This window comes from Haemaphysalis longicornis, unplaced genomic scaffold (genome assembly GCF_048455015.1).
Source record: "Haemaphysalis longicornis isolate Haplotype H1 unplaced genomic scaffold, Haemaphysalis longicornis Haplotype H1 scaffold_7, whole genome shotgun sequence".
Classification (NCBI taxonomy): domain Eukaryota; kingdom Metazoa; phylum Arthropoda; class Arachnida; order Ixodida; family Ixodidae; genus Haemaphysalis; species Haemaphysalis longicornis.
In genome coordinates, this window is record NW_027526422.1 from 50,375,153 (window position 1) to 50,663,510 (window position 288,358).

Below are 288,358 nucleotides of genomic sequence, written 5' to 3' on the forward strand. Positions count from 1 at the left end.
TTTACTCACGTGGACAAGTTGCGTGCAGCAAGGCCGAATTAATGAAGGGAAGTAGCAGTAGTAGTAGATTTTAATTGACTTAAAGTGGCTATTTGGGCTTGTTGGTTGAACATAATTAGGATACAACAGCGCAGCTGGAACACGGACACAAAGGAAGAGATATAGACACACACGAGCGCTTGGTGTGTGTCATACCTCTTCCTTTGTGTCCGTGTTCCAGCTGCACTATCGTATCCTAGTTTACTGTGCGAGTGCTGGGGGTAGAAGAGAATAAACGAGGGGAAGGTCGTGCCTTATAGGACATCTTTGTCCCCTCTTCCACTGCCGTCGGCCTGCAAGATGGTCCCTTCCGAAATGGGGGATGGCCTTCTGGAGGTTTGATTGATTTGATTGATTATGGTGTTTCACCCGCCGACGCTACGCAGACGATGAGGCGCGCTGTAGTGGAGGGCTCCGGATTAATTTTCACCACCTGGGGATCTTTAACGTCCACCGAAATCTCGTACACACGGGTGTCCTCGCTTTTCGCCTGAATCAGAAAAGCGGCCGCCACGGCCGGGAATCAACCCGCATCCTTAAGCTAATTTGGGGAGGTTATATCATTACGCGCGCCATTCTTGTCTGTATATTATCGCAGTGTTTTCCTTTCATTACTATTGAACTCAACGCAAATAGTGGCAGAGAAAAGGGTTTGCGAAGCCTATAAAAGCCAAATCGTGGAAGGATTATTCATCCTAACCGGTCGGTTACTTCTAAATATCTAAACAAAAACTAGTTCGCGTCGTATGAATAACTTTAATATCCATCGTGTACTTTGCACCGCTGATGTATATGAGCATGACCAGATGACAACACCCGGGTTCGATTCCCGGCCGCGGCGGCCGCTTTTCTGATGGAGGCGAAAAGCAAAAAACGCCCGTGTGAACGAGATTTCGGCGCACGTTAAAGATCCCCAGGTGGTCTAAATTAATCCGGAGCGCGCCTCATCGCCTGCGTTGCGTCGGCGCGTTAAACCCCACAATCAATCAAATCAAGATGACAACACCGCACTTCGCTGCTCCGCAGCGGGACAACGTGAAATTACATCGTTTTCAGACTTCAGATTTATTGTCACCTAAAAAAAAACATTTCGAACGTCGTCAGGGGCAGTCAAGAGGGAGGCTTTCGAGATGCTCCGCCTTACGAGTGTCGTCTTTATCGAACGTACATGAACAAAAGACATTCATAGCCATGTACTCGTGTCTGTCCTTGCAGATTCCCCCTTTTCGCCTTCAGCCTGAAAAGGCTGCTCAATCGCATTCCTGAAATCGGGCAATAAAAAAGAGAGGAGTTTTAATTCCCGTCGTTTGGCGCGGTTTCCCCTCCTTGCATTCACTGGTACTTCCGCAACGGAATTCCAAAAGCTGTGTAATCCGCATTACTTCCGGTCCTGAAGAAGTTTAGTGGTTGGAGCTTTTCAGCTTTATTCCGAAAGGGGACGACGATGCGAAGCGTAGAACAGCTTTGTCAGTGTTTCTACACGTCCCAGCAGCGATCCAAACGTACAAATAGCAGTTTTTACAGCGACAACGTTAAAGCTCATGACAAATTCCTCCGTACTTTTTGTACGCTGTCAAGGTGCTAAAACTAATTTCCCTCGCATGGAGGCCCGTTTGAAGTTCGGGGTCCAATGTCTCCTTTCTACTTGTAGTCCAGAAAAACGAATAAAATAAACGCGACCGACCCATTTTTAACGATAGTCAGACGAACCGTGTTCTCCAAATTTGGTCCATTCCGTAACATTTATCGGTCGGGATAAAACACCGACCATAACTAATGTCGTATAGATAACCTGCGATAATGCAATGCAATCAATTACTGGGAGAGCAATCGAGTTTCGCTTTTCGCGGTTGTTCTGGCATCCATCTATGCCTGCACTTCGGGGCCGCTATTCTCGTCGATGTTCGCTGGTGTCCGCTCTCCCACAATATAATTTACGATGCGGGGACAGTCGACCTTTCGCCACGCATCGAATTGCGCAGTCGAGATTGGGGTGTTCATCTCTTTTGGGAGACGGCATTGATTGCCGCTTTTCATTACTCGGCATCGCGGCGCCAGACAGTTTTATGGCCTCTATGCAACGTAACGTACAGCATATATATATATATATATATATATATATATATATATATATATATATATATATATATATATATATATATATATATATATATATATATATATATATATATAGCGAATCAGAATGGGAAATGAGGGGCTCATGGAATTAAGAACAGAAATAAGGGTTGGCGATCAAGAATGCCTGGGAAACCAAAGGGGAGAACGCGGTAGGTCATTGAAACATATGCAGAGTTTTGAAAGCCAGAAAGAAAGTGGAGAAAATACCCGACGCGTATTTTGAGATCATGGGTTCGAATCCCACCCAGCGGGCATTTTTTCTCCACTTTCTTTCTGTCTGCGCACGTTAAAGATCGCCAGGGGGTCAAAATTAATCCGAAGCCCTCCACTACGCCGCGCATCATCGCCTGGCTTGCGTCGGCGCGTTAAACCCTGCAATCAATCAATCAAGTCCGAATTTTCGGAGTCCGATGAAACGGTCGGCTACTGTATTTTCTTTCTTCTTCTACGCACACAGGCGCAAAATCGGTAGAATCTCATGTGCGCGGACGTTGGATGCCCGATCTGCGACGCCCGGACCAAAGTCGCCAGCGATAGTGACGTTAAAACATGACATTTTTCTTGCTCATACAGCTGTTGCCGATTGCATCGTACAAAAGGCATGGCATTCGAGATTATCTTCCGGTAACGCGAAGAAGCTGCCGGTAGGTGTGCGAATTCAGTGTCGCGGTCGAATCGAATTCACTGCATGCAGTTAAAGGAGTAAAGGCGCAGAAGTGCATTTTCTTTCTTCATTCCGTTATATGTTTGCGTCGTGGCTCTGCTGCGTCGTGTCATGGTGCATCATAGACAAACTGGCTCGCGGCCTTACCGACTTCGCAGATGCCGTCATCGCGGCAACGTCACCATAGCGGCAAGGGAAAATAACGGCCCGCTACTGGTTAATTTTGAAAGGAAAATTTCCAGTCTTTGTTACTGTAGTAAAGCCACGCTACAATTTCCCTTGCACGGAAAGATATCTTGCTTTTTGTGTATTGCCGTTCATATCTTTGTGTTCGCATTTCATTTGTCTATGAGTGTACACCCGCCCAATTTTTTTTACCAATATCACGGGAGCGTCGACCGTTCTGTCGATGAGCGCCGCGTGATGGAGTGATAGGGCAAACTCGGCGAGAGTAGCCGCATGCGCACTGTAAGCAAAGGCCGCTGCTGCCGTCGTCTGCTAGGCTGTTCCAAAAGCAGAGGGCCGCCCCAGATTTTTGTTATTCGCTCATCGACCTGTCTTCCATACTCGAAATTTTCTTCAAGACCAGGCACGTGGCGCCAACTGAAAACAGTAATCAGCGTTGCCGATCGCAAGGTCCGTTCAGCGCAAGGATTGTTCGGCGACGCTGATTACTCTGTTTTCAGTTAGGGCCATGTGCCTGGTCTTGAAGAAATTTCGAGTATGGAAGACAGGTCGATGAGTGAATAACAAAAATCTGGGGCGGCCCTCTGCTCTTGGAACAGCCTAGCAGACGACGGCAGCAGCGGCCTTTGCTTACAGTGCGCATGCGGCTACTCTCGCCGAGTTTGCCCTATCACTCCATCACACGGCGCTGATCTGATTGAACGAACGGTCGACGCTCCCCTGATATTTGTAAAAAATTGGGCGGGTGTACGTGGGCCACCGCAGGACGCTGTCTAAACGCCCGTTTGCGAGAGCATGTGCCCACAATAACAAATTACACGAGCGCCAACCTCCCTGCGCATTGCAAAAAGTGTGGTTGTCACCCCTTGTTCGATGAAAGTGTTGTGTTGTACCGGCACATTGACCAAACTGTTAGGGAATTGGTTGAGGCCTTCATTACCAGTGTATAGGATAACAGTTGTGGCGGCTAAAATTTCAATCACGCTACACGGGAAAGAGCACTCGCTGATGGGCAGTACGTTGCTTTGTTCTATGCTTTCTTTTCGCGTATAAATTTCCGCGCGTTTCAACAAATCGGCAGTTGCGAGTTAACCCTTCGACGACCAGTGTTGCTCAGGAGCAGCAACTCAGACAATTTTTTTTTTCTCTCGCACTTTGTGTTTTTTTTTTCGACATTTAACACCATCTATCAACAGGCATAGGACACCGGACCTTCAAAAATTAAAGAAGAGAGGGTAGCACGTGCTGCCGTGGGCTAAAAAAAATATTGTTTACGCGTGTCAACTCACATCGAGCCCGGGTGGTTCAATGGACTACTGGCAGGTTACCGAAATTGCGCAATTTCGATCTTGTTACAAACGATAGCAATACAAACTTCATGCTATTGTCTTCACTTGAACCATAAATCATGGTGATCAAGGTAGCACTCTTGTTCAAGTGATATATGGGCAGTCAGTGCCCAGTGTGTCCTAGTGTCCGTCCTAATGGACCAAATTATTTTCTGACTTCATATTTGTAATGTTAGAAGTCCTTCTAAATCATAAAAACCTTCTCACACGCTTAAGCAAAATAATAAAGTTTTGGGCATCAAAGGGCTAAGCGCTTAGGGGTGTCCTTCCTTTCCGCCCCCCTTCCTTGTGCGCTTTCAGTTCTTTTTTTTCCGTGGAGCACCAACCAGCTCAACTTGCGTTTTAGCTTAAAGGGGCAGACAACCCGATTTTTGTGGAGTATATTTCCTTTATTCCGCTTTTCTGACGGAGGCGAAAAGCAAATAAAAAAATTAAATCCGTTCCACTCAATGGGAAAGCTGTCGGAAGTTCAGAGCAGTGATATGTCATAATGGGCTGTACCGCCGTTATCCGCTCACTGATACCCCCCCATGCAATTCAAATTTCCCGCCTTCGCAGTGCTCGCGCGCCCCATGCCTGAAACAGCGCCAGTGGGAGTTCTGTTCTTTTTATGCTTGCTTTAATTTCGTTTGCTGGAGCCGTTTTGCGTCATTTCGAACACGTAATTTATTTCTTGCGCGGCTGGAGCCTTTCTGCGGCATTTCGAACGCGCCATTTTAGGTTCGAAGCACCTTAAGACCTCGCAATGTCCGTCCGCCGTCCGACGGTGTCTCCCCAAGACTACAGCGGGCTTCACAAGAGGGCTCTACGCGCAGACACGAGATCACATTCAAAACACGCAGGCCATCGTTTCACTTCGTTTCATTTGGGGCCAATAAATCACACCATCTCCACGCCGTGAACGATGCCGAGAGTGTGAAGCACTGGGACGCGACTTGCCTTGCGTGTGCGTTTGTCATTTACAGTCCCCGTACTGCACCCCAAATTTTGTAATAAACTTTAAGTGCATCATCGTGGACGGACGATAACACTCATCCACACAATACACACAACTTGCGTCCTAGTTCTTCGCACCGTCGTCATCCTTAACGGCGTGGAGAGGGTGTGATTTTTTTCTTGCGCAGCTGCAGCCTTTCTGTAGCATTTCGAACGCGTGATTTTTTTCTGGCACGGCGGCCCTTTTCGTTTATAAAAACCAACTCAACGAGCGTTCCTCACTAAATGAACGCGGGCGCGGCTTGTTGATTACGTATATTTTTCCTCAATTGTACCTATAGTTTTCTTTGCGCTAAACAACGGGGAGTTGTAGAACCAGCGCCAGTTGTTCACGAGTTTCGAACGCTTATAACTACATAAACCGCTTGGCTTTCTAAGTCTGTGGGGTGCGCCACGATGACAGCGCTACAACGGAGCGCCCTGTTGCTCTTCTTGGGTCCAGCGAGCAAGCTTCGACGACAAGGCGAGTGCCTAAAGTGCTCAGCACTTAAAGCGCCCGAGTGTAAGGGATTTCGGCGCACGTTAAAAATCCCCAGGGGGTCAAAATCAATATCGAGCCCTCCACTACGGCGCGCCTCATCGCCTGCGTTGCGTCCGCGCGTTGAAAAAACACCTCAACCCCAAACGATTTTGCTGATAGTGCCCTATAACTTTTGAAATCGCAGTTTTTAGATCTACCAGCCGCACGTGTCCAACCAAAAGGAATGTTGGCAACCATGACAGCGAGAGGTGCGGCAACATACTTTTAACTGTACGTGAGATGAAGGGAGGTATTTAAAACCTTATCGCCTGCCAAAACAACAATGTGCTGTCTTTCCTATTCCTTTATGCAAATTTTAAATCACGCGTTCAAATCGACGGAATTCTTTGGAGACGTGTGATTGTGTCGCGTTTAGACACTACACGTAGCCAGCTTTCAGAACAGAAAATATGGTGCAAAATTAAGATTATTTCCCCCTGTTTATTTAGAAATCCCTTACGGTTACACTAGTATACAAAACGCTGGCTGTCGTATGAGCTGAAGGACATGTCCTCCACAAAAATCGGTTGTTTGTCCTTTTAACGCACGAGGTTTCGATTTCGCGGATTTCAAGCTTTCTTCGCTCTCCTGCACACCAGGCGCCTTGTGTCTGGATTGTAATAAAGCTATTTCATTGTTTATCCTCTCGTTTTTCTTTTTTTACAGCGAAGATGTCAGTGGTTAAGGTTCCGTGCATTTTTTCAGGTGTGTACGCAGAAACTCCTGGGGCACCACGCGGCTTTGAAGCACGAAGTGTTCGAGCGTGCGTGCGTGCATGCGTAGGTGCGTGCGTGCGCGCGTATATGTGTGCGTGCATTCGTACGTGCGTGCGTGCGTGCGTGCGTGTGTGTGTGTGTGTGTGTGTGTGTGTGCGTGTGCGTGTGCGTGTGCGTGCGTGCGTGCGTGTGTGTGTGTGTGTGTGTGTGTGTGTGTTCAAGATGGTGTCCGCATTTCTCTTTTTTTGTAGTTGTGTGTGTTTGAAGTTTGTTTTTGTTTGGTTTTGGTTTGATTTAGTGCTCACTTGTTTGCTTTTATTTGGGTCCGCACTCACTTTATTTCGAAAGGTTTGTCAAATATTTGCCGCTGTGCGACTGGTGTCCCCCACATCTACCCTCGCACCCAGCTGTCTATGTCATCGCTCCAAGAGCTTACGTGCCTAGTTTACTTTCTTTCTGCTCTCCTGTGGTGGCAGGTACGTCGCGCCTGTCTGCTTTCCACCGGGTGGCATACACGTCGAAACGTCATGGGTTTCTAGCTTCGTCCGGCTCCTCAGAGCGACGTAGTCATCCCCTCGCCTTTATATAATATCAGAAAATATAAATGCGTCCACGTACCTTTCGTCACGACGACTACAAAACAACACAGTTAATGTGTTCGTAGCTTTGTCTAAAATTTTGCGCCACCTCAGCTCCGCTGGCCATTCCAATTCAAGGAGTGGAATGACGCGTCATTTTTAATTTTAGTCTTCTTTCTATTTCCAGAGCCTCCCCACTTTACCCTAGTACCATACTCACGCTTCTTCTTCCGGAACATCTCGTGACCTCGTATTCGGGTACAGTAGTAGTACCTGCTTCCTCCGTTTAAAAGTGCTGTATGTGTAAGAATCTCCTCTCTCTCTCTCTCTCTCTCTCTCTCTCTCTCTCTCTCTCTCTCTCTCTCTCTCTCTCTCTCTCTCTCTCTCTCTCTCTCTTCTCTCCCCCCCCCCCCCTGCTGAAAACACATCGTGATGACAAAGAGTTTAGCTTATTAGAATAAGCGTATGTACACTTCGCTTCAAAGATTCAGTACAAGTACACCCTCATTCAATCACGTCCATACCTATAAAGCGGTGGCATACAAAGTACCTTGCCGATTTGCCATATACACATTCGCACCGAAAAAAATATAGCTTTTGTTCCCCGTCGGAACGCTGAACTCACTGTGAAAGGCGTCTCCCAGTTACCTTCCTGCTCTGCATTTCCCAAATGACCACGAATCATTCCTATGCAGGTATGGACCTCGAGCTCTCTTAATTTTTTTCTGAGTTCCTTTGTAGTCTGGCCCATTCCTTGGCTACTTCACCCGCGCTTGCAGCAGCTGGGTGCCTGTGTCTACTATCTAGCCCTTACGACAAGCCATCCATCACATCTGTCGTTAGCTTACGGGATTACTCCCCCACACCCCCTCCTTCAAAAACTGCGCTGTTTTTTTTTTTTTCACCTAATGTGTAGACAACTAGCCTAAACTCAAGCCTTGGTCACTTTCAAGCACGCACACATACCATCTTTTCTCTCTCTCTCTCCCTGTTCCTCCCCCCTGTCTCATCCTCGGCAGGACTTTTTTTTCTGTGCTGATTTAGGGACTTTTATTTGCTGATGCCTACAATGCAATAGCGAATAATTACCCGATGCAAAGGCTTCGCATTTGGGGGAAATCATATAAGATAGATACTGCCTATAGATTCAAAGTTAATAAACACAAAAAAGTAAAGCTCTAGTCGTACCCGTTCTGAACATAAGCCCCAAAATCGCTGGGTTAGCTTTGTCCTTATTTTGTTTCCCTCCGTTGTGCGGTCAGCTGGGGCAACTAAGAAAATCGAAATGGTCTGAAGGGTGTTTGGATTAAGAAAACAGAGGCTGCCGAGATGACGGCATGGTTTGGAAATTCAAACTTTGCGCGTTTATATACCCCGAAGCTTTACTTGGGCTATGAGGCACGCTGAAAGGGGGTGATCGGAAATAACTTTAACCCCCGGAGGATCTTTAACATGCGTCAAAAGATGCCCACACGGGTCTTTTCGCTTTTCGCCTCTTTCCTGATAGCAGCCACCGTGGCCGGGATTTAACCAGCGTCCTCTGGCTCCGTAGCCTAACGCCTTAGTCACTGAACCACCGGACGGCGTGGTTTACCATTTTTACATTGGCCTTGTGTGATAAAAGGCATTAAAGATAAACGCGAATAAAGCCCAAGGAAAGAACAGGAAGCGCAGGCACACGCGCAGAAATGTGCCGCGTCCATATGGAGTAGCCGGTAAAACCGAACACCTAAATGAGATTTCTTCCTGTGTTTTATTATTATTTTTTTTTTGCCATGGGAGCCGATTTTGGCCTATCCCGGCTGCCGAATATTTTTTCCAGACGGTCTTCTCATCGATCAGGTCGTGCGACAGGAGCGAGATGTCCGACAGCACCGTCGCTGGTAAGGCCCACAGGCGCTGCCTGTAATGCTCGCAGGATGCTACGAGATAACCGCGGGCCGTCATCCGGGAACTGTCACCGTCGGGGCTCCCGAACGAGGGACCAGAAAAAAAAACGCGTTTTTGACAGGCCCGTCAATTGAAGAAACATGAGAATCTGTGTGACAAGGTGTTTTCTGCGATAAAAATACCTGGTTGGCGTGATACAAAATATGAAACCATGCGATCTGACGTGCGGCTTCTCTGTCGCTGCAAACGACGTACACACTCCATGTTGATCCCAGAAGGAGGGCGAATGTGCGCCCTTCGTGGTGTTTTGTTAATTATTTTTTAAGGTGGAAGCCTGAAGTGCCCTTTTCTGCGCGCACACGTTGCTAGCGTACAACAAAAGTTGCTTCCGTTGTTACTCTTTTCTTCGTGGTACATGCAAACTTGGGGCATTAGCCACGAATCGGGAGCTTTGAGGGGCAATGTGCGCGCTTTACAGAATTGACGAAACTATCAACTGAAACATAACATTTATAGAAATCAAAGCCCCCTTTTTTTGAAGAGAAAGTTAGTTAAAACGCGAATCCGTTTCGACCGTGTCGGTTTGGCGCAATCGGATAGAAGCCATAACGCGAGGAACCGTGGTTTTATTCCTACCACGGGAAGCATTTTTTGTTCTCTCGAGATGCTTCATGTGCCTTCGCTTATTCTCATCATCCTTTTGCGAAACCCACTGCGCAAAGTTGGCTTTCCTGCACTGCGGTTTGATGACGCGATGGTCACCGCCTTCGGTGAGGCATAGAAGGCTTCACTTTAAATGTTGTAAAATAGTGCGTGCCACACCCCCCCTCCCCCCCCCCCTCCCCCTGGATGTGGTGGCACATGAGTCGAACACGTGCACACCAGCCACACAGAACACTGTTTTTTGGGGGGGAAGTGGCGTGTGCCGGTATGCTTGCTGGCGCGATTCGCGCCGTAAGAAGAACACACGAAGGCGAAGGCATGCAAACACGATGTATAGCAATAACGAAGTTGTCAATAAGTATCGCCTGCCTTTCGCCTTCAACGCATGCGCGTAAGCTGGCTCCGAGAATTTTGTTTTTAGATTCGAAGCATCTCATGGTCGGGGCTATGTCCCCCCCTTGTTGTTGTTGCGGCGTCCACACACCCACTGGGCATGCTCGGCTTGCTGAACGCCCGGTGGTGTCTTACCCTAATGGCTCCTAATGGCTCCTTACCTAATGGCTCCTGGAGCGACAGTGTTGCCCGTGTCTTCCTGGGCCGCCACGAAAACGAGAACGCTTCCCTCTCTTCCCCACAGCCGTATAAACCAGGTGTGCACACGCGCTACTCCACTGCGCATGCGCGTCTCTACTCCATTCTCCTGGTGTGCACACGCGCTGCGCGCTACTCCACTGCGCATGCGCATCTCTACTCCATTCTCCTCCTCACAGCCGTATAAACAGCCGTATAAACCAGGGGTGCACACGCGCTGCGCGGTACTCCACTGCGCATGCGCGTCTCTCCTCCATTCTCCTGGTGTGCAAACGCGCTGCGCGCTACTCCACTGCTCATGCGCGTCTCTACTCCATTTTCCTCCTACCAGCCGTATAAACCAGGTGTGCACACGCGCTACTCCACTGCGCATGCGCGTCTCTACTCCATTCTCCTTGTGTCCTTGTGTAAACACGCGCTGCGCGCTACTCCTATGCGCATGCGCGTCTCTACTCCATTCTCCTCCTCACAGCCGTATAAACCAGGTGCGCACACGCGCCACGCGCTGCGCGCCGTTCAGTCTGCTTCCAACCCCCGTCTTCGCCGGTTCTGCTACGCTGCCGCTAGGATGAGTGCCGATGACATTCATACCACCCTACCCACGCGTCTCCTTACTCTAACACCACACACCAACTCTACTCACACTACTTACTTCAACTCTACTTACACACCAACCAACCCCCACTGCTGTTTCGCATTCTCCTCAGGGTTCCCCCCTCGGGAGCATAGCGTAATTTTTTTCACAACCAAGCTGTTAGCGCACTTTCCCTGGTACCTTTACTTGCCTGCTGCCCGTCATAAAAGCACGTAATTAAAGGTATGAATAGAGGCGAGTGGTATGAGCTGACGCGAGACTAGCAAGGGCAATTAACGCTATTTCCGAAATCCACGGGGATAAAAATATTATTTCTATGATTGATTATGGGGTTGAGCGCCTCCACGCTACACAGGCGATGGCGCGCGCCATAGTGGAGGGCTCTGGATTAATTTGGACCACCTGCGTATCTTTAAATTGCGCCGCAATGTCGAACACATGGGCGTTTTCGCTTTTCGCCTCCATCAGAAAAGCGGCCGCCGCGTCCGGGAATCCATCCCGCATCCTTGTCCTCACCAGCGCAACGTCTTAGCCACTGAGCCACCGCGGCGGGTCAAAAAAAATTATTTCTATGGGCTCCTCAGGGAAGCGACGCCCGGTTGACACAACATTTACATAACATTTCTCGTAATACAGAGGCAAATAATGAAGCAATAAACATGACGCTAACAAGCATACGTATCAAATAAAGGAATTGAAAATAAATGTAAGCTTATGCAATTCGTGGATTTGGCATCTGCAATACAGGAGGAAACAACCCCAGCAAGAATGCGGGGTGTTTCAGCGCATTCAGGACATGTGAATTTACACAATTCCAGCACTAGAAGGCAACAATATGTTTAGTATGAGGGCAACATTTTGTTACTCACAAGCTCCCCTAATTGACTGTTCCTGGAAGGAATGAATACTCAAATCAATTGTCATTAGTGGAGAAGGTTCTTGCAGCAAACCCATGCCGTGTGCATTTATCTGTACACTTTCTATGAAATTTCTTTTTAACTTCCGTGACTTCCACCTGCTGCTCTTCTAAACTTCTGGGAATATTTTTAAACGAAAGATACTTAACTGTATTTATTGCCACAACTTTTTGTTTATATTCCCTTTTTCTGGTTGTCAACTTTGCCCGGAGGGGTTGCGCCACAAGTTTTCAGTAGCATTAAAGTGAAACGATGATGCTCTCAAACTAAATACAAACACGTCGTCCAAGTCAGCTCGCTTCGGGTGACGGTCCTCGGTGGAACTTCTCGAAACGTGTGAGGGCTTTAGACGGAGTATTATGGAACACGCCGATGCCCATCTTGGGCTTTATACATGCCAGGTTTACTGGGCTTAGTTTTGACGCAGTGTTGGACTCTTACAGAGCGCCATCCATCACGCCTTCGTCTTTCCTCGAGGAACCTAACTTCGCAGCTCCTAAAAGTTTGTAGATTTTCAGAAAGCGGATATACGTGTGTCCCAAGTCTCAGCTGGTGTATCCTTTTTCTTCTTCCATGTCAAGCCATGGTGAGGAACTCAAAAACACCCAAACGATATCTTAAAGAGTGAGAATGGAAACCGGAGATGGATGGCGTGGTGTGGGCCACCAAACTACTTTCAAGAAAGCAAGCGCCACTACCGGCGGCTGCAGTGGTTTTCACGACGCCATTTAAAGGAGTCATTGAGACACCTCGTCGCGACTTTATAAAACCGGGAGAGGAAGTACGGACTGGTGGCGTCGCTTCCAAACGCAAGCAGCATGAAGGACTTACCCACGCGAACGAACTTTGTCGTAACATAGGAAATAATTTCGCTTTTTCCTTGCTAAATGGCGAAGGCGTTGGGGGTAGGCATTGCCGATCATCAAATAAAACGCAACCCTTTTGTTTGGCGCTTAAGAGTGTTTGCACGCACTTGAGTTACCTGGACGGTAAAAATGAGGGAGCGCCTGAGACAGTGTTTTGATTCAGGCAATCCGCATCACTTTGCGTAACATAAAAAAAATGGCATTTGTGTTTTGGAGGCTCATTGCGCCGACGTAATATCTGCCAATAAGACACGCCCTATTGAAAGTGAAAGGCCACAAAATAAAATATAGTTTAGGGCCCTTTAAGCGTGAACCAAAGGATTGCACGTTTTTGTCTATGTGTGCGCCTGCGTGCGCCTGTCAGCTCTACCGAAATTACAGTTTCGGCGGCAGTGAGTCAAACCAGAGGCGTTGTAGCTTCTATAGGTTGCAACTGAACACTGCCGCAAGAAATAAGGGATGTTACACTTCCCCGCGTATAAATATTACGCGGCGTTTCTAATCGCGAGGGACAATTCAGGTATGCACGACATGCCAGCTAACTTTTACGGTAACCCTCAGTACCTTACAGCCAGGCGGTATTCATGGCGGATTAGAAAGAAAAAAAAAAACATTGGAATCATCCTGGAGGAGAGCACATGAAGCAACGAGAAATGAAACACGCTCCGCGAGATCTAAATGCAGAAGGAAAGCCAAAAAACAAAACTTTATCCTGAAGTTCTACAGCTTTGCTTAGGAATTCGCTTAGAGCATGCTGTAAACTCGCGGTAGGAAGACACGAGTGGCTGACAAGATAAAACCGTTGGCTGTGTGGAGGAACTTTACTAGACCATGCACTTTTTATTTTGGCACCATCGTTCACCGCGCAGTCTTCTTGACTCCTGCAGAACTAAAAGCGAGTGGCTGTCCCAAACTTAGCTTTCAGAAGTATGGCCTCCACAAAAGCCCTACTACGGGAGTGTTGCTTAACCTTCGCTGCAATCTCCTTTCCAAGTTAGATAACGGCATCCTTGTACCAAAAAATAAAAGAAAGTAACGAAAATCAGAACTGACAGCTTCAGCACGGCTATCATCGGTCAAGCCCAATCTTGCGATGTAATTTAGCTCTCGACTAATGCGCGTTGACGTGGGAGCAAGTGTAGCCTGGCCAGTTCTCGTATAGAGAAAAGGTGTGGGCTCTGGAAAAAGGTCGTGCGAATGTGGACTTACGTCGGCCGGCAATACGGGCTGCAACTTGTAAGGAAGGCACAATAGCATTTTCTTTTCGTCGCTCCGCCGATATATTTCACGTTTTTGCGTGTGTGTCGAAAGATGTAGGTGTGTTCGTCCTCGCGGCGGGGCCGAACTCTCCCCTCACGAGGAGGACGTGCAGGAGCACGATCCCGCCTCTCACCTTAACTCTCCTCCTTTCCGTGAAGTTAAACATTGAAAGCATCTTAAACAGTCACTTTTAGCCTTCCCTCTTCCTCTATCCTCGTCCGCAGAACTATCATGATCGTCGTCGTAGTCATCCTCATAATATTATGATCACTGCTTCGTGACTGAACACTAATGGTGTCAATATGCTTTTTTATTAGATGCCGGTGAGCGTAATTCTAAACGTGAGATATAATTGGCCCGCAAGCCTTACGTGCCCCATTGTGCAAAAAACCATCATCGTTGTCGTAGTTGTTGTCCGGACCCGCCGCGGTGGCTCAGTGGCTAAGGCGTTGCGCTGCCGAGCACGAGGTCGCGGGTTCGATTCCCGGCCGCGGCGGCCGCTTTTCTGATGGAGGCGAAAAGCCAAAACGCCCGTGTGTACGAGATTTCGGCGCACGATAAAGATCCCCAGGTGGTCAAAATTAATCCGGAGCCCTCCACTACGGCGCGCCTCATCGCCTGCGTTGCGTCGGCGCGTTAAACCCCACAATCAATCAATCAATCAATCAGTTGTTGTCCGGAACAGAAAATAGCCGTTGCTGTTAAGAGTACATAGACAAAAGGTAAATTCGTTCCACTCAACGGGAACGCTGTCGGAAGTGCAGAGCAGTGATTCGACATAATGGACTGCAGTTCCATTATGCGCTCACTGCTACCACCCAATGCAATTCAAATTTCCCGCCTTCGCAGTGCTCGCGCGCCCCATGCCTGAAACTACGCCAGCGGGAGTTCTGTTCGCTTTGTGGTTTTCTCCCCGCCCGTGCCGGCGTTGCACTGCCACATTTTACGTTTACTATCGTAAAAACCAACCCAACGGGCGTCCTTAACTAAAGGAACGCGGGCGCTGCCGGCTTTTTACGTATATTTTTTCCTAAAATGCACCTATAGTTTTCTTTGCGCTAAACAACGGGAATATGTATGACAGGCGCCAGCGTTTCGCGAGTTTCGAATGCTTATGACTATATAAACCGCTTGGCTTTCGAAGCCTATGGGGTACGCCGCGAACAACAGCGTTACCCCTGGACGCCGCCTTGCTGCTCTATATACTTGGGTCAAGCGAGCGAGCTAGGACGACAAGGCGAGCGCATTAAGTGCTCTGCACTTAAAACATCCAATGGTACTGCAGATCGTACAACAGCAAGAAAAACCAATTTGGCCTCTACATCCTCCAAAACCCCCGTGACATTGTCGCCCTACAAGAGGTAAACACCCCGAACCCCCGCCTCCGGAACTACGTCTCATTCTCGCAAGACCCCCAAAACAGAACGGCCGTCATGGTAAGCAAAAATAGTCCAGCTCAGACCCATGATCTTCCTCAAGATGTGGCCATCACCTTTGTGGAAATTATCCCCAGTCACTCTTCTCAGCCAAGCATATACATTCTTAACATATACAGCCCACGATCCGCATCCCTCAAGGAAATCGACACCCTCCTTCATGAAGCGCGCAAGATCGCCAAGCAAGACCCCCTCCTCCTTGCTGGAGATTTTAACGCCCCACACCATGGCTGGGGCTACGCACAAGGTACAAAAAAAGGGCACGGCTTTGCTTCAAGCCACCCAGCACCATGTCTTTGTACTATACAACGATTTGACCCAAACAACCAGACTGGGCACAAGTCTGGCACGGGACACGACCCCCGGCCTCACTTTAGCGACCAACACACCAAACGTACAGTGGACTCGCCTGCCGGACACATTAGGCAGCGACCACTACTTAATCTCTGTTACAATTACGGTCGCCCACTCTCCCACCAGGAGGGGGAAGGCTAGAGTCGCCAACTGGCCCGAATTCAGAGCTGACCCCACTCCACTCCCATCCATCGGGAAAGACATCACGGCATGGACGGAAGCAGTCAACAAACTTTTACGCAAACACACACAGGAAATAGCCCTCACGGAAACCAACCCTGACGTAGACTCGCCTCTCCTCCACATCCGGGATGCCCGCCGAGGCCTAATGAAGAGATGGCAACGTCAGCGCCACAACAAGAAATTAAGAAAGCGCATAGCCCAGCTCACCCAACAAGCTCAAGACTATGCCAAAACACTCCAACAGCAAAACGGGCGCTCTTTTTGTGATCAGTTGAAGGGCACTGTCAGTACCAAACGCACGTGGCATATACTGCTCCACCTCATCGACAACACCAAATCCCGAACCATCACCAACACCAAGATCCATCGACTAACCAGAAACAGGGATCTCACACCCGCAGAACTCCTCCAAGATATCAAAACCCACCTCTTCGGCCACCCTACAGCGCATCCGTCCCCTATCTCAACTGAATACACAGGGCAGCCTAATAGCGAACTGGATGCTCCTTTCACAGAATCAGAATTCCAGCAATCACTAGCACGTATCACCCGAAACACAACGCTGGGTAGAGACGGGATCACCAACCGACTGCTCAGAAACTTGGACCATGACGCTCAAGATTCGGTTCTATATCTGTTCAATCATCATTGGGACCAGGGAACCTTGCCGGCCGAGTGGAAACATTCTGACATTACCCTAATCCCAATACCCAACAAGCCCATTTCCACAACATCGTTTCGCCCCATCTCACTGACATCGTGCATTGGTAAACTTTTCGAGCACCTAGTGCACCAGCGATTGACAGCCTACCTAGAAGAACTAGAACTTTTCCCCCTCACCATGTTTCGCTTTCGTCAAAGTCTCTCAACGCAGGATGTTCTTATAAAACTAAAAGAGCAAGTGATTGATAATCTCAGTCGCTCGACACACAAAACCGTACTGGCTCTAGACATAAAGGGGGCCTTTGACAACGTCACCCATGCAGCCATCCTGGAAAACCTTATCAACACCAACTGTGGAGCTAAACCTACAACTTCGTCAGAACCTTCCTCACAAATCGGACGGCAACACTCCGACTCAGCCCGCATACATCACCCGCCTTCAACACACCGGCCAAAGGGACACCCCAGGGGTCGGTAATTTCCCCTCTACCCTTCAGTATAGTCCTCTTTCCTCTCCCTTCACTGCTAGAGACCATACCACACCTTCAGCATGCATTTTATGCTGATGATATAACCCTATGAACCACAGAAGGCTCGAGCCGTCACCAACAAGATGCCCTACAGAAAGCAGTCGACACCACCATCTCCTACCTCAAGTCCAGACGGCTGACTTCTGAACCCTACAAATCAGCCCTTGTGTTAAAGTCCCGACGCCGCGGTGGTCCACCTCCCCCAACGCCTGAACCGCAAGTATCTCCGGTCAACCAATACCCCAAGTCAAGACTAAGAATATTGGAGGTCCCATTCCACCACGATGGGTCCGGCGCGGCCCTCTCACCTCAACTGCAAACAACTATAGCCCAACTCACTCACCTCATTCGTCGCCTCAGCAACAAAAATTTTGGAATGGAAGTAGAGGACACATACCGCGTCGTACAAGCTCTACTCCTCAGCAGACTCACGCACGCCACGCAGTTCCTGGGCCTCAAACCTCAAGAACAAGCCAAATTGGATACCCTCATACGCAGGACGTATAAAGCGGCACTGGGACTCCCTGCGTACACCAGCAAAGAGAAACTGCTACAACTCGGATAACATAACACCCTTTCAAAACTTCTAGAAGCTCAGCACACGGCGAAACTCAACCTACTGTCCCTAACACCACCAGGCAGGAGAGTACTCCAACTTATAGGGAGAGCACCCCCCGATTCCAAGAACTCCCGCACTCGACCCCGCCGAACATACGGTGCAAGATCCGGGTAGCCCCATACCCCGCCACATGCACCCGACTTTCAACAAGGGCCGCAGAGAAGCTCGCGTTCGTCATCTCGCCAGAAAATACTCCGAAGACCATCAAGTTCGGTACACGGACATCACGAAGAACTACAAATGTTGCCCTTACTCCGCAACGTGAGTTGGCTACAGCAGCATCTTATTGTAATCTATCACCCACTGCGGCTGATGCCATCGCGATTGCGCATGCTGCAACTACCAACCAGAACCAACCACAACTCACAATTCTCACCGATTCCCAACAGGCCTGCCGGCTGTATCAGTACGGCAGGGTACAGGCAAGCGTCCTTCGTCTCCTGCGGACCTTGCCCGAATATCTTGAAATGGCCATCTTATAGACCCCAGGCCATCCGGGCCTTGCCGGGAACAAGGCAGCTGATGCTGCCGCCCGCGATCTGCACTTCCGGGCATTCCCATCCTTAAAGGAGCCATGAAAAGAAAACAAAAGTTTGTTTTATTCGAAAGATTAGGTGTTGCATAGTACCCTAAGCGCTTTCCCGGAAGCAAATGATGCTTTATTCACTGAGAAATAAGGCAATTTAAGCCAAAATTTTAAATCTCCCGCTAAATTGCACATTTCGTGACATGAACAATGGCGCCATACGAGCCGGTTCATGAAACAGATACTTAGTATGTCGACTCCATATAGCACCCACACGCGGGAATCAAACAGGAACCGGAACTCGTGCCGAAACCGAGACGGCGGCCATTTTAAAAATACTCGTAAAACCTAGTGCACCCGCAGCCCTAGTCATGGAATCGCCTGATCGGGAGAACAAAACTCTCGCCGAGAAGCTCGGGCTTGCATTTAACAACCTCACACCACTTGAACGCTCAATGCTTCTAAGTGCACGAGCGGCAGGAGTTGTGGGATACGCGGATGGACCGGAAAGCGACCATTCCGCGATAGCCACAACAGACGAACGCCCAGCCGTCGGCACCGCTGCCTCGTCAGCCCCGTCGCGACGGACTAATACAGACTGGTACGTATGTGCCGTATTTTTATTACGGTTAATTCAATTTCAGCAGCAGTATCGCTTATGCCAGTTGGCCGGTGTCGTGTACGGAAAGCCGTTCGCGCGAGCTCTCTGCTCCAACCAGAAAGATACGAGCGTCGATGCGCGGTGTGTACGGCATTTTTTTCCCCCAAGGTCAGAGCGCTTTGACGGCGATTTGAAAAAGTCGGCAACGAGCGCCAGCATGTCCCAGGAGTGAGCTAACGTAAGGGTCCCTGCCGTAATCACTTCCTCGGAAATGAAGCGAGCACACTCGTACTTCCTTTAGCTCTCTTTCTCCTCTGTTCGCAAAGTTCACAAAACGTAGCAACTTGCTTCGCCGAGGTTCGTCGTTGGGCAGCACATGAAAGGAGATCTCACCGGCGGGGATGTCGCACTCCCTCGACGATTTCCCCATACTACATGGGCATTTCAAAACGCAGCAACGAAATTTCATTGTAAAGTACTCGAACAAACTGAAGTTTACAGTGGTTGTAAACTGGAAACGAGCTCCCAACAACAGCAGCAAGCCAACACCATTCCGAAACTTCTGCGACGACTGTCACTATCTCCTCGCTGCTTGCTGTTCCTTACTCCCCTCGTTTCTATTTTCACCTTTGCTGGCTGGCAATATGACGGCGAACCTCCTGTGAAGAGATTACGATACCAAGCAAAGTCGCGGCTGTGCGTGCTGGGGCGGTTCGTTGGCCCCGAAGAGCCTCGAACCCGAAAATTCGTCTGCGCGACGGTGGCGACGGCGAGATGTCGAGTTCGGCTGGCGATAGTTTTGTACGCATTGGCATACACGCTTGCGTGTTTATTCGGAAGTTCAACCGTTTACTCCACCGTTCTTAGTGTCCTAAAAGGAATGTGCAGTATGTTTAACGGGCTCACTATGCAAACTATGCACTATGCACTATAGCTCACTATGCAAACTGGTAAGCCCTGCCTAACTTGCGTTTGCTTTTGCCGGCCTCCGCCAATCGCAGAGCATCCTCGAGTGACATCATAGGTTCTGTTGCGGGAAATGAGCTGGTGGGTCGCAGGGTCATTCCCTTTTTTCCTAATTATGTAGCTTATTTGAGCGAAGTTTGTGTTAAGAGTGGTGTCAGTATGGTTCTAACGAGGCAATCTTTCGAATGAACCAAACTTGTGTTTTCTCTTCATGGCTCCTTCAAGCCAAGGTGCCACGAGCGGCCCGGGCTCCACAATCCCCTTTCTAACACCCCTCGATCCTACATGCAGTGCCATCCTACCCACTACCTGCACCCCAGAAGGATCTAGTCCCCGCGCCACCCTACTCTCAGCAACCAACAGTCTCATATCTGGCGCCGGCTACAGACCGGTACTTACTTTAACCACAGGGTTCTCTCCCACGTTTCTCCATCACTCTTCCAACACGATTGCCGCACTTGCAAAACCCCTCTCACTACCTACCACTTGGTGCACTCGTGCCCAGACAGCCATAAACCTCAACCCATCACCTGAGCAGTGGGAGTCTGCGCTTACCAGCTCGGCTTCGGAGCAGCAACAAGCTCTGGTCAACCGGGCCCTGGAATCAGCGCGGGCTCGCGGGCTCCTGGACTTGGGAGGCTGACCGCTTTCGCTCTTACGCATTTCCCTTTAAGATAAATAAACGGACCATCTCCACTAACGTGAAACCTGGGGAGGGGTGATGCATGAAGTGTATAAGTGTATTTTTGGCGCCTTAGCGTTTTTTGCCAACGGAGATAAAACCGTTAGGGGTAGAAGTATACAATTTTTTGGTAAATGTTTCGTGTATTTGAAACACGGAGCGTTCTAACGCGAAGCTTGAATGAGTATCCCCATGTTATTTTAGCACGCGTTATATTCTAGCGCGAGGCGTAAACGAGTATTCCGGTGTTTTAGTACCGTGACTACATGAGACGACGGTTACGACAACGAAATGGGACGCCAACAGCCCAAGCCCCTAAGGGGCTTCACCCTAAAAAATGGTTGACCAGTGCGTGACCCTGACAAACGAGCGTGTGTGCACGTGAGTAGGATAGGTAAGCCCCAGCTACGCAGAACACTGTCTCTAGGGTAGCTGCATGTTGCGGCTGGTAAACTGAATTTACTGTTCCCCCAAAAATACGATTTTCTATAAAAATTCTGTTGACAATCAGGTACGCCCCCTCACGTCATCTGGGAGTGTCAGGGAAAGCCAAATTTACCACCTCCACCTTCCCCATCCGCAATCCTGGAGAAGCAGGAAAGCGTGTTTTCTAGCTCGCACTTTTTCTGGCGAAACCCTACAGTTCGAGAGAATCGCGTTGACGAAGACGGCACCTAGGCTTCTGAACGGAGGATGCACTCGCACCGAACAAGATGCTCAATAAAAGGTGTCCTCCTCCTCGTCACCAGTCTGTAGATCGAAGTACTGTGCGCCGAAAGATGAACAAAAGAAAGCGAGTAGAGAGACGCAAACACGGTGTCGCAGTAAAGAACCTTGAGGAAGTAATTCGCGCCAAAAGGCGAAGAAGCGAAAGTGAAGGAATAGACGCAAATACGATGTAGCAGTAACGAAGTCGTTGACAAGTGTTGCCATGCTTTCGGCCTCAAAGCACGTAAGCAGACTTAAGTGTCCAGTGAAGTATTTTGTATATCCCAGGGTTACACAATCCGGAAACACCTAAAGTAACGACTATATTCGACTGATTTCGTCCGTAAGGCGATAAGTGGTGCGGGTAAGGGTAATTTATTCGGATGCGAGGCGCAGACAACGTGGCGGGGGAAGGAACTTGCACGCGCGATCAGATACTTTTTTTTCTGTTCTCGTTTTACTCAGCCGATTCCGCGTAAACTATCGCACCCGAGTATCACCCTTCAGCGTTTATCCTCGTCGGCAGGGTCGCGTAGCGTTATATAAGGAGATGCCACCGCAGGCGCACGCCGAGGAGAGCAGGACAAGCGGGGTCTCTTGGGCCTGTCCTTGAGTCTTCTCACAACCTGGTTTCGCATTAAACCGCACAGGTAGGATAAACGCGTTAGCACATACGCTGCTAAGGGTTTAGTATCTCGCTATAATTACGGTTATTCGGTTTCGCCTTAAATTATCAGCGCGCGCCATTTTGTGTTTTTTTCCCTTACAGCCTGCGCAGAAAAACCTCGAGGGCATACGCGTACTTCTTATGAGTTCCTGAATGCGAAAAGGTTATAGTCGACTTAGCACTGCTGAGTGCTTCTTGAAATTCTGCGTTGCGAGTAACCTTTTCGAGTTTTAAAGCAAAGCTCTGCTACTTTCATCCAGCCGTTTCGCGGGGGATGCGCAAATTAACCGTTTGTCTGAAGACACCCCGCCGGCGACACACCCCTCTAAGCGCATCACGTGATTCGCCAGGCCCGCTGTCGGCGCTGCGCGCAAGGCCCCATTTTAAGTTCTTCTGCACACATCGCGGCCGCTCCCGTCGCGGCGGCGGCGGAGCGGCCGCCCAGCTGTATGACAGCCGACCAAACCCGCAGCCTCCCACGCATGCGCCGCTGGGTAGCCTTGGGCAATGTGACTCATCTTGCGCCGCGTTCGCCGTGAAAGAGGAACACCGCGTTCGCCGGGAATGAAAGTGAGGCCGGGCTTCCTTCTGTGAGCATTGGACAGTACCCAACGGCTTTGAGCCGTGGTCGGCACTGCAGCTACATCAAAGGTTAACCAAGCCAAACCAAGGCTCGATGAGACCAATCCAAGCTTTTGTTTTGCATATCCAAGGTTAGCTGACCTAAGCCGCTTCCATTTTTTCTGTGTGGTATGTTTTGCAGCTCTGTGATGGGGTAGGTGCGGGTTGCTTTTCTGAGTTTTTGCGATAGCATGTTGGGTGAAGAGTAAAATCATTTGGCCGGTATCGGTTAGAATTATAGTGCATTTAGTAAGAAAATCTGCGTCCTAAACAAACTCCTAAACTACGTAAAAGAGGTGCACACATTGAAAGAGAGAACAAATTTGATTTGCCTCCGATTTGTTACTTGAGGCAGTTTTAGCTGAATAGACAACCGGCTTCACGGAATGCTCGAAGGCAGATATACAGGTGGGAGGAAAAGAAACAATATAACAGGGCAAACGAAGCAATACGCATGAACATTATAGTTGAGAACAGCTGGAAGTACACATTACTATGAAATAGAAAGAATACCTTCATGCCCACCACAGCGGTACTGAAAGCCACCAAACTAGACCTCAACAAAGCGTGCTCAGTGCACAGGCGGCAGCAACAACCAGCAAAACAAATCCAAGGTAAATTCGGTCCTTCGTCCTGGTCATGCTAACGTGACGGCAGCACTCACTTCGTCGTTGTAGACTCGATAGAACCCTCGATCACGAATCGGATGAGAAAATGGTTCGATATAAGCCGTAGATTGACGTAAGAAATGCACGTGCGTAGCAAACGTTTTCGAAACGACATCGGATCTGTTACATAAGAGCAAAAATTAGATGATTGATTCTATGGTTTAACGCGCCGACGCAACGCGGGAGATGAGGCGCGCCGTAGTGGAGGGCTACGGCTTAATTTAGACCGCCTGGGGATCCTTAACGTGCGCCGAAATCTCGCACAGACGGGCGTTTTTGCTTTTCGCCTCCATCAGAAAAGCGGCCGCCGCGGCTGGGAATCGAGCCCCCGTTCTCTTGCTCAGCAGCACAACGCCTTAGCCCCTGAGCCACCGCGGCGGGTAGCAAACATTAGATATGTCCCTCTTCGATAGCCCCACCGATCGTTGTGCTAGCTGTTTAAATGGTCGCCAGAAAACATTGACCTCGTATCTGCTTGCTTCGCGGCAAACGTCGTCGAACGACGACACTCTTCAGCAGCCCCTACTATTCCCCCCTCTGTCTCTTCTCACTCTCCCCCACCGCTGTCTTGCTCAATTCAATTTATTTTCCTGCGTTCATATGCGGCGCCTTTGTTGAGACCTTGTTTTTCTGTTGCACTTAAAACAGCTCATTTGGAAATGGGTTGGTTTATGGTCCTTTGGTTTTTTCTCGTCTCTCTTAGACGCCCTTTTAACACTTTTTTCCATTTTCTACCGTAAAAACCAATCCAAAGTACTTATAATAATTAAGAGGACGCTGAAACTCTCGTTTATGCGCTTACATTTTGCCTGCATTATGCCTGAGGTTTCCTTTCCGCAGAATAATTAATGTGGGCATGGATAAGCCATGGCAGCAGTTTTAATTAATAAGGATGGTTTCGCCTGTATATACTACGTGTTCAAGCATTGCCTCACCTATTTTTGGACCGGGTCCGGGCGGTTAAATTGGGGGGCAGACAGAAAAAATGGCCAAAAATTACGTCTTCAGGAGGCCCAAGAAACACTATCGTCTTCAAAACTCGAAACATCCCGGTTGGGTTACACCACCGCCAAATTGGCGAGCAGTTGAAATGGTCGCCAAGAAAAGCGGTCACAGTGTACTCGGGGCATTCTTGTCTTAAGGGTGTGGTGTTGCTTCATCCACTCAGACAAAGCCAGGCAGCGGCACTCGTTGCAAGAAAGTACAGGGTTTGCTTTGCATGGGAATCCGCGATACCGCTACTCTTCCCCCTCGATCAGGAACCGGGCGCCGGCTGTGTTTGCTCTCGACGTTCAACAACATTTCGCTGCAGCGCGTTGTGCGCACACTCGCAGCCGCAAGAGCTCGGACAGCACCGCGAAGAGCGTGGTAAATGTACGCAGTGGTGCTTACGCAAGCCTGTTCTTGCGAGCTTTCAACCCCTTTTTTTATGTGGGCCTAGACAGCCAAGTTATGCCACGCGTCTGCAAAATGACTGTGCGCAAAGTTTGCCGCTTGCGCTGTGTTCACTTCGTCGTCCAGGAAAAGAACGCGGGCAGAAGAGAGAAATATAAACACACACACGCACGAGAAAAAAAGGCGCTGGCACTCAAGCGACGTCTGTAGGGCGGCACTGTTACGGAGACGTGAGCTCATCCGCCGTGCACAGGTACGCTCGGCGCTGAAGAGCAGAAATGGGAAAATAAGAATCGGGAAAAATGAAATGAAGCAGGGTTTGCCATTTATTTTCGCTCAGACAAAGAAATAAAGAGTTTAATAGAGCAGATGTCGTTAAACGTTCCCTGAATTATGTGGGTAAAATAATTATTACTTGCATCTTAACAGCGAGAAGTACACATTTCGGAAAGTAGAGGGAGAGTAAGAGAGGAAGAGATAGTGTGTGAGCGTGCTTGCATGCGTGCGCGTGTGTGTATGTGTGTGTGTGTATGTGTGCGTGTATGTGGGCGTGTGTGTGTGCGTGTGAGCGCATGCACGTGAGTGTATGTGTGTGTATACGTGTGCGTGAATGTGCGCGTGTGTGTGCGTGCGTGCGTGCGTGCGCGTGCGTGCGTGTGTGCGCGTGCGTGTGCGTAAAGAAGATAGTCGAAAGAAACAACGGCCACAAAATATGTTGTCAATGCTAACCTTGACATAAATCGATGGGTTTTTGTTCGTTTCCTTTTTTTCTCAATTAAGGACCACCTTCGAAGAAAGAAAACAACAATTAAGAGAAAAAAACACCTGCAAAGTATACTTAAGTAAATTTTACTGAGATGGGGACGCGAAAGCGGCTAAGTCCATCGGCGAGTCTATACTGCCGGGGTCGACGCTAAGCCTACAGGCTCTACACCGAACTCACGGCAACTATTTGTTTAAAAATATACTACCAATGCTGCTGCCTCCACAGAAGCTCAAGGCATTTCAAATTCTCGCGCTACGGAACGCGTCGTAGCTAATGGGCGCGATGCTTTTCTTCGTGTTTTGTTTTTATTTTGAATTTCTGGTTCACGCGCTATGAACATTGCAGTCAATGGTAAATACGGGCGCAGCTTTTTCGGACACCAGTGGGGAGCGTATTTTTGCCAACCTAACCAAGAAATGTCTTCGCGTCCAGAGGCTACCACAAGAAAGAGAAAGAAGGTGCAAGCAGACGCGGCGCCTGTCGCGGCCTCGGTGGCGCTGGAGAGCCTTTACCGTAAAGCGTGACTCGGGCTGGCGGCGATGAACCTACGTGCAACCAAAGGGCTGTGACGCGCAGAAAGCTACGAAAATGTCTACATAAAGGGAGAGAGATAGAGAGAGAGAGAAAGAGAGAGAGAGAGAAAAGAACTGGTGGTGGAAGGCTATTGACAAATAACATCGCAAAACAGCCGCAGTGCAAAAACAAATAACAACAAAAGCCCCATCATGTGCCGCGGTGTCAGACAAGAGTCAAAGCCAAGAAGAAAGAAAAAAACAGAGATTGGGCCATTTGGCCAAATGAGAGTCTGCGGGCCGAGACCCCCCAGGGAAGGCTCGAGTATGGCGGCGACGAGCCTCGGAGTGTTTCCACCCAGCCGCTGGGAGAATGTATTAAGAAACGAAAGCCGTGTTTGCTGCGCTGCTTTATTTTCTTTTTTTTTTTAGAGCAGCAAAGAAAATGCGGTTACCACTCCAATCTGCAGGTTAGGCCGGTTAGGCGCTACATGGTCAGGTATACGGATACCTTTAAAGTCTCTGATCGAACTAAATGAATTCTCAATTCCGTAGTACGAGTGCCATGCGAACTGACATGGGGTGCCTTTCAAGAGTCATTCTAGCTGTTGAATTACATTACAGAATTTGTTTAAGTACCGTGACGATGGCACATTCTTACTATACGGCAGCCCTGCAGGCTTCTTGATGTCCGATGTGGAGTTGCAAGCCCCGCAATATTTTCCTCTGTGCCCCAAAGGAAAAGCCACACCGGAAGCCTCTATGAAGGAAGTTCTTTTTCCAAAAGGATACTGAATCACCAGGCGAGGCATCTTGTATTTGTTCCTCCAATTTTCGATGAACCCGAACCCCTGTGGCTCTTAATGATTGGCCGCAGATAGTTTTAAAGAGGTGCGGCTAGGGCGAGGTGATTGTCGCCACACCGTGCAAGGCTAGGTCCACCTGTTCACTAACAACAACAAAAACAACAACAACAACAGCATCAGCAGCAACAACAGCAACAACAACAATAACAACAGCAACAACGACGACGACGACGACAGCAACAGCAACAGCAACAGCAACGACTACGACGTCGACAACAACAACAACAACAACAACAACAACAACAACGACAACCATTGACAACGACAATGACAACACTCAGTCTCGATAAATAAAGACTGGCTGTATGTATACCTTGGGCATTAAACGTTATTCACGGAAAACACTCATTTCACATAACCGCCACAACATCAGTTAGCTTTCGCGCTTTAGGGGCACTTGGAGCTGTAAGGTTTCACAGACGTAAATTGTAGGGAGAGAGAGAGAGAGCATAAATGTTTCGTGTTTGTACATCAAAAGTCACCCTTGGGTACTGAGCTCTGTATTTTGAACTAACGGCACCAGAATAGAAAAAGCGCTGACACCCCCACTCCTAGAAAAATGTTTTTGTGTTCCATCTAGTAAACATAAGGTTTATGCAATTTTTTTGTCGTGCTGGCGGCCCCCAGTAGTATACGAGCAAGTTGAGAAAACAACGGCCTGGAAGGGAGCTTCACATGCGTGCCCAATGAAAAACAACACTAAGGAACAGTGAAGCACCTTAGCTCAAGCTTCGTGAGGCGTTCCTTTGTGTTTTACCAAGAATGAATATATACAGTTCGCTTCGCCGTTAGCGATCCGGTCGGGAAGCTTCACGGCATCAAAGAACAACGCAGGCAGCTCCCTTAAAGCGCCATATACGATTTTGGACAATGTCCAAAAGAGTTCGAAAGTCAACAAAATCCAAACAACCGTTCAACAAAAATGGTGTGTTCAAATAAAGCTGATGTTGGTTTTCAGGTCGCTCTTTTCGTATTTGTCGGCAAGCAAGTCGAGACAGCAAGGTAGGGGGGAAGTTGCGGCATTTGATTTACGGCCTACGGAAGGCAAGTTATACAAAAGATCTCCAGGATTGGGGAAAATGACGGGTCGTAAGAAAAAATAGAAAAGAACTGAGTTGCTGCGCAAGGCCCTATTGTTAGGACGAGTTGAGAAAGAGCGATTCGAAAAGACGTGAACAAAGCAGCATGCCCATCACGTCTTTGTCGTGCGTACCTTCTAACTCGTCTGGTCAGACTATTCCATTTTGTTTCTTGAAAATTTGGCTCCTTGGTATTTAAAGCTTGGGAAATGAAACGAAACTCGTGAAATTCTTCACGACAAGGTTGTACCTCCATGAAAGGCGAGGGGGAAACTTCTGGTTGAGCAAACCATGGATCAAATAAGAAAGTCTGAATCTGAAAGCAAACAAATTATATTCCGTATTTTTTTGGACGTGGCTGGCAATTTCTATCGATTCGTGCTCAATCATCAGTGTGATCATGTGCCGTGCATTTCTATATCTCTTTTTTTCTTGGCACCATTTGAGTTTACAGGTATATTGAGAAAGTGATTGACCACGTTTTTTTTAACAGCGAAGCTGTTGAGAAAATCGTTTGTGCATGGTGTCCGCAGTTAAAAATACCAATAAAATGCCGAGCGCTCGTGCGCACGTGCCTCGAGCGCCCGTTCGTCAAGCTAATTTGATTGATTGATTGTAGGGTTTAACGCAGCGACACAGCGCAGGCGATGAGGCACGCCGTAGTGGAGTGCTCCGAATTAATTTTGACCACCTGTGGATCGAAATCTCGTACGCACGGGCCTTTTCGCTTTTCGCCTCCATCAGAAAAGCGGCCGCCGGGGCCGGGAATCGAACCCGCGACCTCGTGCTCAGCAGCGCAACGCCTTAGTCACTGAGCCACCGCGGAGGGTGTTCGTCAAGCTGAGCATATCCACTTAGGAAGATTGGCCAATATTGGAAAAAAAAAAAATCTCCAACGTTCACCGGCTGCCTCGAGCGCACGTTCCTCAAGCCAAGCATAACCACTTAGGAAGATTGGCCAACATTGGCCACACACACAGAAAAAAAAAATAATAAAATACTACAGCGTTTGCCGTATTGTGGACATACATACTTGTTTACGCCCATCGTTCGTTCGTCCTCGTGTCGTCGTGCGCATACGCTCTGTACCGTAGAAGAGCCGTGACTTGAGTGTCGAAGGTGCTCTAGGCGATCACTGACTCCACATGGTCCGGCCGAGGAGAGTTCGCACGCACGAGGAAGAGGCCGTGTTTCGAGAGTCCCTGCGTGCAAAGCAGCCGCTAGAGCCGATAAGTCGAGCTTGCAGAGTGGCGTACGAAAACGTCGACCAAAACGACGAGCTCAGTCTGGCCTCGCTCAACTTAACGTCATTGAAATGCAATGCCGCCGACGTCAACTACGACACCACGACGATACTAAAACTCAACTTTGTGTCCGTCAATGATCACCTGCAACAGCTTCGTCCTTTAAGTCTGTAAGTCCAAATATTTCGAGCACTAAATAAGTATGTGTCACGAGTGGACGAGTGGGCATGAGTATAGGTCATGAGAGGCGCAACGTTCTTCAAAGACGATAACGTTTCTCGAGCTGGTTTTGGTAACTCAAGGAACGTGAAAATTTTGGTCTGTAAGTCTGTCTTTCTGTACCTTGATTCAGCCTCACATCTATAAATTAAAAGATTTCTTAAACGAGACGTTTATATAGGCAAACATTTCCGAACTGTCAAATCTGGTGTAAATGCGCATACTTGTCAACATTGTTGAGCAAAAGAAAACGTTACGCATATTTGAGGCAAAACATGGACACAAAATGGATATGTCCAGTGTTCTTTATTTGAGAAATTCATGGCTGCTTGATTTTTGTGATAGCAAATAAAAAATGCCCCTTTAAAAAACGTAAATATAAACCCAAAATATAAAAAAATAGCAGTGGCTTAGCTCGGCTATGCCAGGATATATCATGAGCTAAGGTTCAGCTGGTTATTCTTAGGTTTTAGTTGCCTAGGATCAGCTGATTAGCATGCTTACTGCTGCTAAAATGATTTTCAATCCAATCCAATCCAGTCCAATCCAATCCGGTCCAGTCCAGTCCAGTCCAGTCCAGTCCAGTCCAGTCCAGTCACTGCTCCTCGCGCATGCGCAGCACGGCTCTCGAGGAGCCACCAGAAACGGCTATCAAGCGGCTCCGGCGCAGCGTCAGACTTGGCTACTGCGCAACGGAGGCGCACATCTGGGCACGCGCCGGCGCCAGTGCGTCTGCCACGGCTATGACGTCACTCCTCTGGAAAGCGCACACGGGCGAATGTGCAGACCCAATTGTCTACACACCCGTATTCCAATTGGATTGGATTTCAAATCCAACCGAATACAATACAAGTTAATCCAATCCAATCCAATCCAAATACAATGAAATCCAATCCAACTACAATACAATCCAATTTAATCCAATCCAATTCAATCGAATGCTCCTCGCGCTTGCGCAGCACTGCCCTTCAAGGTCCACGCGAAACTGCTCACTGCTCAATCTCGGCCAGTGTAGCTTACGCTACAAGAGCGCTCGCGGCACCCCTTCAGTGTAACAGTAAAAAAAGGTTCAAGTATATGGCGTGCTAGCAGTGGGACGCAATTATCTATCTCTCTTCTATCAAGCTGTAAAAATGATTTGACATAATAAGCAAACCTTTACTGCATTTATCGTTGGAGGAGCGAGATGGGGGCGGTAGAGCGTGAGAGGTAGGTGGGAAAGAGAACAGAAAAGGGAAAGAGAAAAAATTACCCCGCATTTCCCCGAGGGGGAGAATGTGAAAGTGCAAATACACGGTTGTCGACCCGCTTGCGGCGCTTGCGCTCGGCCCCCGCAGCCCACCGCTTCGCCGCCTTCTCTTCCATCTCTTCCATCGGGTTTGTAGTATCACGTGTACACCACGCAGTTATCAAGCCGCTATAACGCCGCTGAGTCGCCAACGCACGCCGCTGACGACGTAGTTTGAATGCGTTAAAGATATAAGGCGCGTCAACACTGATATCACCGTCGCGTCCGTGGCTTGATCGGTAGAGCGTCGCGCTGCGGCCGCAAAGTCCGCGGATCGAAACCTGGCGCCGGATGCTGTTTTTCTTTATAGAGGAGCACTGCGGACGCCGCCGCCGCCGCCGACGCCGGCGGTGGATGGTTTGGGGTCGCTTATAAAGTGTATTCACACTTAAAACGTCCAGAAAAGAGAGAGAGGCCGGGGCGGCAGAAGGCTATCGTCTATCGGCGACATCTGCAGCGAAGTGAGCAGATACGCGGCCTTTCTCGCGTTGCTGTTTCTTGTCGCGCCAAAATGTACTAACTTGAGCGAATCCGACTTGGAAGTGTTCTAGAACTTTCACACCTTCTTGGACCCAGCCGAAATCATGACCTGGCCGTTCCGGGAACAAAAACTGCTTACTTTTCTTGCGGAAACTAGGCTAGAAGAGGTCCTGTGAACCCTCTGAACATATACATTTTATATACGTGTACATTTCTCCTCCACCCCTTTTCTTTTACCGTTTTCTCTCTCTCTATTCCCCCTTTCATCTCACTGTATTCACCCCCATCTGCAGCAGCAAGCCCTACTGTTAGTGCGGCTGACCTCTTCATCTTTCATTAAAGGTTCTCTCTCTTTGTGATGATTTTTCTACTGCCTCTTTGGCGTTATAGCAGGTCATAAAGAAGTATAGAAACCCTGTACTCATACCATCTGGTATGTGAAGGGCATCGCAAAACAGGTACGGCTGGATAAACATGGGAGAGGCCTTCGTCCTGCAGTGGACACAACGGACGTATGATGATGATGATGATGATTGTGGTAGCGGCGGTGGCGTGCGATGACCACGACGGCGGCGATTATGATTATGATCCTGATTATTGTGATGATGATGAACTAGACAGACTTGTGGCCGTGTGCTTACGATTCTTTCTTCTATGTAAGCACTTGAGCAAGGGCTAAATGCCAAGAAAATAGAAACTGGTCAATGCCCTCTATCTTTCAGGTGGGTGCTAGAAATGTGCACACCTGCAGAAAGGTTTGAGGGTGTTTAAACACATTACAGGTATTTCACGCCTAAAAGGTGCACAGCAAGCCGCCTCCAGCTTAAAGTTCCCGAGAGATCCGAGAGGAATAAAGTATTAAGTAAACCGGTGAGATTTTTCCCGAAAGATTTACCAGCTGAAAGTATTTGCAGCGCACAAAAAAAGCACTCCCCAAACAATAAGCTGTGTTCCATGGGTTTTATTTTTACATCATAGAAAAATTAGTTCAAATTTAGAGAATTGGAAAAACAAGGGTTTTTGTTATCCTGCTCATTTCAGCAAATGCCTAAAACCATCGCCTTTTTTCAAAAAAAAAAAGTTACGAACGCTTGTTTTACCGTCTGTAACCTCATCAACGGCAAAAGCAGTCAATTCCCTGGTTTCAACAGAGGCCGATACCTCTAGTTGCACCTTACGTAACGGCAGTGTTTCGAAACCTGACCCCCTACGAAATGTATTTGGACTCAGTAAGGTCCAATCTCACAAAATAACCCAAGGTTTAAGTTTTCCCTATCACGAGCGCTTAATATACTCCGCTAACAGCTATTGCGTGTCTTCCGGCATTCTTCTTTTTTGACTTCACTCTGGCATTTACTAAAATCCAGGACTATAAAATAAAGTTCGGATGCCACCACTTTCTAGGTTTCGGCTTTTTGCCCTTGTTAAGCGCAATGAATTTTAGATGCGACGCATCTCTTGCTCGGGGGTATGTCCTTCCTGCGTCGGCGTTGTCCGCACGCTCACTGCACATGCGCAACTCTCGTCCGTTCTTCTCTCCGACAGCTGTGCGCAACACTCTCACTCCGTCTCATTATCATAACAACAGCTGCGCGTGTGCGCTCCGCTGCTCTGGGTGCGCGCATGTGTGCGCATGCGCGCGACTCCCCCCCCCCCCCCCCCGGCTCCTCTCCTTTCAAAAGCGGGAATATAAGCGGGGGAGCGCACGGCGCCGGATCAGTCCAGCGCTCGCTCTCGCACTTGACTTGAGTTTGCTTGACGATACCTCCGTGCAAGATCTTCCGATGAAGACGGGATGGAAGCGACAGTCCCTTCAGCGAGTGGACTGACGCAATCCAATACCAGCGTCAGTCCGAACGCTCCCCCCTGATGCGTCGCATGACATCAGGGTTCCCTCGCGGGAAGATGGGCGTAATTTTTATTCCACTCTTTATGAAATTTCAGAAAACTTACTTTCTCACGGCGCGATGTTTTTACATACTATTTGAATCTCTAGTTTGTCTGCTGTTAAACTTCCCTAGAATAGAAAGTGAAACGGTAATAATTGGCGTCCTCGATTATCAGTCCCGGACCGTCAGTGGGCTGCCCAAGACGCGATCCGGTGCTCGATTTTCCCATGTATTCCTATGGTACTTCCGGTCCGAACGCAGTCCTCGGACTTGGGACCTCCTGTCCAGGGACCTCCTTTCCATCGAGCGGCCGTAGTCCAGGACCGGTAAATCGAGCAGGCCCATTGATAGCAGCTGAGAAGCGCACCTGGTATTTCTGATTACAAGTCTTTTATAGCGCCGTTAGAATTGCACGCGTATTGTGTTCTCTCGATAAGCAGAGAGCACCACATGTACGAGAAGATATCAAATTCTTTGTGACATGTGTTGCGTACCAACCGGAAGGCCTCAACCACTTTTAATTACGTGCATCAGTAGCAATCTGTTGGCTGCAACTAACTATGTGCGTCCGTGCCAGCCGCTGTGGCGGCTTTGGGCGAGTGCAAGGTGTCGATTGAAGTGCAAGGTATTAAAAAATTGAAACAGTGTCCTAGAGCGTTTAAATAGTTTCAGTTGCCAACACAACCGTTAATATTATTATTACGCGGTCAGATGCGCATGAAGGACTGCTTAAATGCGTGCCTTCGGACACAAAAATAAATTAAAGATGGTTCTTCGGAATGTAGACATCTAAAAAATCACGAATAAAATGTGCTCCCCTAAAGGTAAAGCAATGAGCAAGAAATATCATCCATGGCGGGAAATTTGAACTGAAATGCAGCTAAGTACAGACAAAACGTAAACGACATCCATACAAGAAAGCAGCAGCCCGCGCTCACCGCCCACCATTATTGCTATTAACTGCACACACAGTTCTTGCACCGCTTTTAGTTCCACTGCAAAGACAGAAGTTGAGGGAGCATCCACAACAAAAAGATGAGGTCAAATATTTTAGCGATCGATTCCTAACTATGCACCCAATACTTTCTTCGTATTTGGACACGGAACAATGCAAGCCCCACTCTGGCAATCTGCATTCCCTCCCAAAGGACAGCTTTCTTCTCAAACGATACGCAAGACAGCAATTGCACTTGCAAGCAGAAAACACCGGTTGTAGGCCACGAGTTCAGAACAACATGGTTGGACATACTTGTAGGCACAGGCGAATGTTCCGGAACTCGTCATCGATTATGATGCCCGGGAGGAGCTCCGCATGGAGACCCCGCAATTTCCTCCGTGAATGGGAAGTGAAGCATCGTACATCATTCGATCGCCCCTTCAACTGCGTACGAACGAAATGCCGTTTCAAAGACGGACTTCCGTTGTGAACAGCTGCAAGGAAACGGGGCCAGCGATTTGTGGAAACGATTTTGGTGCAATTCTTGGGAGGACAAAAATAAAGAAATGCGTCTAGGAAATTACAAATGTGTACAGGAAATGTGCCGTGCCCATGGACGTCTTATTTCTCGTTTTAAGGGTCATTAAATATTTCTGAGAAGGGACTCTTCTTTGGGGACAAAACTTTTGCTGTGTTTTTTTCCTGTACTCTGGACTAGGGAAAATTTTGTAAATCTTGAACTGTGTTCGTGACTACATCTGTACGCGTTTTCGTCGTCCTGTCCGTTTTTTTTAGAGTGAAGTTGTTTAACTAATCGTTATTTTGTGTGTCCACAGTATAAAAACACAAAGAAAATGCCGAGCGCGCAGGAGGGCGCGCACGTGAGTGCGTGCCTCGCGGCGACTACCCAGCATTCCTAGCGTACGTTTGTCAAGCCAAGCATACCCACTAGAGAAATTGGCCAAGAATAAAAAAGGAAAAAATATCCAGCGTTCGCCGTAATCGTGGCAAGCCTTGCTCGAAACGAGAAAGAAAGACACGTCGTAGCGATTTTGATGAATTCATGGCGCAAAGAACGAGGACATGAAAGAGGACACACTACGCAGTGCTGTGTTGTGTCTTCTTTCTTTTCCTCGTTTGTTTGCGCTATGAAATCGTCAAAATCGCCACACCAACTTGCCCAAGAATCCGTAGTAGTGGACACGTCGTACCGTACGACCTTCCAAGGTGATGCCCAACGATTATCACTTCCAAAAAAATGAAGGAAGCTCACACTTACAGCACAGTGATGGAGTAAAGGTAGTTGCGGCAGCGAAGAAGAAGCAAGTCGGCGTCAATCGTGGACTTAAACCGTCGTGATGGTCGGGAAGGTTGCGAACAGCATAGCTACCTTCAAGTCTTACGCGTTAGTGGGAGCTTCCGTCATTTTTTTTTCTTTTTGTTTTTTTAGCGTTCTATGCTTCCTCTGCACCATTTGCTCAACTTTTTTACTCATCTTTATTTAGAGTTTTGTTTTTTTGCATTTCAGCGAGTGTCCTTTTTTATTTAATTTTTGTGTTCTCTCTCATTGTTGTCTTCCAAATACCTCACATGCACCTCACTGCATTGTAATCATCCCCCTCTGGCGTAGCAAGCACTGCCGCTACCAGAGCTGGCCCCTCTCTCTTTATTGATTGATTAATTGCTAGTGGTATCCCCTTTGAAACTGGGTGGTGACGTGTCATCTTACCAAGAAACAACTAATATATCTATGCTTTATACTCTTCGTTTAATACTAGCGCTGCTCGAGGGCAACAACAAAATACTTTTTTTTTCGTTGCAGATGGTAGCTGTCATAGGCATTATTCCACTCTCTGTTTTTCGTCCGCCAGCTATGTAATCTTTTTTAGTCGTCTCGACAGCCGTGATGTTGACTCCCTCTGTTCTACCCTTAAATCCTACGACTTCCGGAATCCGAATATTTTACTGTGGAAGATTTGGGTGACACACTCGCATTATAAAACTATGTGCCGCATAGTTTCCGTTTCTTTTCCGTAGACCGCGCATACCCCATCATTCGCTGTAAAGTTCCCCGCAGAGTTCTTAGTTCTCAAGCAACCTGCTCTGGCCTGAAAAACCAAAGCACTGCCCTTAGAATTATCCTTCAAATTTTCTTTTCGGGCGTCCAATTTCTCTGCCCTGTACTTGTCTAACGACGTTTTAGTTTCCATTTTTGTTCTCTACATTTATTCGTTTCTGTCTGCCTTGCTTCCTTTCTGGTTACCCTGGCTGTTTTTGATTCTCCGCAGCTCTTTCCGTATTTCATTGAAAGCCTTCTAGTCTTCCTTAACCACTGCGCGTCCACGCTTTTCATGTATAGGTACCTAAAAACCTACGCTGTCCACCTACGTTGATCCATTGCTCTCAACCTCCTCTCAAAACATATTTCACTCTGAAGGAAGGAAGGAATAAAGGTACAGGAAAGCTCGGAATGTCAACCAGGCTGTGGCCTTGTTTGGTATCCTACACGTGTGGAAGGGGAACTCGGAGCTACTCGAACTTCAAACGACGCCCAGCCCATATCTCCCTGTATTGCTTCTGTAGTTGTTTTACCATGTGGTCCTAAGGGCAAACGGGCTGCTGTTCTCTTTTTCTCTTCAAGGCATGAAAGAGCGTCTGATTTTAAGCAGAGTACTGCATTATAATATGTGGGGCCCCGAACCGTTACTTTTTCCCACAGAACCATTACTCCTCCCTTTTCTCTCTCTCTCTCTCTCTCTCTCTCTCTCTCTCTCTCTCTCTCTCTCTCTCTCTCTCTCTCTCTCTTGCACATTTCTGAACTTCGGTTTTCTTGAACTTGAGACAGCTTTAAATCATGGCACTGCAATGAGCTAACGGTTTTTCTTTTATCTTTTTTGTCGCATTTAAGACATGATTTTGGAGTTTCCAAATGTCCAGAAAGAGATGCCGTTATAAGACGGTCATGACTGCTGTTTATTTGCCTTGGTTGACAAGCACAGATGGTTGACACGCACAGGAATTTAAAATCGAAAAGCCGGCTTTGCCAGAGTCCGAGAGTGTTGAAGTAACGTTCACAAATAGCCAGTTTATTTCTGTCTTATTTACAACGCATTTAGCTGAAAGGTGGCCAAGTAAAGTCTTATTTAATTGTACCTCGTATTCGTGCATCGCTATTACGTTATTGCGGCTGTGTGCTCATAGCGAAGAAAATACAAAACCGCAATAACGGTTTCTACCAACTAAACTGTCGCGCAAAATGAACAACGAGCATAGCTTAAATCGATAGGCACGGGCCGGTGATGACCTCTAAAACGGCGACCCAGTTCCGCCGGGCAGTGATTACCTCCCGTTATTGAGTTTTAAACAGGTCGATGCAGTAACGGGACGAGAGAATTTTGTTTAAATATTTATTTGCTAGCTTGCAATGCTTCGCGCGTGCGAATGTTTGTTTGGTCAATGGTATCATGGGGGCTGATCAAAACAATTAGTAATTAATGAACTACGGTGGAGGCACTCAGAAAGACGAATCAGTACGATTATGAAGCAACGTGAGCTGCAGGTGAGAAATTCCAGACTGCTTTCCGACGTTTCCGTCGGTGTCTGAACAAGATCACTCGGGCTATTGCGCAGCAGCTGGTTATGTCAGGGATGAACGGTTGGTCGGACAAGTGTTTTGTGCGTCGTCACATTGGAGCTGCCGGTAGTGTAGAGATGCGGCATCGTGAGCGTTCTTTTCTTGTGAGAATTACTGCGTATGGATTCCATATTCTTTGAGCGTGATATGTTGCATGAGATACTAAGACTTCGGAGTCCACATTGAAATGCCCGCCATGTTATCAAAAAATATATGACGATAACGAGGCCGGCTTGCTAAAGGCCAGAGATCGTGTTGTTCGGTCTATGTTGATTTCCGATGGTCGCACTATGGGCAGAATCTTGTGAACGAAGCTTTCAATGAATTATACTGTTAACATTTTTGCCAGTACTACTAAAAGCTTATCTAAACTAAAATACTAAACTACATATAAAGTGCTCAAACTAACATCGCCTGCAATTTTTTTCTCGCAAGCATGTTAGAACTCTCCTTTAAAGCCTATAGCTCTTCAGTTGCTATGCATTGGTCACGTAAAAAGGGCATACTCCGCATCCTCTTTAGAATCAATAGTTCATCCATTCGTTCATTCACTTATACATACATACATACATACATACACACATACATACATACATACATGCATACATACATACATACATACATACATACATACATACATACATACATACATACATACATACATACATACATACATACATACATACATACATACACATGCATACATGCATGCATACATACATACATACATACATACATACATACATACATACATACATACATACATACATACATACATACATACACATGCATACATGCATGCATACATACATACATACGTACATACATACATACATACATACATACATACATACATACATACATACATACATACATACATACATACATACAGTCAGTCAGTCAGTCAGTCAGTCAGTCAGTCAGTCAGTCAGTCAGTCCGACGTTTTTACAGATTTCACACACAGCAAAGAAATTCACAATATCATCGTCTTGATAATTTTCAAACCTCTCCATATACGCTACATCGGGAAGAATTTCATTTGACAAAAACAAGCAAAAGAAAACCCTTCCGCTTACGAGGTCTTTCCTTTGAAGGTTAACTTCCCTCTCCGCAAAGCAAGCACTTCTTTATGGGAGCACAACGTCAGGAGTGGCCAGTTTTTGCTCCCAACCCTTTACTTTTTCTCTTTAACGTACGAGTGCTTATAAGTGGTGTTTCGCGCGTGATGGCAGGAGCAAGAAGAGTGGCGGGGGCGGCGCCATCTAGCGGCAGCGTGGTAGCGCTGCGGCAGCAGAGAAAGCCGGCGCCCGGCAGCGCCGCCAGCTCGGGGGGTGGCCACGACCGAAAGGAGCGTCGAGCAGCGGTGGGTGTGGGGATTGAGCTTCGGCGGCCGGCGGTTCAGCGCGCATAACGGCACCGCGCGCGGTAGTGGCGGGAGAGTGACCGACCGGCCCGGCGCGCTCGGCCAGAGGACGCACGGGGCGACGACGCGGCGTCGACGGCGAAGCCACCACCATCGAGCACGCGTCATTTCGGGGACCGGCAGCGGCAGTGGATTAACGCGGACGACATGGAGCGACTCATCGAAAACCGCCAGGAAGTCACCGAGCCCGTCTCCACGTGTGTCTCGGGTGAGCGACGCTGCGGGCGCACTACCTATTTCCGCGTGATATCAGCGCGTGTGCAGCAGCGTTGAGTTTGATCGACTTTCTACCTCGGTTGTTATTCCTCTTAATAACACAGTTTCCAAGATATGGGGATGCGCGGACACGAGTTAGGTTTGAAACCTTCGCGTCGTCGTCGCTCGGACAGCGCTTGTTTCGTTCGTACACGTGATTTTCGCGCGGCGCCAAAAACTTTTTTTTCTTCCGATTCCGTTCGCGCGCTTCGTAAACACCGTACCATTGGAAATGTGAAAAAAAGGGACGAAACAAAAGAAAGGTCACAATATACGCGGGCGTTGAGCAGTCTCATTTGCAACTTGCTTTAAAGGAAAAGTGGTATCATGCCGTAATGCGGAATTTTTATGCACGCTGTATCTGTACTATGTCATGGCTGACGAGTAAAATAGCTGGGCTTCGTTGTTGTGCCTTTGAAGACATCTGGCACGCAGTAGCAGGAGCACGTTGTTTGATGTAACCGTCGGCCGATACAATAAGTGCTTGGAATAACGAAGTAATCGGGACAGGAGAATGGCTTCGGTGTAAGCGGTGATTCGTTAAAAACGGTGATGACTTACTCCCTTTGCAGTGAAGTTGCGATCGCTAAAAATATGGAATAAATCGAGAACCGGAATTAGGTGATTTCGTTATAACGAGTGTTTACCGTAAACATGTTTCGTACTGCCGTGAAATTTTGCGTGGTTCACATAAATATCAGTGTAGAATCACAATAACGCTCGGCCACCTCGTTGTGAGGCTGTTTCTTTTGAATACCCAGCAACAACATTAAAAATTGCTAACTGTTGACGCATTTTACGAATAAACAAGACTGGGGCTCACGAGCACTGCACTTCACGACAGTTTTCGAATGCGCAGAAGCAACTGACCCTTTGATTCTGAAGAAGACTGAGAAATAGCTGCGTGCATACAGCTTTGGAATCAAAGTTTTTATACTGGTTGACAAAGCGTCATAATGTTCCGCGTGACTTTTTTCAGAAATTGAGCAAAAATAATAATTGGGAGTGCCCATTTTCTTTAGACTCCAAAACCTAAACCTTCATTTAAAACGGTTTTCGCGTTCAGGTTTTAATTATGCAAGATGCACGGGGAGATATGGATTAAGGATCTGTGTATAGAGTACAGGATTTTACCACCACATCCTATAGGTTTTGAGCCCAAATTTTGCTGTTTGGGAAAGTCTTTTTGTAACGCATCATTCTGATGAGTTCCTTGATAACGAATATACGGAATTGCTACCCCGCTTCATAGTTTTGTCACCCCTGGTAAGGAACATTCCTTTAGCCTAGGCATATTTCTTTGCATTGCGGCTAAAGCATAGAGAAAGAAATATTCTGCGTCCGTGGGTATCACAGCCCATTTCATAGCGATTGTTTGTTAATCAAGCGAAAGAGAAATCTGGCTTAAAAGGACAGCAATCGATGGCGCTGTTTGTTAATGGACGTATTCATGCGTTGCGTCAATGTGTGTTAGCTGTTTTCTCTTTATTAAGTCCTGATACTATAAATTATTGCAGTTCGTTGAAAAGGAGCCCAAGATATCGAATTGTGGCTCAGGCCTGTACTGCTCTCAGAAATATTGTAGAGTAAGTTGGGGCGCTTACGTCAAGCAGTCGTCTCTTTGAGTTAGTTCTTTGGTCTCATAAGACGGAACAGACAAAAAGACGGGACATATAAAACAGGTTTACAAACAATGAATCCTTTTGTAGACCATTTATTCTATACTCTCTCTCTACGTTATTCCCTCGCTAGATATGTCTCAGCACATCCAAACTGTCAGCCTTAGTGCTCTTTGATTTGCTGAAGTCCAGCTTAACAGAATGTCCGCAATATTGTTCTCGCACATTTTAAACCATCGTTATTTGTTATCGCGAAAAGTCGAAAGTTGTAAGAAGGGAAGAAATAGCGCATAGAAAGACGTTCTTCTGGAAGAAGAAAACAATTTCTCGTGTCTCCGCCCTCCTATAAACCTTGCACTACGTATGCAAGAAAACAATTTCCGCGGCCATACTTGTGTAGAATGCTTTAGTAAAAAAAGAACACGTCTCCATTGCTCCTCACGAGTACTTCAAGTCGTCACACATTACCAGTGAGCGTACGTAGTCAGGAACATCCTTTTCACAGCTTGTCTACGCGTCTTCCATCGCAATTAATTTCTGTGAAGAAATCAAATATAAAATTAATGCTTTCTAAAAGTTACATAATAATAGTTACCTATGTTATGCGGAAATCTCGATGCAGCTGTATACATTGTTGGCTGGAATAAACGTAGGCAGTTTGGGGCAACATACAGTTAATGGCTATAAAGTTCTGCTTTGGGAGTATGAAACCGATGCTTGCGTGAATTAAAGTAAGCAAGTGGAATTGTTTATGCAGCAATTTTTCTCACATTGCGTCTGCGCTTGCACAAATGCAACCAAACGATGCCTCTTCAGTTGATTCGAGAATAATTCTAGGTACGATATTTTGCCCTAACTCGCCCTACCTATTTGTGATTCAGTACACGCTAGTGCGTTCTCACGCGTATTTGATGAGATTCATCAAAGCTTCCAACAAGAGTTCGTAAAATGCCCATCTGCCAAGAAAAAATCATACATCAGGTGTACGTTGGGTGTAGGGTGTGTTCAACTTGCAACCTGGTAAGTTAAAAAAAGGACAGCTACATGATAATTATTGCGTTATTTCTTTAAAGACTACCATTACCCATCACACGTATTCAATGTCGTGAGTCAGTTTTAGGACCGTTTAAGTTTCATCCAAGGGGGCCCGTGTGTCTTGTTACTCGAGAAGTCATGGTCGACTTGAGCAAAAAGGTGGTATGCTGTAAATCACTTCCAGCAAAAGCTCCCGCGGATTTTTTGTCTGCTTGGCAAAGTAGAGAAACGTCGTGCTCAGGTTTTTCTTTCTCTTGCTTACGTGCTCCAGAATCCGCAGTAAACAACCAAGCAGAAAATTTAGAACACCCAACATTCAGTCACCAGCAACGAATGTGCACGGAACGACCGCTATTGCATGCACTACGATCTGCTGGCGTGGTATCGAAGTAACTTCATTGATGAGTGAAGAATACAGAAAAAAAAACGGCTTTATATGCGTGCTACAGCTAATGTTGCCGAGTAAATGATGTCTCCAGAGAGCGACAAGAAATGATGACTAGAAGTTCCAAAGAATCCTGCTGATCGTAAAACCTTACTTTACCGACGCGGAAAGAGAGAGAATATAAATGGTCCAAGCCGGCACCGCTATCCCCGTAAGCCCAAGAAAAGACTCCGCACTGTGGCGCAATCGTTCGCGGGTCGTTGAGCCTGTGGTACCATTCCGCCTTGGAGGCGAGTTTTTCGACACCGCTCGTTCTTTCCTTATCATTGTGTTGTTCTCTTCGCGAGCGCAACACAGACTAACTGCAGAGTCGTGGGATTCATGGTAGTGCCTCGACGCAACGGCTTTATTTAGGGCCGGAAGCATCAGAATGCACGTGCACGCCGAAAGCCGTGGGTGGGCTGGTAGCCGTATACATAAAGCGCTCAGAATAGTAAGCCACCGGGCACGGCGGATAGAAAGTGTATCCGTACATCGCGTGCGGTTTCCTGTTTATAAGGACCCGTACGGATAAAGCGCAGGCGAGGATCACACGATTTTCGAGTGCACTTACGCGTAGAACGTAACATCGCCCACTGACGGTGCACAAGCGTAAACCCTAGTCTCTTGCGAGGTGCGTGAAGAGGCGTATTTCTTCGATGTATGCCGAGTTGGAAAGTTCCAAGTTCCAATCGGATTCTTTTATTCGACGGCTGATCTTACGCGACATTTGCTTGCCCGTACGCATGTTACGGTGAAGACCCCTTCCTAATCGCGTGGTAAGCGGCATCAACGGGGACGGATATTGAAGGAAGTGCATGATCCGCGCGCCTCTTTTGAATGAACGTCCAAGGAAGAGGAAGAGGAATCTAAGATAGGCGGCAGTCTTTTCTCGCCTGTTAATGTCCCGCTATTTTTGCGTCTACCGGCCGTGAGAAACGGGAGACGTTAGGCGCGTCGACGGTACAAGGAAAGGGCGATAAGCTAAACTAATCGCCCCATCGTCGACCCGCTCCTGTATACGCCTCCGAAACGAAGTGTTTCGGCTGTCTACGGTAATCAGTGTACCAAAAAACAAACGCACAAAAAAAATCGGTGAGACGGTATCGCCGCTGAAATTCGCAGGCGCCAGTGCTCATTTGTCTCCCTTTTTTTTTTTTTTTTTCTTTGTTGCGCCTTGGCATTCCTCGACGCTTTCTCTGCGATCACTATCTATACTGTGTATGCAGCCTCCACAGCGCCGTCGCGTCGTCGTCCTGCTTCTCGCAGTGCTTTCTGCCAGAACCGGACAAAAACGGCGACGGTCGAAGAAAAACGAAACGTAGACGAAAATGGAAACCAAGCGGAGACGCTCGGCGGAGAGCTCATGTGCGGGTCTTCAAGCCTCAGAAGGAAACAAACTTCACCGTCCTCAGTAGACACATGAAAGCTCACAGAGTCTGCGACCCTGTCTAGAGGGAAGCCGGAGTGGAATGTCGTCGTTTCAGGGCTTTATTTTTGTTGTGTCCTTTTCCTGATGATTTTCTTTTTCCGTGGATGCGGTTGTTCCGGCTCAGGGCACGAAAATGTAGGGCGGCCTCTGACAGCCTAGTCGCCTTACGTAATCGTCGCGCAATTTTTACGCCAACGCGGATTCTCGCCGAACAGACATGTGTCTCGGAAGTCGCCGGAGTCCCGCTATTTCCTGGCGAAGCCGCGTGTGGCTCTTTCGTAGCAGGTATTGGTAAACGCGGTTTGATAATCTCGGAGAGAGGCGGAAGGCGGTGGCTTTCCCTGCGTTGACGTTTACGTAAGGCATGCAAGCCTGAATTAACGTAGCCCAATAGGTAAGACGCAGATAATCACAAGAAGAGTACACCAATAAAATCAAAAGAATATTGAAAAGAAGGGAGGTGCGTTTCCAACAATTGAAAAATGCGTATCATGCCATGCTTAAATTCACCAAGTAAAAGCACTGCAGTTACCTAACGCATTGCATTGTAAAACAATTCATGTTTGCAGGTCAAATCTGTTATTTTACTGCCTTCACTCAAAGAGAAAATGATGGCATGCATAAAAGGTGGTAATGTAACTGTTTTGATCAAGAACCGGGTATGCTCTATCAAATCTTTCTGTTGCACTCTCTAAATTTTCCTTTTTTTTCAGTCAGTAAACAACAGCACCAAGACGGAATGTGAATGCCTAGAATGTCTAAACAATAGTTTTCGTTGAAATTTCGAGGTTCGTCAGTTTTCTGTTCAAAAGTAAAATTCATTGATTGTAGTGTAGGGTTTACCGCGCCGACGCAACGCAGGCGACGAGACGCGCCGTAGTGGAGGGCTCCGGGTTAATTTTATCCGCCTGGGGATCTTTAACCTGCGCCGAAAAATCGTTCACACGGGAGTTTTCACTTTTCGCCTCCATCAGAAAAGCGGCCGCCGCGGCCGGGAATCGAACCCGCATCCTCGCGCTCAGCAGCACAACGCCTTAGCCACTGAGCCACCGCGACGGGTCAAAAGCAAACTCCAAGATGTCGTTTTTAAAGCCTACATCACCGAACATTTTCGCTCACATTTTCCAAGACGAAGATACACAAAGCGACACATGGAAAGGCAAGACAGCACTCACCACAGGGTGAGTAACTTCTTTTGAGGTGGGAAAGTGATTAAAAAAATTTACCATTACGGACGGAGAAGAAGAGGCAGAGGAATGGAAGGTGACGCGTCTGCTTTGTTACAACTACGAGGAAAAAGAAGAGAGGGCCCAGAAGAAAGCCTTGCGCCACACCACCTTGTGCTCGGTAGCAGGTGTGCGTTAGCCACGTTCCAGCGACCGCAGGTAAAGGACCTCGTTGCAGGATTGCGTGTCAGCTGTATTGAAACGGACCTCGATGAGGGGGGAGCGGTCGCACCGCCGCCAGAATCCGCGGTTGCATCATTCGTTGTCATCTTGTTCAACGCTCCTTCAGACACGGGGCTTACCTCACGTCTCTTTTTCGTTCCTACACCGCAAGTGCCGTCCGCAATTTCGTTCCTCTCTCTCTTTATTTTCTTCCGTCGCTTAGTAAAAAGAATGAACGTGCTTAAAAGCGAAGAAGCACAAACGGAAGGAAGGTGCGAGCCGTTGAAAGCGTATGGAGTTCCCGAGGAGGAGAAGCATAGAACCCATCACTCGCCGGTATTTTCGCCGACATCCGCGAGGTATTACCTCCCGTATTACAGCCGAATGAAAGAGAAGCCGACACCGGGCTCGGATATTGGTTGCTCAAGAATGACGGCGATAAGAAGGCCACCCGCTATTTCTCCTCCTTAACACTCCTTCCGCTCTCGCCTTCTATCGCCATCTGTCCCCGCACATCCATTGTTAAGCGCGGATGGAGGAGGCGGTTTCCGGAGGGCTTGTGGCGCTCTCTCACCTGTTCCATTTCTCGGAGCCAGCGAAAATCGCCCGGCCGTACTTTGTTGGCTTATTCCTGGCTTCGCTCCTTCGGATTACCTTTATTCCTGCCTTTTTGCGCTGAGAGGCGCAGCCCGTGGTTTACCGTCCTACCTCACTTATCCGGCAGATGAGTATCACCACTGCCGTCTCAAACATAATACCGGCGTCTTCGCTCTTACTGACGTGCCAAATATTTCATTTGTTCCGCTATATAACTTTTTTCTGTTCTTTTCTCTTTTCTGCTAGATTATCTGCAGGTTATCTTCCTACGATACTCTTGATATATGTTTTCTCTGTCGGCACCGGCTGGATTTTCATGACTGCGTTCAACAGCGTAGCCCATAGAACGACCAAAGAATGCAGGTCGTGTTTCGATCTTCCGCCTGGTCCGCTGTTTATACGAATAAAAGACAACTGAACACTACGAATATTGCTTCAGCGCGATTTCATGCACCCTTGGAGTTAGACCAGCATCACTAGCCCTCCGCTTTACCGCGGCCTGTAGCTCATGGCGCGATCTTCAATTCCAAATTGGATTATGTCTCTGTTTAGTCTGTTTAATCCCACATCAGGACATGTCTCTCTCCCGCTTCAAGCCTTTTTTTTTTGTTTGTTTTGCTACGACGGATTTTTCTTACAACGCATTCTTCGATCCTGCACTTTGTTGCCACCCCATCAGTCTATGGAGTCAGTTTTAATTTTGCCTTTAGCGAGGCAAGTTCAGCGACGGTTGACGCCAGGTTTCTTCTCAGAGAAATGAACAGTGTGGTTGACAGTGACGCGCAAGCGCGTTCCAGACCATCAGACTCGCATTCAGCGTGGTGCGCTTTGTAAAAACGTCCCCCCACAAAAAAGAAAAATTAAGAATACGAGCGCGCACGTCTCGGGGCGCGCGATCAACTGGGTTATTTTTAAAGCCGCGCAACGCTTATATACGCGCACAACGCAACATCCAACTATAGAATACCCACGAACGCTTCACAAAAGCCCGCGCCGCCACTATTACACGCGAAAAGCGGCTGGCGTAAGCGCGGCCCTTGTTCATGCTGCAGGCTTCCTATAGGGAAGTCGGCGACGAGGAAAGATTGGTCACCGCTTCGCCCCCGCTTCCTCCGGCGGCTCTCGCGTGCTTCCTTACTTCCTTCCGGCGCCGCCTGTTTCCTTCCTTTCGGCCAAGTCGCAATACACGTCATTCTTTAATGCGAATTTGCTTTGTTTCCGAGTTTGGAACTTTCCGCGCATACTCGATGAGTTAGTCGAGCTTCCTACACGCTCGACTCGGATGTTACGAAACGTGGTACTTCCGCCGCCTCGTATCAGATACGCAGATGCGACCACGCGGACAGCGTCAGGACATCATATCTCAAAGCGCGGAGCCGCGTATATTTGTAAGTACAGAGCGAAGTTGCTTTTCGCGCAGTAGAGGCTGCTTCCCTGTTTGACAGTTATTCGGTTCTCTTTAGATTTTTTTTCCTACTCTTTTTTCTTTCCACGTGAATCCCTTTTCTTTTGCATAACGTTCCTGCACAGTCGCGGAAATGTGGCGTCACCCAACGTTATGGAGGACAAGCAGATGACGTAATCGTCGCGCGTCGCGAAAGAATAAAACAATTCTTGTGGCGTGGTATTCCGCGCCGGAGCCTCACCTGTGCTTGAGGCTCGCCGTAGCGGAGGGCTTCGGAATCATTTCGGCCACCTGAGAACCTTTATTGTGCACCTCCATCACATAAACAGCCGCCGAGGCTGATATCGAACCCGCGTCCTGTGAAACTATTTAGCAAGAGATAATCCAGAAGGACCCGCCGCCGTGGCTCAGGGGCTAAGGCGTTGCGCTGCTGAGCCCAAGGACGCGGGTTCGAATCCCGGTCGTGGCGGCCGTTTATCTAATTGAGGCTAAAAACGAAAACTCCGACGTCTCGAGAGTTTGGTCGACGTTAAAGGTCCTGAGGGGTGTCAAAACTATTCCGAAACCTATCACTCCCGCGCTTCTCATTGCCCGCGTCTATATAGCTTAGCCGTGTAAGACACCTACAACGAGAAAAAAATTCAATGTCAGGCGGTTTCGCGTCACAGCTTTTGCTTCGCACTACGCCTGCGCTCAGGGATGCTATGGGCAATTCAATTAACCGCTGGAGGTTATAGAGCTACCCGCCGCTGTGGCTCAGTGGCTAAGGCGTTGTGCTGCTGAGCACGAGGACGCGGTTTCGATTCCTGGTCGCAGTGGCCGCTTTTCTGATGGAGGCGAAAAGCAAAAACGCCCGTGTGTACGAGATTTCGGCGCCCGTTAAAGATCCCCAGGTGGTCAAAATTAATTCGGAGCCCTACACTACGCCGCGCCTCATCGCCTGCGTTGCATCGGCGCGTTAAACCCTACAATCAGTCAAGGTTATAGAGCAGTTAGGTGTAGTTAATCTGCGGGGCTCCTTAAATCGGCTGCTGTTTATCACCGTTAGGCGTGGCTCAGTCATTGCCGTTTCCCGATTCGCCCCGCTGGAACCCGCCTGTCCAATCTCAACGAAGGGCAATCAGTTAGGAAGAGGAAGTTGCCATGGGGCCGCATCTGCAGAGGGTCGAGGGAACGGCAGCGAGTTTGCCTTGCTAAAGAACGCCGGTGGGGCCATTCGTTTCACCTGAGCGCTCGTGTGCGCCAAGGATCTTTACTCATTCGAACTTATCGGCGAGAGCTACGAACCAACTATAACGTTCTGGGAAACAAATTGCGGTTGAATATTTCTGCCTGATTTCAGTGTCACAAGGGGAACGGGGTACGTCTTATAATACTTCTGATAAACACACACATCGTTTGTCACTCGCGGGTCGACTGACGCTACCCTGTTGTTGTTTTTCCCTCATGTAACCAAAAGCTTAAATATAACCCTCAGTCATCCAGCACATGACGGTGTTTGTGCTCGTACCCTCTTACTGTTGGAGTAGAAAAGCAAGAGAAAGAACGCGGAAGATGTCGCCACTTACCGAAAAAGAAACTTCTTACAATTTGCTACAGGCCACGTAAGCACATAAGAACATGTCAGGTATGATCATGATTCGTTATTAAAACAGCCAAAGGCAAGGGGCGGAGTCAGGATTGAAACAACAACAAAAGGAGACGGGACGAGCGCTAATCTCCTCCTGTTCTGCTGGTCTAAACGTACAGGCAGTTCATGAGAAGTGTTGGTTGAAATAAGGTGTAAGTAAAGTAAGTTTTGGAACAGTGTGCCTTCAAAGCCGCCTAAATGCGATATACCGTATTTTCACGTGTATAAACCGCACCAGAAATGCGACAATTTCAGGGGTGAAGTAGAGGTACGAATTATATGTCACGTATTTCCTTTGGTGCAGCTTCACCGCAAAGCGTGTTGGGCCGTGACGCCCCTACAGCAGTAACAGCGACAAAGCCAGTGTTATTCCATTGACAGTGCTTGTTTTACGCTCGCCGATCAACAATATACCAACTGACAAAATGTATGCGACCAATCATGTAGTTACGTAGTCTGCTAGGTAAGTTATTTTGCATAAACAAATGTTTAATGTTCCTCGAATTCGTAGCTTTGGTTCATCCTTTTATGTATAAAATATGCGGACAATACGCGGGGATGTATTTTTTTTTATTCGTCGACGGAATGTGAGGGTGCGGGTTATATGCAGGCGAGGGCTATACGCGCGAAAATACGGTATATCTGCGGATGACGTTCGCATTTACGTGAGCATTCAGCGAAAGATCGCTTTACCCGCTAACCGGGCACAGTATCGCGCAGTCCCATGCAGACATCATCCAAGCTCACACCAACTTTGCAAATGTAACAAAACGAGGCATGCATCTTGGGCTGTCAGCCTTTCAATGTCTTTGTGGAGCACACTATATTCTCGTTAACGCACGTCGTGACGGATGTTGAGATATGAGTCAGCGTTGATTATCATGCTTCAGTAAGAGTAGTGGTTGTTAGGTGTAAATATATCAAAACATTTGCAATCTCGTCCACCCACGGGCGTGCAAAAACCTGTACACATTCGGATTATGCGGTTTGACGCGGCGAAGCTACGCGGGGGCTATGAGGCGCACCGTAGTGGAGGGCTCCGTATAAATTTTGACATGACCGGGAATCTTTAAAGTGCGCCTCAGTATCGACACACGGGTGTTCTCGCTTTTCACCTCCATCAGGAAAGCATCAACCGCGGCGGGGATTGAACTCGTCTCTTTGGGCGAAGCAGCACAACGCCTTAGCCACTGAGCCTCCGCGGCGGGTGTGAAAAATGTTGACGGGGACAAGATACAGATGCACCAATTGCAAAGAAGTATTTTAATTGAAGTCTTTCGGCCGTTGATTTGGATTCTACAGGCTTTGTGCCGTATAACATTAATCTGGTGAAGCGTTGCAAAGCTATTAACTGCCACCATTACCATTAATTGAATGTTGTTGTTGAGCGCCTACTACTATACTACAAGACGACGCATAAAACAAAATTGGGTTTATTTTACGTTATATAACTAGAGAGGCAGCGTCCGTACGGTTGAAAGTAGGATACCGGGAAATTTGTCAGGAAGGAACTCTTATTTACGCATCTGGAACATATTAAATAGTACTGGCGAACAAAATGTCTTTTGTGGTTTCCACAAATTGTTTGCCTCACGGTTGTTGTCTTTTCTAAGTAGACTTTAAATACTAAGGGGTGTTGACCTAAAAATAAAAGGATGATGATAAACTCTTTTATTATCATGGGAGAAAATAAAATGTCTGCTTTGGTTTTATGTCGGTATAAATTTGCGGCCGATGTTTTTCCGCTGCACTGCCTGCAATGCGCCTTTTACACATCGTAGCCATTAAAGCAGAGGTGTAAGACCGTCTAAAGGGTTCTGAATGCATGTGACAAAACTAAGCTCCGGTTTTCTCCGTGAAAAGCTCGCCATCCCCCCCCCCCCTCCCTTCCACTTCCTCTCCAGCATTTTCATCAAGAGGTGGCACAAAAAGTATTGGTCAATAATCATTTTGGGCCAAGATAAAGCAGCCTTGGGCACGTGGTTGTGCCTGACATGAATTTGTTGAATTTTCATGGGGCGGCTGTGCTTCATATCCTGCACGTGGCTCATTTATGCGTAAGATCATGCCACAGGTAACTCCACGTTACCTGTACGCGAACTGGAGGGGAGCTGTGGGTGGGGGCGAATACCGTGCGGGAATAAAAAAAAATCATGAACGATTCGGTTCTGTGAAGGTGCACGGCCAGCGAAAATTTTTAGTATAATACACGGGAGGGCCACAGAATAGTAGATAAAGGTAGGAGCTCATTGATTGGGAGCTAATTATGATAACCTAATGAAACTCGGAGTAATTGTGGAGTCGTCTTAGCGGCCAGTTGTCATGAAATTTGTGTTGGGATGGTTTGGATAAAACGAGTTACAACCGCTTTCTGTAACGTACCCATGCTCCTCCCGTAGACGCCGATGTACTGACAGCAGTCAGAAATTCTATAACTTCTACAATTTCACTTGGAACTCACGCCTTATGGCAAGTAAATACAACTCAAAGTAAGGATGGAGCGGCCTACTGTCATATAATTATTGTTTTTTGGCGAGAGCTTTGTCAAACGAGTGCTACAGCCATTTTCTTCTGAGAGTTCGTGATAAAATTGATTTCACCGCAAGAAATTTTTACCGCCCCAGATTTGTTGGCGGACGCAAGATGTTTCCGGAACTCCAGGATATAAAAAGTTTCACTTCAATTGAGCACAGCACAAAATACGCAATTACTGGAACACGCTGACTCCTGCCTTGACCTTCCTAGGGCAGCTACATTTAGCGAGAAATGTGTCAATACGTGGGGACAACCACAGATTGAGCTTAGTCACAAGTTAGCCCCCGGTTTATGCAATACCATGACAGCTGGGCGATCTACTCGGAAGGCGCTAGCATTACAAACACCGCTGTAACGTCTCTCTGGGGCGCCTCCATAACCTGATATTCGGCGTCGTTGCTGTCAATCAAACGAGCCTTTCGTAACTCCGTCGCAACGCCCTGTTCGCCACCTAGTAACAGGCGGCCTGTGTTATTACCGCGCTGTGTTTTTTTTTTTTTTTTTGAATAGACGAGGTAGTCTGACGAAATGGCGAAGCGTGGCCAGAGAGGTAACGGTACCGCGATTGACGTGAGGCACGCGTTTCCTCAGCGAACACCTCTTAACTAGAGCGAAGGCAACCCCAGTACGTCTTTGCCGACGGGTGAACGAAACGCTTCGGGCTGTTCTCAATTGTCCAGTGAGTCTGAAGAAAGATGTCACTGCAGTACGATGCTATATCACGCTGTACGCGAAAGCAGGATAGAGTAGGCGTGGTGGTGGCTTTTCTCTCATGTAGAAGGCGTTTCGTCATTACCTTGACCTGGCTTTCGTCATATCCTCGAGAAAAGCGATTGGGAACAGCCTCTTCCTTCGGCGTCCACCTGTCTCTCGCAACGTGAGTGCCCGCATACGCGGGCTGGCAAATTGTTTCCCGCACTCTTGTCATTGCTTCGTAGCACGCGCGTCTGTGTCATTAGGTCAGTTTCGCGCATTGGGACGCAGCGAGCGCACTCGGTCCTCCATCTTTCGTTCAGCCGATAGAAGTGGGTCACGAACAAAAGCGATGCTACTAAGGTGTGCATTATGGCTGCGAAAAAAGAATCTATCCGATTAGTTCACCTTTAACTGCAATGCCGGTTGCAAACATAAGCCTAGCCCATCTATATCATGACATTGTTGTCCGTTAATACCCCAAATGTGCTACCGGACTGCTAATTCTGCTGAAGAGTCGCCGTAAAATGCTGCTGTGACGGGTGCAGGAGACTTGAGGCTTGGCGCAGGCATAAAGAAAAAAAAAACACCATCAATCTGATCTTACCGACCTATAACGCTGGGGTCTGGTGAAATTATTGGGTGCTACTCCCCTCGCAAATGCAATACATAAAAGTGTAATTATGGTTATATAGTCCTTTTGTGTGGGGCCATTGACGACGACTCCCAAGTGGGCGAGGTGCTACTAAGCTGTAGTCAAACTGCAAATGTTTTTTTGCCAACCTTGGCCGGCGCCAGCCTCGTACATGGGAAAGTTCGGGAATTTTGATGTTGACTCGTCTTAAAGCAGGGGAGCTGTAGGTTATCCCTGCTGCACCAACCCTAGGATATTTTTTAGAATTTCGACGGCGGCTTTTATTTGTTTGTGTTGACTCTTGTCGATAGATATGTTTGCATATTCGTATGTGCGAAATATTATCATATTAATAATGAGTCGCATGAACTCAAGAAACCCTTAGCGTGATTTGTAACAAGTCAATGTGATGTATTGAATGGGTAATTATTCACTTTTATGCTCCGGCAATTCTCATAGCGCGACATTCTTAAATCCTGTTGCTCACATCCGCACACACAAGAAAGCCAAGTGTCACACGTTGCACGTGAAGAGCATTCCCTATTTCTACATACGTATGTGTGCATGTATATATATACAGGGAACTCTCGTTAAGATGAACTCGGTTAAGACGAATTGTCGCTTATGCCGAACAGCGTGGGAACGTTTGTTTGGTTTTCCATTGACCCAATGTAAAAGAAGTCCGCTTAAGACGAACAGCCTTGCACGCACCTTCAGTTAAGAAGAACAACTTTCCGGGTGACCCCCACTGCTGCCGATTCTGGGTAGCGAACGTGGCAATCCTGGCGGGGTGCGCGGCGGGGCGTTCACTTGACCAGAGGGAAAGAAATATAAAATAAAACCACAGCGCGAAGCGGATTCCCGCCATGGAAGAAGGGAGGGAGCGCGAAAAAGAAAGACACCCGATAAAGCTACCACTCAGTCTCCAGCCCTCCAACCCAACCTTCAACCCGCCTTCAACGCCCACTCGACAAACAACCAAGAGACGTTTCGGCTTCGCTACGAAAGCCTTGTTCTCAATGGGGGGATGGAAAGTTCATGGGCGCTTATGTTGTCTTCAGCACGTGACGTAAGCAACGCAGGTACGACGGGAGAGGGATCCTTCATTCCGAGTAAAAGTGTCACGTGTCCTTTGTATCTCTAAAGACTCGAGATAAAGCCGTGACTTCAAGTTCCTTTCTTGGCCGATTGATTCTTGAATTATCTCAATCAATGCCACGTTGCATCCACGTGCTCGGCGAGAGCATTCCAAGTTATTAGTTTTTTTCCCACATCGTACCGATGCCGCCTCAATCTCTGTTTAAAGTTGCCAGATTCCCCGATGTATGCGTAGTCGCAATCTGCGCAGGAAATCTTGTAGACCACGACAGGAACCGATTATCTGGAAAGCCTGTCCTTACCGTCCACGAGTGCGTGTCTCAGCTTACACACAGGCACACGTGTGCCACCTCAACGTCGTAACCGCGCTGAACGCGAGACAAGGTTTCGCTTGCAACATGGACGTAGGGTATGGCAGCACGCTTTTTTGGTCGGGTATCAGCCGGTCGGACGGTACTGGCGGCGTTCCACTCCATTTAAGAACGCCGTGGGATAGCCATTTGCCGAAAAATCGTTTCGCACCCTGTCGAGGTCGGTGAAATGGTCTTCTGCTTTGGAACAAACGCGGTACGCACGGTTGAACAGCGAGGCAGCAACAGACCTTTTGTGGGCATCAGGGTAAACGGATCGAAAGTTTAAGGTAGCAGCCAGTGTGCGTGTCTTTTAGGTACACGTTAAGCGAAAGCACTCCACTGTCTCTGCCGACAAGGACGTCCAAAAATGGAAGTCTGTTGTCGACCTCCGTCTCTACTGCGAATTCGATGGCGTTTGCCTGACTGTTGAGGTGTGCAGTGAACGAAGACAAAGCGCTGAGCCGAATTACGCAGAAACAGTCGCCTACATAGCGCACGAAGACTCTTGGCTTTGGACTGAAGTAAGCGAGTGCACTATTTTGCACAAAACGTTTCTTGTTTGTTGTTTTCAGTTTTTAACTTTCTTTTGGTCCGGGTCACCATTTTACTACACTATATATGTGCACGCATGTATTATGCATGTATGTATGTATGTATGTATGTATGTATGTATGTATGTATGTATGTATGTATGTATGTATGTATGTATGTATGTATGTATGTATGTATGCATGCATGAATGAATGAATGAAAGAATGAATGATGTATGTATGTATGTATGTATGTATGTATGTATGTATGTATGTATGTATGCATGTATGTATGTATGTATGCAAACATGCAAGCATGTATACAAACATGGAAGCATGTATGTAAACATGCAAGCATGTATGTGTGTATGTATGTATGTATGTATTCGTGTATGTACGTCTCCTTCAGTAAAGCCCTCTGTAGGTCAGTGCTTACGTAATCCGTCAACATCAACCCCACCAGAAGCCCAATTAACACAATCCTGTAACCACAATTGCATTGGCAGATCGCGCGACACTATTGAACGCCTCCAAAAGTTTCAGTTCACTGATCCCTTTGAGATTTCATCACGCCGTGATGTGTGACACAATTCGTATTACTTTTTTTACGGACTCCAGTTCTACCTGTTATCTTTCTTCGGTACAACGAAAGAGCCCGCACAGCGCAATTATATTCCGGCTTCAGTGTCCTCTCCACTCAAAAACTCTTCCGGGATCGGACGACGGACGTGCTCAAAGTCGTTTCCAGCTAGCCGTGACGCCCGTAGTCAGATCGAGTGGCTGGCCGTCAGCGAAACCGGACGACTAATCACATTTCCGCCGCGGGCATCGCTCGAGCAAAGCCGTCTCCCGCCTCTCACAAGCACACGTCTGCTTGGAGTACAAAAGGCCCGGCTAGGGAAGCGCCGTGCTGAAGAGGCCAGCCCCACTAATTTCAGGACGTCCTACTCCAAACGAGTGATGAATGATATTGATGAGGATGAGCGGGAAAATAAAATTGGTATTGAAAACTCGTATATGCATGTGCAGGCACGCACAGATAGGCACCCAACCACAGACATATTTCTCAATCGATCCCTCCATAGGTTCAGAAGGCTCTCCTTTATGCTATATTTGTCTAGTCAGAATATTTCCCCCGAAAATTAATTATTTTTACAACCTCTGGGTCATCGATAGGAACATTTCATTCCGCGACGAGTTTCTGTTTTCTTTCTACTGAGTCAGTTCGCGGACAGTAAGAACCCCCGTGATCTTGAGTTTTGCTAATGCTATAGTCGCCTCTGTTTGAATATTTGAATAGTCACTCACTGGTACCTACAAGACAAGTAACTTACTAATGACGTCAAAGGCATGATTGCTTGATGCAACTTGAATATTTTTTTTCTGTCCCACTTCCTTCTGCGTGTGTCCCGTATAAGCGGCTATGGATATGACACGCCCCCCTCCTCTCCCCCACCCCTCGTTTCTTTTTAAGAAAATCTCTACTTTCGCCGTCGGTAGCAAGAGGTCCCCATTATGTGCCCCACTATTGAGACCAGTACATTAGTTAATATTTATTAAAAGATGACCAAGTTGACAGTGATGACAGCAGAAGAAGGAAGGTTTGCGAAAATGACGAAATTGCTATATTTTACAGAGTGTTTAGAGTTCTAGCTTATTTTTGTTAGGATAAGATTTCAGGATATGTAAATGTAACATAACCGCCACCCGCCTTTTCTCCTAGCTCCATTTTTTTCTTCAGTCCTGCACGTAACATCGTTGAGTACACTTGGTGACCGCTAGGCCTTAGCATATTAGCAGAGTCCTTCAATGCTTTTCTGGTCACGAAACTCCGGCCGAAGTTTCATTCAGGGACAAAAGCTGCCGCTAGGATCGCCCCTGTTAACGTGAAGGCTTCGCCGGCGGGCGACGACGCTTGCGGGCCGGCTGTTTCTCCGTCGGCAACGCGCCTACTTTCATTTGCTCTTCATTTCCACCTGTAAAAACGCGAGCGAAGTGTGCATGTTTTTGAGTCAGTTATTGTCGCGTAGCTCAGCTGTGAAATTGAGGCAAGACCACGGGTGTTACTGAGCCGTATAGTATGTTGCAGTGTTCGTTCGTTGCGGCAGGCACCGCTACTTTCTCGCTTTGAGAAGGCGGACATCTGACGTTTTCAATTTTTGACTAGCCTTTGCAGCCGCCTGCATAATTTGAGTTAACTAGCGCCAGAATTAAATGTGTATGCAGCCCTGGGTGACATGCTGCGCTGAGCAAATAGGTGTGCAAACATACAGCATGTTTGGTTAGCGCTGTGTTTGCGCTATTTTATAGCGCGCTAATAATGTAAAAAAATATTCGAGATTCCGAAAGTGAGCGTGGACAGCAGGAAAAAAACGCTCACAAAATAGAAGCAGCGTAATGGGCGCGCGGAGGGGCCAGGGTAGGAGTAAATGCTACAGCCTTGAGCGACTTTCTCGGCTGTCCTCATAGGCAGAGGGTGTCAACAGGTAAAAACTCGCCCGCTCAGTGCCTATCACACCCCTCCCACCCAAACGGGAAGTTAAAAAACATTGATTGATTGATTATGAGGTTTAACGGGCCGACGCTACACCGGCAATGGGGAGCGCGCCGTAGTGTAGCGCTCCGGATGTATTTTAACCACTCTGGTATCTTAAACTTGCGCCGAAATCTCCAACACACAAGCGTTTTCTCTTTTCGCCTCCATCAGAAAAGCGGCTGGGAACCCGCGTCCTTGGGCTTATCAGCACAACGCCTTAGCGCACGGGCAAGCGCGGCGGTAAAATTAAATATTTATATATATGCAGGCAAAGATGGCCATGCTCCGCTTTCCAAATTCAAAATATCTGATTGGACAACCGAAATCACAGTAGCTGCAGTCCCATTGTTGTTCAGCGCCTAAACGCGACAACATTTTGCAGACAGATTTTCTCGCTGTGAGCGTGACCGTGGCTTGGGCTTCGTAAAATACGCCGGCAGGTTTTCAAATATCCGGGGTACAGCATCGACGCGGAGCTCGGGCTTCTCGCGCTCCAGAAGCACAGATTGCCCACTTATTTAGAACTCATCGGCTCGAATAATGTCCGTAGGGTCGAAATGTTTCTCGCACACACGAACGGCCTTCGACTCGAAGCTGAAAGCTTCCGTCTCCTGTCATGGAATGGCTCGCTTCCACCTGTCGCGTTGTTCGCGGTCGCTTGGGAGGCAGAAAAGCGAAGCCTTTTCCGTTGTACTCCGATAGCCAGAGCGGCAACCAGGTACACAGCACGTCAGAGGCATGATAGTTCACATAGTTTGCCCTTCGTGATGAGTGTAGAAAGCTACATCATACAACAAACACCACCAAGCTCGCGCTCCAACGCACTGCAAATGCGGCCGCCGCCGTCCAAGCCGCCTTCATCGGACTCGTAGCGCCACCGCGCGGGAGCTTTGGTCCCCATATGAAACTCTCCCATAGCGTTACGGAGAAGTTTCGTGACCAGAAAAGCATTGAAGGACTCTGATATTAGTCTCTTTACGCATTGTAGGTCACCACCGTACACGTTATCCGAGGCTTGATGGTGTGTGACCAAAGCAGAAGAAGCAAGTCGACAGGGGGCTCGTAAAAATGGTCGTCATGTATATTACAGATGACGTGCGGACGAAATACAAATTGGGGTATTACAAATGCTGCTTTATCCCGATAGCAATGACACCAATTTTATCGCAAACGTCGAACAACTAAAGGCGATATTAAAGAAAATTCCCGCGCCTTCCCGCGAGGGGAGCACGAGTAAATGCAGAGCATTGGGGCCTCAGTACTGATTGAAGGCAGTGTTGCTTCCATCGCTTCTTCCGTGATGCTGGAGTAGCAGACACGAGTAAACGTGGGCACGAGCGTCAACCAAGGAAGGAAGGAGCAACGCAGTGACTGAAACACGAGCGACCGCTAGCCTCTAGTATATTTGCAGCGCGCGCAGTAGAGGGAGAGCAGTACGGGGGGGAGAGCGCGCATGCGCAAGCAGCGCGCGCCCTTCCACGCCCCACCGCGCTGCTATCACGCACCTGTTACGCCGAGACCGCGACGGAGCGAACGGGCTGACTACGACGCATGCACGCGCCAGCTGCTGTTGAGAGAGAGGAGGGAAGGAGAGGCGCACCTGCTGCGGACGCCGAACTGTTGACACCGTCCGACGCAGGAACAGGCGAGGCTAAGAAATGCTCTGCATTTAAAAAACTTGCGAAGCAGTGGCGAATCTCTAGCCGCCTGCCGCCAACTTTTCTACGTCACTGAGTCTTGTTTGTTCGATTGGGGGCAGTCGTCCGGAACCATCGCCAAGAAACATTCCGGGGCGATTGTACGGGACCATTTTATCCGTTTGATGGTATCACATTAATTCCAACGTGTAATTAGCACACTGGTTATTATGTCTTTAGTTCTAACCCTTAAGATGTCTCTCCTGCCCGTATCACGTCACTGTAGCGCGAAATTTGAAAATTTTGCAGTACAGGCGAACCTCGTTACAACGAATTAGTATCGGGGTAGTAATTTAGTTCGTTATATCCGGTCTTCGTTGTAGCACTATAGCTAAAAATTCGTTCAAACCAATCGGTAATCTGGCTCCCGCAAAAATCGTTGATACAAAAACGCATTATTTGGATTTTCGAACCTACTCTAAACAACATAACCCTTATCCTCCTCCTTGTGGCATTTCAGGCTCCATGAATTAGAACATGAAACGGACAATCACAACCGAACAAGGTTCATATGGCAAAACAGGCCTACGTTTTTTTATTTTTTCAACGAAGGATGTGATCTTAGTCTGGTGGCTATCAGAGCACTGAGCAGGACGAAGTTTTTCGCAGTGTCCACGAACAGAGGGGCCTGTCTACTTCTGAAGTTTCGGTTGCCGGGAGTTTTTCCAAGTAACTTCTCACCCTACTGGTCAGATATTTTTTCGTTATATCCGATATTGCGCGCGGCTCTGACAGTTCCACTTTCGTTATAAAAGAAAAAGTGTAATTGAAATGAAGCGTGAACAACCAAAGCTCGTATTCAGTTCGCTATAGCCGATAATTCGCTATGTCAGTTTTTGTTATAACGAGGTTAAACTGTACTTCTTCGTTTTTTGGGTTAAAAAAAAGCGTCTCTCGTAGCTGGAATGGAACTGAGTAAAGTACCGAAGGACAGTTCTTTAAAGTTGAGCAATGTTTTATTTTGTATTTAAGGCACTTTTAAGTGAAATCCTGGTTACAAAGTAAGCTAGTGAAAAACACGGTTTATTTTCTTTAAAAAACTGAGATCTAAGGTGACATCCTGCGAGGCCGATGATATCGTGCTTCCCACCAGGAGCTGAACGAAGAAGAAGAAAGATAGAAATACTTTTGGTGGTGCTTTGCGCGAGTTGTCGATTGACCGCCCTTGCATCCCAAGGCCAAGATCGTAAATACGAGGATCCCCTTAGAAAACTACATCTATAACGGAGGCGGATAAATCTTCGATCGTCTGACTGCGCCAACTCCGAGTTCGATCAATGCCCCCTAAATGATAATGCCTGGGGTTTGCCTACTCATCCTCCTTTTATTTTCTTCGAAGCACAATTGACTGCGAGAAAAACTTTATGTTTACGTTGATTAAATAACAAAGTAAACCATTGACACAGTGCTTCAGAGCTCCTGGTGCGGTGCATTATCTAAGAGGTGTCCCCCCCGATCCGTCTTGTAGGCAGAAAAATATGAAAAAAGGCGCCCAAAATATTTTTCGACAGCACCCGAAGTGCCTGCTTCGTCTTCCCGTCGCCGCGGCTTATTGATTCGTCGACTTTTCGCAGGAGGCGTCGAGCGCAGAAACGAAAAAAAAAAATTACACCATCTTCCCGCAGGGGAACCCTGAGTAGTATGCGAAGCAGCCATGGGGTCGACTGAAGTTCCAATTAGTTTTCAGTTCATCGTTTCCGTTGACGTTCAGTTTAGCGTGCCTTCATTGTATCAGTAGCTTCTTGACGTAGTTTGAATGAGTGAAGGACATAGGGTGCGTTCGTAGCACATGCTGCCGTCTCGGTTTGTAGCGCAGTGGGAAGAGCGCCACGTACCTACCGTTGCGGCCAACTATCGAAACCGAGCGCCGCCTAACTATTTCTTTTTATAGTGGACTGCACTGACGTCAGCCCAAACGCTGACGGCGCTGAAGAGACGCGCATGCGCAGTACAGTGCGGATGGCGGACAACGAGGAAGGGAGGGCACAGCCCTAAGCATGAGATGCTTCGCATCTAAAATACGTTTCCGCCACCACCTCATAGATGAGAGCTCTTTAGTCACCTCCCTGTCAGTCGCATCGGAAAACTTTCTCGCCACTCACGTCACTGGCAAGCTTCGTCGCTCTACACCAGTGTTTTTCTTATCCTCGTAATACAGTAAACACCAAAAGTCTGTCGTGCACCTTACTATAGTGACGCATTGTGGCTAGCTCCGTCTTTAGGGCGTTTTTTCAGTGGGACGAATAGTAAATTTCATACAATCTACTGCCCACTTGTTTCTTTCATCCGGTGTGAAGGGGCCTGAACGCGAGCTACTCGACGAGATTACGTGCTCAAGGAAACAGGACCGGACGCTAACGTCGTAATTACGGGAAGGTATGTGCGTTCGTCTTGTCGGGCGTCACCGTAATGTTTGCCGTTTGTAGCGTCATGTCATTCTGGCTCGTCGATTATTTAGTCTGAGATAATACTTTGACGCCACCATAATACCTTTTATTATTTTGACGTCATCATACCCCGGTGTGACGTCATCATATTACTGCCAAGAACCAAACGCTTTCGGTCGTAAGAGGCGCGCGCGTGCTAATATTTTTGCCTCCGTGTTTAATCACGGCCTGACCTTGCCCTGCCTGTCACAGGTAGTCATCGACTAGCGTTTACCGCTCGATCGTGTGGCGCGCGACCTGCTTATATTTGAAGAAAAGAAAAGAAATCAAAGGTCCCCTCACTGCGAAAGTTTATCACGGGAATTCAGAACAGGTAACGCCAAACTTTACCTGAATGACGCCGACATAGCAAAGTCAGTTTTATAACGCCCGTCCTGCAGACTCCCCTGTACAACAACCTGTTATGTTTGATCGCTTGCTTGAAAACCCGATGGTAAAGTGATTTCGCTACTCGCTGCTTGCGCTATTACAAAAACCAGCCAGTATTTTAATACTATAACTGCTATCCATGCCTGCTTTATATGACTGTTCTCTACTACTATCGAAATGATTTGGGGAAGGGAACACATTTATAAAGGTCGAGAGAAACTGTTACGACAGGTGAGACGCCCTGTGCAACAGTGTAGTTGCCATATCCTTTGAATGTGACCATGCTTTAAACCGCACTCCGCTGGGCCCATTTGCTTAGGAGGTGCGGGAAGGGGTGTGGACAAGAGGGCGCGGGGGTTGTAGTAATGTGCGCACTTCATGTGCACTAGAAGCACGCTGAGGTGTTTCCCCAGGAATTGAGCAATTTTGTGACGAAACATCTCGACTACGCAATAAACGCCTCTACATGTTAGTTAAAAAATTCTTTTTAGCACCATTGCATGTGATTTACTAATGACACCACTTTTGTTACAATGTTCGCTAAAAATGTGTGCATAAAAAGTGCGTTATTCCGGGAAAAGAAAAATTTCCATAAAATCTCATTTTGCTTTGCTAAACCGCCCTTGTTTAGAAGAGCGGTTTCTTAAAATCTGTTTTTCTAAAAATACTAGATGAGCGGGCTTTGACATCCAGGAGGAAAAAAAAGCTGCGCGCTGTAACGAGATTAAAAAAACACGGCTCCACACGCCACGCTTCGTTTCACTAAAGCGTCGGTGACAAATCGCGCGGAAAGGCGACGCCAGCATTTTTCAAAGTGTTGTGTACGGCAGATAACAGATATTGATAGTTCGCCACGCACAGAACATTCTCGGACAACAATGACATCAACGTCAAGCAAGGGAAAGGGCACGTTTTATACGCGGCAGATGTGTTGTTAGCATTGATTTTACGGGGCGATAGTGTGCTTAAAAGCTCCTTCGCCACCTCGGGAAAAATCGCCCTAGTCAAGTTTCATCAGTGCGGAGAAAGCACTCCGTGCTGGAGTGACCGCCTCTGTCGGTGCGTCTGATGCAAGAGCTGGAATGTCAGGAATAACAGAGTGTGCAGCTACGCAGTGGAACCCAGGTCGAATCGTTTCAACGTGAAGGCAAAAAAAGTACAGATTAAAGAGAGCGGATAAAAAATTTGCGCGATAATCCCCACGGAAAGAGAAAAATGCGGAACCGCCAGAAATCAAATTCCGGGGCGCCGCTTCGCTTCGCCTTTGTGTTGAATCAGCCGAAATTCGGTTTGTAGATGTAATCAATAGAAAAAAAGAACGAATAGCGAGAAAATAAAGGGAGTAGGGCTAAAAAAGTATGCGTAACAAACAGAAAGAATGGGTGAGAGGCTGCGGAGTAGACGCACGATATCTCTTGGAGAGAACACTGAAAACATGGGATGGAACACGTTTCACAATGCCGCAAGAGCGGGTGGGAGCTCGCCCGCGTCGCAAATGGGTCGATATGTGTCTCCCGCTTTTTCAGTGTTGGTTTTTTTTCGACACTACACCTTTCGAAGAGGCGGTAGCGACAGCAAAATTAAACTCCTCGGGGACGCACCCTGGGAACACGCACTCGAGTGGAAGAAACTGCTGATAGATTTCCCATCCCCTTTTTGATCGTGTGCGTACCTTTTGCGCGGGAACACGCAAAAGAGGAAAGAGGATGGGGTGAGCAGAAGAGGCTGCCGCACCGCGTAAGGGTCTTCTCTTGTACGCGATGTCTGTCTTTGCTTTGTAAAGCGGTGTAATCAAGGCCATCCAATTGCAGTGATGATGCGTAATTATTCTTCGACGGGTGCACCAGCAGGAATATATTTGTGTCTGCTTGTATCTCCGTAAAACCGCGATATTTAAAGCATTAAATCGTTATGATAGTGTGAATGTATAATACTGCACTATGAGCGATGAACAAGAAAAAAGGAGGAAAAGTTGCTGAATGTGGCTGTAACAGTCAAATTCGGCTGGTATTGATGGTATAAAACTTTTAAAAATAAAAAATAAATAAAGAAGAAATTGGAGGAAGTAACGAAACGGAATGTCTACCCAATACGACCGCACACACTGTTAACTAGGAAAGAAAAAAAATCACTAACGAAATCTCAAACATTTATCTAATGCAGCATGCCCAGTGGATCATTCAACAACAAGAACGAGAAATATAAAGATTGAAAATAAAAACACTAAAAATGAGCTCACAAAGGTAACAGCAGAGCTAAAGGGTCCAGGAGGGCCGAGTGGCGAGGGGTCGAGGGAAAAGGGTGAGGGACTTGAGGGAGGAGGAGGAGGAAAAAAAACTTTATTCGAACGCAACATTAAGCGTCGAGAATGTCCCGAGCCAGGTTCACCAACGCCAACTGGTCCGTGGGCTGGTCCGAGGCTAGCCAAGTCCGCCACGTTGAAGGAGGATGGTGGGGAAAATGTGGGGATTGAATTGCAGTGGGGCAGTAGAAAATGCAGTGTTCTAAATTAGCGTATAGTTCGGGACAATTTGGACATGCTGGTGAGTGCCGGGTATGGTAGAGGAAGGAACGAGCAGGTGTAAGGATGGTATTTAACTGTATGCGTCGAAGAATGCGTAGTTGCGTGGTTGTTAGAGATTTGTCTGGAACAGGAAGTGTACGAAGAGTTTCTCTGATGTTCTTGTAGTGAAGCTTTATTTCTTGTTTGTAGTGGAGAGTAGTGTCCCACATCGGTGGATAAGGACAGGGAATCCCAGGCGCCCTTGTGCAGGACGCCTGGGAGTGGAGGAGTATTAGGATGGACTGCGGGAGGAGACGTATAGTGGGTGAAGAGGAGGGTGTGAGGAGAAGGTGGGTGAAGTGGATTCGGTTCAACACGAATCTGTGACAACCGGAACTGCATGGCTAGAGCATACCCGCCGCATCAGTGGCGTGACCACCGTGCATCGGGATGCCACCATACGCAAAGCGTGCACGAGTACGAACTTTCGTCTTATAGCTAACTTTTCGGTTATAGCTCAGCTCAGAGCTGCGTGATGGTGAATAAACGGCACTTCGCAGCGTTGCGATGGTCTCGTACTGCGTCGGTGGTGAACTGATCAACACATCGGAAAAGCGCCCTCGCCCCTCCCCGCTTTTCTTCTTGTTTCTGCGCATGCGCACGCATGTCCTAGCAGCGCGCGTTCTTTTTCTTTGTGTTTTGTTTCTGTGGCACCCGCTATGGAACGCGTGGCAGCCAATGGGAGGAATTTGCGCACCGTATTTCTTGTGCTAACGAGACTTCCGCACAGAAAGCCACGTAACGTTCTCGCATTGAAATACGCTTTCAGTTAGACACTCCTCTCATCTCCTTCATGAAGCGATGAGGACACGGTCGTTTCCGTGAAGTGTGGGATGGCTCCACGCTACGAACATGCCTATTAATGCAAAAAAAGAAAAGAATAGCAGTTCCATTTCTACTGTGTGATAGGATCGTATTAACAAGGTGATTTTACTCTGCAAAAGCAAGATAGGTGGCCGAAGCTATTTTATGCTTGTTTCGGCCTAATTCTCGTTGCCTCTCCGGCCGCTAAGATGTCCGCGAAATGAGACCAGCAAAACAAAAATCGCTACTGGTTCGACGGCGCGTGAAGGACTGCGAAAACATTTCAGCCATTTCAGTGACGAATAACAGCATGAAGCAAAGGCCGATACAATTATCCAGTTTATAAGTTGGAGAAAAAATTGTCGAATGGAAACCAATGCCCCTGATTAAAGGCTGGACTCTAGATTCATGTGAAGATTCACCCTGTAAGATCCGTATGTTACTCCGCCGGAAAGGCATTTTTTTCAGTGAATTCACTCAGAATTACGAAGGCGGAGTAACAGAGCAGCCGCTACAAACACGCTAAACTTGTGCTCAGCCGTGATCCGGTTGTGTTGATTTGCAGAGTAATTGCAGCAAGCACGATCACAAAATGCGCTGTCATTGCTAAATAAAAACAAGAGAGTGGACAGGATATCTTGAATTAGATCTCTTATTTTTTTTAATTCTGATAGTTTTAAATGGGTTTGCGCTTTTATTAAGGTCATTTTCACGGACGGTTCTCACTGCACGGTACTGCACAGTACGGTCAATGCTGGTTGTGGTTTCGCTTTCGTTTATTTGTGCGGACTGGTAGAGAACAGACACGTTTTGCGCGTGCTGCAAGGCATCACTTGGCAATTTCGCGACTTCGTGGATATTATTTTGCTTTGAGTTAACTAGTTCATCGGTCGTGCTAAACCCTGGCACCGTAACGTGGCAAGATAGATCGGATTTTCCCCAAAATGTTCGCAAGGCTGTGCTCCACCTAGTATAATAGCGGCTGTAATTTGACCTACAGAGGTAAGTTCCGGTTCTGTACCAGAAGTTTCGCGCAAGTATACCCCTGAACGAACGGTGGAAAGAGAAGTTTTGGGCCGAGGAATGACATAACGATGTCGTGACAGGTCTTTAGGGTACTCCATACACGGTCTTACTTCCCTTCCTTCTTGAAGGAAGTGAAGTAAGCCCTTACCATTTGAAGCTCACCTGTTAAGCGTCTCCCTTGCTTCACCCGATGTAGAAGACGAAGAAAATGATTGTTGGGGTTGGAGATGGGGAGCTAGAGGGCTGTAATTGTCGGTCGCAAACCCGACACCTTAAAGGGCCGAAGATAGAAGAGATAAGAGAGCTAAAGGAAATCGGGATTATAAGTGAGTTTTAAAGGGTTTTGTCTGACACCTGACCTCTAATGGGAGCATTTATGTCAGCCAAGGGCTTTAAATATTTGTCAGCCAACGGCTCTAAGCGAAACTACTAGTAAACCGATATTCGCGGGAAAAAGGGACGAGATGACGAGGTGGTATTAAAGCACAAGGGTACGTTAGGATTAAGTAAAAAAAAACTGCATGAACAATCTCAATGTCATCATTATTGAATACTTGATTGATTACCATTACTAACATTATTTGGCAACGTGCATTCAACGTTAAAGCCTCCACAGCCCGCTTTAGTAGTAACACCGCGTGCGTGGAGTCCGCCAGCAGCCGAAAACCTTCGCGATAAACTACAGGCACTGGCAATGCAATTGTCGGCCAAGAGAATCCTTCCAGTGTACTTTCAGGATTACAAAGACGCGCGGTATGGGGAACACCGCGAAAGGTATCTTGATTTACCTTAACCAGAGCACGACGGAAGAAGCTTTGCAGAGGCCTCTGTCTTTGGGGTAGCAAAATGTTGCGAAACGCGCGCACACCAATAGATTTCTTCGTCGTGCATCGGACGAAAAATGTTCCACGAGTCCCACGCGTCATGGTGGCTCTTTTCAGAGGCGTAAGCAAACCCGGTCGAGCGGCTTTCAACGAAGGAGGAGGCATCGTGGTCTTCGGAGCAGCAGCTGCACTAGCGTAGGCTTTCCGCCCGAGCGCTCCTGCAGCCTGCGCTGTCGAAGCTGTGATGTGGCGTTGCTTTCTGTATCCGCGGGAGACGTTGCATGAGCACTGCGAATGTGTTTGTCCGATGTCGCGGCCGCTTGTCCTCCTTGTCGGAGCTCCGCATCGTTCACTTGTGCGCCTCTCTTGCGCCACTCGCTCGTCCGTTTTTTTTCCTGTCGTTGGACATGTTGGCGTTCGGCTATAGATGTTAACAAAAATATCAAACTTTTATTCCGGTTTCAAAGGAATCGGTGGGAACGCGTAACATGTGATTGACGTATCGGTAAACGCGCAGATACGTGCACTGACACCGCAATAAGTATGTATGTATGTATGTATGTATGTATGTATGTATGTATGTATGTATGTATGTATGTATGTATGTATGTATGTATGTATGTATGTATGTATGTATGTATGTATGTATGTATGTATGCATGCATGTATGTATGTATGTATACATACATACATACATACATACATACATACATGCATACATACATACATACATGCATACATACATACATACATACATACATACATACATACATACATACATACATACATACATACATACATACATACATACATACATACATACTTATTGCGGTGTCAGCGCACGTATCTGCGTGTTTACCGATACGTCAATCACATGTTACGCGTTCCCACCGACGTTACCCACCGACGTTAACGCGCCGACGTTACACAGGCGATGAGGCGCGGCGTTGTAGAGGGCTCCGGATTGATTTTGACCACCTGGGGTTCTTTGACGTGCGCCGAAATCTCGAACACTTGGGCGTTTTCGCCTCCATCAGAAAAGCGTGCGCCATTTATTTTGTTACACGTTTTTCACTTCTGCTGTGTCTTTACTTACCCTATACCGGGTGTTCAAAATTGAGCTTTATGGTTTTCTTAATATAGACACTCGGAGGCACGCGAACACAACCTGTGGAAATAAGTTATGTGGCCAGGGGGACACAAAGTGAGGTGAAAAATGTCGCTTTAAGCAGCCCCATTAACTAAAATGAATAATACTCTTTTTGTATACTGCAGTAAGTGGGTCTGTTTGTATAGAAAGTTAGAGGCAGTCGGGTTTCTACACAGTACCACTTGAAAGAATCCTTCTAGCGTGTCTGTGCTCCGAGATACTGGACTCTAAATCTGAATTGTAGTTCGCATGATTACGCATGCAAGAGAGTTGGATCGGTGCAAAGCTCCGCTCTGGCGTGAGGCGGCTGTTGCGTGCGGCGTTTAGTCTGACAACGGAGCGGAGCCATTGGCGAAGATGATAACTGTTTCCCTTCTCCTCCCTGTTGGCGAAATCAAGATATGACAGCGCAACAGTCGATTAATGTATTGATAAACAAAATTTTAACTTCGTCAAAAAAAGGCCAAGCAATATTGGGTCGCGGGGGTGGCGACGAGACAATGCCTTCCCGCAACCTCCAAGGCCCAATTTGCATCGACGTGTCGGTGCTGAGCACCACGCCCTCCAACTGCTCCGAATTAGGTAATTGCAGACCGCTAGGAGGGGGTCAACTGAATCTCCTCTTTCGGCTTTAGCCCCTGGGTAAATAAACGGCAATTTCAGGTGGCGTAGATTTTATTAGTTTAGAGCTACCTCCGGGAGACTTGCTGCATATTGTTGAGGGATTTATGAGGGGGAGGATATCTATTTATGTCTAAGCGGCAGTGCTTAACTATGCGATGGTACGTTTCCATGCGTTCCCTGGCTGATCTGAAGGGGAAGTCACCCACACCTTGGGTGACTGAAAAGCTTGCGAATTTAAAAAAAAAACAAAATGTGCATGGGCAGGCGGGGCAATAGACTATTGCACCGCGGAACAGCGGCCCACACCCTTACGGAGCCTATTTTTTTAAAGAACCTTTAAAGAGCCTTTCACCGAACCCGCACCGTAACCGAACCGGTATTTCTTTTTCGGTTGGAAGCATTGATATATATATATATATATATATATATATATATATATATATATATATATATATATATATATATATATATATATATATATATATATATATATATATATATTGTGAGCTTTGTTTGAGGCTACAGCCTGTATGCCACCATAGGTAGCAATTGCTCACTATTATCACCACCGGCTTTAGGTGATCACTTCTTCATTTCCTGTACAAACTCATCATCATCGACGAGCCCGCTTCTTCGGAGATCATCATCAGTGCTGGGGCTTGATCGCCATCTTGCGTTCTAGTCGACTCGCCTCCGAATAAAGGAGCTACGAAGCCACGGTCTGGTCGCCTGCTATCTACGGCCTCACAAGGGCATCACAAGGGCAAGTAATTAGGGCATCGATGCGAACACCTTCCACTAAAACAGACAGCAAGTTCGACGGACGCTCTGGAGGACTTGTAAGATTCGCAGGAGATGCAGTTTTCCCTCCCAAAACTGCATTAACTAGTTTTCCGGGCGGTGGTCGGAGACGTAAGACGCAGGGCGAAGAGGCGATACCGAGCGGCGACCCGGTGAAGGCGAGCGGGGTCGTTGTCCACGGGAGCTGCGGGGAACGTCGCTAGACTGAGGCGGAGACGGGGAGCGGCGGGAAGGCGATAGGTACGCACGCGGCCGGTAGCCGTAGTAATTCGGGGCCAGGTGTTCGCGTTCATAGGCGGCGTAGCCACGTCGTCCATCCCGTTGGCGACGTCGACAAAACCTGGAGACGTGACCTCGAATGCCGCAATAGTAGCACACGGGGCGGTTGATGGCGGCATCCTGGCGGGCCGGAAAGTAGGGCGGCGTGCTCGGCACACGAGGCATGGCCGCCACATAGCCAGACGACGGGTGAGCCGTGAGTGGGGACAGCGGCAGGGGTGTCCGTCCAGCGACCTCAGAGTAAGACGGCGTTGAAGGAGCCACAGGATGAACAGGAGGCAATAGCACCGGCATGGCGGCAAGCTCCTCTTTAACCATCTCGCGAAGGCCAGGAGCAGGAGATGTTGAGGGGACACCATGTGTGCAGTGAGAGACGTCGCCATACATTTCCTCGCGAACTATAGCGCGAATCATCGCACGAAGTTGTTGTTCGTCTCCAAGATGATGAGTAGACGCCATGTCCCGTGGAAGGCGGATCGACTGACGTTCGTCGAGACGCTGACACGTAGAGATTACGTCTGATACAGTGTCCAGGTTCTGAAGGACAAGTGCGTTGAACGCGAACTCGTCGATCCCCTTCAGAATGTGACGGACACGGTCGGACTCCTGCATATCTTTGTCGACGCGGCGGCACAGTGCTATAACATCTTCGATGTACGAGGTATAGGTCTCGTTAGCTTGCTGCATGCGGACATCCAGTATCCTCTTTGCGTTGTCACTCCGAGCTTTAGTGGAACCAAAAATCTTTCGCAGCTCCGTAGTGAAGCCAGCCCAGTCAGCAAAGTCGTGTCGGTGGTTTAAATACCATGTCTCAGCGACTTGCTTAAGAGAGAAGCCAACGTTCAACAATTTGTTGTGATCATCCCACCTATTGAACTGGCTGACGTGGGTGTAACTGTCCAGCCACTCATCCACGTCTTCTCCCCGAAGACCATAGAAGTGGGGCGGGTCGCGCTGGGGGCTGGTCACGATGCACTGCAGGGGCGCTGAGACAGCGCCACTGGGAGTATCTTGCGACATGGGCATTGGTCCCGAGGGCAAGCGGCGACCGGAACGGAGCTCCAGGGGTGTCGAAGGAGAGGTACAGGTCGGGATCGAGTTGCAGCTCCACCACTTGTGAGGCCGTAGATAGCAGGCGACCAGACCGTGGCTTCGTAGCTCCTTTATTCGGAGGCGAGTCGACTAGAACGCAAGATGGCGATCAAGCCCCAGCACTGATGATGATCTCCGAAGAAGCGGGCTCGTCGATGATGATGAGTTTGTACAGGAAATGAAGAAGTGATCACCTCAAGCCGGTGGTGATGATAGTGAGCAATTGCTACCTATGGTGGCATACAAGCTGTAGCCTCAAACAAAGCTCACACTAAATATATATCTATATATATATATATATATATATATATATATATATATATATATATATATATATATATATATATATATATATATATATATATATATATATATATATATATATATATATATATATATATATATACATAATAAATAGGTCATTATAAATTTATTATGCATGCAAATCCAACCGCAAGCCCGTCAGGGATCCACTTTCAATAGCGGAGCTGTTTAAACCGCCCGTAAGTTATCCAACACTTACAGAAAAAAGCTCAATTTGGAAAGAAAAAAGAACGCTTCCTGGGTTAGGAATCGAACCTGGGTCCATCGCGTTACGATACCGGCGCCCATCCAATTGAGCTGCACCGCATTTGTTTCTTTATCAAGAGCTGTCACCGCATTCCGGGCGAATTGACTTTATTTTGGTTATTCGTAGCGTTGCCTTTGAACACCCGGGTCTCCGACGATGGGAGAAGGGCCGCCAGCTCAGCTGTTTCTCCAGCTTTGCACCACTAGTGCAAGCTGCGGCAATTTTGTTTTTCGTTGGAACGGTGAATTTTGTTCATAAAATTTTTGTGCATCGCTTTCTTCTGTATTAAAGGCCAGGAGAAAGTGCAGATAAAAAAGTTTCTGCGAACGTTCCCTCTTTTTTGTTGAATACATCCATGCCACGCTAAATCGGTAGCATCTAAAATTCTTGTCTAGCAAGAAATGTGCATTAAAACCTTAGGTTGGGTGGAGGAATATACAGTAGCCAAGGTATACATATGCGCAGTCAATTCGTCAAGGAACTAATAGATGCTAAGGTATCATTACAAGACTTGCAGCCTAGAATTTACGACGTCTAAGAGGGAGGTTTCAGCCCCTGCTTTTACGACCGTCGTGATCAAAGCTATTTACATTTCTTTTCGCGCGGTATAATGCCATTCGGCCCACACGACAGCAGCAACCCTTCTTTTCATCGCCGCAAAATCCGACAAAAAACAGCCGTGTACTTCCTTACGCGTTCAGTACTAGAGGTTTACCGAAAAGAAAAAAGAAAGACATACTGTTCAAGAAGCAGAACGCGTGAGTATGGGCTGGAAAGCAAGACGCACACACAAAAAAGGGCATTCAGATAGATGGGCGGTGACGAGCGCGTCTCCGTTTGCATATCCTTTTTTACATAAACACTCAATGAAAAACCGAGACTGCTGCATAAAACTTGAATTTAGCCGGACTACACCCGTCCAGCCTCGAAGCGATCATGCAGCGATACAATAGAACACAGCACTAACTGAAAAGTTAGCTCAGGAAGTAAGGAGTTCGTGCTCACAACAAAGGGACAGAGCGGCCACTTTGTGTGTCGCGTGCTTACAGCATGCCCGGCCGAATATCATGTGTCCGCGAGTCACGGATCAACAGCAAGGGAAAAAATGATCCAGGCTGGGTTGCTATGGAGACGTGCCTGTTTGTTACCGTTGTTTGCTGCTGCACGGACGACTGCTTGCATCACGCCGGACTGAATCTGTTGGTCGCAGCATCCTCCTCCTGCTCCTTTGCACCGTGTGGCTTCGGGCGACATACCTCCCGTTCCTCCGCCGCTCTGATCCTTTCGTAGTCGAGGACTACACTCGGTGCACATCTGGGGTAGCTCGTGCGGAAACGCCGGAGGACAAGGAACGACATTATACGCCAGAACCTCCCCTCACGGTATACGGCCTCGGACGCAAGCTGTGTGCAGCATATCCACGCCAGTGAAGCACCCTAATGGACGGAGGTGGCTTTCCGCGCCACTAACCGGCTTGCTTCATTATGTGCACGCTGGTGTGCTGATCGAGTTTCGCCCTTGCAGGAGGCTGGTATTATTTAACGTCTACTTTGTGTTGCCCCAGTCTTTTCCTTGCTTCGTCTCTTGGCTCTACCACCGGCGATTTAGTTTTAGGTTGCCTTTCGCTATCCTTCGGACTAAAAGGAGTCCAGCAATGTTAAAAGGAAGATTATGGTTAAACATTGTGTTTAGCATTAACGCCAAGGGAAAACAAATAGTTTTTGAAAGATAAAAAGAAAGTGAATAAAAAACATGCCCGGCGGGTCGTATTTAAACCAACCACCTCCAGCATAATCGTCTTGTGCGATAACCACTACGCTACCCGTGGGGCTGTGTTCCTCTCCACTTTCTTGGGTATTTATGTTAAGGTAATTGTTTCTTGCGCATGGAGGTGGTAGCCAGCGCCACTCGAACTACTCGGGGTGAAGGGGACCTTCTTTTTAGCCCCCCGGGCCGTGACTCGAGTGTCTACGACATGTCGAGAGTGGTCGGCCAGCGTTGAAATTGTTGGTAAACGACGGGAGTAACTAGGAACCTGTTTTTTGGTGACGCCGCACACTGCACACATTACCAGCCGCACCAACAACTTCGTTGCTAAGAGAACCCCAAGACTATCCCGCACGAGAAGTTGGAGGAAGCCCTGTTCACGTGGTTTAAGGATACGAGATTCAAGAACGTTTCGCTCACGGGGAAGTGGTACAACGAAAAGCGCTCTGTTTCGCACATCTGCTGGGATTCGACCACTTTAGTGAAAGCCTCGGCTGCCTTTTATTTCCACCGCGGACTTTCAGCCCATTGCTGAATTATCGTCAGGTGAACACCGCGGCCGCCACAATAACAATGACATGGGCTTCCTTTAGACATCGGATTTATGGAATGAACTGCTTGTAGAATGGCAGTCCCAGTTTTATGAAGTACTCGATTTAACGAAATAATTCTCGGTTCCCAGTGACTGCGTTAAATCGAGTTATAATTGTACCTTAGGTGGCATGGTTGGGATTGTAATGAACATTTCTAAACGACATTCTAGTGCGCAACACTTTGGCCCCCGGAACAGGGATTTCGCGGCGGCGAAGGCGGAAGCGGCGGTGTCCGCGTAACCGAATGAGCGAACAAGGCACCCCAACCACAAAGAAAACAGAGGAGCAGCTTCTGGCGAAAGTGTGAAAGGGAGGGCCGTACGCGCTGCTAAAGCTTCATTTCCTAGCGCATCGCCACGGCTCAGTATGTCGCACTGCCTACCCCTCACACTTTTGCCAGCCGCTCCTTCTCGGTTTGTGTTCATCCGAACCACGTGACATTTGCGCGGGAGTTTCAAATTCGGATTTGCGACAACATACTCGGCCGAAGCACAGCGCTACGAGGAAACTGCAGAGTAGCCCGCGCCAGCGTGCGTTCTCTGATCACGCGAGCACTTTTAGAGACGCAGCAGATACGTGCCGCGACCTAGAGCACTGCAGTTCGCACTGCGCACAAATTTGGCATTAGGGAGTATAATAATCGTGACGGGATTTTTTATAACAATGATTATATATTGCTGGTGAGCTTGGAATGGTGCAATCAAGGCTTCTTTGTATTAACTAATAAAATCTGTGGACCCGAAGGCTTGAAAACTGCTATTGTGGAATGTTTAAACTTGCGCTGCTTCAGTGGTGAGCGTCGTGACATCATGCATACTTGCCTTCGGTTTTGCATTTCTAACATTTCTGGAAACGCAATCCACGAATATAAACTGATGATGTCCGTGCAGATAAAAGCATCAGCACGAATAGAAATTTTTTGTGTGAATTGAGTGGGAATGCGCATTTTGAGGAATTGGTAAGAAACTTTAATTCCGTGACATGTGATAAGTGCATACGTCTGCCTCTCTACTGGCAGCACAAACCGTTCCCCACACATTTATAACACGAAAGATATCCTTAATATATAACCCCCAAGCTGTTTCTCTGCTACAATTGACTCCCGCTACCTCTACGCAACTCAGCAAAGTAATTAAACTGCTTTACTGCCAAACCCCAGCTCGGCTGCACTAAGACGCAAGCCAAACTTCAGTCTATACAGTGGCCATGAAGTTTTTCTTTTTTTGCGGGGGCGTGGGGGGGGGGGGGGGGTAGAGGAACGGGGTGCTCCTTTTAAAACGTTAACATCGAGAAAAAAATTCGTTCACTCGCTTGTTATCTAGTTCTCGCAAACAAACGGAAGGACACAGTTTTTCTTGGTTGCATTTTGTCCTATAATAAAATATGCCCAATGCTGTGGAGATGGGCAGGACTAAAAGCAAGAGGAGGGCAACCGTAACTTCCCAATGAAAAAATTGGCCGCGTATCTGTTCCTTTCGTTGCAAATGCCGTCAAAAGACGATAGTCTTTATCGGCTTTTGCGAAGTAAATGCCTCCCTTTGCTTTCCCGCTCACCTCTCATGTTGTTCCGCTTGCGTCGCGCTCCTCCCAAGATAAAGAAGCCAAAGGTTTGCCTAAATCATTTTAAATTTCCCGCGTTCCACTGCTCCAAACCGGGTGTCTCGATGCGAACGCTGCCGTACGGCGAAGACGAGCGTTAATCGAGGCGCCCTACTTCAACGTTTATAGAACCGTGTTTCCCTACTTCACGTGCGTTGCAAGCAGAACGTGAAACCTATCTAGTGGAACCTTGCGTAACTGTTGCCGGTTTATTTCTTAAAATGGCGCCAGAAGCTATAGTGGCGCGGGCGACAGCAGGCGACGGCGGAGTGAATTCTTTTTCTGCAGTTGATGAAGTATTTAATTCCGCAAAAGTCAAGCATGTTTGATTTTTTATAAAGGAACACTGCAAATATCACTTCTGTCTTGATTTGTTGTCTCATATTTGCGTAATGTCTTGTTCTTCTTCAACAATGTTGACAAGTATGAACATTACACCGGACATAGACGGGTAGATTTAGCTGTGACTATATAAGACTATTGCGCAGGCATTGCTTTGCTTTGGCCGGGTGGCTGAATCGAGTCACAGACAGACAGACGGACAGACAGACATACAGACAGACCAAAATTTCTGGGTTTAAGTAGCTCAAGAAAGACTATCGTATTTAATAATGTCATTTTTGCTAACGTGTTACAGTTTTGGCGCGCTGAATCAGTCGCAGCAAGTGAACCCTGTCGCCCTCGAAGCCCTGGAGCGGCGTCTATGAGAGCGGCCGCGCGTTCGCTTTTCGGCGCCGTGGCTTTCCGCTTTCGCTGCTCTTCCTTTTGCGGCTTCTATTTTGAGGCCGTCCTCAGCCTCTCTCCCCTTCCCCCGCACGGACAAGGAGATCGCCGCACGAGCTATGGTCCCGTCGCGCCGGCGGCCGGCGACACTTCGAACCGGTTGCCACGGGCAGTGAGAGGGGGCGTGCTCTCCGCACCTGATGGCCTTTTCACTCGCGCGCCTCCTCCTTTCTCTTATTTTGGTTTCTCGCGCGCTTAACGGTGCTAGAACGTTTCTTCCTTGGCGTTTTGCTTTCTCGGTATTGACTTTCGCTTTCGCCGGCGCTGGGCGCTGGCTTTCTTTTGCTTTCGTGTAAGGCTTAAGCACCGCTCCTGTAATTATGGCTTTCCCTTGGTAACACTGCTGTGCGGCAAAGTAATATTGCAGATTTACTTTGTACCTGAGTGAGTGAGTGAGTGAGTGAGTGAGTGAGTGAGTGAGTGAGTGAGTGAGTGAGTCAGTGAGTCAGTGAGTGAGTGAGTGAGTGAGTGAGTGAGTGAGTGAGTGAGTGAGTGAGTGAGTGAGTGAGTGAGTGAGTGAGTGAGTGAGTGGGTAAGTGGGTAAGTGGGTGTGTCTGTTGAGTGAGTGAGCAAGTGAATGGCTGAGAGAGTGGCTGAGTGGGTGTTGTTTGTGTGTGAGAGAGAGAGAGAAACAGAGTGTCAGCTTTGTAGCAAGCTAATCAGTTACTAAAACTGTTTCGTAACTTCAAGGTTTTCCTTAGTGCGCAAATTGTCTCGATAAGATTTTGTTTTCTTATTCACATATCGCCTGGTACTACTTCCTGGCTCCATATAAACATGTCAATGCCACGGGCCACCCATTTGACCATATCTGAGCCATGGTAATTGAGTCTGGCCAATGTTACTAGAATAGCTTCTTTGAGTCTGGCTTTAGAACGCACCATGACATGGAAGCTCGCGAATCGTTTCTTATATTTAAATTCAATGCAATCGCATCTTCATGTCGGCGTGCTGGACAAAGGGGTAGGTCCTTAGGTACCTACAAAAGATCTGCAGTAGATCGCACACAATTTGGTTTTTCTCCTGGAAGCATGACGAATAGCGGTGGCAATAGTTTGATCAAAATATAGCGGCCTTATAAGGTCGAGAAAGACATATGTACTCGCTTCGGAAGGGTGGTGAAAATTTAATGTCGCTTACGATTGTTAGCAAACGTATTGAAGCATGGACATTCGCCGGACATTACGGCCACATTCAGTACGAAAGAAAAACATGAAAACGGAGGAAGAAACGACAGTGATTACTTAATTCCTGTGGTTTGAATTGAAGAAAAAAACGGTTTATGAATATTTGAAACAGTTTTAATCGCGCACGGATGCGCGAATCACGCTTCAGGTTCTTTGTATTTTTTTACAAAGAACCTGATTTTTGTATTTTTTTACAAAGGCGGGGGGGGAAGGGGGGGGGGGGGCTTGCCTTTCAGAGAATGCACTGCTGACATTTTCATTCATTAGGCGCTCCGCTCCACTCCGACGGCATTTTATATGGATCACATTCCTGAAAAAAAAAATCATGTGGCGATTACCATATATATCCTAATGCGAAATTTGTGCGCAGCTCGGACTGCAGCCTTCTCGGTCACGGCGCATATCTGCTGCGTCTCAGGAAGTGATCGCGTGATCAGCGAACGCACGGCGGCGCGGCTACTCTGCCGTTATCTCGCAGCGCTTCGCGGCCAACGAGCACTTTTGTTGTAAATCGTGTTTGAACCTCCCGCGGAAATGTCACGTAGTTCGGACGAGCCATAGACGAAGCTCCTGACGAAAGTTTTAGAGCAAAAGCGCTTCTCGGCGGGAAGTCATGGCGAAAGTGTGAGGGGGAGGTATTGAGAAATACTGAGCCGTGGCGACGCGCTGGGAGATCATGACGCATTAACAGCGCGTTCAGCCCTCACCCTCACACTTTCGCGAGATCCCCCCCCCCCCGTTTTATTGCTGCCTGGAGTGCCTCGTTCGCTCGCTCGGTTACGCGGACACCGCCGCCTTCGCCTTCGCCACCACGAAACTTCAGTACCGGGCGCCAAAGGATGTGCACTAAAAAAAGATCAAAGCTGTTGAAAGCGAACGCTTGTACTTGTGTCACTCTTCACTTTCCTGCGTTATATTAAAATGAAGCTTTAGTGCTGTCACTGATGGCGCCTCTAACGCGAAAACGTCGTGCAGGAAAGCCAACTTTCTCGGACGATTATGACGAATGATCGCAGGTGAAGTGAAAGAAAAAAAAAACGCTTCGGTGGCCGGAATCGAAGCTGAGTCCCTTGCGTTATAAATCCAATGTCTATCCGATTGCTCCAATTTGACATGGTCGGGAGTGGTCGGAACTCGCTCGAAACTCTGGCGACAACCAAAGAATCCGTCACGAGAAAGCTTCGCATTCAGCCATCGTCGTTAAACGGAGGGGTGCAGGATTTTTTAACAGCGCAGCTGTTGTGACTGGCCGTGAGTTCGGGGTTAGTGCGCGCCGAAAACTCCCCGCAAGAAACGTTATCACGTACGTGTCGCGCAGCTGTCGCATTACCCACTGTACAACGAAAAGACACGCGATAGCGGCCGCCAAAGCAATCCAGAGGAGCGTGCGCATGCGCTCAGTATCGTAGGAGAGCCCTTCTCGCGGGAGCTCGCATCGTCGTGCTCATGCGCTCAGTATAGTACAAAAGACCTCGCGCGCAACGTCTTCGCAGTTCTAGGCATGGCCCGGCCGCGGATAGTTCGCATAGCCGTGGAAGTGGCCGTGAACCGAAAGGCAGGGCGTGCTACTGAAAGTACCTATGTATCCATTAATGCTCACCTACAACAGCTTCGCTATTCAAGTCTTGCGCATGAGTGCAAGCTTCCCTGGATTTTTTCTGCCTGTTTTCAGCGTTACGCGGTGCCAACAAGTCCACCGCACGTAAGTGAATGTGACTTGGTTTCTGTGATTATAATTGCGCATACACCGGCGACTGAAAAAGAAAACGCTCGCAACGAAATCCTGTTTAGCGAAAACTGTTTCGGTCTCCATCTTGGTTTTTTGTATTCATAGCTTTCGTATAATTCATGGCGTCGAGACGCCACCAGCGCGTATAATTTGTGTAAGCGCGCTCTAGTAATAAGTTTGCCCGCCTCTGCTTCGGCGACACGCGGACAAATTGCGCCCCGTGAGGAGAGAGAGACATGGAGAGAGAGAAAATCCCGACGTCGCCGGGAGCGTAATGAAAGAAGCCGTAATGGACGCCAATTCACAGCGCTGAACGCTTTAATCTCGCCTGCGCAAATTCCTCCCGGGCCAATCGCCGACTTTTTCCCGCCGTCGTACATTATGCAGCAGCGGCTGTGCTGGCGCTAGCAGGAACGGCCGACAAGTGCGAAGCCCACGGAGCGCAGAGAACAACGGATGCCATGGAGGATCGTGGAAAGCGAACCGCGCCATCACCGCCAACAGCGATTGATTGACTCGAAGTTTCACAGCACTGTCTATGCACGACGTTATTTATCGCCTGTGATTCATTTCAGTCCGCGCCTGCCGAGGCGACGACGTTCCGCGGCTATCATGATTGTGCACGAGCTAGCTCAACGGGGCACGTTTTGCTTGTTGCAGCTTGAATAACAGATGACCAACAGATATCCCAGTGAGCCCTGGGACGGTGGGTCTACACGGGAAACAAATCACTAAAGCCATAGAGTTTCTTACAATATACACTAGAGAGGAATCTCGCGCTAAAGTCTATGCGGCTCACATCAAGGCCGTCTGTGTCGTCATGGACCGCCATAATGCATTGCGCTCGCCTTAGTTTCATCATTGGCTTGTATTGAAACGTTTTAATGACCTCAAATTTAAACAAAGTGCCACAATAACGCGAAGAACAGTGTGCATTTATGTAAGAGGAAAATAAAAACAGGCTGTTTAAAGACTAAGGAAAAAGGAAGTAAAGCGTAGTTTTGCCAAAACGGTTGTGCCTCCTATTCCGCAGGCCAAGGCTGTAGTTACGAACAGTGGTAATATTTGGGGGAAAACTCATTAGAGACTCTGATATTATTAATTTTACCATTATTTCAAATAATCAGTTGTTTGAAGAGTTCGGAAAGTTTTTTGAGCGTGCCCATGAAAACGTTGCCTTCGTGGTGAACCGGTGCACCGACCGTCAGCTGCAGTTTAACAAGAAAAAAGAAAATGCGGCGTTAAACAGTCGCGGACGATGACAAGATAGGACGCATACAAGCGCCCGTATCTGTCGTATCTTGTCTTTGTCGCAGTACGTTTTGTTTCTTCTTTTCGTCGGCTACAAATTTCGCGGCAGCATATTACCCGCTCAGTCATACGTCCTTCGACTGCGGCATGAGCAACGTCAGGTGCGATCACGCATTGCCTGCTGTTTCACCGAACACGGCTACCACAGAACAGGGAGGATTTCGGCTCCCTTGCAACTCGTAAACGTGTTAATGCATAGTGAAGAAAGCAAATCCCAAAAACCGCTTAAGAATTCAATTGTCATGCCAAGCCCAAGCCAAAAAGGGGGATCTTCCCATGAACCCTCACGACGACATGGCTTACGAGCCGCACTTTCCTCTCTAGTATACTTGCTGAGAAACTCTGACTAAAGCATACAGATGGCGTGCTTAAGTGAGAGCAGAATTTATTGCGTTAGCTGTGACATTCTTATCGGTAGAACGCCAAAATTTTCTCCCGGCCGTTGCTTCCAACCCCTTACACGTTGTCCTCCCCCTCCTTGTGCCGTCTATGATTATGATCATCATCATCATAGTCACCGTCGTCGTCATCATAATCACAAGCAGGGGTAGCAGCACCATCATCATCACCATCGTCTTCTCCATCATCCTCAGCATCACCATAATCGTTATCGTTGTCGTCGCATCCATCCCCTGCCGTATGTCCTTCGCTGTGGCAGCAAGTACTCTGCCTTGAAAGCTGGCCTCCATCGCGCGCGCCTAACCATGCAAAACTGTATAATGTTTCGAGATAAGCCTAAAGAAGAAATACAGAGCACTTTCATACCGCAAATAAATTTCAGTTGAAAAACCAGTGCGCCGTGGTTTTCGAGGGACGTTAAGACATGTTCAAACAGAATAATTTGCGTTGCTTGCACTAATGGTACAAGGCCGGAGTTACAGCAGAGCTGGCAGCCCCTCAACCTGCTTCGGAAACCCGGCTGTTCCACCTCACAATTATTTCCGAACTTGCCGATGAAAGTTCTCCATCACTGGCAGGCCCGATCGTTTCGTCCGCAGGCTTCACGTTTCTCCCAAAGTGAACCGCGTGCTAGAACCCGCGACCATGTCCAACACCAACACCCGCGCTGCGAACCCAAATGAAATGCTGTGCGCCCGGAATGCGTTGACAGCTCAATCAGATGGACACCGGTTTCATAACGGAAGGAACCAGGTTTGATTCCGACCACGGGAAGCGCTTTTATTTTCCTTCCAATTGGCTGCACATGTTGTTGTTCCCGCCGCTGCTAACCCCGCACAGGTGGGGCATGTGTGATGGCCCAGTGGCTATGTTGCCGGTTTCGCGGCGTGAAGGTTGCGGGTTCGATTCCCGGGATCTCGAAAACCAATTTTTTTTCTTGAGGCTTCGAGGTTTTTTGGTGCGACGGATGGGAAAGGCTCAGCCGAAGGGGCTCTGCTGTTAATACAAAAAGTGTACTGGAAAGCTACTATACGAATGTCGCCTTTGATTGGGAAAAGTATAAATAACTGTCAGTAACTTTAGAAGAAACAATCAAAACGGCTTTAAACCATCATTTCAACGGTATTATCCCTAATACGTTTAAATATATTTGTAAAAAATTCTGGCGTACTGTTAATCCGTAAGAAAATCACGTAGTGCCAACCCTTGCAGACGGAAGTGGGGCGCTCTTTCTCCAGCTACTTGTGCAGAGCTCTTTAACAGGCGCTTTAGTGGCGTGATTACATACGAACTTCCTTTCGATGCTCTAGTACTCCTTCAGTCTCTTATTATCCCTAATACTGATGACTCGATAACCGTATCCAGAAATGGTGTGATGAAATCAATTAACCGCCTTCCCTTCAGCTCGAGTCCGGGGCCAGATGGCATTAGTAGAAGCGTTGAATATGACCGCTCACGCGTCAGCCGCTCTATTATTGCTAATTTTTCAACAGTGCTTCATCATTAGATACAAGTAGTATACCAGATGATTAAAAAAAACTTGCATGTAAAACCTGGGCCTTAGGGAGGAGATTATATATACTAACCCAAACAATTTTCGACCTATTTCCCTAACTTCAAGTGATGAAAGATACTGGAACATTAAGTATCCACCCAAGTCGTGGCACATTTAACTGCAAACGATTTACTATTAGAAAGTCAACATGGATTCGAATATAAGCGATTATTCCAAATCATACTTTTTAATTGGTAATTGACCGTCATAAATCTATTCACATGTTCCTTTACACAGACGCAATATTTATAGGTTTTTCTGAATCCTCTTATCGCGTGCACCACAATCGACTAATGTTTGAAGTACAGCAGTTAAAATTTAACGGCAGACTACTCGCTCGATAAAAAAATTGTTTGACTAAACTTTTTCAATCTGTCAACATTAGTCGGCGCGTATCTAGCAACTGCCGTGTTAAGTCGGGAGTCCCACAGGGCTGAGTTTTGAGTCCCCTTTTGTCCACTTTTGCCGGAACCTTTCGTGGTGCCGTGGAGGTCATCATTCATTCCAACACAAAATGAGGTAGCCCTCCCCATCAATTTTTTGCACGATTTAGTCAGTTGCGGGCGACTTCGTTCGTAAACGAAAGCTTTAGCAAGAATAAAAATAAACCATTATTAAATCGCCGATCGCATGATATATTGGCAAATGCGATTTTAGGCAGTCATTAGGGTCTGTAGTCATAGTTTATCCAGAAATTCAGTGCGGTAATGAAATCAAAAGAACTCGAAACTTCTCTGCGGTGATTTCAATTATAGACATTAACTTAGTGGGAACAATTTCATAGTGCCTCTTTACAGCGTCATCGAGTGCGCCATCCTACTAAAAATCGCACAACTTTTGCCCATTACAGTCACGGATAAGGGACTAAATGATAGCTTTCAACAAATCCTCATGGGCATCCTACACTGGTCCCGGCGCAGGTTTCAGCTCAATAATTCTGCTCTTTCGGACTTCTATAGTGAGCCAGCCACCGAAACGGAAACCCAGAGAAATAGTATCTTGGTTGAAATTTAAATGCACTAAACTGCAGTGATTCACAAAAAAAATATTAGTAACTTTTCGAGATAGTATAGTTACAAAAAGATTAGAAACAAATTCATTAATTGGGCACGTGTTTCTGGCACAAAAAAGGCTTAGACCTCTATGTTTCATTGGACGCGTGAGGTACTGAAAATCGTTGTCAGGTGCACAGAATCGTACAGAAAACTGGAGCGCGTTTCGGAAGGGTAAAACAGCAGCGCTGGAGAAGAATTCTGAGAAGGCGCGACGATGCACGCGTGAAGAGAGTCCCGTTACCGCACCTGCAATGAGAGGCGCCCTGAGCGGTGGAGTGACTAAGGGAATAAGCATTATTTGCCAAGTTTAGAAAGGTGGAGGTACCGACGGGGCGGATAGATGGCTCCTGGGGATGGGGACCGAGGGGATCGAGCTTCGGAGGGTTCTGTCTAGGGGTCTGCTCAAGTGGTGACAGGCTCGGCCGCGAAGTTCAACAGACGATTCATGGGAATCCCTAGACAGGTCCAAGAATCCCCGCAGTTTTTTGTGGGTGGGCTCGAGAAGCAAACCGAGCATAAAAGTTGAGTCCTTAAAGTAAAGTTTTCAGAATGCGCTGATTTGCCTCACCGCCCTAGCCTGCGAACGTGAGACGTCTAGCGTGAAATGTTTAGTTGTCTTGTAAGTTCGACAATAAATTCAAACGTAACCGGTCTATCCTAACGACAAATTAAGAACGAGTAGAGGTGAAATCCGCGGAAAGATTACCACAGACCGCGGAGTCATAAATGTCTCTAGAACAAATCGCGCGGGGCGGCATCAAAGTTTGAAGCTTAAGCACTGTTGGCGCGACTGCTGAATTCCTAACGACGTGACTCGTAGGGAGTGAAATCGTTTAGTCTATGCGCTTCGAGAGTATTCAAGCCGAAATTCAGGAACGGTTTAAGCGAAACAGAACAGAGGCAACGCGAGAGTATATGCGCATTCTAGGTACACACTTATTCGGCATGCAAAACCACCGCTTCACCGACGACTATATTTCTTCATTCGTGTCTTTCCCGCTTTGTTTTTTTTTTCCTCCACTTTTCGTCGTCGCCCTTAGCTTTTTTATTGCAACTGACGGGCGGGGGCCCGAGGAGCCGAAATACGGGACACTCCTTTCCGCAAGCGCTGCGCTTTATTCTCGTCTTTACGCCGAACTCTTCGTCCTGAGTCTTCTTTCGCGTTCGGAGAAATGATTTGGGCTAGGAAGGTTCGCGCTGAGAAACAAAAAAACAAAAAGAAAGGACAGAATGCATAAAGTAAACTCAATGGAAAGCCAAAGTTAATGCATTTGGAAGTGTTCTTTTTTACCTTGCATATCAATAGTTCATGTAGAATTTCTTTTCAGGCAAGAATTCTGACTGGCAAATGCATCTTTGTTGAAATTAAATGCGACAAGAAAGAATGTGCAACGTGTGCAAGAACGAGCTAGAGTTCGTGGCTGATAACAAAAGTTGTTCTTTTATTCAAGCAAAGCTTCAAACAACTCTCTCGAACGTGCGATGTTTGATCTAAACACCATAGAGTTAAGCCGTCTTGAGGAACTCTTGCAATTATGATGACTTGAATTCACGTTCGCAGGTCTATGGGTGGGCCACGGGTGATTCGTTCGGCCAAATAGCAGGTGGTTATGCGGGCACGAGTTCGTGAGCGAAGCGTTAGCGCGCTCGTCAGCGTCGTGCGGAGCCAGAAGTTCTTCAGGTGGAAGTGGAGGCCAACAAGCGACGAAAGCCTCAGTTATCGTCGTGCATTGCGTCTTTACCATCGAGCTTCGAGTTTGAAAAAGGGACGAGTAATTTTTAACACGAGAGTGTTTTATTCCGAGACACACAAAGATTTCACTAACGTCATATCCGTCACGGAAATGACGCCAGTACAAGGAAGCGAGCGGCCTGTAAAGGGTGCACCCCCCCGCACGGGGTCTTCGTGCGGGGAAGCAACCTTTTAGTATTAACAGTACGTTATACTTAGCGTTGTTCGTTTACGGGTTTTATATTTTAACACGAAAGTGTTTTATGCCGGGATACGCCAATATTTCACTGACGTCGTATGCTTCATGGAAATGACGCCAGTACACCTTCGCCTAAGCGACCCGCCAGCAGGACGTCGCTCGCCGAGCACACCCACAAGAGAGCCGCCGACCCGCAAATCATACTCAGCTGCAGATTTCGCTGCACATTTCACTTTCGTGTTTTACCGATTCCTATCCCAGAGGAATCAACCGCTGTCTTTTTCAAGATGGTTGCTCATCTAAACAGGGAGAGGCATAAACATGGAAGAGCCGCCAATGTGAAATCTTCGGGAGCAGTCCGGTGCCAAAAAAAAAAAAAAAAAAAACAAAGGTCGGGAAGCAATCCCATTGCCAGCTAACGTGGACAGTTACAGGTAACATCTGGAATAGCGGGGAAAAGGCGGTGCTTCTGTCGACAAGCTTCGATTTGATGCAAAATTCAATAATAATCTTTTCTCGTTCATCCAAATTGAAGAAGTTTTATCTTAAGGCGAAAGCCTCAATTACCTGAACCACTACGCGAACAATTGGCGCCGCGTGATCGATAAAAAATGGTCATAAGGGTGGCGGACAGTCAAGGAGAATAAAATTAAAAGGAGAGAAAATTCGGTTATCTGGGATTCGAACGCTTCGGAACGTGAATCTGATGAGCACCCTCTGCACTATAACCAATTCTTTTTCTTCAATGCATGAAAATTGTAGACAAATTAAGGGATGACAATTAGCACACAATATAAAAACTAGCGTGCAGCAAAGAGTAAGCACATTAGTGTAACAAAAATCGGTACCACTTCGAAACTAAGGCAAGCGGACGCACACATCCAAAAGACGCGGCCACTCCGTTGGATCACTCTCCGTCGCCTAAAAGCTTCGCACTAACTCCGCCTGTCCCGAAAAATGCACTTGGTTGGCCTAGGGGGTTCCGCATGCCGATCAATCATGCGGCACTTCCACAAGCTAAATAATCCTAGCAAAACAAAAACGTCATAATGCACCCGATTAACATCCTCAAATGGCAAAAAGAGAATGGTGCACGCCGCACGGGGTGATGCTTGGTCGCAGTTGACAAAAAGTGGGCCTAGTTTATGTGTACTGGCCTCCCCTTTAAATAGATGGGTTAGAGACATGTATAAAGACCTAAATAAATAATCCGTGCATTGATTGATTGATTGTTGGGGTTTAACGCGCCGACGCAACGCAGGCGATGAGGCGCGCCGTAGTGGAGGGCTCCGGATTAATTTTGACCACCTGGGGATCTTTTAACGTGCGCCGAAATCTCGTACAAACGGGCGTTTTTGCTTTTCGCCTCCATCAGAAAAGCGGCCGCCGCGGCCGGGAATCGAACAATAATCCGTGCAGGCTAAATACGCAAGTAGGAAGTAACATTCTCGCTAATAAAGTACATGCTGCGGCTATTGCCCCGGGGTCCCCGCTGCAAATACGTCCCCCCCCCCCCCCCTCACCATTAAAAAAAACGGGGTTTCATTGAGTTGAAACCTTTGCGAAAGGGTTTGCTGCCTTTCGTCGGTCATGTACCGCATGGCAGACGTGGCCTGTCGTGCCTTCCTGTTCCTCCACTAGAGGTCTCCGTCAGTGTGGCCGTAATTAAAGGCAAACAGCGGCGCTGCGCACCCTAATGTCTCTGTCAATGTTGAATTGGGGACGACAGGAAGGCTGGGGGAGAGGGGGGATAGAAGCCACGCTTCTTGCAGCCTTAGCAGAGGCGGCCGAGCTACGATTTGGCCTGCGCACGGCGTATTGTCAATAGTGGCATGCTCTGGGCAAACACCAGAAAACCGGGGGAGGTTCCTTCGTGAGCGCGTATGTTTTCAACGTTTACTACTATGCTTAGATTACAGCATGAGCTTTCGAAGAAAATACAGGCGTGGGTTTGAACGCCACCGACTGCGCTGCTGGCTGTACCGAAATTTTACACCGCCTTCAAAAATAGTCCGAGGACATAATTAATAGATGGCGGAAGATTGAGAACCTTGAGGATGAAATAATGCTTCTTGAAAGAATACCGTTTTCAATGCGGAAGCGCTGGGAGTGTTAGTCACAATAAATCAGTGCGCGCACTCGGAAGCCTAAAGTGGTGTTAGATAACCGACAATGACATATGCCCTAGAGGTGTACAGGACATTGCTTAATAAAAAGGCCAATTAATTAATTAATTAATCATTAATCGGTCGATTGATCGATCTATGAGTAGATCAAGCAATCACACAGGGATGTTTGCGCGTGTGTATGTACACAGCTTCCGCGGTCGGCAGTGGCTTTGCGGTAGAGCTGAGATCAGAGAGGTCGTGATATGTGTGTATGACGCCGCATGGCTCACGTGGCGTTGAGATAATGAAGGGCTAGACACATATGCGTCCGAGAAATCCGGTTTCCGAAGCGGCGCGGCAAAATATCTATCACGTTGGATGCGCGAGGGAGCGGCCGATGCGGAGGTTCTCGGGGCGAAGACACGTGCGGGGACGCGTCCTTTTCCGCTGATGTGTCCCACCATTAAAGGGTCGAACACATGCTTTCTACTCGTGACAAGCGCACAAACCTGGCTTCGGTAAGCATTGCAGGTGTTTCATCACTCTGCTAGCCTGTATATGCACGTTGGCGCAACCAGAGCTAAGCGCGGTAGCGGCAGTTGTCTCGCATCAGAGGTTGCAGCTTCGGCGTTTTTTTCAACTCGGTTAATAATCCATGTGCGAACGAATCCGCACATGCTCATGAGATAAAAATGTGGCAAGCTGTTTCATTTATATCAGAGGGATCGGTAACCTTTTGAGGTGGAGGGCGGAGTTGCATGCAGCCGACGCGGCAAGAGCCGGACGGCGAATTAAGACAGGTGGGGGGGGGGGACGAGGAGGGGGGCTTTTTTAGGACGGTTGCAAAGCAAGGAAGTGAAGACGTTATCTTGATAAGTGCGAATATGAGAAGCAATGCCAACTTTAGGTGATCTTGCTGTGTTCCCGCCTAACCCCATTTGAGGCTATAGAATTGCCCTGTTAGCCTTCAGAAGTGACAAGGCGCAGGGGTTCTGACGTCCGGCCGGGGGCCGCATAATACTTCCCCGTGTGCAGCCCACGGGCCGGAGCTTACCACCCCTGATATACGCTGCTGCTATGTACGCAGGGAAAAAATTCCCCGCATTTCCCCGAGGGGAAGAATGTGAAAGTGCGAATGCACGAGTTGAATTTGCGCGGTTCGGTAATGTTCGCGAAAGAGAGATCACACACACACACACACACAACTACAAAGAAAGAAAGATGCATTTATTCACAGACACCTATTTGTGTTGTCGTTGTACTTGATTGCTAGAGCGGATCTTAGCTTTGAAATTTCGTGTCAGTACTCCTTTAAGCAGGTGCATTAGCCCTTCTCACGCCCGATTCTTGGCCAATCCCCCACGTGGGTATGTGTCATGTCAGCGGCCAGGCAGCGCGCGCCCATCTCCCCCCGTTACCAAGGAAGACGAGGAGATTCCTGGCCAATCCCCCACGTGGGTATGTGCCATGTCAGCGGCCAGGCTGCGCGCGCCCATCTCCACGTGCGCGGACATCGCCGGTGGACGCAGGTTCAGGGTCGCTTAAGAAGTGCATTGCACTTAAAAAAGCTGACAAACCGCTATAAAACTGTGAACGGGACGTAGGCTATGGGCGCCAGTCAGAACAGCGCTTTAAAAAGCTTTGTGGGCCATTTTTCGGGACTACGTAGTCTCCGAAGGTTGGCACGCAATATTTACGCGTCCGGTAAGTCTTCATTCATAGCGATACTCGAAAATAATTGCACAATTCGCCCATAAAGCTGCTCCGGTGCGCACCGAGCCACGGCAAGAAACGCGTCCCAAAAGGACAGCAATGCCGAGTGACGTCACTTCGTCCAACATGGCTGCACCCAGACAGCCGCATTGTAAACGCTGTTCAAAAACTTCTGGAGTGGAGATGGCGCTCGCAAACTGACGCCGAAGGCCGCCATCTTGCCTTGGGCAAAAAACTCGCTCCGTCGTAGCAGCTGCGCCACATCCGTCGCGATCGGCCGGCTCCTCTCTGCACGTCTGGAGATGTTGCACGTTTACACGTGTGTATTGGTAACTTAGTTAATCATGAATATTGCCTATACGCTACAAATGTGAAGAAATCAGCAATCGTGTGCTCGTACATCGCATTCGACTGCACTAATCGCAGGAAGAAGACGCCGGGGATCACCTTGGGCTCAGTTTGTTTAGTGCCTCGCGGGTATTACAATAGTGGGTAAGTGTACATTTGCCCACTATTTGTGCAGGCTGGCACCGGTAGTGCACTTCAAGGGAAATTCGTCAACAATTTGCTTACGCACTTGTTTACGCAGATATGCAAATGTTTTCACTCGCAATCGCAGCGGTCGTAGTAGTCGACTGCGCGAAATCACACGTTTGTATAATACGGGTGCCGCAATTTTGCCTTCCGCACTAATCTAAATGCAGTGTTTGCTCAGATAGTAACCCGCAGAAACGAAGGCAGTACCGTATCATAATTCATTTGAGATCAGCCGGCCCTACGCGAGCCTCTCGCACGGTTTTCATTAGCGTTTAATTGTAAAGGTGAGGTTAGCCAAGCCGTTCCGCTTAGCTTTGTACAAGGTTTTGATTCAATGCTCTCCCGGTTTCTTCGTCTGCCTGGTTTTCTTATCTACAGGGGGCAATAGAACTCGCGTGTGAACCTACGTGGTTAGAGAGGTTGGGAACGCAATTAGTAACCTCGGGCGCAAAGTTTTCTTACCGATAGCAGGCTACTTGCGTACATGGTTAACGAGGTTGATAATCTAATTGAATGACCCCCTGAAAAGGAGGGAAAGAGAAAAAAACAGCGCGAGTGAGACACGGACATTAGATGAACATGTCAAACTTAGTGGTTTTGTATCCAAACGTAACGTGCACATTTGCCTTCGTCACAGGTTTCCTAAATCAAGTGCTTCGTTTTGCGTGAGGACGGACTGTTAGGCGAGGTCAGTGGAAGCCCAGAGACGACGACCAACTGTTTTAATTCACTTTGAAGCTACATTCATTAAATTTGCCTCGCGCTTTCTGTAAAGTGCATCAAGGATATTGACTGTGCACCCTGGATCAACAAACTGCTTTAACGAGTTTAAGAGTAAATGCTGTACTAGGAAAAGCTAAAATGGCAGAGATGAACAGAAACAGGACATTTTAACGTGTGGGCAGCTTCTTAACTAAGCATGCTACTTAATTTGGCCTTGCCTATGTGAAATCAGTTGGGATTATGTATAAACCGAAGAAGTTGCATGTGAAAAACATATAAACACTGCATTATCCTCATTACTTGCAGCACTTCCTAAAAATAAGTTGACTCGCTACACGGCTGCGACAAAGCTTGCTCAGTAGTGAGCGTTGCGCCACTAACATTAATTAATTCCAGCGCTGTTCCTAGAAGAAGCAAGTGTCAATTAATCACTCTAGAACAGAGGAGTCGCGCTTTTTTCAGCGCGATGTGTAGACATTAGTAGCCGTGTTCAGCCGGCATCTCTTGCCATGGCTTGCAAAATGACGTAATTTTAAGGCTTAAGGTGCGGCCTACAACCTTAGAGACACCGAATAAACGCTATTGGAATGAAATCAGGAGTGGCGTGTTTAGCCCTTAACTAGGTTATTTCCCGCGGCGACGGGTCTCTGCACCACTAAAAGGCTGACTCGCTGATCGAATCATGTCAATAGCTTACACGTAAGCAAAAATTAAACATGCCGTCAAATATCCTCCTCGACAGAAACCACTTCCATGCAACCCCCCCCCCCCCCCCCCCCTAAAAAAAAAAGGTTGCCGCTTAGCTCAACTGACTCTCGATATGCAAAGCAAAAGCTTGGCTTAGTCTGGTTGAGTATTCGCTTCGCTTGGTTAACCTTTGATGTAGCTGTATTGCCAACCACTCCTCAAAGCCGTTCGGTCCAGTGCAACGTTCTCAGAAGGAGGACCGGCCTCGCTTTCATTCTCTGCAAACGCGGCGTTCCTCTTTCACGGCGAACGCGGCGCAAGATGAGTCACATAGCCCGAGACTACCAAGCTCCGCATGCGTGAGAGTCTGCAGTTTGGTCGGCTGCCGATTCAGCGGAGCGGCCGCTCCTGTCGCAGCGGCCGCCGCTACGTGAGCAGAACGACTTAAAGCGGGGCCTTGTGCGCAGCGCCGACAGCGGGCACGGCGAATCACGCGATGCGCTTCGAGGCGTGTGTCTTCAGGGGTGTCTCCGATCAAAAGCTTAACTTTCGCATCCTCCGCGGAACCGCTGGACGAAAGTCGTAAAGCTTTGCTTTACAAACACGAAAGCAATTCAGCGTCCCTGCCAGCTCAGTGCCCTTTATGCCCATGGCAACATGGCCGCCGACCGGTTATTCCCGGCTTCACCTCCCTGCGCTTCCGGCTATGGGAGACCCCCACTCCAGAAGTTACATAGAGTAAAAGCTCGTTAATTCAAACTCGAAGGGGACCGTAAAATTGTTCGAATTAGCGGGCGGGCGCTAGAATGAATGGAAATCGCACCACACTGCGCGGGCAGAACACAAAGAAGCCACTTGGAATATGTTATCGCGAATTAGGCGCTACTGCACGTTTGTGGCAAGTGATTGCGTAAATAATAATAACATGCGCCAGAGCACTGGCGCCCTCTGTAGAAGCGAAATAAGCTGTTGGAGGAACGTAGCGCCCGCCACGCTGTTGTTTTTCTGTTTCGTTGTTCTACACCTGTAGTAAATTTGGTTTCGTTTGGATTTGCAACACATTCTAATCACTCTGGGCCGATGTTTTCTGCGAGGGGCGATGGGAATCAGGATATTATAGTTCGAATTAACAACCGTTCTGGATACCGACGCGTTCAAATTACCGGTAGTTTTCCCATGTTAAAATGTACAGGGCTGTGCCAGCACCAGGGCGCAAGTTCGAATTAACCGGAAGTTCGAATTAACCGATTCCAATTAACATCTCTTACTCCTTGCGGCTAGACGCAGGAGTTTCATGCACACCCTTGCACGACGCCCCGGTTCATTGCGATTTCTTGCCCTTGTAATTGTTGCCCGATTATTTTATGCCTAATTAATTAACTTGGCTTCAGGGAAGGGGCGCAAATATGGAGGAATCTGTGAATAGTTTGCATATATAGTTATCTAACTGCTAGCAAGGGGATAAACAAAAACCGTTGTTTTCTAGAGAGGTTCATGAACAACAACTCTTGCTTTCGATGCCTGGTTTATACAAATTAGATTTCCATTTCCATACATCCTTCCAAAAGCATTTTATATTTTCATTGTTCCACGACCACTTTACGAAGATTGACCGTTTCCTTCAGATTTCACGACAAACGGCGTACCTTTTGAGCCCTAGTTTATCCCAATTGGATTTTTTTCTGTACACATGCATTCCTAGGACCCTTTATATTTGCGTCGTTTCTTTCATATTTCAATCATATAAAATCTAAAAAGGAGCGTTCAAATCTGTTCCTATGTTCCCGTTTATTTTATTTCGCGCTGTAGCTCTGTAAAACAAAAGTCAAGAGACAGGATCAAAGTCTTTCTGCGATACACGCAGTACTCACTCTACTACTCACCTAATAAAAAAAATTAGAGAACGCTTAGAAATATCGTGACAGCTGCCAGAGGGCGCTCGACGCAGTTCGAACGGAAGTCGGTAACGTGGGCACAGCGCCGCAGTCTGGCTCCACGAGCGGCGCCCGCTGATGCTCGCCCTCATGTTTTATGGATGCCAACGTCTGCGAGGCCAACGAAGCCCCCCGTCTGCCCCGGGACTCCGTTCACAACTTCCGGAGAGCGGTGCACTGGCTACGCAGCCTTGGAGCGCGCCTTTCTCTTGACGACAGTCCATCGCGCGCTTTTCCCCCCAGCCTCCCTCCCCGGGGCAGATTGCTCGCGCGCACAGCCGCCCGTCACCCCAAATGTCCTGTTCAGCGAATCACTCCTCTTGACGCCTTCGTTTCTTTTCTTCCCTTCTAATCCTTCTTGTTTTTGTTTCCGTTACCACACGATTGCCTCGGACTTCCCATTCTTGCTGACGCTGCTTCGAGGCTTCACGTTCGGTTATGATGACACGGGCACCTTGGGTGCCCGGGAAAGCGTTTTGAGACGAGCCAAGTCGACAGGAATATTCCGATCAGACTTTCATGGTTGGAGCGTTGCTGCGCGCCCCGGCCGCTGTTTGTTGCATGCTTGTGGTGCAATTGCCGTCCTACCATGAAAAGCGCTGTATTGGCGAATGCGTCGTTGAACAAAATTCTTCGTCTTTTTGCGCATCCTGCACTGGCGCGTCAAATCAAGCCAATGTGTACTTCCAGGCGTGGTTATGCGACTTGCGTCAGGCCGTATCGCTTCCGCTGATACACGCCATAGTGCGATCATGGAATTCGTGTTGTGCGGTCTCTTCTGGTTTTTACGCGCAACGGCGCGTCGTCGAACGAGCTCAGTCTTTCGTTGGCTTTTTCAAAGTGCGGAGTACTTTAGGGGCTCGGCTTGTCGCCGTAGCTCGTCCGGGGTCACGGTATCTATCCAGCGCAGTAACGCGGTGTCACGCACCCAAACGGAAGCTTTGAAAAGATCACCGCTTCCCCGGGCAGCAAATAAGTACACAGTGATATAAACTAAGGAAAAATCACGAATTAACGCAATATGTTGCAAAATTGATGAAAACTCAATCCAGTGTCTCAGTCCTTTCGGTGGCTGCGGCACACCGTTTACCCTCCGGTATCAACGCCAGGCTGATACTGAAACTAGTCAAAACAGGGCGCCACAGCCCCTCTGGCGCATCGCTGCTCCGCGCTTGACAGCGTTCACGTTGAGTGGAACTGCTTTAGTTTTGTAACGGGAAACGCTCTTAGGCCGTTCCCAGGCCCTTTTTAGGTGGTTGAGGCGGCAACGTGCCTAGGTGCGTCGGCAAGTGCTAAATGGGGAAGTGGAGAGGACGCCGAGTGGAGAGTTATTTTCGAGTGGAGAGATGGAAGTGACGTTACAAACAGTTGTTTAATTTTATAGAATATTTGGCGAAATGCTGCACTGTGATGAAAAAAGGTGAGCGTAAAGGGGTTCAACCCCCTCACGACTTTACAATGACCGCGGTCGGCAAAGCATGATACGACATGAAGAAATACGCAGCAACGCATAGCCCAACTTTTCACGCCTCAGTCACAATGGCTCGACGATATGCGTAGATAATAGTGTTTTTGACAAAACAAGAAATTGCACTTTTGTATGGTAGGGCCTGGGTACGCCAAAATATTCTGGTCTAAGTATGGTTCGCTCTTGATGAAGTAGGGTATTTAGAAGTCTGTGCCCACTTTTCGTAGCTAACTACTTTCAAGCGACTGTAGATGGGGATGCAAAGAAAACCCTATGTTTATGTTATCTTTACTGGACAATTTCCACGCGGGTTATACATGTTATTATTCTTTGCACGCATGGCAGAGTTCAAAAGCGTATTTGCAAATACGGCCAGCAAGGAGGAGGACTGGCCACAGATATCAAATGTGTTGTAATGCGCGCCAAGTTTCTTTAATAGCAGAACGCACTTTACGAGATGAGCGTTGTGAACAACGGCGTTGCGGAAGAGATAACTGGCTTAATGGAGCCAGGAAGAACGAAGCAAAGGGCCACATGAGGATTTAACGGGGTGTAAACACTGTGCGGAAAATGCCGTTTCCGCTACCCATTGCAACAGCGACGCTGCCGACGTCACTACAGGCGATGTGACGTCGTATGTACCAAGGCTTACAGAGACTCTTCGTGATGAGGAGGTAGCTCCTTCGTATTGAACTCTGGGTACGCGTTTGTGATCATCGGCGTATCCTGTCCGTCTTTTCTTTCGTCGGGATGGGCCCCAAGTTACTGATCACGCGAAATTGGCTGAGAATAATTTAACCTTCATTGAAATGAAAAAGGGTGACATAGAGAGGAGAGAGAGAGAGAGAGAGAGAGAGAGAGAGAGAGAGAGAGAGAGAGAGAGAGAGAGAGAGAGAGAGAGAGAGAGAGAGAGAGAGTAAAATCAGTCAGGGAGATTAACCGGAGCATTCGAATGGAGACGACCAAGATCAGAAAGGAAAACACGTAAAGGACTAAAAACGCTACAGCTTCGTACCTTTGCCGCGGCTTCGATAGGCGGGAAAGGAAGCTTTGAGTGCCCTTCGCCATGCATAATAGCGTGCCCATTATGCAAGGTTTCTAACTTCTTTGAAAGGGCGATTGTTGAGAGTTCCTACGACGTATAGGTGATGCCTTTGAGAGCTTGACATATGGACAATAGCAGATGCATAACACGCTCCGTCGCCTCTTGGGCACTGCAGGTTTTACTCGAGCTGCTGTCTGTCATGGGCCGTCTGCACGCACCGCATTACCGCTTGTATGAATTACATTTACGCTGCGCAACCAGAAGATCGCTACAAGAAGAAGCAGTTATTAAAGCGAAGCTTTCTATGTCTCACTTGACGCGGTATCGGAAAAAACCCAGGAAAGCAAACTTTACACAATAGGTTTCCACAAAGGGCACAGCAATCACACATCGCATAAACTATGCGCTGTCTTTGCATCCATAGCGGGTTCCATTGTGGTAGACGAATGCAGTTTATCGTCATACGGTTGAGCTATGATGATGATGATGATGATGATGATGATGGTGGTGGTGGTGGTGAACAGGCGCACAGATGGAACGTTGATCGCGCCACACGCTTGGGAAGCCCTAGTCAATGACAACGCTGAGCTAACATCCAACACATTCTGATGACCCAATCACAAACTGATAGATATAAAATCACATCGCATTATCCGCCGCGGTGGCTCAGTCGCTAAGGCCGCCGCTTTTCTGATGGAGGCGAAAAGCGAAAACGCCCGTGTGTTCGAGATTTCCGTTAGGTGGTCATAGTTAACCCGGAGCCCTCCACTACGGCGCGCGCCTCACCGACTGGGTAGCGTGGGTGCGGTAAACCTCACAATCATTTAATAACATCACATTAGGTTAGCTCATCTTTGTCGTTGATTTGGACTTTGGCTGGTTGGATTATGGATTGTGCGTTTGTATCGGAGAAAGCTTCGCGTTACAACCATCTTTTTTCCAGATAGGCGCGTTAGATTCTGTTTTTATTTGTCACTGTTTCTGGGGCGGCAGAGAGGGAATTGTGAGCGACCGCGTCTGCGGCCACGTTGCGAAGCGGGGCTCCACGGCGACTAAGACATTTTCCTACTAATATGAGTTCGAGGTTTAAATTCGCGGCCTCGGCTTTTAAATTCACGGCCTTTTCTATTTTTTTTTCGCACAGGGGAGACGAAAAACAGTAACTTCCGTGCGTGTGGGATTTCGACGCACGTTAAAGAACTCGAGGCGACCCCAATTAGTCAGCATAGTTCTCCATGGACTGAGACTGCTCTTATAGCCCAGGTGTGTATAGCCGCGACCAGCAAAAACTCACTTTTACAGCGGAGCTTTTATGGCCAGGGTTCTGCGGATTTTTTGTGTCCGTCAACAAATCTCTGTTCGCCAAAGCTCAGCTCCAGAATCGAATGCAAAAGCTTGAGCCTTTCTATAGCGCGAGATGTCCGTGCGTCTTTTTAAAGCAAAGCTTCACTACTTTCGTCCAGCGGAGTCGCCGCGGATGCGCAATTTCACCTTTTGACCGGCGCTACACCCCCTGCGAGATACCCCTCGAAGCGCATCGCGTGATTCGTTGGGCCCGCTTTCGACGCTGCGCACAAGGCCCCGTTTTCAGTCGTTCTGCGCAACCATGAGTGGCGGCGGCCGTGGAGGGTGCGACCGATCAGCTGATCGGCGGCCGAACATTTTCGCAGCGTCCCAAGCATGCTCCGCTGGGTCGTCGCTGGTAACGTGAGTCGTCTTGCGCCGCGTTTGTCGTGAAAGAGGAACGACGCGTTCGCCGTGAATGAAAGGCGAGGCCGGGCCTCCTCCTCTGAGCGTTGCACGGAACAGAACGTCTTTGAGCCGTGGTCTGCAATACAGCTTCATCAAAGGTTACCCAAGCGAAACCAAGACTCAACCTGACTAAGCCAAGTTTTTGCTTTGCATAGCCAAAGTTACCTCAGCTAAGCTCCAGCCATTTTTTGTTTGTTTGCGTGCTTGATTAAGTTTATTTGGCTGCGCAATTGGTTGAACTTAACAGGTTTCCGTTATCCACTTTGCATTTCACTTCGATTCTGTCGCTGTGATGGGGAAGTTTCGTATAGTCCAGACCCCCGGACGCAGGGGACATAAAAAATTTTGAAAGTATGCGGGACGTCTAATGACTCTCTGTTAAAAGTGCCGTGCCCGGATTCCCCACCACAAACGGATACTCCCACATCCCCCCTGCCCCTGACACCAGACCATCTTCCCAGAATGAATGACGTCGAGGAACGGCTAGTTGCAGCATGACTTCCGTCAAGTGTTTATACCTCTGTTCAAATTTCTGTCACCACATCTTCTGTGGTCATCCATCTCCATAGAGGAGGGGGGGAGGGGGGCCTTTTTCTGGAAAAAACAAGTACGGCGCTTTGAATAGAATAGAAACACAGACAGCGAGCAACAGAAAGGCTACATAAATGGATGATGAATCGGAAAAAAGGTGTAGGTGGGGAATAAGACTTTGTGCTCGTATACAACTGAAGTGAAGCGGGACTGTATGCGGCACAAAGTGGTCCTGAAGACTTCATGCGCACTGCGAGGAAGGCAAAAGAGAGAGACATGAACGGTATCGCTGCAATGCGCGTCTCTTCATTCCAAGAAGATAACCGCACCACGGCCGCGCGCGGCGATGCCCGTGCTGGTGATGCAACGCTCTTTCGTCATCAAGACAAAAACTGCGCTCAGCTCGTCTTTATAAACGTTACCCTGGACGCCGCGTGGGAATCACCATTAGGTGGATAGCAGCGGGTAATTTTCTCAGCACTGCGCTGGCCAAGAAGTTTCCGTTCACCGAGAAAATGTGTTGGAGAAAGGGCGTCTGAGCTCTCAGAGTGGGCGAGTGATGAAGAATGCCGCAGCGGGGGATGTTCTTGCCTGGCTAACAATGCTAATTAGAGTTACCGTCCAGGGTTTCTCTCCGAATTCGGCTCTCCAAAAAGGTGGTGGTGGTGGTGGTGGTGAAACTTTATTTCAAAAAACGGTCCTGAATGAAGCTGATTTCTTTTTTTTTTTACCTAGAGCTGCTTTTCAACCGCAAGACATAAATTACTCTGAGCTCAACGAAACTATGCAAGTGAATGGTACGCCTGCAGGAGTTTTGGGGATAATTTCATTTGAGGCACAAGTCCCCCGACTTTTATCCTCTTTTCTTTTCGTGAATTTTATAAAGGCTAAAGTCGGCCACAACGTAATGCGAGTACTCTCTTCTTTTCCTTGCTGCATCAATTTTAAGTGGCTCTAGCCCGTCGCACCGTTCTGTTAAACCGTTACCGATCATTTTACAGCGGAGCTGTTGTAGGCTAGGTTCTGACGAAAACTGCGTGCGTCGACAGTGTGCGTAGAAAAAAGTCGCGTCGACGAAATTCAAAGCCGAATTTGTGGTTAATGCTCTGAAGCTCTGAATCTAATGTAGGTATAGTAAAAAATTGTACTGTAATTGGCCGCTAGGGTGACTCCATCATCACGGTGAGTTTCATTTACTTTCATGACTAGTGAGTTCACAGTGAAGTAGTAAATGGTACACAATTCCCGGCTGCTGTAAGCACAGAGCTCTCTACTGAGAGAGTACGGTTACAGAAGATGACTGAAACGCTTGCCTTATCGATACTTTATCGAAATACATTATATTACAAATAGATGGTAAGACCGAGTCTAATATACTTTTCGTAATTATGTAGTTTACGGTGAAGATGTAAACATTGTGCAATTCCAGTTTGCTCTCAGTACATGGGCTTCTACGTGAGGAAACGAACAGCCCCATGTTTGTCCGGGAGAATAAAACTCTAGTCCTTGCAAATTTCATTCAGCTAATTGGCAACGAAGTGTGCTCAATCGAAAGCGCAAACAAACTTTTTTTGTTTCGTGCACTCCTTGAACTATACCAGGCTCCGCTGCTCATCCTTCTTCACAGAGTGTAAGGGTACTAAATTTTTTCCCCCTATCTTTTTCGCGGGTTTGGCATCGTCAGCCCTGATGACACGATCGTAAGTCACCAGAGCAGAGTTAAACAAATTGAAAGTGTGTTTAGCCCATTTAGAGTTTACGAAAAGAAACAGAAAGACGATGTAAGCCGCGGAACAGATATATATCAAAACTGTCAAAAATCAGGCAGCACGGAACGACATTGCCAATAGGTGTACGTCACTGTGGTAGATCGTCGGAAGGTCGCTCAGGATAAGTGCTGTACTCACCCCTTACGAATTTTAAAGGAGGTCCGGTTAGTGGAATAAAATTTAAAGGCAGCATAAGTTCCCAACACAGAACACCAATAAGAGTTTGATAAATTTATCGTATTGTTCAGTTAAGAGGAATGATGATTATTGGCGAAAAGGCATTCCGTAGCTGAGCTGCAAGGGCTAATAAAACACACTTTACTTTTACTTAAAGAGTAAACACAGTTTTCTTTTTACTCATTAACCCGAAACAGAAACAGTATTTATTATAGTTTTCTTGTTTTAATTCATTTCCTCTACTCTCCTTCTTGTAACGTCTACAGTCTTTTTTCCCTATTCTAAGGGAAGGCGGGAAACGAAGCAGCGCACGTTGCAGACCGAGAACATACCTACCGGGCCTTCCTGCTGCCCCAAAAAAGGCCGTGCCGCAACGGGCGCAAGAGACGTGCCCATTACCCATATGGCAATATTGCAGCACCACCGACTTGAGCGCAGGTGATATCCACCACCCGACCCCGATCTCACTAAGGAAGAAAGCGTAATCTTTCGTCGCCTCCGAACAACATAGAAACACGGAATAATCATGAGCCGCATTTACCCCACGCAATTTCCGTATCTGCCTTTTCTGCGACATACCTTGCCGCACATGATCCTGGAGTGCCCGTGCGAAGACCGCCGCCCATACCCGCCTGTGGAGAGCCAAGCATCCTGAGCAACACTGACGGCCGAACCACAAGATAATGCAAGCGCTCATACAACCGGTGAACACGGCATTGCTGAGAAGTGGGAGGCCCTGCTCTTCTACGAGGATCCGGAGAACAAGAACAGTCTGGTGAACCGGGCGAAGACGGCAGCCACCGGCAGAGGTTTCCTGGACTGAGGAGACCGACCACCTCGAAGCGGCAAGCACCAAGTCCTAGTTAGTTTTTTCAGCCAATAAATGTTCAACTCTCTCTCTCTCTCTCTCTCTCTCTCTCTCTCTCTCTCTCTCTCTCTCTCTCTCTCTCTCTCTCTCTCTCTCTCTCTCTCTCTCTCTCTCTCTCTCTCTCTCTCTCTCTAGAGCAGCATGTGGACGAACACATGTCGGCAGACCTCTCCGCGTGTTCCTCTAATCAAGAATCCTCCTTCCTCTCTCTCCCTCTCACTCTCTCTTTTTCTCTCTGTCTGTCTGTACCCTGACTGAGGACTTAATTAATTTCCCTCGCTATTTTCGCGCGGAACGTGTCGGAGGAGGAAGTTTGGGACAGTGGTATTGTATAATGAGGCAAATAAAGGAATAAAAAACAAGAAATCTCTCAACATGCTAATGAGCAGCTCTTTTTAAATATTGAAAGCAGCCGTTACCGAACGATCGTAGCTTCCCAATTAATTTTATATCCAGCAGCAACAAAGAAAATAACACGAGATAGAAAAAGAGAGGTCTGCATGGGAATTAGTTCATTCAACCATAGCCTCCTGGCAAAAAAGAAAAACAGCGCAGCAAGAATGAGGACTACAGAAGGGCACACACGACTGCTCATGTTCTCGTTCCTGACGAGCTGTTTTAACAAGAAAGTGTTTTATTCCGGGATACACAAAGATTTCACTGACGTCATATCCGTCACGGAAATGGCGCCAATACAACGAAGCAAGCGGCCTGTAAAGGGCGCGTCCCTGCACACAGGGTCTTGCGGGGAAGCAACCTTTTGGTACTAAGAGTACGTTATACTTATGGTTGTTCGATTGCGGGTTTTATATTTTAACACGAACGTGTTTTATGCCTGGATACGCCAATATTTCACTGGCATCATATCCGTCACGGAAATGACGCCAGTACACCTTTGACGAAGCGACCCGCCAGCATGACGTCGCTAACCGAGCACACCCACAAGACAGCCGCCAACCCGCAAATCATGTTCAGCTGCAGGCTTCGCTGCACATTTCACTTTCGTGTTTTTTCTATTCCTATGACAGAGGAATCAACCACAGTTTTCTTTTTTTTTTTATCTTAGATGGGTTTTAATAAAACAACAGTACAGCCGCTTTAGCACAGCCTTTCTTGTCACACGGGAGCGTTTTCAATAACTAAGACAACTGTTGTGGAAGATACAACACAAACATCCGCACCCGCTACGCAATGCAGCGTCTACAGGACAGCAGCGCATGTTTACGCAGTTTGCCTTCGCGATGTCACAAACGAAGCAGGCAGCCGCGCTATTTCAGATCAGACAATGGACTTCGTTAGCCAAGCAGACATCGTTGCTGCAACGTCACAAATACACAGCCTGTGTGTGGGAGGATACAGCCGAAAAAGCGGGAGAGCAGCAGCTCACGGCGTTGGAGAACGATCACAGGAATAAGATGAAGGAAGATCGATGACCCGAATCCGTCTTCGAAGTAATAGCACGCCGTAATAGTTACATACGCCGTCAGCGGCGAGTCCGCCCTTGCGTTCCGGATCGAACGAAGAGGAAGGTGGCAATATTTCTGTTTTTTGTAAGGCGTGATTAAACGGAGCGACCTCTGGGAGAAAAAACGGAGCAGCTGCAATTGCTCGCTGTTTTATGTGGTAAAACGATATCCGTATTTCTGATATGCTGAGCTTAATGGATCTGAAAGTTTCCGCTATGTTATTGAATCCGACGTGGTAAAAAATACTTTATCCCTATGTCTCACCTTGTCAATCTTTGTTTTGTTAATGTTTAAGTGGAGGGGCAGGAGGAAAAAACTTTATTTAAACGAGATTTAGGTGCTGATGTCTGAGCCTGGGGGAAAGGGGGGGAGTCGGTGGGATGTGCCCAGTGCCCGCAGATGTGGGTTTGGAGCTGCATACTTGAACTGCTAAATAGTTTGGTTTTCTGTGCGTACGCACTCAGGTTTAAGGCTTGCGAAGTGGAAGAACATTGTTTTAAGAAAGTACGTGAATTGTGGAAAAAAATGCACTCCTCTTACATACTCCTGTTTTTTTTTTTATAAATTAGCTATTGTATGCCCTTCTCAACATTTCAGCCTGGCATTTAAATGGTGGCGGACGCAGCATCGGACTTTTTTATGCATTGGTATTTCGTCTACAATACACACATGCTCATGATTCAGCCTGTCACTGCTGCCTGTCACCCGCTTCATTGCTTCCGTTGGATTTCGCTTTATTTCTGCTAACTTGTAGCCTAAATAGTTACTAGTCAATATGTTTTGTTTGCATGAATTTTCAACTAATATCAAGGAAACAAAGTAAATGGTAGGGGAGGGGGGGGGGGGGGCATTTTCATAGTTATATTTTGCTTAGCACGTAGACGCGTTACCTGGTTTTTTTATGCGAAGCTTTCTATGCCCCACCGGTGCCGTCCATCGTTACGGCAGAAGGAAGTGCAGGAAAGCCAACTTGCACAAGCACCTCAAGAAAAAAAAAAGCGCTTCCAGTGGTCGGTATCGAAACTGGGTCCCTCCCGTTAAGGCGCAGACGTCTATGCGATTGCGCCATTCTGACAGGGTCGTAGCAGTTTGGATTTTAGACTTTGACTTCGACTCAGGTTGCGTGAGAGAAATCTTCGTGTTTTAACCACCTTTCACTTAAGAAAAGGGGTTTAATTTTTTTTACATTGTCCGTAGTTTACTTCAGCACCTATATGAGTGGTGGCTGTTGGGTATTTACTCATAGAAAGCGATTAAAAACGACCGTTGCCAATGTGATTGAGCGACCCAGAACGAATGTACCGCTGAAATATTGCCGCGAACCATGCATTGGGTTTGTTTATTTATGTTTTGCCTTTACCGCCCGGCTGCGCCGGTCTGTGTTATCTGTTTTATCTGTGCGCTAAGGGAAGCGCGTGTTCCATTCTTTCTTTCTATGCCGCATGTGTTATCTCTTCTGATAGGGAGAGAATTCCGACCTAACGTGAACAGCCTAGAATAATCTTCTTTGTTCTTAATGTAAATCGACGGTTCGAGAAACACTCGTTCCGAAAGATAAAAGCCTGCAGAGCAGACGCCGCTACATTAATTCGACTACCCGACGCTCGCCTGCGCACGTCACTTTGTTGACTGCTGCTTCGCCACCTGTGTACTTTTTGAGTTGTTAGGGGAGCACAAGTTCGCTCCAATAAACTTGTTTTCCTTGAAGATAACTGCGTCGTCTTTGACCACGTAACAATATTTCACTTGAGGACAACTGCTGTATTTTTTCTCTCTATTGTTCCATGAGGTATGTGCGTATCAGAGGCTCCCCGGAACCCTCGGGATTTAAAATAGGTAGTGTCTATTATTCCGGCAACCGTGAGAATTACCGTCAAAAATTTCTCACGGCAGTTGTCTCTCATTGGCTAAGCACGCTACGCGGAGATTCAATGGGATAAATATTACCTACAAAGCCGTGTTTGCTGCTGCCCCTGTAGCGCTGTGGTGTAGTACTTGGTTTTAAACGAGAAGGCTCAGGTTCCAATCTGACACTGCGATGTATTTTTTCTTTTTTCACTTTCAGAATTTTTCGGTGATCGTGATTTTGTAAATACTTTTTTTACTCTGGTTTTGACTAAATCAAGATATCGACGCACACTACTTCTAGAATTGGTTAAATTACGTTTAATATAGGTTGTGTTCTGTGTCGTTGGGTTGGGTTAGATTAGGTTTGTTGCGGTAGGGCTGGATTTGGGTAGGTTATGACGCGTTCGGTTAGGTTACTCATAGGTTCGGTGAGGTTATGTATATGTTAGGTTACGTTGGGACGGGATATTATTCAGGAAATTTTAGGCCAGCCAGCTTTTATGGAAACTGCCGTGAGAATTTCCGGGAGGTAATTCTCACGGCTGCCGTGAGATTAGACGCAGCCTTTAAAATATCGTTTGAAGGCCAATTAAACGCTAACGCCTCACCTATCGGCTTGCGAACGTCGTTGACTAGCTCCAGCTCAAATATATCGCTTCCCCAACACATTCGTACGCCGGGTTCTTTGTGTAATGTTGGAAATGATTGCAAAACCCGTCGCTGCCAATGGCACGTTTGGGCGGGAAGCTTCGTTACGTGAGTCAGCACATGCGGCATGCAGGAAGTGGTGGGAAGCAGGGCTAGCTAACGGTAACTGCGCAACATAAGCAAAGAACGCCGGCTGCCTTGGTAGCTATGATGACGACACATTTCCCGCTTACGCGACGCAAGAATTCGCCGGCTGTGTCCATTATAGGTGACGCTGGAGAAGAGAATTATCGTTTAGCGATGCAATTAGAGCGCTAAAAAGACAAATGCAGTAGAGGTGACAAGAAGCCTTTGTCCTGTCACCTCACATGTGTTTGTATTTTTAGCGCTTATTTATTTATTTATTTATTCATTTATTTTATTTACAGTATACTGCGGTCACGAAGGACCATGCAGGTCGGATCACGTCACCAAGCTGTAGCCAACTAGCCTAGCAACTGCCTCTTCTTAAGCTATGGTTGTTTTTCGAGTTCATTTTGTTATCAGCTTCTGAGTGAGCCACTAGTGACACTTAGGAAGTTTACGTACTTGCTTGATCGCTTTGATAACAAATGCTTTACGCTCACTAAGCGTCTTCTTTCTCTTTGCAGGTAAGTGCGCAATCTGGACTTCCCATCCGACTACCACTAAAGAAGCGGCAATGGCGACCGTGTGTACGACTGGGCCCACATGGTAACGTTACGGGCCCCTATGCACACAGACTCACGTTCGGGTTGTACTGGTTGTGCAATGGGCGGCTCTGCTGGGAACGTACGAGGAAAGAGCCTAACAGCGCGGCACACAGTAGGCCATATATGCTTCGCCGGAACTCTCCCCACAACACAGACGTGTTTTTTCCAGAGCTGCCGGACCGTCTATGCTCATTTCAGAACCGTCCCCGTTACAGGTACTTCAGCTGATAGTTTTTCGCCATAGACTAGACGCACCGACAGTTCGTCGAGTGAGTCGCTCTTCGAGAATACCATACTTTGTTCACCGGCGTAACAACCATAGAAACCATATCATTACGTACTTAAAATTCGTACTATGAGTTATATGTATAGACATTATGAGAATCTGCATACGTCCCGAAAGTGGTGAACGTGAACCATTGCGTGGATAAACAAGAAGTCGAATAGGCCCGCCTATGCAAGCTACGCATCCCCAGGGTGGATGTGTTGCATGTTTTATCAAAGGGTCTATGGACAATCGTGTAAGCCACATGCAGGCAACAGTGAGAACAGCCGCCCAAGTAATCGTTAGACTTGTTTTATAAAACAGGTCCACATGATGTAATTCATCACCATAATCATGTCTGTATCCACTGCAAGACGAAGGCGTCTTCCAAATGTTTCAAGCCATTTCTATCGCTAGTTCGCCGTGTCCATTTTTTTCGTGAATTTTAAAGACGATAGTCTTTATTGGGCTAGTTAAACACAGATATTTTGGTCTGTCTATATTTCTGTAGGTGTGTCTGTCTGTCTGTCACTGGATTCAGCCAGCCGGTCAACGTAAAACAGATGCTGCGCAATAGCCTTATATACTCACAGCCAAATCTAAATGTCTAATTTCGGTGTTATGTTCATACTTGTCAACAGTGTTGAACAAGAACACGACATTACGCAAATATAAGGCAGAAAATTAATATATGAGTGCTATTTGCAGTGTTCCTTTATTAAAAAGTTACGGATGCCTGCTTTTTGCGAGAGAAAATAAAATACTACATCAACTGCAGAAAATCGTCGCCTGCTGTTGACCGCGCTGCCTGACGGAATTCGAAAATACCAAATGGCAACTGCAAGGAAAGGTTTCACTCGATAGGGGAACAGGGCAACGTGGTTCTATAAATGTTGTAGTCGGGTGCCTCGATTCACGCGCTTCTCCGCCGTACTGCAGCGCTGGCATCGAGGCACCCGACTTTAAGCAGTGCGACGCGGTAAATTAAAATTCACTTGAGCAAAACTATAGCGTGTTATCTTGGAAGGAAGGAGAAAGGAGAGGAACAGCATGAGAGGTGAGCGGGAAATAGAAGGGATGCATTTACTTGCCATGGGGAGCCAGCCGACTATCGTCTTGCGTCGACATTTGCAACGAAAGGAGCAGATACGCGGCCAATTTTTTAAAGTTCGTCCCTCCATCGAGTCCTTGGCCTGCCTCTACTTCGTTTACGATACACCGGCATACGATACATTTGAATTAGAATTCAAATCAAGCGAAGGAAGTGGGGTTGGGCTTGAATCAAAATTCAAAAATTCAATTCAAATCTTCCAGTCGCGTGCGTCCCCTAATTCACTCATATAACCAGTATGAGTTTATCATTTCCACGAGCCTCAACTTACACCGATGCTTCCTTGGTCGAAGTGAACGAGGACGAGTAGGGAAGTAAGACACAGTCTAGGACACAGTCTAACTACTGCCGTAGCTGCCAAAGCCACTGAATGGTGTGACGTGAGTGTGACGTGGTGTAATGTAGTCATTGGCTGCAATAATTTGGGCGCCTCTGACTCCATTCCTTACCAGTTACCATGTTTCCGTAAAAACCAACATAACGTGTATATTTATATTTCAAATGAGGCTGGTATGTTCGGTTGTGTACTCATGTGCTACCTCAAATTATCCTGGGGTAGGTAGGTAAGTAGCTAGAAAACGTTTATTTGAGCCGATGAAGTGGGACTGGTTCCCTTATCCGGGAATCCATGGGATGAGCAGAAAGTTTTCGCTCTGGATGCAAGGAGTTGCTGGACGTCCAGATGGCCGCTGGTTACCAGGTTTTCCCACAGCTCAAGGGTGATAAGAGGATATCGGAGAGGCGAAAGTTTGTGGGATTGTGCTGACACTGTATAACATTATGAGGTAGAGTACCGGTTTGTAACCAGAACTGGCAATTAGCAGAGTATTGACTTGGAAACATACAATGTACTCGAACTGGGTGAGGAAAGGTATTGGTTTATATTCTGCGGAGTAGCGATTCTTCTTCCTTGGAGAGTTCAAGGTGAGGAGGGGGTGGGGGGGAGTGTTATCTATCATACAGGTAATATTGCGTTATGGGCTGATAGGTTACGAGAGAAATGGACGATGTAGTCTCCTGGGAAGCCTGGAGGGACAGGGCGCAGGCTTGCGGATGAGCAAAGTTGTTGTCCGTCAGTGAGGAATGTCCAGGAGTCTAGATGATGTTGACTTTCCGGCAGGGTTGATGTGACCAGAGTAACTTTAAGGTAGAGGGGCCATCCTCCGAGCTAAGAAGCTTCTGCAGGCAGCTTGAGAATCCGTGATAATGATTGGGTGCTTAGTATGTATGAGATGTACGGCAATAGCTAACTCTTCAGCAGCCCACGTGGACGATTTCTTGATTGATGCAAGAGTGATGAGGGCGGCCTTTCTGGTGACTGTGGCTACTTTGTGGTGACCATTAGGGTAGGTACTGGCGTCCCTATAGGTGACATCTGTTCTCTTTCCACAAATATTCCCATGCGCTTGGCTTCGGGCTTGTCGGCGGCCTGGGACGGAGGTCAGGGTGCATATTTTAAAAGCGAAGCTGTTAGCAAATTGTAATTTTTCGTGTCCGCAGTTAAAAATACCAAGAAATTACCGAGTGTAAGCACGTGAGCCAGGGTCTCGCGGCGACCGCCCGGCAGTTAGCAAAACCAAAAAAAAGCCGAGTGTTTCTGCGTGGGTGCCTTGCGACGACCGCCCAGCGTCCCCTGCGCACGTTTGTCAAGCCAGGCATACCCACTTTGGGAGATTGACCAAGATTGCGGAGACCGCCCAGCAGTTAAAAAAACCAAGAAAATGCCGAGCGCTGGTGCGTACGTGCCTCGCGGCGACCGCCCAGCGTTCGCGGCACACGTTTGCAAGCCAAGCATACCCAATGATGGAGACTGGCAAAAATAAAAAAACTCCAGCGTTCGCCGTAATCGTGGAAACGCTTCCTCGGAATGAGAAAGACTCCATCGTTCGCCGTAATCGCGGCAACTATTGATCCGAACAAGAAAGACGCGTCATAGCGTATGCCCGTCCAAGGTGATGTCCAATGACGAACACTTCAAAAGAAAAAAAAGAACGAAAGAAAGAAAGAAGCTCACCCTTATAGCTTCAATTATGTAGTAAAGGTCATTGCGGCAGCGAAGAAGCAAATCGGCTGCCATCGTGGACCACCTTCGTGATGGCCGTGGACCACCTTCGTGATGGCCACGTTCGTGATGGCCGTAAAGATTGCGTTAAGCTTGGCTACTTTCAAGTCTTGCGCGTTAGTGGGAGCTTCCTTCATTGTTATTTCTTGTTTACTTGCTCTACAGGAGACATATGAGACTATTGTTCCTTCGCTCAATTTCCACCAGCTTCCTGCACACGGATACCATGGAAAATCTGGAGCAAGCAGAGGCTAACAGCTTCTCTGTAATATGCTTCGTTTTCGTGGTTTTTGTCGTGGTAGCAGTGCTTTTTACGGAAAGCTAAAATCGCTTTGACAAAGACGAGGCAAAAATGTAAAGAGAAAAAAAAAACATGTGTCAGGATTTGTCAAGAAAAAAAGACATGTTTCGTATATTAAAGCAACTCCTGAGCCCTCATGATGCAGCCTTTGCAAACAGAGACACAATAGGCGCAGCGTGCAACAAACCCCAGTCTTCGTCGCGAAAAGTCAATAAAAGCTTATCCAAAGTTTGGATTGGGCTACTGGCAGCGTGGAACACATTTGATTAGATGTTGGCTGCAGCGGACGAGAACAGCGAGCTGCACACAGAAGGCGGTGGTGTTTGCATAAGCGGCATTGACGTCGCATCTGGAATTCGGGCTTCCCAGCGAGAGAGGCGCAGCGCGAAGCGGACGGGACGCAGGAAATAAACATAAGGTAACGCGGTGATTCGCTTTTCCCGTCACTACGCGAGATTGTCAGTTCGGCCAGGAATCAATAATCCCCACTTGCCCAATGTTTTTCGCGCGCTGCGTGCAATCATCTGTTTCTTTTCGGTGGCGTGTCCCTCCCCCGCAGATGTCTATGCAGCTCGCGCTCTATCCTGCGGCAGGAAGTTCTTCGTTTCGAATGGCGGCTGCCGCTCAATAGCGAGATTAGGTCAATCAGTGGCGTGGACCCCCTCGTCCTCCTTGGCGGCCAATTAGGGCCATCGAACGGGGGGAACACGACATGCCGTTCGGGTATATGTAATCAGCCACACGGTCGAAAGGAGGGGAAGGACACGGCGCCACTATCGCTCCTGAAGCGCAATGCAAACGCTCGTGTCGTCAATCGGTGTGCACACACCCCTGATTAAGAGAGAGAGAGAGAGAGAGAGAGAGAGAGAGAGAGAGAGAGAGAACAAAAAATTCCACCATCTCCACGCCGTGAACGATGCAGAGGGTGCGAAGCTGCGAAGCACTGGGACGCAAGTTGTGTGTATTGCGTGGAAGAGTGTTATCATCCGCGCACGGTGATGCACTCAAAGTTTAATAAATGATTTTGGGTGCAGTAAGTGCACTGTAAATGACAAACGCCACACGCAAGACAAGTCGCGTCCCAGTGCTTCACACCCTCGGCATCGTTCACGGCGTGGAGATGGGGGGATTCTTGGCCCGAAAGGAAACGAAGTGAAACGACGGCTAGCGTGTTTTGAATGTGGTTTTGGTTTTGCACGTAGCGCCCTCTCGTGTAGCTCGCTGTACTCGTGTTTGCGCGTAGCGTCCTCTCGTATAGCTCGCTGTAGTCTTAAGAGACACCGTCGGACGGCGGACGCACATTACGAGGTCTTAAGGTGCTTCGCACCTAAAAAGGTAAGAGAGGTAGGTACAAGGATATATTCATAGTACGAGAAGTAGAGACAACGGTTGACGCACAAGCGAACGTAGCCCCGCGAAAGTGTGCTTGCAATTCTCCTTCCGAGCCGAACCTCTCCAAAATGACCGGATTTTACTCAGTGACGCTTGGTGTTTGACGTTCCCAAAACTACGACGAGTCCCATGGGGTTTCTTTAACCGTAATCTAAAAATCTCCAGGTTATACATATCACTGTGGTGACGTAGTTTATCGCGAAATCATATCATGGCGCACTGTATGGAAACCCGGCGTCCGATGTCGGCGCCTGGGACAGAGAAACGGCTCCTTGATGAGAGTTTCGAAGGGTGGCATGAGGCGCTCCGCGTTCCTAAGTTAGCTTGCACTGACGATGCTGTAGCTGTAGTGTTGGGGCACTACGTGCACTAATCGTTGGAAGGCCGTGAACTCAGCTGCCGCTCTTAACTTCAGCGGCGCGGAGAGAGATTACAGCAAAGCCCCATAAATGGCGGCGGTGTCGTCATGTGCAAGCCATGCACTGTGGCAGTTTTGCGATAGAATAAAAAATGGCCGCGGATCTGCTCCTTTCGTTGCAAATCTCGACAAATGACGACAGTCTTTGTCGACATTTTCCAAATAAATGCCTCCCTTCGCTTTCCCGCTCACCTGTCAAGTTGTCCCTCTTGCGTCGCGCTCCTTCCAAGGTAAACGCGCTAAAGATTTGCTGAAGTCAATTTACATTTACCGCGTTCCACTGTTCCAGGCCGGGTGCCTCGATGCCAGCACTGCCGTACTCCAGAGACGCGCGTGAATCGAGCTGCCCTAATCCAACGTTGATAGAACCACGTTGCCCTAGTCCACGTGCGTTCCAAGCCGAATGTGGGACCTATCTAGTGGAACCTTTCGTAACCGTTGCCGCTTGAATTCTAAAAATGCCGCCAGAAGCTATAGCGGCGCGGGCGGCAGGAGAAGAGAGCGTGATTTTTTTTCTGTAGTAGATGTAGTATTTCATTTCGCAAGAATGAAGCATCTATGATTTTTTATAAAGAAACACTGTAAATATCCCTTCTGTATTAATTTTGTATCTTATATTTGCGTAATGTCTTGTTCTTATTCAACAATGTTGACAAGTCTCAACATATAAACCGGATTGAGACGTTTAGATTTCGCTGTGAGAATGTAAGACTATTGCGCAGACTTCGTTTCACTTTGGCCGGCTGGTTGAATCGAGTCACAGACAGACAGACAGACAGACAGACAGACAGACAGACAGACAGACAGACAGACAGACAGACAGACAGACAGACAGACAGACAAACAGACATACAGGCAGACCAAAATTTCTGGGGTTAAGTACCCCAAGATAGACTATCGTCCTTAGAACACTAGTTAAGGGTCGTGCGACAAGGCGACGAAGGGCCACGTGAATGCGCAGAGTTACGGCAGTGGTTGTGATTGCGGTGTTCGTCTGATTATCAGGCACACGCCCCGATGATGTGACACAGCGGCGCAACAGTTACAATAATTCCCGGCGAAACTGGAAAAGCACCCAGTGGCGTTTAATTGGACATTAAGGCTGTCGCAATCACAACTTATGTGGAGTTCTCGGGTATTCTTGGATTTTTTTATAACAGAAGCTGTTCTTGGCGAACCCCGGAACGTTTAATGGCGCAGTTTTTTTTTAGTTCGTCACTTCCTGGAGCAATTTTAAGTTCCGGGGTGAGCAGATACCATTGCTAAAAGTAATTCTGTCACTATAGAATGCATGATGACGAAATTTATACAGGAAAGTTATTTCCTAACTGCTAGCCCTGTGGGCACGGCTCATATACACGTCAACATTGTTACTAAAAAAACCTTAGAATGAGGCAAAACATAGGTATACAAGGGAGAACGCCAGCGTCTTTATCAAAAATACACGATGAACTGTTTTTTTCTTTCTGAGACACAAAAGCGTGTTACAAACAAACATGTTACAAACAAAACTGTGCCTAATGAGAGGACCTGTATGCATAGCTACCGTCGCTGCGCAGTTTGACTGTATTCTAAATGCCCTGGTGTCAGCACTCGTTTGAATTATTGATGTATCGATGTAACTTGAATCTCATGAAAGTAAATTCAGAGTAATGATAACTGACGTATTTTTTTTTCTCAAGGAGATTAACGACGTGTTCGCGAAATTCAATAATTACGTGTTTCGCAGCATTTGAGCAGCCCTCGAAAAGTCTCTTCCCATTTTTGCTGTACTTTGTAATTCGTACGTATTTTTTATGTTCAGTTACTTCGCAACCTACATAATGCTATTTCGAACTAACCGAGTTATTGCTTATATAAAACGACGTGTGATTTAAAACTGCAACGAAGTTGAATTTATGTGGTACATGAGCAGCGGTGTGAACAAGTTTGTAATGAGAGAGCTGAAGATGGTGGGAGTTTATTTCAAACGCCGTAAGAAAAATCAACAATTTAATGACTCAGAAACGGTGCACTATACGCTTCACGTAACCAGTTCTAAACTCATCTCATCTATATGACACCATTTTACGAGGACAACCGTTAAAAATGGCTCAACCATTGTATTGGCACTCTTTCGCAACCGTTGCCTTTGCGCCACAAAGGGAACACATACTACATGACGCAGAAATGGCATTCCTTATCCATCTTCGTTAATAAAAAATATGGTTGGTGGTTCTTGAGCACTTCAGAGAGCCAACCGATATCAAAGCACTTTGGTAACCTCCGATTCTTTTAGGGGCAAAGCCACTTAGAGGCTGGGGCTGTTGGCGTTTGCTGTCGTCATCGTCGTAATCGTCGTCTCATGTAGTCACAGTACTAAAACACCGAGAAACTCATTGACGCCTCGCGCTAGAACCTAACGCGCACTAAAAATATAGCGGGACACTCGTTTTCCTACGCCTCGCGCTAGAGAGCTTCGTGCTTCAAAGACACGAGACTTTTACTGCAAAGCTGTATACCTCAATCCCGCAACGGTTTCATCTCCGTTGGAAAAAAAAACGCCAAGGCGTCAAGAATACACTTATACACTGCATGCTTCGCCCCTCCCCAGGTTTCATGTTGGTGGAGATGACCAGGTTCTTTCACCCTGACAGCGCCAACACAACCAGCACAGAGAAATAAATATGGCATGATTTTCTCATTAAGTCTGCCTAAAACCTTAGCAGGCACAGAAACAATTCCTCATAATTATTGCGAACGCGAGGCTACTTCGAACAGCATGCTGCCAACGAAACATCGTCGCACGCGAAATATATGTGCACTGTTCATCAGAATTCATTTTGCACTCAAAGAAAGAAGAGAGGAGTCGGAAACTTTCATTTTTTTACCGCCTAACTGAGCGACGCAGAATCTGCCACAAGGATTCTGCGAAAAAGTTCAGGCTGAAATAGATGGAGCGGAATAAGAGCATCTTTGAGTTGACGCCGATAGAACGTTTGCAAACGATGGCCGCATACGAGCCTGTCGCCCCTAACAAATTTATTTTTCTTCTTCAAACGTTTTAAAAAGCAGATTGGGTATGTTTTTTTTTCGCATGCAAGATCGCGTGTTTTTCTTGTTCATCTTCATTGTTTCTTATAGTTTAGCGCTTCTTAATTTAGTGACTGGCCACGTTGCTGTGTATGTGGCAATAATTATGCGAGACCGCAGCTACGGTAAAAGCGAAAACCTCCAGAGAGAACGCAGGAGCGTGAATGGGGAAAGCGCCTTTCGGAAATATTGAAGAACAGTGTTGGCGACAAGCAAAAATGTGGTTGACCCCTTGCATTGCGTTTTTTGTCCCGCCGATAACAACGAATTTACAAATGTGAAAATGTGCTGCTTTCGATGTACCAGCAGTTATCATTACGGCTTAATCGAATCTATTGTGCTTAGTTTAATTACCTGCTCTGCAAGCGTACAGCGGTAAATGCTAGTAACGCCGAAAATATGCCGTCAGCACTTTGGTCCGTTTATCAACGCGACGACGGTTATCTGAGTGTTTGCAAAGCTTCAGAAAAAAAAACAGAGCAATGTTTTTATCGTTCAAAAATAAAGACAAAACTGAAGGGGCGAAAAAACTCTTTTCGCTTTTTTCACTTCGTTTTCTCTATAACCTACTAGCCTCTTCATACGTTGCGAGACCCTAAGCTCCACACTTTTTTCCTGCCTTTCACCTACGTGTTTCCGCTTAACATGATTTTCCCGGAAAATAACGTATGGTTTTCCCGGAAAAGGGGGGACTGTATGGTTTACGTTCGCTTCTATAACTAGTTCCCACGCTAACGCGCTGTTTGCTGTATGGACCAGTGCACCGGGTTCTCCACTGGCGCCAATTAATTTTTCGCTTCATTTCATTCGCAATTAAGGGGAGTGATTAATTCCGCCATCAAACAGATTTCCCTGTTTCCAACCTCTTACACGCATAAATAACAAAGTTTTTGCTAGAAGGCATCGTTAAACGGAACGGATTGAATGTTTGTATTTTTCGGAACAAGGTTGCGTTGAGTTTAAGCACGTGCCATGGTCGCTGGGTGAAATGTGATGCTGCAGGGATTTATTTATTTATTTATTTATTTCTTTATTTATTTATTTATTTATTTATTTATTTATTTATTTATTTATTTATTTATTTATTTATTTATTTATTTATTTATTTGTTTATTTATTTATTTATTTTACTTTACAGGCCCAGCGGGGATTTGGGTAAGGAGGACTAGCAGAGTAAATTATAACAAAATAGCAATAGAAAAGAAACTAAGCATATACACATATACCTTAACAAGTCAAGTAAGGTGAGCGGTGCAAAAAAAAGAAAACATCATCACAACGGGCGTACCAAGAAAGTTACACAGGAATTGCAAACATTAAGTAAAACACAGCACGAAAGAATATACATCAACAAGTCAAGTGAAACGGCTGTGCAGAAGAGTGAACCCCATCACAACGGGTGTATTAGGAGTAATGAACGAAGTCAATGTTGTTGGGTTGACCGCCAGGTGGAGGACCTCCTTAGTTCCGGAAGCCCTGAGTCTTGGTGGCCTGTCTCACCCGGTCTACCAGATCTTGTTGGGGATACGGGTTAGAGCTGTTGAACCGACCCCCCCCCCTTCCCCCTCCACCCCCCCCCCTCCCCCCATATTACTCAAACGAGGGATTTGTATTTGGGGCAAGCAATGGTGTGTGGCGGCACTCCCACACCATGTGGAAGGCAATGCATGGCTCTATGCGTAATTTACAGTTGTATGTGTATAATGTCGGTTGTATCGAGTGTAGTAATGCACCATGTGGAAGTGTGTTCGTCTGGAGCTGTGGAGCTTCGCGAGACATATTCATGTGTGGAGGCGGAAAGGTTCTTCGTCCCAAGCGGTAATGTACCAGGATGTCAGTGTACCTTCTGGGGATAATTTCTCGTGTTGGGCTCATGGAAGGACTGGCTGATATCCCAGAAGGAGACGCCCGGTGTGTGTGAGCTCGGGCTGCGGCATGAGCCGCCTCATTCCTTCCCTGTTATGAATGAGCCGGTTTCCATACAATGCAATTGTCGGGTAAATCTGGTTGGGTACACAGAATTTTCGCAACTGCTGGCGAAATGCTTCCAATTTAAAAAATTACGACAAGCAGTGTGGGAGTCTGATATGACGATGACATGTTGTTTGCTAGTGGTAGCTGGAATGGCAAGGGCTGCTTCTTCGGCGGTGTCGGTGTCCTTGGTAGGTATTAAAGCAGAAGTTAATTCCAGTGCTTAGTTATTAACTATGCTGATGGCGTGGACTAATCGACTGGTGTATACTGATGCGCCCGCGTACCTACCGTCAGTCCGTTATCAGTATGCAGTTCAAAAAGCTTTAACGCTTACCTCGCGTCGTGCTGTGTTGTGTTTCAGATGCACGTTCCTTGGTATCGGGGCGACAGTGATGCATTCTCTAACATCTAGAGGAATGCATTGTGTGACGTTATCATCTGTTGGGACTTCATAACCCAGTTTTAGCAGGGTGTGCCTTCCCGTCCTGATGAGGCTTAGGCGTTCCAAAGTTTTGTAGGCTTCATCCAGTTCTCCAAAGTGCACACAAAATTCTACTTGTTATTAAAGCTCGCACTGTTTTAATGGTGTCCTGTTCTTTGAGGCCATGTCGGCGATTGGTGATACGACGGATGAGATGTAGAACTTGATGAGTTGTGGTTTGCAGGTTATGAAGCATTGCTATGCCCGCTCCGTCTTACTGTATCGTAAGTCCTAGTGGGTGGAGAGTTTTGACGTTTGGGATGGGACCGTTGTTTATCTAAACCTCTATACCAGGAATCAGCACCGGGAGTCGACCTCTGGTTCGGTTTTGAAGGACCAGTAATTTGGATTTACCTGGAGAGCAGTGAAGACCATATCGGCGAAAGTACTGTTCTGTGGTTGCAATTGCTTCTTTGAAGGCGTCTTGCTGTGTGCCGGCAAAGCCTATGCGTGTCCATATTGTAATATAATCGGCGTAGATACCATGACTGGAGCCTGGGATATTGTTCAATTGCGCTGGGAAGTCTTTCATGACCAGACTGAAAAGCAGTCGTGATATGACAGAGCCCTGGGATGTTCCTTTCGGTGTGGTCGGAGATTGACCGTCATGAGGTTTCCGATGCCAATTGTCGCTGTGCGATCTGTCAAGATGTTTTACACAAAGTTGTATGACCGCTCGCCGCAGTCGGTTGATTGTAGTCCTTCTAATACCGCATGGTGTGACGTTTTCGAGTGCCCCTTTGAAGTCAAGGGTCGAAATGGCGCTTTTCTTTTGGCTACTTAGATTGTCTAGGATGCCTTCTTTTATTTGTAGGAGTATGTCTTGAGAAGAGAGGTACGAACGGAAGCCATACATGTTGTGAGGCCACTGATAATTGTCTTCGAGGTAAGGGGCAAGCCCATACCTGCCAGGTTTCCCGAATTTTCCGGGAGACTCCCGAATTTTCATGGTTTTTTACGATTGTACGACCGAAACAAAAATCTCCCGAAAACGCACCAGTGTTCGGCCAAATGTTTTTCTTAGTCTGGCCACAATGCGCCGGAGGTATATTTGAACCCGACACCAATCGGCATCTTTATCAGTGAAGTGCTTAAAAAGCGTAGTCGGCCATGCGCAGACGGTGAACCTGTTCGTCCCATTGTTAGTTTACTGTTGAAAGAAGCTCAGCGCCACCGCCGCTTTCACTTACGCACGAGCCCTGCCGTTCTGAAGATGCAAGTCTCCAGTGGTGTAGCTTGCTGTTAGTTTAGACGAAAGAACCAAACAGTTCAGTTCCTGCTGTTTTGGATTACGCTTGCAGTACTATTTCCAGGACTTTCTGAAAGGGGCGGCGGCAGCCACGTCGAACACTTAAGTGGTGTAGCTTGTTGGTAGCTTGGACAAAGAAACAGTTCATTTGCTGCGATGTTGTAAGTAAATAAAAAAAGCGTGTAAGGTTACCAATTCTGTTGTTGCTACAACCCCCCCCCCCCCCCCCCCCCCCCCGTCAGATATCCCTAATGCCATCCCGGCGAACCTGGCAGGTATGCAAGCCTATTGTGCACCATGTGCACATATAACTTGCCTACGCATGATGTCAGGGAGCTGGGACGCAGGTTTGCGAAATTTCTGGGTTTTCCAGGTTGGGAATATAGCTGATGTCGGCAGGCATGTTTCCAGAACGTGGGTACTTGACCCTTCTTCCATTGTTCGTTGATGTACTGCAGTAAACATTCTAAGGCATCAGAGTACAGGTTCCTGAGTGTTCGCGAAATAATTTTATAGTTGGCACAAAAACATCAAGTAAAACACAATGCAAGGACCCGATAAAGGTGGCTGTAATAGCGAACGAAAAATGGCTCTCACGCAAAAGACCGCAACTATTCCTGTTCTGTTGTATAAATATAAAACCCATATGCTCCTGTAGATGATGACGAAACGCTTCCGGGTTAGTCACCGACGTGATATTATCAGGGAGCGAGAGCATTCCACCAGCGGATATCGCGCGGTAAAGCAGATGCATTGATTGAGTTCGCGTGGCCGTAGATGTGGGCGAAGCTATACGTTAATTGCATACGTAGATTGAACTGCTCTGATTCGCTCTGCGGAGTGGATAACACATGTGCTTGAATAAAATTTTGGGCAAACTGCCGCAAGGTAATTTGCATGTATACAACACAATCGTGATAGCACATGCGGCTTAAGCCGTTGGTAATTATAGTTTCGTGACGGCATACCACCGCTCACTTCAATCTAATCCAAGTCTGTCTATATAAGCAAACTTGCACATAGCCTCCCGTATGCAGAGAGTCCGAGGAACCGCGACGCCCTCGGCAACGCACGACGCCCATACATCGGCTATACACGACGTTGCCTACAGCAGCACCGCGACCATTTAACAGGAGTGATCTCAATTTACGCGCTCATCCCCAGAGCGCAGTGCGTCATTTAGGAACCACGGCATTCGCGGCAACGCGCGACTTTCCGTAATGTTCAAGACTTACTTCGAAGTAAGTGCCGTCACTCCGACTGCCCTCACCCACCGCCGTTTCACTCCTTACTTGACCTCATTTAACTCTCCACTTTACCATCTGTTGCACCGTAGGACGAGCCTTCGCTTACACGAAAGGGCTGAGCGCGCAGCTTAAGAGCATTTCACGCTAAAATTTCTATTGTCGCGTATCTTCTTGCTCGTCTAGGATTTGGTTTTGCCTATAGAAAATTAGAAACTACTTCTGTCATTGGTCTGCGTGCTGTATTGGAACTAGGTATTATGTGAGAGACATTTGCAAGACAAATAAAGAAGGCACAAGTGGCCTCTACTGAAGGCTGGGTTTACTGAATCTGCGTGGTGTACAAGGTATTTTAAGAAAAATTCCGGCCAATTCAGCTGGGGGCTGTCTGTCACCTGTGCGGATGGTGGATGAGGCCGGGGTAGAAAATAAAGTATCAGACTTTCATTGACAGCCATAAAGGAGACAGGCCTTTTCAGTACGTCTGAGAACGCTTCAAATAGGGGCTGATTAGCAACCAGCTGTTGGAAAATGATAGGAGCTTAATGGGTGACGCCAGTGCAAAATAATGCGTGTACATTATACAAGTCTAACCGGCACTTTTACAACATCCGCGCTGTATTACGTCAATAGTTCTATCTAACAAGGAATGTACGTTTCCTCCCGTTTGAGTTAAGATCAACTGGCCATGCTTATAAATATAAAGTTATTACATCGTACACTGTGAGGTCAAAAGGTGCTGACGAAGGTAAGCTTCCTTACCTATCGATAACCTCGCCACGTTCACAGTTTACTTTTCATAAAAGGAAAAGTACCATGCAAGTGCTCTCATTTTTAATTCCCAAAGATATGTCTGCAGTGCTATTGCATTGATTTCACGCTAACCTACTGTTACATCTCCGTACGAGCCTCCATAACGCATCCTCCAGCTTGTGTGATCATATGATACGCAGCATTTCGACATCCTTATCGCGTTGAAAGCGCTCGTTTTTGACTGATGGACGGTCTGCCTAACTCGGGTTAGGGTTTCGTGATGGCGTATTTACTCGCCTTTTAAAAGACTTAGGGTCTCATTAGGTCTAAACTCAGCAGTCCTCTTATGCGAGACCTCTCGAAACTTCCGACAGACTACGACCGCTACAACTTCACTCCCTCCACTCGCCCCCTTCTACCGCCTGAAGCATCAAGCCGCTCAACATCCCATCCGTCTGAAATCACGCAGTGCGGTACTTGTACATGTATTTCGAGCCGCTTTTTACTCGCTGACAGTGCCGTGATTCGGCACGTGCGTCGTTCGGCACGTATACTCTCGAACCCTGGCAGCACGCTTGGAATGCTCGCGTTCCCGGGAGAGGCGTCTTCGCGCGTAGTGTCGTGCGCGCGCGCCTGTATTCGATCAAGCCCGGTGTGCAATCAGCCCTGGCACGTTTTTCGCTTTCGCCGCCGACGCTCATGAGCAGCGAACGTGACAGGGAGTGCCACGTGTGCGGCTCGCTGTCGAGCACAATTCCGCTTAACGCGCCTCTCGGCATTCTCCGCATTCGTGCCATCAGCGCCCTGTATTTTACCAACTTCAGTGAGTGTACGCTGGGTGAGCATCGAGGAGGGCGACGAATGACGAGGTGCAGCCTAGCCTTGGCCCAAGTGCTGCCGCGGCGAAACTCTTCACGCAAGAAAAAATAAGGGGGAATTTTATGTTTTTAGTCCTGCTCGAAGTGTGTAAATGGGCAAAGAGATGCTTTAAACTAGGGTATGCGCGTACGCGTACTGGGCACAATAGCGTCAGCAACAGTAGCGACAACGGAGGTTGGGTCAATTACCGGTGACACGCTATATAGCTGGACGCATCGGTACTCATCCCTGCACTCCGCTTCCTGGCCTAGCCACTACGCACCAACAACTGTGGACAGAGCTGTAGTGACTTTTCTTGTTTTTTTTACTCTCGTGAGATATATGTTGTGCGTGCGTGCGTGCGCGTGTGCGTGTGCGTGCGTGGGTGTGTGCGGGCGTTTTATCATTATTATTTTCTTGTAGTTTACCTCTCCTTTGCCTCCTATCCATGTTTCTAACATCCCCTTCCCCCATCCCCACACCAGCAAACCTTCCGGTGTCCACTCTAGGTGTAACACATTACGCCAGCTGGTGGACCTTCCTTTCCTTTTTCCTTGTCAATAAATTCATTCATTCATTCATTCATTCATTCATTCATTCATTCATTCATTCATTCATTCATTCATTCATTCATTGCGATTTTCCCTCGCTTTACGCTGCTCATTGACACAGAGCCGGGCGTAGACTGAGTTTTAGGTACGGAAGGGATAGGGCGAGTCTTTTCTTCTCTTCGCCGTTATCCGCTGCCATCCTTCTCGTTAACCGTTCAAGCACAGACACGAAAAATATGGCTTGGTGTGAAAAGAAAAATAACTGCCTAACACCATGCCCATCTGAGCGAACATATTCCTGCGGTGATTGCCTGGCACCAGATTTGACAGGTTCATGGCTCGTTAGGGCCGAGACTAGAAGTAGAAGGCGCACTGTCTACCACATGGTGAGGGAGTTTCGCCACACACTATCCCTTGTTTCAAACGCAAACCCCTCATTTGAGCAGTGGGAGGGTCGCTTGACCAGCTTCAACCTGTATCACCAACAAAATCTGGTAGACCGGGTGAGACAGGCAGCCAAGACCCAGGGCTTCCTGTACTAAGGAGATCCCCTACCTGGCGGTCAACCCATTAACATTGACTGCTCTATTAAACACTTATTCCTCCTCCTGCTGCTTTTAGTCACTGTAGTCACTGTAGGGACAATGTGATGCGATATACTTAACAAGCTCCTACACCGGCATCTGCTCTGGCATGGCTGACTTTCGCTGTCGTTCGGGAGGCAATAGAAGCAAAAATGCGGACGAGGCGCCACGGCGAAACTGCGTTAAGTGCCTCAGGTAAATATGGGTGGCTAACCAGAAGCAGCAAAAGACAAAATGGCAAAGCGATCACCATAAGCGGAAGTGACGGGAGATCTAGCGGCTCAGCTCGAACTTAGAGGTAGGCAACCATAACACCGTACGCTCTTATGAGCACGAATAGGCTGCTTACTGATAAAAGGGAATCATCGAGGAGATGCGTGAGGAACAGCGTGCCTCGACTGTGCCAGGACTGAGTGTAATTGGGAAGGCTCCCTTCTGTTAGGGCTTCTACCGTCACTACTAGATAAATGAAGCGAACCGCACATAGTTCTGCCTTTTCTCTGCCATGCAAATCAAGATGCTTTTAGTATTGTTGATAGATCAAAGAATGGGCGCTCGCGTGTTGCGTTTTCCTTGTAGTAATTTTCTTGTTCCTTTTCTCTATACGTGGAATTGCGGGTTGTTGGGAGAAAATGTAAAACGATGGAACGTGTAGCTTAATTAAAAAACTCCACGCTTGTACATAAGGCAAGTGTCTAGTGTTTACTCTGCACTAAAAATAATAAAAACAAAACATACATTAGACGCCCAACTTCTTTTGTAGCCCACCAAAAGTGAAATTGTCTCTGTATGTAAACAGTCTAATTTTTATTTTTTAGGCAAAGCACTTTTTAGGTTCGGCGCGCTCACAAAGCACCCACAGCTTGGAACACCAAACAGCCGTCACCTCATAGTCAGCAATAGATGGATGTTCTAGATTATACAGTATGCTAGGTAGGCATTATTGTTCTTAACTCATTCGAACTAGCAAGGCATGTTTTCACCTCTTCTGGATTGATTTAAAACTAACAAACATTTTGGTTCCGCCAGCCAGGGAATATCGCACCCGCCGCGGCGGCTCAGTGGCTAAGGCGTTGTGCTGCTGTGCACAAAGACGCAGGTTCAATTCGGGGCCGCGGCGACCACTTTTCTGTTGGAGGCGAAAAGCAAAAACGCCCGTGTGTTCGAGATTTCGGCGCGCGTTAAAGATCCCCAGGTGGTCAAAATTAATCCTGAGCCCTCCAGTATACGGCGAGCCTCATCGCCTGCGTAGCGTCGGCGGGTTAAACCTCATAATCAATCAAATCAATCAAGGAATATCGGTTGAAAGCAGCATGCATTCCTTCTTATAACGCTTCCTTTAATACCCCATTCCAACATAACCATTCAAAATGTGCGCGCGACAGCGTCGTACGCTGGAATGTGACGACGACCTTGTTACTCTATGGCTGAATTCCCCGATTCTCGCATCACCTAGTTTCAGGGCAGGCCTAAATCCTGAAAAGTGCAAGTGCGAACACTTCACGTCCTCCTCACTGTATCCACACGTTAGCGGGTGCTAGAAGAATAAGTAAATAAAAAGCTTTGGTACAAATTCTTACAACCGTCTGTTTGTTCCACTTCACGTTTTATTCCGCACGTATTCTCAGTGGCTGCTTGTCGGCAATTCAACTCAGAGATTACCTAAGGAACCAGATGAGGGGGGCCCGTCTGGAATGCGTAATGAGGGGGCAAGCTGACGCCATACGTCGTTACGGCACCACCAGGAAGGGCACTCGTTCTGGTAAGGCTTCCGGGCGAGGCTAAGTACCCACGGCGTACGCGTAGAAAAGGAAGCAAGACGGGAAAGTTTTACGCTTGTCGTAAATCAAGCTGTTATCGTATGCTGTTGTTAGCACTCCCCCTCGAGACTCGGAATACAAAAAAGGCTTCCCTGAGCCGAAGTTTCTCACAGAAAGGGGGGAGGGGGGCAAGCGAACGTGTATACTTATAGGAGGCGTTTAACCATATTTCGGGCGTAAAAACGAAATACCAATGCACCAAGGTTCATGTAAAGAACATAAACCAAGAGCATTAGACTACTCTGTGCCTCATGCGTGAATACATTTGGCGCGTCACTCGTGAAACAGACCGAAGACGTCAGAAGTATTAGACATGAGGAAAATAACGAAAAGAAAGCAACAAATCTCAAAGCGCATGACCAACGCTGTAATCACTCACCCAGTAATATGTGATCAGGAGAGACTGGAACTGTTCGATTATCTGTATTGCACTTACCGCTTACAGTTTGAGGGCAGTACAGCCATAGAAATCTGCAGGAAAACGATGCCGCATTGCTTCAGGAGAATCCGCGGAGAAACTGGGACTGATAATCGAAGAGCCGCGCTGTATGTGACGGAACAATATTCGCACTTATATCGCCGTAACAATCAGAATTTTCCTTCATTTATAAAATGAAAAGACGTTCTATAATCGCCCTTTCATGATTCTCTACAGCCGTCTTACGTGTGCAGTGAACTGCTACAATTTCCTGATTCTGTTGTTTCAAATTTTCGCTGCATCTCCGTGTATACGCGAAGCACGTGGTTTAAATTAATTCAAGCTGAATCTCTTAATGACAAGGCAGTACCAGCACGCGCTGCAGTGCTCCGCGATGCAAACGTAGAAGTTGCGCGTAAACGCAAGGTAACGAGCTAATCATTTACTGTTGCGCTAACACTGAGCTTAGCGTTAAGATTAAGGCTAACATTTTCTCGCTAACATTAACGCACGGCGAAATTTGGGGGACTGTGTGATATTGCGCACGCCGATAAATCTGACACATTGCGGTCTAGAATTATGCTGTTCAACTGTTGAAGGAGAACGCCGGGCGTTTTTGTTTCTGCTTTACAGAAGCAATTTCCCACCGACGCGGAAACGACCTTGGTGTACGCGACGGAGTACAGACGTCGAGCTACATTTGCAATAGCAATAACCAAAGACCGCGTTCCCCAACCTGAACTCCCTAACCCTGCTCACTTCCAACCCGACAACTGCGGAAGAAGCGGCTATAGCGCTCGCGGTAGTGCAAAGGCCAACCTTTAAAACCATAGTATCCTATTATAAGACGGCCATTCAAAATTTTGCCACTAGTATATTATCGCCACAGGCGGCCAAAAGTATACAACGCCACCACCACAATTCCCGGTAGAACTCGTATGGACTCCAATGTATACTCTGGCCTGCAGGGTAAAAAGGCGCCCACAGTACGGTTCCACGGCTTACTATCCGAGCCGGGCGAAGCTCGTTACCCCCTATCCGCCAGGAACAGAATGGTGTCATATCAAGGAATAGACATGCATTACCGCCACTACCCTCTGCCAACGTTTTACTGACACCCTCACAAAAGCACACGTGGCTTTTGGAGAGGTATTGAGTTTTCCTAACTAATACCTTTCCAAACCCAGCAGTAGTTGTTATTTGAGTTAGACGAAGTGGGAAGTAAATGCACTGGGTATATTATTTAACTCATCTAGGAGTTCAAAGTTTTAAAGTTTATTTCAAGCATACAATGGCCTCCTCGATTATCAGTCCCGGATCGCCCGCGGACTTCACGAGACGCCATCCGGCGCTCGATTTTTTTATGCATTCTTAGGGGACTTCCGGTCCGAAGGCAGTCCTCGGACTGTCCGCGGACCGTCCACAACTGGTAAATCGAAGGAGCTGAATGCCCGCATTCAACCCATTGCGGGGGTGGAAATATGGTAGGGGAGGATAGGATACTGCAGAGAAGAAAAAAGGTTAAGCCGGTGAGAAGAGATATAGGAGCGTTGTTTGGATCCCACCCGGCGGGCATTTTTTCTCCACTTTCTTTCTTTCTTCGAAAATTCTTTATCTGTTTCAACGACCCGCCGCATCCCTTTGCTTTCCTTGACATTCTGGAATGCCAACCCTTATTTCTGTATATATATATATATACACACACACACACACACACACAAAGAAATCTTTGAACAAGGTAGCGAGCACGATTGTTGCCAATGTTTCAGCAAGAGCCTTGCCTTCGTGTATATATATACATATAAAAACCTAGAAAAGTAGAGAACTTACAAATAGTGCGTAGAAATATCTGAGTAAATAATCGAACACATGGCACGAACAGTCACAAGGATGTTTACTCACGTATCGGCAAGGGGCTTCCCGTCATCAGAGTAAGGTGTTTACATCTCATTACGGTCATGCACACTTTATCACATTTCTTATATACCCTATGATGATTTCTATTTATTACCCAAGTTATCCGTAATTTTGGCAGAGATTTGTTCTGTTGCTGGTGGAGTAACAGGGCAGTTACACCGGCAAGGCCGTTCGTTCTTCCTGGGCTTCTTCGCAGAGCGGCCCCTTCCGTCCGGCCGAACTGCCGGCGTCCTCCTTTTTCTCGGCGGCTCATTACAGCCACTTCCCATCGAACGATATATGGGGCCTGTGCGGGCCTCAGTTAGGCCGGCAGCCTTCCGGCAGAGCCAGCTGGGCCATAAATAATGGCGCGTTTATCCTGACGGGGGCATTTCGCATTTTCGGGAAGGTCGATACCGTATACAACATTGGTGCTCCCAAGAGAGAAAAAGCTCGGCTTTTTTCTGCACGTTTGCTCTCGGACTGCCTTTCGGACCAGTTTCCAGCTACGTCTACTCTCGAGCGTCGTTTCAAACTCGGTGTTCCTTCGCGTTTCCTCCGGCCTGTTACGCGGACGGCACTCGTCTTGCGTGCGTGTGTTTACGAGCACTTGAAGCTACGGCTGTTCTGAACGCTGAGCGCTTGTTTTCCCAGACGCCCTGCCCTTGCACAAGGCGGGCCATTTGGAAAGCGGCTTGCGAAGCCGTTTTGGAGCCCTTATAAAGGTTGCATGCTGGACAATTGCTGCAGGCGCACGGGCTGCAGTTGAGGGGATCGGATGACGTACTCCCGCTGTAGAAAGCGCACTGCAATATAGCGTACTTTTTTTGGCGGCAGGTAGATGGCCGCACGATGCTTATAAGAAATGTGAACAAAAAATACGGAAATCTCCTGTCCTGCAGGAATCCAATAATATTGAGTCAGGCTTCTTGTTTCCATTAATAGGAGATAAATGTTGTGCGTCGGGGTCTAGGCATGTTCTATGAAATACCATTGACATTCCTGCCATGGCAGAAACCGGGAGGTAATTAAATGAAGTGAATATAGGTTCGCCTGCACGTAGAAGTCAGATGGCACTGTTTTGGAAGCTATGGCAGCAGGATGCGTGTTTCACTTACGGAGTCGCCACCCGCTACGTTCTCGTTCAATTCTGACAGGCGGGCGCCAAGGTGCCTCTTACAGTTTTGAAGTCATTCCTATCTGATTAAACGTTTCGTGTGCGTGCGGCTGATCAGCTTAAAGTTACCCGCTTATGGAGTTCCCCAAGACGGGCAGTGTCTTCACCTTTGTTCTTCAACATTGTATTGGCCACACAAAGTCGTATTTGTCCTGCGTTGAAGGGAACCATGCAGTTGCATACTTCTATTCAAGATACGCGCCGGCGTAGAAGATCCGTGAAGTAACGAAAAAAAAATTCGGCCACCTTCACAATTGAGATGCCAAGACTGAGGGAAGGGCTGAGCTGCTGGTCTTCAGTAGATTTAACTTGGCTCTTCTTAGGTCTGCCCGTCTTATCGGAAGATCGGGCAGCAGGGCTGCCAACCTGCGAAGTCACTATTCCCCTAGATCAGATGAAAAAATTCCCTAGATTTCCCTAGATTTTTTCTGAATGCGGTTATCAGATGTTTTCTCTCAGATATTGGGTTATAGTTATGCGATAAGATTGCCGAATTTACTTTTAAGGCATAATTCTGAATTCGTTTGAAACCGTTTTTGAAGTAACGGAGATGAAGGTGAAAAAGATGTTGGAGCACAATTTGTATTGCATTAAATATTTTATTTCATCAAACCACAAAAGCATTAGAGGGTCATTACGGGGGGGGGGGGGGGCATGTAATAGTGAATAATACATATAAAAATTACCTACAAAGTAACAGCAATCGCTCGGCGCACACACAACGATACGACACTGCAAGAACCACTACGTGTTACAGCACCTTGTATATAAGCCGAAGACGTGTTCAATTATAAAAATAACATAATCAAGAACACCGCAATTCAATGCAAAACATAAAAATTTTGTACTACGACACAGAGCACTTGTAATAGCATCCAAGTATACATGAAAGAAGGATAATAGGAACGGGCACAGACGATGCGCAGTGCATGAGATATTCGAGCGAGCAAGTTTATGAACTTTATCAATCATGTTCTTTTGCTATTTAAACCAGCAGTGTTAAACGTAGGAGCGATAGCTTCGCTCGATGCACATTAGTGGGAAATAGATATCTGCGCTTCATCGAGAAACTGAAATGCATAGGTACATAAAAAAATAATAAATGTAAAACTTAACAAAGGACACGATTACACGACTGAAGGCATAAGTCCATGTGGACGCAAAAATTTCCCTAGATTTTGACAAATTTCCTTTTTTTCCCTAGAGACAACCCAAATCCCCTAGATATAGGGAAATTTCCCTAGAGTTGGCAGCCCTGTCGGGCAGTAATGCTTTCGAGCGCAGGTGCTCTCTCTCAGCTAGGAGAGCACCTGCGCGTCACAGCTTACGTCATCACTAGCCGCAGCCAATCCCCGACGCGTGCTTCCCCACCCGAACATCTGTGCACTTCAACTCAGCCAGTGTAAAGCCAGCGCCCGCGCTACGAACCCAAGGGAAATGCTGAGCCCCACGAATGCGATGATAGCTCAATCGAATTGAAGCAGGTTTCATAACGCGAGAGACCGAGGTTCGATTCTGACCGCGGACGCAGTAGTAGTAATAGAAAACGTTTATTAGAGCAAAAGGGGAACAGAAAACGTTGGTGGTGAAGCGTTTTGAAGCAAGCCACAAGTTCGCAGTTTCAGGAAAAATATGCCAAGAAAACGCCGAGCGCTCGTTAGCGCGTGCCTCCCGGTGGCTGCCGAGGGTCCTCGGCACGCGCAGTGCTTTTGCAAAAGGCTGTGTCTAGAGTGCCGTCAGACGGTACCATGAGCACTTCACTAAAGCGACGTCCATCGGCATTTCGATGAAAAAATGCCGCGTTTGGCACTACTTCGCCTTCATTAGGGTAACGTAACGTAAACTAACCTAGCATGAACAAACGAAGTGAGAAAAAATCATCTAAAACACCCAAAACTAATCTGAGCTATAAAATTTTAATAAAACTGACCAATGTAAAAAAATTACAGGCAGAGCGAGCCGGGCTCGTACCACCCACTTCAGGAAGGGGAACCTAAGATGGAACCTCTACACCACAACGGCAGGCGCTGTGGCCTGTATATATCCGAGTCTTAAATATTCGAATTTTGTCGGACGGCGCTCTAGCCATGCCTGAGGCGCTGAGCTCGAGTGCCGTCAGACGGCACTCTAGACACTGCGTTAGCACAAAAAAAAAATATACGGGCAAAAACCCTGAGGAGCGAGAAAATGCGAGTGCTCGTGAGCGTGTGCATCGCGGCGACCACCGAGTCCCCGGCTGGCGCAGTGTCTTAAAAAAACAAGAAAAGAAAACTACAGCGCTGCAGTCAAGCGGTACCGCGCATGTAAAAAAAAAAAAAATCGACGCGTATCTGCTCCTTCGTTGCAAATGTCGACAAAAGAGGATAGTCTTTGTCGATATTTGCCAAGTATATGCCTCCCTTTGCTTTCCCGCTCTCATCTCATGTTGTTCCTCTTCCGACGCGCTCCTCCCAAGGTAAAGACGCCAAAGGTTTCCTTAAATCATTTTAAATTTACCGCGTTCCACTGCTCCAGGCCGGGTGCCTAGATGCGAGAGCTGCCGTACGGCGGAGACACGCGTGAATCGAGGCGCCCTATTACGACGTTTATAGAACCACGGTGCCCTACTCCACGTGCGTTCCAAGCAGAACGTGGAACCTATCTAGTGGAACCTTTCGTTGCTGCTGCCGTGCAATTTCTCAAATGCCGCCAGGAGATAGCGCTGGTAACAGCAGGCGACGGTTTTCTGCAGTAGATGTATATCATTTGCTATCGTAAAAACCAAGCATTCATGATTTTTTAATAAAAGAACACTGCAAATATCACTTATGTATTGTTGTTCTGCCTTATCTTTGCGTAATGTCTTGTCCTTGTTCAACAATGTTGACAAGTATGAACAGTGACACTGGACTTAGACGCTAACATTTTGCAAACAGACAGACAGACAGACAGACAGACAGACAGACAGACAGACAGACCAAACTTTCTGGGTTTAGGTAGCCCAAGAAAGGCTATCGTCTTTAAACAAAACTTCAGCGCTAACGCTAAAGCTGAAAAGGAACCTCTGCTTGGGATAGATCACCGCGGCCGCCGCATTCTCTAGAAGCCATTATGGATAATCGGGGACATGGCTACGAGTGTGCCAATCCTTCCCCTGAGGACTTGCAGATACCGCCACCGCTGCCTCGAGTCGATGGCGAAGAGCTGGTGGAAGTCTACAATGCTGAGTATGACTGCATCCACCACTGGCCGCAAAGAATACGACGAACCATTCTACGCATATGACGACGATTACTAGCACCTTAACTATGAAAATAAACAATGATACTGAAACGTAACTATGTGTCCGGCAATGCTCGCCTACACCAGCTTCCCCATTCAAGTCTTGCGCGTGAGTGCAAGCTCCCCTGATTTTTTTTTTCTTAAGGCGCGCATTCCCCACACCTGCTCTGTGCTGATTGCCTCCTTGCCACTTTCCCTCAGACTTCTTGGCCTATAATTTTCCTCCTATCCAATTTGCTGCGCCGAGTTTTGAGCGACGCCAAGCACGGGTGGAATTCAACCTTAAACAGCTCCACTGTTAAAATCATTCATGAATTTCCGAACGGAATCTCGATGTGCTCTGCAATGTCTGGGAAAATCAATCAATCAATCAATCAATCAATCAATCAATCAATCAATCAATCAATCAATCAATCAATCAATCAATCGATCGATCGATCGATCGATCAATCAATCAATCAATCAATCAATCAATCAATCAATCAATCAATCAATCAATCAATCAATCAATCAATCAATCAATCAATCAATCAATCAATCAATCAATCAATCAATCAATGTTTGATTTATTCCTGAGATGTATGCATTTTTGTCTACAGAGGGAGGTCCCAAATTAAGAGGCTGCAACGGGACCTCCACCTCCTGTAAGGGACCTCCTATAAGGGTACATTATCAGATGATATATTATGATACTATACCGACTGTTTTTGTCCTGTCCACTATAACGCCGCATATTGCTTTCAGCAATCAAGTACTCGATGGTTCTAGAGGTTCTGGGGTTAACTCGTTTAACGCAGTGGCGATGACATGCGCCTATATTTCGAAGCACGCGATTCGAAATATTACGCTGTTACCATTGGAACAGAAAAATAGTCAAATACACTTGGCGGAACGTATATGGCTGGCAAGGGTCTCCCAGCGTCTGCCCTCGTTCTTTCTCGTTCAGTCGACGGACACTTGTCCAATCTCTATGCTTGGTGGTTTCGGAACGCTATAGCGTTCCGAAACCACCAAGCATCTCAGGACAGACTCCGCCTGACAAAACTGGTGCAAAAGCCGAGAGTGAAAAGGGCCTATTAGTTGACGCATACCAGGCCGCTGATTGGCCAGAACAGGAACAATCAATCGTAGGTTTGTGCACAAAAGTCACGTGACCCAATCTTTGTCTCCCTGTAGCCCGTTCTACATAGTGCTAATTTCCCCTGCGAACGCGCAGCTGCGGCGCCGCTCGTGCGGCAAAGGGTCTATTTTCCTATTTTCATTGCGGCGACAAATTGCCAAGTACCAAGCGGCGTTCACAGGGGAACTTCGATTGTTCGAGACATTTGGAAATTTCCCAGAGCTACTAGAATAAATCGCTTTGCCACACGAGCGGCGCCACATCTGCGAACTCGCTTGGGAAATTCGCGCCATGTAGAACGGGCTTTAGGCGGGTACTCGGAAGCGGTTTCTTTGACACTCACACAATTTCACGACCACACGCCAACGAACAAACAACAAAAAAATAACATAACGGAGAAAGCCGAAACGCCCAACAATCAATGCTCGGGCGGAACGTACCATCCGCAAACGCGGAATAACCGTCTCTCTCTGTTAGCACATTTCCGTATTCCCTGAACCGCGCAGAAACAGCAACAATGTGAGACCGCATTCTCATTGACCCATCCCAGACACAGCGGTGACACACCCCACGCGAGATTAATCGCGTGCACACCGTGTGAGACTTGAACTAGGCTAGTCTTGTTGTCGGGCTTCTTCACTGATACTTTGCGACCCCTCGAATGACCTCTCAGATAGCGTTACTCTACCGACCAAAGCGAACCCGCGCCGCGCACGCTCTAATGCGGTAATTATCCTTGATGACTAGAAGACAGGCACTCCGGCAGCTACACAAGCGAAAAGGACAGTCGTCATTTACCGTTATTGCGGTGGCCGGAGCTCCTCAAGTGTCCGCGAGGCACTCACTGGGAAAACACGAATACCCTTTCAATACACCCACAAACATTTCCCTATATCGGCTAGACGCGCATCTGCTGCCGTAGCGCGGATGCTACGCAACATTCCGGCTTTCCCAGAAAAATGCTGAAAGCCGAAAAGCGTTCCCGCGGCGGTGCTCCGCACCCCTTGAACGCTGAGTAAGCCCAACCAGCATGAAAGAAAAGAAACACGAAGAAGCTACACAAACTAAACAACAACGATAACTGAGCGACAGGGGGTCTTCACAAATTAATTCACGTACTTGGACCTAATAGCTTGTATTCTGTCCAAGCCGTTTGCAAACAGACACATTACGCCTTTCCACGCAATCTGGGAAACTAGTAAACTGAACGACGGTTTCGCGACAGTACGTTGTTCTTGTTCGTTCGTAGTTCCAACAGTGGATATAACGAAACGACGCCAGGAGGAACGAAATACAGACAAATCTCGTTATAACGAAGCACGCGGGTCCACCAAAAATTGTTCGTTATTTGGAAATGTCGTTGTAATGAAAAACTGGTGGTTATAAGCCAGTGCTCAAACGCAGGAATGAAAATGACGTACGTTAGCAGTAGACGCGTGTGCTTACAGGCAAACTCTCAAATAAAAATGTTGCGCTCACTTCAGAGCAACTTTGTTTGAAGAAATCAGATACTTTCTTCTAGCTCGTGCAGCGCGCACGACCGATTAGGAATGCCTCTACATTTTGCACGTCATCGGGTACGTCACTGCACCGAGCAATGGAACAGCGGAATTTGTTAATGTGCTCTAAAGCATCAATGTTCGACACGATCTCCTCTTCTGTGTTCGGTGAATCACAGTCGTCTTCCTTCGCGTCGTCATCGTCACTAAGATGACTGCTCTCGCTTCTTCCTCGATTTGTCGGCAGCTGAATTCATCTTTATATCTCGCACGAACTTCGAAGCAAAATCACCCACAACAAAAAAAAATACCTGCCCGCACACGTGAGTAGCGTGAAGAACGACAGACCGGCCACCGTCACTAGGGTGGACTCTAGCTATATACACCCTACCGCCACTCAACACAATGAGAGCGAAAATAGTTGGCACTCGACATGGTGATGATGATAGCTACTGCACTCAGGGAATACATAGGGAAACGGCGGTTTCTGTTTCGCGCGAGACTTGCGACGCTCTTACTTTTAGCCGAATTCGTAATACTGATGTTCCTCGATTATAATGGGGAAAATAACTTACGTTACGTGCGTTGTTTTGAATAATGCACTTAATTAAAATTCGTAGTTCTAAAATATTTTTACATTGAAAATATGGGCAATCTGGCGGGGACTCTTATAATATTCGTAAAGTTGAGAAATTCGTTAATGTTGGGTTCGTAGTAACGAGATTTAGCTGTAGTACGCAACCTGTCTTACGAACCGCTTATGAACAACTCAGTGCATCTTTGGTCATGCATGCCATTTTTGGCTTGAAAAACCGAAAAACGATTGGCACAGCTCAGGGCGAAACAAGGCTGTTTGAACACAACGTACTTCTATTCAAATTCAGAGCAGTTAAACAAGGGTTGCGGAAACGTTGACCATAGCGGTTAAGACTGACGCAGGGACGTAACATAAAAAGGCAAGCTTGAACTAAATTTTTACCCTCTGTGAAATTCTTGCTGAAAGAAGCTGTGTGTTTGTTGGGGTGGGGGTGGGGGGGGGTCAAAGAGGCCACTCTCCTTTGTTTTATTTTAGTTCCTTTATTTACACCTTCAGTGATCGTTTCTACAGCGTTAATATGGAAGAGCGTTAATTTGGGAAGAATTGCGCGAGGAAGATAAAGTATACCCCATATACTGCGCCTGTGCGCGACTTTTTTTTCTAATTTTTTTAGTTTTTTCACGTATCTCTCTTTCGCCCTAAGTTTAATGGCCGTCCGTTAAATCAGGATCTTCTTAACGGCAGGGGAGTCTCGCCCTAGAAGAAGAGAAACTACAAGAAAAGAAAAAAAGAGGAAACCGGCGGTGCTCATGTTGTCGTAAAGAGTAGATAAAACAAAGTGCCCCCATGTCGCCGTCACCTGCCGCTAATTCCTCGAGTAGCCGTGCGCCGCGTTCCCAGCAGGCGGTGAGGAGAGGGCGACGTAAAGTGACGATGCCGATGTTTAAAAGGCGAAAGCACAGTTAAAACAAACATTACCATCACTGAGAAAGCTCGCCCTTTTTCGTCTCCGCTCTGGCTTTCCGGTATTTTTTTTTTATTCTTGGGCTTCTAATCGCGACGGCAGATGTCAGCAGTATTTTTTCCCTTACTCATCCGTTCTTTTATGTTATAAGGAACCATCTTTTCTCGCTGACTTCGCAAAAAGGTGATCCCCGGAATGGGATTCCTTCACCACTTTGCTTCATCATTTTCAGGGTCGCAAGAAAAACGTGTCCTCTGTCTCCTATCTCGTCTTCGCACTAAATAATCCCCAAAGTAGGCTCTGACTTGACTTTTGTGTACGAACGTATATTCTCGACTGCCTTTTGGGATTTTTCGCGGTGATGTACTATGCACAGCAGCGGCCTCCGTACGAAGAGCTCGATCTCCAGCAACATTTCAGCGCATTAATTCACGCATGCACATTGGTACACATGGAAGAGAAAGAATAAACAACTCTATTCTCGACCTGGGGCGGTATTCCCGTGTTTTGTCCCTTTTGTGTCCCTTTCAAAAGTGTCCCTTTTGAGCGAGCCCTGATTGGCTAAAAGCGAACACCCGGATGTGACGCCTTACAAGCACGGCGGAGCTATGAGCAAACTCTGCTATGAGCCGTGGCTACTCGGAGCAGACGATTTGGAGCAGACGATTTTTCGTCGCCTTATTGTTGGTTCGCTCGCGGAACAAAAAACACACAAAAGATACTCTGATACGGTTTCACTTCTTTAAAATGCGTTTGCAAGAACAGTTACGGTATTTGAATCAAAGGCCCACTTCTTAACCGGAAGTACGTCACGATGAAAGGGACGCAAAAGGGACGTTTTCAAAGGGGACAGTTACGGAAATACCGCCCCTGATCGGTGCACGATGATGGGGCCACCGGCCTTGGAAGAAGGTGCGGGAAACGTACTGTAATACGGATGCCCTGGTCCTTGCAGGCTGTAATACGGATGCCCTGGTCCTTGCAGGCTGCCCGTGCCCTATGAGCAGCATATGGTGGGTTAAGAGGTTCTACCTCCTAGACTCGTACGCGGACCGGGGATTGGGCATGTCGGGGATTGGGGATGTGGTTGTTGGTATTCCCATACCACAGACAAGGCGGAGAGACTAAAGTAGAGTGTCTTAGGGTGTGTTGGTGTGGGCACAGGTTGGGCTTCGCCGTGTACGCTGCACTCTGCGTGACGCCGCCTACTTCGTCTTGAGCTGTGCTTACAAAGCGTCACACACACTTTCTAGTAGTTTATTGACTGGGCCGGTGGAGAGATCGTGACTTTCAAACTCGTCATATTTGTTTATATAAGCTGCTCTTACGAGTTCGTGTAGTTCCTGTCTGGGCTTACTTAATCAGAGGAAGCCATCCGTAACTGTAAAGTCGCTCAAGTATTCTTCATAGATATGACTCTCACATCTGACTTGATTCAGTAAACACTCTCAAGCATGTTGTGAATAATTTCGGAGATCGCGTCTTCTTGTCTGAACCACTTATTCATGAGGGACGAACTTCACTCTTTTTAATGAAGGATTATTGGGCAATTGGATCCCTCATATATGCCCACAAAAAGCTCTACGTCAGTTTCCTGATGTCTGAGCGAATCTATTACTTCTGCGGTAATCTCGTAACCTTAAAATGCCATGTAAAAGGGCTTATTATAACACATCTCTTCCCTAGCGAATGGCGTTAACGGGATCCGTTGTTTAGTAGCCTTGGTTAAATCCACCCTGTTCTCTCGGTTGTTAAAGTCTACGGTGTCGCTTATGCGGTGTACTGTTGCCTTGTCTTACAACTTGTATGCAACAAAGAGTACTAGGGTAGATCTGTAGTTGTTATTCTCTTTTACATCTTCCTTCCTGTTAATTAGGAGTAATTTAGCGTTTTTATGTCTAGTGGCACCTTTTATGTCCTGGAGCGAGAATAATACAGTTGAACCTCGATCTAACGAAGTCACCGGGACCCGCAAATTATTTCGTTAAATCGGGAACTTCGTAAAATCGGGAGAATGACAAATTTATTGCCTAGAGAAAAAAAAACTTTTGATTTTCGTCTGCACGCGCTTCGTGAATTCAGCGGGAGCACACACTTCTCGTAGCTGGCCAATGAAATCACAGCGTCCTCGGCACCTTCGTGTGCCTCAGAAAACCGCCTCAGAAGGTCGACGGCGTTCATCACCTGGCATGGTGTGGGAACGGGAGCTTCGACAATGTCAAGATTGTTCGCATCTTCAGACTCCTCTTGTGCGCCTGAAACAAGCTTCACTATCTCCTCGTCGTCGACAACTTCTGTTGTATCAGTGTGCGTGTCTGCGTCGGCGTTCACGAAGTCGTCAAAGTTCTGATCTGCGGCCACCTCATCACGCCGAGAAGCTCTTCCCAACAACAGGGCGATGCCTCTTCCTGCCGTATACGACGTCATTCTTGCTCATAACACGTCACTGCGGCGCAAAATTTGAAAGTTTTTAAATACTTCTTGCTTTTTTTTTCGTTAAAAAAACATATTTTGTGGCTGTGGAGCTGAGTGAGATACTGAATCCTAGTTCTTTCAAATTAAACGAAGTTGTATTTTCTCTTCATGGCTCCTTTAAATATGCGAGCTCGTCAAAACAGAAACAAACCAACAAAAATGACATTCGAACCGTGGAATGGTCTGGCAGGACGGGATATCCGCTATGTCGCACGATATCGTGAAAACACTGGAAATATGAATAATATTGCAAACCTCAGGACTTACACATGTCCTTAAGTTCTTACGGTGAAAAGATAATATTCCACCACCTTGGTCTTGCCGGCGTCCTTCCTCCCTGCTAATCCTGTGCGGGAAACCAGTAGCATAGTTAAGCTAGATTCTTTGTCAGCTATGTACGGCAAAGTTTTGTGCTTGTCCCCGGCGCACGCCGTCGACGCGGTTCCCTGAGGCAACCTTACGCAACCTGGACGTTCCCGGTTTTTCTGCGTGAAACATGTCAAGGTGGCGGGTACGCAAACTGCACGAAGACGTGCCCTCTGTACAACTTTTCGTTTCCTTTGCACAGCCTATCTTTTGTCTTCGTTTTGTTTCCGCGCGTTTATAGGACCCTTTCAACGTGCTACGTGTACCCTCTCTATGCAGTGCATGTAAATAAAACAACAGAACCCTGTCTAGGACACCACCGTAATATAAAACCGCGCAAGAGATGGCCCTTTTTCTTCTTATCACATCGATAGCAGTAAGGCTGCAGAGACAGCATAAGAATAGCATAACCGTCACTCGCAGCTCCCCTCTTGCGTTCAAACGCCTACGGCAAGCGTTTCGTCTGTATAGCTTCGATCGAACAGGCCGCGACATGGGAGAAGGTCGCGCTGCGGTGAGCCCCGGGCCAGGGGGCAGGGTCAGGACAGTTGGTCTCTATTTTTTTACTTTTCTTTTTTTTTTTCTTTCACCAACTGGTGCGCCTCGCTGGAGTTGAGGAACCGAGGAGCTCGGCTTATTGCGTGTCCGGTCCGCTGGGCTTGGCCGCTGGCTAAATGCGCACTGCCCGGGCTTTCTTTTTTCTGTTTTCGCGTTTTGTCGGTGACATGGGCGCCTCTTTCCTTTTTATGCCGCGTTATGCGATTAAGAACCAAGACGACATGTTTCAGCTGGCCCTTGCGCCCGAAAGGGGTCGAAGTTGTTTTTTTTAAGTTGTTTATTTCTGCTCAAACTTTCGGGACAGCTCTTTTCTGTTGGAACGGTAATACTGTCATTCGTATTTGTGTTTTTGGTGGAGTTCCAGCGCGGAGGATTTACCCTTTTTACGTTTGGATATAGCACATTTGTAGGAGAGTTGGTTATGAAAATTAACATTGCTTTCAGGACATGGTTTAGCACTTGGTTAGAGACAGGTATTTCTTAAATTTTTATGAAGTTGTTTATTATGAAGTTGTTTATTATTATTATCATGTCACTACAAGGCACCGCGAGAAAAGATTATCTGTGTCAGTTGAGCGTTTTTCAATCATTTTTCTGCCAGCAAAACTGGGCTATTGACGCAACATTTAGAATTTATCATCTTTTTCTTGTGACCATTCCATCGTCATAATGATATCTACATTTCGCATCAAAATAAGATAGAAATGAATCAATATGGGTTAGCTAAGCAAACCGAAGGGGTGAAGTCTACGTCTACCCCAATATGTTATTGCAGCGCGATGTTTGCCCTGAGCCTGTGAGCGATGCTCCCAATTTGGACGATACCACTTTCAGGGCTTTCAAAGTACGATTTTCACCGGATGGCCGGACTGCGACCCTTACTATCTTAACAGGATATATCTTACACTCTTCTACGCCGACCAGCCGCCGGGGCTGCTGAGCGACTCGGCACTGCTGGCACCAGCATCACTCTCCCTCTCCCTCTCCCTCTCCCTCTCCCCCCCCCCCCCCTCTCTCTCTCTCTCTCTCTCTCTCTCTCTCTCTCTCTCTCTCTCTCTCTCTCTCTCTCTCTCTCTCTCTCTCTCTCTCTCTCTCTCTCTCTCTCTCTCTCTCTCTCTTCGTTCATGGGCGGTGCGGCGAGCGGCACAAGGATTACGCTACCTACGTGCAAGACTCCACACATGCCGTGGCAGGTATCTTGAGAGAGAGAGAGAGAGAGAGAGTAAACGTGTTTATTGCGAAAAGCAATGGGGAGGAGTCCTCAGTCCAAGACCCCTTGAGCTTTCCCCGCCTCAACAGCCCTCAACACCAGCAGGCGCTGGTCATTGAGGTCGGAGTTGGTCAGAGCTCTCTCCCAAAGCTCGCGAGAAGGAATGGAGTGATTTCGCGAATGTAGTGGGGCGTGCGCGCAGCCCCCTACCATATGAAAGAGCGTCCCGGGGGCTCCGCAGAAGCGGCATAGCGGGGAATATACGGTGGGGTGCAAGATATGGCATTTAGTGGGATGGGGGAAAGTATTCGTCTCGAGTGCACGGAGCTGCCGTTCCTCCTCTTTTCGTTAGGTGCTTATGCGGTGCTGGGTAGGTCATACGCCCCAACTTGTAGTGCTGCGTTATTTCGTGATACGGGATCAGCGGGGTTGGCCTCTCTTGCTCGCTTCCCGGGGCTCGGCGGGATAACTCTCGGGCCAACAGGTGGGCGGTTTCGTTGCCCGGGACGGCAGAGTGGGCGGGTGCCCATGTGATCATGATATATCTGTCTGGTGGACGCTGGCAGATGATTTGGTGGGTTGTGCGGTGAATTCGTCCGCATGAGAAGTTGCGGCACGCTTGCTGCGAATCTGGCAGGTATCTTGTTCAGGCAGGTATCTTGATCACCGATCGCTTAAGTTGCAATCACCGCGAAAACAAAGCTTCACATTCGAGAAAGGGGATGGTAGTGCGGGGGGAAGTAGTGTTAGGGATGGTCATTCGCGATTACGGCGATCAAATATCTGCCGCGACGCTAAGCGTAATGTTCACAATATCCGAAGGAGTTGATCCGAGCACACCAAAGGGGGGACATCGAGTGGGCGTCATCCGAGTGGCCCAAGCACGACACAAGTCGCCCGCGAGCTGTTGGGGAAGACCTTCTTCTAAAGGACCCTCGTCGTGCGCGAGAATGTTGCGTTTGGGTTCCTCTAACTTCTTGAGAGCCCCCAGCGCTGGGTTCCCCTATTCTAAATCTGCCTTTTACCTCATTTCAGTACACCACGACGTGCTTTGTCTGTTACACAGCCCCGCCTTCTGTGAGAAGTTGTGAGTCCTCGAACTGTTGCTTGATGAACTTGATGATGCTAGAGAAACGGAGGCTCAGTGTAAACAAATAAAAGAAGAAAAGCCCCCGTTGCTAATATAATCTCCCATGGCGAGGTCCTGATAAAAACATAAGCATAGGCATGTCTACACCCACCTCACAGGCGGTGAAAACTCGCGTTGATACATGCTAAAAGTAAGCATGTCACCCGTACACAGTACGCCTATAGCGTACTATATAGTATGGCGGTAATCTCAAATCAAATTAGGGCGTAACTAAGAAAAGAAAGAGGGAGATAGGCTCGTTATAGGTGAAACTGGTGATACAATTAGCATATTTAATCATGTGCGACGAAGCAGAACGCTCACCCGCGAAGTCATTACCAGCAATGTGCGCCGCATGCGCGGGTGAGATTACTACTTAGTGGCACGTTTCCGTCGCTGTGGCGAGGTCCATTGTATTCGTTGCACCCGCAGCCTGGTACAGGTCACGTCACAAGTACTTCATAATAAAACGGGTATTTTTTTCGGCATCATTTGTAGGATCCTCTATGGCGTTGGCTGGTGGTACGAGCACTGGATCCCGACAGCGTCGGCGCGTTAAACTCCGCAATCAATCAATCAATCAATCAATCAATCAATCAATCAATCAATCAATCAATCAATCAATCAATCAATCAATCAATCAATCAATCAATCAATCAATCAATCAATCAATCAATCAATCAATCAATCAATCAATCAGCTGCTAATAAAGGAGCAGTCTCCAATCGAAGGCACGCCACCCTGCAGGAATCACTTCACCTGACGCGATGACGTTGCACTCAAACCCAACTCACCGTGCCCCCGCATCGCCGGTGTTATCGCTAGCAGTTCACAAGGTATACATGTTTCATATATCTGTATGTGCAGAAGTTCCGACGAGGGTGAGCCGTTTTTGACCGTTCTCGAATCGTAATAAATACTGAGGACGGCCGTTACAATAACTTAAAATAAGTAAGACGTTAGGCTGCTGACCCCAAGGACGCCGATTTGATCCCGATTGCTGGGGCCGTTTTCTGAGGGCGGCAAGAAATGAGAACGCCCATCTTCCGAGATTCAGCGTTATTTAGTTTTGCCGCAAATCGTATTCTTCTGGAGAATCCTGCTGACGGACTATAAAAGAAAGAAATGCCTACAGACGAGTGGTATACAGCTTCACCGTGCAAATTGACTTCACTGCCACTAATTTCCCAAATAAAAATTGTGACGACGAATCGTTGAACAAAGCAAAACAATGAGTTAGGACAAAATCCAATATCTACATAACGTAAGGAATAGAATGACACGCCTTTATTTCGTTATTTTTACACGGACTTTCGGTGCCGGGATATATCAGAAAACGGCCAGAGCACCCGGACGTTTCACTGCATTTGGATTTCGGCACAAAGATTGATTCTGGCGTGCCAATGTTTGACTAAAAAAAAATGGAACAGTTGAAATCAATTTCAAGTTTGTCTATCCCTGTTATTGTTTTTATTACGCATAATCTATTTATTGGACTCATTTGCTTGGAAACGATTTATCCTGTAGTTAGGTATTAAGGATGGTTCGTTGATCCCGTTTTATTTATTTGTTGTTCTTCAATATCTTTAAGAAGAACTTTTCTGAAGAGTCTGTCTATGTTCTTATTTTGTTTTACTTTTTACGCATGCGTATTACTGCGCATACGTTTTGAAACGATCCACTTTATCTCATTCACTTTCTCCCAGATTTGGACTAAACAGATTTTTTGAATATTTTTCTGAGTAGCAACGTTCCTTTTTATGAAAGTATGTAATACGAACTTCGGTGATATCTGTGAGCCGTGATCAGCGTCAGCCGGTACCACTCCCGCGCACCACTTACCACTCACGAGAGGTGAGCGCGGCTCACCACTCGCGAATAGAGAGCGTGGCTCACCGCGAGTGGCGCTCACACTCACTCGCAGTCGCACTCGCCAACCCGAAACGATGGTAAGGCTCACTCACCACTCACTCGTGAGTAGTGAGTGGGTGGTTTGTGGGTGCAGTCGTGGGTGAACCTGTCGATCTATGGTCGTGAGTGACGTGAATGCGAAGGTGCCCTTTTTATTTTACACTGGTATGCTCTTCTCCGCAAAATCACTCGCTCTGCCTGAAAAATTTGTTGCCATTTGCTAAGTTGCTACCATTCTCTGAGTAGCCACGTTGTAAGGATTCGTCATTCTTCAGCGCAAATCTGGGAAGCTCAGTACGAACACCAAAGGCCGTTTGGAGGTCAACATATCGGGTGGCACTCTGCGCTAAAGCGACCATTCGCTACACGGCTGACCCTGATGGCTTCTTCTTCATGCACTCTTTTACCAAAGTTTAATGTTGGGAAACAAGTTCAGCAAGTTTTTAAGCATGCCAACGCTCTCGCAAAGCATATTGTCGCTATTAGTTTTCAGCGTGTGCAGAAGCAGAAGGCAACCGTGGTTCGAACTGACGATATCGCATTGCGCAAAAAAAAAAAAAAAAAAAAAAAACAGACAGCAGGTTGGCTGTTAGAACGGTGAGAACTACCTTCAGCACAGCCCGTGCAGGAATCACATGTATGTACTCGCACTCAAACGGATTCTCAGATCGGAACTTAGTACGTCGTCGTCTTTGTGAGGGAGCTGCAACACGGCTTGCGCTCTCCATTATTATCTTCTCTTAAGAGATAACCCACCTCACATCTCCAACCTGGCAGGGATAAAGGTGGTTTCGAGCTCAGTAGTATGAAGAAAAAGTATCGTGGCATATACGTTTCTCTGAGGGAGTTATCGAGCGTTTTAACGTGAAAAATCAGCGTTCAGAACAAACTAGCCCGCAGGTGAGCCAGCAAGCGAGTAAGCAAGCGAGCGAGAAAGGGTGCGACTTGCTGATAAGGAAACGCCCATCACCGACAGGCCACAAAGAAAGTCCAAAGGAGTACACATAAAAGTATCTCTATATAGAAGGGGTAGCCGTAATTAACGTCTATTGAGCATAATGTGGAAGTACACGGGAGCGGGATCAGCCTCCTTCGTCTAGGAAGCTGCGAGTCCACGCTGCTTCGAGGGTTATGGTCCCCAGGGCTTGTTGTTGCTGCGCCGAAGACCTGTTCGGTGTGGTCTCCCACTGCCCCACTGCTCGCCGTTGTATTATTGTGCGGGTTTTGTGGGCAAAAGAAGATTGGTAGGGGGTGAGGGTAAGGCTAGAGTGCTGGCTTAGGGGGTTGTGAGGAAAGGGAGATATGTTGTGCGCATGAGTTGCCACTAAGTCGTATTTTTTAGTAAACGTCGTTGAAGTGCGCCGAACGGATAGGTTCGCGACAAGCGGCGATGCGTCTTAACTAGAATGACGAGAGAGCTCATTGGTGTTATCGGATCTTGTTTAAGCAAGAGCGTCATCGCAACCAAAATACGAAAAAAAGGTGTCAAATATACAAGTTAAAAAAAATTGTTGTCGAGTGTGAACCATCAATTCAAAAGGTGTGTTTTATCAAAGCAATTTAGTTGAATGCTCACATTTTCCACGGCGCACAAACATGCGCGCTATAGACAGCTATCAAACTGCTTATAGGTCACGGCATGACACGTTAAGGCTTCTTATATGCCTGTAACAATAAAAAGATACTCAGTTGTTTCCGAATGTTTGTGCTGCTGCCACTTAAGGGGGCTATCGCAAACAGGCTTGCCCCAGTGGAAACTTTCACAATCCCTACAACCGAGCGTTCTTTCGTACTGTTTATAGTTGTCCTAAAATCTGTTAGGTTTGTTGGTAACAGGTCCTGTGGTTGAAGTCCTAAAAGAGATTCCATTAAGATAAGTGCTGCCACAGCCTGTTTTCCGCCGACATTTAGCTTTTTCTGTGTGTAGCACTATACCGGCTTTAACCCCGTTGTCCACTCGAGTGTAGTTACACAGGCTTTTTTGTCTGCAAACGTTTTTTCAAGGCCCTCATAATAAGGATTATTACAGAAAAATTAATCAGAATTCAACGATCGTAATTTTAGACAAATGCTTAATGACGAAAGGGTCGTAATATGTCGTTAACTCGCAGTATGAGGGACTAGGTGTTTTGAGGTCGCGCTTCGGAACTACCAGGTGTTTTATCACCACGTGTACAACCTCTGGTCAAGCAATCAAACACTCCTAAAACTTTCTTAAAGGCGTGCTGCAGCGGATGGCAACGCAATGATTTTGACCATACGGGAATCTTTTGCGTGCGACGAAATTTCAATACGCTGGTGTTGTCGTTTCGCGCCTCTACAGAACAACGGCCGCTGCGGCCGGGATCAAACCCGCGTCCTCGCGTTTGGCAGAAGAACGCCTTCTCATTTCGTCGGAAGTAAAATATTAAATTAACACGCCGAATAAGGCTTCGTTAGTTTGCAGTCGTCCGCAGTTGGGGACTACATCGCTCCGTCACGGCGGCCGTAGACACGACACCGCCCACTGCGCCAAAATCCATTTGTGCAACAAAGCATTGCTCCGTGGTTCCATTGTTCTTGCGAGGAAATGAGCGCCCGGTTTGTAAGCGAGGGTGTTTAAAACAATGAGTTCGTCCAAAGTTTTGCACAATAGGACTGACTGGGTAACCTTAATGGCTCATCAGGGCGGTTTTACCCGATGAGGTTCTATTGTCACAGCTGCGTTGCGCCAAACAAAGTTATTCTATATTTACCACGGGGTCCCTATGCCTTTTTTGTGATTTCCCGGAAGGAATGGCTTTCGAAATCGGATATAATAAATGCACATTGTTTCAGACCGTGGCAGAAAATAAGGGAGTCTTTGTCTGTAAAAGGACTGTGTTGTGGTGGCGAATATTGCTGTATATGAGACGCAGTGGACACAGCGCTTTTCAGCAGAGTATCGCAGCAATTAGCGCTACGCGCAAGTTCAGTTTGTGGTTTCTCAACTGCGGCAGAGTCCATGAGGGCGCCTGAGTAGGACAGCTGCACGCCAGCCACGGAGAATTCGGATTCTGGATAAGCTAAGGCGGGAAACGTCGTCAGTCTGCTTGTTAAAGTCACTCACGCGCAAAAAAAAAAAAAGAGAGAGAGAAACGTAGAAACAAAACAAAGAAAGACCTTAAACCTGGGTGTGACAGCAAACAAGTGTTTGGTAAATATTGCCCGGGGAAGCCATAATGCTTCCGCATTAAAACCATGTAAGCATAGTAAAGTTCCCCAAGGAATTTTTTTTCGCGTGAAAATAGGAATTTTCGAATCTCAGGAAAGATCGGAGAAAGGTGTGCATTCCGGTAGGCATTGAGAATCACCGCCCCTAAGCGCAGCCTGCAGTTACATACACATAAACCTTCGTCTATTTTGAAAGGCGGGCGGCTACTTTATTTGGAAGGCGTACGTTTAGCGTGTGTTTTGTTCCGTGGTTTCTCCCTTGGATCCTTCCTAGTTTATTTAGAATAAGGACGGTTTAATTTGAAATAATCATCATACTAGCGCAGCAAAATTTTGTCCCATGTTTTCTGTGCTCGCATTACTGAGTTTGCTACCGCCAGCGATGTTCCGTACAGGGAACGTTTTCTTTTTGGAGAAATTTTATGGCTGTAATTTTGGCCAAGGAAAAGAAACGAATATTTAATAGATGCTGGGAATTTTAGGAGTTGTGGAATGAAAAGGAAAATAATGCCAGTAAAACGGACCTCGCATCATTTCTCGCGTTGTTTTCTTTCAAAAAGTTCGCTTAACACTTCATCGAATTAATGTTCTAATATCCCCAGTCGTATTCCCGCAAGCTACATGAATAGAACACTGATTCCAATCCAATTCATCAAACAGCAAAAATCATAGAGAAAAGAATGATCCATGAGAAAGAGCTAGTGAAGCGTGAAGCGGCGTGGCTGAAGGGCTAAAATCAGTTCACATGCATTCCTGCGCAATATACAAAAATGTATTTCGGGTGCACCTTAGTCCGCGTTCTGTTAACAAGAGATGGCACCAGTAGTCTCTGCGCTGGGTTAAATTACCTCAATTACCCAACAATGTCTCGTTCTTTCTCATACGTGCAGTTATGACTTGGAGCTTTAGCATGCTGAGTAAGCATGCTGTGCGGTACAAAACGTGAAATGCAAAATCAAATGTTGCTAGTGGTAGATGTAGCCGAATTCGGTTCACGCTATAACTCTGAATATCTGAACGCGTATGTGCCAGGAAGGATGCGTAAAGTACACATAGGTTGCGCTGGCTAACGCCCAAAACCGAACACTAGGGAATTCTCGAGAAGCATGGGGGGCAAAATGCTAAAAATAGGGAATTCGTGAACCTGGAAATGGGAATTATTCTCCCCAGTATGGAGCATCACTGGCTATAGCGTACCTGCCTCTGTGGCTCATTATCTTCGACATTGAGCACGATCTTCGATATTGAGCACGAATTCGCGGTTTCTATTCCGAGACGTGGATGGCGAAAAACGAAATCGCCGGTCCGTACGGGACTTTTAAGCGCACGTGAGAGAACCCCATCTGGTCGAAATTAATCTATACAGCTCCACTAGCGCACCCAGACTAAAGAAAATGTTTCTTTGCACTTTTGTTCTCGTTTATGTTTTTTATATGGCTTGGGCGATAGCATCGGTCTACAGTTTCTACTTCTTTTTTGTCTTTCGCATTTAATCAGGAAGGATCCACAGAGACATCGACCACCGCTGCTACCCATCAAAGAGAGCCTGCTGCGTTTCCCACTTTGATGAGGTTTCGATCCATTGCACGCGAAAACAGCCGGCGAAGAAACCGTGACCTGCCCGCTAACTTTATTATAATTATTCTTAATCCTCCACAGGCAGCGTTGGTCGACCGTATTTCTGCGCTAATTTTGCCCTTGTGCGTAGTGCATAATGAGTTCCTCGTGGGGCGACGAAGATTAATTACTCGCCTTCGAAGTCTTTTTAGGTACCTCGCCAAGTAACTTGACGCACTCGTTTTGCGCTAAGCAAGGTGAAGAAGAAAGCAAGATTGAAACAAATTTAACACATTTTTTGTAGCTAAAATCAAACTGGAATGCCTTGCGTTAGTATTTTTAAATTTAGGCCCATTTAAATGTTTTTGTCATTCGCATTCCCACAAATGTAGGGATTTGGGAGGAGGAACTAGCCGCCTAACTTACAAATTAAAATGACCCTAATAAAATGCCCATACCAACGGGGATTTAAATCAGGCACGAAGCCCACGATGCACGTGTATGAAACCAATCCAAGATGACGCAGGGGCTATAAACGCTGTCATGTGGGGTTTTTATTCTGCTCAGATTTTGCGTATTCACATACTTAATAATAGAATAAATGTCATTTCTTTTTATTCGCTCTCATCCTGCGTGTAGCTGTAAGACACACACACACACACAAAAAAAACGTATGAGGCCGAACTTTGCATGACATTTGCGTTATTGTTTTAGTGCGTTAAAAAAGTGACGAAAATATGGGAAAGTGTCAGGGTTCGAGAAATTAATATAAAAAAATGTAACCAGAAAATTCCAGGTGGTCTCAATTATTCCGCAGCTCTTCATTCCAAGGAGCCTCTGCCTCGTATCTCAGGCTCATCTCGTTAAAAAAAAAAAATGAATATGTTTCGTGGTTGTGGTGTATTCGGTCATGTTGCTCGCGGCATCGTCGCTGATGGTAAGCTGCCCGCTCCTCGGAAGTACATACGTGTGATGCGTGGCCTACCATCTCGTAGCAACGTACAGCTGGTGTTTGTCATCGTCACATTGACGAGGCCGTACCCGTTTTGCAACCTCCCCTACACCCCGCTGTCGCTTGAGCCCTGCTTCACACAGTATCTCGCGGCGCCCGTGCTCCGCTGCGAGAGAGATAGGCACAGCCACACTATCACCCCTTACTTCTAAGTCTTCGCCAACCTTGTTTTTCGGGCTTGCTGATTGGGTTGCGCCGAAGGAGATTTTTGCGGTTTTCTGGTCCCCTAGCCGTATAAAGCTTAGCTTTAAAATACCCAACGAGACTATCCGTGATTATGAAAATAAACAAAATGTTCATAAACTGCAGCTAAGTACCTTACCTTCAGTGTATGATTTTGTTTGGCACTGTTCCGTAACTTTTTTTATTTGATTAGACTAACTGCTTTATTTATCGCGGTAGCTGCGTTGTCAAAAACGAATGACTGATTGTATAACGCATGGTGGCCGTCATAGAAGTCTTGCGTTCACGTCAGCTCTTGTAATGCTGACAAGTGCCTCAGGGCATGTCTATATCTTTTAGCGGAACAGAAGCATTGCATTGAAATTGATGGCTTTATGTTTGCGTCAGACGTGCGGAACTCTTTATTTGGATATTTTTGGTAGCGCGTGGTATTATCCAGAAGTGACGAAATAAGTGAAGTATAGCGGCGGTGCAGTGCGGTTCATTTCAGAGGAGAAATTCAGCAGGAACATTTATCAAATGCCGGCTGCTATGGAGACATAACATTTCTGCGTTTCCCTGCGTTGGCCTACAGCCCGTTAAGGACCTAGAAAGAGGGCTTGGAACGAAATGAACCTCTTCTTTCATTTTTTTTTTCTCACAAAAACTGTTTACGTAAAAGGAAACAGGTTTTTGGTGTACCACGAAGCATTCGCTTACGGTAACCTTCGCTTTGCAGAGTACAGTTTTAGCGACGCATTTTTTCGTCTTCCAAAGGCCTTCACAACTTCTCTGAAAAAGGTTGCTTCCAAATTTTCTGACTGAGGTGAAAATGTCACTGAAATTTTGGGAAAGGCAGATAGTGCGGTTATTTTGCGAAAAAAAAGCATTGCTACTCAAATTGAATTGCGCTACGTATACAGACAAATGAGACGCTAACAGAACTGAGACGAGGCGCATTTTGAACTTTATTTTGAACGTTGCTACTCAGCAATATATTTGAAATAAATCTTTAGCGCAAATCTAAGAGAAAATAAAATAAAAATGGATGACGATTAGTATACTTTCTAATCCGAAATTTGGGCGCATGACGACCTGTAGTTTTCTCGGTCGCGGTGCATATAGATGCTGAGTCTCAATAAGTGATCGCGTGATCAGCGAACGCACGGCAGCGCGCGCTACTCTGCCGTTACCTCACAGCGCGTCGCCACCTCCGTGTATGCTGTTGCAAATCGTGTTTGAACCTCCCGCGCAAATATCACGTTGTCCGGATGAGCCACGCAAGGGGAGAACGCGAAGCACATCTTCCGGTTGACACACCCGTTGTTCAGCACTCACTCCTGAGGGCTGCACTGCGCTGCGGCAGCACTGACTTGTGGGTTCTCTCGACGGAAGCGATGATAAACCTCTGGGTCGGCGGCGCGAACTGCGTCTCAGGAAGCGACCGCGTACTACGCCTCAGTAAAGGGAACGCACATAATCGTCGAGACACTAGTATTTTTCCAGATTTTTTGTCAAGAAAATGAAGTTCTGACAGCAGAAAAGGCTTAGAAAAATGTGGTAAGTTTCGTCGAATACGGCTACACTATCTGAATTCATCGGCGCCGAAAATTTTCTCGAGTGCCTCACGCATTTTCAGCCGAGGCACTCGAACGGGAAAAGGGTCGCTATTTCTTGTTAGTCTTCTCTTTCTTTTCTTTTTTTTTTCAAGGAACCGTCTGCAGCGCACGTCTAAAAGAAGCTTGTCGTAAACTCGGATGTTTACTTCCCAGAGACCGTCGTTACATACGAACACTTTTAGCAGCTGCCGGTTTAGAGCCACAACAAATACTTTTTTTCAGAGTGTCCTTCATAAATATTTGTTTTTATGGTTGAGAACCTTTCTTCCCCGATTTGCGAACTACATTTTGCCCTTAGCGGCAAATAATAGTATACAGAAAAGACATCCGGATTGGGTTCGTTGTTTTACTGCTGCTGCTTTTTTTTGCTAAGGAATAAATGGTTTTAGTAGGGGTTGGCTTATTTAGGTTGAGTTGAAATTTTGTCGAGGAAAGTTGGCTGCTTCGCTAACTGAAGAGCTCTTGCGTGATCTTCCACCCAAGGGTTACACTCACAGCCCTCACTTTTTGGTTCAGATGTTTAACGAGGCCGTAACACTGTTTACTCTTTGACTACGAGCGCATCTCATTCCTGATTCGCTACCTAGTTGTTTGGTCGAAACACGGCTCGCGTAAAAAAACAAATAAATTTACTGACCAAGAGGCCGCCTGCCTTTTCCTTCCTTTTCTCTCTCTCTCTCTCTCTGGAAACAGCCTAGCTAATGACTTTTTTTACCTAGCGTTTATTAGGATACACATTACCCCTTACGAGAGTGTGTGAGGTGGGCCGTACAGCCATAACGCATTTTTGGCAAGACCAACGTGACAGTTTTGTCCTGGTGAGGAGATGCACGTGCCGTTGGGTGTGCCTATTCAACGACTCATGGAATTACTTGATGGTCAGCGAAATACAATGCTGTATTTCAGTTTGCTACATGGGTGCTGTTGCCCTGCCTCGGCAAGTTTCCCTTGAACTCGAGTCATTCTATAGAGAGCGAAAGGGTATTACTGGAGACGCCCTGTTAAATAACTCTGGTCCTGCATTCCTTATATATCAGAGAAAAGGCCCAATGATTTTGCATTGGAAGCTTCCGACGTGACCCGCTACAAGATGCGAGACATCTTTCTTTATCTTCTCTTCCTGGTACTCCCATCTCGCCCGTGGCCTTTACTTTCTCAATAATCACTTCACATTCACTACCTGGGGCCATTCTAAAATCTGTTATCACATGAGTCCTGTTTTCCGTCACGTAACGCTTGATTTCCCGGACAAAAAGTTAGCATTTATACTTGCTACCTTGCAGTGAGACGACCATAACGTGTCACGACGTTTGTGACGTCATAAGTGACGTCGTGAGTGGCCTCATCACCGAAAACCGTCCGCTAGACGTGTGCTTCACACTTCGACTGAGAGGTACGGCCCCTGAAGCCTTCGGGCTAATATTACGATGTATGCCCGGCGTGAACCTGCGACACTTTCATTTGAACCGCACCCACAACTGTAGGTACTCCGGTGACGACCGTGAGAGGGGGGAGGTATTTTTAACGCGAACTGGTGAGGTCAGCCCTGCTAACGGCAAGGCTTGCTACGCCGGTGTGGATGCCTACAATTTTTACTGCTACTACTACTACTACTACTACTACTACTACTACTACTACTACTACTACTACTACTACTACAGTGATGGGGGAGAGGGGGGTTGTAGGCCATTGACGGGCCGCGGGGACAGGCAAAGCAAAGAAAAACCTTAAAAGTGAAATGCAATAAAATGCTAGCAGCAAATTTCGAAGAGGAATAAAATTTGAAGGGTAAAAAGCAACAGCTCCTTCCCTTTTGGTTACATGCGTGGAGTTGTGTCTATGGCCGGTATTCAATGTCGTGGAATGCATGCAGGAAACCATGCGAGTGTGCCGCCATATCTGTGGCCAACCGTCTGTTGCTAGGCGACGTTGTGCGCACGGCCCCCAGATCAGGCACCCCTCCTCGCCTCCATGCAACTGTGTGAGTGCGCCGTCACTCGTTACGTCGGGCTACGCGGGATGGCGGCACTTGTCCATGTCCGTGGCGCATCGGCCATGTCTGTGGCCGTTTCCAGTGTTGCCAAGCGAAGAAATTGAGCGCTAAACTTTTCAACGAATATCATCTATAGGATCGCACTCGTCCAGATCCCGCCCCTACAGGGCTTCGCAATCGCAACAACCGCTGCATTCGGCTCACTCTTTCACTGTATTTTTTTTTTCGCGTTTTCTCCGTCTTTCTTCCTCTTCAAGCACCCTATCCTGGGCCGCCCCAATTATCCGGAGTTTGAACAAATGAAGCGCGGCCCCGGGCGATGCGCGGACACGATTTCCACGTTTCAGGGTTGGGGAGAGAGGAACGGGGAGGTCAGCTGGATCAAGGGGGCGTGCCTTATTTTTTCTCGGCTCACAGGTCCACCCTGAATTGCCCCAATCGATCCCGGACCGGCCTCATCTATTAACGGCGGTCTGAGTTGAGCCGGAACAAGCTACATTCGCTAGCTTTTTGGAAGCTCTGCGTGATCGAGTCGAACGAATCCGAATTCTTGTGTTGTCCTTAGCTAGAAGTTGGATACGAAACCGCTGACCCCGACACGGGTCGTCTCGCAGCACCCGGGATTCTATAGAAAGAGGTCAGTGTAGAAAATCTTTGGATGTTCTCTTTTGAACAAATTCATTGCCGCATTTAAGCCACCAGAACGACCCATTGGCCGACTTATTTTCTTAGTCATTGGAGCAAAGGTAGGCCTGAAAGGAAGGATAGTTAGCAACTGATCCTACCGCATAACGTTCTTTTCTAGATGTCGCGAATAAACCAAAAAGAAGCTATTTCTTTCATATGCGGAGCTAAATTCTGTGTTTGCAATAATTGACGGAACCAAATTTTGGGTTTCGTTGCAGTAAACAATGAAACAGAAAAGATAAAACCCTTGTGAACTAATATCTGCTTGTCATTGTTAAAAGTTCTTAATGTTTGGCAAGATTGGCAACCTATATATATTTCCTAGAAAATATGGTGCTGTTGCATTTCCTGACGAATAATAGTAGCGACATTGTGGTTCAGAATTTCAGTTCAATGACAAGTGGGATGCTTAAAATAACCAAATAATAAATATAGCGTGTTTTCTACAAACGCAATTTAAAGGAAATATGAAGATAAAACACAAGTTTGGTTCATTCAAAAGATTGCCTCGTTAGAATCAAACTGACATCACTTTTAACGTATTCTTCTCTCAAATAAGCTATATAATTAGAAAAAAAAGAATGGCCATGCGACCCACTAGCTCATTTCCCGCAACTGAACCTATGATGTCATACCAGCCAGCTCTGGGATAGGCGGAGACCGGCAAAAGCAAACGCAAATTAGGCACAGCTTATAAGCTTGCCGAACGAGCTATTTGCGCCTAAATGTAAGGCATATCCATTTTACAGCAGTAACAGTGGTGCGGTAAACAATAAAAGTTACGAAAATACACGTAAACATAGAAGTACCCATGCGCAATGCTGTAGGTACTATGCTTGTTTTAGCTGCACAGCAGTCCGACGCTTTGGAGTTTTCTTGTACGACGCTGGCCGATTGGCGTAAGCGACGTTGCCTTACGTGACCCTGTTTGTCAAGCAAACCCCGTGTTTCATGAAGCGATTACTTTCTACCGTAACAAAAGCAAGCCAGGTGTGAATATGCTCAAAAACAAAGCAACGGCGGAGTGCTGAGTATGGTAGCGTCATCTGGGAGGTTCGACGGCAAGCAATTGGCTGCAGAGCCGAATGGCGCAGTGGAAGTTCTTTCGTATAGGCGCCGTTATGACTTCATTGGAGATGTCACCAAAACACGCGATTTGGCAGGGGTATCAAAATTTTAACCTAAATTGATTAATTTCTCAATGAATACGGCATCATTTGCTGCCGCGCAAGCACTGGGGACACTATAAAACACGATATCTTTCGAATAAAACAAACTTTTTTAAAGACGGTGGGCAGTTTCTGCAACAGGTTATAGTTCTTTCCTTTATACATTCAATGACGCATAGTCTAATTCCAGCACCAAGCGAATGAGGCCCCGCGCTGCATTGGGCTGAACTTTGGATTGGCTATCAATTTCTACTTGTTGAACCGGTTTCCGAACTGGTTAGCGAGCTGTTATGGTAACTTCATCTAACCGGTACTGAACCGGTACAAAATGAAGCCTCCGGAACCCGAACCCGAGCTGACCCAGCCTTTAAAGATGGTTTCGCCGTCGTGGTAGGTTTGACCTTCATTCAACCACAGCTGCGCATCACGTGACTCGCCGGGCCGAGCTTTGCCAACGGCCACGTTCGCCCGTGCCGCCACCTATGCCGGCTTGGGGCATGCGCTCTCCGCAACGGGTTCGCGCCTGACCACGTGACTCGCCGCGTGCATGCGAGCTTGGCCGTGGATGAGAGCGAGGCCGGGATGTCTTCCGTGAGCGTCGCGCGGTAGCTGGAGGCTTTGAGCCGTCGGCGCTAAGCGACGTCTAACCACACCGCGGATATCGGCCGGGGAAACGTTCGGCTCGGAAAACGCCGGAAGCGGGACCACAGCCATAGACAAAGGTGGGCTTTGTACGAATAGTATAATAATTACACCTAAATCAAATGTCAACTAAGTGAAACTAAGACTTAACCAGTCTAACCCAAGCATTCGCTTTCCATATCCAGGGTTAGCTGAGCAAAGCCGCAGCCACTTCCCGCTGTTTACGCATATGTCGGCCTGTTGAAATCTAGAGTAGTCTTCCAAACGGTGGCGCAGCGGTGACTACACGCCTACAAGGAAACGATGGCCACGCTGGAACGCCTAGTGTTAGGAGCTCGCTTATAGTGAAACATTTTAGGAAACGTGAAGGGGGACCAAGCAAAACGCTTCTTTTAGAACCAAGGACAGGGTTACGAAGAAGAAAGCGAAGACATCAGGAAAGATGAAAACGAAAATCGATGTTCTGGCGGATTATGCAAGATTTTTCGTGTTTCGTACGCTTTGGCGCCATACGAAAAAGAAAAAAGTTTGGAGAGTCGCTGTAGTGCAGCTGAGATGACTAAAGAAACCTCTGAAGAGAAAAAAATGGGAGCCATTCCTTTCACGAAGAACACCTTTAGAAATGTAACGCATGTTATACTGATAAATAATCGAAACAGGAAGGGGTCGTTCGCTGTTGCATTTTTTTTCGTACGTAGCCGTTACTCAGTGAGCATAAAACAGGTATAATTTGTGTTTTGTTTGTGTGCTTCCCTTTTCTTTTGCGGTTATGAAGCTGGCCAGTCAGTCACCAAAGTGAAATTTTTAAAGGGTATCCTTGGCCTTTCCGTGTGTGTGTGTGTGTATGAAGCGCATATGAAACTCAAGCACGGGCCTAGATTATAACACCCTTTTCCGCGAATTCCGGAAGTAAGAAATAAAACCTTTAAAGCTCGTTTATAATTCACGAAACCAGGCACAACTCTCAGGCGGGTTCGAGTTTGCTCTAACCGTTGACTCGTACGCGAGAAAAGGTATTCCTTGTGAGTTGCTTCTTTCAGGCGCCGGCTGCGCGTAGCTACTAGAATATTTCAGCCCTACTAAAAGAACGCCATACACAAAAAAGAATAAGGAAGGCGTAAAATGCGTGGTTTTTATTTCGAGTTTTCTTCGTTTTCGATGGGCTTTCGTGCTTTTTTCACTCTAAAGCTTAGCTTTCTGCTCAACCAGCTTTATTCTTCATAGAAAAATTGTCGAAACTCCAACCAAATGCAGCATATTTCTGTGACAGCAACTTAAGCTCAAGACACACATCAAAAAAGGTGTACACAGTAAATACCTATCCCCGTTTTCCCGCTTCACGCTTTGATTGAAAGTATACCCAGCCTGTAAAGCGCCGAACAGGCACAGTTTCGTTTTATTTTGCCGCGTTCCGCGACAGCTCTCGCATACTTATCGAAGCGTTCATTTTAAGCGCACAAAAAACACAGGGACACAGAAGACAAGAACAACCGCTTGTCCTTGTCCTCTGGGTCCGTGTGTTTTTTGTGCGCTTAAGATGAACGTTATGGAATACCAACTAGCCCGAATGCAAGCCCGACTTATCGAAGCGTTACTTTTTTCAGACAGTACCTCCTCAATGGAGTAAACCATCCTTGAAACAAAATCGCTTTGTTCTGAATCACACTTTGCCTCAATTGTTTGATTGACTCCACTGCATAAATAGTAAGTTATACCTCCTTTTAACGAAGCACCGCTTATAACAGAGCGAGTTTCTTGCCCCTCGGACTTTGTTATAAAGAAGGTTGACTGCATTGTATTTTGTGTGCGCTGAAACCACGCCGAACTGCTCTTGCTCGGTACAGCGATGTCGATCTCAATTGATGCCAGGACATACCTAGCTGTGGGCAGAAGGGGAACCGGTTGCAATCAGCGCCCGCCCCCTCCCTCATCTGCAGTACATTCCTGAGACAGGGTAAGTCGTGCCGTCTTTGGATAATGGCGTCCACCATTGCACAAAGGTCCTACACTCCATAAAAAGATGACTAAGGCCAGGGCGTAAAAAGGGCGGGTGTTTCGGTGTCCGAACACCCCCGGAAATTTTCGTAACGCCGCATTTCTCCCTCCTTCCTTTCGCCCTTTTTAAAGCAACGCTTTCTACCTCTACCAGCCAACGGTTCTTTCGTGGCGTGCGTGACAACGAACTCCCAACGCGGCGGAGGCGGTGGCGGAGTGAGGAGGGGTAGGGCGGAGGGTTTCACTCACGGAGCACACTGAAGAGGGCGTGGTGAATTTACCCAGCGCTCCCCGCGCGGAAGTGCCTGCTCGCCGGCGGCGGCGTCGGCGGCACAGCTTTGTCGTCTGCTTTAGTGACGGTTGTTTTTGGCCCGTTTTGGTGCAGCTTCATTGCGCGCTGCCTTCGCATGGCTTAATTAACTTGTTCGAAAGCACCTCCAGGGTAACCTGAACCCGACGGAATTAAGTGGTCGTACGCCAAACATACGTTAAGGATTGGTTTGCAGAGCGGGAAAGCAAAATGTACTAGCCACATGCAGACATCTGGCAGCTAGAAAAACGCTACTTTTTTCGCACTGCTTGCCACGAATGGGACTCCGTTTTCTGAATCAGTGAATACCAATTCGGTTGTGATTTAAGAGGTATTACAAGAGGCGAAAGGAGCAACTGATTCTGATAAATAGCGAATATAAAAGTTCCCTCAACTTTCTCGCAATTCGCTAACTTACTAAACTAACTAGGTAGGTTAAATCGGTATAAATGGGAATCGCTATATAGCTCACATGCCGAATTGTTTCGGTGTCTGCGCTTGCGTCGCGCGGTGGTGTAGCCCCAAGCTAGCACATCAGGGTGGCTAGGTTCCGCTTTCTTACCCTTCGAAAGACGCTCCTCTCTGTTTTCTTTCTGCCGACTCACGGCCGGGCACAGCGGCGGCGTCCGCCGCTCTATCCCGCCCGTGGCGGACGCTGCTGCTGCGTTCGGGACGCCGCCCCAGCGAATTCCAGGTAACGGCTGACCGAATCTCTGGTTTCACTCTTTGTAGAGCCACGTGTGTGAATTCAGGTGACGTCACATAGGCGATTTCTGTGGGTGTCGTTTATAGCTTCGCTTTCCAACCACCTTCACAGCGTGGATTGGAGCCAATATTTTTGCCTACGCTAGTATAAATAAATAAATATAGTACGATAAATATAGTACGATAATGCATAAACAAAAATAAGAAGGGGTGTCATTTTATTACAGCAAAAAAAAAAAAAAGACTAAAATTTTGTCGGGTACACGATCTTTATTTTATTTTATTTTTTTACTGGCGACGTATATCTCCCCCTCCCCCACCTCCCTCGAAAAAGAGCGCACCAGTTAAGAACAAACAACAAATCGAGAAAGTACGAGTTTCTGTTGGGACTGATCAGCGAGGTTACATTGCTGCCACGGCAATTTTACAGTAATGACACAATGAAGTGGAGTGATGAATGTGGCGATGCTTCTGCCGGTCTGTTATACATAGAAAGACGAACAAATAACATACACGCTCTTGATGAAAACAGTGACGTAACTGTCACGTCAAGTGCATGATGACCACGTGATCATGGTTTCATCAACACCACATGCTGTGTAAATCCATGTACCTGGATAGAATTACGTAGCAATACCAAGGCCAAAGAGACCGCCATTTTGTTTTGCCTGTGTAACCAATATTAACGGCAAAACGCAAGATCCCGGGCCAAAGTTTCAGCGGTTTTTCGTGAAACGTCTCTTCGCATGCCAGTTTCTCGACCATCGCTTGTGAGCAGTCACGCCACGCAGGGCCTTTCTTGGGTATCGCCGTCTTCGTTCTTAGCCTCTGCCTGTCTTCCATCAGAGTGTTGTAATACCCTTTGGGTTTCAAGGATGCCCGCTCGCGTGCAGCTTGCTCCAACCGACCAAAGCACGATAAGAAAATTTAAGTGCAAGGCATTGTTTTTTTTTTTCGTTTTTTTTTTGTACGTTCGCCAAACAAGAGCACGCAGGAAACGCAGTTTCTGGGCGGTGAAGGCAGCCTCTCGTTGGAGAAGCACCCGAGGAGAAAACGGAGAAGAAGATTAAAGAGGGGACAAGAACAGCCTCTTGGATCGAAGAGACCGCCTGAAGGGGTGACTGCTGTAATGTCGACCTTCTGTCGATGCTTCTTTCCAGGTTGCGGACAGGCATTGAAGCCGGGGTGTAGTCGTGTCTTCGATTTTTGGAGACAAGGAAATGACTTCGCTCGCTCACAGTGTTCCCTGTACGCATTGATTGGGCATCCATTAACCTGGCCAGCTAATTGCGGGGAGCGTCACTTGGCGCCGGAGAAGTGCTTTCCCCTCCTGTCTTGAGACATCTTGTTCCTCGCGCTTACTTTGTGGTTGCCCGACCTTTGTTTCGCCACCCTGGGCGGCGGTGCACTGGGTTTATTATCTGTGGCTGCTTTTAGCCAGCTTTTGTCTGCCACGTTACCGTAGTTCTTCAGTGGTAAATCGACCATCCGTGCCAGACGTTTAAACTACGTGCATGTCTGGTTTAAAATGGCCATGGCGACAAAGTGAAACTTTGTTCAGTTTGAAAGAACTACACTTTGGTAACTGACTCGGCTCCATTTCAGCTACGAAAGACGTTTTCTTTAACCGACAAAATGCACGAAATATCGAAAAACGTTCATTGATTGTAGGGTTTAACGCGCCGACGCAACGCAGGCGATGAGGCGCGCCGTAGTGGAGGGCTCCGGATTAATTTTGACCACCTGGGGATCTTTAACGTGCGCCGAAATCTCGCACACACGGGCGTTTTTGCTTTTCGCCTCCATCAGAAAAGCGGCCGCCGCGGCCGGGAATCGAACCCGCGACCTCGTGCTCAGCAGCGCAACGCCTTAGCCACTGAGCCACCGCGGCGGGTTCGAAAAACGTTCAAATTTCGCGCTACAGTGGCCTAATATGAGCCAGCGCTAAAACATATTATTAGTGTGTTAACTGTGGGTTCGCACTCAAGTAATACGGTCAAATTGAACTAGGGACCGTATTATAATTGCTAAGTCATTTTTCTTCGTGGTTGCATTGGTCAGCAGCCGGCAATTGCACAAACAAGATTCTGTGACGTCACAGAGGCTTCACTGATCATATTTTTGCTTTAATGCCTCGATTATTTATTTGAAGTGTGCAATAAAATTGATATCATTGTTATTGAAACAAAGCAGTATTTCAGTGAACCAAACTTGTACTTTGTTCTCATGGCTTCTGCAAAACACGCGAGTTTCCGAGCGCACACGATCACGCGTATACACAGCTTACAGTGACGTCACTATACTGCCTGGTCAGAGCACTGCTTGCACAGAAGAAGGCTGTGAACTTATCTACCGCTGTCGTCTCGAGCAGCGCTGAGAAAGCTGAGAGCAGTACTCCAGAAAAGGCTGTGGCGACGTCGCATGCAAGCTATGTGGGGTTCGTCATGTTGTAGCATATTGCTCTGTTCTTTGTTTGGCTTGATTGGAGAAGATTCGTGAAATTGTCACGTAGCCAAGGCGACGCACATGTCTTCAAGGAAAAGCAAGTTTATTGGAGCGAACTTGTGCTCCCTTAACGACTCAAAGATTAGACAGGCGGCGAAGCAGCAGTCAACAAAGTGACGTGCGCAGGCGAGTGCCGGCGAATAGAATGCCGCGGCGTCTGCTCTGCGGGCATTTATCTTTCGGTGTGAGTGTTTCTCGAACAGTCAAATTTCACCGAGAACACTGTAGATCAACGACGACTATTGTAGTCTAGTAACGTTAGGGCGAAGAATTCTCTCTGTCAAATGAGTTAACCCGTGCGGCATAAGAAAGAAGGAAAGAATGCAACACGCGCTTCACTTGCGACACAGATAACACAACCCGTCGCAGCCGGGTGGTAAAAACAAGACATAAAGAAAACCAATGCATGATTTGCGGCAATATTATTATTCGCATAATCACAAGACTAAGCTCAGCTACGCAAAGCTAACGTACAACTCTGGGTAAACTGGTATGACATGACTGATAGTGCGCCTGTCCTCTACCTTACATTGGGAGCCACGTAAGCTACATAGCCCGTTAGTTTGGGCTTGTCGTGGATAGATAATAGAACCAAGCAAGTCGGGAAAACCACAGCTGATTTTTCTGTTCCGTGCTGCGGAACGCAACCTGAACCGGACCATGTGACCCCGCCTATTGCGGCAATGTAGTAGTCTGACGTGCTCGTGTGGTCTAATGGTAGAAAGCATGGCACAAATAAAAGCACCGAAAAAGTTATTTCCTCGCAGCCACTGTCACGCGCAAGTCACGATGTCATTCACGACCACTGCACACTTTGTACCCGTCGTGCTATTTGTAGTTTGACTACTTTATACGTTTCCTTCTGTATTTTTTATTGTTTTTGCGTATATAAACGAGTATCTGCAGCCAGGACTACCTACATGAGAAGCATAAATTTACTTCGTTCAAAAGACGGACGCACGGAGGCGAGTAACATATCAAATAGCAACATACCAAATAGTAGCATGTGTCATGGGTAAGGACTTCTGGGAAGAAAATATTCGTTCCACTTATCCTTACGGAATTGGGGGCCTTTCAGTTTTGTGGGGATAATGTCACTCGATTCACATCCCGTCGGACGAAACAAAGGTTCAAATGTCGGCGATAATATTACGGGGGACTGAAAGGCGGTTTCGTTTCTCCAATAGCTGCGGCACCTTGCGTATCGCATGACGGTAGCACCAAGAGAAAGGGTAATGTTACGCGAAAACGTGCGGATCGCCGCAATTCGGGGTGGAAATAAAATGGGGCTTTCAGGTCAAGTATCGGGGTTTTCGCGGAGCTTTTCTCAACTTTCTTTACCCGTAACACTATTATACGTTCCATCTTTGTTGCCTCTTGTTACACCCTGCGTTCTAGGACACGTGACAAAAAAGCAATGACTGCGGCATATCTCAGCAAACCATGGATATGCAAAGCGACAGCTTGGCTTAGCCTTGTTCAGAATCGGTTTCACTTGTTTAACGTTTGACTTTGGTGTTTAGACAGGAGCGGTTGGAGGTCAGTGGGAGAGGCCTTCGTCCTGCAGTGGACCTGAGCAGGCTGACGATGATGATGAATGTACTATTAGTCCAAAATCTGCCTTTGTCTTCGGTTGGGGTCCCGATTCCAGCGTTTTCTGAGCCGAACGGCTGCCTCTTTCTCAGTCTTCGCGCACTTGGCATTTCTCCAGTGAAGCAGCTTGCATTGCGACATCCGTCGGGTGGTCAGACGTCGCTTCACACCGAAGGGTCTAAGCCGCCATCTCCCGCCCAAAGCACAGAACCGAGAAGACGACCCGACCCGGCACCGCTCTCATCCATGGCCAACGTCACATGCACGCGGCGAGTCACGTGGCCAGAAGGCGAACCAGCTGCGGAAAGCGCATGCGCCAAGCCTGCACTGGCACCGGGGCCGGGCGGCTAGCGAACGCCAATGACGGCAGACCTCGGCCCGGCGAGCAGGGTGGCCAAGTCTGGTGATTTGTCGCCAAACGCGCGACTTTTCGAGACTCGTGGCGACGGAAATTTCAGCGTGGCGACTTGGCTACTTTCTGGCTCCTTTGAGAATTGGTGATTTCATATATTTCCGGGCTCTTCCGACGTCCCACTTTCCACAAAAACTGGCTTGTATGACCTTTCAGGGCACTTCAGCCGTCGAGACAAACTGAACGAACGGAACAGAACGAACGTTCAGGCAGATTACGGCAAACACACCACCGTAGTGCAGTACTTACCGGCAGAAATCGGAATTCGCCTTTCTCTTTTTAATATCCGGCACCTGATGTCGTATGAATAGCGTCAAAGCCTTCAAGCAACACCGTCGATTAAAGTATGATGCTTCGGTACTTTATGAGAGCTTGATATTTCATGCAGCGTGGTGGGAAGTGTGTATGACAATGTCTAGTAGCCGCGGGAATGTAACGAGGCAGCGATAGTGGTAAAACATGCAGTGCAGGGAACGCCCGTTTTAAGTGCTTATTCTTATAAGGCTTTACGCAAACTTGCATATTTTAGCTTTTTTTTTGTAGACAGCATTCAAACGCTGTCGCTTTCTCGCATCACAGCAAGGGAATAAAACTTGTTATACGATTTTCCACTTCTCGTAATTTCTGCACTTTTTCTGTGAAGGTAATCAAAAAGTGCTTACTAGCATCGATTTTCTGAAAATGACGTTTTTTCTGGCTACCTTCCAACATTCCCTCTATAGTGGAAATTTTTTCGGCTACTTCCGGCAATTTCCCGGCGACTTTTCCTTGTGAGGAACTGGCAACCCTGCCGGTCAGTCACGTGCGGCGCAGCCGCGGTCAAATGAATCTCAAATCATCCGCGACGGCGAAACCCCTGGGCGAGGCTAATACAGATTTGCTTTAAAAATTCACTGGAATATAAAGCTGGCGCTGCCGGCCGAGCCTTCGCAAAGTGAGTGTCTCACTGGTAAGGGTTCGATATTCATGAAGCGTTGGGCTTGCTGAACGCGCACTGCGCTGTACAAATCCGGTTTGCCGCCGTAGAAAAGGGGGTAACCTATACATCGTGTTTGGGTTCCGGTATAGCTGTGAAACATATTAGGTTGTTTTGGGCTAAAGCGAAACGAAGTTGCTTATAGCTAGCACAGCACTGCGCTTCGAAGCAAACCGGTCGCATCAGTAGGCATAACTGGTACGTAGAACCTCTACGCGCGCAAAACCCGAAAGTCAACACTTGTTTGTGTTCAAACTGTGCAAGATAGTGAAGTCAAAGCCAATGTTTCGAGATAATTATATGTGCTTTTTTGATTTGCTCAAAGTTCCTAATGTCTCCTTTGTGGACCTGGTCTTAGTAGCCTTGGTCGGCGTGAGTGTATTGGCTTTCAGTCATGATGTATATAGCTTTGTTAAACGAGTGGGACCAAGTGACTGATGGGACTTTTAAATAGCACTTCTAACAGCTTATAGGATAATTTGGGTGGTGTCTTTTTTTTTCGTCATTATTAGCCCATTCACAGCAGCCGGCCTTGTGGCGATGCTTTTTATGTATCCGGATCTTGGTGTCGTATCAACAGAAGTCCCTTATTTCCCTTTTCCTCTGCCACCCACGCGGATCCCAGGAGCTCGTCTGTTCTTTATGCTTGCTTGCCGGCCGATTTGGTCAGGTCGCAGCAACTGCTAAGTTTATTGATAAGTAGGGAAGCGAGTCCTGGATGCAGTACCACCTTCGCTTAATCGACTCTTTGTAGTTCATCGTTGACCTTACTCACCACGAGCAGTCGTCCTTGCAATGTTCCGTGGAATGTAGCATGCTTCCATTTCGATGGGGAAAAAAGGCGACCTAATTCCAACTTAAGTCCGCGTGACCACGCTTTGGCAAATGCCAGTAATTCCGCAGCAGCGCAAAAAACGCGGGACTATGTTTCGGACAGGTCGGTGAAGTGTGTGAAGCACTGGCCAGATATGCAGCGGGTGACGGACTGAGTGGCGCCTCGTCGCTGGAATGCAACCAGAGGGGGATTCCCAGTGAAGCCTGCGCCCTTCTGCGACCCGGCATTTTTTAACTATGCACTTGCATTACAGTAAGTAACAGTTTTCGTCAACGTAGCTCAATTGGTCGCTTGTGGATCCCAGGGGTCAGACCCTCGGCGCTGTTGCGGCACGGAGGAGAAGCCCTGAGAAAAGAACACGGAGATTAACTCCCTTGCAGTCGGTCACCACCGTTTATGGAAAAACATTCTCACCAAGACGCTAGAACCTAAGCAAGGGCCTCGCGCTGACTACACGGCGTAACTCACTCCCCAACCCTTCTCTCGGTCCCGCGTCGTACTCATTTTAATCTTCCGTGTCATTGCTTGTTGCGCCACGTGTTTGCTACTGCACGTCCTTTCAGCGTTGCGCAACGCGTGCTGGGGCGCAGTGAAGGGTTTGGACAAACATTCGCGAGCAGCGCCGGGGAAAAGGGCTCACTCGGTCTGTTGCCGCTCACGCGTGAAGTGCTCGAACTCCCCGCCCCCGTTTTGCCTCTGCGTATGTGCCGTGCGCGCTATGCAAACAGCGAAATCCTTGGCCGATTAGTTGCGTTCGTTGCACGTTGTTTTCCTTCGGGAAGATGGCGCGAGCAGAGCTTACACAAGCCGCAATGATCAGGCCTTTAATGCAACATTCGGCGTTAAAAAATGCGTGATAAACTTTGAATGCGCCCAAGGTAAATGAATGGCTGCCGAGAATATACAGGTTGCATTAAAGCGAGAGCCGTAGAAATTCTTGTTTTCTGTAAGCCTAGCGCTTGCAAGTTAAAGGTTTTCTGAAAAGCTGTAGCAAACTCTTAACATAGGCCATTCTATAATAGTAAGCATAGCGGTGTATTCAATCGATGTGTTATTAAAGCCGGTAATGTTTTGATAGAAAAACTTGTCCATTTCAAAGGAAAATAGGCGGTGGCTTCTCTGTTGCAGGTGAAAGAAATTCACTAACATTGATCACCACTGAAGTCACTGATTAGCAAGGCTGTTAAAATTGCAATGAAAGTGGTATTGTTAACGAATGAAAAATTCACTTTGAGATGCAATTTGACGGTATACTTTTATTTATTTCCAGTCGTATTCGTCAGCACGCTTTCCAAACAAGGGCGGCACTAAAGGGGTCTGTAGAAACAAACACTTGGTTGTAATTTGCGGTTGAGCATACTTTCCAGTTTAATTAGCTTAAAAAAAACTAGGAAGAACTGTAGTTTCAGTCTATCAGGCTAATATGTGGCTCTCAGCTTTACGGTGGATTTGCCGAAGCTGATGATATTGTTGAAGTGGGTTAGGACCGCCGGCTTCGTGTGATTGATATTACTGGGAGTCTGCGACGGATAATGATCTATGATATCAGCTCGGATAAAACTCCTCCCGCTAATGTAGTCGTCTGAATAGTCCAATGTCATAGAATCTTTTTCGAGATAGTTTTGACAAACCACGAATTGCAACCGGTTTCTGTAACTACTTTCTTCCCGTAGGAGCCCATTGACAGCAGACGGGATTTCCTAAGCCATTACAACTCCGCTGTAAACGAATCATAGCAAATAAACGAAACTCTGCGCAATGACGTAGTTATCCTAGCGGAAAATTTCACTATGCATTTTCGGCAAGACCCCAGAAAAGATTCGCGTTGAAATTAAAACGCGCGTGTGTCGACAGATCGTCGTGCGTTAAAGATCCCCAAGCGCTCCACCTTCATCCGCAGCCCTCCACTTCTGTGTGGCTCTTAGCCGCGGTGTAGCCTGGGGGCGTAAAATCTATAGCTAGAACTTCTGAGCTGTTTTAGACTAGAGATTCTACTGTTGATACGAAATGAAGAGGGAATAAAGTGCTGCTTAAAGCGGTTATATCAACAAAAAGAAGTGAAAGAAAGTGAGACAGAGCTTTATCCGCTCTGTCTCACTCGCTCGGAACGGCAGCACCAGGCTTGCAGAGCTGAAATAATTGTCTGTACCGAAAACAGAACAATAAATGGCACCATTTTGAAGGTAATAAAGGGAGGGACGTCTATACAGAGGCAATAAATATCATGGAGGGAAAATAGAGCCCCAAGGGATCTCGACGGTAAGGCAAAGCGAGACTGGCCATTTCGGAAAAAGTTATCGAGTACAGCTTAAAGGCGAGAGTTTGAGGCAAAGCTATAAAACGAGTAGAGATAATGGCGACACGGCTTTTGCGGAACACCTGAGAAAGAATCACAAAAAAAAAAAAAAACAGAACGGAGGTCACGTCGCGCCCAGTGGGCAATGAAATAAAGGATTTAGCATTCTGCGAATCTCGCACAAGTGCCAACGCCCACACATTGTCGTCTACCTAATGGGCCCATACTCGAATCATAACGTGACGATAAACTTGAATTTTACGGCGGAAGACGCACCGATAACAGTACCCGAGCAGAAGAAAAGGTGATGCAAAAATGCCTGGTTCGCGTTGCGTTCAAGAATGGTAATAAACTTTCTCTGCCTGTCGTTACCCGTAAAACCGGCTACGTCGTAGTTCAATGGTAGCTTTGAAATCCAGTCCGCATATTCACCATTCCACACCTTCGCGCGGATCTTCTAGCAGCCTCACTTTGAAACTTGTTTTGTTTTTTACGGCGACGCAGTGTATGTCTCACTCACACTCAGTTTTCGTTCCGGTAAAGTCGATTTGCTCAGCGCCGCTACGGGGCTCCTCCTCGCCACCGTCGACCCTTATTTCACATTGGTTATCACAGCGGTTATCCCCCCGCCACCATGGATGCCTCTGTCACAAGTCGCGCAGTCGGCTGACAGCGGCCGTAGCGCCATTATCAGATGATTGCGGAGAATCAAGAGCCGCGCGAATGGGTGTAAACCCGCCTGAACACCGCCGCCAAAGCGGCCTCTGCCTCCTCAAATTACACCTCGCTCACTAAGTGCGGATCCCTGCCGGTTGAAAGCAACTTGCCCCGTTGGAACGCCGGCGTGAGCACATATTTCTTCTATAGATTGAAAGCCATTTCGAGTGACATTGTGACGTCGGCGGCCCTCGTTGACCAGCTGGCCATAGTTCTTCTGGCGGAAGAATAATACTAGATCTTAGTCTGGCCGCATATAAAGTCTTTAGCTCTCCCTTCGCTGGTGTATTTCACGCCTAAGTATGCACCCATCCCCGGTCGCTGGTGCACGTGCACGTGCACGTGCTGGTGCAACGTGCAAGTGCACGTGCTGGTACAGGTGCATGTGTTGGGGGTGGAGGGAGGGGTCATTCACTCACAGCAGGGCATAATGCCGCTACCGACGATATACCCGTTGTAGTGGTGCGAGATTTAAACGTGGGAGTCTCATGGCTCAATGCGTCCTGTAAGCTGCCCTCCGCAGTCGAGCGGTTTGGGTCTGGGTTGGTGTGCTGCACGGACAATAAGATGCCTAGGACGGAAAAACGAAAGGGACACCCACGTGTGTGTGCTCTAGAATGAAGGTCCAGGCCTTCGAGGTGTTAACTCGCTATGGGACTGACGCATGCCATTCTCTTGAACGAAAAAGAGCGGAAACTGAAGGTGCGTCAGCCCGAACAGAAGCGTTAATGGGCACGAAAACAACGGAAAGCCGCTACCGCTGCCCTTTTCGCCTCAAGTTCCAGCTGTTCGAGTAGCTGGAAATCCCTCACGGACGAACAGCAACTGGCCCGCTTGAAACGCCGACGTGGGCCAATATCGGTTGTTCAGCTTAAAGGGCTTTCTAAGCAACATGTTCTACAGTGTCTTTCACTTCTGAGCATCCGCTCGTGACCGGTTGCTGGTTTGTGCGTGTACGGGTTGGAGGTGAATGGAGGGCGTAGGGCACGTGTAGATAAAGGTTTCATGTCCTTACTGATAACGTATTTGTTGTGTTGGCGTGAGGTTTAAACGTTGCCGTTAAACAGCCCAATGTGATCGGTCCGGTGTCCTCAGTGGTAGAGTGGATTAGGTTGGCGTGTTACAGGAACAGTCACATGCCTACGACGCGCGAGGGAAAGAGACAGTTCTAGGTTTGTCCGCTAGGATAAAGCTCGGGTCTTTTCAAATTTCATTCAGGTAATTGACTAGGAAGTAAAGTATGCTCAGTCGTAAATTACAAACAAACGTGTTCTGTTTCGTGCACTCTGGGAAAGGCGTGCAGCTTCGTAGGTTATCCGTTTCCACAGAGTGGAAGGGCACTAATTTTTTTGGTTTATGGCTTAACGTTCGCCTATTACTGTGAAAGCAATAAGGCGGTGGCATGCAGACCCGAACGAAACAAAATTTTCATAACGATGAGAATGTTGGTCGATGACGCCCAATAACGTTACACGAGAGTCTGAATCGCTGATTTATTCCGCGGACTGTGTATCCCGCAGTGCAACGTCAGTGCGCATGCATAGGTGCATTGAGTGCAGAGGTATAGTCGCTAACGGGTCCCACATAGGTATAACCGGTATTGCATAAATGCACACGTAATTTATCGGCGTTTCGGCGGACGTCGTAGACAACAAGGCCATCATGATAACAAACAAACGCCGTTTTCCCGTGAATTTGCAGTCACTCACACGCGAATCCTCTGCTTGCATTTGGGGAGTTTGGGGAGTCGGGAGTAAGTTGAGAAGACCACCCCCTCGTCTGCTGCTCTGATTCGTGCGCTCAAATGCTCTTTATGCTCGCCCACGGACCACGCTCAGCTAGTGACGCCAGAAATCGGGCTCCGGGCGCGTCCGTCTCGTGAATACTCCATAAGTGTCCCAAGTGCTGCTACTACAACTTTGAAGTGCAAATTCGCACGAAGAAAAGTGTATGTCCAGAGTAAGCGGCGAGCTCCAAACGTTCTAAAGTGAACATCTGTAGGAACACACCATGGCCTTCCAATCGAACAAGGATGATGGAAGTCCAGACGAGATTCGACGTGAGAAGGCAACAGAGGACAGCAACTGCGGCCCAATCATAAGTAGTCGAGTGAGCGGAAGAGTCGCTTTCTCTGCCATCTGCACACCTTTCAGCGCGGATTGCCACGATAACACCGAAGAAGAACGGTGACAGAAAAAAGTGGCGGTAAAGCGGGAACAGGTACAGAACGCTCCCTTGAAGCGGTGAACGGAGAAGGCGACGCCATGGTGCTCTCGTTCGCAGCCTCTTTTACGATTCGCGAAAGGATACGAGCGTGTGTACCGACGTTGCCTCCGCCTGCCTGTCAAGTCTGCGAGGAATGTGGGCTTTTCGCGATACCTGGCTCTTAGTGGGCGGCGGCGTTATAGTGCACTTTCCGCTGTTTGCCAGCAGCCGCTCTAGGTTGCGGCAGTTCTTCTGCGTTCTTCCTTCTTCGGCTTCCCAAAATACAGTGGTTGTAATCTGTTGGAGCAACTGATGAAGAGCTTAAATATGTGTTGTTTTGTTTATTTTGCCTCGTGGAGTGGCTTTATGGTCTCCTTTTATGCGGCGTTCCGTGAAAGGCGCTTGACACACGGGAGGGGACGGTGTAGGAGGCTGGCCGCCCTCTGGAAAGGCGAGATAAATGGGAATGTTAGTGAACCAGTGTTGTGGGCATTACTAAAATTTGAGTGCTCTTCCACTTTGTGGAGAAGGATGACCAGCGAAGCGGTGGTGCGTACCGTTAAACACCTACAGCCGTTTTCTTTGACTACACACCCACCATAACGGTCATTTCCTTATAGCAGACGTTATATTCGTTAACGTTTACAGCTTCATTCGGAACTAATTATGACAAATAAATGAAACTCGGCGTAATGGTAGAGTCGTTGTAACGGATTACTTATTTCTGAATACTTTCGATAACCCAAGACTTAGAGCCATTTTTTGTAATCAGACAAACAGTGAAAGTTATGAAAGCACATGTAAACATAGAAGTACTGATGCGTACTGCTGTTCGTACTGCGCACAGCATGCTTGGTTTAGCTGCACCTCACTACGGGGCTTGGGGTTGTCTCAGACGACACTGGCCGATTGACGCAAGCAACGGTGTCTTACGTGACCACATTTGTCGAGCGAGCACTGTTTCAGGGAACGAATATTTTCTCCCAGAACAAAAAGAAGCCTGGTTTAAATACGGGCAAAGACAAACCAAACGCTTGCCACGGTATGGTGGCGCCATCTAGGTTTGGGTAATGTAAAGAAACGCTGGAACAAACCAACACCGCTGTACAGGGTGGAGACAACCTTTGAACGGTCCCGTGCCACCACAATTGGGCCAATGTGGTCAACGCGTTGTTCTTTTCGTTTCCCACGAGACCTAGCAACGCGAAACAGACAATATGATTCAAACTTCTTCGGTAAACCGCGTTGCAGCGACAATTTTAGCGCGGTTTTGACACAATGACTTGCTTCGGTGGCGAGCGAGCGACCCAAAATGGCGGCGCCAGCGTATACGTGTCTCTACCCTGTACGGCGGATGCGTGAATGAAGGTATTCTAGGGTGCAGAGCTAGAGCGGTTCCTGTGGTGTCATTGCAGACCCCGAAAACAAACGATTTAGCGGGAAAATCAAAATTTTAATCTAAATGATTTAATTTCTCACTGAATAAAGCACCGTTTGTATCCGGGCAAGCGCTGGGGGCACTATAAAACACGAAATCTTTCGAATAAAACCAACTTCCAGTTTCTCTTCATGGCTCCTTTAAGGCAGGCTTCAACGCTAAAGACTTGTGCACTGCTACGAAAGCATTTTATCTGGTAAATATAAGCCGTCTTCAATGAAAATATGAACTCCCCTGGACGTTTGTTTCATTTTTCTTGGATTTCTTTCCTACACTCAAGGGGTGACGGACAGTTTCGCGATCCCGGGGATTTGAGGGAGCACCGCTAGGTGGCGCTACCCTCGCGTGCGATTTTTGCCTGCATTCCTCTGTTGCGGGAGATAATTTGCTGAATCCTAGCCATAGGCAGCTTCGTTTTAAAAGAAACAGCGAAATACGCTAACGCCTACCAGCAAACAAAAAACGAATAAGAGGAATACATTGCCATCCTAGATTACCTGAAAACAGCAGCAACGTGTTACAATTACCAGTAAGTCACGAACGTTCTCTTGTCATTAGTTTTTTTTTTCTTCTCACGAAATGCAAGCGTTGGTATTCGAAGTGTAACGATGTGCACGACCTCCAGTGTTACAAAAAATAATACGTGGACGAGGGACCTGTAAGAGGCACATTTACTGCCTTAATAAAAGAAGCTTTCACACTGTACTGCAGAGATGCTGCCATATCCTTATCCTTCCACAAAAAATTTGGAGTTTTAGCGTGTCGATTAAGCACCTGGGCTATGAGACCTCCCGTAGTGGAAGGATCCGGATTAATTGTGACCACCTGGGGACCCTTAAAGTGCGCTGAAACCTCGACACACTGGCGCTTCCGCTTTTCGCCTCCACCTAAAAAGCAGCCGCCGCGGTCGGGATCGAAAGCGCGTCTCACTCAGAAGCGCTGTATACAGCTTGTTTATGTGACCCGAGGTTCGAACTGATGTCCATTTCCCCCTCGTTCTCGCTTCGCAGGCCAGGTTCCCGAGTGGGTGAGCGGCAAGCTCTTCCGGCTGGGGCCCGGCAAGTGGGAGCTGGGCGAAGGCTTCTCGCTGCGCCACTGGTTCGACGGCGCCGCCATCCTGTCCGCCTACGAGATACACAAGGGAAAGGTAATCTCACGCGAAACATCACTACTGCCGCACCCTACGTCGTCTGCCCCCGATCAGGCGTTTGAAGAGTATTCTGCATGTTGTTCGCAGCAATATTTTGTACCAGTATAATTTATGTTTCCGCGAACTATAACCTCTGGTTTGTTTAATTGTGCGTTATCGTGCCAGCGTCTGGTGGTGCCCAGATTTCGTATATTAGTTAAAAGTGAAAGGCGCGTTTTCATCTCTTCTTTTTATATGCCGCGCAGGCTATCTTCTTTGATAGGAAGAGTACCCTACAGCACTTTTTTCAACTTTTTTTGAAATATTAAATGCTTGCAGAACGTAGTTACCCAACACATCCAGTACTTAGATTAGGGGTCGCCATGTACCTCTACCCGCCGCGGTGGCTCAGTGGCTAAGGCGTTGCGCTGCTGAGCACGAGGTCGCGGGTTCGATTCCCGGCCGCGGCGGCCGCTTTTCTGATGAAGACGAAAAGCAAAAACGCCCGTGTGTACGAGATTTCGGCGCACGTTAAAGATCCCCAGGTGGTCAAAATTAATCCGGAGCCCTCCACTACAGCGCGCCTCATCGCCTGCGTTGCGTCGGCGCGTTAAACCCCACAATCAATCATGTACCTCTGCCAAAAATTACTCCTCTTTGCCCATCAGATAACTTCGAAACTCGTTCAAAAGATTTTTCTTTCTTTCGCGGTCTTGACGGGCTTCGACGGCTAGAATTACGTCACTGAGGCCATGTAGCGGCTATTGGCCGGTTTTCCTTCAGGTGCAGCAATGAACGCTTTTCGATAGCAACTTAAAAAATTGCCTCCATCTCCCCGCGCGGGAACCCTAGTTTGATGCGGTGCATCTGGGGGTTCAGTTGGCGTTTTCATTGGGTTGATTCTCTACATCGCGTGAAACGTATTGTGAACGCGTAGGATGCCTTCCATCACATACGGATGTTCTCATACACGGGACGATGGAGGCAATTTTACATTTTCATGCACATGCATACGCGAAATGAGAGAGTACACGTGTTTTAGCGGCCACCACCCAGCGCGATACCGGCTTTATATTCACAGCTCTTGAAGGAGAGGAGACCGCGGAGGAGAGTCGCGCATGCGCGCACATGCCCACCGGAGCAGCTGTTAACGCAGCGCTGCGTTAACGCAGTGAAGCGCGCGCCAACCAAGCGCGCCAGCTGTCGTTATGCTAATGCGCCGGAGTGACAGTGTTGCACACAGCTGTGGGAGAGGCGAACGGAGGAGGGCTGCGGACGGACGCCGCCGCCGCCGACGACGACGACGCAGGAGGGACATGCCTCAGAGCAAGAGATGCGCCGCATCTAAAAATCCACAAAAACAATGCAGTGCGCGGCGGGATACTTTCGTCTTGCCAGTCTGTAATGATCTATTATTTCTCTGTACGACACCATACGGTATGGTGGAAGCAATTACAGACGAACACGTTTCGAACCCCGGTTGCGCTCTGTCGCTGCTATCCCGAAATATACTCATGAGATTGTAAGCTATGCGCGGGTCGGGCGGACCTCTACCACATGTTATGGTCGTGTCCCGCAAGGCAGAATTAAAATGGTACAGCAAATGCTAGGCGCAACTAGTTCACTGCAGCGAACATAGAGCAATGCGAGACCGCTTTGCTCAGCCCAGCATACCAATTAACAACTCCAACATACCAATTAAAGCAAGCACAAAAATAACAGAACTCCCGCTGGCGCAGTTTCAGGCAGGGGGCGCGCGAGCACTCTGAAGGGGGGAAATTTAAATTGCATGGCCTGGTAGCAGTGAGCGGGTAACGGCACTGTAGCCCATTATGGCGAATCACTGCTCTGCACTTCCGACAGCTTTTTAATTTTTCTTTTTTTTCTGTTAGCAGCCTGCTTATTCGCATCTTTGTCGGTTTAAAGCGTTACCATCCATTGGCTGGACAGAGCTCGTATTCTCTTGTACTTTTTAAGGGTTAACGAGAAAGATAGCGCGCCAGCGATGCCCCGGGGGCAGCCGACGGATGCCGCGAAAAAGCTCCGCTCGTGCGGACGTTATTAGAGGCAAGGCAGCGTACCACGGCCCGCGTACAAACATTTTCTTCTTAAATACACTGCGTGTGCGGTGCAGTTATTTATGCTGTCGCTACTCTACCTTGGGGGCACGTTTCTTACCCTCGAAGACACGAAAATATTACGTCCTCCCTCTCCACTACATTGTCGGGGCCCATAATCACAGTGACGAATAGGACAAATAAAATGAAGTAAAATAAAAAGTCACTGTCTTTCCGCTCTGCGAGGTTGGGTGACCAGCGGAGCTGAATATTTCTCCGGTGACTGGGGCGCAGTACAAAGAGGACACGAAAGAAAACTCGTTTGTTTGCAATTTGCGATTGAGCCTCCTTCCTAGTTCACTACAGGAAAGAAACGTGGACGGTCTAGGGCTTTATTTTGGACGGCAAACATGGGGCCGCCTGCTTCTCTCCCGTAGAAGCACATCAACTGAAAGCAGACAACAACTTCGCTGTGAACTATGTAATCAAGAAAACTAGACGAAACGCCCTAATGTTAGCGCCGTCTTGGCGGATTATTGTCATAGAATGTGACTCGGGATAGTTTCGACAAAACAATAGTTACAGCCGTTTTCTGTAACCATACTCCGTCCATGTATGCACTCATGTATTGACAGCATTCGGGAATTCTGTAACGTTTACAACTTTACTGTGAACGGACTAAGTATGACATGCAAGTAAAACGCAACCGGCGTATAGTAGAGTCGTCCTAGCAGCCAATTTGAGAGTACTTTTTTCGAGATACGAAAATTAGATTGGCTGATGAATATGAAGTTTAACACCCCTACGCCACACAGGCGATGAGGCGCGCCGTAGGGAGGGCTTTGGAGTAATTTTTACCACCTAGAGGTCTCAACGTGCGCCGAAATCTGGAGCAGATGGGCGTTGTCGCTTTTGCTTTCATCAGAAATGCCGCCGCCGCAGCCGGACATTGAACCCGCGTCCTTGGGCTAGCAGCACAACGCCTCAGTCACTGAGCCACCGCGGCGGGTTACATTAGGTTGAGAGACACAGAGCATTTAGCGGAATGTTGGCAAGCGGGAGCCGTCCAGTTCGCGATGGAGGCTCTCCAACGCCAGCAGTCATAGATGCTGCCTCCCCTACAGGAGGCTGGTATCTGCGACTAATTTATCCGGCCAATAAAGATGTTGTTCTCTCTCTCTCTCTCTCTCGTCAATGCTGGCTTTTGAGAAAGTCCACGCTGATGGCGCATGCAGTTTTGGTCAGAACCTAGGCTCCATTGCAAAAGGATGCAGCGGATGAAAAGAAGGTAGGCAGTGGTGAGCAGAGAACATGTCACGAATAGTTTTCGATTCTTCACTTTTCGACATACATCGGTATAGCCTAAAAAGGACGACACAACATCTTATACAGACATAACTTGCAAGTGAGTCAGGCACTCACAGCTGAGTCATTCCATGCCAAACATCCCAGCCGTTCAGTAAAAATTGCGGGCTATCCTCCCATGGCCCACAATGCTCCCTCAAAGTGTTTTTGTCCAAAAAAAAATTGTTCGTTTTCTAGGCGCCCTTTTATCTGTAGCGTTTAAAACAAAGTTAGGTCTGTAAAAAAATTCAGTAAAAAATCATTTCTTTTTCAATCACCAACATTTTTTTGTGAACATCATTTTGAGGCCCTGGTCTGCTGTATGCCCCATTTTTTTCAACTTTTTGTTGTTTCTTGCTGTTTAAAATACACGATGTTGAGCATTTTCAAACATTTTTATCGAATACAGGCACATTCTCTCAGCGAATGAGCCAATTTTTGCTGTATTTCACCATTGTGGACAATTGTTAAAAGATATATTGACACAGAAAAAAGGAGAAATGTGAAAAAAAAAAATTAGTCAAATTTGGAAATAACTCCTTTCTGGCCCATATTCACCCCAGAATTGCGCATTGTTGTGCTCGTAGTAAAGATATCAAATACAGGGCATTCGTTAGTACAAACGATCGCAGTTTACTTTAGAAAGATTAATGAGAACGGTTTTTGTTTTAGCATAGAAAAAAAAGTTTTGAATTTGTACACCGACACTATACTTCATTACGTTGTTGCACAGAGCGTCTTCTCTGCATGGCACGCGCGTGCCTGCATGAAAGACGCGGGATCCAGCGGGTTCGCGCTGCAAGAATACATTTTCGTGCTATGGTATTTGGTAGCGTCAAACCGGGAAAAAAAAAAAGGAAATTCGCGTGTTGGTGGGAAAAGTAAAAGTGGAGCTAGCGGTGGTGCACCCATTCTATGAGCACGTGTAGACTCCACGGCTGGCAGGACATAGACGTGCATTTAACGCATCAGTGTATGTTATACGTGGTATCTTTTATTTATGCCGAAAACTACGATATAAACAGCTGCGGAGACACCGAGTTGCCCGGATATATTTGTACACGTTAGTGAGAATCACATACACCGATGCTTTAAATACCCACCAGATGTCCAGCCAGCCGTTGAGTGCACGTACTCATAGAATGGGCACACCACCGCCAGCTCCACGTTGTACTTTTCCCACCAACACGCGGATTATCTCTTTTATTTCCGGTTTGACGCTACCAAATACCATAGCACGAAAATGTATTCTTGCAGCGCGAACCCGCTGGATCATGCAGGCACGCGCATGCGATGCAGAGAAGACGCTCTTGTGGAACAACGTGGTGAAGTAGTGTCGGTGTACAAATTCAAACTTTTTTTTTTCTCTGCTAAAACAAAAACCGTTCTGATTAAACTTCCCGAAATAAACTGCGATCGTTTGTACTAAGGAATTCCTCGTATTTGATATTTTTACTACGAGCACAACAATGCGCAATTTTGGTGGGAATATTGGTCAGAAAGGAGATTTTTCCAAATTTCACAAATATTTTCTCGCACATTTCTCCTCTTTTCAGTGTCAATATATTTTTTACCAATTTTACACAATGTTGAAATACAGAAACGGTTCATTGGCTGAGAGAATGTGCTTGTATTTGATAAAGAATGTGTGAAAATGCTCAACGTCGTGTATTTTTTGAATGGTGTAATGACAGCAAAAAAAAGCAAAAATATTTAAAAAATACGGCATACAGCAGCCCAGGGCCTTAACATGATGTCCACGAAAAAATAGTGGTGATTAGAAAAGAAGTGTTTTAAGTGCGAATGCACTTCTTAAGAGAGCCTGAAGCGTCCGCCGCCGTCCACATAGCAACAGCTGCGGGTGCGCGCGCTCCTCGTCTTCCTTGGCAACGGGGGGAGATGGGCGCGCGCTGCCTGGCCGCTGACATGGCACATACCCACGTGGGGGATTGGCCAGGAATCAGGCGTGAGAAGGGCTAATGCACCCGCTTAAAGGAGTACTGACACGAAATTTCAAAGCTGAGATCCGCTCTAGCAATTAAGTACAACGACAACACAAATACGTGTCTGTGAATAAATGAATCTTTATTGCTTTGTAGTTGTGTGTGTGTGTGTGATCTCTCTTTCGAGAACATTACCGAACCGCGCAAATTCAACTCGTGCATTCGCACTTTCACATTCTTCCCCTCGGGGAAATGCGGGGAATTTTTTTTTATGAATTTTGTTTTACGAATTACGTAATTTTGCTTTAAAACGTAGACATAAAAGGGCGGCTACGAAAAGACCAATTTATTTTTGGACAAAAATACTGTGAGGGAGCATTGTGGGCCATGCTAGGATGACCCAAAAGTTTTACTGAACAAATCCGCGACGGTCAACTTTACGGCTGGGACGTTTGGCATGGAATGACCTAGCTGAAACCATGTCGTGGTATCTGCACCTACCTTTCACCACGGCCGCATATATGACGTATGCGCGCCATTTTGTGTTACAGAGTGATAATAGGCAACTTTCTTTATTTTTAGGTAAATTTACAGAACAGACGACGGTGATCCCGTGACTTTTGACGCCTTTGTGACACAAGCCTCCGCTCTATTTCTTCAGTGCTTCTATTGTCTAATGGTAGATATAAGTTGGAATTTTCCACGGGATAAAACTAAGCGCCTTGTTCACGCAGAATTCATAAATGAAAACGAGATTTAGCATAGGTTTACGCGCAGACTGGAAGTCCGATATATTAGGCTTGAAGCGCGGATAGGGAAATAGTTCGCTACATCCATGATTCGACTCGCTATATTTTGCTTTGGTAAGATCTAACTAGAGCAACCGCAAGGTCGCGGTAATGCCTTGTTATTTAGAAGAACTGAAAGAACAAAGAAGAAAAAACGATGAAAGGCCGCATGTAATAACCAAAAATTATCCTCAGAACTGGCCCGAAGGGGCGCACCGCCTCGACATGGGCAGCGCAGGCTTGCTGGGAGCAAAAGTACTTCATTGCTACGAGAAAGAACAAGTCGAAGTAGCGCACTGCGCTATGTTAACCCGACTTAGAAGACGACGACAAACCGAATGGTGCACACCGCCGGCGCTTGTGCTACGATGGTTGCCTGTTAAACCATCACTTCGTCTACCATCTTTCGTGCCTTTCGTCCTGCCGCTGCGTAGCAAAACTTAGGTTGGCAGGAAAATTCTGTCTCTGGGCCGGATTTATAGCAGAGAAAAGCAGAGAAAAGCAGAGAAAAGCGCGTACTGAGCTAAAAATTTAAACATGCCGCGGTCATCTGGGGCTAAAGCAGAAGAACAAAACAAGCTGTCGGCACCTTTGTTACGAGATATGTCCAGAATCAAGAACGCAGTCGTTGCCGAAGCTTGAAGATGAACTTGAAAAGGGAACGTTTAAGCAAAGCCACTCCAACAGAAAAGAAAGCTTGTTTTGGTACCAAGCAACACACGAGAACCAACATGCGAAAGGCAAAGTTACAGGGCCCGTACCGGCGTATCGTTCCTGGCCCTTCGTTGTCGGATGTAATCCGAGTTCAAATGTGGATGTACATTTGCTTAAATTTCAAGTGGACATCTGGATTGTTTGGTATAGCGATATTTCAGTGTATGTGAATTCGATACAAATAGGTTTTTGCCTATGTTTTTTTATTGTCTCTGTCTATACAAATAGGTTTTTGTCTATGTTTTTGTCTATATAGACAAAAGTGAAGGCGACCACATTCATGAAGGCGATAGGCGTAAAAAGCTGTTAAGGTCAGTCATCGTACAGGTGCCATTAAAAGTAATTGGAACACGGTCTCGTAAATGTACAGGTGTACAGGAATGTCTTCTTCCAGAAACTGCTTGGACTTATTGGTGCACGTTTAAAGGAGTCCTCCCTAATAGAAAAAAGCTTCCTGTAAATTGGTAATGGCTGTCGTAAAAAGAATAAGACAAATATGTTGTGATATTCACAAATCCTTGTTCCAATTAGTTGTGACGGCCTGATTATGGAGCAGGTAAAGAAGAATACCCCCATTCAAAACCGGTGCATGCTTAAGAAACGCCAATGGCTTCGGTGCCACCAGAATCCGAGCGGGAATCTCGTTTGAACAGGCGAGTTCTCGGCTAGCTAGTGTGCTCGAGCACGCAAATTATCCTGGAAAATGTAAATTTTTAAGCGCGTACTGAGGAAATGCCGGTATGATCGAGCGGTTGTAAGCTACGTACAGCACATCGCACTAAACCTGCCCCTTTCCCCTCTCCCACCTCCCATTTAAAAGACAACTTCAGACCTGTTCGCAATGGGCCTTTTAAGAATTACACCAGCAATAAATAATCCTCTCTAGCCTGCCGGTCGATTGCCGCGCACTTGGAATTCACTAAAAATGCATTCTCCCCCGGTGGATAAGACATGTAGATCGTACGGCAGTGTACGTATACACAGCAGCATTTGTGCGAGTAAAGTTTCGGCAGTGGCACGGAAGATCGCAAATTTAAGAACAGGGCAGATTTCTGTGTGTGATCTGTGAACTTGGGAAATTTCTCCTCCGTGAACACGCCGAATATTTAAAGGGGTGTTTTATCCTCCCATTGCCGTAGTTCATTGGTCCTTCAATGACAAGGCTGCGCATCCGACATACAGTGAAACGGCTGGGCTTGCTGACTCCTTCCTGTTCTTTCTAACAATAGTAACTGTCTCTGAATTACGCGAAGTAAAGCCTTCTGCTTTCTTTTTCTCTGTTTGGGTACGAAATACACAGCGGAAGTTGTTTTGCCGTGCTGTGTTCATTGACCAAACGTCGTGTTGCCGGCATAGCGCACAAACCGTCTCTGCATTGCTTGCTGTGATATCAAAAATGTTGTAAAAAGACAATTGTGTGAGCAACTGTACACCTGAGAGAGTGGAAAAGACGCTTGTACATTACTTTTATTAACTCGCTGTGTTCTGCTTTTTTATATATCAGTTGCAGGCTACCATTGAATTGCCCACTGAGTGGTCATTATTTTGAGCAAACGCTTTGTTGTGAACTAATGCCTGCAACATGAGCTACTACAATGCTTCCGTAATACTTTAGCTGCTCCTGTGGACAACCTCTAGCAGACTTTGATGTTAATAAAACTGAGACGATTGTACTGTCGAAAATACTCGTCTTTGTTTCGGATGGCATTACGTAAGTTTTGCTGAATGGGGGATGCTACTGACTGATATTTGCGATTTCGGACATCAGTTGGTGCTAATCAAGCGTGACGGTGTTTTCGTTTTGATTTTCCGCAGGTCCTATACAGCTCGCGGTTCCTGGCATCGGAGGCGTACAAGAAGATGAGCACAGTCAATCGGCCCGTCGTGACAGAGTTCGGCACGAGGTGTTACCCAGACCCCTGCAAGAATATATTCTCTAGGTGGGCTGGCCTAATGCAAGCTCTGATCGCGTGCTCCTCTTCGTGAAACCATATACGCCTCCTAGATGAAATGCTCTAGCGGTGGGGTCTCTATTCAGGTACGCCCTGGAGAGTTCACCTTTACACTTCAACGTGGCAGCAAGCACGAAAAAGCCAACTCGACTCGTTGACTCACTAAAGAAACGGAACTTAGATCCCATGAAATGTGTTTTGCTTGCTTCCTAGCATGACTCCCGCAATTGTTTAACCTTGTTGTTCTCAATGTGTTTTTTTTCTAAATATTTCCTCTATTTTAGCCGATTTCATACATTATTGCGTCGTAACAGCTGCGCCGGCGACCTCATTCCTGTGGCGGTTCCGTCGAACTCTTATCGCCGAGTTTCATACACCCGCGACGGGAATCTTCAAGGTTAGGTGGACATACACACGTATAAAATTGAAGGTCATTTCACTAAGGTAAGTGCGAGTGGTAGCGTACGAGCAAAGGGAGCAACGCTTGGTTATGCACGGTGGCAGACGACGCGTTTCAAACGCGCCTGCCTTCAGTGGCGCGTGTTGCCTAGCAATGCACTTTCTTTCTCGAGCGGCATTCATCCTTTCTTAACATTTCAAAGAGAAAGCTATCTTAGTGGGACCTATGGTGTCTGGTAAAAAAACTGCTGCATTTCCACATAGACCGGTTGGTTGACCGGAAAGCTCGAGCTCTACATACACAGCGCATGCGTGAAACCGGGATTACATTGTGCAAGAACGAGTACTTGAAAATAGCGAAAACGGAATTCCGGTCCCATGGATCACGAAGAAGGAGTACAATAATATACCTTTATATGGTAAACCACGTATTTGTATGCATATAGATTGTTTGTAGATGCGTTTACTTAGTGCGCCAAAAATAGTCGCATGGGTTCGTCCTTCGTTCGCGATTTGGGTCCTTAAAGGTCTGACGGTCGATGGGACCCACTTTGAGCGGAGGTTTGACGCACTTTTAGTGAAGGTTTTGGCTCGATTTTGACGCAGATTTGTTATTATAAATCTTTCGCGCATCTCTCAACTTAGAAGGCATGGTAAAAGTTTTAATTCCGAAACCAAAATGTTGAGAAAGGAACGTGCCGCCGAGATCCATCATCGTGATCGTGACTTTAATGGAACAAACTCATGATGATGACAATGGGCAAGATGAAGACAAGGCGTCTTCTCTTTCAACATCTTCCCTCTATGACCTTGATCGACGGGGTGCACACTGCGACTGAATGGCGCTTCCCTGCAACTCCCTTTTTTAGTTGCCGCCAATGCCCTCTGATGCTTGAAACATCGGCCTATTCATTTCTTTGCTCGCACGCGCCTTGGACTGACACTCTCCATACACCGCGGAGGGCACTGGTGGACGTGGGTTCGATAGCCGGGAAGCTGTATTTTTTATGCATACGTAAACGCACTTGTGTACGGGATTTTAGCTCATGTCGAAGACTTTCGCTTGGTATAAATTTGCAGCACTAAGTTGTGCGTGTTTTTCATAGCTAATGTGCAGCGTCGACGTGCTGGAGCTCAAATTGAAGCTTTAATTTACGCTGCTCCTGATTCAGAGGCCATCAAAAGTTCCTCGATACATCTTTAAACAAGCGCCTGTATTTTTTAAATGAAGAAATGCGTATGGAGTTTTTACTAAAGCTCGAGAGCCTTTACGTTGCTTTTTCTCTTCTGGTGAACACTTTTGTCCTGAATACATACATATATTTGACTTGCTGATATCGCAGTAAATTATTCTTCAAGAATAATGCATGAGTTTTGAATAAAAGCAACACCCAATCGTTGTCCTTTCGGCTGTTCATAACACCGTAATTTTAATACTCTGTGAGGAAAGAATACCAATGAGAGTGGCTTCGGGAACAAACCTTGGATTATCGTTGGAATACTTCGCTCTTTGAAACTATTCATTTTCCTCAATGTGCATGCAACACGCGGGAACACACTTTTTTTACAAGGGGCATCAATTGATTTGTTAGTGTTATCCTGCCAGTGATAACGTCGAAGGAGAGAAATAAGCACAAATATTTAAATCTAGGTTTGTTGTTTTGTTTGTTAATTGTAAAAAGAGGTGGAACGCCGTTTTTCTTAACAGGACGCATATGTTAAGCAAAATGCTTAAGGCGAAAGTTGCGAATAGCCGTTTCTAAGATGTTCTAATTACATTTTTTTGCTTACAGAACAGTGAAAACAGGGTCGATAGTTGCAACTGTAATTGTTAAAATCGGCAAAACGTGAAGGTATTAGCGGCCCATAAAATGTGTGTTTATAGAAAATCAGGGATGCGTTCTATACACGTACAGCAAGCCCTCGCTGTAACGAATTCCTCAGGACAGGGAATTGGCTGCAGTATAAACGATACATCGTTAAAAGCGGAGATTATTTGGTTGCCATGCACTGCGGTGGGGACCATGGGAACACTTCGAGTTAAGGGAGGTTGAATATACAGCGATTTCATTATAACGTGAGTTTACTACATTTTATTAAGAAATGCGCTTCCCTGTTTCTCACAGATGGCATTGTTAGGATGTTACCGACGAGAATCTTCTCGTCTCGCTTTGACACGATTCATTCGTCAAGACAGGTGTAAGGTCCATGGGCCATCGCTAGTAAAATACAACTTACCCGTTTCAGTAGAGAGAATGACGGAAGAGAAAACAGTAATAATAAGTTGTATATTTGCGCATGTAGTCATGGGGCTGCACGTTATCACGTAAGACTTGCGCTTACTATCACAACTGGGCATTTGATGCTGTTTGCATAAAAACAGATATTTATCTCCGGACACCAGAACCCAAAGCTGCAGCAGGGGAAATTCTATTTGTATAGCTACCCCCAATATTTGGTGTGTAAGCTCTCCAGTACATCACTGAGCTCTAGCTGAAGCCCTGTGATACTTTTCTCGTAATCGCGACAGGGCCCTTTTTTCTTCGAAGTTAGGTCCTCACCGGATTTGTTTGCTTCAAATCGAAAACGTCTTGATGGGGAATCTGCAGGTTCTTTGCTGCCCTGGTTCCCAGCGACTTGACAGACAACAACTTTGGCAACGTTTACACTCTAGGAGACGAGCTGTTTTGTACTTCCGAAACCTGCTTCGTCTGGAAGGTGGACCAGGACTCCCTAGAAGCCATCCAGAGGGTTGGTATCCTGTCATCTTTATTGGCGAATAATACGAACCTGGGCCTCTAACGTAAATCCAGCGGGATTTGTGCTACAAAATTGTTTCCGAGACAAGATGAACAAGGTGGAGTAGAGTTGTGGTATTTCAGAAAAATTGAAATCTGGTGAATTCTGGAATCATGACTATACGGTAAAAATGGAAAAGTTAAAAAAAAAATCTCGCGAATAAATGTTTACAGAGTTGTAGTTCGTAGATGACAATGCGTACTAAAATACGACTGCAACAATCAAGTATCTTAAAAAGCCTTCATATGGTTCTCAACAATATTTAAAATTTCAACCTAGAAAGAATTTGCAATATATATCCAAAATTCTGTAACTCTCACACAACTTCACCTATCCAGTTTTCTGGATGTCGGTCAGTTATAGCAGAAAAAATGATTATCCTAAAGTTTTGGAGATTTTCGTGCCTTTAATCTACCGTTATTCTATAGCTAGAGCTACGCATGCAATAAATACAAAAAAAAGCATTTTTTGCTTCAAAAAGCTGCGATTAAGCATGCAGAGCAATGCACTAGCCGTCGTGCTTCACGAGTTGTTCACGTTGTGCCGTGTTATAAATGTTGCAAATGTAGGCATATTTGCCGTGAATTTAAAATCATTCAGAGCGAAAGCTATATCTGCAAATATGCCCTTGTTCTTCTCTCTCAGGATTAGGGGAAAATACATCCGGTTGGAATTCTGCGGCTGTCGAGAGTTTTATTAGCAGTGTTTAAACCAAAGCCCTCGGAGTCGCCACGTGCGAACGATTCAAAGCTTCCTCTTCAGCATAACGTAGAAGAAGCCACAAAATGTTTTTATAAATTGTGACATCATTTATAAAATTCAGGAAAATCAGTACAAACTTGTTGCCTTATTTAGATGATGCTGTAAAACATTTTCTGCTGCCGTTTATAAGAACAGCGAGCTGGCTAGGCCGTCATGCGACTTATTAAAGTTACGTCAATCCTCTTAGTAATGAGAATATGATTTCCGCGCGAAAGGATGTCCCGTTTTGCAAAATCCGTTGCGCGTTAGAACTTCGCGGCTGTGTATGCAAAAACTTCTGGAATTTGAAGCTGTTATATTTTATCGTTGCTACCTAAAGGATGCGCCTCTGTCGCTGTCTCTGCAATTTGTGTTTTATGTGTTTCACTCGAGGCTATCTGCTCATATTCTGAAGTAAGCCAATCAAATGCACGTAATAAAGCGAGGTACATCCTGTTGTAATCACCTGCCACAGTACGACGTGAACAAGCTGGTCTCGGTGAACCTGGCGAGCGCGCACCCGATCACGCAAGAAGACGGCACCAGCTACAACCTGGGCGCTAGCTTCATCTCTGGGCTCAAGTACCACATCGTCAAAATACCCCCACCAAGCAAAGGTGAGGGTAGAACACGGTAACGCCAATACGTACATGGTTTGACCGCGGTTTATGGCGTGAAGTTGAGAGCTTCCTTTGATTACAGCTTAACTGTGCTTCGTGTTCCTTTCTCTCAATAGACGTCACCTTGGGTTTGGTCTGTGCTCGCTAACAAAAAAGCAGACCATTTAGATCAACGCACTAGAGTAGGACTTCGAAAATGTGTCGGCTCGTCTGCGAGTACATGCTATCACGACAAGCTTTTTTTTTCCGGGAAGTTTGTACACTCTGTTCGTTGATGGTTGGCAGGTTCAGGCTATTTCGTATAGATGTGTTAAGGTATTGCAAAGAGCGGTTGCATATCATAATAGTATTCGTCGGCTTGATCCAAACTGCTGATTTGGGATCTTCTTGTATGCAATGAGAAAATCAATTGGTAAAATGTACTACCACTCGGTTACTTTACAAATGGTTATGTTATATGTTACTTTACAAATACGTATGTTGCTTTTCATATGTTACTTTACAACTTTACACTCGGTTACTTTACAAATGGCAGATTGCCATGTAATATGTGCCCAAGTAGCCGTGCACGTAAGCCTCTTTATCTCTCGATATCAAGAAGCTTAGCTCAGAAGCATAGCATTTTAATAAAGATATGACGTAAAAGTTGAGTAACGTTAGAGAATACCTCTACGTTTTTATTTTCTCTTGCCTCATTGACCATCCGCTCATTTGTAATACGCAGGAACAGGAACTCTGATGTAAGAGATATAACTGCTACTGTGAAACAGCCTTGTATTGGGGCTAAATAGACGTTTACCGCATCGCTGCGCCGCGGCGTGTTTTGCCGGGAAGTATCGATTCCCGGCCAGCTTCCGAACAACGGTTTGTGACAATACCACCAGCAACAACAGGAAAAAAGGTTGTCACGAGCAGAAGCGGGCCCGCGAAACGCTTGTCCGAATCCCTTTATGCTTTGAGAAAGAGCTCGCGTCCCGGTATAATGGTCGAACGAATGTTGGACCGCGCAGTTTCCTTCGGTGAATGGAAAGCCGATTCAACATAAATCATCCGACCGCCCCTGGCAGGAAACTCAAAACGTATTCCACAGTTTCCGCTTATCGCGCTGCCCTTTGTGAGAGGGACAACATCAACAAAAAATGCCAGCCGGGGAAACGCAGTCCCCCAGCACGCTTTTCGGGATATTTCTTTTTTTGTTGTTATGAGGAAACCAATCCAAAAAGATTTCTTTCGGTAAATATTTTTTTCAAAACACTAGTTATGTATAAAAGGAACAAACGAAAACTTATCTCGTACCATTGGCCCTTTAAGCCTTGTTGAATAAAATAACCCTGGGAGCATTTGCAGCGCCAAATAAATAATAATAATAATAATAAAAATAGGCCTTCGCAATAACAATGATAATAACAAACGCAGTCGCGAAGGCTTGTCGTCGCTCGGGAATGCGTGTGTTTGACACAAGAGAATTATACATGTGATTTGCTCTTTCAGTGCGTGCGTAAGGCGTCTTCAGCGAACTGCGCATGACATCAATTTTCAAAGCCGGATCACTGATGAGGTGTGACAACTAAAAGGATTATGCTTGGGAAATGATAAATTTAAATTTGTGGGGCTCTACTGCTGGCATGATCAAGGTTGCTATAGTGTTTTTGTTACGTCTTTTATCATGTGGATATTTTCAGACAGCGTTAAACAAGATGTAGCCGATTCGTTAGAAACTTTTGTTGCAGAAAAGCCATTTTTTAGCTCGCTTCAGCATTTGTGACATTCCGTTCCCTTTGTGCGTAACAGCCCGGCACTTCCTGAGTGCGCAAAGCACCATCTACTGCTTCGCTTGGGTCACTCCTTGTGTTCTTTTATGCAACTTCTAAAAGAACTCAGTTCTTCTGCCCACTAGTGCCGACATTTTTTTCCAAGACAGGTGATTGTTTAAGGGTAGAACACTTTAGGGGTCCGCCCTGTCGTCGGAGCTCGTACGCGGGCACGCTGTGTAGCCACCGCGGTCACGCTGCGTCACGCTCCTAACAGAGGCTGCGAAAAGATACCCGCTTGCCCCTCGATTCAGCCTTCCGGCATACGTTAAGAGGATCCTTGAACAAGAAGTTTATATTGGCAGAACTGTCGGAAGCTCCTGGAACCACTGGTACTGGTCGTACCACTATTTGTCGTAACCCCACTGTCGTAACACCACTATTTAGCGCGACAAAAAAAAAAAAGAAAAACTTCAGGTGCATTTGAGGCACCATATATGTACTTACTCGGCACTCCCCGCGTTCAGTAGGAATGCTAGTTGGGTTGGTTTTCGCGATAGTAAGGAAAAAACAGTGGCCGCGGAAGAAAACAAAAACGACGCATTCAAATGGCGCCGAAAAGCTCCAAAACGTGCGAGATGAAAGCAAGCACAAAGAGAACAGTACTCTATCTCGTCCTGTTCCAGGCAGACCAAGAAAGAAAATGTAAAGAAAAGGGTGCGAGAAGTTCAAGGAGAAGGCTCGCGAGCACTGCGAAGGCGGGAGAATTGAATTGCATTGAACAAACCTTTGTTCATTTTATGAAGAAAATAGGGAGACAGACAGGCGAAGAGCACGGTGGGTGGTAGCAAACAGCGGAGAACGGCGCCGCAGCAGCTCTGGCGAATCACTGCTCTGCACTTCCGACAACTTTCACGTTGAGTGTAACTGCTCTAATTTTTTATTGTAAAATGCTCTATTAGGTCAGTAGCTGCTCATTACTTTTGTAAGTAAAAGTGGTTTGGTATCTTTTATGTCGGTTAGATGCGGGGCGCGGCATAGCGACACGTTTATTTAACGTTTTGCATCGCACCGGAAGTGTGGGCTTGTAACTACCTTGTAGCCAACGGAACATCGCCTCAGCATTCATGCTCACCAACCAGGGGGACCATATTTGCTAAGCGTAATCGATATCGTAGCACTCTCCCTTCAATATACAGCAATCACTACGAAACCAAAGCGCAGCAGGAAAGAAGGAGTTGTTCGCCAAAGCCATGCTCCACGTTTGCGAACAAACGGGGCTATTCTCATTTCTGTGCCGTAATGCGTATAAAGCTGTGGATCGTCGTTTTTCTTGTTGCGCCACCTTTGTTTCTTCGGCATTTTATTTCTCTCATGGCACTTGCATTTAATTTGAATGAGCGTTGTTTCTATTTTCTTTGGAGTAGCTACTAACGCTAGCGTCATCGATTCCTTGTGACGTCAAGCTGTATAGTGACACTATATAACCATATGTCACAGAGGTGTGCGGGGCCGCTGGCGTCGTAGCAACTATAGCAACATTACAAAACGCGTGTAATAAAAACAAACGTGTGCTCAAGAGAAAGCCGAACACAATCAAACAAACAGACATGACGTAACAACAAAAACAACGCTTCACGCAGTGCGATAGCAGACGACACTTCCGGCTTCGAGTGTTCGAGAATTGTGGGCTTCCTGGCAGAGAAAGCCTGCAGTTTTCCACCTTGCGTACCAAATGAAAACAGGCCGATGGGTGCAATATCGTTCAGACCGGTTCAGCTGTCAGCTTTGTGAGCTGCTGTGTCTAGGCAGGAAAAGTAATTCAACCTGCCCCACCCATTCACGAGCTAAATGTTCCCGCTAGTTTAGCGCCTGCCTAGACCATGTCAGAACATAATATGCGCTGGGTGGGGTGACAAACACTTCTTGTACCAGATTCAGCCTCCCTTGTGCTACGTACTTTCAATGCCCTCTTCCTTCGCATTTATTTTTTCAAGTCTCCATTACTTTTCTTCTATACAGACTTAATGGTGCAGTTCCGTGACAGACCTCTCTTACACACTGGCACTAAATTCCCAAAAGCCTCGCGCTCAAGCACTTTGGGGTGTAAACTAAATTGTAGCCAGTTTGGTTGTAAGGGCCGTTACACGTAGTGCGTTTCGATCGTAATGCGCTATAACGGAGCGCTTTCGGTCCACTGGATCGTCCTACTGCGAACTGATAACACCAGTCGTGCTGCAAGGCTATACTCTCCAAATGACATGCAGCACCGTAGCGGCCTTCCGTAGTCTTGCCGGCACGGCTACAGACACAGTAACACTGTCACGTGAAGCGCAAACAGCGTACCATTTCATAAGGTGTGTAATAGTAATGCGTACAATGCGCTTTAGGCGGAAATAAAACGGTTCCTAAGCCGGATATGGACTTCCATTTACGACATTCGTAATCCACTCGAGAACCGCACACCTTGTGCAAAACGCAAAACGTACTCTGCACTTGAAAAGCAGCCAGAATTTAATTGTGCTCTTTTTTCACAATGAGTAACAGATTTTAACAATAATTTTTAAGTCAACTGACAGTCAGTGATTGAGTCCGCGGCGCCGTGCGTGTCTGTGCGTGGTCTACGGGGAAGCGGGGCAGCGTCCGATGGCCGCCTTTTTCGTCGGGTGGTTCACAGGCTGCCCTGGACTGAGGCGTGCTTCGGTGCAGTACCACATTCCGTCGAGCTGGAAGACCACGTTCAGCTACTACCACAGCTTCGGCATGACGCGCAACTACGTCGTGTTCGTCGAGCAGCCGCTCCTGGTCAACACCATGCGGCTGGTCGGGTCCCGCATCAAGGGCTACTCCTTCAAAGACTGCTTCGACTGGGCGCCCAAGGAGAAGGTCTGTCTTTTTCCCAGGTTGCAGGGGCAAAAAGTGGGGACGAGGTATCCAGTAAAAGCGCTAAGAGAGAATCACTAATCCTGCACCTGTCTTTCGTACCGCTGTCTATTTACGGGTGAGCATACAAGAAGGAAACTAAAATTTTGCGCAATAAACGAGACCTTGTGAAAGTCCTAGTTTACAAACCAGTTCCACAGAAGCAGGTTCTGTGCCCTAAATGGAGAAAACACCCGGATATAAAAACACAGAAAACAGAAGAAATAGAGGAACAAAGTGAAATTCTCAATGATTGAAATATGGAGCTTCCAATCCAAGTTCGATTTTCGAAAAACACAGCAAAAGTGCGAAGGGACAGCAGATTTGTAGGGTCATGAGAACATCCCTCTATCGGCTACTGTTCCCAGATACTTGCGCTGTGCCTTCGGAAAAAGGTGTAGGGGCATTCTATTTAGAAAATCACATCCGAGTTTCCAGGTACGGCTTAACCGTAAAACTGGCTTAGTGAACCGGCGAGCTGCAGCTTCCGTCTTGATATTTCATTCCAACGCTCGTGCCATTGAGACAACTATGAGCTGACCCACACTTAGCACATTCCGACAATGGTATGCTCGGGCACTTGCGCCTGACGCAGCGCTAAAACCTAAACGAATTGCCACTCGGCCCAGACTCATGCAGCTGTCATGATCGGTGCTCAACCTGCACCTTTTATGCGCGATTGGTGATTAGGGCGCGCCCATATAGTTAGGTGCGATGCGGTCATCTGTCTGGTTTATTGCTGCGGAAGAATATGCGCCTAAGTGAGTTGGGGTCCACGTTTATGCAGGCCCAGCTGCGGAAATACACCGTGCGTTAAAAACGACATGGTTGTCAACTTTGAAAGCTGCAGAGCGGGCGCTGAATCTGTTTCCCTAACCATGGTCACAAATCACGGACGGAGGCTCGTCCAAATGAACGCTCAGTTAGCCGTTCTTTCGTTTCCTTGTTTGCAGTCTCGTCACACATCACGACCTACGGCTATGAAGAGGTTTGGTAGTACTTTCTAAACGGACACGAGTTACGACGCTGATCGTTTCAAAACTCTGGTGGCTAGGGCCCACAAATAAGCTTAGCCATGGACACTGAAGATAGCTGACTTGGCAACTTTGGGAGATGTGAAGAACCGCTTCAAGCCTCGAGGGTGCGGAGTGTGTGTCTTCTTTGTTTTCGTAGGCCTGATGTTGGAAGTATTCCCGCGCTTGGAAAAAGAAACATCTACTCAGCGAGGCCCTGGTCCGAAAGGCGAAGCTTAACACCCCGGACGCTCTCGTTTTCTCTTCCGCTTCCCTCCCCCTTTCTTCCTTCTTTCCTTCTCTTCCTCCCCGCACTTCGACACTCGTGTCCGCCCTGCGCTTGGCTGGTCTTGGCTTGCGCCGTGGCCGCCGCCATTCCAGACGAAATTCGTGATCCTGGACCGATCCTCTGGCACTGTGCTGCGGACCCGGTTCCTGACGGACCCGCTCTTCTTCTTCCACGTAGTGAACGCCTTCGAAGACGACGGGCACATCGTCTTCGACATGGTCGCCTACGAGGACGCCTCCATCATGGACAGGTGCGCATTACGCGTGATGCCGCCAGGCCTGGTGATGTATCCGCCGTGGTAACATAGTGGCTGTAGTGTTGCGCTCCTGAACCTGACAGGATTAGACTCCAGACAATGGTTGTGGGGACGTTTATACCACACCAGCAACTGTTAATGGGAAATTTTTCAAGACGCGGCCGGTATATCAAAATACAAAGAAAAGATAGCCTCTATCATTGGGAGCGGGCGCCACATGTGAGTGTTAGCGCTTTATGGTCCATGTAACCTTGGAGCCAATAAAGAGCCGCCTTTACGTCAACGACCGCACGGCCCCAGTTTTACAAAGACGTTTTATGTTCGCCTTACAAATGAAGTTCACTAGCATGGTGGAAGTCCAACCTCAAAGATCTGCTGATGGAAAACGTTCCCTTCGTCCATCTTTATTCGCTACTAGTGAACTAGGAACCTGATGCTTTCGCCCTGCGATTGGCACAAATGGGCCGTGAATAATGATGATGAATAAACTGGGATATACACCTCATTTATTCGCCACGTACTGAGCGTGCAATTGCTTGTTGGTTTGGTTATTTCAAACGATCAAGATGGAAGTTAAAGAGCGTCCGGTGAAAGTCAACGACTGTGGTTCTAAACCATGTGTGGGCCGGGCAGGGTTGCCAGGTCTGGTGATTTGCCGCTTAACTGGCGACTTTTTGAGGCTTGTGGCGACTGAGATTTCAGTTTGGAGACTTGACCACTTTCTTGATCATTTGAGCATTGGTAATTTTATACAGGGTGTCCCAGCTATCATGCACCAAGATTTTAAAAAAGAGTTATGGCGTAACTCGAACGAAACCTAGTGGATAATGTTTGCAGTACTGTGGGGAAGCGGGCAGTATTTTTTTCGTTAATGTGACTTAATTAATTAATTGTAATTAATTATCTAACTCGCGAAGTACTGTCCTAATCACTAAAGTGTCAATAAGGCACTTGTAGGTACCCACGAGGGGCATCTAACTGCGGTATTTTCAGCGACGAACTAATTGCGTACACATTTATTCTGAGTGATAAAGAAAACCCGCGAAATATGAAAAAGACCACGTGACGGCGCGTCCGCGCGCATCGTAAAGCAACGCCCTCAAACAGGCTGCCTCTGAGTTTGCCATAACGAAAAAAACAAAAGAAAGAAAGAAGAAATCCCCACCGAGTTTGTGCCTTATCTGCACACGCGCCTTATCAAGGTGATGCGCTGTCTCTTCGGGCGGGTAACACGCGAAGCAGTTGCTTTCAATCAGCTTATTTGGGGACGCTGCTTTACAATGCGCGCGGATGCGCCGTCACATGGTATTTTTCATATTTCGCGGGTTTTCTTTATCACTCAGAATAAATGAGTACGCAATTATTTCGTCGCTGAAAATACCGCAGTTAGATGCCCCTCGGTGATACCTACAAATGCCTCATTGACACTTCAGTGATTAGGACAGTAATTATCAAGTTAGATAATTAATTACGAATAATTAGCTAAGTCTTATTAACGAAAAAATTAGTCACCGCTTCTTCACAGTACTGCAAACATTATCCACTAGGTTTTCTTCGAGTTACGCCATTACTCTTTTTTTTAAACTTGGTGCATGATAGCTGGGACACCCTGTATATTTCCGGGCCCTTCCGAGGCACATTTCCACAAAAAAGGTCTTATATGACATTTCAGTGCATTTCAACCGCCGAGAGAAACTGAGAAAACGGAACAGAACAAACTTTTAAACAGATGACGGCAATCTGGAAGTATAGAAGAGGTCACGACGAATCAGTCACTCTAACGCTCCTTACCGGCACAAATTGAAATTTGCCTTGCTCTTTTTATTATCCGGCAGCTGATGTCGTTTGAATAACGCCAAAGCCTTCAAGCAACGCGCTTCAGTAGTTTACAGGATCTTGATATTTCCTGAAAAGGGGTGGGAAGCGTAAATGACGGTGTATAGTATGCCCTTGAATGTAAACAAGCAGCGAAAGTGGTAAAGCATTGTGTGCGACGCACGCCAGTTTTAGATCATTCATATTCTTTGAGTGCCTTACCTAACGCTGCATACTTTAGCTCTTTTGTAGACAGTAGTCAACCACTGTCGCTTTCCAGCCCCACGGCCAAGAAATAAAATTTGTGGCACGGTTTTCTACTTCTCGGAATTTCTGCATTTCTTGCGCGAAGGTAATCAAAAAAGTTCTTTCTAGCATTTCCTTGCTTCAAATGGTGGCATTTCTGGCGCCTTTTGCGACTTTTTTGGCTACTTTCCGCAATTTCGCGGCGACTTTTGCTTCTGAGGACCTGCCAACCCTGCTAGCGGGGACCTTTGTTGGGATTGCAAAAGTGATGGGGAACCCCATAGTGAACTACACTGATCCGTGCCATAACGTCAAACAATTTGCACTTGCAGCTAAAGTCACCCCGAACCCTCATTCAACGCCCGCCTTTTATGTCTGACCTTTATGCTGCTGCGTGTCATATTGTCAAATAATTTGCTCAAGCAGCTAAAAGTCACCCAAACACCTATAAGCTGTATTTTTTGTGTGTAGGTTTTTCGCATAGCTTTTGTGTCGTGCACAAAGCCAGCATTAAAACATAGGCTACGCTTTTGCCATGTAGCGGAGCCAGCTTTTTGCATTTCCAGGAAGTTTTAGCGAAAAGGCAGAAATTAAGAAGCGTAAGGGGGGTGGAAGACTTTGTGCGAGTGCTTCGCGGGCCCCTGAAATGCCCTCGCGAACCCTCTAGTTTCCGCGAACCCTCATTTGAGAACGGCTGCGTAATGAGATTCAGTTTCATAAATATCGCGGTCTTGACTCCCCCAGTAAGCCGGTCAGTGCACAGTTTCTTACCGCAGGTCGTTCTTTCACCTTGAATTTTCCTTTATTTTTACTTTTGTTGGTGCAATTAAGTCGGCAGACCTAACAGCTTGAGTGGAATTTTTTTATGTATTGCTGTATCCCACTGCGCTTTTCTGTTGTTACAGGTACTACCTAGATAAGATAAGAGAGTCAGGGGAAGAGGACTTCGATCCAGACCACCAGGGCCATTTCCGGCGTTTTGTGATACCCGTCTCCAAGGTACAGTAGTGCGACAACCGTCGTTTTAGAGCGCAAGCTTTATTATTCCTTACGCAGTGTTTGTGACGCTTTGTAGCTAAGTATGTGCCCACCTAAGACATACTTGCCTGCGTGGGCGTTGGTAGGGTTTTGTCTTGAGGGTAGAAGTTGAGGGTGGGGGGAGCGGGAAGTGCTGGGGTGGCTTGGGAGGGAGGGGTGCAAGTTCCCCTTCTGCACCCACCTGCCGACGCCCACGCTTACCTGTGATGAACGTGGGAATTTTTTCCCCTTAGGGTTCTGCCGTTTTAAGACTTAGTTTCGTATTTACCGGATATAAAGATGGGGTAAGGACAACCGATAAGGTTTAAAAGTTGGCTCAATTGAAGTATTACGGAGTAGGCAGAGAGCTGTTTCTACGTTTAGTAGCTTACGTCCATTTTGCTTCGCCGATAGCGCGCAATCGGAAGACAATGTGCGTTTCAACGTCGATCAGGTAGTTTCATAATGTAGTCACTGAAGAAAACAGAACAAGCAGCTGGGGGGCGCGTGAAACAAACGGCAGCCAGACCACCTGACGGACAAAGTAAACCCTTGGTATTTTATTTATTTATTTTTTATTTTTTATTTACAAATACTGCAGGCCCTATTCGGGCCCAAGCAGGAGTGGGTACATACATAGTACACATACATTAATTGCAACTACCGCTAACATATATTTGATTAGAAAAAAAAAAGTGCTTCGCAATTCGGAACACGATAGTAATACAGCAGTAATAAAATGTGCACACACATCAATGCAACACAATACACAAGAGTAATATAACAGTAATAACATGTACACATAGCGATGGAATACACAAAGAAAATACGTACTACACATAAAGTGAAAAACGAATGCAGGAAGCAGCTGCCTTAACTGCGGCAAAAAAAATTTATTGGTCAAAGGAAAGGTTGTTTGCAAGCTGAATGAACGATTCTGTTGTATTAGCGTTAACTACTTCTTCGGGTAATTTATTCCATAGTGAAATTGCATGCGGAAAAAGGGAATATTGATGTACGTTAATATTACTAAATGGTTGCCTAACTGTTTTGCTGTGGTTTGTACGATCAGACCGCATGGGGGGCTCAGTTAAGTAACTTTCACGAGGTATTTTGTAGTGACCGTGGTACAACTGATATAAAAACTTAATACGAGACACAGTTCTGCGATGAGCTAGTTTTTTTAATTTTGCCCTGTCGCGAAGAACGGACACGCTGGAAAAACGGGAGTATGTGGAGTATATGAACCGCAAGGCTAAATTTTGCACTCTCACTATTTTCTTGATTAAGTATTTCTGATGCGGGCTCCATATCAGATCCGCATATTCTAATTTTGGTCTAACGAGAGCTTTGTACGCTGTTAACTTAACGGCCGATGATGTACGACGCAATTTTCGTTTCAAAAATGCCAGCTTTTTTAGCGCATTGCTGCAAACGTTTTCTATATGGGGTTCCCAACTTAAATTGCTTGCGAGTGTAACACCTAAATACTTCACTCGTTGGGTTTTACTTATATAAGCATTATTAATAGTATAAGAAAATTCCAAAGGTTCTTTTTTGTTGGTAAATGTAATAGCCACCGTCTTAGAAGTATTAAGCTTCAAGCCCCATGTTTCACACCATACACTAATTGAGTGCAACGCATCATTGAGTCTTATTTGATCGGAGTGTTGAGTTACATTGGCATAAACAACACAATCGTCCGCAAACAGCCGGATCTTCACAGGCGATGGAACAGATAAGTAGATATCATTTATATAGACTAAGAACATTAAAAGACCGAGCACTGATCCTTGTGGCACTCCTGAGTGCACATCCAATGTATCGGAAACGCAGTCATTCACAGCCACGTATTGTTTTCGTGAGGACAAGTAACATGCTATCCAACGGTATAACGAAGTCACCGGAACACAAAGAAAAATTCCATGAGACACCCTTTTTTTAAACGCGGTACGACGTTAACGCGTGTGTGCTGCGCGCGGACCTCATTAATATGAAGTAAAATTTCATTCGTATGAACCGAGTTCGTTATTACGAGGGTTAACTTCTTCTGCCGCGTGTGACAACCTATACAAATTGACGTTAGCACATCTGCTGAGCCCACGCAAGGAGGGCGGCGAGCATTTGTGACAATGGCTGTTCCGCTCACCTTTCAGCCCGATTAGGAGGTCTGCGTAAAGATGGCGCGCTTTCTGCAACCTTCCGCTTCCTACTCCTCCTCCTCCCCTCTCTCTCGAAAATACCAAAGGCGAACAACACCAAGGAGGGAAACCTGGTCAGCCTCAAGTACACCGAGGCCCGTGCTTATCGCCAGGACAACAACACCATCTGGCTTACGCACGAGGAGATGGGCTACAAAGGTAGGCGCCCACAGGCGTCACTCAACTCGCCTGAGCTGCTGCCGGCTATAGATTTTCATACTAATATATACTAGAGGTAAATCTAGCGCTAGTGCCCAGGCAAGCCATGCTTCAGTAAGGGGGCTTTCATGTACCCCGGTACCATTGGTGCCACTGGTATTTGGCGTAGCTCGCCACCATCTCAAAAGTTCCTTATGGTACAAAAACCGTGATCGTTGTTCATAAACGACTATTTGAAGTTTTCTTATCAGCATAAAAGTATTTTTCATAAAGGACTTCGTCAGGAATCATATCAAATCTTTGTTCAACCTGAACAAGAAAAAACAATGTTTGCCCCTGTTGAAGCCTTTAATGTTTGCCCCTGTTGAAGCCTTTCTCATCAGGCTCTGTCAACGCTCGCTGAAGCGCGGCTCTCCCAGCGAGTGGCGCCAGATATCCCTCTAGTGCATATTAGTAGGAAGCTCTATGCCTATGACGGCCGACGACTGCAGCTACAGATTTCCCACTAGCACATATTAGGGTGAAACTCTATGCTGCCGATGTGTCCTTGCCATTTGCAGAAGCGGGAAGTTTAAAAACTGAGTAATGGAGATGGAGCGGCGAAAAAAAAATTATATTAAGAAATGGCAACTGACCTTGTTCTGAGAAAGGTGCACCGTGTGCATGGAAAGCGAAGGTCAAATTGCGCACAGGACAAGACAGTAAATAAACTGTGGTTGGTTCCTCTGTCATAAGAATCAGTATAACACGAAAATGAAATGTGCAGCGAAATCTGCAGCTGAGCATGATTTGCGGGTCGGCGGCTGTCTTGTGGGCGTACTTGGCGAGTGATGTCCTGCTGGCGGGTCGCTTCAGCAATGGTGTACTGGCGTCATTTCTGTGACGGATATGACGCCAGTGAAATCTTTGGGCACCGCGGCATAAGACACTTTCTTGTTAAAGTATAAAACCGAAAACGAACAACCCCAAGTATAACGTACTAGTATTTAGTAATAAAGGTTGCTTCCCCGCAAGAAGCCCGTGTGTGCAGGGGTGCACCCTTTACAGGCTACTTGCTTCGTTGTACTGGCGTCACTTCCTTGACGGATATGACGTAAGCGAAATCTTGGTGTATCCGGGAATAAAATACTGTCGTATTAAAAAAGAAAGAAAGCAAGTGAACAACCGAGTAAGTGTGTGAATGAACCAGTAAGCAAGTGTGTGAACGGGCCAGCAACTTGTTGATGCTCCTCCACCACTGACAATAAGATGTGACAACAAATTTCACGGATAAATTGAGTTCATTTTACGCGTCAGCATTAGCAGCAAGTGGTCTGTCGCTTGTAAAATCCTGAGACAGGCTGAAAAAAATTAGGTTAAGAATGTATCACTCATGATGCATTCGAGCCCTGGGTTTCTGAAGAAAGATGCTGGATTACGGCTCTAAAAAGGGAAACTCCACCATAAGCGAGAAACGCCGTACCGCTGTTGTCCCTTCAGAAAGGGACACCTTAGTGTTTACTAAAAGCACGGCAGATTATACCAACCCATTACCAGAGTCCTTCAATACCTTTCTGGTCATGAAACTTCGCCGTCACGCTATGGGAGAGCTTCGTACGCTGCCGCGCCGCGGCGCTGGTGTTGATCGGCAGGCAGCCGGGTGCGTGGTTAGAGCGCATTGAGGCAGGGAACGGACTACGGAGTAAGATAAAACAGACGCTCGCCGCCTTATCAGCAGTGCGCTTTCGCCTTACGTGTCGTGGGCCGTTAAAATGGACTTATCATTTTGTGAGTGGCTAAAAAATAAGGTGCGAACGGGCATGCTGCTAGTGCGTTCCTGCCTGCCGGTCTGGCTACAGAGTAGCGGCGGCCGCCCGATGCCCTCCGATCTGCGGTGGCGCCACTTGCGGTAGCCTTTGTGCCCGTACAAAACTTGGCCGGGAGTTTCATGACCAGAGGAGCATTGAAGGACTCTGACATTACTGAAGCGAAGATCTGAACATACCTCTCTCCGGAACTAATTACTGGCAACTATAGTGAACTAGAATGATCTAGTGGCGCGAACGGCGAGGAAGGGGCGTGCTCTTCTGTGTAGAAAACACCAGGTGGCGCTGCTGCGCCATCTTCGAAAGGCGCCGCCGCGGCAGGCTGTCGCTGTTCCGATGTTGGGTAGTAATTAACCCTTAAAAAAAAATGCTACTCGCGTCTGGCATTTCCGTACCTTGCTAGGAACGTTTTGTTGCAAATCTGCCCGTTTGAGCTGTAGGGAAACGGCTATAAATCGAGTTGTTTGGTGTCGTCTGCTACCTGCGCAGACGATCGATGCGAGCGTACGCGTTCGATGTGCTGCCGGCGGACAACTGCTATGTTTAATTCTTTACGAATGGATTTACTTTTTATATTTACTGTAATAAAGTCCCGGCATGAACCTACTTGTGAATTTCACTCTACAAAAGCAAATTATACCCAGTATTCACGCGTCCAGTAGCACCCGGCTGATTTTCTCAGCAGCAAAGTTTGCAATAAACAAATTACCTTCAGAGGAAACTTTCCCCAGGCACTTAGTGCTGAAGGCAGCGTCTCCAAATGTGTCGTTTGAGATCGCAGCTTCTGTGTTAGCACGTGTAATACATCACTAAACCTCCTAGTCGTCATGGCCCCTTTGCAGGCCGAACTGCTGTCAGCTTCTTGCAGCACACTGTTCGCAACAGCTAGGGAATATATGTCACCGCTTCCGCATAACACACCACGAAAAGAATGTTTGCGACGACACTTTGTCGTCATGTGGATAGAAGAGCACAGATTTCTCGTGAAAATGTCTAGCTTTTTTTTTTTTCGTATCGATGTCGTATAGCGAAACGAACGTTTCGATCGTCGGCACAATTTAGCCGGCACCAGAGCTTTGAAGGAAGCTTGACTTCTTGAAGATGGCTCATTGTGAAAGCATCATTCCACAGAACTTGCGACTTCATTTGATGAGCACTGCGGAGAGAGAGCCTCGTGTTGTGGCTGGTGCACCTCATCTTTTTCGGCTCTTCAGCTTGCTTGCTGGCTGCCGAAACTGAAACTCTTGTCCGCCTTTTCCTTTGCGGCTTCCGCGTGCATGCTCCGCGCAGAATTCGAAGCACAGTCAGGCAGGATGGTAGGTACAGCACCTGGAGCCAGTGACAGCTTCCCGCGTACAAGTCGCACTTTACAGCCGTTTATTACGTGGATGTAATCACGCAATAAGCACTCGGGCTCAAAGTGGCGCTCACCAACGGCTGAAGATATGGTCAAGAGTTTGTCCAGTCTTCCCAAATTTTGTCCCCACTTATTGCACAGTTCATCGTCCAAAGGAGCGGCGAACAAAGACGCCTTGGGAGCACCTGCAGGGTAACCACTGTGACAACCCGGAGCAAAGCAATAGGTGTCCGTCCTTCGTTTTGACATCGCGTACCCGGCCTGGCCAACCTCTATTCGACAGCACTCGCAATAACTATATTCCTGACGATTGTATACCTCTTGCTTCTGTGGAACATCACGGAAACGTAAAACACGCAGAAAATGAAAGGCCGGCCTCAGCCATAAACAGACGGAGAGTTTGTCCGACCGCGCGCCGCCAACGTATCGCACATCCGCTCGTATCGTCTGCGCCGCTAGCAGACGATTTGTTTGTAGCCGTTGCCCGATGGCTCAAACGGGTCTGATAAGCAACAAAACGTTCTTAGAAAAGTACAGGGACAACAAAAGTGAGCATCTTTCTTCCATAAAGGTTAATTACTGTACCACAGTAAAAAACGGCAGCGGCAATAGCTGGCGAGCGCCCCAAGGAACGGCCCGTGCAACCGCGGTACCGTTTTCGAAGAAGGCGCAGTGGCGCCCCTGGCGGCGGTAGACGCGCTTTGCTTCAGCCCGAACGCTGCAAAGCGCTCCCGTTCGCGCCACTGGATCAAGACATTCTAGTTCACTGTACTGGCAACCAAAGAGATTTCGAAAGCGTTAAAGGGACCCCGAAAAGCTTTGTGAAGGTGGCAATCAAATGCATTCAGGTGGTAGAACACATAACGGGAGATTTTTGAGCGAAGTGTGAGCCCCATACGTTGTACAGATAATTTGTAAACAATTTTTGAAGATCGCCTTTCTCAGCCGATGAGCGCGACGCCGCAGCGAGCTGACCGCGGCTGACGCAACGGCGACCGCGGGTGACGCAACGGCGAAGGCGCCCCTGATTCGCCCAATCGCCGGCAAGGTCGGCCGCCGGCGGCGTCACTGCCATTGGCTTCCGGCTGCTCTTCCTCCTTCCTGCGCGATCCCGAGGCAAAGACGGGTCCGCAGTGATTGACGCGAGCCTAGGCGCAGGAATGTAGCTAGCTGCTTTGAAGGAGGCAGAGAGGGAGGAGGGGAGAGTAGATCGGCAAGTGGGGAGAGGTGCATTTAACTGCTTCTGGCGCAGCTAATACTGAATGTAGATCAATAATTCCAACGGCATTGCATCGCTATATTGGTGCTACGTGACAATACAGGCCTTTTGTAACTTTTACAGAAGGCTTTTCTAGGTCCCTTTAAGATTCCCACCCCATACGTTTTTCTACGCACTTAAATTTCTGGCTTCACAAATGGTGAACTGTTAAATGGGATTGGTGGAACTAGCTCGTTTAGCGTTTTATCAAAAGTGCCTGGAAAGGACTTGAAAATAATGTATCTGGCAATTTGAACAGATTGTATACATTTCAAAAATCTAGGCGTCAAGGGCAACGATATGAATCTCTCTATGACGGCTTTTTTTACCGAGCATGCAATCTTTTCAAAATTCGCATTTGCAATTTCCGTATTTCGCAATTTTCGTATTCGTATACGAATACGAATAAGTATTTGTATTCGTACGCGTATTCGCAAAGCACGTAATGTTGCTGCACAGTATTTGGCATGCCGTTTGTGGCGATAAATTTACATTTACGCTACAGTTTACATTCTACAATTTATATTTATTATCTGGAAAATTTGTTTTCGTTTCGATGCAAACTCATAAATTGCGTTCACTCGCCTGTGAATATCTGCACTAGAGGCTGCCGTGCCGTTTTGTCCTTTTTTTATTCCTGAATAATTTTTTACTGTTGGTTTTCTAAAATTCGATAACCTTCGCATTTTCACCCGAATACCGTAGCGAGTGTTTCCAGTATTTTTTTGTATATTCGCCCGCGTGTGCGTGTACGTTTGTGCCTTCGTTCCTGTATATGCAGTTCAGCTAGTAGTCTCATGCTTTTGGAAATCTGGAATCAGAGTGGGAATATGATGCGGGCTCTCGTAATTGATACCATTTTCGCACAGATACGTATATAATTGTATTTTGAACAAAGATGCCACCGAATGATGACAGGGTTTCTATTTTTTTTCTTTTTTTTCAGGGTATGACCTGCCGACCATAAACCCTAAGTACCAGGGAAAGCCCTACCGATACTCTTACGGCAGTGGGAATTTCGAGCGGTTCGGCGAGTGTCGAAATGCGGTAAGGCTACCTTGTTGATTTTGTTCGTACATATAGTTATCAATAGCCAAGTTTTGTCTCCTTAAGTAGGCTGAACATAAGTTCATAAAGGTTTTTGATGAATCGCGCCTCTTGTTACTGCCCTGCGTTCCTGTTTTCTTGGCACAAAGCCGTACATAGTTGTACAGGTTGCATTGTAGGTTAGACTGACTGGGGGGGAGGGGGGTACACGTTTTACATTAGAGAAATTTAATCGTGCAAAATGCTTCAGTCAACTGTCGTTTTGAGTGGAATGGCACAGAAATGATGTACTTGAGAAATGGTGCATATGGTTTCAGCGTGGCGCTATTATGCTTACTTTGTAATCCACATAAGCCTCCACTGATCGTGAACTACTCATGGGTTCTTGTATGGCATTTAATGTAGTATTGTATTTGTCTCCGCGTAAAGGCTCATAACATAAAGCGTGGCCTTTATTTTTTGGGGGGGGAAAATAAAGGTCACGTGTCAGTGGTTCAGTGATTGGTATGTCGGCTTTTTGCTCTGTTGATGCATATAACGACTAAGCGCGCAGGAGTGTTCGACTGTTTATTTGGTACATTACAGCATGCGCTGTCTAGAGGTGGTGCCTTATAGATAGGTACCACGATGTCTTTCGTGCTGGCGGCTTGTCGCGCAGATCTGCAAGCTTGACGTGGAGACGCGTGAGATGAACCTGTGGCGAGAGTCGGACACGCAGTACCCGAGTGAGGCCGTCTTCATCGCGGACCCCGAAGGCGTGGACGAGGACGACGGTAACCTTCCTGAGCGAGCGGGACTGTGTGTGTGTAATGTGGGGCATTTGAAGCTGTGCTGTATGCTTGCGCGGCACATGCGGAGAAGACGAGGAATAGCTTGCCGGGTGGCAAGAGGTCTGGTTCGCCCGTATGATTTAGACCACCGGTTGAAGTGGCGCCCCGGGCTGAATGGGAGGGAAAATCCTTTGAAAGGACTGATTTGCATCTACAGAGGAGACTCGGAGACGTCAAGTCAACTGCTCTGCCTTGGTGTCCGGGATGTTGGTTTTTCAAAGGTCTTGGCCTGCACAATCAAGCTAGATCGAGTCTTCCCTTCTGGGTGAACGATTGAGCAGGAAATACGGATTATTTGTTTACGGTAGGCCGATTGGGACAGCAGACAAAAAGTGTGAGTGGAGTGAGTGAATGCAAGAGATATATATATATATATATATATATATATATATATATATATGTGGAGAGAGAGAGAGTTTTTTGCCCTTTTGGCTAAGGCCTCCTCATTCAAGGGTGCCGCTGGAGTTCCTAATTGGTGGGTTTTCGAGGGGTCTTGGCAGACTGGCGGGCTGCCCATGGTCTTCTGGGCAAAGCCTGCCATCCATAGCTGCTGCTGTCAGAAACCAAGAAAACTAGTGTGATATTTCGTGTTGCCAGATCTCGCGCTGAACTCTAAATCACCAGGTGAAGCGGGGCTAAATATTCTCTGGCCGTCTATCCATCGCAGGCGTTCTTCTGTCGGTGGTGAACGACACAGACTACAGCAAGCCGGACTTTCTCTTGGTGCTGGACGCCAAGACACTGACCGAACTTGCGCGGGCCGAAGTGCCCCACCAAGTGCGCGCCTGTACCTCAATCCACGGCTGCTTCGTCAAGAGCTGAGGGGCCCTGCTCTCTCGCTCGGAGCATCGCGTTTGTACACACCGCCCTGCCCCAATCGATTGCCTCCACGTCTTTCATTTTGATGACAAGCGAACGCGCCCTGTCTGCGCCTTCTGCGTCTCCGCGCTGTCCCTGTCGTGGCTAGGGTGTTAGGGCGTCGTGCGTTTGACGAGAATTATTCGCCTGTTGTCTCCCAACAATTTCGAGTAGGCTCATGGGTTAGTGATCCTCTTAGAAAAGTGAGCGCGGTAGAAATGATGCAGCGTATTTTTGTCGTGCAACAGCTGTAACTGTCACAACAACTTACAAAGAGGTTGTTGTTCACTTAAGTCTCAATGCATTTTTGAATAACTTAAAAAAATGTTTTTAAAGGTTTTTTTATTTTGCATAAAATTGCACCGGCTGCCTATATCACGTTTCATTTCTTTTATAGTGGATGCACTCGCTAACTGATAAGGCTGTTTCAATAACACAGACACGATCTCCCATGGTGTTCTTTGCTAGCGCGAACGGAACGAGGACTCAATGAAACATATATCAAACAAGACAAAAACTTTTCCTCGCCGTACTTGTCTTCTTAGGACAGTTTACTAGGGCTGCGCAACTCGTACCAACTAGCCCACGATGAGTTCTTGTTGACAAGATGTTGCTTCTGTAATAGATTTGAGCGCGGTAGTTGCAGTGTTAGATACCTTGGTGGACCAGTGTCTCAAGCACGTCACTCGCAGCCACATCGCTTTGACTGACCATCCCCACACCAAACGTTGTAATGTGCCTAAGCGTCGAGTGCGTGTCGCTTACGTCCCTCACTCTAAGGCGCTCTCGTAAGTCACACTTACTGCAATGCTCCCAAATGACCGATTCGTGGGACCAACGGCACCAATTCAGCGAATGACACGGTTGAGTACATGATTTGGCGGGAAATTTTAACGCGTGCTCAGGGATTGCGCACTGCGCATGCGTAGTGCTACACCAAACATGGTGTTCTTCTTGAGCCAAGTCCGAAACTTGCCACCATCGCCCACCCAATTCGCTCTGCCGTTCCTACGACTTTGTCACTGAACTGCGTTGTGGTGAAGGAGATATTCCCAAAGTGCAGCTCTGCCAACTTCTTTGTATTACCAAGAACTGTCGAGCGATAATTGTTTTGTAAATATTTGTAACTTATTACTGCTTTAGACAATTTTTCGCAGATGAGGTTGTGACTGGTGCTGAGTTAGGATGCTGACGTTTTCTAACGGGTTGGCGCATGTGTTAAAAGAGAGCGTGTACTAGGGACATGTCATTCCAGCTTTGTTGTTGACAGCTGTCGAAAGGACTAAATAGTACATAATACGAAACTACAATAGAAAAACTAAAGGTTGCGCTGCGATAGCGTGACTCGCAGTGATCGGGTATTATATTAGGGGAATCTACTGGCCACTGCGAAGCTACGATCCTCCCAATTTTAAATAACTTTGAAAGTTTTAGAGGTTATTTTTCTATGACGATTAAGCTTTCCAGCCTTCGTAACGTGGGTGTTGCACGGCTATGACTGCACTATCATTACATTCCAATCACATCATGTGTGTGGGGGGATTTTATTGCTGCCCAGGGAACATCACGTACTATCGCAACTTTGAGAGCTTTGCGGGCTCAGTGTGTCAAAAAGTGAAAGCTTGCATGGCGAGAGTAAAACACAGAATTAAACAAAATGTTGTGAGAAACTCAAAGGTAAAATTCGGGCATATAACTAGACAAACATAAAATGCGGGATTCCCAAAGCCCCTCTCATATACATTAAGGTATACTTCATCATGGTTGCATTTCCTGAAATGTAACCGCAATGTCTTGAAAATCCCGCTCCCGGTAAGGTTCCTCAGCTTTCCTTTTTAACAAGACTTTCTCTTTATTATAAAATACCTTAGCTTTCACAAAATACTGCGAAATCTGCACAAACCTGAGTGATCAAATGCACATAATTGCGCATTGTTGCGCAAAACTTGATGAAATGTTGAAGTCAAGGCACAGATGTTTACTCAAATGCGACTTATTTTATTGTCGGGGCCTCAAATATTTTTCTTTGTCCACGACACACACAGCTCCAGCCGGAACTATATAATATGAGGGCCTTAACGCCAGGTTTCCTGTAGGGTGCAATGCTTGGTAGGACGGTATTCACATACATCGGAACCGTTTCTCAAGCACCTTGGCCACTTGCCAAGGGACCTGCCGTAGTCTGCAGCAATCCCTCTGAACAACGGTTGGGCTCTGTGGTACGCCGTTGTGTTTACACATGTGTCTCCCGAGCCGTGATAAACAAACGCCCGTGGACTGTGTACAGGATGGGACACTGCGAAAGCCATTTATATTTATTACCTTGTCCCTATCCAACTCGCAATTTGTATTCACGCTGTAATGAAGACCTACGGCCTTTTATGTGATAGCTTCTTTTTCAGTTCTGTTTTTTACTCAGCTCCGTTTGTTTTTTGTGTATTGCGCGGTCACAGTAATGCCGCACTGTACATGTTGTTTCGCGTGGCGCTGCGGTGAGTGCTTGCGCGCTTTCATCGCCTGTTAAGTATGAATCTGAAGCGTGTGTGAACATGTGGATAAGGGAACTGCAGCTTCCCAACAGAGTTTGTTGAAAGTACCGGGCAAGCCAGCAAGATTGATACAATCACTTCAAACGTGCAACGCTTATTGTAACAGCCGCTTATTTCAGGGCACGTTTCAGTATTAGGGGCATTTTTGCATATATCATGCAAGAACTATTTACCGGTGTATTCAAAACTAAGTTCTTCAAATTACCACTAGTAGTTAACATCAAACCGGGGGATATTGAAGACACATAACAGACCCACGATGAAGTCTTTTGTTTACCTCGTACTTCGCTTTCAAGCACGTCCCTTTGTTTAAGGGAAAGCACGAAGCACAACTATCCACACGCTAGTAGGCATAAATAAACGTTTTCTCTTATTATCATGTGTGCCTTCAACTTTCGTGACACGTGACCATTATCTTTGAGATTGTATGATCCGGATGCGACGGTCCTTGTTGTAATATTATGCTGAAAATGATGGTGGTCTTCGTGATTCAGCATTAACCCTGCGAGCTGGAGTCCTAAGCTGTAGAAAGTTGCATGATGGCACGCTTGGACTGTGAATGAAATGCTTGACGACGCTCAACGGTGAGCGCGGGGGTTTTGAAATTGTTTTTACTCGGTTTACAGATGTCGCCGATGTTGAGGGACAGAAACGCAGAGGTGTAAAAGCATGGCTGTTCGTGCCGCTTCCGCCATAGAAATTTCTTTTGAATTTCTTTTCCATCTTCACGTAGGTAAATGTAGCAATCCAATCGGAGTTGCTCGAGCTGCTACTTCTGCCAGCAGTAAAACTTGCGTCATAATCATGACCATAGTTCCTGATAGAAATCGTATTTTTCCTGTTGATCAAACTTTGATATTGCACAGCTCCATAGTTTTGGATATCCACAGCACGCACTAAAGAATGAAAGGCGTCAGTAAAGAGAATATTTACCTAGGACTTACTGGTAATCTAAACATTACTCGTCCTAGATATGACTTGAGTACAACTTCGTGGTTTCTTGAAGCTGCCGGAGTTCCACTACGGCGTTGTGGACATGAAAAAGCTATAAAAGCGACCGTAATAAGTGTTTCCTCTGCATACAATTTACATTTCATGGAGATTATTAACCACAGACACTTGTATTATCTGCTGTTTTGCGTACAAAAGTACTATGTACATTTCTCAAGTACAGACGTGCGCAGCACCGAAACGGTGACAGAATGTAACGACTGTTTTCAGAGTGAAATTGTTTACAAAACGAGCTTCTGCAGTTTCTAACAGCTAACCCAGTGATAGTTGTTTGTGCATTTGGTCTGATTTCTGTTTTAATTTTGCAGACCCCTCTTCTACGAATAGACAGTTTTACGCCTTTCTGACGTACCTAACTTCTACCTAAATTTTAATTTTAACATGATCCAAGACGTTTGCGATAAATAAATTCTAAATTATCGCTTTAGCGTAAAATGTCCCTAAGTTAATTTCATTCCTAATTTGATCTAAGCGCTTAATTAAGCCCGGACAAGCGAAATCGAAGTTTACGGAGCAATTGGAAACGAAGGGTAAAACGTAATCAGCAAAATAAAGGGAGGGGGGGGGGGGGGGTGGCGGGGCAGCCGTACATCAGAGCAAAAGAAAGAAAAGAGTACAAGAAAGAATTTCGATCTCTTAAAAGCGGGACAGAAGTCGCTGAATGTCTCGAACCCAAACATTTCGCAGACGAGTTGTTGAGCTTGTTGTACTCGACGGGCTTCTTCATGTGAGAGAATCTGCCCGCACCGGGCAGTGCAAAGAGACACAACATCACGAAAACAATTACGTTGCGCAAGGAAAGTCTCCCACTACTGCCGTTCCTGCCCAAAGTAGGCGTGGCACCACCGCGACGTCTTCTGCTTGCTTACATGACGCCGTACAGTCTGGAGCTCGTGGGACGCGCACGTGTACAGCCTCTCTGGCGTGCTGTGTCCTGTGCGACGTCGTGACCTGGGACCACTGTAGTTCCGTGTGCTTGCTAGACTGTGTCGGTGGTAACGAGAGCCTGCTTCAGTACTTGTGTGTTTACGCGTGTGGTAAAGAACAGCCACGAAGGGGTACGACTAGTGTTCCCGAATTGTTGTCGATGCTGTGTCGGAGTGCGGCGGGAAATAAAACAAACCCCAACGTTTCTGTGGTCATTAATAAACTGTTTTTGTTCATTTGCTGTGGCTGCTTCCTTCTCTTCAGTCTACCGACTTCTGTTTCAAGGGTGAGAGCCGTAACTTCAACGGGTTATTGCGCTTACGTGCATGTCTCAGAAGCGTGGCAGTTTAACAGCGTGCGGGCTTAAAGGGACCCTGCAACACTTTCGATAAGCGCTTTCACTCTTTCCTTCCCGTCTGGAAGCACTGCGAAAGCTACAGTTATCACCAGCACGGAGCGGCACTGCGTGATTTGGTCGTCGCACCCGATACGCCTTCCATTCCTGCTTTGTTTTTGTGGCTGTTTTTTAAAAGTGGCTATCAAAAAGCGTTCATTGCTGGAACCGAAGGAAAACCGCCAGACAACCGCTACATGGCCTTAGTGACGTAATTCGAGCCGTCGAAGAACCTCGAGACCGGGAAACAAAGAAAAATCTTTTGAGCGAGTTTCCAAGTTATCTGATGGGCATAGACATTAATTTTTGGTTGAGGTACTTTGCGACCCCCTAATCTAAGTTCTGGGTGTGCTGGGTGACTACATTCTGCAAGCATTTAAAATTTCAAGAAAAGTTGAAAAAATTGTTGCAGGGTCCCTTTAACGCATACGTGCCGAGGGCTCGCAACGGTTCTCCAGAACTAGGAAACAGGCGACATCGGTCCGAACGAATTGGTGACGGAATTCTGTATCCCCCTTCCCCAACGCATCCGTTTCCATAAGAGATTTCAATGACAACAGGACCCTTTAAGGCGAGCCACGCGCTCCACAGGCCAACGAAACAGTCAAAATGATGATCAATGCAACGGAGGATCTCCCCGAAGTATCGAGTAGGTTCTACTAGCTTGCCGAGAACGGTGTAACAACCGTCCGCCCTGGAAATACCCCAGCAGGTTGCTGTAATTCTGCGCCGATTCTTATTCGTCTTGTTCAAGTTTCGGGGATTGTTGATGTACAGAAACGTGGAGTGCCAAAACGTGCTACTTTGATAACGTAAGATTGCAAGAGACACTCTTCCTTCGCTGTTAATTACGCGTAAAAAGTGTTTTTCATATATGACTATTACATGCCCTTCATTTCCATGATTGAACAGACAAGAATGCTACGTATAAGCGACAAAGCACCGTAAGCTGCAATATAAAACAAGTCGCTACGCCAGCAAAATAGTACTATGTCGTTAAATGCTATTTTTTTTAAGTTAAGCATAAGCGTCTACTTGGGGGCACTCTCAGTTGTTCGTTCTAAGCTGTTATCACATTTTTTTGTAAAGACTTAAGTTTGCTACTCCACCCCTAAGTATGTGCTCTAACAAAGAAATATTCTTTCTTAGACGCCTTTTTATTTTGAAGCAAGAAATATTGAGCAGAAAACGCCTCACTAGTACACTTGCATATCAATGTCAGCAAATTTCGAGGATACTCTTTCCTCCATACATGCGTAACCGAGGTGTCTCACCAGGTGTCATAATCGCATCATCTTCACAAGCCATTCATTTCATCTTTTAGGTGCGGAGTACCTTAGGACCGCACAATGTCCGTCCGCGTCCGTGCGCATAGCATTTACAATCGCAGAAAATCACACAAGTACCGACAGGGTTCGAGCCTGTGTGTGGTAGACCAGACAGAGTTAGTGTCAGTCGTCTTACCCACTGGGCTAAGACCGTGAGTCAAACGGCTTACTCCATCGCCTGTAGCGGTGCGGGGTTCCTTAGGACCTCCCAATGTCCGTCCGCGGCCATCCGTGCGCACACCACCATCAAGCGAAAATCAAGCGAAATCCGGTTTGAGTCGTGAGTTGCAGTTTCATTTAGGGAATAATCAAGGTGCAGCTCACGGCTCAAATCTAATGACGCTCGGGGCGCAAATCGGATGTCACTCGGGGCGCAACTTAGATGTCATTTCGAGTCCCCGTACTCCGCACCTTCGCCATCATCCAAGGAGTGGAGATGCTGCCATTTTGTTTCTTCCAGATACCAAATTCCAGAGCGAGCATTCGAGCCAGTTCCAGGTGGTCAAACAATATTGGTTGTATATTAATCTCGAAGCCATATTTTTTCTCTGCATTTCGGATTCATCCCATTCAAGTGAACCATAACTTTCATAGCTCCGCGGAACTAGTGGTTTATTTTGGTATGTCTACGCATGGCCTCCGAGATAACCCCGCAAAAGCGCGCGCGGGATCTCGGACGCCATGGTCTACGTAACGCATTACTAACCTCGGTTGTTAAAAAATGCGTGACGAGAGTGTAGACGCCGACGTCCGGCCGTTCATGGTTAGAAATTCAGAAGAACCTTACCAGCATTTGCTTCACCATAATATATTCAAGTTCCTGCAGTTCTTCTCATTGCTAATTAGTTCAGGACATTAGCTTCGGAAACAGTGGCATTTGCAGTGCATGGACGTACGTAGTGGTCGACTCGCGGGGCCTCATTCGCCTAAATCTCGTCTCAGGGCGGCGGTTTTAGGACACAAAAGAAATTGGCAAATACGCTGGCAACTAACAAAGTGCCCGTAGATTGGCCTGCGGTTCTACAAAAGGATAGAGCGCCAACAGACGAGGGCGAAATTACCGAACGAGAAATGCGGGCGCCCGTATATGTCGTTACGTGTATTTCTTCGTCCTCATTGCGAGCGAAGTACCCCTTGCTACTCAACTCATGCAAAACTACAAATTTTGTCAAACCGTGTAGTTTATGTGCACAACTAGGGTTTTGTGGTTACCATATTCGAAAACGATGTTTGTGTTCCGCCGCATCCGCCCAGCACACTTGCTCTAAACGGAAATTCCCAAGATACCATGACAAAGTATACGCCTCTCGATCGCATACCACGCCTACGGAATTTGATTAGAATGGCTAAAGCAGAGGATGCTGATATTTGAATTCTTGCTTGGAGTTTTATTTACTCATCGTACGAAGTTTAATTTACTTGCGAAAATAAACTGTTTCATAATAAAGTTGTAAACGTTTAGGAAATCTCTTCCTAGTGTTAGTACACGGGCTTCCACAGTAGGAGCATGGTAAGGTTAGGAAGAGCGGCGGGAACTGGCATTTTGCCGAAACTATCCAGAAAGCATATATATAGGGTTTGACCGCTTAGATGACATAAAATATGCGATGAGTTTATCTCAGCTGATATTGGGGATAAATATAGTTCACATTTTTTAATAGAAATAACATGAAGACTTCGCTGCCAGGCCAGTGCCGGAGCATCGCAAAAATCGTTGATGACAGTCTGAAACAGGCATGTATTGCCTCGTAAAACAAAACTGCAGCTATGCGAAGACTCATCAAGCTGGATAACTCAGAAGTATGATAAATTATAAAATAGACACAATCACTTCTTTATTGCACTCATTTGGTCTCTCTTTTGTGTAGACAGCACGCAAGTCCATACGCTTGCATATTAAGTGTTGTTACATTGCGATTCAAAGTGAATTTGTCATGCATCTTGCGATACAATGTTCCTTGATATTGCTACGTGGATACAGGACAGAAGGTACAAATTATCATGGATGAGGCGATGGTTTTAATCGGCGGCGTTGTCTGAACGCACGCCGGAGCTGTGCTTCATTGGGTTCGTCGCCTTCATCGGAATTCGGCAGTTATGGCGCAGTGCGCCACTTCCCAGTTCCTCTTTGTTGTAGCGATACTTTGCCCGTTTCGCTGCCCAGTCGTTAACGCAGATAGGTCACAGTAAATCTATTTTTTTGTTTAATATCTGCGTTCTGCCAGTGAACCGGCTGTAGAGAGAGAGCCACTATGCTTGAAGCCCTGCGGACGCTTCGATCATTCATTCAGTACACCGATCACGCACTTTGCGATCGAAAATGGTTTTTGGTTTATCGGGGTGAGATGATTGTTTCGGCTATCACTCTCCCAGCGGATTCAGCACTGCCTTTGTAGAGCTTCCACTGCCTTTCACCAATTCCCAAAATCCAGGGAAAAGTGCAGATTTTTATCTGTTCATATTGTAACATTGCCAAATGTTTGATTATTCGCTGTCTCATTGAACAATTTATTTAAGATGGGCTGAGATGGGCTGGCACTTCGTCAGTACGTCCGTGCCAGACAGATGGACTTGACCACAGCAAGGCCAAACTTCAGAACTTACATTTTATGGGAGGAATAGGACTCCTGGAGCCCTATTTCGAATTCGGAAAATTTTCTGCCATTTCGCTTTAGTGGCCAGCGGTACAATTCGACCAAGGGTAGCGCGATCAGTATACTGTTCCAAATGTTCCTTCACTCTGTAGCAGAAAGCAAGAAAAAGAATGAGTTGTGCAAATCGGTAAGCAATTGTGACTGAGGATTACCCTTTCTTAGCCTGTGCTCTGCTGCAGATTTTTGCTTGCTGTTTTGCGTTTGGCTTCGCAGGAGTTGTTGTTTCGCAGGTTGCTATGCGGCAACGCACAGAGTAATGTTCCTCGTGTCGGTCACAAGGCTTACCAAGATGTGTAATTAATTTTCTGCAATGACCAGATCCATGCTTATCCACCTTGTAAACCTATTGCTGCCCATATAGCTTGATGTAGACGTACACGCTTTAGCTATGGTAAACAAAACGTTGGGTATGACTGACTTCAGTGGATGGCTGGCGCCGCTGAGCGCAGGCATTATATAGCCCCGCAAGCTTGCTTTGCTCTTCGCTCACCTCCCGCCCTTTCCATGGCCTATTGATCAATCATCTGAAACGTTACTCTCGCAATCTCCACACCGTCCCACTCCACAGCTGACCATGATTTTCTTGATTCGGAGGACCATATCGCCGCAGCCGCAAGGAAACGCTAAGCTAAAAGCCCGGACGTTTCCCGTTAGTACGTCCGTGTCCTCCAGGAGAAACTTGGAGAGTTGCTCGTGTGTGTTTGCTGAAATTGAAGATTGTGTTTGTCGGGAATTTTGTGAAGAGGTATAAAAGAGGACAATAATCTTCATGAGGGCGACATGAAACGCTGCTTCTCAACGCCTAGAGCGCTGCCTCTCTGTGCTCCAGCCTGGTCGCTCCGTGCCACTCAGCACAACTGTACTTCAAAAGAGTAGATGGTTTCTTAGTCACTCTGAACTATTATTGATAGAATTTTGAGGTATGTAATGTGCTCGAACGAGTCATTACCTCAGACTGCAATGCCGCAGCCGCTGACCAGTGCCAATTCGCTATTGGCGGTGAGCGCGAACACAGGCGGCGCTGCGAAGCGCGCCTCCGTGACGTCAGCTTAGGGATTCTCGCATTTGTCGTCTGCTTCACTCAGGATCGCTCTCCCTGCTGTTTCTTTGCGCTCGGTCAACGTCTGATGCTTGTCCGCACCAGAATTGGCGTGTGAGTAACTTTTTATCATAATAATAGGCTTAAAATCGCATACACTAGCTCATGGTGTCAATTAAAGTATAGTTTTGGATACCGCTACGGAAGAAACGTTGCCGGCGCCACCCCATTTCTTGCGAAGCCGGTCCTGTGCGGAGCGCTAAGAGTCGGAGCTAGGCGTCAGCTTCTCATGTAAGCATTCGAACAAAAGAAACAGTCAGCCGCTAATAACCGACAACAGCGAAAATGCAAGACCAAAACAAATTCTAGGTCTTAGGGCTGTCGGCTTCGGCAGACGGCATCACAATTCCCGGTAATCATATGTAAGGTAAAACAGTTTTTGCAACCTTGCCGAACGCTCGAAAGCGTTTTGTCACATCACTTTACGTTGTCAAGGCATGAACGTTTGCCGACATGCACTATAGACTGCAAAAACTGTAGGTTCAGTTCCAAATAGCCCAGTGTGTATATACGCGCGTGCTGATTCTATACCAGCCATCTAACCAGTATGGAGGTTTATTGAGCAAAACGAGTCACGTCTTCGTTAAATTTATAGTAACACATATATGTTTGTTAAGACCTGGAGGGATATTTCGGAACATTTTGCACAGCGGTATCTTCCCGATATTGGGATATGCGTTATAGGAAAACTGCACTCAAGAGGAGGAGGAAGAGTAAGGGGAGGAGGGGAAAACTTTGTTTAACAATTAAATCGATCTGGCTAGTGGGCCGAGTCCTCAGTCCAGGACAAGAGAGTAAAAGTAATTTTCTTCAAATCATAGAACGCCATCCCGAATAGAATAGGATTTGTTCTTCGCGCCTGGAAGGGTTGAAAAGCAATAAAGAGCTACTTGGAATTTTTCTTCAGCTTCGAGTCTTGTAATATATGCAGGTATACTATTTATTACGTTACTTAGCGAGTATATCATGCCTTCAACACCGTAATCATGTCATCATTGTTCGAGTTAAGAGTCAGTTCGTTATGATAACGATATAATTACGATAGAAATTCGGAGCACAAAAGCCGCCTTCGAGTACTGTGGACCACGTTGTTTAGAGCGCGATCGCGGTGGCGTAGCACAAACCTTCTCATTGTATTTGCATGTGAAAAACAAAGCACGCTGCGGATATGCACCTTCTTGCACGCAGCCGTAATGAAAGCCAATTTGTGAAGAAGGGAACGTATGCCATGCAAAATGAAGGAAATATCCACACGACCTTCGTGAGGCTCCCAAACATCCCGAAACCTCCTAATAAGAAGTTAGTGACGGCGCAGGAAAATTAATGCGTTGGGCAGAAAAAAAAGCAAGAAACATTAATCCGATACAAGACAACAACGAAAGAAACACAAGAAGGCCGCTTCATTTCCTGCTGTGCGATGAGCGTGTAGAGGCCGCTGCTTGGTACGTAGTATTAGACTGTTGAGTCTTCATAGGAGCATCTCAAAAATATTGCAGGGAAGCCTACGCATTTTGAATACTTATCGAGAAGCTCTGATCGCTGATCCTCGCGAATAAGCAAGAAAGGACGAGTTACACACGATCTTCTGACCGATACTCTGAAGAAAGTTGTTCTCTATCTCTTCGTGTATTGTAAACTTGTGGGGGATACAGCTTCAAATTATTCAGATGCGTCAGAAGCTTGCAAAATAACTGAGTCGCTAGAAATACGCTTTTTAACGCACTACAGCAACGAAGCGGGCGATTTCTAGCCCAGGCACTGTTGCCCCTCACAAGCGGAGTGTAGCAGACGACAGCGGCGCGAATCCCTAAGCCGACGTCAGAGCCAGGGGGCGCCACTCAAAGATCTCACCGCCAATACCGGTGAGAAGTGCTCCTGTAAAGGGTGCTTTTTCTTTAGAATACCCTTGATGTGGCAAAGCCTTTCGAAGTTTTATTTGGAGTGAGTGAGTGAGTGAGTGAGTGAGTGAGTGAGTGAATCAGTGAGTGAGTGAAGGAGTGAGTGGGTGAGTTAGTGATTGAGTGAGGGAGTGAGTGAGTGAGTGGGTGCGCTAGTAAGTGAGTGAGTGAGGAGGTGAGTGAGTGAGTGAGTGAGTGAGTGAGTGAGTGAGTGAGTGAGTGAGTGAGTGAGTGAGTGAGCGAGTGAGTGAGTGAGTGAGTGAGTGAGTGAGTGAGTGAGTGAGTGAGTGAGTGAGTGAGTGCAATAGGCATTCAAACTATCAGTGGCTTGAATAACTGCGCGACTTAAAACTAACCATATCTGTACAGTAACGCTTTTAGAGGGTGGGAAGACAGCTCTGTCGCCGAATACCCCCTTCCGTGGCCAAATGAGGTTGCCCGGATTTGGGGTGGCGCATGTTTTGCCAAGTGAGCCAAAAGTGTTCAAAATAACGTGTGAGCGATGCGCACGTACTGAAACAAAAAAATTCCCGCGCCTTCCCGCGAGGGGAACACGAGTAAATGCAGAGCATTGGGGCCTCAGTACTGGTTGAAGGCAGTGTTGCTTCCATCGCTTCTTCCGTGATGCTGGAGTAGCAGACACGAGTAAACGTGGGAGCGAGCGTCAACCAAGAAAGGAAGGAGCAACGCAGTGACTGAAGCACGAGCGACCGCTAGCGGCTTTATATTTGCAGCGCGCGCAGTAGAGGGAGAGCGGTACGGGGGGGAGAGCGCGCATGCGCAAGCAGCGCGCGCTCTTCTACGCCCCACCGCGCTGCTATCACGCACCTGTTACGCCGAGACACGGCCGGACTGGAGGAGCGGCGAGCACGCACTTTCATATGAAAGTGCGCGCCCGCCGCTCCTCCAGCCAGGCCGTGGCCGAGACCGCGACGGAGCGTTCCGGGGGTGACGAGCGAACGGGCTGACTACGACGCATGCGCGCACCTGTTGCGGACGCGGAGCTGTGGACGCCGTCCGACGCAGGAAGAGGCGAGGCTAAGAAATGCTCTGCATTTAAAACAACTATAGAAGTTTATTTAGCAAGTATAGGAAGCAGCCTTCATAGACATTTCTTCTCGTGATTTATCCACGCAGTTGTGGTAGCCTTACATAAAGGCACCGTCCTTTAGTTCTTGTCGCGCTTTTATTGCATAATTTTGTTACTTTTTACTGAATCAAATATTTTCTGAATCACGCTGCACCTACATTGGAACCACATTTGTCGCTCACAGACGGAGGTGCATGGATACACAGTTGGAACTATCTGGTATTATCCCAGCTCACGTGATCCCTATACTTCAATTGGACAAGGGAAATAATTCTCACGCGCTGAGTTTATAGAGGATCCCAAAAGCGGTAGTTAAGTCATGTAAGTCCCCCGGGTAAAGGCTGTACAGTGCCCCGTACACAGGTCGTTCACCTGACGGGTATAATCTAAACCCTGTTGAGCTAAACTGCACAAAATAATTTATTTTCGAACGCAAACATTCGAGTTGTAAGTTTCGCCACTAACAGATCTACGTGTGTACAGGCACGAAACAGTAATAATGCTGGGTTAATTAGGCATCCGAAGTAATTGGTTGCAGCGTAGGATACAATTACGTGTGAGGTGTGGGGTTATACCCAATACCTGCCAGTTATAAGAAAAGTAAATCGTGATTGGGTGTCTAATCCCGGACTTCCATGGCTGGAAAAGTGAGATGACAGGGCACTATTCCTTTTAAGAGCTGATGTTTTATTATAGTTCATTGCGAAGCTCTCTATTTACGGGATAATATCCATATTAGCGAGCAGACGGTGTTTCAGCACTTAGGAGGAGGTCTTGATGATAACGACAATGGTCATGCGTCTTAAGCTACTAGCGCGCGCATACAAGTTGACAAATTCTTGCTGCGCACAAGGCATGGATATGAATAGGTGATAAAAAGCGGCCACCATGTTGTAATGCATTTTCGCACACCACCAATAACCTACGCGGGTTCAAGTTGTCTGGTAACAGGGCTGTTTCGAGTTTCTGGTGTTCCTTTTCTTTTCCCGACCGACGGCAAGATCTTCAAAGGAAACAACATTGTTGTGCATTCGTCACCGATACCATTCTTGTACCACACACTCAATTTCGTGTCGCGAGTGACGTATAAACGAGGCTTCATTACTATTTCGCAGGGCAGAGAGAGGGTTATCGATTTCGGGCAGCTAAATATAAAGCTCCACCGAGGAAAACATTGCAGCTCTGGCAGCGACACTGGCGACAACAAGAACTGGATAGTTGCTTTAACAGGAAAGCCTAGCGATGCTCAATTTCAGTCATGACGTCAAAGAGGGAAACACAAGCTGGGGGGCTGTGTTTACAAAGCAGTTTTTAACGGGATTAAATGTCCAGCCTTCCAGCGCAGCCTTTCCCACGGCGTTACTGAACTGCTTTTTGAATCACGTCGTTGTCCCACATCTGACTGGCCACTGCAGGCTGAATGGGTATCGAAATTCTTGCGAACAAAGTACGCGTATAATGTCGTTTCGAACGTTAGCGAGAACGAAGAAAAAAGTACACAGGCCCCGCAACAGTTCTACGAAAATACTTCAGTTGAAAGGAGGCAACTATGGGAAGCCTTGCTGGAGACAGCTCATCTATCTGCCAGTAGGAACAAGAGAGCTACTGATTCGATTATGAGGCAACCATAACACAGGAGATGCCGCCACCTGCACAAAAGTAGCCACAAGTTCCAGTTTTGAGAAACTCCCGTTGGTAAACAACTTTACTGTTAAAAACAGACGCATAACGTTTTCATGTTTTCATCCACTGCGGAGGTGAATCCGGTGTGTGTGGAACATCAAAATATTCGGAACGTCGCTTCAAGAGGCGAATTTCTTCCTCGCGACATGGGGTGTACCGCGGCGGGTGGCACAAAGGGTCCTACGGAGACAGATCGTTAAAACACACCGAATACAAATATTCCACTCATAGCAACTGCCCAAAACAAATACAAGCTCATTCGACCTCACCTAGTGAAATAAATAATGTAAAAAGCAGGGATAGAAACGGGAGAGTAATAATCGAACAAGGATCGAGACGTGAGCCCAATGACGCGGAAAACAATAGCCAATAGCCGTACCGTTTGTTTTGAAAACTCGTTTAGAAAGGAATCGGCCGTTTTTCTTTCGAGGCCACCAACGGGGGCCCCACAAGATATTGTAAAACACACACACGAAGGAGAAAGCGAGGCAGCAAACATAAGAACGGCCCCCAGACAACTTCCGACACGAAGAAGAGGTGAGAGAGCAAACACCCGATAAAGTAAATTCGTGGTGGGCGACGCTGTTCCAGCTCCAAAGAACGCGGGGGCGCAACGAAGTGCTCAGGAGGACAAAACATGTGGGCGGAACAGGCAAAGAACAAAAAAAAAAAACAGTGAATGAGGGTACACGACAAAACGGAACGAATGAGAGAAGTTCTAAGAAGGAAAATAAGCGGGAAGACCATTTGGGGGAGGAAAGCCGCTTTAAGAATTGAGGTAAAGGGCCCGGAGAAAAACAGAAACGAAAGTAGAAATGATATAAGTAGGGAGATAGCAAACTCAGTTGAAGAGGTGGCAGAAACTGGAGTTTAGACCCCCAGCAAAAAAAAAAAAAAAAAGAAATAACCGAGGTTCTTTCGCGGTTTCAACACAATGAAAGAATAGTGAACTGCCGGAAAGTGACGCAGACTTCGAAAAAAGCGGGTGCGCAGACTCTCCCGACACCCAAGTATCAGCGGGGTTAAAGAGGAAAAAAGAAAGATGACCGCGTGGTACACAGTAAGTCTCCTTCTACTGCACCGTCACGCAAAAGCAGCGTACGGGACTCGAAGCACGAAGTCGGATGGGAAAGAACCAACACGACAGCCGGGCCGCAAACGACGATTGCTCCCGTAAGCCTACCGCAAACAAAATTTTAAGAAGTGCAGTATTTCTCTGCTTTATGTCAGTGGAACAATCAAAGGCGGAGAGATGGGCTTATAAAAGCCGTAACACCGATGATAGACTATTCTGTATGTTCTTATGTCCTGAAAAGCTCTCCCCGTCTTTCCCTCACACATACTCACGCGCATAGCTTCACTCAAACTCAAATTAAAACTCAATATATCACTTATGTGTGTGTGTGTGCGTGTACGTGTGTGCGCGTGTGTATGTGTGTGTGTGCGCGTGTGTGCGTGCGCGAACACGCGCGCACGCTTACATACACACCTACGCAACCACGTTCACACGCGCACACACGCATGCACACGCGCGCGAATTATTTTCGCGTCCTCAGATTTGCTATTGGGATAACATACATAAGGAGAAGCGTGCAACCTGCTAGCCGCCCCGTAAGTACTTGCGTGAATGTAGGTTTTCATGATTTAAAACGCCCTGGCATGCAACCACGAGCATATTCAACAGATTCAATAGAATCTGGCGGTGGAGCTTCAATACTGCAAATACTTGTTATTGTGGATGTTAGACGTTTTTTTAAGTGAAGCTTTATATACCTCACTGATGGTAATTTAGTAACGCCAAAACGCATTGCAGAAACGCCCCCTTACAGAATGGGTTTCCACAAATGCACACCAAGCTCGTGATGGTGTTCTACAAAAGCAAGCGCCTTACGAAAATATGGTTTCCGTGGTAGGAATCTAACCTGGGTCCCTCACGTTATGAAGTCGACGTCCAACCGAATGCACCATTTCTTTTTTATTTATTGCCTGCTTAGACCTACACAAACAATACAATGTCTAAGAGTTGCCAGCCGAAACCTGGCTTGTAATTGTCACACTAAAATTTCTTCGTACAGGCGAGATGATATGATAATGCCACCAAGTCAAGCGAATGGCTCTGAACACCGTATTGTTCTCTCATTTGCAATGCACTTACAATGCGGCTTTCACGTACCGGCGGCGCATTTACAGCGGCATGGCGTACACCCACCCTAGTCTTCCATAGGCTGTGAAGGCCTAACAGCATGAACATGTCGAAAGGAATTCCTCCGTAATATACATAGGAAGAGTACCTGATACCATGCGACGTTATCGGTCGTTCTTTTTACAGCATTCTTTGCAGCACACCTCAAAACAATATTGGGTCAAAACAGTCTGGGAAAATTTGTTCTATGATTTCTGGTTTTTTGCAAACAGAAGTTAGTTGTCAAGGGAATAAACAAGACTTTTTTGTGGGGAGGGGGTGGGGGGGCATGCATTTACCGGTGGCTACTAGTATGGAGTTCAAAGAAAGTCTTAAGAGATTATTTCAATGGCATTCCCTTAACACGGTCCAGAACGTTTTGCCCTTGCCCTTGAGGGCGCACAGTTCTTTCTATAAAGGGGTACCGTTAACATTGTGTCTTGTAAGCCTCTGTGCAATTTTTTCGTTGTAATTTAGCATAGCCATTCAAACGAAAATAGGCGTTGTAAAATTGATCCCTTGTAGGGGGCCACCAACAGAAGACACTATGAATTGCGGAGTGAAAGTTATGATGCTCACTTCAATAACTTTTTGCAAAAAAATCCTTACTTTGGTCTCTGACAAAGAAAAAGCAAGACACTAACTGCCGAAAAAACAAATGAGCAAGGCCAAGTCCCCTCCCCCCTCTCTACAATGGCGAAAGAGGTTGGTACTTCTCACTATCTTCCAACTCAAGCTTCAGATTAAGACAGCAAATACCCAAATCCACCTTAGAAGCCCATTCTGGGCATAGATAAAAAGTAGCACATACCAGACTTCGGAAATGAGAAACACATTACTTACAGTAGCCCGTGCGTTTAAGTGCATGACGCACTTAAACGTCGGATGTGCTGGGTGCATGACGCACCCAGCACATCCGACCAGGCGACTTCCTTGGAGACAGCTCATCTATCGCATATTCGCAGATGTTTTCTTTACAGGCAGTATAGGTAATCCTATATCAAAATATGGAGGCACCATTACGTTCATTATTCTTATTTTGAAATTTTTTATACGCCGAAACTTGTTGTTCTACGCTCGGTATCTCACCCAGACAATCTTCTGGGCCCTAGCCGTCGACAGCCTCGTTGTAGGAATAGAGAATTCAGTGTGGGATATACACTCTAAACGAAGTTGTGTAAGCGAACCGATTAAAGAGCAGTTACTTCAACACAATTTGTCTATGTTGCCCAGGCCATACAAATTAACCAAACCACACTAGAATCAATAGGTGTATCTGCCTGAGACGTACGCCATCGTTTGTATTTTTCAAAGATACCCGGAGAAATAAATGACGGATGGTGACAATTAAACAGAGAGTTGAAATTCACTCAGTCGACTAATTATTGGATATTTTATTGCCAAAACAGACCCTTATAATGTGCGAAGCATCCGAACATGTTAGCAAAGCCACCTTTACACAATGAGATTCACCAAAAGGCACAGCAGGCACCTGATGGGGTTAAAAAAAACCAAGCGCCTCAAGAAGAAAATGCTTCCCGCGGTCGGAATCGAACCGGGCTCCTCGCGTTATGAAGCCTACATCCATTTGATTGCGTCATTCGGGCCCGAGATTAAAGAAAAACTTTACATGCCTCACTGATGGCGATGTCGTTACGCCTACACGCACTGTAGGAAAGCCACCTTTACGGTATAGCACTGAGAGACACATTCGCATTGTAATAAAGTCGCTGATGATGGTGAGCGCTCCATCATCACAATCGGGTCGCTCAGCATTTGGTTTGGCTTAGTTGCACGGGGATTCGCATTGAATTTCGGCTGAGTTGAAGTAGACTTTGGCTTTAGACTTTGGCAGTTTGGATTTTGGGCTTTGTGGGCGTAGATTTTCGGCTTTGATTTGATTCAGTTTGTATGAAGAAAGCTTTTCGTTTTAACCAACTTTCTCTTAAGAAAGAGGCTTGGATTTCGTGGTCTAGTTGGTGCTGCGTGCACCCCGCAAAGAAAGCCAAGCCGCTCTCCGCAAAAGCGGAGAGGAAGCTTCGCCTCGGCAAGCAAAACTTTCTCTATACAAAAGTTTCGCATTACCTCTGTGATGGGGGTACGGAGAAACAAAAAAACACTTCATAAAGCAAATAAATAAGTCGTAGTGAGAGCAAGTGTTTCTTGAAGCGAATATAGAACATGAATTTTTTGGCTTATTGCTAAAAATTACGGAGGGTGCTTAGGGCTTCCTAAGAAAGTGGAGGCGAGAGCCAGTTGGACCTTCTGATGATCTGCGCTTGAAATAAACAGTAAAATAAGCAGCTGTTAGTGAGCGCTTGTGTATGCCACGTATTTTCTGGGTCCTGTCAATTGGCTTAACTACAAACACTCCTGTCGAGATTTGCGGCCCGCCCACACTTGACCACACCCCCGGGTAGCAAGCCTGCTACGAAATTCATTCCGCTCGCTCACCATCTCCAGGAGCCTCTTGTTCGCCTCCGTCAGTATACTCTCACGTCTGAAGCCGGCTCGTACTACACGTACGACAGCGGCCCTCCCTCCTTCCGGAGCTGCTGCGTGCGTTTCCCTGTGCTTTCTCCGTTGCCCTTTCTCGGGAACTTCCTCCGACTCTCCCCCCGCTCTGCTGTTTCCCTTTCCCAATGCATGTTTCCGGTTAAATATTCTATTTCTGTACCTGCTAGCTTTTTCTGCACCTCACAACGCGCTTAACGAAACATAAAGTTCAAATTTCAACAAATCATTTCAGAAAACGAAGGTTGTCTGAGAACATTTTCGTGTAAAACCGGGTTTCTAAGTTTCAGGTTTCCGGGTTACCGGAGTTTTTTAAGGAAATAAATGTATAAATATTGATGCAATGTCTTCGTATTCAGAACACCTTAGTCCGGACGTTCACGAAATTGAAAAGTGGTTGAGCCTAAAAAAAGCACTAGTGCCCCTATAAGTGCCCAATAAACCTTCGCGTCTTCGCCTCGAGAAAGCTAAAACATAGCGACAATAAAATTTAGAGAGTTGGCATCCTGAGTGGAGTGTCTATGCAATATAGTTTCGTGCAACCGAACACGGCCCTGGAAGTACATCTCAGTGAGCCCTGGTTTAAAGTGGTTGAAAGTGCATTACAAAATAGCCTTCGTTCTATGAGCCCACATTATCATCGAGAACACTGCAAGCTCGAACTAACGCGAGCTTCATTTTGTATGCTCGAGTTTCTGGCTATTTCTAATACGAGAGATATTGAGGCTCTAATGTCGGTGTGCTATGCTTTCGCTCCTTCCCTCATTAGACTGTTGGCGTCTTACGCCATCCTGACGGAAATGGCGTGGAGGGAATTTCAAGCGCATAGTAATAATGTCTTGAAGTCTATGCAGAGCGAAACGAAAGTGTTCCCGTTGTGGTTCCCAGAGGGTGAGGGCTACCGCACTCGCATCGAAAGGGAGAGCCGGATTAAGTTGCCACGCGTTGGCGAAGCAGGGCGGTAATCAGGTTACCGCCAGCGGTCCTCATTAAGGAAGGGCTCTGTGGCCTCGGCCATGGCCGTTCGGAGCTGGCGTGTCTCTGCAAACACAACGTGAGTGGTGCGGCACGGTGCGGGTGCAGGAGGACCTCTCTCGCTTCTTCCGCCTGCGTGTGTCCGCCAAAAGTTGTGCGGATGCCTGATTGGCGACGGTAGTACTCTCGGTCGACTCGCTGCCGTGCTAGTCTGATCGTATTAAGCGCCGTACGAGATATCGTCTAAGAGAAAGACGATGGTCGTTCAGAGTTTAAGAAAAGCATGTGCTTGTATATGATATAGAAACTGCTGGAAAGACGTGAGACAGGCCTTTGTCCCGCAGAGGACACAAACAGGATGATGACGACGACAATAATGAATATGATGATGATGATGATGATGAGGGTGGTGGTGGTCTCGGGACGGCCGCCGGAGATTCCTCACCTTTCCATCTATACAGTCGGATTTATAAAACCTACTGTTTTAATGCGTAGCAGTTGTTGCCGAGTATCCCCACAGTCAGGACCATGCAGCGCCCTGCATTCCCACAAAAAATGTAGATTTGGAGGAACTAACACCTTTCATCGTCAGCGTAAATGGAGATAATTGGTCGGACAGAATTTTCAAAAACCAAAAAATAAGAAAAACAAAAAAACGTTCAGCAAAAATTATCAGTCATAAACAAAAACATGCATCTGACATATCTCAACCGAAAGCGGAAGACGAAACAAAAAGTCTGTAAAAGACGCTTAAAATCCCCCCAAAAAAAGCGATAACAGACCAACTTTGCACTAAGCCTGGCGTCTTCGGCGGAAAAAGCGCAATTAGCGAATTAAAGGCACTTCATCGCTATAATGGCGGAAATTTACATCATTAGCGAAAACGAAAACTGAAGAAACCCTAAAAAGAATAAAATCCGACATCTTTTGCACTCATAGCGATATCTGGCTATAAAAACTCCACCTCTAGGCAAATTGCATAAGAATGCTCCGAATGAGTAGACAATTCTCTGATTTTCTGAAGATTTTGGTATGGTTTGCTGTCTAAAAAGTTATGGATGATCACCACAAAACTGCAAGACCTACACCAACAACTCTTGACTCACAGCTGTGCCATTACGATGACGCTCCAAGGAAAGTAATTTGAGATGAAGGGGAAAAAATCCCGGCCATGAACGCGTGTCATGTGTCCATGTGTAAGCATTGGCCCGGCCCAAATGGCACCGCCTTGGAATATTGTTAGAAACAGCAGAAACGAGACGAATCGCCTGCGCAATCGCCTGCGGCATCTTTATCAGAATGATAGCGCCGAGCACGTCAACCTCTCATGCATTCAGTTCAGCTGTTCACCCTAAAACTTTATTATTTTTTTCTCGCACAGTTTGAAGCGAGTTGATGAGTAGTACCAGGTTTGATTTCGATAGCTTTAATAAATGTATAGCTAACAACGAATGGTCACGCGAGACTGTGGCGTTATTTCACTTAAATTCTAGAAGCCGCCGTAACAAAGGTGAACTAATTGATGTTTATTTCAAGCAACTCTATCTAAAATTTGATTGTTTGTGCTTTACGGAAACCTGGTATGCAGATGCGAGCTATGTGTATTTGTTTTAAGACAATTCCCATGTTGGGTTGTTTAGAGCTGAAAAGCGAGGTGGTGGTGTTTCAGTCTACGCCAAAGCTAGGTTAAAATGTGACTTAATGGATGAGTATTCTACCATCACTAGTGATTTTGAAGTGATCACGATACGCTGCTGTAGCATTTGCATAGTGTTTCATGTACAGGCCCCCATCTGGCAAAGTAGAACCTTTTGTACACTATTTGGACAAAACATTAGCCCATGTATCTTTTTCAAGTCTATGTGCGATACTTGCAGGTGATGTAAATATTGTTCTATTACACGCAGTTGTGCCCAATGTGATTTGTTTTCGACTGTGTACTGTTATGATTTTCAAAATCTTGTGAATTTTGCTACTAGAGTAACTGCAACTTCCGAAACTTAGCTTGATGTTTGTTTTACGAACTATCGTACTGGAAGAGTGATTTCTGGTGGGCTTTGTGCGGACGGGAGTGACCACTTGGCTGTGTTTTCTGCTCTAGAAATTCATGTTGGTAAAACGAAAGCACCTACTTACAAAACAAGGGTAATAAATGATACTACTGTAGAAACGTTTGTGGAACTTGTTAGACAGGCAGATGGGTCCGATGTATTGAACGAGCAGAGTTCGAGCGTAAGCTTCACAATGTTCTATAGTAAAATTAAAGACATATACTATAAGTCTTTTCGGGAGTCTTACTTGCGGAAACACAAAAAAGCGAGAAAGCCTTGTATATGTGCCACACTTTATAACAAAATCCAAGAAAGAAATCGTTTATTTCAGTTTTGCCTGAAGCTCGGAGTTGATACTAAATTTAAGGATTTTTGAGCCCTTTGTAAATAAAGTAAACTCCGAAATAAAAAGAGCGAGGGATATGTACTAGCGGCGTAAGTTTGAACAAGTTGATCAAGCCCATGAATTTTGGAGAGTCTTCAATGAGTTAGGCAATAAAAATCGGAGTCACGTTTTTCCAGCTTTTTTAGATTTAAATGGTGAGCCTGTCTCCCGAACTGAACTGTGTGAGCGCTTGAATGAGCATTTCGTCTCTTGTGCTAAAAGTAGGGGAAAATCCTGCCTAGTAGCTCCTGATCCAATCAAATATCTAAAAACTGGTTTGCCAGGTACAATTTTCATTTCCCCAACTGGTAAGCCGGAAATCATGAACACTGCCTTTTCATTGAAAACTAGCAGTGCTGCTGGTCCAGATGGTATAAAAGCGCGGCCAATCAAGTTAATCGCCCCTTCATAGCAGTACCTTGGGCTCACGTATGCAATCGTGTGTTTCACGACGGTATATATCCCAGTGAGCTTAAAATTGGTCGGATAACCGTAGTGCACAAGAGAGCGGCAAAAATGATATCAACAATTACCGGCCAATTTCCGTTTTAAGCATTTTTTCAAAGGTTTTAGACTCATTAATTATTAAAAGGTTCAGCGATTACGTAAACCGCTTCAAAATAATTACACCAAAACAATTTGGCTTTGTAAAGGGAAAGTCTACGGAACTGGCCCTACTTACAATCAAGAAAAAGCTTATTGAAAACATCGAAAAAAAGCTTTACACAATTGGAAATTCCTTGATATTAAAAAGGCATTTGATTCCCTAAATCACCGTATTTTATTGAAAAAGTTAGATAGTTATGGAATAAGGGGAAATGCGCAGAGCCCCATTGAAAGTTATCTCAGTAATCGTAAACAGTATGTAATGCTCGGGGAGTATGCATTACAATATCAAAATATTACAAAAGGTGTTCCACAAGGTTCCATTTTAGGACCTCTGCTTTTTTTGCTATACATAAATGACATCTGCAATATACCGCAAACGCAAGATATTATACTATATGCCGATGACACTAACTTGTTTTTACTGTGGATAACATGGGGGATCTTGAAACAGTAACGAACGATTGGCTTAAGAAACTCTCCACTGGGCTATTGAGGAATTATCTGCAGCTAAATAAAAAAAAAACAAGTACGTAATCTTCAGGGCTAGAAACACTCCTGTAGATAAGAATCTCGAACTCTATTTTTCAAATGAAGGTATTAAATTGTGAACAGTATCAAATTCTTCAGGGTATATTTTGATGAATTTTTTACATGGAACGAACGTACTAATAAACTATTACTGAAGCTACCTAAGGTTACTGGCGCACTATGGAAACTCCGGGATAAAGTTCCCAGGAGTTTCAGACTAGCTGTGTATTACGCAAAGTTTCAATCACAATTAAATTACTGCCTTTTAGCCTGGGGTTTAACAAATCATTCTAATATTTTAAAGCTAACTATAACGCAGAAAAAAGCTGTTTGGGCTCTAGAAAATCTAGGTTCCCGACGCAGTACCACATAATTCAGAGAAGCACATGAAATACTGAATATACAACAGCTACATATGTACAACTTAGCATTATATGTATACAAGGAAATGTGCTCAAATCGTCATGAATTTCAGCAAACACATCTCTTAATGAATGATAGTTTTCAATTCAGAAAAATGAACTATAGGTTACCCCGTATTATAACAAACTATGGCTTCAAGACCATGCGTTATCTCATTCCTACATTTCTAAATGACAATGCAGATATCGGTGAGATTATCGAAACATGTCCTCCAAGTTCCTTTACACGAATATTGCGAGAATACTGTTTTGCAAGATCTCTGTTTTGACTTATTTCACAAGTCAATTTAGCTATTGGCATTCAGTGTTGTATATGTACCTTTGTTTTTTGCATAAATATTTCCCTCTGAATTTCGGTTCTTTGCAAGTTTATACATATGTTGTTGGGTGATGATATGTTGTGTCATGCTCACACTGTTACGCGAAGTGATGCGAGTTCTTGAAAATTAGTTGTTTTTTTTTTGTTTGCTCGGTTACCAGTACTGAATTTTTCTCTTTTCGCGTTTTGTAACTTTGGACTGCTGCTGATGTCTCAAAGGGAGCAGGGACCCAGTCAGGTACTTATGTGTACCTTTTGTCTCGGTATCCTTAGTCTTTTTTTGTGAAAAATAAAGAGTTTTTATGAAAGAAAAAAAATCATGCGTGTAGTTGTGGTACCGAAAGAGTACATGATCCGATCGCCATATTTTGGAATTCTTTGTTGATTATAATCATCACTCGATTGAAGAGCCACACAAATTTTCAGTGGCTATTATTTTTTTTTTTTTGTAGCTACGCAGTTCGCAATCACTTCCCGCAAGCATTAAGCTAATTAATAACATAGGCCTGCACCCAACACGATATATAACAAGCGCGCGTTCATTAGCACAGTGCGCACTACAGCGGAGTTAATAGAAAGGGCGTTTCCTAACATTCCCGTAAAACCTTTGCGAAACGCTGCAGCAGATGAAACATTGCCTTCCTTTTCAAAATTGGGTACTTCTTTCCGGCATCTTAATATCACGCAATGTTTTCTTCAAAAAGAAAACGTTTAGAAACCCTGAACTCGTTTGTCTGTCTACGAGCAATTAATTTTGTTACCTGGCGTCCGAACAAACAAACGGATGAACCGTTTTGAAGCCTTGAACAAAAATAAATAACCCTAATGGGATTTTTAAAACTTTGGCGAAATTCTATTACGAGTGAGCTAGACAGGTTCCGTGCTTCTTTTATGCCGGTAACAATTGCTGGGAAAGCGTTTTCGATTTTCTGTGCCGAAAAATTCCTTTTTTTACGTGTACGAGGTTATAGTTTTTGTGGTGCACACAAACTTGACTGCTTTGCTCCTTTGTCATAATTTAATAAGATAATGTGCGCAATGTTTTTAAAGAATAAATAATTAAAAGTCCCTTGTTGTGGTATCAAGCCAACACCACGATTGCTTGGCAGCATTTTGCTCTTGATCCTATCTTTGTACCTTACGCTTCCTTTACACGGCACCCATCTCGCCCTAGTGTTGCCCCTAAGGTTGTTCCTTTTAAAGGCGTTAGTCTTTCTTGGGCTACTTAAACGCAGAAATTTTGGTCTGTCGATCTGTATGTCTATCTGTGACTTGATTCAGCCACCCGGCCAAAGTGAAAGTAAATCTTCGCAATAGTTTTATAATACCCACAGCCAAATCTAAACGTCTAAGTCCGTTGGCAATCTTCCTACTTGTCAACAATGTTGAACAAGAACAAGACATTACGCAGATGTGTGACAGAAAATCAATACATAAGTGGTATTTGCAGTGTTTCTTTATTGAAAACTTCATGGATGGTTGGTTTTTGCGATATCAAACGAACTACTATATCAACTGCAGAAAATCGTCGCCTGCTGTTGCCCCCACCACTATATCTCCTGGCGGAATTTTAAGAAATCAAACGGCAACAGTAGCGAAAGGTTTCACTGGATAGGTTCCACATTCCGCTGGGAATGCACGTGGAGCAGCGCAACGGGTTATAAAAACATTTAGGGTGCCCTGGATCACGCGCGTCTCCACTGTACGGCAGCGCTGGCGTCGAGGCACCTGGCCTGGAGCATTAAAACGCGGTAAATTGAATTGGCTTGAGCAAACCTCTAGCGTGTTATCTTGGTAGGAACGAGACGGGAGAGGAACAACATGAAAGGTGATCGAGAAAGAGAAGGGAGGTGTTTACATGTTAGGAAAGCCAGTCGACTATCGTCTTTCGTCGACATTTGCAACAAAAGGAGCAGATACGCGGTCTTTTTGTTTTGTATTCACGCTATTTTTTACGCTTGTTTTTCTTCACTTTTGGTCCGGTTGCCGCCCCTGACCATCGTAGCGACATTGTCCTGCATGTTAGCCTTGCGTTATTCCAAGCTATGCGAAGAACGGTAACCTAACTCGTATTGTTTTAGCCGCCATCATCTTCACCATCAGGAACAACGACCCACGAACCTTTCCTTGCGTCCTTTAAAACCAGTATTATATTCCGCACGTACAAAAAAATAAGCGAGTTAAGTTTGAATTGTTTGTGCAGCGCCTTAAGAAATTTATGCGCGCGAAAGCAAAAAGAAAAAGAAGATTGTGGCGCCTCCAGGAACCTCTTCCGTATGTGTTGCTACGGGAAATTATCTTCGTATTGGGAGAGCAGACGCCATGCCGAGCCGAGACGAACAACGCTTCCGGAGATATGCTTAAAATCTTGGAAAAAGCTCCGGCGGGGGGAAACAGAAGCGTGAGAGGGGCACAATAAGCCTGGTAGTTACAAGAAAAGCCAGATTTAATAGATTTGACAAGAGAAGGGTAAGGGCCACTAAACACGCACGGCGTAGAGCTAGCGTTATGCACCGGATTTTATCCTTTACGTCTCGGCCCGTGCTGTCTGCAAACGTCCGGGAACGCGCAAGCGCTTGCAATCGATCAGACCTCTCACAATCCACCATGCGGAAAGCAACGGAACAGCCCAGGAAAACAAATGAATTACGGAGATGAGGCACGCCGAAGATGATGTGCCTCGGGCTTTCTCGGGCGTAGCGCCAGTAGAGGACTTATTGGGCGCCAAAAAGAAACTAAAAGGTCCGCCTCATTGAACGTTAGCGTTTGGAAGCAATCGTGCTATGCTAAATCAAGAATTACAGCGCCGTGAATGTGACCATTCCTTATTTTTACAGCGACGCTGCATTGCCCTGGGTTGTGACCAAAATTGCGTGCGTCCACCGGGTCGTGTCGAAAAAGAATCGCACGTGTTGGCTCCAGAGGACGGATAACATGCTCTGTAGCTCTCAATATATTGTGCGTATATATCTTTGAAAGAATAATACTGACATTTGCTGCTAAGCTGACTCCACTATAACCCGAAGATTTCTTTGCTTCTCTTAGTTAGTTCACATTGAAGCTGTAAACGATACAGAATTTTTGTCTATTCTTAATACATCGCCGTCTACGGAGGGAGTGTCTTTACAGAAAACCACTGCAATCCTGGTTTTATCAGAATGCCCGAAAACATATTATATGAGAATTAATTTGGGATTATTTCTAAGAAAGTTATTTTTATGTGGCTTTATTCACCATAGAAAAGTCAATATAGTTATCCAGGAATACACAGCCGCTGGTCTTCCATCTTCATAGTACTGGAAGGGCTCCATTTTAGGGGGCAGCCCTCTGGCAGCAGTTGCCTCAAATTCGTTGCGTCGGCGTTTATGTTCGCGTAACCGAGTGAGGGAACGCGGCAGCGACGGCAGAAAGAAAACAGAGAGGAGCGTCTGGCGAAGGGTGAGGAGGAGGGTAGCACGTGCGTCTATGGCGTCATATCTGTCACTGCCTACCCCTCACTCTTGATTCATCCGTTGCTGCCAAGGCCCTGATACTTTCCCCAAACGCTATTCCATTCGCCGCTAATCCAAACCACGGGACATTTGCGCGGGAGGTTCAAACACGATTTGCAACAACAGGCTCGCTGCTTCCCCATGCATGGCTAATCGGAACGTGACCTTTGCACGGGAGGTTCAAGCATAATTTGCAACAATACGCTGGCCGGCAGACTAGCAGAGCAGTGCATGCCGCCGTCCATTCGCTGATCCCGCCATCACTTCCTGAGACGCAGCACATATGCGCAGTGACCGGATGACTTCAGCTCGCGCTGCGCCCGTATTTCCCATTAAACAGTATGGTAATCGTCAGTGGATTTTTTTCCTTTTGCGGACGGTATTGCTTAATCCTCCCTGTGCTTGTTCCGCCAATTGCAGATATTTTCTTTCATCCTCTCGTTGGTTTACATCTTGCGCTCGCACCGCTTTCACTTGTTCATGTCTTTTCGTGTGACGCTTATTACGATTTATTCCCCTCAGAAGTTCTGACACAACTCCTCTTCAAATATTACAGTGCAAGGCGTATCCACATGAATATCGTAGTTGATTTAACGGCTTATAACATCTCCTGTCCGATTCAATTCATCTTGCTTTGTGGGCGCGTGTTCCATTTAGTCGGGGGCGGAAACAACAAAAATAACGTGACCGGTCAGAGTACTGCTTGATTAATGCTCAATAAACTTTGTTATGGGGCTAGTTGGTTCATCACTCGACGCAATAAATGACCAGTCCAGAGAAGAAAAGCAAACACAGAGGACGACGCTCGTAGCCCCATCTTCCTTCGTGCCACCTTACTATTTTTGCCCTAATTATTGCTAGCTATTTCCCCTTAGTCTCAGATTACGAAGAATAGAAAAAGCGGAGCGATAGAGTATAGGACGTAGAGACAACCGGAATTTATGAGCTGATTATTGCAGCAGCACCAGCAATTCATTCAGATCCTCGATGCTACCTTGCAACGCGTTCTTGTCTCCCCGCATTCGCAAAGTGCTGGTGTGCTTGCATGCGTGCTTGCGCGCTTGCGTTCGTGCGTGCGTGCGTGCGTGAGTGCACGCTACACTGATTGATGATCATGAAAACCCTAAAGCTATAGCTTATCTTTTAAATGCCTTTAAAAATAATTTTGTCCAAAAATATAAAACAGAAAAGAAGAATTAAGCGGACAAATAATCAAGCAATCTATTTTCGTGAGTGATATCTATAGCATAATGGCTTAGGGATTGTGCTGCTGAGCTCAAGGACACGGGTTCAACTCCCGACTGCGGCGGCCGCTTTTCTGATGGAGGCGATAAGCGAGAATACCCGTGTGTTCGAAATTTCGGCGCACGCTGAAGATTCCCACGTGGTCAAAATTAGTCCGGAGCCCTCCACTACCGCGCTCTTCATCGCCTGTGTAGCGTCGGCGCGTGAAACCTCGCAATCAATCAATCAATCAATCAATCAATCAATCAATCAATCAATCAATCAATCAATCAATCAATCAATCAATCAATCAATCAATCAATCAATCAATCAATCAATCAATCAATCAATCAAATCTATAGCTGTTTGTGCTACGCGGGGTGACGCGGAAAGCTGAAAAAAGGACAATTCGTTGGCCTGGAAGGCTGATGCAATTGTGACAAATGAGCAAAAGAAAATTGTAACCGCGCAAGTTCTAGCCCAAGTATGAAAGCCAAGGTCTAGATTGACCCCCTTCCCCCCCCCCCCCTCTTCCCCGTGTCATAAAACGATCCCACTAACTAAGCCAGGAGGATGCCAGCCAATCATCCACAGTATACGAATGAGAGGAGCTGTCTGGAGAACCATCCAAGGTTTCATCTCCGCGTGGCCATCGTGGACGCATGATAGTTTGCCTGTGGAGCATGACGCCCCGTGCCAAAGCCGTTGCAACGTACCTAACAGCTGCTTCGCTAGTGGGATTGCGGTGGTTTCCGCTCAGGAACGGCATCGATTACCGCACATTCATTACGTAGCTGCGGGCGTTGGCCGAAAACATTCCAGTGCTGCCTATTGTGCTCGAGCGTCGATGAGAACGTGGATAAACGGGAAAGATCGTTCTCATCTCCGCACGCACAGTTCCATTCTTTGTGGCAAATACGCGTGCGAATGGATGTTGGAATTCGGAGACCGAATGCCGAACCACGGACTGATGAAATGGCGAAAGTAACTTTCGCAACGCTTTGTTTCAGCGGATTGCAAGGAAGGATATTTTCCAGTTGCGAAACTGCAGGGTGAGCCAGAATACGAGAAAGGTACTTTATACCGGGGAGTTCGCACTTCCAAACTGAATAAAGTCCGCGGAAGGAAGTGTTGAAACTGAGAAAAACTTCCCGTAAGCTAGTGGGTTAGACATTTTGCAAACGCAATGCCGACAGCGGTGTTATCTACACTCCAGTAATTTCATGAGTGTGCCGTCCGTCTTGCAAAACGCCGTTGGTATAGTAAAAAAAAAAAAGCAAATCGCTTCGTCTGTGAGATTGCGTAAACCACGGCAATTTTTAAACAGCGTTAACTTGTTTGTTCAGTGGTTCATATAATTCCGCATCTCCCCACCCCCTCCGCTACCCTGCTTGTGAGGCATAAAATCTGGCCCGGAAGCACGCACGAGTGCCCGCAGTCGTGCTCCTCGTGCGCATATATCAAGTCTACGCTTACGCAATGCCGCAATTTAATGCTAGCGTCTGGAGGAGCGTTCCTTATCTTTCGGTTAGCTTTAGCGTGGGCAACTTTGCCACGCAGACAGCCGATAGGGCACGTGAAATTTTCGTACTTTGTTAAAGGGAGTACTACGGACGGGTAATTCTTAATGAAGGGCTACAACTCGTAATTACCTATTACAATTGCGAAATAAAAGTGTCTTTATGTCGTCTTCGCTGACATAACTAAATAAAATAAAAAGAAGGATGATCTTTCTTAGAAAAAGCTATGGAAGGTTCTAAACACGGGGGAGGACTATCACTTTACCGTTCATTCCGTGAGTAGTTGATAACTTAGAAAGCTAGAGTAAGGAATTGATTGATATTACCGATTGCATCAGTGCCAAGGGTAAGCTTGATGAGTCCTTTACTTGCTCCCAAAGTTCCGTAGTTAATCCTCCCACCGAGCCCTTGGTTTTCCCGTCAAGTTGCAATTGAGCAACTTTTTCCCGATTTCCCTTGATAAAGATTTGTATGTGCTTTACTGGAAATAAACTTTCAACTTTCAACTTTCAAGGTTGCCGTCCCTTGATAGCCAACCTGTTCAATGAACGGTCCACCTGTCGTCAGTCCACCTGTAATTACGACACATTCATTTTTAAAAAGACCAACCCATGGGGCATTAACCTAACTGTTGACGTTGTGGCGCACCAGCTGTGTAACACCGCGGCCCAGATATGTTACTCCAAAAAAGTAACTGAATACCATTACTCGTTACTCGCTCAAAAAGTAACTAAATACGTCACTCGTTACCGATTCTCAAAAGGAACACATGAGTTACCAGAAAAGTAACGAGTTACTTTTTTCCCGTTACTTCGTCGACCAAACGCCCAACTGTTCTGTTTCCTGGTTCATTGTTTTTTTTTAGTAGTCATTGCACTTGAGAAGTGCCTGCCTCTCGAAGTTTTCATCGGTTATGTTTTCCCGCTTCCTCGAAAATACATCTCCGGTTACGCTGAGGAGCCGTGCTACCGATGCGCTCGAAGGAACGGCAGTGTTGTGCTTCTGGAAAAGCTGGTGGATATTGTGGAACTGCGCCTTCATTGAGGTCAGCGGTTACCCATCCGGCACAAGCAGAAACCGAGAAAGTTCCTCCGGGTCATCGACGGACGTTGCCAGTGAAAAACTAAAAAAAGTCGTCCGCTAGATCAAGTTGCTCTAGGTGCGTGGTTTTATCCTTGTTTCCTTGAAATTTTGAGAGTTCGTCCTTCACCCTGCTTAGTCTTGGAGCGTCGTGGGCTCCGCCAGGATCAGCTGCCGATCGTTCATGCGATGGGAAAACCTGTAAATTATAAGAGAAATCAAAGTTGAGTAATTAGTTTTCTGTTCACGTTCTCCCTGACCGGTATGTCAGTTACATGACATTTCTCAATAAAAAATAAGATTTGTAGCTTCAAGTTGGAATTAGTAAAGGGGAGCTGAGGCAGAGCTTCGTGACAAACCACGAGCGAAATCGTTTTACAAACCAAGCTCTAAAGAACAATACAAACACAAGAAGGGACATGTTCTGGTAAAAACGTGAACATTGATTTAATATGCCGCAAATGCTTACCTTTTCTGAATTCTATTCGAGAAAGCGGTGATAAGGGGCGCGCAAAATACCATCCCCCTCATTGCCTCGTACTCCAACTCGCAGATGAGCAGCTTTAGCGTTGGTAGCTGGTACCCGAAAAACATGAGCCCTTCTCCTTGAACCGCATTCAAAGTGCAAGCAAGGTGCTTCATGACCTGTGCAACAAATAGTTTTCTTTGCGGCTGCTTCTCTGCGTGGAATAATACACGCACGGAGTATCGGACAATCCGGTATATCATTGGCGTGGCAAAATTTACATTCATTGATTTATTCACGCCGCAGTACTCTTCAATGAACTTCGCCGTCCAAAGATGTTTGACCTCTTGAGAACTGGTATCGAAAGTCTTCAAAACAGTGAATCGATGTCTTTCTCCTCGCTGATAACCTCCACGATGCACAATACCGCCCGATACAAAGAGTTCTAACCAGTTGGAACTGGGCGTAAATTGTACACGCCACAGAACGTTTTCAAAATGTCAGCGGCTTGCGTTGATTGTCCTTGCTTGTTCCATGGGGAGTTGCACTTCTTGAACACGCTTCTGGAAGTTCGTGCGTAGAACTCGTCATTCTTCTCCTCTGGCAGAGCATCTTTTATTGCTACGACGTTCAGTGTATGGGCGGCGCAGCGAAGATGTGGTGGCAGTTGCCTCGCACTAATAGCGTCGTCCTGATCGTCAAGCATCTCGGAACTTTGTTGTGGTGAACGCCCTCTCCGTCGTCAGTTGCTTCCTGGCTTGCCCCGTAGACCCTGGTAAAGAGAGAAGAGGTGTTGAAAATGTCACATCTCATGCATTAAATCTTAAAAGAAAACAGCTTTCCTAGAGTTCAGGTGCCATACAGTCAGCGTGCAGTACTTTTTGACAACATTAACGGACGCTCACCTGCGAGCTTTAGCAAACTTTGTAGCGTTTTCAGTGATGACCATGATGAATTTTCCCGCAATCCCATACTCATCAAAAACAACAATCAAATCATTGGCCACTGGTCGTAGGTTACTCTCCCCATCATTCGACGGCACAAAAAAAAGCAAAAAAATGGAAATTCACAGCAATTATTCTTCACCCATCATACTGCTCCAATCTGGGTAGTGCAGGAAAAATTACCTGTGAAACGTTTACCAACAACCGGCCGTGACAGCAATAAAGTGTACAAGTGCCGTAAAATTTCTTCTTCCCGAAACTCCCTGGCTGCATTAGCGTGCGTTTAAAATGGTGCTCCCTAACAGAAAAAAAAAGCTTCCTGTAAACCTGTAACGGCTGCCATAAAGCCAGTGACAAAAATATTTTGTGATATTCACAAATCCTTGTTCTAATTTACTTATAACGGCACCTGTGTATATTCGAAGTTGGCCTTAAGCTTTGTTTTAAGTTCATCGCAGCTCTTCTCGATTCTCTTCACCCACATCCGCCGAGTCAAAGGCCTTTTCTTCTAGAGCCTGCTAGTGCACGTTTACCAAAGAGGACTGTTTCACTGAAGGAGGCTATAAAATACTGGTCAAATATAGGTACGCATCAAATCTAGAATGTTATTTGTTGTGGTATTACCGTAAACTGATGCAGTCGTTCCCGCCTGCGATGTCTATACGCACAAAACAGATGCACTGCGAGAGTTCAAATTGCACTCACTTTCACGTGCTTTTTACTGCGAAGCCGTATATGTCTAAACCTGCCAATTTTCATTCCGGTGAAGCTGCGTTATTCGGCGCCGCTCCGGGGCTCTTCGTCAGGACGCGGGTTCCGTTCCCGGCCGCGGCGGCCGATTTTCCGGTGGAGGTGGAAAGCGGAAACACCTGTGTGTTCGAGATTTCGCCGCATGTTAAAGATCCCCAGGTGGTCAAAATTAATCCGGAGTCCTCACTACGGCGAGCCTCATCGCCTGTGTAGCGTTGGTGCGTTAAATCCTACAATATATCAAATCAAACAGGTGTGCCTCCTCGCCACCGCCGATTCCTCTTTCATAAGTTGCGCAATCAGCTGACAACGGCGGTAGCGTCGCTATCACGGCACCGCAGCCCGTATGCACCACTCACGTCCCCTGCTATTGCAGGCTACAGACGCTCCGATGACGCGATGCGCGCGCTGAAAGCATAGCCTCGCTCGACACGCACCACGCATGCGGGCTGCTCCGCGCATTACATGGTAGGTTCCTCTGATATTACCGGTGGCCACGCGCTCCTGTGTTCAACCTAAGCGTGCCCTAAGCGACCTCACCACTGTACTGTGGTGATCTCGCTAAGGGTGAACACGGGAGCGCGTGGCCGCCGGTACTATCAGAGCAGCCTACCGTGCTCAGCGCGAACCATCACGCATGCGCTGTGCGTGCCGAGCGAGACTATGCTTTCAGCGTGCGCACAGCGTCGTCGGAGCGTCTGCGCATCGTCTGCGCATCGTCTGCTATGTTTATCGCGCGTGTAGCGGTGGAGCTATCAGCCACTGTATGGATCAGTGGAAACTTGAATCTAGATGAAAAATGTTTCCGTGTGAGCGGTAATTCGTTCTTTACCTCCAATACAGTGGTTTCGGCACAGCAGCGTAACTCGTCCACTTGTTTCAAACAGACTCAATACATCACGCAGATTTTAACCTCACTTTATTTTTGCAAGTGCTTATAAAAAGTCTTTTAAATGCATACAGAAGCACGCAATTCAAGGCTTCGACGGTGGTCACTCAAAGGTAGCGCATGCAGGCGCTACGACCTTCATTCAATATGCAGGACAAAAGTATCATCCTTTACATTTTTATATTTGGGCGTTTTCATGCAAGAATCCAGGAATCGCGGATCAAAGCAAGCTACCATTAGCCGACAAACAAGATGCAACATAGCAGACAACGAGCAGACGCTCCGAGACGGGATGCCCGCGCTGAAAGCGAAATATCGCTCGGCACGCACAGCGCATGTGTGATGTTTCGCGCTGGGCACGGTAGGCTGCTCTGATAGTACCGGATGGTACCGGTAGCCGCGCGCTCCCGTGTTCACCCTTAGCGAGATCACCACTGTTCTCGAATTTGGATACGGTGAGCCCGCCAATCCGGCAACCTGAAACGTCAACGACTACGCTCCCCGCGCAACCCGAGGAATACGAAATTCCTTCAGAACCGTCCACTTCGGGCACGGCACCACAACCAGTGTACACCGCTCACGTCTCCAGTTATTGCAGGTTAGTTGCTTGAAATATGCTGCCACTGTAACCTGTCGGGATTGTTGTATGATTTCCGTGTCGGGCCCACCAGAGTAGTTTGAAGCGCTGTAGCGATTATTGTTGTGCTCGCGTAACATGCGCTCATGCTTGTTCAGCCTTTTACAGATGCTTTTGGGAAACGTCTAGCAAAACCCTGGCCCGATGAGAAAAACCGAGGCAGAGGCTTTTACTGTGGCTTTGGAAGCTATACGAAGCTGAGGGAGTCAAACAAGACCTTGATGGCTGGACTTCAGTGCAGCATAGGCAGGCAGGCAGCCTACGTAAATGAAATTTCGGCGCTCAAAGCGACATTTTTAACACTGGAATCGAAATTTACGTCCCAAAGTGCAGCTGATACTAACACAGTGCCCTTCCACTCTGCAAAGATGGATGACATGCGAAACTGCAGTGGGTGCAGTCCACGGAGTGCACAAGACAAGATACTTTTGTTTGCAATTTGGGATTGAGCATGCTTCCTAGCCAACTGGCTGATTGAGACTTTGAACTACCGCAGCATTCTGGCGCAAAAACATAGAACTGTCTGTTACTCAGAGGCCAGCGCACATGCGAGATATGCCAGACATTCTGCATTCATAGCAGAAGATCGCCAGAAGCACACCATTCGTAGCCCTGCTCGAAAAGAAATAGCTTATTTCGCAAGATAGGAGAACTTGATGTTTCCCCTAAAAACTGCGTCCGTCTTGTATACGAGCTTTCACAGCCTGTTTTATCTGTTTTCGTGCCGCAATGCACACACGGATAGCCATGCTGGTTTCTTCCCGCATAATTTTTTTTCCTTCCCCAAAATAAACAGTTGTTTTTCAGCGCTTGCGTCTGTCGCTCTTCACTTGGTGCCGTCTTAGCGCTGTTCTATCTATATATGCTGTCTGTTTCCCTCCCGTGTCGTAGGCATCTTACCGTTTGTGTAACACACCAACCCAATCCGCTCGACTACTGAAGGCACCGTACAGGTCGCATTGGGCCGTCTGACGTCCACGTTTAAACATCCAGCCAGCACAATGGACATGTCATCAGTAAGGGCACGAAACCAATAGCTACACGCGCCAGCCCGCCCCCAATCCTCTAATCTCAACCCGGCACGCATAAACCGGCAACCGGTTATGCATGGCTACTTAGAAGTGAAAGACACTATCGAAAATGTCGCTCTGAAAGCCCTGAAAGCCCTGAACAAGTAATATTGGGTCACGTCGGCGTTCCAAGCGAGCACGTTACTGTTCAACCGGGAGGGAATCGCAGCTACTCGACGAGCTAGAACTTGAGGCGGCAACGGCGGCGGCTTTCCGTTGTTTCTGCATCCATTCGCGCTTCTGTTCGGCCCGACGTTCCTTCAATTCCCGCTCTTCTTCCTCCAAGGAAGGTACATATGCGTCCGTCACAAAGCGATTTAAAATTTGGAATGCCTCCAGCTTTATTCTGGCGGACAAAGATGTCGCTGTTCGTTTCCCTTCCCTGTCTAAGCATCCTACTGACTGTGTGACACACCAACCCAGACCCAAACCATTCGATTACGCAGTACAGCTGACGGGGCGAATTGAGCCATGAAACTTCCATGTTTGAATCTCCCACCAGCACAACGGGTGTGTCATCGGTCGCGACATCCAGCCCAGCGGTTCGTCCACGCCCCCCTCCTTCCACCCCCAACCCGCCACGCATAAACTGGCAACCGGTGGTGGGCGTATACTTAAAATACACCAGTGAAAGTTTCGTTCAGAAAGCCTTTCAAGTTGAAAAATTTTGGGCTCACGCCGGCGTTCCAACCGGGCAAGTTGCTGTTCAAGCAAAAGCATTCGCAGCTACTGGGCGATGTGGAATTTGAGGTGGCAACGGCGGCGGCGGTTCTCGGTCGTCTTTACACCCCTTCGCGCTTTTGTTGATTCTCCCCAATAATTTGATAACGGCGCTACCGCCATTGTTATGCGTTTGCGAAAATTGTGAAAGGCGCACGGGTGGTGGCGATCAGAATAGCAGTTGTGAAAGAGGGGTCGGCGGTGGCGAGGAGGCGTACCAGGGTGGCGCCGAATAAGCTTCACCGACTTGCTCCGTCGGGGGGGGGGGGGGGGGGGGGAGCTAGACATATACTGTTAGACAAACTGGGGGTGGGTGGGGGTGAGACTGGACATATATTGCCTCGCAGTAACAGTGCAAGCCATCCTCAATCTATGCGATCAAACGACCACAATCACATCCAAGTGCTATGACGCACCAAATCGGCAGCGAAGGTCCAACTTGCTATTTTTTTGGAATAGCTGATGATCCCGAGGAAGGTTGGAAAACGTAATCAATGTCAATTTCAGACAATCGGAGGAAAAAGTAGCCAATTTCTGCTTTCAAAAATTGGAATTACAAAAAATAGGTGTATAATTTGAACTCGCACATAGGCTAAGCAGGTACAAAGAAAGCACAAACACGTCCGTAATCACAAAATTCACGTTCTCAAAGATAAATCCCAACTTCTCTCGTCTGCGCGAAAACTTAAAGGGGAAACTTTTTCAATCGGCGAAGATTTCTCTTTAGCTACCAGACAAAAAATGGCTGCGTCTTAGCTCCGCTAACCGTGAAAATGCAAAGCTAAAGCTTGGCTTAGTCTGGTTGAGTCTTGGTTTTGTTTGGTTAACATTTGACTTAAATGTATTGCCGACCACGTCTCAAAGCCGTTCGGTTCCGTGCAACGCTCACAGGAGGCCGGGTGAACGCGGCGTTCATTCATGGCGAACGCACCCTTGCTCTTCGCCGGGCGCGAGATGGGTCACGTTGCCCGGAACGACCCAGCGCCGCATGCATGGGAGGATGCGGGGGTTGTTGGCTGCCTCGGCCGCAGCGGCGGTGGCGACCGCTGTCGGCGTCCGCAGGCGCCAACAGCGGGCCCGGCGAATCACGCGATGCGCTTCGAGGGCTGTGTCGCCGGGTTTGTGTCTCCGGTCAAAAGGTCATTTATGCATCCTCCACGAATCGCTGGACGAAAGTAGTAAAGCTTTGCTTTAAAAATAAAAACGCTGTGCGACTTCGCCAAGACACAAAATGCCAAATTTTATCTTGTCGTCGGCTCTCTGCGTATCGACAAAAAAAAAAAAAAACCTATGTCGTTGATTGCGTTACTAACGAAGTAGTTCTATTGACGAGGTAGCTCAGGAATGGTGCATGTACTGCGAAACGCCACGTCACGAACCGAAATAACACCTGCACAAAAGACCGCCACCAAACTAACCCAGTTTCCAAGGCTACTTCAATATGTTTTACTTTTACAAACATCTGTAGTGGCATGATGTCTATAAGCGAAAAGAAGTTGGTTATTTCGTCGGCTATAACCAATCAGACGTGCTTGTGCTTACCGAGATGTGGCTGCACCCCGATATTAATGATAGCGAAACCTTGCCTAATAGTAGCGCCTTTAACATTTACCGTAAAGGTCGCACTGACAGAAGAGATGATGGCGTTCTTCTAGGAATTGAGAAAACACAATCGTCTTACATTATTAAAACCACGTCCCCCCTTGAGATTATCTGGGTAGCATGCAAACCTAGCCATGCTGATGTTGTTCTAATCGGAAACTGCTACCGTCCTCCTGACGCAAATCGTTCTTTCAGCCATGAACTACGGAAAAGTGTTACCGATAATATGTATTCGTGTAAAACAGAAAATGTTTTCCTTTTGGGGACTTTAACCTTCTGCAGATAGACTGGAAACTTTTGTGCTCCCCTTGTAACACATCAAACGAATTTATCAGCCTAACGCTCGACTTTAACCTTGTACAGGTCGTCCCTAAACCTACCCGTGGAACCACTTTAGAGCTAGTATTGACCACAGCAACTGAAATTGTCACCGAGGTTCTACACTGAGAGGGGCTTAGTGACCACAAACTTCTTAAAATAACTGTTAAATTTCCTTCGACTTTCGTGGGTAAAACTACCAAAAAAAATTTGATATTACAATAAAGCCGACTACACAGAAATAAACAATAAAGTTGAAATAATTTTCGAGGAAGTATTTCTGCCCTCTTTTAACAAGCGTTCGGTACAGGATAACTGGGTAATTTTTTGTGAACAAATTTTCGGCCTGATGAACCAATACATTTCTTTTATTTCTATATTTAACGACAAATATAACCCCTGGCTCACTAGGTCACTCAACCACACAAAAAAAGAAAAAAAAAACGCCTGTACCAAAAAAAGCTGAACGCCTTTCACTTTCGTGTTTTACCGATTCCTATGACAGAGGAATCAACCGCAGTTTATTGGTTTACCGACGGACAGTTAATAGAGGATAAAGCTGCCAGCAACCCAAAAAATCGCCCCCGCTGGCTTGCCCTTGCGTACTCGCCGCCGAAACCACCAAAGCGGTTATAACGCTGTTGCAGAGGAAGTGGCATTTTTACTTGATGCAGAACTACAATAAACACACCGAAAAAACACCGCAGAAACAAAAAAAAAACCTAAGACCGACGAACTGCTACGCTTTGTTTACTCCTTGTCCCTTTCGTTCGTTCATGGGGTGTCTTTTCACACAAGCTTTTCCTTTAAAAAGCAAAACCACGTGAATTCTCCTGGCTAATGTCGAAATGAAATCAAAGCTACGCGTTAAGCAAATATGAATGTCACACCAACTACGGGAACCATCTAGTGGCAGATGATAAGATGATCGATTGCTCCCCTCACCCAAAACACAATAGAAGCCAGGGTTAAACGAGGAACGTCGAAAAAGCGGAAAAGAGAAAAGTAACAGAGGAAGAAAACCGTCAGTGGATAGCCTAAATATGTGCTCCGCATTCAAAAGTAGGAACATTTAAAAACGACTAGCGCGAGAAAGCCCGTCTGTGGCCGCAATGAAGCTGAACAGACGAAGCTTACCGCTTCCCCTTATACATCCTGCCTGACTACCCGCCCTCGATTTTGCCAACATTTCTCGCAGATTTCTTCTTGCATTCTTTCAGATAGACAGCGAAACATTTTAGCAGCGTTGCCTCCTTGTCATTTTTCAACCAGTTTCTTTGGTCAGAAAATGGCTCTTTTGGGACTGAAACATACGGGCTCGCCGCCCCGCCTCCACTGATGGATTATATTAAGGTTTGTACTGTGCTGCCGGAGGAATAAGCAGTGCGAGCTAATGCATTATTCAGTGCAATAAACAGATGCCCTTGTGGACGATCTGTATACTATGATAATGAAGACTCCAAGGCTAAAACGCTCGTTCGCAAAGACAGACATCAACTCTCATTCTCTCTTGGAAACACCCACTCAACCACTTTTGTATGGCTGAGGATGACATAACTTCGTTGCTGTTAAGTTAAACTTACGTCAGATTAACTCTGTTTGCATTTCGAATTAAGTGGTCATTGTGGAGCTTCATCTTTACACGGTAAGCTGTAGTTGAACCCTTACCTCCCACTCCCCCCGTCTTAACAACTACTGGACTAATACCGTTAATGCCAACTAGCAAGTTCAACTAATACCACTAAACTAATCACTTACACTTGGGTGGCTTTACTATTGTCATTTCGCGGGTATAGGGGACGCGGATGATTACAATACTCATGAGTTACGCATAGAATTTGGTTTCGCTGGGAGCCGGGTACACAGTACATCACGTAACGCATGTGTCATGACGTAACGTTACCATCGCGCTACCATAGCGCCACGAATTCGCCGTCTGCGATGCACTCTACCCCGTGCAGGTAATACTCAGTTGCGTTAGGGTCGCCACGTCCCCATGTACCCGTCCGACAGCAGGTGCACCAACAGAACTCTGCCACAAGCGCCAAGTAGTTGGGGTGTGGTCAGCGCATAAATTTGGCGCCCGGGTAGCCGCCAACAAATTTTAATCACCGTCAATCTCTATCCATTCCTTTGCAATCACACTAGTGCAATATAGCATTACGTGCGGAATGGCTTTGAAAACCCCAACCCTACTTGCTAGCAGTGAACGCACCAGCTGACCCAGCTCCAAGCTCTCTAACTAGCGTGGTATGGTGAGGAGAGCCAGGACTTCATAGGACCAGCGCTAAAAAGGACACGTATGAAGGAAATGGGCAAAACCAAAACAGGCGCTGTTCCTATGATTTCACCATACCAACTAGCCAAGCTTACCACCTTTTTGCATCCGGCACAGCCAGCAAGGACCTTTGTTTGCCAGAAAGGGAGGGTGCCCTTGACATCAACACAGAAGTCTGGAATCGTTCAATGAAATTTTTTTCAATTTTTTGTTAGAACTTCGAAGGCGTAGCCTGCTTCATTAGACATATTCCTCTAAAGGATGGTACAAACAAATGAGGGGTCAAACGAGATGTCCCGGAGAATTGGTTGCAGACGTAAAATCCGGAATAAAAGTTTACGTGCCCCGACAGTTCCTTTAAAAATTCCTGTTTACTCTCGAAAACCAGAAACTCGTGCAGGAGAGGGGGCGGTTGGTTAGCTTTTAAACTTTTCTGGACACGCACACAACAGCCCCACGGCTGTCCTGAAAGGAAGAAATTTTCTTAACTCTTTCGTTACGGCGGAAAAACGGCCGATTTTAAGTGCTTCCGCAAAATGTTTTTTTTCTCTTGAGCTACTGGATACACGTAGCCTTGCTATGCATGAAATTGTAGCTTATAGATTGCTCTTCCAAACACAAAGCAGCAGTTTTGTTAAAGGTACAATTACTTACAGTTTATTTGTCAAGTAATCAGAAAAAAAGCCCCCAAGAAAATTATACGCAAAACACAAATCGGCACTTTTACCGAGACTAAAAATTATTTCAGGTATTTTAAGATATACAAATTGTTCCTACGTTCCTTGGCTATGATTCAATATATAAATCAACAGTGTAAACCAAGTTTTGGATTTTTGAGGGCCCGTCAACCTAGCGCAACTGACGGCTGTGCCACGCCGCGAGGGCACTCAAGGGTGAGTGAGTCTTTGTAAAATGTGCATCCAAGTACCGTACTTACCTGATTCTAACGCGCACTTTTTTTCCGGAAAAATAGGTCGAAAAATCACATGCGCGTTAGAATCGGATACGAAACCGAAACCGAAACAGCGAAAATTTCGTCCCACCCATCACCATCGCCATTTCAAGATGGCGCTGAGCTTTTAGCAACGATTTTTCGCACGCAGAAAGCATAGGCGCCTAGGCTTTTCTATCGGCGTTCACACAAATATTCAAATCGTTCCACTTGCGCGCTTGATAACAGCAATGGCAGCAGGGGCTCTCACGTGTTCAAAACGAGCGCTCGGCTGAAGCGTGCGCCTCTGGAGAAGCTCGCGGGATGGGCGTGTGAGGCGTGGGCCACGATCCCATCGACCATGGTTGCACGTTCGTTCAGAAGTGTGGCATCGCAAACGTGCTTGACGGCACCGAGGACAAGATGTTGTGGTCAGCGGAGAGCGATGAGGAGTGAGATGAGTGAGATTACTTCGGGAAATAAATCACCCGTTTCTATCGCATTCGTTTTTCTTGCTCACACAGTTCCGTGCGCGTTACAATCGGAGGTGCAAGTTTTTTCGGTTTTTTGTCAGGAAAATTGGGTGCGCGTTAGAATCAGGTAATTACTGTATACTCTTTTGTGTCTTCGCACAAAATCCTTATCAGTTCGGTGGTAAAAAACAAGAAAAAAAAAATCCAGCGCTCTCGACAAGCGTCGCACCTGAACCCTGCAGCGCTAATCTGACACGACCGCAAGGTTATCTTGAAGGTGATAGCGCGATACGGCGCGGTGCATTTGGCAAAATATCCCGGCCGTACGTTCTCGAGACCCTAAACACAAAATCAAAACCGCAGTCGTCAGATAAGAAGCACATTTTGTTTATAAATACAGCGTGGAGTCACAAAGAAATTACCTGCCAGCGCTTGTTGAAGTGCGAGGCACCTGAACCGGAGCTTCGTCTTCCTAACTGAAATCTGAAGATCCCACATCATTGCTTGATCCCTCACTGTTGCTGGAATCAGAAAAATCGACAGCAGGAGCTGCCGAAGTGCTTGCTACAGCAGTCCGACTGTGCGGAGCGCGGCGCGAACCCCATGCCATTTTTCCTCCTCCTCCCCTCCCCCTTTGGTTCAAATTTCTCTTGCTACGCCGCCACCACACGAGACACACAAACAAACGAAACCGAAATTGAAAGAGAAGTTGCCAATGAACACACCAGATGGCGATAGTTGTCTGTGGAGCGCGGGTTTCAGATTTTGCGGGAGATTTAAAATCATCGGACGCCGGCTTCCGATCGCCTATGGCGCCGTCGTGAAAGAGTTAAATAACCATTCATGTGGTCCGTAGGATTGTGACAGTGTCTGTAAATTGCAAGCAAAACAGCGCGAAAATGATCTGATTTCACTTTCTGCCAAAAAGCTGCACTAAAATGCACATGCCCTTCTCCACGTCGGGGGCAACGATGCCGACCACTTCAAGGCCGTAGCCTCCGTAGACCACGCCACCGAAGACCCAACTGAACTCGCGCATCATTGAAGACGTACCAAGACATCCCCCAATACTGAATACAGATTCAGCCAGCCTCAGAACGTTCTCGCTACCACATTCACAGCTCACGAAGATGCAACAAGCAACACTCAGACTACCTCAATTGGACCCCCCCCCCCCCCCCCCCCCCCCGCAATAAATATGAATTGTAACAGCTTGAAGCCCGTTGTAAATACTGAACACTGAACACCAGCTCATCATTCTAGAGCGCGAGCAAAACCCAAACCCAGCTCCTACGCCGAGCAACGGGAGACTCGGCTGTATAGCTCCTGTCACCCTCACCATCTCCCTTCGGTTGAAATTCACCGTCACGGCGCATGGATATGTGATGTGCGTACGTAAATATGCCCGAGACAAAACTGTGATATCACTGAAGATGGGCGAACACCCATGCGTGGTGCAGTGTCCCCATTGCTGCGAGCCCTGCTTTGATTTTTCACCGTTTTTGTGTTCTTGCAGACGTATGTTTAAACATTGTCCAGTTTGTCCTGCACCCATGTGGCAACACGTCATCGGTATCAGATACACAACACACGTTGCACACCGCAGAAAGGGAGAAGTATGGTTCACTTGGCACGCCTGTTTTCTTGACGGCTTCTCACCAATTGACAGCTACCAACTATCCCAATTGTCCGTTCTACTACAGTAAATATCAGCACCTCCGTACAAATGGTCAGATCTTCTATTACAAAAGTTACCAAGGGGATTCCTCTTCGACGCGCTAGTGCTGGTGTAAACGGAGAGTATGCACGGCCGCTCGCAATTCGACGTTGGGGTTAGCGGTGTTTTCGCCAGTCAGGAATGCTACACGATTACCGCACCGCACAGAGAACGTTAATGCAAATGCGCAAGGAACTGCAATCTTCAGGCAAACGTAGGTGGAGATGGTTCTGTGCCATATCCGATAACGTCAACGAGAAAAGAATGGGATACAATTCGTGGACTTCCGATCACCTGTGGCAGCGAGAATTCCTTTTCAAGCATTAGCGGTATACAAAGGATTGTCCGAAATAGCTGTTGCGGATGAGTTCTGTGCATGGATTACGAGGCCTTCAAAGGCAATGGCTTGTGGTTAGTTAATCACATCTCGCAATACCTTTAGGTCATCCTTCCAGAAAGACAGGACACCACGTCACGCAGAGCTTGGCGTCAGATTTTTGCTGACTCAGTTCGAAGAAGCACTGCGAAGTGGTCACCACAGTGCTGCCGCTGGACCAGACAACGTTAGCCACGCTCTCCTTTGCAATTTTGGTGCCCGTATGGCCATCCATCCATTTAATGAAATATGGATTGCTTAAGAGATCATTCAGTCGTGGAATTTAGCGAAGATGGTACCTCTCCTCAAGCCAGGAAAATCACAACGTGCGATTGACTCATTTCCGCTTGTCAGATTGGCCAGTGGCATAACCAAGCTATATGAAAGGTTAACCTTTTATGGATTAAGTTGGTTTTTAAAAATATCTGGGGCTTTTCGCTAGACCTGGTTCTGTTCATTGAACAAGAGCGCCTTCAAGTAAACCCAACAATAGCTGCTTTTTAAGATATTAATTGAGCATTCCACACAAGTCATTTCCATATTCTTGAAGGCCTTGTCAAAATGGGAAGTTGTGGCAAAACTCTTCGATGGATTCTTGAAGGCATTGTCGAAATGCGAATTTGTGGCAAAATTTTTTGGTGAATCGATAGCTCATTAAAGAACAGAAGAATATATATATTGCACCAGCCAAGGATAGAGCCAACATCATGCAGTGGAACAAGGAGTTCCTCAGGGAAGCGTGCTAATTCCACTATTGTTTAATATAATGGCGAAGTTGCCAGCCTTTTTTTCCCCGTAGCTGCGCGTAACGATCAATGCAGATGACATTTGCATCTGGTGCAGCGGTGCTTGTTACTTGTCGATTCAAGCTGACCTCCAAGCTGGCATTTACAGCATTGGGAAGTTTCTACGTGCGCTAGGGACGGTTGTCTCTGCAGCAAAATGAGCCGTTCTCGCTTTCACGCGAAAGAAGCTGCGTGGATTACGGCTCACCATGGGCGGTTAGTAGATTCCTTGGGGAAAATGTCACAAGTTTCTAGGTATACACATTGACACATCGCTCACATGGTGTCAACATATTGATTATTTGCAGGAAAGTGCGTCACGTGTTGTCCACGTTTTGCGTTACTTCGCAGGCACCAGATGGGTTTGTTTATCCGATTCTATGCTTCGAGTGCATGCTGTTGTCCGTCAGGCTGTAGCATATTCTATACCTGTTCTTCATGGTCTATCGAATCGTCGAGAGCAGCGACTGCAAGCGTTGATAACCAGAAACCTCCATCTCTGCCTCGGAGTGGCCAGGCCGACGTCGGGAAATATGGTTCTCGCGCAAGCAAGATAGCCACCTGAAAATGCTTCGCGAGTGCAGGAGTTCCGCCATTACCTCCGCTTGACTACGCAGCATGAGTCGCACCCTTTGGTTCCCCGCCTTAAACGGCGTTCAGCGTCAGAGGTTCATGAGACCATCTTTGGGGATATCTTGGCCCTGCTCCCTGTGTCTTAATGGCAACACAGCACTTTGTTGCTCCATGGACTGTTGCCTGCATTGACACCAATTCTGAAATCCCCACGATACCAAAAAAATCATCTATATCTGCAGTGGTAGCAATGCAGATGACGCTCAATTATCTGCGTGAACGTTATGCTCATTATGAGCACACATACACAGATGGATAATTGACGTGTTACTGCTGCATGCCAACACATTTACATTGCAAGTAGTTTACTGAGCGGACATGTGATCTTACAGCCGTCGCTCTTTAGATTTAATCATTCTAACCTTGCGGTTCGTTAAGACGACCATTGTACCTTTTAAATCCTTCAAAGTTTGGAGTAGCCAGCTCATTTTAAGGTTGGAGGTAAACTCTTTAAGAAATCATTATTTCACTATCTCTACCCTCACGCTTACAAATTACAGATCCAACGGTAACTACGCGCACGTGCAAACGCCCACACTCACATAAAAAAAAAAAGTTGGCAAAAATAGTTTAGGTCAGATGAAACCTCCCGGGCTTTTACACTTCTGGACACATTTTTTGTTCATTTTGAAGCCAGGCTGTTTTGCTGGCATGCTTCTTTGACATCGTGCCGCTTTGTCACCCTGCTGTTTTGACACGGCGATGTTTTCGTTTAGTGCTGTTTTGTCGCGGCGCTGTTTTATCAAAGCTGTTTTACACGGGCGTGGGCCCAGTCACTATTGCCATTAGGGGCTCTTGTCTGTGTCTGAACACCATGCAGCAGAAACACGAAATCGGAGACAGGCCGAAAAACGTAGTTGGAGATTTCAATAGTTTTTCCTGGGCGGCTACAAATGTACAATCACCAAAAATTCGCTGTAAGCTCAAAACCGGTAAGGGATCCGGTTTGTCTGATTCGAGGGATCGATATCCCGAATTCAACAACCTGAACTAGAAACAGTGCGCAGAAAAAAAAAACATCGCGGAATGCTATAGAATTTCCCCGTAACACGTCGCCAAAAGTACCCGCTCATGTATATAGTTACACCTCATGAATTCCATCTGTCCGGAACAATCAGCGGCGCTTCTCGCAGTCGGCTTAACCGGAAGACATACATTACAGATACTGTTACAATCCTGTATGGCACCAACCGCCATACTGAAACATTACGCGTTAAAAGAGGAAGCGCTCAGATTCAGAACAAAGTATCCCAAAAGTTGGAGGCTAATAGGTGGCTGTCGCAGCACACGCAGTGGGTAATGCGATACTTGCATTGGATAAAAGCGGGTCCTCCTATCATATGACAGCACAGGGCACATCTTCCGGTTCTTTCTGTATCCGCCGACCGTAACTCACGCGGATGTAGAGGATGCGTCGGTCTTCCTGAGATTTATGCTGCCCGCGGACGTGTCCGCGCAGTCTCTGGCGACGCAATGTCACTCGGCGAGTTTCCAACACACGTAAATTCGCTTTGAAGATTGGAGGCAACGAATTAGATTTTTTTGAAATCTGAAAGGAATCGGCGACGCCTTCACTCGTTTTTTAGCCTTTCTCAGACGTGAACAGGTTGTAAACGATAGTGAAGGTACAGCAACGGTACTCGACATTCGACAGACAAAAACATCTGCAGCCTTGCAAACAAAATTCGCGACACTTTTATTGGTTTTTGTTATAAGTGTTTTAAAGACGAGTACGAGGAACAATACGTATTTGGCGATATGCCTTCGAAAGCTGAGCTATATTCACGGCAGAAAAAAAGTATGAAGATGAAACAGGTTTTATGACCCTTTATAGCTCTGAAAGTAATTCTTTAAATGCTAAGATTTCGAAAACCCAGTTATTTCCCAGTTTCGCAGTGAAACTAAATTAGAAGTTTTTTTGTGTGTGTCTGCGTGAAGGGCACAAATTACCACTCGAATATACATTTAAAGCCAAGTAAAATACACCCTTTGCAAACAACGCTAAAAAAAAACGCCCTTTGTACCGCAAAAAGCTACGAGTATGGGAGGGGATGCAACGAGGGACGGAAGACATCACGAAGTCACATGCGTTTAACTCGGCGGCATTTCTTCCCATTGTTCTGACGAAGGAGTGCGAACGATGGGTGCATGGGCCGACTGAGAACAATGCGTTCGCCCTAAATTAACGGCCGCGGAACTGACAACACGAGGCGCCTCGTAAAATAGTCTCTGCCGCAAATAGCGCGGTTGGTTACAAAGAAACTCATTACCCTTGGACAGAGACGGCGTGGGACGTTGCAAAAATAAAACCGTCTGAAAGACACAATCCTTCTGAAACAGTTTATGGAAATGATGCGGAACATTGCCTCTAGAGACGAAATGGATGAGAATATTTCGTCGAAGCAAAAGTGTCCATCATAAGCTCCAAGAACGGCGAAAATCTATTTTCTGTGCGAAATGGACGCAAACAATCTTTGTTATTTAGTTGCCGCCCTACTTTCTTTGGGCACTCGTTATGACATTCGACCATTCTAGAGTATTGAGAATCAATAACGTTGTTGTCCCAATTCACCACCCACGAATTAGCAAAACAAGGAACGGCCATAATAATCACCCAGGCGCTTAATTACTCCGGGTCGATAGCACTGCTTTGAAAACTCGACTGGTAGATAGCCTCTCTGACTGACGTCGTCAAACGCATTTGCGGGTTCTTTTTTATGATCAGCATGACATTGAAGCACTTATGCACTGTATTTTTTCAGCTGTGTCACTCTTGCGCTTCAGCTGTGCCACTACTTACATAATTTTGTTGCTTATCATATAGTTTCTTGGGCATTCGATTCTTTGGGCCGCGCCAGATCCGGTATCCTCCCGCAGTTCATTAAGTGGTTACAATTCCTGGAGAAAAAAGAGCGCTAAAATTACGACACAAACTCGAAGAATGACGGCACAGATGCGTTTTGTGTCGTGTTTTTAGCGCTCTTTTTTTTTTTTTTTTTTTTTCAAGCGATATGCATCAACTGGCCCGACAACATATTTTGCTGCAGCGGTCAAAGGCCTCGTGTGCACAGCAAGAGAGTTTACGGCACGTCTTCTCGTTCGATTCTTTTCACTCGTTTTAGGAGGACCGTCCTAAAACTTCAACAAACTTTTCGTGCGAATAGTTTATTTGCTAAGGCGGCTGTAAATGAATACTGAAGCGTCATTTTTATGCGTTCTACGCCGCATCTTCTACCGGTCTCTAAAAGCACGGGCATGCAGACATTGGCCTGATTTTTTGTTGCACAACGAGGCTGAATGCCGTTTTCTTTTAAAAACCCACAAATGTACATCGTCCTCAGAATGAAGTGTTTTTGAACAAATTCAGCGGACGTTTTCAGCGAACGTTCGGTTGCCCTCGATTGATTGATTGATTGATTGATTGATTGATTGATTGATTGATTGATTGATTTCATTAATTATGACGTTCAACGCGCCGACGCTACACCCCTTAGTGGAGGTCTCCGCATTAATTTTGACCACCTGGGGATCTTTAACCTGCGCCGAAATCTGGAACACACGGACGTTGTCACTTTTCGCCTCCATCGGAAGAGCGGCCGCCGCTTCTGGCAATAGAACCCGTGACTTTGGGCTCAGCAGTTCGGTTTCCCTCAATCTAATGTAGATGTCTTGGGCAAAAAATTACACTGCGATTGGGCACTAAGACGACTTGATCCTACACAGAGTTTTCTTTACCTGTCATAATTAGTTCGTTCATCGCGTAGTTGTAAAAAATTCGTAGTTGTCTCCTGTCAACATAGATGAGATTCTATGGGGATAACATGGTTACAAACAGCGGCTCTAACCCGTGTTGTACCGAAATTATCTCAAAACAAATTACATGCCATGTGACTTCTCAGATGACTATATAGGTGTGGGGAGATCTAGCTAAGACTGTATCATTGATGATTATCAGTCGCCATTTTAATGCAAATAGCATGAAGCCACCTTTCCCAAACTATTCAAGCAGCGTAACAAAGCCATCGTGAAAACGGACACCCCCTTTTTGTCTCCTGAGATTAAGCTGTTGTTTCATTAGGCTAACTTACTGAGATGTGGCCTAAATAAAAAACTGCAAATAATAGCGCTTTGTTCTTGCATTCGTTTGGACTGCGCTCAGGCTAATCGCTTTTTGTGTCGTGTTCCCGTTTATCATCCATGCTTGGTCATGAAAAGTCCATCGGATGTCTTGACAGACGTGGCGTGGATAAAGGGGTGGTTTGAAAATTGAATTACTCTTGCTTGAAAACCTGCAATTTTATGTTAAAAATTTGTCGCTGCACTGAAAAACAAGCATTTCAGAAAGCACACAGTTCGTCGCAGATTGTACGCGCAGATGGTACCGTACCATGCCGTCTAGACGGTGCCGTCCATTCGCTCTGACAGCACCGCAACAGTTCATGAGCAATGGATGTGACAACAGAGGCCTATCCGACCAAGAGTGAGTCCGCACCGAAGCAATGGAAGTGACCCACGAGGGCAGTCAGGTCCAGTGACCATTTGCGCCAGCCGCACAGGCGATTTTACCATTGGCGATTTCAACAGGACGCGGCCTCTCCTGACATCCACCAACGGTCAAAACTAGCCTCTTCGCAGCGCAATACAGCTACACCTACACGCAACGAATTCCGAAATTCTGGCTGTTTTGTGTGAAATGTATGGCTGGAAATGTGCTCCGGTCTAGACCGTATGACGTAACGGATGCCGTGATTTTTCCCCTCTGCCTGCGTTGCTTGCCCCCATTGGATCGCTTGGAGCGGACCTAACATAACGTTTGATATATCATTGTCTATTTAAACCGTCAGGTCGAGCTGATGCCAGGCGGAGAGTAAGAAAACAAGCGAATAACGTAACGCAATAAAACCTCGCGCTTATTTTTCTCTGTTGATTGGTTTGTTTATTTGTTTCAAAATGAGCTATCCAACTTTTCGTCTTTCTTTAATCTCTGCTCTTGCTCCATCGACGAAATCAATTAACAGTTGCACCAGCCGATATGGGACAAGTGGCCTCAAGCCACGATATGTAATTCACCGCTGCGAGGGAACCCATTCGAGTCAAGTAAAAAAGACCCCTATTTTTACTGCTCATCTTCTTTATATCCGTTGCCAAGTGTCATCGGCAAGTATAAGTACTGCTAACTGATGCCCTTGCGGTGATGCCATCGTACATTCCATGGTGCAGGAAGCCCATTGGAAGCATAATCTTACGTAATTCTCCAATAAAAAGGTGAACATTTTTCAGTCTGTGGCCGAATGGTTCGTTTTCTGTTTGTTTTCTGGGTGTCCCAGTCGTTTTTTTTAGATCGTACCACATGAGTCGAGTTATTCTATTCCATAGTTTAAAGCAAGAAGGACGCAACTTGGTAGATGAAAGAAGTGGGCCCGGCCAGCCAGAGTGAAAAGGTGAAAAACGATAAAATGGCAAGCCGCTCGCACAAAAGGCACAGACAACTCTGAAAACCTGTAATCAAGATTCTGTGAGAACATTTCTCAAGATAGCACTTTATCAACAGACAATGACGCTTTAATTGGCCCTTTTCGCTGGGGCTAGTCGAAATTCGGAGGCTGCTCCCCTGGTTGGGCAAGATTAGCACGGTGAAAAACAAAAAAACAATAACAAAACTAGTTCCCCATTTCCGCCACTGATTTCGTTCCTTTTTTATTCTTTGTACGAATGGGCACGAAGATGGCGCATCCCTTTGGAACGCCGGATCTAAATACGCAAAGCAAAGCGCGTCGGTGTTCTGGGAAGTACAGGGCGCAATAATTTACTGGATTTTGCTTTTAGAAGAAGTAGCAGTAGTAATACCTTTACTGCAGTAAAAGCAGATCCGAAGACCAAGTTGGAAAAACAAATCACCAACAAAGAAGGAATGATAACCGCAAAAATTATAAAATTCAGAGTCAGTTCTCTACAGAACGAAGAATAACAGTCCCTATTCTAGTTAACCGGATATTTAACAAAAGGTATGACCTAGTTCAAACAGGGCTACGTATTAAGGGGAAGCATTCGTAATCCCTCATACTACGTTTATTCAATCGCGAAGACGTATAAATCTTTTTCATCTTTTAAAACCTTCCCAAAACGCACGTACCTGTGTTCTAAACGGTGCTACAAGTGCGAAGTTGAAATCTCACGTGAAATACCTAAATTTTATGGCGCCACTTAGGAGCGAAAATACGAAGCACTGCAGAAGCGATAAACGTTTAACTGCCACCTCGAACAGAACCACTCCGGAGTACCGTCGCTTTCAACGACGAGTTGGTCAATGTTCGCCCAAGAGCAAAGCTTTAGACTATACGAGGCATGGCATACTGGGAGGCTACGTATTATTTAACAGTACAGGCGGCCCATTGACGGGCGCACATGTTTTTTATGCACTACCAGTACGGTGCACTGTAAAAACAATCCGTAATTTTACGGACAAATTACGGACCAGATGGCCGTAATAAAACAGAGCCGTGTTCCGTTTGATGCCGAACAAAGAAAACATCCGTAATTTAACGGAAGTGCGCTCCGTCCCTCAGTATACGGATGCTCTCTCCGTTACACGTCAAACGGAATGTTTTTCTGCTTTGCAAAATACGGGCGTTTCCTCTGTATGATGCGGAACAGAAACAGGTCAGTTTATTAATAACTGCAAGAAATGTATTGTCGTGTCGATCGTCGGGAATCGATCGAGAAGCGAAAACTTCGCCTCGACAACATTCGTGCCGTAATGAATGCGGCTCTGTTTCGTTAGTTTCTAAAGTGTAATAAACTTAGTGAGGACCATGAGGCCCACACCGCTCAGCACGAGCGCTGTATCGTATACGACACTCCGGCGACGTCGCTGCCCCGGACCTGAAAACTGCACATGCGTGTGTGACCGGCACACTTGTAGAAAATATAAGGTCATTTGGGTGCTGAAGCAGAGTTACGGAAGGTAATTTAGTTCTTAAGGAATCAATATCGTCCGAAGTATTTAGCCTAAAGCTTAAAACCAAAGCACAGCAAGCACTATTCATGCAGTGCGAAATCGCAGTCGCAGCCAGTCACACACATTTTTGCGAGCGCTTTCTCAAAACAGCGGAGTTGATGGCGATCAAGTATTGTGGGGGCTTCGCGGAACCTTACTGCGGAAGCGCTATTTAAGAAATCGCACTTCATCAGCCAGAAAATCTGTAAGGCAGCTGTAAGGCAGGGTGGGCATCCATGTATGCAGATTGTTCGGCGCAATGGTAGCGTTCGGTGGTGCAGTCCAATAAAATTCCCCCGCATTTCCCCGAGGGGGAGAATGTGAAAGTGCGAATGCACGGTTGTCGGCCCGCTTGCGGCGCTTGCGCTCGGCCCCCGCAGCCCACCGCCTCGCCGCCTTCTCTTCCATCTCTTCCATCGGTTTTGTAGTATCACGTGTACACCACGCAGTTATGAAGCCGCTATAACGCCGCTGAGTCGCCAACGCACGCCGCTGACGACGTAGTTTGAATGCTTTAAAGATATAAGGCGCGTTACTAACAATGATATCAGCGTCGCGTCCGTGGCTTCGTCGGCAGAGCGTCGCGCTGCGGCCGCAAAGTCCTCAGATCGAAGCCTGCTTGTAAATGGCACGGTACAACCCCCCCCCCCCCCCCCCATTCTATTTTTTTCCTGTTGCATCTCTTAGTCATAGTCATTTTCATAGTTTTGTTCGCACAGAGCGTTTGTCAACCCGGTGGTGTGCATGGCTAGACAGAAAGGTGGATGTGTTTCTTAGTCACGTTCTCTTTTGCAGTATTGCTGTACCCGTTGACAACTGCATACAGATTTCTGGTGAATGGCGCCGTAGAGTCCCCACACCTCTTTTTTTCTGTCGTATCTCTTGAAAGTAATTTCTGTGTACAATCTCTTTTATTTATTTATTTATTTACTTATTCACAGAATACTGCAGGCCCATTTAAGGGCCTCAGCAGGAGGGGCAAGAATATAATACTGCACACAGCTGTAAATCAGCAAGAACAAAAAAAAGATACATCAGATGCAAAAGATACAAAAAGATACATCATGGGTCATGGTTCAATACGATCAAGTGTTGGATCAATATGATCATGGATCAATACGATTTTGAGAGTGTTGCTGTGCTTACTGACCACCGTGTTAGCCTTGCTTCAAAATTTCGGTGCTTTTGACATCTTTTTGTTTCTCAGTCAATATTGTGTGTGTGTTAGGTTTTGATTCATGCCCTCTCCCTCTGCTTCTTCAATCTGTTACCTATATCCCCCCTACATACACACCAGCAGGCGTTTTTATGTCTGCCCAAGGGTTGAACTGGTACTCGGACTATTTGGTCGACTGTGTTCAGCCAACCATTCAATAACCCTAAATTGGACTGGGCGATCTAAACACACAGCTCTTCAACCCTGTTGTAAAGTGAACTGACAGCATTATTAGGTGACATTTAAATATGACACGTAAAAACACAGTGATTTCTACTAATAGCATCTTCGATAAACTGCACCAGTCACACCGGGGCGCACCGGTGCGCCTCTTCATCCTTGATCAACTGCGCCGGTGTGCACCATCTGTCGTCCATAAACCGGGCCACACCGTCGCGGGGCAGTTTTTGGCTGCCCCGCCACACACTGAGGGAGTCGAGGGGGCTCCGGGGTGCAATCACAAGATACATTGCAAACAATGCTGGAGAAGCGGCTTCCTCCACCGTCTGCTGCAGCGACGGTGGTGATGCCGCATCGGTGCACTTGTGTGAAGGTGGACAGAGCTGTATGTTGTTGCTGACAAGGATGACTTACGAAATCATTGGGCAATGATGGAGTAAAAGTAAAAAGTTTATTGGCATAGCTTGCGACGGGCTCCGCACGGAGGCAACAATGGCCAGAGATTGTAAATGAAGACATGAACTTCGTGTACTGCAAAGAAGGCTGCATGAATTGCCAGCCAGTTGGAGATTTGCATCCGCTTCGTTCGATTGAATTTTCATGAACAGTCACTGCGGTGCCTAGACCATCAAGCGGAAGGGTGGACAGAAACAGGCACTCGTATCATGGCTTTAACGAAGATGAGAATCAGCTTGTATGTAGCTGTTTAGTTGAAGCGGTGAAAGTGCATTGTTGCGCATGTGTGACGGATATGGGTTTAATGTACACATAATCATTGCCCTTCAATAAATATCACTTTCTAGTAGCGCTGTGTCACATTATGCTGCTGTATTGCCACTTGTGAACATTTTTATGCGTTGCTTTCTTAGCTTAAGAGATGGTGCTTGGGTAGAATTGCTCAGTTTGTCCTCGATCAACGCTCCATGCCGGGTGCACATTGTCACCTGGCACTGTGCGTTGCACCGGTTTTGGGGGCAACCCCGGTGCGTGCTTATTGAGGACGTTATATGTTGACAACCGACCAAAACTAAAAAGCACCATTTATCATTTTCAGTGAAATTGACACCCCTTGTTCCTTCAGGGAATGTTTGTAAGGATCTTACTGGAAGATGCACAAGTTGAGCACAAACAAGGGTTCATCCAGAATTTCGCTTTTGGGGGATTGTCCAAATTCTCCTCATGGGGTGATGGGGGGATTTTGAGTGGGGAGGGGGCATTGAAGAAATCCCTGTTTAAACTTTACAATGCTCCAATAGGAATTAGAGTATTTGAAAACAGCTGCTGATGGGACATGCTTAATCCATAAAAGCACATAACAAGCTGGGGCTTCAGCATTTTTTTTTTTTCAGTGAAACGTACCATGTACAGCCAAACTGTTCACTGAAGTATTTGTTTCTGTATAACAGCACGTTGCGCCGTATCCTCCAAAACAGTGCATGATCGACAGACGCTAGACGTACACATTTGTGCCCTAGCTGCCTGTCCACACTGTATTTTTCCTTTTTTAAGTAACAGTCAGACGCCCTACCAAACAACGATGTCAAGACATGCTTTGGCTCACACCAAGGCAAGCACAGTTTATTGCTGCAGCCTTGGTTGCTTTTCTTTAGCGACAAACTCAATCGGCTGTGCAGATGTATTTTAGGGCGTGTAGGCAGGGATTCTATCTTCTATTTTCACACGGGCCGCTGGGAGCGGCCTGTAATATTCTTTTCGCTCGTCGCTACCGCACACTGTACCTGTTTGCTGTACCCATCACGGTTTTCGCGTCGTTCGTCGCTTCGGTTGCTTTCTCATGTTGCGCCTTGAGCTATGCCCACGTACTCTTACTTCAGAGGTTTTCGCTGCTGTCAGCAGTCGTTTTACACAACAGGTTTGCTGTCATTAATTGTCGTATTAGCGTGATGTGGCTTGTCAGCAAGATCGGTGCGTGACAAACAAGCGTTACCAAACTAGCGGCGTATTTCACTTCATTCGTGGCTACCCTCGCTTGCATGGAAGAGATCGGGAATGATCTGAGATAGCTTTGTTGGGTCAAATAAGGGAGCTTTGGCTATATCGCTTGTAACACTAGCGTAGTTGGCCTTGTCAGCAAGATCGGTGCGAGAGAAGCAAGCGCTATAACTGCCGAAATGTCTAAACTACGGTCAAAACAAGACACAAACAATATCCATTGACACTTTGGTAATTATACTATATTCTTAGCCCACCAAAACCTCTTGCTAGGATAGTGCAGTGGTAGAATACTCGTCTAGCGTTATGATAGTCCCAAGTTCGAATTTCGGCGAAGATTTTTTTTTTTTTGTCCGTGAGGAATTTAATAGCTTTTTTTTTTACAAGGGAAAGCGCTTGTTTCCTGCTTCCAATCACGTCAACGTTGGCGATTTGTTCCGTCTCTTTCTCTAAAAAAGGAAAAGAAACCGCTGAGAATTGACCGGAATAAAGGCCGTCAAAACTATCGAAACTACTTAAACATCAATGTAAATGTGTCAGAGTTTTTCATTACTATGTACTTCTGCGTATGAAAACCTCAATTTGAAGATATAAACTTGTTATAGCTTTCAGAAACGAAAAGATTATTGCCAATATTCTCGTACTAACACGACTTTCGTCAAACTGAGAGGTGCTGCTATTGCAGCCTGGCAACTATGTCTCACATTGTGTGTGTGTTTGTGAGGATCCCGCGTTTGTGCTGTGCTGTTTGCATCAGTTTTATCTGCAGATTTCCAGCTGAAATCAAACTTATAGAAGTTTTATTGCGCGATGTCAGTCCTTCCAACCTACGCATGTGTTGAAAACATGGGCACTGGAAGAACGATAATCGCCGCCCGCCTCAGAAGACTGCGCGTCAAAAGTGGATGGCATTGCTTCCGAACAAAGTGTATTGGTGTTCGCAAAGTGAAGACGACAGTGAAGAAGGATTTTACGTAGGAAACATCGTTCCTGCTAGGGTAAGTAGGCATGTTTTATAAATCTGTACTTGTTTGGAACGGGTTCTGGTGTTTATGGGTCAGCGGTTCACTAAACCCCCATCTCATTTTCTCTTAAATCCTAGGGGACTTGCGTACTTTCTGGGCGACCTGGATTTACCTGTCCACGGTTTCCGCGGCAGTCAGCATCAAATTACGCGTAAGCTGGACCTTAACTACGACGCTCGCGCTGTAGTAGAGGGCTGCTAATTATTTGACATGATCACATCACGCGAGGTTCTTTAACACCTATGCGTTTTTGCGTTATGTGTCTACCAAAATCTGCCTTCGCGACTGCAGATCCCGTCGAAATTTCGCGTGAGCGGCACAACGCTGTGATCAGTACACATTCGTGAATGCCTGCGGTATACGATGAAGTAACGTGGACAGGAGATGCCCTGGAAGTAGTGTACATGCGAAAAAGCGGGCACTTGATTCCGTAGGAGCAGCTCGCGGGAACTGTGGGGCTCGATATCAGAGGCATCTGCATTGTTGTAAATTAGTGATGAAAGTTAAGCAAGGTGTCAACATCCTAATATCCCGAAATTGAAGACCATACAGAGACTAACAAGGAAACTGTAGGCCCGCACTCTCAACTCGATTTATATTGGAGAATCGAACTTGCAAAGACAAGCTAGGCAATGCAATAGAGGATCCTCAACAAGCACACACTAGTCCCTATTGAAAGCTATGGACCCAGATAAGCTGCTAGCATGCGTTCAATGCAAATTAGCGTAGCGGTAAGCTTTGGATATATCATGAATACCCCAATCGCATTACTGGCGTGTCTAATAAACACATCGTTAATGTGACCTAAATTTCACTTTGGATGTTGCTGGAATGTTCTTATTATTGCCTTGATGGTGAATGTCCTTAAGCGATTACAAATCCTTTTGATGTAAGCATTTGATCTTTGCGTGGCCTTCTCTTGTATTTCAACTACTGTCTGTGCACTCACAGATCGTGTACCTTCAGGTGCTGCTGCTGGCTGTCCTGGGTCGGCTGCCTGTCAGTCCAGTTCCCAAGGCTTTGCCAGGGCCTCCCCTGGCCAACCACCTGCTGGACCTAAGCTGCGGCCGGCCTTCCCTTGGTGCTCTGTATGCTTCGCCACCAGGAAAAGCCATTCCTTTGTCTGTCACCTGGCACCAAGTCACTCGGCACACCCCTTCAAACGCACGTCATTTCCTCGGCCCCAGGCACTGCTGCCATTCAGCGCACCCATCGATTATGTACTTGCAGGTTAGTTATTGCACGTTGTGCAAACTTCCATTGTCATGATGTATACCTGTTAGCAGTGTTCTAGCCTCTGGTTATTGGAAACATTTTCGTGAAGCAGTGCTGTGCATTTTAAGCATGTTATTGGTTAGTGGGGATATTCAAGAGAATCTGGAGGCGCAGGAAGAGAAACCGAACTTTGTTTTAAAGGGTTCATTCGCATGGAATCAAGCCAGGCAATCCTTTTAAAATGTTTCTATACATATGCAGCGGGTGTGGAGAGGGCCTATCCGTAATCCACATACTCATTCAATGCAAGGCACTTGACATAACACAATGCAAACACTTCCAACAACTATACACACGACATATTCCACTTCTTCTTAGGAGACAAGCCCATGTTTTCACTCAAACGTGTTTTCGAGTTTCTTACCGACGTAAAATTTTTACATCTCATTTCTTATCATGCATCTTGACAACCTGGCCCTTTACACCAGTCATCTTAATTATGTTGTGTCTTACTTTGTTTATTTTTACTGAAATGTTTTACTTTTACTTTCATGTCGCTCTCATAACACGACTTTTGTTTGGCGCTCTTTGCCCTTAGTTTGCCTTGCGCCATTAAAACCTAAACACCATCATCATCATAAAATCTTTCTATAAGGCTTGAAGAACTAACCATACAAACTGACGTGGAACTACTTTCTATTTTAGGTAAGCTTAAAATTCCACCTACTTCAGATCCTACTGGTATTATTTACAGTGTACTGAAAAGTACAATCCACACTGTAGAATTCTGATGGCGCTATTTTCAGTCTCTCGACAGGCGCTATTCTCAGTGATGGGTGGATAGCCGAGGTAGTACAAACCTTTCCATCTGGGTACCGTGCTTCACCATTAAACTACAGGCCAATTTTCCTAACAAGCACCATATGCAAGGTTGTGGAACATTTCATTCTCTCTCAAGTCACTAAGTACTTATAAAATTACATCATCATATTTGAATATCAGCATGGGGTTAAGAGTAACTCACAAGGGTTACTCTCGTAAAACGCAACTTTCTGGGATTCTTCAGGGTCTACATTCATCCATTGACGCAGGTTTACACACTCCTGCAGTTTATCTCAATTTTTCTAAGGCATTTGATCGCATTACACACCGCAGACTACTTCTCAGACTTCACCGTAATGTCCTCATTTGGATCACGGATTTGCTTCCTTGTTGAATTAAAGGGGCCCTAAACAGGGTTCCAAATGTAGCGATTTTACGTGCTGTGCGCTGAAGGAACAGCATCCCGCAAAAAATGGTTTAAAAGTGTTAAGTATTAGCTAAGTTATTGTTCAATAAAAAGGGTTGGCAATAAGGCCTGGAGCTTTCACCCTGTCCTCGCACCTCTTAATCGGTGTGAATACTATGACATCACTGACATGCACAAGACCACTTAGAGACCTTACAGTTTCGAGGTACACACAGCCATTGACTCTGCTTGTCACGCTTTTCTTTTTTAGCAGGCGACGTGTATGCTCTGCCCACTGCTGGCTGCGCTGAGCTGAGTGGGGCAGTAAGCAGGCGGGCCGCTCGCACTGCCGTGGTTGCGTCGGTAAGTCAGTTGTAGAATGGGGGAAATGAGTGTTTGACAGCCAGATAGGGGGGTCCCAAACACAACATGTTCGCTGGTGACTGTAATTGAAGATTTCCACCTACGATTGGCGGTTCGCTAGCATTTCTTGCAGCTGGCGCTGTTGCAGCGAGCAGGTCCCTCTAACTTGCGCAGAAAAGGCTTAGCATCGCCGCAGTTATTCAGTCACCACTTTACGAAGCTGAGCTGATGACGATTACCAGCGCAATCTTTCACTGCACTATTTCCCCCTTTCATGCATTTGTAAACTGATTTCCAGCAATAGTCCCCCTCTGGCGGGCAGGGACAAGTTTTAACTGCTGCGGTTCATGCCATATCGCGTATACACTGCACAGCGGGGTCCTTGTCGACCGTGCAGGCAGATGCTTGCCACGCTCACACTTGTAGCGGCGATTCCACCTGCAGAGACTCTCCGTGTTTTTCGGTGTTATTCATACTTTGCAAACAATGCACTATATCCACAAACTCAGCTAAGCTCGTGTAACGGATGGCGATGATCGACATTTGTTTTTCCAAAGATAGCTGTGCTGTAGTGGCGTTCGACGGAACCGCCGAACCATGCACCCGCATTTCCACCGCAGCTGGGAACGCTGATTAACTGCAGATTTTAGGAAACCCGCCAAAAGCAACGCTGTAGTGTTCAGCACCGGCTTTGCCATGAAGGTTGCGTCAGAGTCGCAAAGTTACATCAGAGTGTGTGAGAATGGCGACAAGGATTGACAGGTAAACAAGGAAAGAAGCGAAGACCTTTCTTGCACTTTTGTGCAGCATTCGCTTTACGCAGAGGTATTATATTTGGTATACGTTGTCGTGAACATGTTGTCTAGCAATTTTGTATTTGAAACCACTACCTTTGGAAGCCTATTTAATGCCCCTTCAAGTTAACGTCTGCTAATACCTCTACTTATTTTGCCCCCATTAATTTGGTGTCGTCCAAGGCAGTGTGCTTGGTCCTCTACGTTTTAAAGGCCAACTGCACTCAAATTTCACCTCGGCCAAATTTGTTTTTAATGCGTAGTAAGTACCCCCAAATAAGCGGAGGCACAAGTGGTAGCCCCGTGAAACGCCTCGTTAATCAGTCAGAAGCGTTTAAAAAGGCTCCGCCGCAGACCACTCTGCACCTGCCGGCGGATCGCGTAAACAGCCATGACGCGCCTGTGACGTTCCAGCCGACGGTGGCTTTTTCCTCTGGCCAGCCACGCAGCGGGAGAACCGGTCGAGCTCTGCTGCCCCGTGCGCGCGTAGAGCTTGCGCGCAGACACTCTCCCGAACTGGTGACCGTCCGGCCGCTCGCTGGACGGCTGCAACGTCACTGCAATGGCCGCGTTCTCCTCGGTTTCGGTTTCAAAATCACCGATTTTTGCTGGCCGCTTGCGGCGTCCACGTGCGTATTTCAGCTGTTGTATTTTGCATGTTGCTTTCTTTTTAAGCAGACTATACGGAAATAGGGTTTTCAAGAAGTCGAAATTTTGAGTGCAGTTGGCCTTTAAATCTATTTTTATCATCTACCATGTTGCATATCTTCCCGTGCACATCTCGTCGCAGACGGTGTTGCAGTTTATCACACAATATCTTTCGACAACCACCATCAATGCTTTCAAACTGATTAAAGCACTTCTCTGGGCTAGTTGTTCATATCACGCTTGGGTTAGATTAATGCGCTGCTTAGGCTTACGATACAAGGATGGAGACAAAGAAACACACAACGCAAATGGGTAAGTGCAAACAAGCAACTATTTGTTCTTTGGAACGCCTCCAACAGCTTTACAGAAAAGAGAAGAAACAAACACTAAAAAAAGGGTGGGGGGGGGGGGGGGGAGAGAGATTTAAGGCGAGAAATGAAACAACGAATCTTAAAAAGCTGACTCTCATGCCAATGGGTTTCACAAGAAGTTCCATTTCTAGTTCCGTTTACACGTTGACGCGGAAATCTTAGTTCTGATTGCCGAGTTTTTTTATGTTATCTGAACACGAAACCAACCAACTTACAGGCTACTGTTCCGTTGAAGCGGCAAGTCCGTTTAAGCGATTTCCATTTATCGAGATTATACTGTATATCAAGGAGCTCTGGGTGCAGCTTTTTGCTTTACTGGAAGCTGCACTAACATGTAAACGTCTGGTTGCAGAATTCAAGATAGTGGCTCAGCTTTTAAATTTTATGTCAGTACTCTTATAATAGTGGCGAAGGATAGGGCAGATTGCATTAAATGGTTGGCATTAAGGGTTGTACAACCTGGGCACCGCCGTAATATTGCCATATATATGAACGTGTTTCATCTTTACAACAAACAAGTGAGAGCCAGTACTTTGTGCGTCTTTGCGAAGTCTTTGTCAACTTTTCACGTTGTCATCATATTTATGTGTCTACCAATTTGCCCAATGGCATGTTTTTTTTTTTTTTTCAACACCACTTTAAGCAGTGGTGACCATTCAGACATGGACACCGCTTAGTTGACACGGGTATTGTAAACCTCATTGCTAGGGTAGTGGTTGTTTGAAGGTGGCATATATCTGGATGCCACCCGTCAGCCACTAGCAGTCAGCAAAGCAGTGGGTGCCATCGTCCTCCTTAGTCTACTTGCAGGCTCCTAGCTATTGCAGTTATAGGTAATGCAAGCTATAAGAGGCATAATAACAGCTTGGTTTAATATGAACTGCACAATAACAGGTTTTTCAATGTACTTGTTTCCATGAAATGTTGTAGTGCTCCTCAATTTTGTGGGTTTTGGCATTCTAGGTCGACTTCGTATAGTGAAGTGTCAAGTGCACTACAAAAACCCTCTGCCCCATAGTAGCATTAAATGGCTTATGCCGGTTGCGACCCTTATTAGTGAGACTTTGCCAAGTTTAGTATTTTATTGTAGGAAATAAGGGACCTCTGAAGATATCTTATTTTTGGCATAAACCACTGCTTCACTGAATATTATAGCAATATTGCGGACAATGGCTTTAGTGAATCTTGCAAATATTTCTCGAACATCAAATAACCAAACTAATACTGTTTTACATTTGTGCTCATAAATATCCTGATGAACTATTGCAGGAGGCATCTTTAAGAAGAAATGCTTCGTAGTGTGTGAGCAGATAGAGCTGTTCGGAGAAGGTATGGACTTCACGGAAGCGATGTGCGTGGAATTTCTTCTCTACTATGTATTCAACATGGTGTACCCAGGAAGCGTAGCCACAACACTGGAATTCATTCAGAGGTGAGTTTGATCATGCTTAACCTACTCTTTAGACAGGTGTCCTCATTCCAGGATGCCTTTAGCTCGGGCTGCATCGACACCCCTTCCAATTAAGCGTACCTGATCTTCGAGGGGTGAGCTGGCCAAGGCTCTCTCCCGAAGCTTTGTGGAAAGGTGGGTGGCGGAGTCTAGGGTAGAGTTGGTGCCACCACCCACTAAGTGTTCAAGCAAACGCCGCCTGTATAATCATTGATTCATTGCATAACGCGTGAGCGAAAAATGGCCAAACAGCCACTCTCCTGCTGCTCTCTCCTACCCTTTCCCACTCCGTAGCCTTCCTGCGTGCTTTCATGTCCGTCGGCCAGCGCCGCTACTCGGAAACTGTGCAAAATAGTTGGCTGTTTGTTTAGCGTTCCTCAGGCAGCGCTCCTACGCTTTGTTGTTTTTCACCATGACTGTCTGTCTTGGTCTGTTGCTGATAAAACCGCGCCACGGGCGCAAAATCACTTGTACTGCCGCAGGCTGGTGCCGGCTTTGCGCGCTTACCTACGTGGATCACCGGCCCCGAAATTTTCTGAGTGGGGCATCCCCGCTCTCTCCCCTCTGCATTTTGGCGTTGTTTTGTCACCGCTGTTCGCACTCCGCATCAGTACGCAGTTTTAAAATTGAGGACTGTACTGTAGAAGTGCCCAGACAGTGTGACCGGGCCCTCAGCTGCTTATCGTTTTGTTTTCTATAACCTTCTGAAATTTACAAGCATGTGATATTCTTGGAAAGTAATGGTAAAAGTGAGTGCCTGAATAAAAAATGTGTATGCAATTTTTCTTGCCTACATCCTCCTGAGAGAAAAATATCAGTAAAATATTGGCTGTACCCTCGGAAAATATCGTTTTTCTGCTCGCTATTTGTCCACCCAAAAATTAATATGTTCTTACACTACTTCAGTTCCGCCTTTGTCAGTTATCTTTGGAAAAATACAGCAAGTATGAAGCGAGCGACGCGTTGAACGAGATCCCCAGTGCGGCCCAGAATTAGCGCCATATCGCAGCTAACATGTGAGCGAAATGGCTTTTGAAACCCAACATGCAAGCTGACAGACACACGTCGTAGAAGTGGGGGCAGTGTTCGCGACTCGCGAGCAGTGACATAAAACGGGATGTCCGCCAGCGCGTGCCACATAGTGGATTAGTGCCTGAACTAAGCGTCCCTACCCTGCCCATTGAAAAGCACGCGACGCGTTAGGCAATGTTTATACAGGCGGCGTTGGTTCAAGGGTCAGAGGCTCACCCAGAAGCAGCAAAGTGGAGACAGTTGTGTGCAGTCAGACCGGAGCAGTCTGGTCAGGGTGTTGGAAGGTGTTAAAAGGGCCATGAAGACAAAATACGAGTTTGTTTTATTTGAGGGAGTTTTATAGTACCCCTGGCACTTGTCCAGCAGCAAACAAGGATTTGTTCACTGAGAAATTAAACAATTTAAGCCAACATTTTGATTCTCCCGCTGAATTGTGTTTTGGGACGTCAGCGAATGAAGGGCACAAATAAATTGTAATAAAGAGCGGTACGTTTGTAGTGAGGTGGGTGGCCTGCGTGGGGCTGAGACATAATCTGGTTTGTATACTGAGGTCATAGCTGTCGAGAAGGACAAGGTTTACTTTTCTGCTCAAAGAACAAGGCGCATTTAAAAGCATTAGTATGAAATACGCATGCAGCTCAACTCAACTCCTCAACAGCTATGAACTCGGTATACAAACCAGATTTATGTCTCAGCCCCACGCAGCCACCCACCTCACTACAAACGTACCCCTCTATTATAAAAATTGATTTGTGAAATAATGCTGCAAGCATTATTTCACTTGTCAAATATTTGTGGTTAAAAGGGGTATGCGCCTGTATAGCATGTGCTACAAGGTGATGGTTTTGTGTTTGCTCTTTACTAGAATGGGGAGTATGACCAATCCACGAAAAGCAGATTGGGCATGCTACTTTTGTTTAAACCATGACGCTTTCAAAAGCGTATTTGTAATGTTAGCTCTTAAATGCTACAGGCACAGAAGGACACGACCTGCCCATTTTTTTTTTTTGCATTCAGAATCATTGCAATTCATAGGAATAGGGCTGAAATAAAAATTGTTCACTTGTTTATCTTACAGACAACTTTTCAACATAAATCCTCTGAGCGGCACCAAATGTGACGGAAAGCGCAAGTCACGAACCAGCGTGAATGTAAAGGTTATGAAGCTAGCGCAGGCCCTCCGAATGATCCTCTGAAGTGGTAAGTAGAAAACCTGCACATTAGGTCATTTTGGGACACTCATTTGTAGTGCTGCCTGGGCACCATGCTTAAAGGGACAGACAACTGATTTGTGTCGCGTATATGTTGTCTAGCTCATATGAAAGCCAGCGTTTTATATTGCCCAGTAACCACAAGCAATTTCTAAACAAATTGGGGGAAATACTTTTAATTTGGCAGCAAACTTCCTGAAATGGGAAGGGTGGCGGTTCGTAGTGTCGAAACTTGACACTACAATATGATATGTGTCCCTGTCACGTGACCTGCAAACCTAGCAGCTACTGTAACTGCTGAAACGTTTATTGAAGTATTGAAAACCTTTCAATACAAGTATTTGTACAAGGTTAAATTGTATATGTATTTCTAAACATGCCGCCCATCGTCACTGGGGTGCTCTCAGTGTGGCTTGAACCACCATGCCCAGAATCAACGGAAGCGTTCAGTAAACAGACCTAGTGAAGGAGCTTTGACGATTCTGCCTGAGTCAGGGGCGTTCGTTCTGCCAAAATATTTGATTTCAGTTTCCAAATAGGGCAATGGCAGCTTTAAAAAAAAAAAATGTTGCGCCCAGGGAGAATCGAACTTCCCACCCTTACAATGTGAAGCCAAATTCTACCTATCGTCTATCCCAACAGATGGCGCATTCGTGCAAAAGAGACCGTTGCATTAAAAACAGACATAAAGGAACAGGAAAGCCTGCGATTCAAACTTTTTTAGCTGGGGACAAGTTTTTAAATAGCGTTTTTCATCTCGCATACAGACAAAAGTATGTTGCCGAGCTACCCTATGTCGTGGTTGCCAGAATTATTTTTGGGAGGGACACATACGGCTCGTAGATCTAAAAATTTCGATTTAAGAAGTTCTGCGCCGTTATTAGCACAACCGTTTCTCGTCAAGGTGCTCTAAGTGATGCCCTTTCATTTGGGATAGAGAATATATACTCGACAAAAATCGGTTGTCTGTCCCTTTAAGCTGTGTATCCCGTCTGAGCCACATCTGCAGATATGTTCTCAGCATGCCCCACAAGCAATACAAGGAGTTTTGCTCATTTCAAATTTTTTGTAGCGCAAAGATTCTCTAGAAAATGTTCAAGCAGTGTCCGATAGCAGGAGGGGCTATTATTGCGCGCTAGTAATAATGGTTCATCTATCTGAAGTGAAATTTAATGCAAAAAGTCAGGTGGCTAAACATACCAACGTTACTCAAATTACGATCGTTGTGAACGTGCACCTTGGGGATTGAAATGTTTCGCACCAGCCTCCTGCACGGAGCCTCACGGTACCGACGGAGGCCTGGTCCGGCTGCACCCATGGCCACTACGCCAAACCGACACCTCTCTATTCAACAGCTGGTGGGGTGCGACGTCGGTCACCTCGCTTTGTGAAACTTTTGCCGTGGCTCTACACTTGTGCAGAGAGCCGAGTCTGAGATTACGAAAATTCTCCCGCATTTCCCCGAGGGGGAGAATGTGAAAGTGCGAATGCACGGTTGTCGGCCCGCTTGCGGCGCTTGCGCTCGGCCCCCGCAGCCCACCGCCTCGCCGCCTTCTCTTCCATCTCTTCCATCGGGTTTGTAGTATCACGTGTACACCACGCAGTTATCAAGCCGCTATAACGCCTCTGAGTCGCCAACGCACGCCGCTGACGACGTAGTTTGAATGCGTTAAAGATATAAGGCGCGTCACTAACACTGATATCAGCGCCGTGTCCGTGGCTTGGTCGGTAGAGCGTCGCGCTGCGGCCGCAAAGTCCTCGGATCGAAACCTGGCGCCGGATGCTGTTTCTTTTTTAAATATGGAGGAGCACTGCGGACGCCGACGCCGCCGCCGCCGCCGACGCCGGCGGTGGATGGTTTGGGGTCGCTTATAAAGTGCATTCGCACTTAAAAATAATAATTTCAGCATTCCCACGATAATAAAAATGCCTTACGCTTGCTTAGTTTTTCAATTCGATATTTTCAACGGAACTCCAGGCTATCTATGCATAGAATTTAAAAATGGTTTGTAAAAAGGTAGTGCAGTTCGTACCTTGTGATACTCTATTACAAAAAAACTTTGTTGAAAGGTGGTTTCAGTTTTATGTACGTTCAGAACCGATTGGAAAGTGCACTGCTCCCCCCCCCCCTAATTTCCCAAAAATTTGATTTTTTTTTTCGGCTCCTAAGGTGACATAATAAATGTTGTGCTTCTGGTCCAAATCAAGGTTCTTCTGCTGCAAAATTGAGATTTCGCTGCTTCAAAAACTGCTCCCAAATGTGATTCAGTTGTCTCACCCCTGGGAATTGATTAATGCATTATGGGGTTTAACTGACGAGGGTATGTTTAACCTCTGTGTGCACCACTTTGCGCCACTGTTCTTCAACCTAACCGGAGTCATGTTTTTCGGTAGCATCCTTGTTCTTGATGGAAAAGCAGGCCATCTGCTTGGACAGGCCCGTACTTATGGCGATGTCGGCCTGCTTTTTGCCATGTTCGACAGCGTTAATAATGCGTAGTTATTCCAACAGTGAAAGGGACTACCCTGCCGCTGGTTGCACGAAAAAAGTCCTCCGACACTGGCTTGGCCTGGCTGCACCCACGACCCATTCTATGCCGGCATTGTTGTTAGACAGTTCTATGCCGACATTGTTGCTAGACAGTTTTTTCACTGAAATAAACTAACAAAAGGCATATTGGGGCTGGCACCTTGAAAGTCTGCTATTTTTTGCCCAAAAATGTAGTCTGTTGTAACCGACAGTGTGCTATGTAGCCTGGTCCATTATGAGCGAAGTGAACTCCACTTAAAATGCATGGGCACCAAACAAACTCAAATGGTCTGTTGTAACTGGAAGTTCGTTGTTGCCGGATCCACTGTAACGAGTGTAGACTATCCAGGTCAGTTGAATCATTAGGCGCCACTCATGGTTGCTGTGTCAACTACAAAGGATGGCACACTGCAGTGTGTTTCCACGCCACCCCAGCCTTCAAAGTGTTGATGTTCGAATGTTGATCTTGACCTTCAAAAGGTTGATCTTGACCTTGACCTTCATGGTTAGTATTGACTATGTTCACACACACGTTCAACAGATAAATGCGCTGGTAGCCCACAAAATTAGGCCCTGTGGACTTGTCAGTCATTTGTCATAGGCAGATTCAGCAGTTGACAAGGAGATTGGTGTGAGGGAGAACTTGTAGAACCTGTCTTTGGAATGAGCTTTTTTCTTAAGTTTGTGTAAATTGGCAGCACTAACTTCGGACATGGCCTACACATTCTAGATTTAAATGCGATGTGCTAATTACACCTTTACAACTGCGAAAAAATTAGTGGACTTCGTACGTGTTAGGCTCTGAGAAATAGTGCTGCATACCTTCGCACATATTTTTGAATTCCCAGGTGTTCACGACTCAAATAAGTGATGCCTGGGGCTTTAATATCTTGTTTTCTTCTTTTTAGGCTGCCATGAGCAACTTTGGAAAGACTCCAACAACATGACAGCTAACCTTGAGCAAGTTTGGAAAGACTCCAACAACATGACAGCTAAAACTCTCTATTAATGCTCCTGCCTTCGCAACACCTAAGAAGTGCTTGGTGTTCTTGGATTTCTTACACAGCAGAATCTTGACATTGCATAGATATTGTAAATTTCACCCAAAATAAACATTTCGACAACTACCAGCTGTATTCATTATTGCATATGCCAAGAACTACATATTGAAAAAATAAAACTCATTGCCAATCTATCAATATTACGGAGAGATTAGTTTTGCACTACGGAATGCCAGTAATATTACGGTCTAGCCATAGTGGGCAGCACGGTGGGTCTGTTACATTACGGAGTGGAGGTTGTATCAATTACGGGGAGGCAGGTTTTCTGAAACGGAGTGTTTGTTTTATTACGGTCGTGCTGTACCACCAAATACGGCGGGTCCATTATATTACGGAGTGACGGTTCTATCAATTACGGGGAGGCAGGTTTCCTGAAACGGAGTGCTTGTTTTATTACGGTCTTGCTGTACTACCAAATACGGTGGGCCCATTATATTACGGAGTCAAGGTTCTGTCAATTACGGAAAGACGTGCTTTTTAAAACGGAGTGTGTTTTGTTACGGCCTTTCCGTACTACGGAATGTCCGTTCTTAAAATTCTTTCCGTTGTCTAAATAACGGAATTGTGTCCGGCAACATTTTACCAGCAGCTTTCTCCGTAAAATTGGCCATTTTTTTTTACAGTGTGGGTCACGTCGGGAAAGGCCGGCATTGTTCTATAAAGGTAAGGAGAGGGGGCCAAATAGCGGCAAAAAGGGGGAGAGAAGTGGAGCACGAGTGATACCGGGACGAGTGACGCCGTACACCAACCGCCAATCAACCGCGCGCCAGGATGGGTGACGTGAAACTTAGTCTGCACCCAGGGCCTCTCTGCCATTAACTCGGATTTGCGACAACCAAGAAACTACAACCACGATTGATCGCGCGCGATCAGAAGCGTCGTGTTGCCGCTTGTTGACGTTAATGCGTAATGTAAAGTGGAGTGTGCTGCGGGTGCAGGGACGAGTGGGGACCAAAATGGTTTACGGGATACCGAGAGTCTCGAACAACGAAAGGAGCGAGAGGCAGCCAATGCCAGCGCCAAGCGGACAAAGCTGGCTATGAGACAGAAGGAAAAAATAGCTGGTAATCTGCGTACTTCGCTGAAAATGTCCTCGGAAGACGATAGTCTTCTGCTGTTCCTGCCCCGTAAGTGTCTCTTCTCTCCCCCTCCCATCTCTTATGTTCTTCCCCTCCCGTTCCGCTACGCCCACGATAAACGCGCACGCACGCACACGCACGCGCACGCGCACGCGCACGCGCACGCGCACGCACACGCACACGCACACGCACACGCACGCACACACACACGCACGCACGCACACACACACACACGCACGCACGCACGCACGCACACGCACACACACACTCACGCACGCACACGCACACGCGCACGCGCACGCACGCACGCACGCACACGCACAGAGAGAGAGAGAGAGAGAGAGAGAGAGAGAGAGAGAGAGAGAGAGAGAGAGAGAGAGAGAAACTTTATTTGCTCAGTTCCTGAGACACCATGGTTGGGCCCTCTAGTCTGGGGCTTCCGTTGGCCGGCGAGTGATTCTCTCTGCCCGGTCCGTGAGCCATTTCTGGCTAGCTGGATGCGGGCTGATCAGGGTGGCCTCCCATTGTGCCGTGGATCTGTTGTTCGGTGGTACGCCCTTCATGTCGGCGATTCTGTGTGCAGTACCGCATCATGTTGAGTAATTATCCCGTGTGATCGCAGTGCGGGAATTGCGGTGTTGAGGAATGAGAAACCGGAAATGTCCTCGTGCCGACCCTCTGTTCAAGCAGTATCTCCCTGTATAGGCCTCCTGCGCTGGAGTTTTGGCGACATGCAGCGCCCCTAGCGGCCGACGCCTCTGGGTAGTACAAAAGCAAACGACCCTCGCCGCCCTCCATGTGTTTTCAATTACAAGCCAGAGTGAAAATTGGTTGTGGTGCTTTGTGGCATGTTTAAATGAGTGCATACTGTATGAAATAGCCCTTAAAGTAGCTGCAGAGGCTAAGCAAAATAATATCCGCTAAAAGAAGCCAATTTATCGGTTTTTTTTTTTTTTTTGAGCGAGCTGTCGCGGTGGTTGCGGCGTGGGACAGTATCGCCAGGTCGGGTGGTTTAACTGTTTGACGACAGTTACAGTTTTTTCTTCTTGCGTGCGGTCGACAAAGGAAAGTTCACGAGTAGCATAAACACGGAACGCTGCTCATCTTACATCCTGAAGTAACTGCAAAAGATTGCTTCATCGGGAGCATGCAAGCAAACGCAAGAATTGCGCAGCCGACTCAGCTGACACTGCTGGCCTGGCACCGCCTTTGAAACGAGTGGAAATTTTGTTTCGTATTTTCGCAAACTAAATGATTCTTGCGTAACGTTTTACGCCGCACGATTTACGAACGGCACAGTACATGTATACTAGCGAGTAGGTGGGGCAATAGCACCAATTAAATAAAGAAATTAAGCGCTATTAAAGGACGCAAAACACGCACCAAATCACACACCGCTGCCTGCAGAGATGTCTACTTCTATAACATCACATAACACAGCCGCATACACGGCGCGGGGCCCCGAATATTTATATACGATCATCACTGACTGTGTTGGTGTTAACTACTGCAGGGGTCGTCGAATCTGAACGCCGACACGCCAGACAGCGAGACAAGAACAGAGAATTGGCGTCCTCCAGTTGAATTGCTCCCCCCTCCCCTCCCCCCCCCCCCCCCCCCCATCTTCACACTTCGCCAGATTATTGTAAAATATTATAAATTCGCTGAATTTTTTCCCTTCGCATTCAAAGCCCCCCTCCTCCCCCCCCCCCCCCCCCCCTCCCGATTTGACGTCAAGCCCTCCGCCTTGTCGGCTGCATGGAACTCGGCCGTTGCTGACCCTCATTCTAGGCTATTCAGTGCGAACTGGGAATGTATGCCGCAAGAGCGTAATGAAGTAAAGTGAGAGCAAACAAGGAAAGCGAGCGGCCTCTTGGTTCGCCCGACCACCTTGTTTTACGGCCACTAATTTCGGAATCGCAAAACAGATTTCACGCTTCTGACGGTCGCGGCATTTTCTCAATGAGACACGCAACAAAACGGCAAGCTAACGCTGCACCATGTATTCGTAACGGCGACGCAAACGAGCACTATTTAATGAAAGTGCACGCATAGTGTGCAGGTACGCAAAAGAGCGGCGCACCGCAGCAGGCGAGCCTGCGGTCCGCCGGACTCGCTGGCTTTTTAAAGCGCGATCATCGCCGATTGCGTCACTCTTCTTTTTTGATCGGCTGTTTTTGAGAAGTCTTTGTCACCTACAGTATCAGTTTAAACTAGAAATTTCACTTAAAATTTCACTTCGTACGACAATCGATCCGTGAACCTGCGAGTAGCAGACGCCGCCATGGTCCCGGCACTTTCGTCGGCGCTGTAAACGTGTTTAGCGCTGCAAAGCTTTTTCCCCTAATGCCAAGTTGATCGCTGAAATAGATCGGACGCGTCGGGGATGAGCTGGTGACCCCGTCGCAAAATAATCGGGAGCGTCGAGCTCATTTTGCTTCTGTCAACACGGGATCCTATGGGACCCGCGCAGCTTTGTACTACCCGGAAGTACTGCCCGGAAGCCGCTTGCGCAGCGCCCCCTGGGCAGCGCAGGAGGCCTATGGGGTACGCAATGAAGGGGGTGAAGGTGATCGGCCGGCTTTTGTGTGTAGGGGGCAACCAGAGGAATAAGGAATAGCGGGCTAACGTGTGCGCAGCGACGTTCCCCCCGGTCTGTCCCTGATCACCCGGAAACCATATGATCTGTATCCCTTCAGGCAGATGATTTGCAGTTATGCGAAGGGCCCGGCGACATATCCTACCTCTGACAAAATTTCGGCAAGCCTCTTGGGAATCGGACAGTGTTATGGCCGGAGGATGAGCAAGGATGGCCAGGGCGATGGCGACCTCATCCGCGCGGGTCGTATCCGTCGTTTTGACGGATGCCATTGCTATGGGGTTACCGCTGGACAAGCAGGCTGCTGCTGTGATCACACCATTGATAGGGCCGGCACCATCCACGTAGGTTGTAGCAGGGAGGGAGTCTTACGTTTTGGATAGGTACTGGCGGTGAGATGTTTGAGTGGCGCCCTCTGGCTCTGACGTCGGCTTAGGGACTCGCGCCGCTGTCGTCTGGTACGCTCCTCTTGTGAGGGGCAGCAGTGCCTGCGCTAGAAATCGCCCGCTTTGATGGTTTAATGTATTAAAAAGCCTATTTTCAGTAATTCAGTTATTTGTGCCAGCTTCTGACACATCTGAATAATTTCAAGCTGTATACTCCACAAGTTTGCAACACACGAAAAGAGAGAGAACAAAGAGCATCGGTCAGAAGATCGTGTGTATACACTCGTCCTTTCTAGCTTATTCACGAGGTTCCGCGCTCAGAGTTCCTCGATGAGTATTCAAAATGCGAAGGCTTCTTTCAGTATTTCTGAGATGTTCTTACGAACACTAAGAGTCGAATGCTACGCGCCAAGCAGTGGGCAACTACACGTGCATCGCACAGCAGGAAATAAAACTGCTGTCTTCTACTTCTTTCGTGGTTCTTGACTTGTATAAGATGAATGCAAGTTTCTTGTTTTTTTTTGTGCCCAACGAATTCATTTTTCTGCACCGTCACAAACATCTTATTAGTAGGTTTGGGGATGTTTGGGAGGCTCACAAAGATATAGTGTGGATATTTTCTTCAGGCTGTATGGCATCCGTTCCCTTCTTCACAAATTGGCTTTTGTCATGGCTGCGTGCAAGAAGGTGCCTGTAGACAGCGGGCGTTGTTTATTCACATCCAACTACAAGAAGGTTTGTGCTACGCCACCACGATCGCGCCCCAGACAGCGTTGTCCAGAGTACTCGAAGGCGGCTTTTGTGCTCCGAATTTCTATTGTAACCATCGTTATCATAACGAACTGGCTCTCAACCCGAACAATTATGACACGATTACGGTGTTAAAGGCTTTATACACTCGCTAACGAACGTAAAAAGTAGTATACGTGCGTATTTTACAAGAATCGAAGACGATTAATATTTCCAAGCAGCTCTTAATCTTTTCCCAACCCTTCCAGGCCTAAAGGACGAATCCTGGTCTACTTCGGATGGCGTTCTATGAATTAAAGAAAATTACTCTTACTATCTTGTCTTGGACTGAGGACCCGGCCCACTAATCATCTCGACTTTACTATTAAATAAATCTTTCTCCTCCTCCAGCTCCTCCTCCTCCTCTGCAATGCAGTTTTCCTATAACGCATATCAGATTATTGGGGCGATATGGCTGTGAGAAATGAAACCGAAATATCACCCAGGTCTGAACAAACATAGTGTTACTGTATATTTACCGTAGACGTGACTCGTTTTGGTCAATAAACCTCCATACTGGTTAGAAGCCTGGTATAAAACGAGCACGCGCCTTTGCACACAGTACGTTATTTGGAACTCAACCTACATTTTTTGCGCGTCATTTATAGTGCATGTCGGCATACTTTTATGCCATGACAACGTAAAGTGGTGTGATATAATACTTTCGAGCGTTCGGAAAGGTTGCAAAAACTGTTTTACCTTACAATTTTTTTTTTTTTTGCGATAGAATTCCTGGCATAAAAATAACTTATTTACAAATACACATGGGCCCCCGTCTCCCGAAGGAAGTCCAGAAGGGAGCGGTGGTGGGGTCCCCAGAGCCACCGCTGAAGGTCGGGGGGTCTTCCAGGATGGAGGCCTGTGCCTCTCAGGTGTCGCTTTCTGGCTGAGGCCAGTGAAGGACACGCCCATATGAGATGGTCCACGACAGCTTGTGCGGCAGGAGCTGTGCAGAAGGGGCAGGTGTCATCGAACGGGGCATGGTAGCGTGGTGGCCACGCCCGGGTCACAGCAGGTGAAAGCGCCACTCCAACGCGAAGTCTGCGCAGCAAAACCTCTTCCCAGCGAGCAAGTCTACTGGGGAGGTCCGTTCCACACGGGGGGATGAGGGCACGTGTGGCGCGATGCAGATCGTCCTTCCGTTGGAGAAAGTTTTCTATCGGACCGGTTGTTAACATTGGCAGCGGCCGAGGAATATACGTCGGGTGACAAGCCATATCCACTGCAATGTGAGCGGGGAGCGTATTCCGCCTAACCCACACCAGCCTGAGAGGGCAGGGGTACGTGTCTAGTAGTGTGTGGATGTCCCTTGAAATGGTACAATTGTTCGATACTTGGCGTAAATCCCGTATCGCCGCGGTGGAGTCCGTATAAAGATGTAGGATGGAACCCACGGGGCGCGCTGTAGGGCCGGCGTTAGGGCTTGTAGGCCATCCCGGATGGCTGTGGCACATGCTTTTCCGGTAGTTCGAGTGTGCAGTCTAGTCAGTGCTCGGTTGTTGGTCACCTGGTGATACCGCCACGGCGGCCTGGTTACAGGGCGATCTGGTGAAGCAGGTAGGGAACAGCCCATATAGCTAGCCAAGGCCGCTGCTTCCGCAACAAAAGTACGTTTGTGTATGCGGGCTGAGCGACGTTGATCGACGAGTTCGTCAAGCGTGTTCAGCTGAGCCTCAGCTTGGAGCGATGGTATCGGGGTCATTGCAGGAAGGCAGGTGATGGTGCGCATAGCGGCTCTGTTGATAGCCTCAAGTCGGGCCCACCCCGTCTGAGTCATGTACTGGAATTGGGCCTCATAAACCAGTCGAGGCTGCAGTACTGACCTCACCAGGATGCAAGCCATCTTAGAGCAGGAACCACCAGACTTCTGTGAGATGCGTCGAATCAGGTGAAGCATCTGTCCTGCTCGATTACCGGGAACCGTAATTCCTTCTGCCAAATCCGACAGCCCCGAAGGCCTGGAATTTGTTTTGATCTTCTATTTTCGCTGTTGTCGGTTACTATCAGCTGGCTGTTCACTTTGTTCGAAAGATTGTTGAATACAGAAGCTGACGCCCAGCTCCGACTCTTCGCGCTCCGCCCCGGTCCGGCTTCGCAAGGAATGGGGCGACGCTGGCAATGTTTCTTCCATAGCGGTATCCAACACTATACTTCAACTCACGCCTTGAGCTAGTGTATGCGATTTTAAGTCTTTTATTATGACAAAAATTTGCGCACACGCGATATCTGGTGCGGAGAAGCATCAGACGTGAACCGAGCGCAAAGAAACAGCACGGAGAGCGAGCCCGACTGAAGCAGACGACAAATGCGAGAATCCCTAAGCTGACGTCACGAAGGTGCGCTTCGCAGCGCCGCCCGTGGTCGCGCTCACCGCCAATTGGGCTCAAAGAGTCCTGCGTACTTGATCGTGTTCCGAATGCGTGTGTCTGAGGAGGGGACGGACGTAAATGCATTCTCTTATTTCCCGGGGAATGTCGAATCGATCTTGCACCGTGGTCGGAGGGATTATGTCCAGTCTATTTAGGGTGGCTTTGCCTGTTGTTGTTCTCGTGAGGCGCACTTGTTGCGCGATTCTCTGTGCATTTACGAGTTTTTGCGTGGTATTATAGACCTCCAGAGCCATTAGGCGCTCGTTGGACGTAGCTACTGGGAGGCCCAAAGATAGTTTGATGTGCCCGGTCTAGTCTGTCCTCCTCCCTGGGTCTGACGTTCAGAAAAGGAACCCCGTACGTGCATCTAGACACCATAAAGGCTTGTTATCTCTTAGTGGTTTCAGTCTCGTTGATTCCGTGGTTTGTGGAGGTCACTCGCTTGATTATACGGGCTACCAGGCAAGCTGCCGCTATAAGGCGACTCACCGCTGTGGCGTTGTGTGCATAGTTAGAAAATGGCGCTCCGAGGACACGGATTTTCCACCTGGCGGGGGTATACATGAAATCCACGTGCAGTATGATGTGGTCTTGTATGGGCCATTTGGGCTTCTTGGCTGGACCACCAGTACTTCCGGCTTATCCGGAGCCCACTCAAGGCCGCGGGATCGGGCGAAGGTTTGCACGATATATCGCTCGCTGGAAGCTGTCCTGCATGTCGTCCCTAGTTCCTTGATTTGGCAATATGGTGATGTCGTCCGCGTACAGTGCATGAGAAATGTCTGGCACCTCGTTCAGTGTGGGTGGCAGATCCTTCATCGCCAAGTTGAAGAGCAACGGGGAGAGGACTGCACCCTGGGGTGTACCCCGTGAACCCAGCTCAATTAGATGACTCCAGTCCCCCTATGGGGACGTTGGCCTTCCGATATTGTTAGAACGCCTTGATATAGCTGTAGCTTCTGAAGCCGCAATTAGCCTCCGCTAAGGTGCGTAGTACAGCCGAGTGCAAGAAAGCGGAGAGGTTTCCTCAAGCCAATTAAATTTTGCCGCATCCCACTGCTAGCTCGCCATCTACTGGAACCTTTTGTCACTGGTGACCGCCTTTGAATTACGCCACGAGAAGGCGCGACGAGTGTTTTTTTTTTTAATTTGAGTCGAGACATTTTTCAACGATCATTTTATTTATTTGCTATCGTAAGAATCAATCAGCCGTCTATTTAAAATAAAAACTCCCACGTCCCCTCGCGGGAACCCCTGTGTAGATGCGAGGCATAGGCGCAGCGGCGAAGGGACCGCGTTTTATAGCGCGCATAACGTTGAGGGGACTGCGTAAGCCGGTCCCAGTCGATGACGACGTTGGCGTACTTGTAAAGCGGCGTGGACTCCAGGTGTTTTGAGCCAAGCGTGGATGTTGCTTCGCCGGAGAATGGCACACCGGTTATATGCGCAGCGCGCCCGAAGGAGAGGAAACCGCGGAAGAGAGAGTACTGCACATGCGCCGGCCCCAGCGCGTCTGCCGCGGCTATGACGCAACGTGCCGCGGCTATGACGCAACACAATCCCACACAATCCACTTTAATCCAATCCAATCCAATCCAAACCAATCCAAACCAAGCCAAGCCAAGCCAATCCAATCCAATCCAATGCCCCTCGCGAGAGAGTGTTCGCTATCGGAGAGGAGAGGGGGTGAGCGGCGGAGAGCGCAGCTGGCGCGGCGAGGAGAATGGGGGAGGGGCGGACAACGCCGACGACGACGCCGGAGGGACAAGGCGAGTGAATGAGATGCTCTACATCTAAAAACTGTGCAAATGCCTCTTATGTATCGACGTTTTGCCTCAAATATGCCTAACGTGTTTTTCTTGCTGAACAACGTTGGAAATGTTTTTTAGGGTGCAGCCCTTTGTCGCCCGTCTCTGATTTGACCCGCGCCACCGTCGTCGTGACCTAACGAACGATGGGAACACCAACTAGTGAAAGAAAAAGCGAACGATGGGAAGACCTGCCAGTGGACGAAAGCAAAGGAGGGGTGTGTCGCGAAATTGGGAGGGATAGGGCGGTACGCCGTGGCGGCGCGAGCCAGCGCTCTCCGAAAGTGTGCAGTGGGGAAGGGGCGGGGGCAGTATACTGTGCCCGCAGGAGGCGCTCGACGGTGCGACGCTTGGCGAAAACGCAAGGCGGGCGTGCGCGTGTCTATGATGTGCGTTCGCTTAAACGCCAGAATACATGGAGCGAACTTTGACGGAAAATTCGCCGCGGGAAGACGCCGCTCGTTCGTCGGGCTGAACTACATGGAGCGAAGACACGGCGTCCGCCGCCGCGCCGCCGCTCGGTTGCCTGCATGCTCAGAATCAACGGCGGCGTTCAGTAAACAGGCGCAGTGAAGGAGCTTCCCGCTTGGGTTGAACGTCGTTTGACGATTCTGCCTGACTCGGGGGCGTGTCTTCTGCTGAAATATGCATTTTCAGTACGTTCTCAAAAGCATTAAAGGCTGTTACAAAAAAAAAAAAAAAAACGAATGTCTCTTGGGGAGTTCCGAACCAGCGTTCTACCTCCTCTCCATCTCGGCAGAAGGCGCTTAGATGCAAATAGAGCTACTCAAGCCCGGCTCTCAAGCCGCCAGCACGGCTGGCGGCTTCTAGTATTTGGCTGTATATGGAGGCCTTTCCAGTAATATCACCTGTTCCTCAGACGGGCCCCATGTTGCTGTTAAAACCAGTCACGTAGCCGGATCGTCTTTATTTAACCTAATAAAAGCTATCGTACATGCCTATCTCGGCGACATGTGCACAAGCCACGGTAGTTGGGTCGGAACCGTGTTGCGCTTGCGGCTTGAGCTATCAGAAAAGCGCGGACTTCACTTCTTGGAACACCATTTTCCTCAATCGGTCTCAGATGTACAATCCGTTTTTTTAGCTCGTGTAGGCGCAGAACAAGCGTACGTCTATCAAACTCTTCCAAAGCGGACGTCTGCAGCGGCCTGTACACGCCATACGCCATGGAGGGGAAATCAGAAGACCTGATTGGTTCCTCCGGTTTGCCGCTCGCCGCCGCTCCGCCGCCGACGAACTTTTCTGACCCTGCTAGATCGGCGGCGGTCGACGTTTTTTTCCGGCGCCAAGCGTCGGGCGCGCGCCGCCGGGCGTTGTTGGTCGCCTTTTTGTCGCATATTCGCTCCATGTATTCTGGCCTTAAGACGCAGTTCGCGGTACCTTCCTGCGACGAAATTCGTGCCGCCGACGCAAAGGCTCATCATCGCTGCCGTCAAGAGAACCCACTAGTGAGTGCTGCCTTGCACTGCTGCTGCGCCAAAATATCGCATTAGGGAGTATAGATATCGCCAGCCATTTTTTTATATATAAATGTCTCGTTCAAGGATTCCTTTAAGGCTCGGCAGGGCGACTGAATAGTTGGGGAGACAGACAGACAGACAGACAGACAGACAGACAGACAGACAGACAGACAGACAGACAGACAGACAGACAGACAGACAGACAGACAGACAGACAGACAGACAGACAGACAGACAGACAGACAGACAGACAGACAGACAGACAGACAGACAGACAGACAGACAGACAGACAGACAGACAGACAGACAGACAGACAGACAGACAGACAGACAGACAGACAGACAGACAGACAGACAGACAGACAGACAGACAGACAGACAGACAGACAGACAGACAGACAGACAGACAGACAGACAGACAGACAGACAGACAGACAGACAGACAGACAGACAGACAGACAGACAGACAGACAGACAGACAGACAGACAGACAGACAGACAGACAGACAGACAGACAGACAGACAGACAGACAGACAGACAGACAGACAGACAGACAGACAGACAGACAGACAGACAGACAGACAGACAGACAGACAGACAGACAGACAGACAGACAGACAGACAGACAGACAGACAGACAGACAGACAGACAGACAGACAGACAGATCAAAATTTTCGCATTTAGGTAGCACGGTTTCCATGGCGCGCCAGTCGGGCATGGTGTGTGGATGCAGCTCGTAAACAGCCTGCGAGAAAGCCCCGTTTGCGGGCTTGCGAAGGCGGAGCAAAGCACGTGCGCGCCCTCAAGTTCCGGAGACAAAGTACTGCGATCCGAAGGCATTCGTATAGCAATTTACCCATTCATTTTCTATTCAATTCTTCTATCCCGCATATAGAAAAAAGCCATTGCTGAGTTCTGAACCAAATGGGTGACTTCGGCCTGCCTTCTACCATGTGTAGGGAATCGCGATCAGGAATTCACCTGCTCTAACTCAATAAAGGGGCCTAAGATTCAAAAGGCGATAGCATGCGCATGAATGGCAGTGAACGCGCGTTATGGGTTTTCTTCTGGGTAGGTTGTTTTCGGCATTGCGTAAATAAATAGAACAAAGAAAAAAATGCCCATACTCTGGCACTGTACACACGCTGCCATCAGTGATTGTGCGGTGCCCAATATTAATCTTGGCAAGACCGTTCGATGTCGGCTGCGCTTACGAGCTATACGTAGAGTAAACCCGTCAGAACGTAAATTTTGCATGCAAAAAGGAAAATTGCCCCGCGAGATTGGGTGAAATCGAAACGGCACGGGGAATTACAAAACAAGAAAGGCACCGACGTTCAATACAAGTTCTATCGGAAGTACTTTGCTTTGATCTTCCGCTCCGCACGTAACCATAAGCGAAGCATAGAAGAAAAACGAGCAAACATTAAGACGCAAACAATAAGCAAATATAAAAACATGAACACGAACAATAACGAAAACTGTACGGATTCTGGCATCAAGACAAATGCTGTGTTTTTGCCGCGTAAACTGTTTGAAATTGCTCGGGAAGGAACTTGCTCGAGGAAGGAACTGCGTCAGACGCGGCAGGAGCGGAAAACAATCGAAACGTGCTGTTGGTGTCCCCCCTGGAAGTCCGCTTCATTTTTCTTGAACACGGTGGCACGACATCAACCTTACTGCTTGGATTTCAGCCATCTCAGGCCTTTAAATTATGCCCACAAGCTACAACAAAAAGGGTGATTCCGCCTTACAAACAAGCAAGAAATTTTGGGAGATTTTGCGAACTTAATCGCAAAGAAAGGTATACGTGTCTCTTCCGATGGCTCTAAAACTGTGTGAGTTTTTGATCCGCGCGTGCCATACTATGAAGAATGGGAAAGCTACCGTTGATTCTACCTAACTCTGTCTTTCGTGAAACCAATTGCTACCATTGATTGTACCTAACTGTGTCTTTCGTGAAACCAATTGCTACCGTTGATTCTACCTAACTGTGTCTTTCGTGAAACCAATTGCTACCGTTGATTCTACCTAACTGTGTCTTTCGTGAAACCAATTGCTACCGTTGATTCTACCTAACTGTGTCTTTCGTGAAACCAATTGCTACCGTCGATTCTACCTAACTGTGTCTTTCGTGAAACCAATTGCTACCGTTGATTCTACCTAACTGTGTCTTTCGTGAAACCAATTGCTACCGTTGATTCTACCTAACTGTGTCTTTCGTGAAAGCAATTGCTGTCGATTGGTTTTCATTTTTGATGCTTGAAAGTCCGCTTCGGAGTGAGGAGGCCGACTCAGTTTCAGGAGTCGGGCGCACCATTCTGAAGGGAGGATTTCATAATACGTCGCGATGTTACGTTGGGTGATATGTACACAATGGTGATGGTGAATTCGTTGTTAGTTCTGCTATATGAACCATCGGGAACTCCCTTGTTATGATGAAAACGCAACCACGTATAACATTGCTGAAACGGCGATGGAAGATCGCTTCTATAAGTTGTAGCGACGGATAGGACAGAAGAGCAATATGCATGCGCTCATTTGTGCAAGTGAACTTGCGCCCAACGGCCACAGGCGTCGCGATACCGCTGCTCCGAGTGCTCCACCATATTCTGCCTTCTCCGTTCTTACCGGAAACCTAGTCTTTGCCTTTGCCTTTCTTGCCTGGGAGTTAGATGCTGCGGAACCATGGCCCTGAAGGGAAGATCAGACTGGGAGTGGGACAAGTTAGTTGGGGCAAACATATATGTGTGTCAAACTCTGCCAACACAAAGCTTTAAGAGGAATGAGGGAGACAGGAAGCAGCGAAAGGTTCAGACAAACAACGTAGTCAACAGAAATATTTTATCCCTAGCAGGAGCATAGTTATGTTACGATGAATTGTAGAGTCAGCAAAAGCTCTGTAATTTGAACATTGGAAGAACTTAAACTAACCTAAGCACGGCTAGACCCCTCCGTGTAGGTCTCAATGTGGGTAAAATAACGTAGATTCACGCGAAAACTTATTTCGACTCCGATAATTTGAATAGCGCGCAGCCATATTAGGTCATTTATGGTGAGCAGTCGGATATGATCACAGCGCCACGCTACCAAACTCTTTTCAAGACGGAATTGGCCTGGACATACGAAAAAGAAGAAAGCGGAGTGGTCGGTGTTAGTTCTGTCGAAGAAATAATCGTCAAAGCAGTCGCTAGAGAACTCGTCGTAGAAGACAGCAACATTTCCATGAGACGAGGGGGATCTGGGGCGCCGACGTTCATCGTTGGCCAGTCGCTCTTTGTTGGCGCAATTATTATTATTCTTATCATTATTAGTAGTAGCACTAGTCTTAGTACTAGTATTGGCATTCAGGTTATTACGTCGCCGTGGACGAGGCGTGTTTTTAGAGGCTGAGAGACCCGTCGCTTTGGCAGCGGCATGGCCTCTTTAAACCCTTTCGTGGTGAGCTGTGTGAAGAAATGATCCATGCTGAGGAATACCACCGTGATGGGAGGTAACTGCCGTTCTGATTTTAATGCGCAGCACTTTGGCGCTCGCAACAGTGGCTTGGGGACGGCGCCGTAACCGAGCGAGGGAAGGCAGGAAGGAAGTGACCGGGGAAAGTGTGGCGAAAGTTTGAGGGGGAGGACGGCGCGGCCGAGCAAGATCCCGGCACGCCTGCGTGCTGCACGTGCTCTTACGCCATCCTTCCCGCTGCGAGTCCCAACAGCACCACGCGATATCTGCGAACTAAAACGGAGCAGGAAAGTGTGACGAAAGTGTGAGGGGTAGGGCGGCGTGGCCGTGCGGAAGCCCAGCACCCTCTGCGTGCTGCACTTGTCCTTCGGTGTCCTCCTTGCTACGTGGTTCATCCGAACCACGTGACATTTTCCCGGAAGGTTCGAACACGGTTTACACACATGCCCGGCGGCGGCGACGCGCTGCGAGATAACGACAGAGTAGCGCGCGCCGCCGTGCGTTCCCTGATCACACGATCACTTCCTGAGACGCAGCAGCTATGCGTCGTGACCGTGAAGACTGCAGTTCACGCTGTACAGAAATTTCGCATTAGGGAGTATAGTAATCGGCACTATTTCTATCTACCGAAATGTCCGTCGGCTACAGACAAACCCAGCTGAATTTTATTAAATGTTCTTTCTTCTTGCTTTCATGTCATCATTAATACATAAACGTAGTTGCATCCGGACATTAGCTCTAACTCCTTCTTTCCCCTGAACCACGAATTGTTCCTGCATGCCCGTGACCGCTCGCGCGCTAAATAACGGGGGTAGTGGTGTACTGGTTGCCCTACATGATTTCATTAAATGCAAACGGCGCCTGGACGTTGAAGAAGAGAGTAAGTGTATTTGGTTAGAGGTACTTTGTTTTCAGGGTCAATGCTTCTTACTATGCGCTTACTACATGCCTCCCGAGACTCACGCCGCTGACTTCAAAAATACCCTTAATTTAAACGATACTGTTGTAACCCCTCACAGGGATTGCAATTTCCTGATCACTGGTGACTTCGACGTGCCCGGAATTTCATGGGAATCTCGGTTGGGCGTCCCATCCGATATCACAGAAGCATAACATTTTACCAGATTTTGTTTCTTTCACTTCATTACAGCAGTGTAACTTCATTAAGAACTCGCGACTCGCGTTGAAGTGTTTTCGACTTAGGTTTTACTAGCTTAAATTAGAAAACGTTGAGGTTTCCTGCGGTCGTATTGACCTTGTAAAACCTGACAAATTCACCCCCCCCTTATTTCCATTTGTAACGCATCCCTCGCCCGCCACAGTCCTTCCTTCAGCGCACCAGGTAGCTGTGCTTA

The 288,358-nt window shown here is 47.0% G+C and overlaps 2 protein-coding genes across 2 annotated transcripts; both read left to right on the forward strand.

Moving 5' to 3' along the window:
- Nucleotides 1-38,851: 38,851 nt before the first annotated feature.
- On the forward strand, nucleotides 38,852-207,943 carry LOC144145584 (carotenoid-cleaving dioxygenase, mitochondrial-like). The gene is made up of 12 exons (XM_077677235.1): nucleotides 38,852-39,134; nucleotides 170,939-171,075; nucleotides 179,719-179,843; nucleotides 182,864-183,005; nucleotides 184,270-184,411; nucleotides 188,843-189,051; nucleotides 190,482-190,639; nucleotides 193,612-193,705; nucleotides 195,972-196,083; nucleotides 201,450-201,550; nucleotides 202,209-202,323; nucleotides 203,048-207,943. Exons 1-12 carry the CDS (start codon nucleotides 39,074-39,076, stop codon nucleotides 203,200-203,202), a joined length of 1,551 nt encoding a protein of 516 aa, XP_077533361.1. The 5' UTR covers nucleotides 38,852-39,073; the 3' UTR covers nucleotides 203,203-207,943.
- A 48,460-nt stretch (nucleotides 207,944-256,403) lies between these two features.
- On the forward strand, nucleotides 256,404-273,101 carry LOC144146287 (uncharacterized). The gene is made up of 6 exons (XM_077678247.1): nucleotides 256,404-256,420; nucleotides 261,209-261,282; nucleotides 262,083-262,361; nucleotides 267,020-267,182; nucleotides 269,311-269,432; nucleotides 272,882-273,101. Exons 1-5 carry the CDS (start codon nucleotides 256,404-256,406, stop codon nucleotides 269,426-269,428), a joined length of 651 nt encoding a protein of 216 aa, XP_077534373.1. The 3' UTR covers nucleotides 269,429-269,432; nucleotides 272,882-273,101.
- The last annotated feature ends 15,257 nt before the right edge of the window (nucleotides 273,102-288,358 follow it).

Coding starts and splice junctions, on each gene's coding strand:
- LOC144145584 (XM_077677235.1), top strand. CDS start 39,074: ATGGAGCGACTCATCGAAAACCGCCAGGAAGTCACCGAGCCCGTCTCC. Junction 171,076..179,718: donor ACGAGATACACAAGGGAAAG/GTAATCTCACGC, acceptor GATTTTCCGCAG/GTCCTATACAGCTCGCGGTT. Junction 202,324..203,047: donor AGGCGTGGACGAGGACGACG/GTAACCTTCCTG, acceptor TATCCATCGCAG/GCGTTCTTCTGTCGGTGGTG.
- LOC144146287 (XM_077678247.1), top strand. Junction 261,283..262,082: donor CAGTCAGCATCAAATTACGC/GTAAGCTGGACC, acceptor GTGCACTCACAG/ATCGTGTACCTTCAGGTGCT. Junction 262,362..267,019: donor CATCGATTATGTACTTGCAG/GTTAGTTATTGC, acceptor GAACTATTGCAG/GAGGCATCTTTAAGAAGAAA.